This window comes from Triturus cristatus, chromosome 10 (genome assembly GCF_964204655.1).
Source record: "Triturus cristatus chromosome 10, aTriCri1.1, whole genome shotgun sequence".
NCBI lineage: Eukaryota > Metazoa > Chordata > Amphibia > Caudata > Salamandridae > Triturus > Triturus cristatus.
This window is the reverse complement of record NC_140593.1, coordinates 195,376,461-195,664,818: the sequence shown is the minus strand read 5'-3', so window position 1 is coordinate 195,664,818 and position 288,358 is coordinate 195,376,461. Positions and strand designations below refer to the sequence as shown.

The 288,358-nt window shown below is 43.9% G+C and overlaps 1 protein-coding gene and 1 long non-coding RNA gene across 2 annotated transcripts; one reads left to right on the top strand and one right to left on the bottom strand.

The window, feature by feature from the left end:
* Positions 1-141,538: 141,538 nt before the first annotated feature.
* On the bottom strand, positions 141,539-267,138 carry LOC146789198 (anterior gradient protein 3-like). Its single transcript, XM_085630796.1, has 8 exons — positions 266,791-267,138; positions 219,510-219,647; positions 206,688-206,751; positions 182,617-182,669; positions 165,268-165,344; positions 151,827-151,890; positions 144,224-144,307; positions 141,539-142,166 (listed from the first exon to the last, which is right to left on the bottom strand). The coding sequence occupies exons 2-8, from the start codon at positions 219,613-219,615 to the stop codon at positions 142,117-142,119; spliced, it is 498 nt and encodes a 165-aa protein (XP_085486922.1). The 5' UTR covers positions 219,616-219,647; positions 266,791-267,138; the 3' UTR covers positions 141,539-142,116.
* Positions 168,980-175,671, top strand: LOC146789199 (uncharacterized). Its single transcript, XR_014970035.1, has 2 exons — positions 168,980-171,022; positions 171,130-175,671. It is a non-coding gene; the product is annotated as an uncharacterized LOC146789199 (long non-coding RNA).
* Positions 267,139-288,358: the final 21,220 nt, after the last annotated feature.

Here is a 288,358-nt window from a genome sequence, read left to right as displayed (position 1 = left end):
CCCAAGCAGCAGTGCACCAGGATCCGTGTTTGAGAGTGGTGTAAAAAGGTGGCCTGGCCTCGAACCACTCTCAGCAATCCAGGTGTGTGGCGCTTACTGGAGGTACCTGGTGGGCTAGTTGGTCTCCAGGTACCCTCAGGAATGAAAGGGACTTAAGACCCCAAATTAGAACGCGCCAGGAGGTGCGTTTGCAGAGTGGTGGGGAAAGGGGGCGTGGCCTTTGTCTACCTCTCAGCAATCCCACTGTGTGAGGCTTACTGGAGGTAATAGGTAGGCTAGTTGGTCCCTAAAGGACTCCCAGCAGTGAAGGGAACTTCAATCCCCATCCAATAGCACCCCAGGGAGCGTGTTTGCAGAGTGGTGGGCAAAGGGGGCGTGGCCTGCTATGAAAACTTAGCAATCCTGCTGTGTGGAACTTACTGGAGATAATAGGAGTGGTAGTTGGCCCCCATGGATGTCCTTGGGGTATAACTACCCCTCTTGTTACCTCCAGTAAGTCCCACACAGTGGGATTGCTAAGACGTCTTCTGAGGCCGTGCCTCCCTTTCTGAACCACTCTGCAAACGTGCCTCCTGGCAGACTACGGGATGGGGGATGAAGTCCAATTTACTCCTAAGGGACTTTGGGGGCCAAGAAGCCCTCCTGAAACCTCCTGTATGTCCTAAGCATTAGAATTCCTGAGCGCTGGTCGGAGGCCCAGCATCCTTTCTCCACCACACATGCGACTACTAGTTAAAGAAGTGTGTGCAATGTAATAGGTTTCGCACTTGCGAGAATTAGAGCTATTGGCGTTGTAAATGTAAAAGTTTTTTACTAATGTTTTTTGGAGTGGAGTGGATGTACGTTGTGTGTAGTGGAATTATGCGGTATGTTGTGCACTGAAATTATGTGGATAGAAAGTTTGTGGTATTAAGTGTATAGGAATTATGTAGAGTGGGATCTTGTGTTATGGAGAGATGCAAATATCTGCACCCCTCTTGCTTCTTTTTGCACCTCTTTTACCTGTTTCTCGCACCTCTCTTGCCTCTGTCTGCACCTCTGTTCCCTCTTTCTGTACCTCTTTTGCCTGTTTCTGCAACTCTCTTGCCTCTTTCTGCAGTTCTCTTTCCTCCTTCTGCTCCTCTGTTGCTTCTTTCTGCACCTGCCTTATTATGTACTGGGGCCTTACAGGGGAGGTCATGCCGATCACAGGGGTACCCCAACCCATAGTGTACCCTAGTATATGTAGGTGTTTTCACTGTATTCTAAGTGTTTTTCATCATAGCACTGGCTCCGGGCCTTGCTAGTCAGAGTCAGTTACCACCAGTACCAGTCAGCAAAAAGTTGGGGCACAGGATGACTTGGCAACTAGGCCCCTTTCTGCACCTCTGTTGGTTCTTTCTGCATATCTCTTGCTTCTTTCTGCACTTTTCTTCATCTTTCTGCACTTTTCTTCATCTTTCTGGACTTTTGTTGCCTCTTTCTGCATTTTTCTTGCTTCTCTATGCTCCTTTCTTCCTCTTTCTGCACATGTCCTACCTCTGTAGGCATAGTTCGAAATTAGCATTGAAAAAAACCTTAGACATTCACAAAAAAAACCATAGGTTTCAGGGACGTTGAAGTTAGAAATTAGCATTTAAAAAAACCTTTGAAATTCACTGAAAAACCATAGGTTTCAGGGACATTATAGTTAGTTGGACATTTCACTAGTACAAAACCAGAGAAATTCAGCTGTTATAGTTAGTTCAGCTAACTATAACTCGCGCCCCAGCAATGCACTGCTGATGACGGCACATATTACATAATTCATGACATGGTCAGTGACATCACCGATGACATCACTGATGACATCTCAAATGGCATCACTGATGACATCATCCATGTGATAATCAGATGTACCTACTCACAAATACAGACTACCATTTTCGAAACTATACACACACTAATACCAGTTATTTCATACCCACTCACAGATTCCTAGGTCTACACACACATCCACTTATTCACCTATACAGCCACTCATAAATGCAGTCACTCATCACTACAGCGCTATCATATGCACTGATACACCGATCGAGTCACTTACACACTGCCACTCACCCATAGAGTTACTCACACACCTAGTCAGTCATTCAAAGAATCAATCTCACTCCCATTTACTCACCTATACAGTTATACACACACCACCTCACTTATTCATACATATACTAACACATACATACTCTCTTATACTATCACCGATACAAGCACACATTCATCCATACAGCCACTCTCACAATCACTCAATCTCACATATAGTCATTTATATACTCCAGCACTCACATATACTGCCTTTCACATATGTCGCTACTCACACATGTACCACTGAGACATCCATTTACTCACCAACACAGCCATACACATACTCACCCACCCATACAGCCCCTCAAAGATGCACTCTTGAACCCACACATCCAGTGAATCACCCACTCACACATCTATGCAGGGAGTCATGCATCCCCCACACAGACACTCAGGCACCCATACAGATACTCAGACCACCAATCAATAACCCATATAGACACTCATGTAGCTACTCACCAGCCCATAGAGCCACTTACATGCCAACTGACAGACTGATACTGACATTTACACAGTTTAGTCACTAACCCATGCATTCACTAAGACATGTTTAATCACTCAAATCAAATCAAATCAAAAACGAGCTTTATTCGATTTTGGACATTAAAATCATAAAAGCAAACATATTAAAAAATACATCATCATATTTTACATTTATAGTTCATCAGTGCACTACTTTCGTGAATAGATGCCTATAAATTCATAATATGCATGTAAACATTCTGTGATTCCCTGGGCGGTCTAACTCATACTAATTAATTCCAACCCAATTATGTCTCTCGAGATTCAGTTATTGAGACCTTTCCTGGTCCTCAATACACTCTTTAAAAAACCCACCATAGAGTCAGTACAGTAACAATTACCCAACATCTGTAAGTACAGAAAGGCAGGGCGACATTGCCTCCATCCTCCCTGTCTTAAAAGTGGTACTAGCCATGTAAAACTTACAGAATAAAACCACATGCATTGTACTTTGTGACGAGATATTGTCACAGGGACATTGGCAGAGTTCCCTTGACCAGTCCTTGGTGGCTGGGTAAGTATTCATGTGATGAAAGGTCCCAAACCTAAATCTCGTCAGAAGGTATCTATCATATCCTCCTGGGACGTATAGAAAATATGGTTGGATATTGCACGTAGTATTAATTAGTTGGTGTTTAACCACCATAGGTTTGTTCAACTCCAGGGTTAACCTGATTATTTCTAGATGAGTCATGTATGCTTTTTTTAACTCCTTCCGATTAATAAGATTCATACTGCCAGGTGAGATAAAATATTCTGGATGACCAATGTCCTGCATAAAATATTCAACGTATTTCAGCCATAAAATTTTGCAGGCATTGTCTAGTCTCATTGCTTCCCTTATTATTTCCCTATTAAGGCCTGTGCTATCTGTAGTCCAAATTCTATGCCATAGCAGTACCGGCTGGGCCTTAATTAGATCAGAGATGTATGCAACTCCTAGCTCAGAATGACAGTTAAAAACCGGTGCACTATTTGGGACGGCTAAAAGAAACCTTAAAAAAACATTTTCCACTAAATCCTTCATTCAGACACTCATACACCCACTCATTCTTCAATACACCTTGGCATATATCTGTATAAAACATATTTAAACTTTATAGAAACACACAGTCACTGGATGATGTCCTCAGTGATGTCATCATTGATGTAATTTGAGATGTCATCAGTGATGTCACTGACCATGTCATGAATGATGTAATATGTGATGTCATCAGCAGTGCATTGCGGGGGCACGAGTTATAGTTAGCTGAACTAACTATAACGGCTGAATTTCTCTGGTTTTGTACGAGTGAAATGTACCACTAACCATAATGTCCCTGAAACCTATGTTTTTTTCAGTGAATTTCAAAGGTTTTTCTATGCTAATTTCTAACTATAACGTGGCTGAAACCTATGGTTTTTTCAGTGAATATATAGATATTCACATATACATATTTACTGTAAAAACCAAAGGTTACAGGTAAGTTAGGAATAAGCATTTAAAAAATCTTAGAAATTCACTGAAAAACCCAAGGTTACAGGGCTGTTATAGTTAGGAAATATAATTATAAAAACCTTACATATTCACACAAAAAAACTAAGGTGGCAATAACTTCTTCTACATTTCTTGGTACCATTACCTCTTTTGCTGTAGAACTACCATTGTTCATTTCATAACATTGTCCTCTTTCATCAATTGCATGAACTAATCTGTTATCATAGAGATAGCTTTCTCCATTAAAGAAAGACTCTGTACAAGTAGTATGTATCAATTCTGCACTAAAAATTGTACAAAGGTTACTTCTATTCAATACGCTTTTCTTCTGGTTTTGTCTCCTAACACACAACACTATTTTGTCAAGAGTCTTCATTCTATTTAAAATCAAAATGAAAAGCTTCCTCTTCAAAGCAAAGGCCTTATCAACTACTCTCTCAACTCGTTCTTTCGGCTTCACTGCATCTCTCCTTCTTCTATACTTTTAAAATTTATCTCTAAATTTACAACCACTCTACTATGAAACATCCTGGCTCTGATTTCGTTAAACTGCTTCTGTCTGCTGGTTATGTTGTGTCCGTGTTTGTTACAATATTTTCTCTTCTTCCAATGTACACTTTGTCCACTTTTGTTGGTTCTCCTAGTCATAGTTGTATTTTCTTTACTTTGTAATCTTTGCAAATGTCCACATATATTTTTAAAAAATGACTTTGTCCTCTTACCAGTAGCTCTTTTTCTTTCAAAATTCTTTTGCATTTTGCCCCTTTTGTAACTAATTTCTGCACTGATAATGTAGTCGCTACCTTTGCTTTTTCTGTCTGAGCTTTTGCAGGCATTCTAACTGTGTGTACTTATGTATATCTTGTTCTGTTAAAAAAACAAGTGTATTTAAATGTTTACCCTAACCAATGTACAAAATACTTTAGTCCTGACTTACACATAAATCAAAAACTGTTTTTATGTTATGTTGCAGTTTTAAATCTACCGATGAACCTACCTATATTTCTACATTCACTTACTTCAATATTGCAAACCCAAAGCAAAACACAAATCTTTATTTATTAGTTACCTTTTACCATTTTAGTACCCTGTCCTACAAAAGAGCTGTACTATATCTGACTTCTAACTTATACATGGTGAAAGACCAGTTTGTCCCTTCTGTAGTAAATTTGAAAACTAACATTAAGCCAATGGAGCGTATTTACTAACCCCATGCGCCAAAGCGTCACTTTTTTTGACACACCATTGGCATGGTGTGATGCTCCATATTTACAAGGCACATAACACCACTCTGCGTGGCTTTTTGTGGCCTTGTAAATCTGGGCCCTTTTTACCCGGCACTTTGCATGAAAGGAGCATGCCATGGGTGTTGCTATGGGTGGTCACACGTAACACCCATGCATTTTGCCACATTCCCAGATTTACAACAATCCGTACACCTTGGAATATGCCTTCCTGCACAAAAATAATAATCCCCGCAACACAGTCACCCTTGCACCATGCTGCAAGGGTGCTTCCTTGGAGCATGACAGCCAGTTGTGTGCCAGCACAGGGGAGAGCACAGGGATCCATCATATAGTTGTAAATATGACACATCCCTGTGCCTTGAAAGTAATACAGCACAACACAGTCAAATGGCTTGCAGCTCTGCACCCTATTAACCAAGTGCAGAAGTACATAGAGTGTCTCAACAATGTAAATCCAAAAACACACCATAAGAGTATTTGTGTCGCTCTCTACCACTGGGTCACTGGTGTATTTGGTATCTCAGTACTTTTTCACTTAAATGCATCAGATTTCAATTTTGGGAAATGCTACATATAAAAATCTTCACATTAATCTATATCCAACCATAAATCTTACTCTTTTTTCCTAGTACTTGCAAAGAGTGTGTGAGGTTGCATATATAATTCCCCACATGGTTCTAAAAGACTACATAGTCCTCAGTGAAACTTGTAAATACACAGGTTTGAGGTTCAATACATCAATACTCCCTGGATGATAGAATGAGTGCATAGGTAGTGCGTGGATGATTCCCTGACTACATCATAACACCATGGGTCATTCCATATCTGCATACATACTGCCTGCGTGCTTGCATGAGTATACCACTAGTATCTGGGTGGTTGAATGTTATGTTATGTTATGCACTTTTGTATTGCGCACAGCTGCCCCAGCTAAGGGGCGTCCTGGCGCATGGCAGGCAATGTGCAACAGATAGCAGAAACACAACACAGATAAAAGATCTAATTAAAAAAGAAACGTTTTCAGAGCTTTGCGAAAGGCCAAGAGGTCAGTCAGTAGCCGCAAGTCCACTGGGAGGGAATTCCAGAGTTCAGCCGCCCTCACCCGAAAAGAGCGACCACCAGCCCGACACAACCTGTATCGGGGGACCACCGCGAGCGCCTGGCTTCCCGATCTCAAAGCGCGGGAAGGAACATACCACGACAGGAGGTCAGCAAGAATTGGCGGACCTACTCCCCTCAAGATCTTAAACGCCAAGCACAACACCTTGAACTGGATACGTGATTTAATGGGGAGCCAATGCAAGGATCTCGAGACACCTGAGACAGAGCTCCTTCGGGGTAAGCCTACAATGGCTCTAGCCGCGGCATTCTGCACTCGTTGAAGGCGGGTAGTCTCCGCCACGTTGGTCCCTACCAAAAGCGAGCTGGCATAGTCCAGGCGAGATAATACCGTGGCCTGGACTATCAGCTGCCTGGTACCACGGTCAAAGAACTTAAGAATGGGCCTCAGCGACCGCAAGATGCCAAAACAGCCGGCCGCGATTTTCTTCGAGTGGCCCTCGTAACTGAGAGCGGGATCCATCCACACTCCCAGATTCCTAAGTTCAGTGACCGGGAGAGGGACCGGCCCCAGTTCAATGGGCCACCACTTGTCCCCCCACAGTTCCGCCTTCCTGCCAACGATCATGATCTCGGTTTTCTTCGCGTTGAGCTGGAGACAGTTGTTCTTCATCCAGCTTGCCACCGCCCTAAGTCCACTCTGAAACCTGGGGGCATCCCGATCCGCATCCCCGCTGATAGTCACCGCTAGCTGAGTATCGTCAGCATACGAGACCATAGTCATGTCCCATTGCTTGACGATCTCAGCCAGCGGTCTCACATACAGATTGAAAAGCGTGGGACTCAGCGAGGAGCCTTGCGGGACCCCCTGTCTCAGAGGAAGGAATTGGGACTGGTACGGTGGCAGCGCAACGCTAAAGAAACGATCGTTCAGGAAAGAGCGAAACCACTGGAGGGCAGAGCCACCCAGCCCGACCTCCTCCAGGCGATGCAACAGGATAGGATGGGACACGGTGTCGAACGCGGCGCTCAGATCTAATAAAACGAGTGCTTGAGTAGAGCCTGAAAGATTAGACAAGTGCTTTACTAATGCTTCAATATTTCAATAGATGCATAGATACTGGTGGGAAGATTAAATGAGTTCAATTCTGGATTATTGCAAGGGATATAGGAGATTTATAGAGTGCATGGATAGTGCATACATGATTGTTTAAGCCCATGCATAGCACCTAGCCTAATGGATCAGTGGATGAATGGTGTTTCAGTAATTGGATCCTGCCCGTTTTTTGTTGAGTGAACATGTAATACCAGGATGTTAAGATAACTACATGGGTAGTGCCTGGAGAATAGAATAAGTGCATCAGTAGTACATGGCTAATTAGATGAGTGCATGACTAGCGTCTGACTGCATGATTCCATTGTTAAAGCTTGAGAGATTGGATGAAAGTAAGTGTACTGCTGTGGGGATTGTATTAGTGTAAGACTATTGCCTCAGTAATTGAATGACTGCATAGGTACTGGATGAGTGATAGGTTTACTACCTAGTAATGCCTGAGTGTTTCATCAGTGCACGCATGTCCCTCAGCATTTAAATGACTGCATGTGTTGTAAGTGGGTGTTTAGATGGCTGCATAGTCTCTGTGCAAATGTTATAATGATTGCATAGTTACAGCCTTGTTAATTGCATAAGTCACTAGTTAGTACCTAGGTGATTTGATGAATGTATGGGTAGTGCCTGCATAGTTCAATGTCTACATACTTACTGCCTGCCTGATTGCAAGAGTACATGTGCAGTGTCTGGGTAATTGAAGAACTCCATGAATAGTGAATAACTGATTTGATAACTGCCTGAGTAGTGGCTGGGTGATTGCATGAGTGCCTGAATACTGCCTGACTGACTGTGAAAGTACTTTCATTGCTGTCAGATACTTAACAGTTAAAGACACACAATTGATAGACGGAATGCAGAACAAATCAAAAATTCACCCCCAGTCAAGAGATCTGGGTTAAATCCATCATTCTTTTGCTCACTATGCCACCCCAGTTTAGACCTGACCATATGCAAATCAGTCTTGATCCTGTACCTTATGGGAACAGTCCAGCCCAAATTGCCTAGCCCGGTCCTCCCTGGACCGGAAACAAGCATCCTAGGACCGTTTTCGGGGTTTCCCCCCTCTGCAGCCAGGATAGCTTGATTCCAGTGGCACAGTGAGCCCAGGACCCATGTCTGGGTATACCTGGCGCACTTAGGGCGAGAAAGCAAAAGACACAAAATTGATGGACGGAATGCAGAACAAATCAAAACATTCACCCCCAGTCAAGAGATCTGGGTTAAATCCATCATTCTTTTGCTCACTAGGCCACCCCAGTTTAGACCTGGCCATATGCTAATCAGTCTTCACCCTGTGCCTCATGGGAACAGTCCAGCCCGAACTGCCAAGCCAGGTCCTCCCTGGACTGGAAACAAGCATCCTAGGACCAGTTTCGGGGTTTCAGTTCGGGCTGGACTGTTCCCATGAGGCACAGGGTCAGACTGATTTGCATATGGCCATGTCTGAACTGGGGTGACGGAGTGACCTAAAGCATGATGATGGATTAAACCCAGATCAGTTGACTGGGGGTGAGTGCTTGCAATGTTCAACACTCCATCCATCATCCCCTTTGGTTTTGCTTTGTTCACCCTAAGTTGGCAGGGTATGCCCAGACATGGGTTCCTTGCTCACTTTGCCACTGTATTCAAGCTAGCCTGACTGATGACGGCTGTTTAGCCAGAAACCAGTCCCAGGATGCTTGTTTCCGGTCCAGGGAAGACATGGCTTGGCAGTTCGGACTAGACTGTTCCCATGAGGCACAGGGTAAGACTGATTTGCATATGGCCATGTCTGAACTGGGGTGGCAGAGTGAGCTAAAGCTGATGGATTAAACCCAGATCAGTTGACTGGGGGTGAGTGCTTGCAATGTTCAACACTCCGTCCATCATCCCCTTTGGTTTTGCTAGATACTTAACAGTTGTCACTATATCTCTGACTCATTGGTTATCTCCTTCTGTCAGTATCAAACAACATGTTTTACTGGATATATGCTTTTCTTCTGAGCTATATGTGAGTGAAGTCTAGGTATCACCCTTGATATATAATTGTATACATGGCTCTCTAGAAACATACATTGCTTTGTTACTGAGCGTGCACATGTGTGCATCTTTATGTTTCTAAAACTGAAAACAACATTTTGAAATTTTCAAAGCACAAAACCTTTTGCGAATTGCATACCTACATCATTTTCTCAAATACTTCTGCTTCTGAAACATGTATTCTGCATATCTCAAACAAAAGTTACACTCAAAATGAAACTAGCACATGCACTCTCGAGGCATTCTATACTATGAATCCTCCTCAATTTTAAACAAACCATGTTTAAAGAAAAACACTGCCCTCACCACATACATGAAATGTTCATCAGTCTGACTGAGCATAGATCACCATGTAAACATATATGCAATTTCTTAATAGATGTACACCTTCAAGCCATCTTTCTAAAAATATATACCTCACTGCAACTTTAAGAAAACTCAAATGTCCCACTGTATATAAAGCTATGTGCAAGTATGAAAACCAAATCTCACCATCTAAGCATATGTAAAGTGGTCAAATAAGTTAAAAACCACAGTGGCAAACACTTCCCAATACATACCTAACAAGTATTACTTCTTTCTAATTCATATACAGGCGGACAACGTGTTCCCTTCTTTTATTTCTCACTACACTATTCATGTTTAATAATGTTACTTTAAAGTACTATAACTCCCAGGATGCAAATGACAGATGTATCTGTTCTGCACATCATGTTCAGACATTTAAAACATGCTGAGTTCCCCATTGTAACTTTTCACAAGACTACACTCGTATTTTTCAATAAAATACACAATGTAATAAATAGGCACTAATTAATGTTTCTCTTACTTCCCAAAACATTCACCACTAACCTCTTAAACACATACCCTCCAATAGATACTGTTCGTCCCACATATTTCTTCACATTACTGTGATACTCCTTTTAATTAAAATCCTATATACAGATTCATTTTTAATGTACATTTTTAAAATAATTACAAAGTTATATTCATACCAGTGAATTGAGTTTGTAGATTATATTGTTGTATTGAACTCCTTCTGATTAGTTTTGACACTGTTACACCACTCTCATACAAAGCAACTCTAAAATGGCAACCTCTTCAACTTTCCACTCCACCAACAAGAAAATCAGCAAATTAAATTGTCTTTTATTTTAGACTACTGCCTCTCCACTTGTGAATGGTTAGCATCTGTTAACCCTTTCCCTCTCTTTCAAAAGAAGGTTCCTGTCGGTGTGTTTTTGCGATGTTTTCATTGTTGAGAAATCGCAAAAAAAAGGGAGTTCAAGCCTATATCCAGCTTCATTTTTCTTAAATTTAAATACTACACTACAGTTTATTACATAGTCCACAGTTGGAAATTAAAATTACTTACATTGTGTCACCAGTCTTCAAATGATTACCAAATGTTCTGTCTCTATAACACCCTTCCCCCCCATCGAGTCTCAGCTCAGTGTACTTAGCAGCCCAGTGGAACTAGGACGTCACAAGTTTGCAGCGCATTCTAGAAGGAACATGTTGCTTCCAAATAAGATACAGCAGCTATGCTTTACTCCACAGTTTGAAAAGCATGGCCATGTCTGTATTTTATTTCTTTTCTAAAACAGCAGCCAATAATAAGACTTCTTGCTAAGGCCTCCAACACACTACGTAATTTTATTCACTTTCATGCTGACAGCAACCAATGAAATATATGTTTGTATATAATATATATATATATATATATATATATATATATATATATATATATATATATATATATATATATATATATATATATATATAATTTTATTTTTTTCATTCTTTAAACCTCTATTTAAACTGCTTTTTCTATGGAAAACTATCTCATTGAGCTCCATCTTTCTCCTGACTACTATCGCTCCTTCACTTCAAAATGCTTACAGTATGGAGTGTTGACCACAGCTATATCTATTGGGCTAAAGCGGCTGCAAAAAAAGAGGTATTGACAGGGAATTGGGTTTGCCAAATGTGCAGATTACTTGGTTTGGCCTGAGAGGGTTAACGTTTCATCAGTTGCTGGCTTTGGTTAAATCCATGGTGTATTCTCAAGCTTCACACCTCATGATTGTGCACTGTGGTGGCAATTACCTAGGCACATTGACTGGGGTAGGGCTGGAAATCTTAATGAAGCTTTCGTGGATAGCCTGTTGTATTGTACATTAGCGGGCAATACAATGTATACAATATATCTAATTTGTATACCAAATCTCACCATCTAAGCATATGTAAAGTGGTCAAATAAGTTAAAAACCACAGTGACAAACACTTCCCAATACATACCTAACAAGTATTACTTCTTTCTAATTCATATACAGGCGGACAACGTGTTCCCTTCTTTTATTTCTCACTACACTATTCATGTTTAATAATGTTACTTTAAAGTACTATAACTCCCAGAATGCAAATAACAGATGTATCTGTTCTGCACATCATGTTCAGACATTTAAAACATGCTGAGTTCCCCATTGTAACTTTTCACAAGACTACACTCGTATTTTTCAATAAAATACACAATGTAATAAATAGGCACTAATTAATGTTTCTCTTACTTCCCAAAACATTCACCACTAACCTCTTAAACACATACCCTCCAATAGATACTGTTCGTCCCACATATTTCTTCACATTACTGTGATACTCCTTTTAATTAAAATCCTATATACAGATTCATTTTTAATGTACATTTTTAAAATAATTACAAAGTTATATTCATACCAGTGAATTGAGTTTGTAGATTATATTGTTGTATTGAACTCCTTCTGATTAGTTTTGACACTGTTACACCACTCTCATACAAAGCAACTCTAAAATGGCAACCTCTTCAACTTTCCACTCCACCAACAAGAAAATCAGCAAATTAAATTGTCTTTTATTTTAGACTACTGCCTCTCCACTTGTGAATGGTTAGCATCTGTTAACCCTTTCCCTCTCTTTCAAAAGAAGGTTCCTGTCGGTGTGTTTTTGCGATGTTTTCATTGTTGAGAAATCGCAAAAAAAAGGGAGTTCAAGCCTATATCCAGCTTCATTTTTCTTAAATTTAAATACTACACTACAGTTTATTACATAGTCCACAGTTGGAAATTAAAATTACTTACATTGTGTCACCAGTCTTCAAATGATTACCAAATGTTCTGTCTCTATAACACCCTTCCCCCCCATCGAGTCTCAGCTCAGTGTACTTAGCAGCCCAGTGGAACTAGGACGTCACAAGTTTGCAGCACATTCTAGAAGGAACATGTTGCTTCCAAATAAGATACAGCAGCTATGCTTTACTCCACAGTTTGAAAAGCATGGCCATGTCTGTATTTTATTTCTTTTCTAAAACAGCAGCCAATAATAAGACTTCTTGCTAAGGCCTCCAACACACTACGTAATTTTATTCACTTTCATGCTGACAGCAACCAATGAAATATATGTTTGTATATAAATATATATATATTCACAGAAAAAACCATAGGTTTCAGGCACGTTATAGTTAGGAATTAGCATTTTAAAAAACCTCAGAAATTCACTGAAAAAACCATAGGTTTCAGGGGTGTTATAGTTAGCTGGACTTTTCACTTGTACAAAACCATTGAAATTCCCCCGTTATAGTTAGTTCAGCTAACTATAACTCGCGCGCCCGCAATGCACTGCTGATGACGTCACATATTACATCACTCATGACATGGTCAGTGACATCACTCATGACATCACTGATGACATCTCAAATGACATCACTGATGACATCACTGATGACATCATCCAGTGAATGTGTGTTTTTCTGAAAATTAAATATGTTTTATATATGTATATCTCAAGGTCGATGGGAGAATAAATGGGTATATAAGTGTCTAAATGGATGATTTGTTTTTGAAAAATTGATTGTGTAACTGACTGATTAAGTGTATCATAGTGAATACATGGCTTAGTGAGTAATGTTTAAATATGTAAATATCTGTATCAGTCTCTCACTTTGTGTATAAGTGGCTGCATGGGTTGGTGAGTAGCTACACGGGTGTCTATATAGGTTATTAGTTGGTTTTTTGAGTATCAGTCTGAGTGTCTGCATGGTTCGGTGGGGGGTATTACATAGTGCATAGGTGCATGAATGAGTGACTCACTGTTTGTATGGGTTGAACACAGCATGTGTGCAGGACTGTATGGGTGGATGAGTGTGTGTATGGGTGTGTTAGTGAGTGAATGACTGTCTCAATAGTGTCTTTATGAGTAACTACATATGTTTTAAACTAGTATATGTGACTATTGGTGTATATATGTGAGTATATGTGAGAGTGAGAGATTGAAAGAGTTCCTGTATGAATAAGTATGTGTTTCTTTAAGTGATTGTTTAAAAGACTAAGTATGTGTAAGTTTCCGTAGAAGTAAGTATGGTGGTGTGTGTATAACTGTATATGCAAGTAAATGTATGTTTGATTCTTTATTAGCATGAGTGACTATGTGTGTGAGTAACTCTATGGATGAGTGGCATTGTGTAACAGGATGTATAGGTGTATGAGTACATATGATGAGTGAGTACATGTATGAGTGACTGTATAGGACTGTTGGTGAATGAGTGGATGTGTATGTGGATCTTAGAATTACTGAAGAGGTTGTTGTAACTGGTATTGGTATGTCCATTGTTTTGAAAATTGTAGTCTCTATTTTTGAATGTGTGTATCAAAGGTTATATTAGGGTGAGAGGAGGTCTGCCACTCTATCACAAGGATGATGTCATCAGTGATGTCATCAGTGATGTCATTTGAGATGTCATCAGTGATGTCATGAGTGATGTTACTGACCATGTCATGAGTGATGTAATATGTGACGTCATCAGCAGTGCATTGCGGGCGCGCGAGTTATAGTTAGCTGAACTAACTATAACGGGGGAATTTCAATGGTTTTGTACAAGTGAAAAGTCCAGCTAACTATAACACCCCTGAAACCTATGGTTTTTTCAGTGAATTTCTGAGGTTTTTTAAAATGCTAATTCCTAACTATAACGTGCCTGAAACCTATGGTTTTTTCTGTGAATTTCAAAGGTTTTTTAAATGCTAATTTCTAACTATGCCTACAGAGATAGGACATGTGAAGAAAGAAGAAAAAATGCACAGAAAGAAACAAAAGAAGTGCAGAAAGAAGCAACAGAAGTCCTCAAATACGAAGATAAGTGCAGGAAGAAGGATAACGTGCAGAAAGAACCAAAAGAAGAGCAGAAAGAAGCCTTGTTGCAAAATCATCCTGTACCCTCAACTTTTTCAGACGGATACTGGTGGTAACTGAGTCTGACTAACCAGTCCTAGAGCCAGTGCTATGTTAAAAGACACTTAGAATACAGTGAAAACACCTACATACACTAGGGAACATTATGCGTTGGGGTCCCCCTGTGATTAGCATGACCTCCTCTGTAAGCCCCTAGTATATAATAGGGCATGGGGATTAAAACTACCTCTTAAAACAGGCCACAGGGCGTTTTTGCACACGTTAACTCAGGCCCCGTCCCCTCCATTCACCACTGTGTAAACACGCCCTGTGTCGATTTTTAGTTGGGAGATTAAGTTCATTTGAATCCTGAGGGTCCCTAGGGTCCAACTAGCCCACTAGGTACCTCCAGTAAGTGCCACAGAGCTGCGTTGCAGAGAGGTGTAAAAAGTGGCACGGCCTGGACCACCTCTCTGCAATGCAGCTCAGTGGCGCTTACTGGAAGCACTTGGTGGGCTAGTTAGCCCCCAGGGGCCCTCAGTATTGAAGGGAAATTATATCCCCAATTTAAAACGTGCCATAGTGCGTGTTTGCACACGTCACCTCAGGCCCCGTCCCCTCCCTTCACCACTGTGTAAACGCGCCCTGTGGCTGTTCTAAGTTGAGAGATTAAGTCCCCTTGAATCCTAAGGGTCCCTAGGGTCAAACTAGACCACTAGGTACCTCCAGTAAGCGCCACAGAGCTGCGTTGCAGAGAGGTGTAAAAAGGGGCTTGGCCTCAGAACACCTGGCTGCAGCGCAGCTCCCTGGCGCATACTGGAGATGCCTGTTGGGGGCGCGTTTGCAGAGTGCTGCACGGAGGGGGCATGGCCTCCGGCATGATGCCAGTCTTTTATTTATTTTAGTTTTTTAAGAAGGGGGGCTGTTTGGTTCCCCTTCTTATTCTAATTTATTGGCCCTGATGACCCCATCCCCCAGGGCCAGTCTCCTAATTATATTTTTTTGACTCCAATCCCCAGGGCCGGCCACAGTTTTTTATTATTTTAAAAAAATATATATTTATAGACACACCTAGGACATGCTGGACAAACCGTACGTACCTATCACCATGACGATTTGCGTGATATTCATTAAAAGGCGACTATGCATGCAATGAATCCACGTGGAATGTATTTACACCACTAGTGAAGCTCTGACATGTCTGATGCCCTACCGTGCCTAATCCTGGTAGACACCCTTGTCGTTTATTTATACAAACATGGGTAGCTATTGACGGGCACATTTAATACACATGCACACCAAGCCATTCAAAGGGGATTCGACAAAAATTCGACCAAAACTATGCAAGAAACCCCCCTCACGGTTAATAAAACACACATCCACTGCCGGATGTGTAATACTTTTTATTTTACTCTCTGGAAAGGGGACGAACATCACTTGAGAGTCACAGCGTGCTCCTGACAGAGCCCAATGCTGTGTTACACCCACCATTGCCTGCCGAGTGCCACACACCTCTGTGTTGTATTCCACTAGCTAGTGCATATGCTATGACACTCTCTAGCCCATGTGCACTGTAACACCACCCCGTGAATATGTCATGCCACACTTGTCTTTGCACGGGTTATATTGCCCCATCTAACGTGCCTTTCTCGATGCCTATGTTATAACGCACAGTGCTATGCCATACATATTACAATCTGGGATCCATATCTTTGTCACAGTGCATATGCAACGTTACACTCCCCAGCACATATTTTATATTACAACTTTAGAGACTAGTTAGGTTACACAACACTGCCCTGTGCATATTACACTCCAAGGCGCATATCGCATAGCACACGCTAGTGCCTGTGCTATCTCGCGCTCTCCAATGAATCTGTAATTGCGCACAATGTATTGCATATTATATTTCACGCCCGGTTCATCTTATATCACACTTTTTGGTGCATAGTTTATACCATACACTATATCTAGTTTTCATTTTCAATCGTGCTCTCAGGACTATGTTCTATATAACACTGTGTTCACCTACCCTTTTCACGGGCATTACATTTTGCGATAGGGGGTGGAGGGTCAGGGGGTGTTTCTGCCAAGTGAGCCCGGAGTCACAGTCACAAACGTCCTCTTCTTCCTGAATAAAAGTGAGATTATGCTGCATACTTGTTCATATTTTAAGTAGTTCGCACATACACAATGTTTTAAAAACAATAAAGTTCCTAATACCCGCCTTCTCTGAACAGTTAGCTTGCTGCCCCATCCCCTTCCTCCCTATCCTCTGTTGTGTGAATCCATGGACTAGCCTCCTCCCTCCTGCCATGCATGGTCTGATGTGCTGCCACTGCCCTCAATTTAGTATGATGTACCAGTCCACTCCTCCTGCCCTCCATTGCCCAATTCTATGCCCCATCATTGACCTCCTGCTTAAACTCTGTGCTTAGCTTGCTGCCCCTATTCTCCTTCCCCCTGCCCTCCGATGTCTTTGTGCATGCCCCTGCTCCATCCTTTTTGCCCACCATGTCCCATGGACCTGCCACTCCTATCTACTCTGAGTGTTCTGTTGAGCTGCCACTCCCCTCCCACCTGCCTAGCATTGTCAGATGACTGTAACCTGTCCCTGCCACCTCCACCCTGCCTGTCCACATGCCATGCCCCTATCCTCTTCCTTCTGTCCTACATGGTCCATTGTACTGCCACACCCTTCTGCCCTCCCTGGTCTGTTGTGCTGCAACTGCTCCTCCTGCCTGCCCCGTGTGGTCTGTTGTGAGGTCCCTTCCCCTGAACTTTCTTGTCTGTGCACAGGTCCTGACCCTCCCTTCTATCCTCCATCGTCCTTTGTGCATGCCCCTCCACCCTCCTTCTTGCCCATCATAGCCATTGTGCTGCCACTAACCCTCCCACTTGCCATGCATGGTCTTCTGTGCTGCCATGGCCCCTCCCACCTTCCCTGTGTGGTCAGTTAGCTGCCCCTGACCCCCTCCCACCTTCCCTCCATGGTCTGTGTGTATGCCATCACAGTCTCACTGTTGCTCTTCATGGTGTGTCTTGCTTCTAGTGCCCATCCTGCCTGACCTCCATGGCTATCTTGCTGCTCCTGCCCTGCCCCCTTGCCCCCAGCCCTACTCCCTCCCTCCTGGCTTGTCTGTTCCATTGTAATGCCCCTGATCCGTCCCTCCTGCCCTTTATGGTCTGTTATGCTGCAGCTTTCTCTCCTGTCTGTCCATTATGGTCAGCTAGCTACCATTGCCTCTTGCCCCTCTGTTCTCTGTTGTCCATGTGCATGGTCCTGTCCCCTCCCTCTTGCTTTCTATGGATTGTTGTGCTGCACTCCCGTCCTGCATGCCCTGTGTGGTGTATTGTGCTGCTGCAAACCCTGATGCCTGCCCTGCAGGGTCAGTTTGGTGCACCTCTCCATGTCCCTCCTGTCCTCTGTTATCCAAGTCCATGTCCCTATCCCATTTCCTTCCATGATCCAATGTACCATACTTGCGAACATTTTGAACTTGATAAGAGGGAGATTTTGAAAAAAAACTGGGGTATTGATTTTCCCCTTTGAGTTACATTGAAAAAGAGGATATTGTAGACAGGAGACAGATCAAATAAAGCCCATTTGAGCTTAAAAACATTGGACGTTTCCTGGCTGAATCGGGTCTGTTGGCATGTATGGTTGTACTACCATTGCCTCTTCCTTCTGCCCACAATGGTCTATTACATTGCCACAGCCTTGAAGGAGGGTAGATTTTGTATCACAGGGGGCCCCTGGCCCGTTCTGTCCACACCTGAAGTATGAGACCCTTGTCCTTGCCCTGCCAGCTGCATTTGTAGGCCGTATTAAATTGACCAGCGGGTCCTGTGTTGCTATATAATTATCCTGAGACATCCTTACCACTCAGCCAGCATAAAACCCCTGTGTAGGCCCTTCTGTTCAATATGTAGGCCTCTTTGTTAAATTGACCATAGCTCTGCAATTTTAGTGTATAGCAGTCTGAAGGCAGGTCTGCGAGGCCTTCTGATCCAAACTAGTAGCCCCCACCCTACCCGAGTGCTCCGTGCTCGGTATCAAAGTTCAACATCCCCCTGAAGCTGTCGACATACAGTAGGCTGCATCCTGGACTGGTACTTGCTTCCTGGGCAGGTTTCCCGCTTTTAATACATGAATAGGATGTATGACGTTACAACGCACACTTTTACAACGCATGCACTTACAACGCATTTTTTACAACGCATAATCCATTACAACGCATAACATTACAACGCATGACACTACAACGCATTTTTAAAAACTACCTTTACAACGCATTTCCATTACAACGCATACTACCTTTACAACGCATACCATTACAACCCATAATATTAAATTGCATTTAAGGTAAGTATTAGATAGTATAGGGGTAAAAGTTACTTTTCTAACTCCAGGGGGTGCAACAGTAGGGTAAGTGTTGGATAGTATAAGGGTTAAAATTACTATTCTAACTCCAGGGGGTGCAACAGTAGGGTAAGTGTTGGATAGTATAGGGGTAAAAATTACTATTCTAACTCCAGGGGGTGCAACAGTAGGGTAAGTGTTGGATAGTATAGGGGTAAAAATTACTATTCTAACTCCAGGGGGTGCAACAGTAGGGTAAGTGTTGGATAGTATAGGGGTAAAAATTACTATTCTAACTCCAGGGGGTGCAACAGTAGGGTAAGTGTTGGATAGTATAGGGGTAAAAATTACTATTCTAACTCCAGGGGGTGCAACAGTAGGGTAAGTGTTGGATAGTATAGGGGTAAAAATTACTATTCTAACTCCAGGGGGTGCAACAGTAGAGTAAGTGTTGGATAGTATAGGGGTAAAAATTACTATTCTAACTCCAGGGGGTGCAGCAGTAGGGTAAGTGTTGGATAGTATAGGGGTAAAAATTACTATTCTAACTCCAGAGGGTGCAACAGTAGGGTAAGTGTTGGATAGTATAGGGGTAAAAATTACTATTCTAACTCCAGGGGGTGCAACAGTAGGGTAAGTGTTGGATAGTATAGGGGTAAAAATTACTATTCTAACTCCAGGGGGTGCAACAGTAGGGTAAGTGTTGGATAGTATAGGGGTAAAAATTACTATTCTAACTCCAGGGGGTGCAACAGTAGGGTAAGTGTTGGATAGTATAGGGGTAAAAATTACTATTCTAACTCCAGGGGGTGCAACAGTAGGGTAAGTGTTGGATAGTGTAGTGTAATATTATGCGTTGTAATGGTATGCGTTGTAATGGTAGTATGCGTTGTAATGGAATGCGTTGTAAAGGTAGTTTTTAAAAATGCGTTGTAGTGTCATGCGTTGTAATGTCATGCGTTGTAATGGATTATGCGTTGTAAAAAATGGGTTGTAAAGGTAGTGCGTTGTAAAAGTTGCGTTGTAAAGGTTGTTCCCCACATGAATATATTGAATTCCCGTACAATACCCATTATTTTCTGCTTACTCTATGGAACTTACGATAAGCGATTGGCCTGAGAGACTGACCTTTTCACCCAGTCCATTGTCAGCATTAAGTGGGTAAATGACAAAATGTCTGGTAAAATCTGCAGACGAAGCTTTTGGGTAGCATACGTAGGTAGATGTAGCGTGCAAAGGAGCCCACAAAATGATATAAAAAGGGAGCACCCACAGATATCGACGGACTACCTCGCCGTCTGTATGTAGGTTAACAGGCAGTGCAGGTTTTCCCCAAGAGCTGGGAGCTCTTGTCTTCCTTTGCTTAAAATGTCTTGCTCTGCTTTGCTTGAAGTATCTTATTCTATTTTACCTATATGAAATGTCATGTTATGTTTAACCATTGTTCTCTTTACTTTTGCATTTAAAAGATTTTGTATTGTAATTGCAGGAATGCTTGCTCTAAGAGTAAACGTGAGTGTTCCTAGGTAACATTTTCCTTGGTGTAACTTGTTTCTCATGATGCATTTATAGATGTGTTTTCTCTCTCTCTCTGTCAGTACATTAATTGAGATACAGAGAATATTATGACAGCTGTATGATTATCTGGATTCTGTATTTTGTACTTTATGTCTCTATTCTGCGGTTTCTTTGAAGTTGCATCTTCTCATTAAACTGCCATTGTATTCTGCCTCCAATTCCATGTCTCATATGTCTGTTTTCTTCATTTTTGGAGCAAGCGTTCCTAGGCACCCCGGCTCAAATTAAGGTGCCCCTTTTGTCCCTGACTCACTCTCCTGCTCAGTTCTGTGGTGGCTCCCGGGGATCTGGGGACCGCCCCTAGCTTCCTTGACCCGTAATAGATCTTCCCTCCAACAGCCTCTCTTGCAAGTCCTGTATTGTTGGTTTGTTTCCCCTGCCCCCCTTTCCACTGCCCTCCATAGTCTGTTGTGCTTCCACGGCCCTTCCTGCCTGCTCAGTGTGGTTAAATTGTTGCCTTTGCACCCTCCTACCTGCCTTCAATTTTCAGAGTCCGTGCCCCTGGCCTCTGCCTCTCAACAGTATCCTAATGAACAACTAGATTGCTAACATTCTATATTTATTACAAAAGTATGGAACGCCTGACATCATCTTGATGTAATCAAAACTGTAATACCTAGAGCATTTCCTTTAGAAATTACATATATGAGAGGGTCTTATTGGCATCAAAATTATGGTTAGTGCTCTAAAAGACTAAAATAAGGACATATTTTCTGAGTTTTCAAATAGCGACAAAGCACTTTTAAATTATTTGTTATCTTTATGTTTTTTTATCCAGTTGACCACTTGATTAAATGTTGCACTTAGGGGAGAGGATGTGGTGTTACTTCCAGAACTGCAGACTTTGCAACTGGGGAACCAGGTTGAAGTTTCTGCTTCAGCTCGACATTCTGTGATTCTGGTCAAATCACTTAGTCTCCCCATGTCTACAACCAAAATGAATTTGTTCTTGTGTGATGTAACCAATGCTCATGTAAAGCACTCCAATACCTGACAAGTCTGCACTATATAACACTGCAAAAACACAAAATAATAAGTGTTTTGCACACTTCTGTCATTGGGCTATATTTGGGCTACATCTGGGTGATTTTGGGCTACATTTGGGCTCTTTTGTCTCCGGTGGCCATCTTGGGAGATTTATTTGTTATGAAGTTTCCTAATTTCCTCATGTACTGCAGTCTCCTCAGTAGGAAATGCTTTCAGTTTTTTACTTTGATTCCATCATGAAGGTATCCAGATATGTCACACGTTTGCCATAAATTCTGAATGTTAGCACTCTAGTTGCTCATTAGATCACTGTAGTAAAACTACTGCACCATGGAAGTCTGCTCCTGGTATTAAAAGTGCATGTTTCAGTCTGCATGTCAGAATGTTTTAATGAAATAGAAGAGGATTTGAGAAGTCACTCAAAATGTGCCCTCATTTTCTTTCTTCAGCATTAATCATAATTTCTATGGCAAAATGAACCTCCTCATTGTGTTCCTTTTTAAATTAAATGTTTTAAGTGTTACCAGTTTATTCCAATCAAGATGGCTTCAGGTGTGCCATACTTTTGTCATAATGAAGACAGTAAGCGCTCTAGTTGTTTTTAAGAACATTCTGGGACATTCTGTCATTGGGCTATACTTGGGCTACATCTGGGTGATATTTGGGCTACATTTGGGCTCTTTTGTCTCTGGTGGCCATCTTGGGAGACTTATTTGTTATGAAGTTTCCTAATTTCCTTATTTACTGCAGTCTCCTCAGTAGGAAATACTTTCAGTTTTTTACTTTGATTCCATCAAGAAGGCATTCAGATGTGTCACACATTTGCCATAAATTCAGAATGTTAGCACTCTTTTTGCTCATTAGATCACTGTAGTAAAGCTACTGCTCACCAGGGAAAACTGCTGCTGGTATTGAAAGTGCATGTTTCAGTCTGCATGTCAGAATTTTTTAATGAAATAGAAGAGGATTTGAGAAGTCACTCAAAATGTGCCCTAATTTTTCTTTCTGCAGCACTAATCATACTTTTTATGGAAAAATGAACCCCCTCATTTTGTTCCTTTTTAAATTAAATGTTTTAAGAGTTACCACTTTAATCCAAGCAAGATGGCTTCAGGTGTGCCATACGTTTATCATAAGTAGGACTGTTAGCGCTCTAGTAGTTCTTTGGAACACTCTGGGAAGCTGCAGTAGAACACAAAGGAATCAACTGACAGTCTCTGCCCTTGTTGGATGTACATGTTTTACTGAGAATGTCAGACTTCATTCTCACATGACTGAGAAAGATAATGTGAATTTACAGAAAATAAGCTCTCAGTTTAGCCTATAGATCACCTTCCAAACCTCTGTGGTAAAAGCATGAGAAAATATTTTTCTCTCAATCATGATATCCCAGCAGAAGGCTTTTTCACATGGTGAAATCACCTTAGAACATACCACAATTCCTAAAATGAGTATGGTACCATCAACAAATGATTTATAATGTAACTAAAGTCTTAATACCTTCTATTAACTGCAATGCTTTTTAATGAGGTGCTATCATGTATATTGGTCCCAAGATGGCTGCCAACACTTCTTGGATGAAGTGCTGACAGCCAATCAGATCTCAGGATGAGATGTGTGGTTAGGCTCCGCCCACATATATATATCCTTTTAAATGCTATTTTCTCAGGAAATACTGAACAGATTTACACCAGACCTGCAAAAGGCACTTCCTTGACCTTATGGCTACCTTTCAAGTAATTCTGTTCAGCCGTTCGGGCTGTAGCTGTGTCTAAAGGTCCTATGGAAAAATGCATGGGGAAAACGCGTTTTGGGACCCCCCTTTTTTCTCGGCCCCTGCTTGACGAATCCCCCCGAGACTTTCAGGGTAGGAGCGGAGCGTAGCGCCCCACCTATTTTGAAAATTTCGCGAGGATTCGTCGACCGGCGCCAAAGTTATTCCAAATAGAATGTTGCGGATTTCCTATGGAAACAGGGTCCTAACTATAACTACCTACTGGCGACCGCCAGTAGGTAATATATATATATATATATATATATATATATATATATATATATATATATATATATATATATATATATATATATATATATATATATATATATATATATATATAATTTTATTTTTTTCATTCTTTAAACCTCTATTTAAACTGCTTTTTCTATGGAAAACTATCTCATTGAGCTCCATCTTTCTCCTGACTACTATCGCTCCTTCACTTCAAAATGCTTACAGTATGGTGTGTTGACCACAGCTATATCTATTGGGCTAAAGCGGCTGCAAAAAAAGAGGTATTGACAGGGAATTGGGTTTGCCAAATGTGCAGATTACTTGGTTTGGCCTGAGAGGGTTAACGTTTCATCAGTTGCTGGCTTTGGTTAAATCCATGGTGTATTCTCAAGCTTCACACCTCATGATTGTGCACTGTGGTGGCAATTACCTAGGCACATTGACTGGGGTAGGGCTGGAAATCTTAATGAAGCTTTCGTGGATAGCCTGTTGTATTGTACATTAGCGGGCAATACAATGTATACAATATATCTAATTTTTATGTTCTTTTATATATCACACTCTCCAAGAGGGGTGACCAATTGATGTCTACATTGTACTTTCCAATTAAAATTCCATTATGGATTATTGCATTCCAGGTTTCTGGTTTAGTGTCATACTATTTCAGTTTTCAAGACAAACCTTAATAAAAAATGTATGTATAATGATTTAAGATATACAAAAAGCTCTTCGTCATTGTTCAGTCCCAAAGGTATCTTCGTTTTTAGTCTTATGATGTATCAAGACTGTAGTTGTCGTAATTTTTTACATCTATTTCTTTCCCGCTCATTTGGTGGAATCCTATCCAATCCAAAGAATTTCATTGCCTTCCAGTTGGCATTCTGGCACTGTATCACATGTTTGACTGTCGCATAGTTGGTAAACCTTATGTTTCACAGCTCGTATGTGTTCTAAAATTCGCTTTTTCAACATACATGTTGGGCTTCCAATATATTGCAGGCCACAGTAGCATTCAATTACATATACAACATATGTTGTTTTGCAAGTCATGTGATGTCTGATATGGATCATTTTGCTTTCTCTGTCGATTATGTCCAGAAAAACCATTTTAATTATGGTGACATATGTTGAAGCTGCCCCAAGAGACCTGTGTGGATTTTATGGATTTTTTTGCAAGGCACTGGATGGTTGGGTAAAGGGCAGTGAAGTGAAGGGTTACCAAGGGCTGTACAATTTGATGATGAGATAGGACATGCTCAGTCTTTGTTTTACAGAGCTGTGCCAACACCCGGTGGACAGTAAGCTCAGTGACGCCCAGGAGCTTACTAAGGAGGTGGACCTCTGGATCAATAACAGGGTTTCTAAGAAGGTACCTGGGAATGAATCAAAAAAGGGTGGCTCAGGTTTCCCCTAGCAGAGTGAGGGGAGGGTAAAGGAGACCCAGACAAGTTCCAGAGTACGGTGTGGGGAGGGGAGGGAAGGGTGACTAAGCCCCTTATGAGTAACAGAGGGAAGATTAGAACACAAGCAGGGTAAGTCTGTCTGCCCTAAGAACCACCCCAGTGGTGGGAATTCCTTAGGAGTGGCCAATGTGGCCTGTGGTAGAAGTAGCCCCCAGGGACAGATCATAGAATATGCCGTGATCTCCCTTAGCTGGGAAATGGACTCAGAGGGTGAGCTTGTGATCCCTGAGGGGGGAAGTCATCACTTCCATCAGGTGAAGGCGACTGTCACCGCTTTGAGGGACACCAGGACTAGCAAGACCATGGTAATGGAAAGGCTGGTTGCCCCAGAGCAGCACACTGATCAGGTGTGTAGTGTAACTGAGATCCAAGGGCAGGAATTGTTCTGTCCCATGGCCCTGGTATGCCTGGAGTGGAATGGGGAGGTGACTCAGAGGAGGGTAATAGTTAGTCCCCACATGCCCATAGACTGAATTCTGGGAAATGAGTTGCCCCTGGTGTCAGAAGAGCTTGAAGGGGCGGCTGCCCATGGTGCCCTAGCAGTTCAGTTTTCTCAGGATACCACTCCCAAGTGGAAGGTATTGGAACCAAGGTGGAGGGGACAGGGTGATGGAGGATTCACTCCTATCTCCTTTTCAGCCTCAAAGTACAGACCCTAGGCTGACAGGCTTGTCTGTTGATACCGCCCTGGGACTAGCTGGAGGTAAAGTGGAAGTCGGGTGCCTAACCCAGGGGGCTGTTGCCGCTCACTCTGAGAAAACTCAGAGGTCAAAGAACCCTCAGGAGCTATAGGGGACTCCTTGCCAACCGCAATGTGGAAGAGAGACCTACCTAATATCCCTGATTGGAGCTTCCACCTGACTGGATGGCCCAGGGCCTTGCTGCTGACACTGACAGCTGTCAGTGGCCTATGTTGAGTGTTATCCTTATAGGCAGAATTTGTCTTGGGTTGGGGACAGAAGTCTGATCCAAGGGGCCGAATGGCCACATTACTTTGTTGTCCATTGTCATGCCTTCACCCTTCTGGGATGCATCTGTGAGCAAGTTAAGGTTAGGAACTGCACATATTGGGTCCCCAGATGAGGAGAAGAATTCATCATGGGTCAGTCCAGTGGCTCAAGAGAGTGTAGACAGAGGAATTCTAGTGAGTTCAGAGAGGTATGGAACTGGCAAGCACCCCTGCATAACAGGGCCTTTGCTCATGTTCTATCACTTAAGCAGGGAAGTATATCAAGGAATTAATTGGTCTGTCCTGGCCTTTGAGTAGAGAGGGGTTGTGTTGGACTTGGCCCTCTTTGCAGGGCCATCCTCAAACATTTTGCCTGCAATCTCCTGTTTTCTGAACCAATTTTTGTTGGCTTTTAGAACTCTGTGTTTTTTACCACTGCTAACCAGTACTAAAGTACTTGGGCTCTCTCCTTTAGACATTGTGAAATTGGCTTCCACCCAGTTGGCATATCTAATTTACTTGTTCAGTTCCTAATAAAGTGTTACTACCTGTACCTGTAATACAACCTAAATCTAGATATATCACCTTACTTATACATACATGCCTTCCATGTACTTATGTATCTTTATGTTCATTACTTTACTCCTAATTCCGCATTCCCAATGCACTAACATATATCTCACACCGTACCTCTCCCAATATATTCTCTTCATCAACTCTCTGACTCATCCCAAACCTCAATATACTACTCTCTCCAATGCACTACCCTATTTCTCACCATATACCTCTCTCAATATATCCTCTACCTGCACTCTCTGACTACTATGTTCCCCAAAATATCCCTTTCTAGACTCTTCCTTCCTCTACCCCTCCCTTGCATTATCTCACACCTCTTTTACTATTCAGATCTCCCAAACAAGCCTTTCAAAACACTTTTCCCTACCTTTCTACTGTTCCCAAACCTGCTCCTGCTGCAAGGATCTCCAGATAAACTCTTTCTAGACACTTCCCTCTTCTATCCCTCCACTATAATTTTCAATCCAACTAACAGACCGATATGTCCACTGCTCAAATTAATTTCCTATTTCCCTATACTGATTCACTACTAATCCTATTTGGGTTCTGAGGGAGCGTGCTATTCCTTGAATAGCATTTTTGATGCCTCTTCAGGTATACCAAGTACTATATAAATGCAAACTCCTCCCTTCTATCCCTCCACTATCCTTTTCAACCCAAATGACAGACTCATATGTCCACCGCTCAAATTAATTTAATTTTTCCGTATACTAATTCACCACTAATCCTTTTTGGGTACCGGAGTAGCGTGATACTCACCAAAAAGCTCTTCGACGCCTCATCAGGGGTAGTAGGCGCTATATAAATGTAATAAATATTATGCAGGGCCTGTAAATTAAATGCTACTAGTGGGCCTGTATCACTTATTTTGCCACCCATTTAAGCAGCCTTTTAGACATGTCTCAGGCCTGCCATTGCAGCCTGTATGTGTGGTTTAAAACTGCCCTTTTGACCTGGCAAAAGAAACTATTTTATGTCAGGCCTAAACCTTCCTTTTTAAATACATATACATCATCCATAGGGTTGGTCCTAAACAGCCCATAGGGCAGATAGGGCAGGATGCATTGTATTAAAAAGTGAGATATGTACTTTTCATTTTTACATGTCTTGTTAGTGAAAAACTCTTAAACTTGGTAGTTCACCACTGCAAGTTCTTCCTTTCCTTCAGGGCTACAGTATTACATTTAATAAATCAGAAACTTTGTTTGGGAACAGGTATAAATGTTGGTTGTGTAAAGAATTGTAATTTAAAACACTCTCTAATGGTAAAGTCTGATTTTGAGTCACAGTTCTGTAAATGCTACTTTTAGAAATTTAGGGGCTTATTTACAAACCCCTTGCACCACCTCGCCGTCACTTTTTGTGACGCACCGCCGGCGCATTTTGCTGCCCCATATTTACAAGGATAGAAAAGCCACCATGCATGAGTTTTCCTGTCCTTGTAAATACGGCCCCTTTACACGCAGCACTTGCATTGAAAGGGGCATTCCATGGGTGTTCCATGGGTGTTGCTGTGGGTGCTCACACACAACACCCATGGAACCTGACACATTTTTAGATTTACAAGAAATCTTAAACATCAAAATGCGTCTCAATGCTACGCCTCCCCAGGGGAGGAGTAGGGCGGTGCAGTGAGGAGAAATGTATTCATTTCTCCTCCTTTCTATCCTCTTTCAATGTGTGCTGCATTCTGCAGCACACATAGAACGAGGAGATCACCTCTGGTGATTGTTTATGTGCGGGAAGGTGTCCCTTTCTGCACATAAACAATCATTTAAAAAAAATGACGTTTGGCAAGTTCTACATGTGCTAATGCAGCACACATAGAAGTTGAAAACGCCATTTCAGATTCTTTATGTCCAGGGACGGACACCTTCCTGCACATAAACAATCATCCCCGTGACGTAGGCATCCTTGCACCAAGGTGCAAGGGTGCCTGAATCAGAGCATATAAAGAACAACAAATAATCTCAACTGGTATCATTCAAGATCGGCAATTCAAGTGCATGTACAAGACATTACAGTTGAGATAAGGAAGACCCTCAGACAGAAAATTTAGAAAAAAACAACTTGTATTAGATCAAGTTAGTACAAAAGGACAACATTAATAAACAGAATATTGGAACAGTTGTAACAGCACTGTACGCAAAGTCAATGTAGCATAGAGACAACCCGAAATTGTACTTGGTGCTTAAAAGTGTACGTGACACGGAGACGGCGACGCAAGTGACAAAGTGAGATCAGCAGGGGACGGCGCAAAGTGAAGTGAAAGTGATTGGTTGAATAATAATCACAAAGGTTCTGAACTCAATTTTGTACATTAAAATGATTATGTATTTATTCCAAGAACCATAAGGCCATCAGTTGAGCTGAAAGGTCGACGGCGTTTCGATCCGGTTAAATTGGGATCATCATCAGGACTGGGTTGCAGTATTCAAAAGGTGCTGTACAAAGAAGAAGAATATAAAAGGGTATAGGATAGGAAAAGGGGCAAGGGCCAAATGAAAAAAGAAGAAGGAAATGAGGCGAACCAGTCACTATACAAAGGCCATAATCCTATAGTCTGAGAGGATATAAACAAATTGAAGAAACAATCAGGAAGTCAAAGTATACAGTGAATGCTAGTCTATGTAGAAGAGAAGGGCGAAAAAGGAGGAGAAATTAGGGGGGAAAACGAGTTTAAAGAAAAGTAAAGATGACAAGGAAGGGTGGTAAGGAAAGGGGAAGGCAAGAACACAGAGATGTCCCGGGATATAGCAGGAGTTACCTGTAAAGGATAGGTCAACAATTCTGAGTGATGGAAGACCCCACTTAAATTGGATAACTCAGTAAACATCTATGAAAAGAGGGAATAATTGAATTAAAATTGTATGGGGAGCTGAACATAAATTGGACATAAATATCAAAGGAAATTAATCCTATTGGTGTATCTAGAGGTATGGAGGATTGTGGGTAATGGTCCAAAAAACGGACAATGTGTGATGATTCAAAAATACTATAAAAAACAAGGAAGGGTGAAAATTAGAAGATCAGGGGGACATATCAATAGTTAGCAGCATGTTACTGAAAAAGATTACACAGAGAATGACTCTAAACGGGCGAAAAGGGAATGAGTGTATGAATCAGGAAGGGGAAAAAAATAATTATATATCAATGATTAGCAGAATATTACTTGGAATGTTTGTACAGGGAATGAATCTAAACGGGCAATCAGGAACAGATCACATGTATGAGTAAAGAAACTTAAGGGCATATATCTGGAGGCAAAAGAGAGAATTTCTCGAAATCCAAGGGATAGGCGAAGCGCAGTGAATGCGAAGGTCTGGAGAGGGAACAAAAAGGGAGTGAAAAGGACCAAGAAAAAAAATATATAAAAAAAATACAAAGGGGGCATTGGAAAATAAGTAGGGTAAAAAAATACCTTGTGGCAGTAATTTAGAACTCATATAGACCAATGCGGGCAATGCGCAAAGGACCGGGCAATCTGGAAACCAAATTAAACAAGGGGTCAATTACGCAACGTGTAAAGAGGTCAAAGGGAGAAATGGAAAGAACCGAGAGACGGGCTACGGGTGGTATTACCTAATGAATCGAGGGTCCGAAGGAAGGCGTCTCAGTCACCAGGAATCCAAAGTCGGGAATGAACAGGCGGGGGTGAATCAGGAAGTAAATTAGATAAGGGGCGTGGCTACAATGTAAAGTACGTCCATGTGAAAGGTCAGGATAATAGAAATAGAGAAAGAGCTGAGGAAAGGGAAAGTTAGATAGAAAAGGACAGAAAGGTTGTGTGTCGGTCAATGCATAAAGTGAATTACAGTTACAAAGGAAAAGAAAACTTTTATAATTCATGATGTATGTAATTAAAAATTACGGTATACAAAGGACAATGGGCAAATCACATAAACATATAATTATATAGTTACGCGCTAAGAGACTCAATCAGCGATTGTAATCACAATTGTAAAGACACAAAATGATAATAGTAATAATAATGAATAAAGCCCCAACAGGTAGCAGAATAACCGGGCATGGACTAATCATAATAAGCTAAATGGCACACATAGTTATTTATAGAACCAAGGAAGTGAATCAAGTAGGGAAGTAACAGCTTGATGGATAACAACAAATATGACCTGGAAATAAGGCGACAACTTTCCAATAAAAATCATTATTTACAATTGACTAAGGATCCTCTACCTGCTTTCAGAGACAAAATACTAACATTGACTGGGCGAGCAAAAGCTCTTAACATCATATCTTCTAAAGAGTTTAATTTTCTAAATAACAAATTTCCTCGGACACCTGTAATCTATATACTTCCCAAAATCCATAAAGACCCCATCAACCCTCATAGTCGTCCAATCGTGTCAGGGTGTGGTTCTATTTTAGAACCACTAGGAAAGTATGTTGATGCTATTATCAAAGAATTTGTACCCATAACTGATACCTAGATCAAAGACACCATGGATCTTATCTTAACAATTGAGAACAGACCATTTGACAACAATACTGAAATCATGGCGGCTTAGACATCGAATCCCTTTACACAGTGCTGTTACAACTGTTCCAATATTCTGTTTATTTATGTTGTCCTTTTGTACTAACTTGATCTAATACAAGTTGTTTTTTTCTAAATTTTCTGTCTGAGAGTCTTCCTTATCTCAACTGTACTGTCTTGTACATGGACTTGAATTGCCTATCTTGAATGATACCAGTTGAGATTATTTGTTTTTCCTTATATAACTACCCCAGTCTCAACGAGGTTTATGGGTTTATGCTTCTGATGTCTATTATATGAATCAGAGCATGGTAGCCAATTGTGCGCCAGTGCAGAGGAAAGCACAGGGATGCAACATATTATTATAAATATGTCGTATCCCTGTACTTCGAAAGTGCTACTGCGTAGCGCAGCCAAAAGGCTTGCGGTGCCATGCTGCGGCACTTTCTTGTAAATGAAGGGAGCATTTTTTGTGTTCTAACTATTTGGTGCCTGCGGCCTGTATCCTGAGTCACATGACTAGGTGTAGTGGTGGCAGCTGGCCTATGTGTTTACTTCCCAGACACTATCACAAAGGGAGACTGATTGTTGGCAGGATGGGTTAAAATGACCCTACCCTATCACACTTGCACTTCAAATGAGCTGCCTCAGCACACACACAAAGAACTTCATACTAGCATTTTGTGACTTCATATACTCTGGGGTAAGGGCGTGGAGGAACGAAATTCCATAACCCAATGTGGGGGATATCTAGAGGTTTCTCCCACTTCAGAGCTAGGACCAGGTATAAATATTGGAGCCTTATGACCAACTCTTCAGTAAATGCCTGGACCTGTGGATTCTACAGAACAAGGACTACCCTACTGCCAAAGGACTGCCCTACAGCCTGAGGCCTGCCCTGCTGTCTGATAAGGAAGACCGAACCTTCTCCTTTCATACTAGCCTACCTGAAGTGACTTAAAGGGTCAGCTGACTAACCTCCCATTCAGATCCATAGGGACATAGCAAGCTTCACAGGCCTCCCTGAAACTGCTTGGCTGTCTTCCTGTAACTGGATCTGCAGAGTGAGTTCCTGATCTCCAAGAGGCTTCTCCACAGGTCTTGAGGCCTTGGTTGGCATTAGAGTGTATTCCTCTAAAAAAGAAAGAGAAATCCTGAAGTTTTGGGCTCTTCATAACTGTGAAGAGCCTGTTCGTGCTGAGATCTTGCTGCCTGTGACGACCACCAACGTGAAGCTTCGGTAGATCTGAATCTTTGCGCTATAGTGACCACCAGCAATGAACAACAATGCAAGATCTGCACTTCATGCTACAGCATCAACAGCTTGCAGTGATGGGCAATGCAAAGCTCCAATGTGAGAAATTGGGTTGGTGGTTGAGTGGGGTGTTAACCCTGCTCAAGCAACAGCCACAATCCCTGTGAGGTTTAACCACTAGAGTACCTATATTAATCCGTGCTTAACCCTCTGGTAGATTGGCACAAAGCAGTCAGGCTATACTTAGAGGCAATGTGTAAAGTATTTATGTTATATTAATTTGATTTTATTTAGCACACGAATTACCCCCGTAAGTGTATCTCTGCGCTGTCGTATTTATGCAGCACACAAACAGTAATAAAGTGAAATCACAACACAAGAAAAATCCCACACCAGTTTATAAATGTAGAGTAAATAATAAATTATTTGACACCAAAACAACAAAAGTCCAATCTGCGTTATGAATTTTCAAATTTTATGGTAAACACTAGCACCAAAAAGATCAGCAGGGGACATCAAGTCGCACAAGCCTGGGCCAATGTCGAAATATGGGCGATCGCGATGGCGCTCAAAAGTGGATTGGGCCCAGCTGGTACTTACCTAAGTCTTAGTGAAGTTTTGCATGTTTGGGCTTTTATTTTTTTGGGGAAGTCGGCAATCTTCAGCGGAACAAGGTGTGAGGCTATAGCTGACAAGGGCTCCACGAGGCCAGATGCAAAGGACTGCTTAACAGGATTTGCTGCTGTGGAGACAAATGTAGAAGGAGCTGCCAACAAGTCAAGCGAACTGGTGGTGCACCTTGGGTGGATAGATGAGCAAATTCTTCCCAGTCTTCTCTTGGTCCTCAGAGCAGTTTTTAGCCAAAAATCTTCTAAGTCCCAACTTTTGGATTTTGTCTCTTTGTACACCTTTAGCACCACTCACAAGAGTACAAGTCTGGGGATGAACCACTTGGAGGGTTGAGACCCACTCAGGCTGGACCCACGTATGGGTTTGAGATGGTTGGAGCCTTTTCTGCCCCTGAGGCTCTGATCAGGAGGCCAGCCAACTAGCATTTGGAGTGAATTTGGTAGTTGTGGGTTTAAGCAGTCGAGTAGGGCTCAAGGAGCAGGGCTGGCCTTTGAGGGTACAAGGCAGGCTTCAAGCAGCAGAGCAATCCTTTCAGGTACAGCAAAGAAGTCATCTGATCTACACAGCAGGTCACAGCAGCAGGCAGTCCACTGAGAGTCCTTCTGCTGGTCCAAAAAGTGAATTGAAGAGTGGGTCAGAGGATCACATTTTTATACATGGTTTCTTCTTTCAATCAATCAATCAATCAATCAATCAATCAATCAATCAATCAATTAATCAATCAAACAGATTTTGTAGAGCGTGCTAATCATCCTGAGGGGTATCCAGGCACTGCATGGGGTACGGCTACTCATACAGACCAGTCTTGAGGCCCCTCCTGATTTTGGTGAGGGAGGTAGAGGTTTGGAGGTGGATGGGGAGGTCATTCCAGGGCTTGGCAGCAAGGTGGGAGTAGGAGCATCCTCCGGCTCAAGTAAGATGGATGCGGGGGCGGTGGCGAGGGCCAGGGAGGCAGACCACAGGTGTCTAGTGGACTGGTGGAAGGTAAGGTGGTTGTTCAGGTATTCTGTTCTTGTGTTTTGGAGGGCTTTGTATGTGAGCAGCTTGAAGTGGCATCTCTTCTTTATGGTGAGCCAGTGCAGGCTATGGAGGTGGGGGGTTGTGTGGGATAGTTTGGGCAGGTCATGAATGATTCTTGCTGATGCGTTCTGGATTGGTAGAGGCACTGGAGGAGGAGGGTGGTGGTTCCAGTGTAGAGGGCTTTCCTGTGTTCAAGTCGATTGGTGATAAGGGCTTGAGTGACAGTTTTTCTGGTGTCAGTTGGGATCCATCTGAAGACATCTAAGAGTGTTGAAGTAGATGGAGGCAACCAAGTTGATCTTTCGTCACATGGAGAGCTCGCTGTAGAAGATGATACTGAGGTGGCGGGCATGGGTAATGGGGGTGGGTGCTGGTCCTAGGGCGGAGGGCCACCAAGTATTATCCCATGCTGAGGGGGTCTTCCGAAAAGGAGAACTTCTATTTAGTGGGTTTTGAGTTTGAGGCAGTTGGCTCTCATCCAGTCAGCAACGTCGGTCATGGCGTTCTGGAAGTTTGCTCTAGCGGTGACTGTGTTTTCTGTGAGAGGGGTGTCATCGGCATAGAAAATGATGTTGAGACCATGACTGTGAGCAATGGGTGCCAGCGGAGTCATGTAGACATTGAACAGTGTGGGTCTGAGTGAGGAGCCCTGGGGTACACAGCAGATGATGCTCTTGGGGTCAGAGAAGTACAGCGGGAGGCAGATTCTTTGGGTGCATTTGGTGATAAAAGAGGATAGTAGCTTGAGAGTGTTGCCGTAGATGCTGATGTTGTGAAGTCTTTCGATGAGGAGGTGATGGGAGACTGTATGGAAGGCTGCTGACTGGTCGAGGAGGATCAGGGTCGCTGACTCACCACGGTCGAGGGTGGCTCTGACATTCTGACATCGTCCGTGGCAGCTACAAGAACGGTTCATGTACTGTTGTTCGAGCTGAAACTGTATTGTGAGGGTTCGAGCAGGAGTATATAATACTCGCTTAACATAAGTTATAAAGACTGAGGGCCTCATGCATCAACTGAAAAATCGGTCGCAAACGGATAGATTAGCAGAATCTGCCCCCCTGCGACCGGTATTTTTGCATTTGGGATGCATCATCCCAAATGCAAAAATCGCAATTTATGTAATCGCTAAATAGCGATTACTTAAATTGCGATTGCATTTAGGGAATCGCAAATTGCGATTCCCTAAATGCAGTGCATGATGCAATCGCAAATAGCGATTTCGCTATTAGGGGTCGCAAATTACCATCAATTTAAACTTTATGGTAATTTGCAAAAAATGTGAAAAATGCCCTAATATGCATTTTTTAAAGTTCCATGTTACACACACATATGCCCTTTGGGCATGTGAGTGGGCAACATCTGCATATTTCAGGGGTGCAACCGTGTGTTCTTTTGGTACCCTTGCACCCTTGAAATTGCATGCACAATTTGCGAGTACCTATTGGGTACTTGCAAATTGCGCATGCAATTCCAATTCATTCCTATGGGCCTGTAGGCCCAAAGGACTGAATGGGAAGCCATTTCTTAATTTCGACTCGCAATTTGAGAGTCACAATTAAGGAATGTGTGGGAATCGCTATTTTTTTACCGATTCCTTCATGCATAGGCTTTTGAATTTGATTTGGGTATTTATAAAGCGCAACATTCACTCCGGAAGGAGCATCCTGGCACTGCAATTCTATAATTGCATGTCCATAATAATCGCAATTAAGGAATCGTAAAAGCCAACCTTGATGCATGTGCCCCTAAAAGTGTTCTGTCTAACCAGGTTTGTATGGAATCTCTGAGTGAAGGGATACCTGGTGATTTTCCCTCTGTTGCTCCTTATTTTGTTGCTGTTGCTGATACTTTGAAACTAGCCAACGATCGTTTGCTTCCACAGCCACCCTATGGGAGGCCAGTAGTGCGGTGATCTGAGGCATGGCAAAAGGGCTTGTACACCGGGGCAAACAGGAGAATGTAACACTAATCACGGCCATTGAAACCCAGGTTCATAAGCTGAAGCGTCAGGACCCTGTCCATCACACCCCTTAATCATGCACGGTTGCTTTTGGCAGCCAGGGGTCAACTAAAGCACCTTGCCCTTGAGGATGTCTACCGGTGTTGGCAGGTGAGAACGCATAACATTTAGGAGTATGGCGATAAGTCGGGGAAGCTCCTTTTTTTGGCTTCCACCCATGACACCATCTCACGCATCTAACCGCAACTAACAGACGCAGATGGTCGTCCCCTGTTCTGGACTCACGATATTCTACAGAGTTTTGCGACCTTCTATCTGGGCTTTTATGCTCGCAGACCACAACCCCCAGGGAGACCATACAGTCACTGTTGCAAGACATACTGCTACCTACTATCCCCCCCTCGCCAGTGAATTAGATAAGCCCATCACTGAAGAGGAGATTTCCTCTGCCCTATCAGATATGCTGGCTGGCAAGATGCCTGTATCTAACATCTTCCCCGTTAAGTACTACTGGTGGTTCCTCACTGAGTTGACCCGCCGCACTGCTTAAACTCTATGCTGGAGTGGCCAAGCAGGGCGCATTCCCATTGAGTTAGACATTGCCTCAATAGTAGTTCTCCCCAAACCACAATACCCCCCTGAGAAATGTTCCTCATACAGGCCTATCTCCTTTATCAAAACCAAAATTAAATCTATGCTAAAATCCTGACCAAACAGCTACATCCCACTTTACCGTACTTGATCCATTGCGACTAATGCAGCTTTATGCCTAGGTGCAGCACGAGACACTGCATCCGAGGGGTTCAAGTGGCACTCTCCAGATTTAGTGCTTCCTATTTTCCAGCGGTGCTGCTTCTACTGGATTTCAAGAAGGCATTTAATACAATGGATTGGTCCTTTCTTGAGGCTATCCTTGAATGCATTGGTATGGAACAGTACATGAGCCCCACATACAGGTTTGGGTAAGCTGCCAGTGTCGTATCGTGTCCCTAACTGGCGGGGTATGCATCTGGGTTGTTCCCTGTCCCCAATGCTGTTTGCCCTCGTGATTGAGCATGTGGGCCGGCTCATCCTCTGTGGCTGTCTGGGAAGAATAAGCAACATCCGACTGACAAGTACACCCAGTCATGTGACTCAGGAACAGGCTGCAGAACCAAATAGCTAGGGCAGGAAAATGGCTACTTTCTAAAAGTGTCATTTTCAAAATTGTAACTTAAAATCCTACTTTATAATTAAAGAGTGATTTAAATTACAATTTCTCAGACACCAAACATGAAATCTTCACCTGTTCCCAATCAAAATTTAGCACTTATTAAGTGTAATAAGGCAACCTGTTGTTATCCTATGGGAGAGGTAGTGAGTATTCAGCAACCAGGACATGTAAAACTTAAAAATACATGTCCAACCTTTTAATAATAATGCACCCTGCCCTTTGAACTACCAAGAGCCTACCTTAGAGGTAACTTCTATGTAATAAAAGGAGTGATGAGGCTTGGAGTTTATTTTGCCAAATCAAATTGGCATTTTAAAACTATATTCAGGCTGCTATGGCAGAGCTGGGACATGTTTTAATGGGCTACTTAAGAGGGTGACACAATAAATACTGCAGGCACTGTAGCATTTAATTCATAGGCGCTGGGTATATGGTATCACGTGTTACTATGGACTCTTAAATAAATTAAATATACCAATCAGGTGTAAGCCAATTTTATCATATTTTAAGGAGCGACCACAAGCATTTTAGCACTGGATAGCAGTGGAAAGTGCACAGAGCCATAAGGCCATCAAAAAATAAATTCAGAAAAATAGGAGTTTGAAGGTAAAATGTTTAGAAGAAGACCACCCTAAGGCTGAGAGGTCTAAGATCCATCAATGACCATCCACGATGCCTGACAGGATCTTCCTGCTATGGCAATGACTTTCAGCTACGCTCAGCCTGCTCTTTTGCTACAGCAACAGCCATCCTCAATGCCCTCCCTGCTCCTGGCAGCCTTCTCACCTCAAACAGGTCTTTTTATGCAGGATTTTGAGAAGGTGACTCTTTCAGTGGGACTACCTTGGTCCTTGTATCTGACACTTACTCCATTGCAACCAATATTTATTCACTTACTCCATTGCAGTCAGCCTGAACTTGCAACTTTCACCCAGTCTCACACGACCAGATAATTTATAACATTTTTCTCTATATTGCTAAATTAGATTGTAATTTTTCTTTTTTTGGGTTTCTATTTTATTACTGCTTCAGTGTTGCATAAATACTTTATACATTGCCTCTAAGTTAAGCCTGACTGATTGTTGGGGTGTGGCCAAGGCTGCAAAGATGGCATTCACAACTTGAGGGTGCACCCTACCGCTTTATATGATCTGCAGTGATCCTGCTGGAAAAGGCACTCCTGGGCACCCGCTGCCCTCCTCTGCATCACGGCCTACATTGTGACTGAAATCAACATGACTGGAGACTTGGCAGTGCCACGGGCCATGTGTAAAGGCCTTGGGAGTGGCCACAGTAGGTGGAGCCCAGAGTGGAGCCAAGGAGGCAGGGGTGATCCGCCATCCGGATGCAGCGGCTTTACAGAGACACTCTGGCCAGTGTGGACGCGGCTGTACCCTTCCCGATCTTTAGTTATGGCTGCTCTCCAGTGGCCTCTGGAGCATGAGTACGGGGCCCTTTAGTGACTTGGGCTGGCCCTGGGGGAGCATCTTCTGCTGTTGAACCTGAGAGAGGGTGCGAGTCAAACCTCAATTTTTGTCCCGTATCCCGTGAATGTCCTAGAGGGTGATGCAGCGGAGTTTACCAGCTCTACACATTCATACACACAACACTCATTTGGACCCATGTACATTCATACACACAATGAGCTGGCAAATATCCACTGGTCATCAATTTTATTTTACCCTAGGAAACCTTTACACTAGTATTCTTACCATTCCTGTCTCCTGAGTAAATGGATGTTCGATAAGATCTAGTAGTAGAAAAGAATAGGGAGAAAAGACAATAATGCACTTAACTTAATTTTTAAAGAACCACAGACTCAGAAGAAGTTTTAAAAGTTTATCTGAATTAATAATTTTGTGAGTCAAATCAAAATACATAAGAATAAACCAGAAATCTCCATCAGGAAAATAGTACAGTTAGCTTATAATCAGTTTACATTAATAAATTCTTGCGATGACAGCACCTGAGGGGAGAAAGGACAGAGAGCATGTACGGAGCATTAACCCTACAGATATATTTACCTAGAATACTGTGAGGACCCCAACATCAGAGAGTCAAGGATTCAGAACAGGTTTGGGACAAGGAAAGGTGACCTCTTCTAGTGCAGCGCCAGCGTTACATCCCTCTCTGGTGCTACTCTCTCCGGCTCGGGCACGTTCGGATTCCTTACTAGATGTGCCTTCTCGGTTGTTCCGCAAATTTTCCCTAGTGTTAGATTCTTTAGTCAGATTGCAGCAAAATCGGGCCGCATCTCAGCATAGCATCAGCATCTCAGCATCAAGTGTCAAGTGTGTCTAACTATCTATAACTTACCTCTGTTATACCAAATTCAAGTGTATGATCCACCCCCAAATGTTTCAATTTTATGTTCAACCGCAATTTGATTGGGCCAAGCAGTGGGGTGAGGACATCACACCATACCAAGTGCAATGCTTTTCTTTAGTCTATTGTCTAATTCCCCGCCCCTTAATTTTAATACCCACAAGCTTTATTCCCACAGATATTTCATATGTGGATCGGTATGTCTAATTTACAATGTTGCATCTCTTTCCTCTTGTAGGGTCAAAAAGTTGGGTTCCCATGTCCTTGCTGGGCTTGAGTTTGGCAGTCAGTCAATTTCAGTTCACTTGTTCAGAGCAAGTAGATATTCTGCGCATGCATAGAAGTCACATGGAAACAGGGACGCGGTCCCACTCCAAGGCTCAAATGGAAACTTAATAAAGTCAAAGAAGAACACGTTAGAATACAAACTTAAATGAATTCACTGTACTTCTACTCTAACCCCATTTACATGATTAATCTTTTGCATTAATAGCTTAGTAGAACTTGCATGGGTTAGTTTCAGCTCGGCATATGCATTAGTGCATTACTTTAAAGCGGCCATTTTAGAAGCTATTGCACAGTTGCAAAGTTTTTCCCCCAAGCGACAGAAAACGTCATACTACGTAGATGTAGTAGACGCATGCACAGAAGAATTCCCGAGTTTTCGGCGGCTATTTTAGGACACTCAGGTTACTTATTAAGACAGCACATAGAAAAGCTTCCCCTAGATATGACTATGTAAAATGTGGTGCAAAATTAGTATTCCAGGACAGGTTGATTATAGTATTACAGGTTATTCGAGAGGATTGCATATGAGCAAGTTTCATTAATTGTGAAACCTTGCTCCATCAAGGTTGCCCCCTCATTTTGGATTTGTGGCCTACCTGCAAAGGGGCGTGGCTGCCGCCATGGGTGACTCCCGACTTTTCTTCTGTCTTGTGGTGTGTCTGCCTTCTAATGCCTAAGGAACACATTGAAAGAAGCGTTTACCTCGCTGATGCGGCCTCCAATGCCCCCTGTGACACATCCTGTGGGCTTCCAGGAGCCCGTTTGACTCTTTCTTCAGAAATACCCACCCGCAAGGTGGTGGGAGGCCTGGGGGTCTCACCTGGTGTGGGGGCCCTCTCCAAGACTGGTTCTGCAGGGGGCCTTCATGTGGAGACGAATGTGGTCCTGGGACTTCTACATCAACACAGGGCCTATACCCTGACCGTAGGCCTTGATTTAGCTGGATCATTGATTCTGGCGCTTGGCCCATTCTGAAGCCGTCCCACTTCTGGAGGTGACCTGACAGCTCATGCTGCCGTGAGGCAAACAGGCCGGGGGGACATCCCTACCCTTCATCCTTACTTTGCCAGAAATTGTATCCCATGTGTTCTGATGCCCGCGGCACCCTAGCTGCTTGTGCTGCCTACCGGTAAGTGGGCTGGGTGGAGGTTCTTTCTTCTCAATGGCCCTCTGGCATTGACCTCTTCCTGCCTAACATGAGTTAAAACAAAGCCACACTACCTGCCCTGGCATGGACCAAAATAACTATAACACAGACGGGTCCTGGGAGCCCTGTGGGGCTCTCTGGAGTGGCAGATTTTTTGGGAAACAGCCAATCTGATCTGGCCACTATTCATAAGGATAGGCACAACATGAAAATGACCCTGGAGAACAGGATTGGTGAAGTTCAGATGGACATGCTGCTTCTTCGCCAGGGTCTACCCAATGTAGCTACAAGAGTAGGCAAAGCTGAGCACCGGGTGTCCTCAGTGGAAGACTATGTGTCCATCCTGACGTGGCAGGTGGCCATACTACTTCTAACCTCAATTGATGACCAGGAGGAGTGGGCGGAAGACATAGAGAACCACTGTTGCTGCAATAATCTGCAAATAGTAGGTTTTCCGGAAGACTTGGAGGCTCCTGACACTGTAATGTTCCTGGAGGACTGTCTCATGCATCCTGGAGTCAGCCCTCTTGCTTTGCTTTTTGGTAGAACAGGGTCACAGATCCCCGGCCCAGCACTCATCTTGGTTTGTGGTGGTGTGGGCCCACAGATCCTTGGCCCAGCAACCCCCCCATTGGGACCCATCATTGCCCAGGTTCCTTAACTTTCATCACAGATACGCAATCCTTAGAGAGCTCAGCAAGCAGCCTGAGCTCAGTTTCCAGAATGCACATATTATGCTGTTCCCTGACTATACTAGGGCTGTCCAGCTGCGCCACCGCTCCTTCATTGATGTCAAGCAAAAGCTTCAGGCCTTATACCTCCAGTATATTCTCCTCTTCCCGGCAAAGCTTAAATTCTTCTTTAATTCTAAGCCCTTTTTATTCGAGAACCCTGAGCAGGCTTGGGAGTGGGTTGAGGAGAGAAGAGACCTGAGCGCTTCTTCTGACCGACCGGGACCCAGTGGTGGACCACACCTGTGTGCTGCCAGTCACCCCTAGAGGCCTCAGGGGCTTTGAATCGGGTGGTTGCCAGGTGGACTCCTACAGCAACTCACCGGGGGGGCTTAAAACTTGGCCTCCCCTGCAGGGTACAGTGCAGCAAATAATAACGTGCTGCTACAATGGCAGTCTGCGTGCCAATGCTCAATCAGTGAGGTGGAGATGCGTCCCTGTGCCCTGACAAAATGGAACATGTCGGCTGTTCAAGTTAAAATGGTCTAAACATGCCGTTTCTTTTAACTGAGTGTGGACACTATGAAAATAAAGGATGTATGGAATAGTTGTTCACAACTCACTTTTAATTAGGAGATTTATTCACTTTTTTTCCACTCTAGGGGCTTAGATGTTTGATAGATGATATCATCATCTACACGTTATTTCTATTTTTTCACCACTTCACATAAGCCTAAGAGTTAGGTCAAACATTTTTTCTTTCTGTCAAGAAAGTTGCTGATGATGAAAGAATTAGCAAACTGGTGAGTACCAACCAGTAGCTCATGGGTGGTGCTTACATGAGGCACTTTTTTTCTTTGGTGGGATTAGATTAGCTGTGGATGGTTGATCATTTTTAAATGAGGAACACGTAGAGGTGGACCTGACTAGAGAATTTAGCATTGCCATACCTAAGAGTATATAATACCCTATTAACATAAGTTATGAAGACTGTCTAACTAGGTTATTTTTGTATGGAATCTCTGAGTGGAGGGCTACCTGGTAATATTCCCTCTGTTGCTCCTTATTTTGTTGCTGATACTTTGAGACTAACCAAGGATCGATTCCTTCCACAACCACCCTATGGGAGGCCAGTAGAGCAGTGATCTGAGGCATGGCAAAAGGGCTTGTGTGCCAGAGCGAACAGGAGAAAGTGACACAAATCACGGCCCTTGAAACCCAGGTTCATAACCTGGAGCGTCATGACCCCGGCCATCACACCCCTTAATCATGCGCGGTTGCTTTCGGCAGCCAGGGGTCAACTACGACACCTTGCCCTTAAGGATGTCTACCGGTGGTGGCGGGCAAGAACATATAAAATTTAGGAGTATGGCTATAAGTCGGGGAAGCTCCTTTTTTGGATTGCCACCCATGACACCATCTCACACATCTTACCCCAACTAACAGACGCAGATGGTCGCCATCTGCTCTGGACTACCGATATTCTACAGAGTTTTGCGACCTTCTATCAGGACCTTTATGCTCGCAGACCCCGTGCCCCAGGGAGACTGTACAGTCACTGTTGCAAGACATACTGCTACCTACTATCTCCCCCCCTCACCAGTGATAAGATAAGCACATCACTGAAGAGGAGATTTCCTCTGCCCTAGCAGATATGCTGGCTGGCAAGACGCCTGTATCTGACAGCTTCCCCGTCAGGTACTACTGGCGTTCCTCACTGAGTTGACACCCCTTACGGCTTAAACTCTATGCCGGAGTGGCCAAGCAGGGCACATTCCCCCTGAGTTAGACATTGCCTCAATAGTTGTTCTCCCGAAACCACAATACCCCCCTGAGAAATGTAATGTTCCTCATACAGGCCTATCTCCTTGATCAACACTAAAATTAAATCTATGCTAAAATCCTGACTAACCAGCTACATCCCACTTTACCGTACTTGATCCATCGCGACTAATGCAGCTTTATGCCCAGGTGCAGCATGAGACACTGCATCTGAGGGGTTCAAGTGGCACTCTCCAGATTTGTTGCTTCCTATTTTCCAGCGGTGCTGCTTCTTCTGGCTTTTAAGAAGGCTTTTATTACAGTGGATTGGTGCTTACTTGAGGCTATCCTTGAACGCATTGGTCTGAAACAGTACATGAGCCCCACGCACAGGTCTGGGTCAGCAGCTTAATGTCGGATCGTGTCTCTATTTGGAGGGATATGCATCAGGGTTATTCCCTGTCCCCATTGCTATTGGCCTTCACGATTGAGCATGTGGTCCGGCTCATCCTCTGTGAAGCCCAATTTAGCGGGCGGTCGTGAAATGGAGAGCCAGAGGAGAGGATCACTCTATGCTTATGACGTTCTGCTGTTCCCAGCTGACCCCCACACCTCAGACCCGTTGTCTCGAAATCCTTGCCTTTTTTGGAAAAGCCTCCAGGTGAACACCTCCAAGTCTTTATTGGTCCCGATCGGAGGCGACGCTGCACTCATCTTTTGCAATCTGGTATCCCGGTGCGACATCCCTCCTTCAAGTGCCTGGGGTTTTATATATTACTGCTACCTGACCTCACAGGGCACCTCAATTTGACCCCGCTGGCGTCCAAAATTAAATCAATTTCCAGAAAGGGTTGCAGCTTCCCCTGATTGTGATGGGACATATTGCCCTCTTCAAAATGATGATTCTTCCTTGCTTCTATAAATATTTCAGCATTTTCCACTCCCGATCTCACAAGCTCAACTCCAACCTCCGCTCTTTTCTTTGATCAGGTGGTCGCTCTCAAATAGAGTTTTCCAATGATCAACAGTCTCCATTTGATTGTGGGCTGGGGATGGTGGATATCCATTTTTGCTATCGGACCTCCTAATTGATCGTGGTCAATGACTGGCTTAGCGGTGAGTGGGAGAAACCAAAAAACCGAGGTGAACGTTTCTTTCTGATTTTTGACTGCATTCTAGATATGCTTTATGGGGTTCCAATACCCTGCAGCTGGCCTGGCATCACCCAAGTGATTTTCCTATGCTAACGCTCCGCGTTGCGATTTATGGCATTTTTAACTTTTATATTAATGATCTAGATGTTGTTCTACAGGAGGTTCAGGCAGACTGCCCTAGAGTTGGCAGGCGGAGTATTCCAGTTCTCTTATACGCAGACGATGCGGTTTTAATCTCTAGAATGGAGAAGGGGCTCCAGGCTCTCCTAAACGCTTTTAATATTTTTATGTCGGATAGAGACTTAATGGTCAATAGTGCCAAATCATATATTATGCATGTTGGCCGTCAACCAAAAAATAACTTTGTTTTTAAACTAGATGAAGCTTTAATCCCCACTACACAATCATTTTCATATCTCGGTGTCCTATTTGACTCCAAGCTAAGTTGGGGTCCTCATCTGGCTAAAAAAAAGGGGGAAATGTTAAGGGCAAATGCCTCTATTTTTAATTTTGCTACAAAATTGGGGAAGAAGCCAACTAATGCAATGATTAAACTTTATAATGCTAAATCAGTAGCTACCGCTGTATACGGTAGCGAATTATGGGGTTACGTAAATGGAGAACACTTACAGGTCGCAGAAAATAATTTTCTTAAACGTCTACTATGCGTTCCCAGTAGTACACCGAATATAGCAGTGCATGAAGAATTGGGGATAAAGTATTTATGTGATATATTTGCCCTAAGGCCGCTGATCTGTTGGGTAAATCTGTGGTTAAACAAACATATACCGCTTACCCATCTAATTGTGAAAGACCTTGTATCCCAGGATAACTCAATGTGCGTCCCCTGGCTGAAATATTTGAAATCTTGCTTTTTCAGGCTTGGCCGTCTGAATCTGTTTGAAAACCCAGGCGTGTTTGTAAAGGGGGACGTGGTTGCAACTAAGCAAGCTTTTCTTATGGATAGGGTGGCCCAAAGAGAAGGGGTGGAGCTTATGAAACCTAGTATCAGAAAATACGTGATTCTTAAAACCTGTGATACAATGGAACCATATTTAATGGCCAGTTTCACTTCGCATGAAAATTTTTTACTGACAAGGTTCAGGCTCAATATTTTTCACCACCTTTTAATCAGACCAAAACTAGATATTTTTAATAAGACTGCTGCTCCCTGTGGCTGCGACGGATTGTCTCCACAGGATATGCTGCATTTTATATTTTTATGTAAATTTTATGAATACCCGCGTAGACGTTATCTTGTTGCCCTTTTAAAAAAACTTAATTTTAATCAAATTAGACCAGCCCTTGTGTATCTTCAGCTCCTGTATAGTGATAGTGTTTTACATGTAATAGAATTTTTAAAATTAACTGTCAAAATGAGAAATTGTCTGGATCAATGAAGTTTCAATGTTCAGTTTATGATCAGTTTATCCTCTGGAAGATTTCTTTAAAAAACACCTACCAAACCTGACACTATTTGCACTTTACTCTTAATCTGTTATGTGCCTCATGTACTATGAATGTTTTTTAAGTATGATTAATGTTAATATTTAATGTGTTGTATATGTGTACTTTTATGGTGTGAAATAATACCGAAATAAAGTCTCGATTGATTGATTGGCATGGAATGGTAAATTGAGTGGAATGATACCCCTGTGTGGGGGGCGCTGGCTTCAAAACTCTGCTGGTTTAGAGAGCTTTCATGAATGTGACAATATCAGTATCACGGTCCTTGAATATGTTTTAGCAGGGAAACACATTTTGCACTTCCAAGATCGGACACAATTTCATAAATACCTGCAGCTGCACCTAGCACTCTTGACTAACATTCCTTCGGACACTGAGATACCAGAATTTAGTCCCCTGGAGGCTAATTTGCTGATGAGTAGAGTTGGGCGGAATACTCCGCTCCTCCTTCAGAGTTCATGGAGTTTTGCCACTCCAGGCCCTGCTTGGAGCGTGAAGTTCAGTTATATTTCCCAATGGTCTGTTTGTTGCAGTGGCTTGCATTGTTTGAATTGTGCTATAGTCTTTTAGTCTTTTTTTTAGTTTTTTGTATATTTATGGGGATTAAAAGTGCTCTTAACTGTATCGGGGCAACATGGATGCATTTTACACACCAATCAAATAAATGAATACATCACATTGCTTATGTGAACACTGAGATGGAGATGTACGCTCTCTCACATGCACACACTTGTGCACACACACAGCATTTCTCTCATACACACACCCAGCATCACACACATAGATGCCATTTCTCACACAAAAAAACACCTTCTTGCATGATTTGCCAACGTGTACACTCGCTGTTTCACTGAGTGTTTGGCAGCAGCTATGTGCAGCAATGGAAGTCTTTCCCCCCCATCATCTCACCTACCATCGTGAGTATATGGGAGAGGGCCTGTTTCGGCCATTTTATTCAAAGCAAATAGGGCTTTATGCGCTACGAAAATTGCCTCTCTCTTCCTTTGGACCTATCTATCAGCGGCATGAGCGATCATCAATCAACACCAGGAGAGGAGCTCAAATTCCTGCCAGGCCAGCACCAGAACGGGAAATGACAATTCGCTGGATGAATGATCCCACCTGGTGACAGTACCCTGAGCCCGGTTTTATTAGGTCTCGCCTTGGCAGCGCATGCGCTGCATGCGCTGTCTCAGCGAGACATAAAGTAATCTCTATGTGTTGGCAAGCGGCCGATAGTTTTTTCCTGCCGCTTGCCATTTGCTGAATGTTGGTATAGCTTTTGTTAGCTTGGTTTTGACTGGCTGATGATGTCAAACTGACTTCCGTGTAGTCCGGAAGCAGCGGTCACCAACTACAGTTTTCGTCCGCACTTGTTGCACTTTTTCTTTGTCTCGCACATCTCTGCCTGACGTAAACATGGCAGCGGCGCATGCGCAAGTAGCCGGTGTGCGCGAGGGGTGGGCAGTGAATGCTGCTTGTTTATTTTTATTCCCTACCCGCGCCCCCTCCCTCCTGTGAGCATGCCGGCCGCGGCTGTGTGCTTCCTTCATGTGCGCCACCCCACAATGCAGTATCCCGCTATAATGCGTGGCGTATGCTGCATGTTATGCGCGCGCATCCCAGATGCCGAACACAGTCCCGGACTCATCCCTCCCCGCCCCCACTGCTCTCTTGTTTACCAAGCGCCCTGTTTATTTTAAAAATAGTGCGCATTAACATGCACACGCATCCTGGCTGCCGAACGCAGTCCCAAACTCACCCCTCCCAGCCCCACCCCCACTGCTTCCTTGTTTACCTGTTGAACATAGCGAAAGGCGGAACAAGTTTGCACATTTACAGGCAGCATCAAAATTGCTGTTAAAGAGACAGTGCCCCTGTGAAAGAGCCACCCGAGAAAGAGGACAGTGAGAGAGCAGGGGAGGTTGTCACCTGGGATGGGACACGGAAGCCGGAGCCGTCTCTGGAGAGCTCTCGGTACTTACAATGAATTCACACTGGTCATATAGGGAGTTCCTTCACAGGAGCCCGGTCGCACAGCTCCACACAGCCCGGTGGCACAACTCTCTCTGCACAGCTCTGATAGGGTGTCCGTTTACAGGAGCCGGCGGCACAGCTCTCTCTGCACAGCTCTGTACAGCTCTGATGGGGAGTTCCTTCACAGGAGCCTGCAGCACAGCCCGCTACAGCCCGGCAGCACAGCTCTCTCTGCACAGCTCCGCACAGCTCTGCGTGGGTGACAGGCGAGAAGAGGGCTGGCACGGGTGAGGTCAGAGAGCGTTGCTTTACCGGTCAGCGACTGTCTCTGCTCTGCACAGGTGACATCCGTGGAAGGGGTTAAGAGAGAGACGGCTCCATGAATCATTTACCCCGAGGCAACAAGAAGCGGGTCCCAGGCTCAGCTTTCAGCCGGTAGCAGTGCAGGCCGCATAGCTGGGATTACTTTCTTCCCACGTCTGACAAGTATGGTGGGGACGGCAGGGTGCTGTGAGAGAGAGATAGTGTGTGTGTGTGTGTCTGTGTGTGTGGGGGGGCATCGGATGTCTAGAGAAGGTATCAGGCCAGAAGGGCAGTTTGTGCTTCTCTCAAAGTCATGGAGAGTTTATTGCTGACAAGGACACCTGTTTACATTCCATTACCTGTTAGTTATTTCACTGCACCCTAATGGCTATCTTTCACCTTCATTGAGTAGTGGTGTCACGGTAGTGTGACGCTCTACATTGCACTCTCTGACCTGGTTGCATGTGGATTACACTCATCCATTCATCCATGCACAGGTGCCCAGGAACAGAGCTCCTCTGCCTTCTCCGGCCAGGGCAGTGGGAGGATGTGCCCCCCTGCTGCGGGGACTTCACTCCCTCATAATGAGAGATCTGCGCATGCCAGGCAGAGCTCTCTGGGAGACCCCAGCCACAACAGCTCCTCTGAAGGTCCTGAGGCTTTGCTCTGCTGGGACAAGTACAACGCACCCTTACAGCAATAGTTTTTCAAAAACAAACTAAAAAAACAGTAGTTTTCTCCCAAACTGTAAAGTCTTTTATTTGTGCTTCTGCTTGGGACTGCCAGGGTTTCCCTGGTAATCCCAGACAAAAAAAGCATTTGCAATGCAAGAGGTCTTGCATTTGCGAGAGTTTGAGCTATTAGCGTTGCATTATTACTTGCAACACCAATAGCTCAAACCTTCCGTATTGCACCCCAAACAAAACACAGGGGTAAAAGATATTACCATTTACAATGCCAATAGCTCTAACTCTCGCAAATGCGAGACCTATTGCATTGCAAATGCTTGTTATAACTTGAGTGCCAGGTACAGTAATCATAACATAATTGTACATTGTCTACAGACGTATGCAACACGGGCGAATGCAGTGTGTGATATGATATCAGCGCGTTCTGTGCTGGGGCAGAGTTATGGAGAAGGGGTGGGTGTCTGCGTCATCCCAACATGCACTATAAATGCGGTGTGATTACCACTGTCTGCTAGATGGCCCAAGAATGAATAGCATTTTTTAGACTCCATGTTTGTTATTCCTGCCTGCACTTTGATGAAGAATTGTGAGCACACCAAACAGTTGAACTAAAATCCATGACAAATGAATGAATCTTCTAGTGAGTAGCATGTCGGCATGTGATATTTGTACTGTGCCAATCTGGCTGAAACTGAAAGGCAGATTAGGGGTGCGGCTGAATGCTTGTTCACTTTTTGAAGGAAAAAGACCCTTCTCTTTTACGTGCTGCTGCAGCTCTTCATTTATGGTTCTTTCGCCTTCTTAAGCACTTGCTGCACTGGTCTGCATGCTCAACTTTAACCAACCTCACCACTGCCTCGTAGCAAATAGCTTAAGCTTTGCCTTGGTAATGACTCCGCCCACCATCGGAACTCTGCGGAGTATCACAGAATTCTGTGAAGTTTTTCGGAAACTCTACAGAATTCCACAGAGTGAAACTCCGCAAGCTCCACCCAGGCCTAGGGTCGTATTTGTAGAGGCACAATCTCCCAGTTTTATCAGTCACTTATTGCAAACACCCCACATGGTTTTTGCAAGCTCCAACTCCGCATGGAGGGTTGGGTTAGCGAGCTTGATGAGGTGGATTGGAGGGAGGCCAGGTTGGCAGACGCATGTTGGCCATTCCTACACACCTTCAGCTGATTCAATAAACTAGGGCTTTAAGTGGGCCGGGTCTCACCAGGTCTGAGCACTGGGAGTTTTTAAAAAGAGGCCTCAAAACAAGTCTCTATCGGGCTCTGTTTTGTGCCCTAGCACAGTCAGTCTGTTTTTTCCCGGACTACAGTGACTGCAGTCTGCTGTCACTGCAGTCCGGAAAAAAGTTGCAGGGCACAAAACAGAGCCCGATAGAAACCCGTTTCGAGACAGCATGTACATCGATGTGCGCGTGCTCACACTGATCACTTCTCACTAGTGGAGAATTTACGGCATGACGTCATGCCAGGTGAGCATTGAATGGGAAGGGAAATGCTTTAAAGAGAATCATTTTCTCTCTGGATTTCCCTTCTCTTTTTGAATCTCAGGAGAAGCTACATTCAGTCAATTTCAATCTAGTATCATTCTATTGCAATTGCTTTAAAAGTCTTGATGCTTCTTCCAATTAAGTACTCTCTCCCCACTTAATTTATTTTCAATGCATTTGTAACTTGTATGCATACTTTCCCATGGTTAAAAGATTCTTCTCTCAATGGGAAATGCTCGAAATTGCTATATCTATATAGATACAAATAAATACAAGAATATATGATTTAGGTTAATCACTCTGACGTATTCAAAACAAGGTCTATTTATAGCGTATTTACTGTTAACTAATAAAATTACTTTTTACTTGAAAGTTAGCAAAAGAAAATTTGCTATACATAGCATGGGTGTACTTTGTGACTCCAATTTATTATATCAAAAAGATCCTGTACCACAAAGATAACTTCCAAAATGTTCCTGTTAGAAATGGGATTTCTGTGTGGCTGAGGTATGCACTCTGTCCAAGCAGGAACCACAATCCTAGTCAGGGTAAGTCAGGTACACAACATAAATTAACCTGTGCTCACCCTCTGGTAGCTTGGCACAGAGCAATCAGGCTTAACTTAAGAGGCAATGTGTAAAGTATTTGTATAACCCTTCCAACAGTAAAACAGTTAAAACACCACAAAAATACTCCAAACCAATTTAGAATAATAAAGTATTATTTTATAAACAAAACAAGATCAAAACGTCAACATTCCCATAAGTAGAAGTCAAGATATATAATTTTAAAGATTAAATGCAAAAATAGCGCTTAGAAGTGTTAAGCCATAGAAATTATTTCCATTTGTAAACTTTATTTCGATCAAAAGATTATAAAAGTCGCATAAAATACTCTTAAACAGCTGATAAAAGACATTAAAAACAATTAATTTAAAATGGACCAGGTTAAGCGCTTAATGAGCTAATTGGTCACACTGGACTGGGACAAAGTGAAGAGTTAAGGCTGACCGCATTGGAGCATGGGCCGTATACAGGGCCCACGCAGGCCCATCTGAGCAAAAGTGCCTTAATCGTGGTTGCAAACAATGGAGACGCGCTGGTTCCAAATGCAACGCACCAGTTCTGAGATGTGTTGGTTCCAAAGCCGATGCGCAGAGGTTCTCCACGCAGTGGAGGAGATCCGTTTATAATCTCTCGCGGCGACAATGCAGCGGTTTCAAGTGCTATGCGCTGATTCTACTCCGGCAACAGCAGTGATGCGATGAATCTACTCTCGCAGCAGATGATGCATCAGTTCTGCTGGAGCAAGCATCTGGGATTCACTTCCAATGAACCAGGCACAAAGGTAGGGTTAAAGACTTTGAAGTCCCTGAGTCTTTGGAGAACAGGAGACTAGTCAGCTAGCTCTTGGAGTCACTCTGTGTCAAGAGATGTAAATCCAGTCAGAGAGAGCAGCAGGCAGCAGAGAGCACAGCAAGGCAGCATTCTTCCAGAGCAGCAGTCCAGCAATGTGGCAGTCTTTAGTACAGCAGTTCTTCTTGGCAAGTTGGTTTCAGGTCCAAGAAGTGTACTGAGTTGGTAGGGTCAGAGGTCCAGTACTTATACCCAGTTGTGCCTTTGAATGTCTGGTAGACTTCAAGGCAGGGTCTTTAAAGTGCACAGAGGTAATGTCTTCCTGCCCTGGCTCCAGACTCACTATGGGATGGGGGTATAAAGCCTTTTGTGTCAGGACAGGGCCCAGCCTATTCAGGTGTAAGTATGAGGTTGTGCCCAGCTCTTCCCTCCCTTCCTTCCAGGAAGATGCCATTAAGTCACACCCAGACTTCCTTTGTGTGTGGTGGTCTAGAGGGTCAGATCAGAAAAAGCTTTATTCGGTAAGATATTCACAAACCATAAAAGCGTGTACATTTTATGTTGAACATTAATACTATACATTTCAATAGATAAAAGACATCAATTTATACAATTTAAAAAACTTTAAGAAAGAAGAAAAAAGAAAGTTTGTTAGAAATATCCAGTTTTGCCAGCAGTATACAGGTCTATGCAAAATAAAAATCTTGAGTGCATGAATAATCAATTATTTATCGTTTTTTTCTTATGTGATCAAATTTTGTGTAATTGGCGGCTCTTTTATACGGAGAAGAAAAGCCCTCAACAGCAGGTTTAGGATGCCATAGGGGATATTCCCAGTTCGTCGTAGGGTACATTGTTTTTGATGAGGTCCGCCTTAGAGTAGTTCTTTATTGTACGTTAAATTGTTTGTTACTTTTATAAAAATGGTTGAAGTGCTTTCCATGAGACAATTTAAGATCTAAAGATTTGTTCTGTGTCGTACGCTAAATTTTAAAAACTTGGTCATGTTTATCACCAACAATTCTGTGTCTAACATTTGGAGAGCCAAAAGGGCAGGTCGACATTGTTTTAAACCCAGCAGTTTCAGCAGAGGGATCAGGTACAGCTTTCTTGGTTCAACATAAAATTTACAGAACATGATTACATGCAAGGTGGACTGAGCTGAGAAATCGTCGCACGGACAGTGAGCCAGTTGTTTTGACCAATCATTTGTCACTAGAAAGGTGATTAGACGATGAAAAATATTAAGTCTGAATCTTGTCAGTAAAAATTTATCGTAGCTACTCAGGTTCAAGGTCAGGTATGGCTCAATCGTGTCTGTTGTTTGAATTAAAAGAGAGTGCTGTGCGGATGTTTTGTTTACTTCTAGGGCCAGGCATAAGTCAGCCAGATGGTTTAGGCAGTCGTCTCGTAATTTCTTTCTGGGGATCGTATTTAATTCCTGTGGGCTGGAGTAGAAGTGCTTGTATCCCAGATCGAGGATTTTTTTTTTTACATATAGTAGCCAGGTGATTTTGATCCCGTAGTCTAAGTTCATACAATCAGTAATAAGTGCCTGCGTAAATTTTAGTTCAGCTGTGGTCCAGATGCGATGCCATAAAAGAACTGGCTGCATCCGGATCACATCTGTAATATACGAAAGGCCCAATTCAGTGTGAATGGTATACGTGGAAGTAGACGGCGGGACGGCCAATAAGAATTTCAGAAAATTATTCTCTGTTTTTTGCATCGAGTCCACTTGAGCGTTTCCCCAGATCCCTTCCCCATATATAGCCGTACTGAGGCATCTTGAGTGGTAAATATCAAGCAGTTCTTTTGGTGATCTTTTTCCAAGCCTCCGTGCGAAAGCAACCAATGCCATAGTTGTTTTTTGGAATTGGAGCTTTCTCGTCTCTATAGCCCTTTTCCAGGTACCTTTATGATCTATTGTAACTCCCAGGTACTGATAGGTGTTTGTGTTTTCTAATCTTGTTTTATTTAAGTAGATACCGTTTCCCTTACAGATTTTTTTTCCTGATGTCATGGTAAATGTCTTTTTTACGTTGATTTTTAGGCCCATATGTGTCATGAACTTTTTGTATCTGTCTAAGGAGCGTTGTAGTTCAAGAGGGGTACGAGCGATTATAACTGCGTCGTCCGCATAAAGCAGAGCGGGGATTGGGTGTTTTTGAATTTGGGGAAGGTACTGGCATCCCTTCAGCATAGCTGCTTCTAGCCCGTTGGTATATAGGGTAAAAAGGAGGGGGGCGAGGACGCATCCTTGCCTGACTCCCCGCTCTACCTTAAACGATGATGTTAACTGCCCCCCTGAACCGTATCTTACTTTTGCAGTTGCATTTGAATCAATTTCTCTAATGTAGTTGACCAGTTTAATGTCTGCTCCCAAATCAGTCAGTATACTCCACAGTTTGTTATGTGCCACGCAATCAAAGGCTGCGGAGAGGTCTACGTATGCCATGCAAAGTCTGCCACCCTTAGCTTGGACATACTTTCCTCTCAGTAATGTGAGGTTTAGGACCTGTTCGATGGTACCTTGTCCCTCCCTAAAACCGTACTGGAGGTCAGATATTATGTTATTTGTTTCTGCCCAGCCTTGAAGGCGTTCCAGGAGAATTCTTCCTACTATTTTGCCTAGCGAATCCAGTAGGGATATCGGTCGGTAACATGTTGGGCTGTTTCTATTGCCCTTTTTGAAAATTGGAACAAGAATAGAGTCTGACCAAGAGTCAGGTAGTCCCACCTTACCCATTGCTTCTAGAACGTTAAGTAGTAAGGGGGCCCAAAGGTCCGTATTTGATTTGTAGAGGTCCACGGGGACCCAATCAGGGCCCGGGCCTTCCCATGTCTACTTGCGTTCAGTGCTAACTTGACCTCGGGGAGAGTGAGATCTAGTTCTAATGGACTAGTTGAATCGAATAGGTGGGCATGTTTCTGTCCACTCGTCCCTACAGGAACAGAGAATATTTCTGAGAAGTGTATTATCCATTCTGATTCCGTAATGGTTGTTTCAATTAGGCCGCTATCTTTTGGGCCTGAAAGAAAAGAAGAATTAACAACCTCCCAGAAAGCCGCAGAATCCTTGTTTTTGCAGCTATCGTGTAGGGCGGCCCAGTGTACCTCTTTTAGTTCTTTCTTTCGGGAACTTAAAGTGTTGTTATATAGTTTCCTTGCTTGCGAAACCTCTACTCGGTCTCTTGGGGATTTTTTAGAGCTTTTTTAAGAGTTTTATGGGCTGCTGAACATGCTGAATTGAACCATCAGAACTTCGGATTTCTCTTTGAGGTTTTCTCCCCATTAAAATTCACTGTCAGAGCCTTCTTAACTTCGATCTCATAGGGAGATGAGCTCTCTGTCAGACAGACAGAGAAAGCTGAATTTTCCCCTCTAACTATGGTCTCTAAGATGGCATTGGGGTCAATGTGGGACCACTTTAATGCGTAGCCGTTCGGTCTGGTCATCAGTAGGTTGTCGTCATGGTATAAGGTTTGTGTCTTTTTTCGTGGGGCGATGGTTCGAATGGTTATGGATATTGGAAAGTGATCGCTAAAAGCGCAATCGTGGGTTGTGAACATGGTGATCGCTTCTGTGGGACTATTACCCACTAAAATGAAGTCGATACAAGATGACAGACCTCTGCCGTTAAACGTTGGAGAGAAGGCGGCAGCGGGCACAAGCAGTTCATTGGCGAAAACTAGTTGAAGAAGGGTCATAGTCTTGTTCATAAGGGACCCTTTTTGTGAGTGCGGGAAATGTGTGATGTTATTATTTTGATAGTCTACGTAACCGCATTTGTTGTTATGACTATTCTCACATAATGTTAAATTGAAATCGCCTCCCCATACGATTATAGGCTCTTTCCCTGAGTTGGTATTGTTGTGATCTAGTAAAAAGTGACGTATTTCTTTTAAAACTTCCATGAACTTGGTGTCTATAACATTATTGTATATGTTGACTATCAGTATAGGTGGTGATTTTTTGATGGTTATTCTTAAGATCTGATATTTTGTCTCGTTTTTCAGGGCGTGGGCCTCTAAGGTTGGAATTAAGTTTGAGACGTAGACCACTAGACCACCCTTTGCTCTGCCTGATGTTGAGGCCAATGCTGGACAGAAGAATGTTTTAAAGCCGTTTAGGTGAATGGGAGAAATTGCCCATGTCTCCTGCAAACAAACTATATTGTTTCCTCTCATAAATGTCAGCCACCCTTCATTGTTGGCCTTTGTGCGGAGGCCCGAGACGTTCCAGAAGACTATTTTTAAGTTTGAGCCAGTCAAGGAGTTACTTATTGTGCTATTGCAAGCGTTTTGAACAGTTGGTTTAGTGACGGGAAAATCCTTTGAGAGAGGGGTACTGCCGGATTTGTGTTGGGTGTCTGTAATGGGAGATGTGGATTCATGCATACCCTTGGGCTTCGAAGTTGGAATGTCGTGAGGTTGGACTGTGAGCAAGGTGTGATGGGAAATGGAATATACCATACTTTTTCCTCGACTGTGGTTTGAATCGGGCAGATGTTTTACTACACTGTCTGTCCAAGTTGCGTTTTGGGGAGTGGTGTTATCTAACGATGTTGGTTGTCAATCCACCTCCTCTAATGTTGTCAGCTGTTCGTACCTATTCTGTAGTAGGATACAGCCATTCCGTCTATGATCGAGATTAGGTTCTGTGTGGTAGAAAGAACCAAGCGGTACCAGATTAATTGCTGTTTTTAGATTTGTTTTTTCCTCTTTGGCCATAAGTAGGGATCGTACTAGTCTAGGTGATTTAAAATTCACAACTATACAGTCTCCTATTATGTTTTTTTGGGAATGACCGATCCAGCCCACTCTCCTAACCATCAGGATTTGGTTGATATAATTTGGATGGAAATATTTATATTTAATGAGCCAGTCCGTGACCTTGTTTCTGAGTGAGGTCCATGTTTCTGTTGATCCTTTGTTTAACCCCTTGGCAGCGGCGCAAATTCTGCCGCGGCGCTGGGGGGGTGCGGGGTGAGCGCGGCGCCGCCATGCTTGCGAAGGAACCACTCCGTCATGAGTCACGGGCGAGCTGTGCTCATGACGGAGTGGTTCCGTCACGACTCCGCCCACTCGTTAATTCGCCCACACAGGCGGGGAATCAGCGACGCGTGGGCGGAGCGGCCACAGCATGACGGAACCACTCCGTCATGAGCACACGCCGCCCGTGGCTCATGACGGAGTGGTTCCGTCATGGGCATGCAAGGGGTTAAAGGTGGAACACCTGTTAGAACTAGGGCGTAGGGGCAAGCAGCAGGTGGCAGATTTAGGAGGTCTCGATTTGGTTGAGGAAAAGGGTTGGGTGGGCTCGTATTTTCCTTTTGGGGTCCTTCTTGAGCTCTTATTGGTTGTTCCGCTGTTCTAATTGCTCTAGTGTCTCCTTTTGTTCCCTGTGTCTTATCTTGTGTTACTATAGCTGAAATGGCGTGAATATTTATTATTGAGTTATTAGGGGGTTCCTTAACAGATGATAGAGGATTTGACTCTTGGGGGATAGGTTGGTTAATATCAGCTTGGGGTCTATGTAAATTTATTCGTGTTTTGCTGTCAGTTGTCAGTTTTTCTAGTCGGACGAATTTATCTTCAAAGACTGAGGAGAGTATGGAAATCATTTCACCCATTTTTTCTTCCAGTGCTTGGTTCACCAATGTTTGTAATGATTGTTCACAATTTTTGGAAATCATCTCTATTGTTGCAATATGCGTTTCTAAGTGTGTGACAGAGTTAAGCTGGTTCTCCTCTGTCTGCGTTCCTGTATTACATAGAACTGGGCGAGATGAGATCTTCCCCTCTTTTCTTTGAGGGCGCCCTTTTGTGGTTGCCCCCCTCCCACCGTTTGATTTTTGTTTGGTTTTCCCCCGGGTTAAGGGTCCTTTCGTTTGTAAGGGAGTAATATTTGGGTTTACTGCTATGATCTCAAGTGATTTTTGGGGGGAGGGGACCGGAGAATCAGGTGGAAAGATCAAGTTAGGTGTTTTATTTAGTAGGGAGGAACTGATGGTATCTGAATCTCTATTTATTCTGCTAGATGGATCAGACGAGAGCCTCCTCTCGTGGATTGTATTTCCTGGTCTATTATCGATTCGGCTTTCAGTAAATAGGCGTCTAAAGTGCTCACAGCACTTTTACGTTTTTCCATACTTAGCAGTAAGGTTATGATTAAACACTTTATACAATGTCTCACTTGTCCAGTACTCTTCTGTATGTCCTTTACAAAGGCGGGTATAGTTCAATCCGTATGTGTTGTTGTCTACACGCTCATAACATTTTAGTGCATATCGTACGTCTCCTTACCAGGATCTTTTCTGGCAGAGCCACAGACGGCCCGCCCTTTGCCCGGGCTTAGCCCGGCGCAACCCGCGCGCGGTCCCGCGACGCGGGGGCTGGGCTTCACTTAAATGCGCCTCCGGGCCCGGAAACAGCGTTGGCGGTTTTCCTGCCGCAAAGAAGCCTGGGATCAGTAGTCCCCACCTCCACTCCGCTGCCGCGATGGCTGGAACTGCGGCGGAGGGAGGCGGGAACAGGCAAACCAACGAGCAGCAAAGGAGGAGGTCGGTGTCTCCACAGCAGCATGACCCCCTAGAGTGTTCACCAGGCGCCCGCTCTGCCAAGGCTGGGCTTCACTTAAATGCGCCTCCGGGCGCGGAAACAGCGTTGGCGGCTTTCCTGCCACAAAGAAGCCTGGGATCAGTAGTCCCCACCTCCACTCTGCGGCCGCGATGGCTGGAACTGCGGCGGCGGGAACAGGCAAACCAACGAGCAGCAAAGGAGGAGGTCGTTGTCTCCACAGCAGCGTGACCCCCTAGAGTGTTCACCAGGCGCCCGGTCTAGAGGGAATACACAAAGTGAACTGTCACCCAGCCCAGCCAGTGATCAGAGACAGGCAGCAGACACCAAATTGCCTAACTTTCTAAAAGAGACATTTCCAGAATAGTAATGACAAATCCAACTTTACCATTACAGAGGATTCATTATTACCATTCTATAGGTACTAAGCATGGCGACTAAACCTTCTCTCTATTAGGAATTACAGCTTATTAAATGTATTAAGCAATTCTCAATGTTAACATGTGAGAGGGGTAGGCCTCACAGTAGTGAAAAACAAATGTGGGAGTTTTTCACTACCAGGACATATAAAACTTAAAAGCACATGTTCTACCTTTTAATTACACAGAACCCTGCCCCATGGCCTACCTCGGATCTACCTTAGGGGGTGACTTCAATGTAATCAAAGGGAAGTGTAAGGCTTGGCAAGGGTTTTAAATGGCAGGTCAACATGGCACTATAAACTATACACACAGGCTCTGCAAGGGCAGGCCTGAGACATGTTTAAAGAGCTACTTGTGTTGGTTGCACAATTGGTGCTGCAGGCCTACTAGTAGCATTACATTTAGAGCCCCTAGGCACATGTAGTGCACTTTACTAGGGACTTAGAAGTGCATTAAATGTGCCAATAGTGGATAAATAAATCAAATCATGTTTAGGGGACAGAGCACATGCCCTTTTACAATATTTTGCTGGTGTTGGGCCATCAGGATGTAAATGTTACACCCCTTCTTCCTTTGTGTGACTATCTATTGCAGTGCTTTCCAAACTGTGTGTCGCGACACTGTACTGTGTCACCTCCCATGTGTGGGTGTGTCGCGTGACGATGATGTCTGTGGGCAGATTAGGGTGAATGCTCTCTTGGACGTTGCGTTTGCATTCAGTGACTCAGTACGCGGAGGAAGGAGAAGCATTAGGCGAGCGTGATCTGAGCCCGCGGCCTTGCTCCCTTTGTGACTCAGTGACCACGGAGCCGCCTCTGCTCCCCATCACAATTGCTTTGTAAGATTGCTGGCCTGTAACTTGGTTTTCTGTTGGGTGCTCTGTTCTCAAGCCTGCCACACTGGCGATCCACCTCTCTCTCTTTGCATTGTAATTGCCATAAACAGTTTGTTGTTTTCTGCCCTGGGGTTTGAGGAACAAAGCTCTTGTGTTTGCGTTGTGAGAGAAAAGGATGGCAATTCTCGATAGCACTGCGATGATTATTTTCTCGCACTCCTTCATAGCTGCCAAGGTTTTAGATTGCCATGGCATTTTCATAATTTCAGTGTAATTTTGAGTGCCATTTCAATGACTATGAGTGACACTTTCTAGCGATCAAAAATCAAGCAATGACGACGAGGGTAACACAAATATCAGAAATTACACCCCTTTGATCAAGGACAAACTGTATGTTAACTGCTGCTAAGCTTAAGAATAATTGTTAGACGGCTTTCATTTATCAGAATAGCCAAAATTGCAGAAAATAGATAAAGCGGTCTGGAAGACGTGTATAATTACAATCCGCTGAGTACCTCACAGACTCCCTCGAATGCCGCCGGCTACATGAGCAGTAAGCATGGCTGCATTGGAAAGCTGCGAGTGGGAGGCACTCATTTCGGTCACAGCTAGGCAGGCTTAAAGCATATTTTATTTTTTAGACAGATAAGATTACGATTTGAAAGGTCTGTGCCACCGCAAACTGTGAGGTGGGTGTGGCATGTCTGCCCCTGAACAGGCTTTCTTGTGGCTTGACTGGTGTGATCTGATGTCCTGGGTGTGGACTTGTGTGACCTTGTTGCTCACTCCCTCCATTTAATGACAGTTCATGTGTTGTCAAACAGGACTGGTGACATTCTCCGGCTCCCTTCCGATGATGGTGCGCCTCATCAAAGCCTTTTCTCCTCTTGTCTCTTGGGTTGTTTTAAAGAATGCCCTATTCTTCACCTCCACTCTCTTCAGCCTCCTTTCTTTGCCTTTATCCTCCTTTGTATGGTCACATTAGTTACCATTGCAGCTGTGAGCCATGAACCTTACGCAGTGCTTTAAATGGAAAAAGAGACGGGCCACTACTCACCACATTACTTGGGGTGGGTCTTGAAGGGGTGTGTCTTCGAGGCTGGCATGTACAATATCAGCATTTTTGCTACTCTCACTAATGACATGCTTCAGTTCTATTCTTGTCATCATTGGAATGTTCATTCAGATATTGTCATTCTGCTGCCCAGCTGAGCCTGGCAATGGTGAAGTGCGGGGTCTTACTGTTGTACTTGCGTTCAATCTGTTGCCATTCATCATCATTTATTTCCTTTCTCAGGACCCGTCTCTTCTTAGTTATATTGTCATGTTATTAGTAAAAATACTTCCAGCACAGGGGGGTTACGTTGGTCGTATATGTCACACTTTTGAAAAGTTTGTTTACTAACAGTGGTCCCTGCACTCTTCCACTGGGTCTCTGCTGCTCGCCGAACCTTACACCTTTTAAGAAGAGCACGCTTCTTTCCTGTTAAATATACATAAGGTGAGGGAATCGTGACTTCAGCTCTGTTTTCTAGACCATGTGCCTTAAACACACAGCCACCTTTTTTCTTTGGCCAGAGAAGACATGAGAGTAGTTCTAAGTTAAAGGACTGATGGTTGGTTCTTCAGTTCAAGTTGCCTGTGCAGCCAGACAATCTTTGCTATTTGTCATAGATGGAGCTCATTTTTATGGCTAGGCCTATCCATGTTCCTCACATTTCAAGCATGTCCGACCCCCATACGATGTTTTGGAAATGTATGTGTGTTATATTACAAATCATATTTTTTTTGTAAAATCAATTAAAGGTTTTCGCGAGATATGTTGTATCCCCATACATTTTGATATTTACAATTTCTATGACATATATGTATTTGTCCTTATCTCTTTTATGCAGTTAATTTTACCTCAAAGTGCTGAATGGAAAAACATATGACTCGTCTTATTTTCTGTTGCCTTTCGGCACGCTGCGCTGAAGAAAGTGGTCCCACCTGAGTTCAATGCGCAGAGACCGGCTGATAAGTTGCATGATTGTTTTACCACTCACAATTCCCCCTTCCTGAATGGATTTTTGTATAACTCATATTTTGCAAGGCAGCAGGCGGACTTTGTGCACGGTTGAAAGGGTTGGCAGTGCGCGCACCTGCCCTTTTTGTGCCGTAAATCACTGGGGGATGTGTCAATGTGTGCATGATTATATTCTTGTTTCAGGCACAAACCTAACCTTGCTTACACTCAGTTTTGCCAGTCACTGTCTTTGTTAGAATAGATTCACAATTGCTTTCTTAACCTTCCTGCTTTCTCAAATTTGCTTGGAAATGCACCATTTGCCCACTATTTTTTTCAAAATTTTCTCGGGGGTAGAACCCCTCCAAACCTCCCTTAGGTGGTTCGGGCTCGCGAGTTGTGCTCGCTCGCATTACCGTGTCGCAAAATGGAGATTGTCTAAAACATGAAAAGTTTGGAAAGATGTGATCTATAGGGAAAGCAAAAATCTCAGCTGTCACCCAACTCGGATATGTATTCATAGACATGCAGAAGAACAGAATAGAAAGTAAGAAAATTGCAACTTTCTAAAAGTGGCATTTTCAGACTACTAATTTATAATCTGACTTCACCATCAGTTGTGATTTTAAATTGTAAGTCCAGTGATACCAAACTCCAAATTTAAACCTGCTCCTAATTGGAAATTAAACTTGAAAGATGTTTAGGTAATCCCAATGCTAACCTATAGGAGTGATAGGCCTTGCAGTAGCGAAAAACAAAGTTAAGAGAATTTTACTATCAAGACATGTAAAACATTAAAGAATATGTCCTACTTTTTAAATACACTGCACCCTGTACATGGGGCTACATAGGGCCTACCTTAAGGGTGATTTACAGGTAAAAAAATGGAAGGTTTGGGTGTGGCAAGTAGGTTAACTTGCCAGGTTGAAAGTGCAGTTTAAAACTGCACACACAGGCTCTGCAATGGCAGCCCTAAGCCATGTTGAAAGGGCTACTGGGTGGGTGGCAAAATTAGTGCTGCATGCCCACTAGTCGCATTTAATTTACAGGCCCATGGCACATATAGTGCACTTTAAGAGGTTCTTATAAGTAAATTAAATATGCCAATTGTGATTAAGCCAATGTTACCAAGTTTAGATTATAGAACATATGCACTTTAGCACTGGCTAGCAGTGTTAAAGTGCCCAGAATCCTAATGCCAGCAAAAATGCAACGTGGTTGCAGAGTGAGGCGAGTTGGGAGCAGAAGGATGAATGTCCGGATTTGCAGGCTGGGAGTGCTATTGAAAGCAGCGAGTGTAATAAAGAAATTACGAACTGTGCAAGAATGTTACCTTAATTAAATGCGCCATGGGACTATTGATACTCATGAAATGTGTGCGCAATACAGCATTCGGACATTGAAACGCTGGCGTCCTCATTTGGAATTGTTTACTTTTCCCTGCGCGACACTCTGCGGGAGAATGCGGCCCGGACTGATAAGATAAGAAGACATCCCATGGGCTGTTAAAAGTTACAGAGAGTTACCGCCCGTGATCAAGGCTTGAAAGAGGAGAAACGTTGGGCTTAGGTAGCCTCTTGCCATCGTGCTGTTCACCATTAAAGCAGTTTTAATAGCGACCCAGCCAGTGTTGGTGAGCCTTCTTGAAGGAGAAAGGAGGATTTGTTGGGATTATTACTGGAAGCCGTGCACCACATTCACTGGCCGCCCTTCAAGGTTCGGGCTTGGTTTGCTCGGCAACTTTGGTGGTATATATATATATATATTTTTGCATAATTTATTCGTCACTCTATGCCTGAAAGGGTATTTCTTTGACTTATACTGGGTGCTCCCTTGTGTCTGGACAAAGCTATACCTCTCTGAAGAGCTCTAATTAGAGCGAAACACTGTGTCAGGGGTTGCTTTTACTCATTTCAGGTTGGCTTGATTGGTATTTTACCAATTCAAAGCTGTAATACTGTGCCTGGAGTGGTAATTGGCTTTTGTCATTTTACAGCTCTGCAAGGACAGCACTGTGCAAGTTCTAAGCTTAAAGACTTTGCTGTACAAATGGCAAAAGACTTTGTCCTTTTCTATCTCGGCGTGGATGGCACTGTGCTAATCCTATGCTTAAAGATTTTGATAGAAAAACAGACATTTGAGGTGAGCAGATCTAGAGTGTCGCTGGTGTTGAGAGTGCTCCATACAGGAGCTGCTTTCCACCTAAACTTGAGAACTACCCAGAGTTCTCTGCTTCTTTTTTGCATAATTTATTTGTCACTCTATGCCTGAAAGGGTATTTCTTTGACTTATACTGGGTGCTCCCTTGTGTCTGGACAAAGCTATACCTCTCTGAAGAGCTCTAATTAGAGCGAAACACTGTGTCAGGGGTTGCTTTTACTCATTTCAGGTTGGCTTGATTGGTATTTTACCAATTCAAAGCTGTAATACTGTGCCTGGAGTGGTAATTGGCTTTTGTCATTTTACAGCTCTGCAAGGACAGCACTGTGCTAGTTCTAAGCTTAAAGACTTTGCTGTACAAATGGCAAAAGACTTTGTCCTTTTCTATCTCGGCGTGGATGGCACTGTGCTAATCCTATGCTTAAAGATTTTGATAGAAAAACAGACATTTGAGGTGAGCAGATCTAGAGTGTCGCTGGTGTTGAGAGTGCTCCATACAGGAGCTGCTTTCCACCTAAACTTGAGAACTACCCAGAGTTCTCTGCTTCTTTTTTGCATAATTTATTCGTCACTCTATGCCTGAAAGGGTATTTCTTTGACTTATACTGGGTGCTCCCTTGTGTCTGGACAAAGCTATACCTCTCTGAAGAGCTCTAATTAGAGCGAAACACTGTGTCAGGGGTTGCTTTTACTCATTTCAGGTTGGCTTGATTGGTATTTTACCAATTCAAAGCTGTAATACTGTGCCTGGAGTGGTAATTGGCTTTTGTCATTTTACAGCTCTGCAAGGACAGCACTGTGCTAGTTCTAAGCTTAAAGACTTTGCTGTACAAATGGCAAAAGACTTTGTCCTTTTCTATCTCGGCGTGGATGGCACTGTGCTAATCCTATGCTTAAAGATTTTGATAGAAAAACAGACATTTGAGGTGAGCAGATCTAGAGTGTCGCTGGTGTTGAGAGTGCTCCATACAGGAGCTGCTTTCCACCGAAACTTGAGAACTACCCAGAGTTCTCTGCTTCTTTTTTGCATAATTTATTCGTCACTCTATGCCTGAAAGGGTATTTCTTTGACTTATACTGGGTCCTCCCTTGTGTCTGGACAAAGCTATACCTCTCTGAAGAGCTCTAATTAGAGCAAAACACTGTGTCAGGGGTTGCTTTTACTCATTTCAGGTTGGCTTGATTGGTATTTTACCAATTCAAAGCTGTAATACTGTGCCTGGAGTGGTAATTGGCTTTTGTCATTTTACAGCTCTGCAAGGACAGCACTGTGCTAGTTCTAAGCTTAAAGACTTTACTGTACAAATGGCAAAAGTCTTTGTCCTTTTCTATCTCGTCGTGGATGGCACTGTGCTAATCCTATGCTTAAAGATTTTGATAGAAAAACAGACATTTGAGGTGAGCAGATCTAGAGTGTCGCTGGTGTTGAGAGTGCTCCATACAGGAGCTGCTTTCCACCTAAACTTGAGAACTACCCAGAGTTCTCTGCTTCTTTTTTGCATAATTTATTCCTCACTCTATGCCTGAAAGGGTATTTCTTTGACTTATACTGGGTGCTCCCTTGTGTCTGGACAAAGCTATACCTCTCTGAAGAGCTCTAATTAGAGCGAAACACTGTGTCAGGGGTTGCTTTTACTCATTTCAGGTTGGCTTGATTGGTATTTTACCAATTCAAAGCTGTAATACTGTGCCTGGAGTGGTAATTGGCTTTTGTCATTTTACAGCTCTGCAAGGACAGCACTGTGCTAGTTCTAAGCTTAAAGACTTTGCTGTACAAATGGCAAAAGACTTTGTCCTTTTCTATCTCGGCGTGGATGGCACTGTGCTAATCCTATGCTTAAAGATTTTGATAGAAAAACAGACATTTGAGGTGAGCAGATCTAGAGTGTCGCTGGTGTTGAGAGTGCTCCATACAGGAGCTGCTTTCCACCTAAACTTGAGAACTACCCAGAGTTCTCTGCTTCTTTTTTGCATAATTTATTCGTCACTCTATGCCTGAAAGGGTATTTCTTTGACTTATACTGGGTGCTCCCTTGTGTCTGGACAAAGCTATACCTCTCTGAAGAGCTCTAATTAGAGCGAAACACTGTGTCAGGGGTTGCTTTTACTCATGTCAGGTTGGCTTGATTGGTATTTTACCAATTCAAAGCTGTAATACTGTGCCTGGAGTGGTAATTGGCTTTTGTCATTTTACAGCTCTGCAAGGACAGCACTGTGCTAGTTCTAAGCTTAAAGACTTTGCTGTACAAATGGCAAAAGACTTTGTCCTTTTCTATCTCGGCGTGGATGGCACTGTGCTAATCCTATGCTTAAAGATTATGATAGAAAAACAGACATTTGAGGTGAGCAGATCTAGAGTGTCGCTGGTGTTGAGAGTGCTCCATACAGGAGCTGCTTTCCACCTAAACTTGAGAACTACCCAGAGTTCTCGGTTTCTTTTTTGCCTTAATATATATATATATATATATTTATATATATATACAAGGCTTGGATGTCTGCCTCAAAACTGCCGCTGCTCCAAAACAAAGGGCGCGTCTTCCGTGCGGATCAGCCAGGCAAGATCCGTTATGAATCCTCAATACTCCAATCACCAAAGTGAAAAGATGACGACGCCATGTCTTGCGGATACACCAATTATTTAATTGTCAGCTGCTGGACGCGTTTTAAAATTGAAAAACTACTAGTCTGTTGTCTAACACACTACGTTTGTAGTTCTAATCACGTGACTCGGCTCTCTTGAGTTTAAAATGGTGGCAAACTTTATTGTATACTGTTGGTGAACAAGCCTGCAGGACAGGCGAAACGCGTCCAGCAGCTGACAATTAAATAATTGGTGTATCAGCAAGACACGGCATCGTCATCTTTTCACTTTGGTGATTGGGAGTATTGAGGATATATATATATATATAAATTTTTGCAACAAGTCTTTTCGTATTCAAAAAGCAATCTCGAGCCCAGCTCCATAAGCGTGATTTTTTATTTAGAAAATGGCAAACAAAACGCCCGACGCGTTTCGGTGCAGCCGCACCTTGGTCACGGGTAATCGACAGTTTGTAAACAGTGAAAACATATAGTGTTCAAACAGTAACATCAAAGTAGGACTACCTGCCCCAACTCAGTATCAAAGACGTTCAAACATGGCATCCATTTTGAAATAGTCAAATTCCAAATGTTCTTATATGATATATACTATAGCAGTATGTACCTCCAGTATGTGTCAGGGAGTACACCCCCGGGGAAACTTGTAAATGTGGGAGGGGGGCCATGTGGCCCCCCTCCTGGAGCCTTGTATAGGCCCTTGGGACCGCCACCCCCCAGGGCCGGCTCCTGCAGTGTCCCAGGGTGCCCACCCCCAGGACACTGCTGTTTGCAATGGCAGGGAGGGAGCCTTGCGGTTCCCATGCTGCCATTGCAAACTGCTTTGCTTCCTTGAAGCGAGAGCAGGGAAACCTGCTATCGCTTCAATGAAGGTACATGGTGGGCTAGTTGGCCCCCAGGGGACCGCAGGATTGAAGAGGAATTAATTCCCCAACTTAAAACGCGCCACAGGGCGTGTTTGCACACGTCACATCAGTCCCCGCCCCCTTCCTTCACCCTTGTACAAATATTCCTCTAAAATCAGCCGAACTACGAATTCTGATTTACTCACCTGTTATCAGGAGAGAACCCAGGGCTGCATCTTTTAGACCAGCACTGGCCCTGAAAAGTAATTCTAAGCGTACTGTTGTAACCTCTTAAGTTAATACTCTCCTGTGTTGGTACATTCCGTTCCCCCTCCCTGTCTGCCCTGTTGGTACGGCTGCAAAAACAACAATTGATGGACAGAATGCAGAACAATGTCATACATTCACCCCAGTACAGAGATCTGGGCCTAAATCCATCGTTTTTTTGCTCACCATGCCATTCCAGTTTGAACCCAGCCATATGCAAATCAGTCTTGACCCTGTGCCCCATGGGAACAGTCCAGCCCGAACTGCCAAGCCAGGTCCTCCCTGGACTGGAAACAAGCATCCTAGGACCGGTTTCGGGCTTTCAGCCCTCGTCAGCCAGGATAGCTTGATTCCAGTGGCATGGAGAGCACGGGACTCACGTCTGAGCATACCCTTCCCACTCGGGGTGACAAATGCAAAAACAACAATTGATGGACAGAATGCAGAACAATGTCATACATTCACCCCAGTACAGAGATCTGGGCCTAAATCCATCGTTTTTTTGCTCACCATGCCATTCCAGTTTGAACCCAGCCATATGCAAATCAGTCTTGACCCTGTGCCCCATGGGAACAGTCCAGCCCGAACTGCCAAGCCAGGTCCTCCCTGGACTGGAAACAAGCATCCTAGGACCGGTTTCGGGCTTTCAGCCCTCGTCAGCCAGGATAGCTTGATTCCAGTGGCATGGAGAGCACGGGACTCACGTCTGAGCATACCCTTCCCACTCGGGGTGACAAATGCAAAAACAACAATTGATGGACAGAATGCAGAACAATGTCATACATTCACCCCAGTACAGAGATCTGGGCCTAAATCCATCGTTTTTTTGCTCACCATGCCATTCCAGTTTGAACCCAGCCATATGCAAATCAGTCTTGACCCTGTGCCCCATGGGAACAGTCCAGCCCGAACTGCCAAGCCAGGTCCTCCCTGGACTGGAAACAAGCATCCTAGGACCGGTTTCGGGCTTTCAGCCCTCGTCAGCCAGGATAGCTTGATTCCAGTGGCATGGAGAGCACGGGACTCACGTCTGAGCATACCCTTCCCACTCGGGGTGACAAATGCAAAAACAACAATTGATGGACAGAATGCAGAACAATGTCATACATTCACCCCAGTACAGAGATCTGGGCCTAAATCCATCGTTTTTTTGCTCACCATGCCATTCCAGTTTGAACCCAGCCATATGCAAATCAGTCTTGACCCTGTGCCCCATGGGAACAGTCCAGCCCGAACTGCCAAGCCAGGTCCTCCCTGGACTGGAAACAAGCATCCTAGGACCGGTTTCGGGCTTTCAGCCCTCGTCAGCCAGGATAGCTTGATTCCAGTGGCATGGAGAGCACGGGACTCACGTCTGAGCATACCCTTCCCACTCGGGGTGACAAATGCAAAAACAACAATTGATGGACAGAATGCAGAACAATGTCATACATTCACCCCAGTACAGAGATCTGGGCCTAAATCCATCGTTTTTTTGCTCACCATGCCATTCCAGTTTGAACCCAGCCATATGCAAATCAGTCTTGACCCTGTGCCCCATGGGAACAGTCCAGCCCGAACTGCCAAGCCAGGTCCTCCCTGGACTGGAAACAAGCATCCTAGGACCGGTTTCGGGCTTTCAGCCCTCGTCAGCCAGGATGTTGGTACGGCTGGGCAGAGAGCTCACGTTAGAATGTTGGCAGAGAATGTTGTGTGAGGCTTAGGAGAGCGGATGATCGGATTAAACAGGAGTCACCTCTTATCCTCTGTTACGTGTTATCTTCATTAATATAACACTGGCGACGATCTGCGGAGGGGTCAGCTGATCATTTCCCCTTTGATTTATCTCTCCTGAGGCCGGCTTACTGTGGGAGCACTCATCATTGCCCTGGTCTCCTGTCCTGGCTGACCTGTTCATCCTCATCGCCAGTACTGCGGATTTGAACCACGGTGGTGCCTCTTCGCGAATCTATGCATCACGGGGCACCTTGATCTGCACATGTGGAAAGGACCTTGCGGGAAGTGTGTGACACCTGGAACACCCCTGCCAGTCCCTTCAAGGTCTGTTCCTGCGGGGCTTCAAAGACTCCTCAAAGTTGCTCCCACATACGGCGCTGTCTGTAGCCCAGCTGTCACTGTGTGGCCCCTGAGGCGCTAACCTTGCCGTGCGGGTGCCAAGGTGCTGTTGGGGCGTTTCTGTGGACTTACTTCGGATTGCGGGCGCCTGCTCTTAGTCGTCTGTGCCTGCTGCGAAGTGGCGACTTTCCTGTCAGCGGCGATGTTCGTGAGCGGCTGTGTCTTCCTGTGAAGGCTTCCTGCTCCGCCTCTGGTTTTCCGCATTGCCGGCGCACCAGTCTTCTGAGGGCCGGTCCGCTGACATCGAGTTCCTGCATCAACCTACAGCGCTTCAAATCCAGTGAGCCGGTACTCCTGTTCCTCCGGGTTGAGCGCTGCTTTACAGCTTCCTTGCTTCCACAGTGGCGCAGAGGCTTCCCCAAGTAAGATCCACCCTGTGTCCGTGTGTACTGAGTTCCGTGAGCGTGATCATCTACACTGTGACACGCTCACATTGTGCGTGCATTTAATGACAGGTGCCTAGAATTGTTCATCGACACTGTGACACGCTCACATTGTGCGTGCAATTTATGACTCATACACGAGTTTTTGGTTCACCTGGGTTTCCTCTCTGGCGACAGCTCACCTCCAGGCCTGGGCTCGTCACACACTCATCGTCAGTCCCCTATTGGGGTGTGTAAAGGTCTGCACCTTTGTTCTGGGTCTTGGGAGCTGCAGTTTGAGTTGCCCGCTAATCCTCTTTAGTACTTACTTTACACCTCAAGATGGGTACTCCTGGTATGAGTCAACCACCGTCCTTTTTAAATGAATGTGGCGATCCTGAGATCCATTGGAAAGATTGGACAAAACTGTTTGAATCTTACTTAATTGCCATGGGGGGGGGGAGGAATTCTCTCCTTTGCGCAAACAACATATCCTGTTACACAATTTAGGCGTTCATGGACGTAAAGTCTACGAAACTTTACCTGAACCGGAATTGGATGAGGAGGACGATGCCGATGTTTACGATATCACACTGATGAAATTGGAGTTATATTTTGGGGACAAGGTCAATGTCGTGCTTGAACGCCACAAATTCTTTAGCCGAGTGCAAGGGAAGGGTGAATCTATTAATAATTACATAGCTGCCCTAAGAGGTCTCACACAATTGTGTGAATTTGGTGACCTCAACGATTCCCTTATAAGAGATCAACTCGTTAGGTGTACGAACAGTGGGAAAGTTCAGGAAAAGTTGTTGGCAAAAAAACCCTCCTTAAGGGATGCCATTTCTATTGCACAATCCATTGAGCATACCGCTAAATGTGTTAGAGAGATGAAAATTAAAGAGGAGGTAGTGGCGTCGGTTCAGTGTGAAGTGTCCGAAGGTGAGGTATTCAAAGTGACCAACAGAGAGGGCTTTAAAAGTGTACCCACTAATAATCCAAGTAAGGAGGGCCATGGTTTGAAATGCTTTAGGTGTGGCAGCAACAACCACTTGGCCAACAGTCCCTTTTGTTCGGCACGCAGTGTCTTGTGTAAAAAATGCAATAGAAGGGGACATTTAGCCAGAGTATGTAGAGATGGGACAAGTAGCTCTACTAAGGTAATTAATGCGAGTGGGGAACCACAAGCAAGATTCATTTTTCAGTTAAAAGACAGTCAAGAAGCATCCAGGCCCAACTATCCTAAATGCCTTATACTTATTGACAACAAACCCCTTGAGATGTATGCAGACTCATGTTCACCATTTACGTTGATAAACCTTGCAGATTTTGAGAAATTCCTTGGGTGCAACAGAGCTCTGCTGGTCCCTCCTGATATATCGCCTGAAGGGTACCCCATTCCCTTGGTGGTGATGGTGAGTAGTCTCATAGACTTTAAAGGGAGATCCATTGTAGGGAGAGTGTATGTGGTAGAGAAGGGAGCGAACCTTTTGGGATGGCAACACCAGAAGGATCTGGGAATCATCCTAGACCCCAATGACAAAAACCAGGTCATTTTAGTAGACATTCCCACCAGCAACAAACTCTTACAAGATGCCTTTCCTAACCTTTTTACTGAGAGGTTGGGAAAATTAAAAGATTTTCAACACAAAATCAAAGTGAGGAAGGGTGCGAAACCTGTAGTGCACAGAGCACGACCTGTAGCTTTTCGCCTGAGAGAAATCCCCAAAACTGAACTTGACAAATTGTGCGACATGGGCGTCATCCAACCTATAGAAGCATCTGAATGGTTGGCTCTCCTTGTTCTAGCTTCTAAAGCCAATGGTAAAGGTATCCGCATCTGCGTGGACCTGCGCAGTCTCAATGAGAACATCTGGGTGGAGAGGTTTCCCCTGCCTAATATAAACGAGATGCTAAGCACTATGGGCAAAAGGTGTTTTTTCTCGGTCATTGACCTGTCGATGGCCTACCATCAGGTCGAGTTGCACCCAGAATCAAGACCTCTGACGGCATTTTCTTCGTCGTTTGGGGCCTACATGTTTATCAGGATGCCGTTCGGCCTTGCCTCGGCGGCTTCTATTTTTCAAAAAGTAATGCAACAAGTTTTGGAAGGCGTTAGCAATACCCTCTGTTTCCAGGACGATATACTTATGTATGGGTCGACGGAGGATGAACATGATGTCATCCTCAACACAGTGTGCCAAAGGTTGTCTAGAGCAGGGTTAACTGTGAAACTCGACAAATGCAAGATCAAAGTGACCTCGGTTGATTATTTGGGTCACACCATATCAAAAGAAGGTTTCAAGCCGAAGTACAGCCTGATTCAGTCAAGGATGCCCTGTATCCCTCAAACAAAGATGAGCTGAAATCATTTCTAGGACTAGTGGAATACATGTCCAAGTTTGTAAAAAAGTTTGCAGATTTATGTGATGTACTGCGTGAGCTTTTAAAAAAAGACAAAGAATTTGTGTGGGAGGAGAAACACAGCAAGATGGTAGAGACAATTAAGGAGCATATTCTAGAATCACCAGCGTTAGGATCATTTGACCCAAAGAAAAAAAACATCCTTACGACGGATGCGTCCAATAAAGGGTTGGGAGCGATGCTTTGTCAAAAAGGTGATGGTCAAGAAACAGTTATAGCATTTGCTTCACGGTCCCTCAACTCGGCAGAAAGGAACTACTCAGTCGTTGAGAGAGAGGCGTTGGCGTGCTTCTGGGCAGTGAATCATTTTAAATTTTTCTTGTGGGGGATACAATTTGTCATACACACTGACCACAAGCCTTTAACTTTCATGTTCTCATCCAAAAGTGTGCATAACAATTCTCCACGCATAACAAAATGGGTCCTGGGCTTAGAAAACTACTGCTTCAAGGTGGAATACCTCCCAGGTCCTGAGAACGTAATTGCTGATTACCTGTCCAGGTCACCACTCTTGGACTATTCTAGTGAGGACCAGCTAGATGTTCCTATTTTAGCCATGCATCTCCCTTCATTAACCAAGAAAGAGTGGGATGAGAGTGTGAAGAAAGATAAAGACATGGGTATCATCAAACAGTTCATCCTCAATGGGTAGCCTGAGAGTCGTTCGCAAGTTCCAGATTCAGTCAAAGACTTTTGGGAGGTGAGGTACGAACTTTCTTTGCTGTCAGATGTGATACATCGAGGGAGCAGAGCAGTCCCACCTAGGGATCTGAGGAACAAAATAATCAACTTGCCCATGAGGGTCACTTAGGCAGGAGCCTTTACGAAGAACAAGGTCAGGGGCTGTTTTTGGTTCCAGAGAATGGACTCCATGATTGAACTCAAAGTTAAGGAATGCATTAGCTGTGCAAATAGTGACAAAAGTAAAATTACACGCAATGCACTCTTATCCCCTGTGGAAGTACCGGATGTTCCATGGACCAAATTGGCAGTAGACATTATTGGTCCTATGGATGTCTTAGGTCCTCAAAAAAGGTTTATGTTCGTTCTAGTAGATTACACCTCCCACTGGGTTAATTTTAAATTCACTTCATCTACCACAACGAGCAACCTCACCTCATTTTTGAGAAGTGATTTTGTGTATGAGGGTATTCCAGCCAAATTGGTGACAGACAATGGGGTGCAATTTACCTCAGAGACAATGAAATCATTTCTGGAGGATCTTAACATAAGGCATGAGAAGACTGCACTCTATTGCCCAAAAGCCAATGGGTTGGTAGAGAGGGTAAATCGGTTACTGAAAGATCACATCCAATTGGCCATCACCAATGGGTTCAATGTCGAAGATTCCCTAAGAGAGTGCATGTGGGCATACCACACCACTCCCAATCTAATCACAGGAGTGTCACCCTTTGTTTGCTTGAGAGGTAGGGAACCCTGTACCAAAATGAATCCACATTGGTTGGGTGGTGGAAAAAGAGCAGTGCCTGATCTTGAGACGAGTAAAGAGAAGATTTATCAACACCAACGGAAGTACAAAAGTTTGTATGACCAGAGACATGGGGTCAAGGATCAGGAATACAAGGTTGGTACCACAGTGGTAGTCAAGAAACCCACACATGTGCAACCGGGTTTGAGCAAGTACCACGCACCCCAATGTGTGGAAAGATACGGAAGGAATATGGTTCATCTAGGAAATGGACAGACCTGGAGTAAGGACAGACTGGTTGTCTCATCTCAAATGTAACGCACTGTTGTCCTTTTGTTTCCCCTATATAAGGAGATGTGTTGTAACCTCCTGTGTTGGTACATTCCGTTCCCCCTCCCTGCCTGCCCTGTTGGTACGGCTGGGCAGAGAGCTCACGTTAGAATGTTGGCAGAGAATGTTGTGTGAGGCTTAGGAGAGCGGATGATCGGATTAAACATGAGTCACCTCTAATCCTGTGTTACGTGTTTTCTTCATTAATATAACACATATTTACCAGTAACTTGTATTTTAATCCATAGGAATCCATTGTGCGGTTTTCACCAGAAAAGTTTCTAAGTGTCCATTTTTGAAACTTACAAAATATTCCTCTAAAATCAGCCGAACTACGAATTCTGATTTACTCACCTGTTATCAGGGCTGCATCTTTTACCCCAGCACTGACCCTGAAAAGTAATTCTAAGCGTACTTAACAGTAACTTGTATTTCCTTCCATAGGAATCCATTGTGTGCTTTTAAGCAGAAAGGTTTCTAAGTGTCTATTTTCACAAACTAAAAATATTCCTAAAAAATCGTCTGTATGACTTAAACACATTCTTTCAACAGTTTACAGGAGATTCACCTGTGCTGGATCCAGGATCCACCACCGAGTAAGAAAAAGTAACGATAACACTACTTACCTGCTAAGTGAATTTTATGCCATAGGATATGATTGGTGATTCTATGTGAAAATTTTTCCAAGTGTCAACTTTTAAAATACAATAATAATCCTTAAAAATCACTACTGTAACCAAAACGCTTCTACTTAACTGTTTACAGGAGATGTCCAAGGACTGAATCTAGGATCCAGTCCTGTGGTTAGAAAAGTAATCCATAAAGTAACTAATTGCATTTGACTAGAAATTCACATTGGTCAATGTTGCTTTGTGTTTGAAATCGTGTTGCCCATTGCAACAACTGTAACTACTGTACTTAAAAGTCTATTGCCTATTTGCAAAGTATTTAAACTAAAGTAATTCATTCTGAGAAAGTATATTTTGTATTGTAATGTATAATGTAATTAAAAAAATAAAATATCTAAAAATAAACAGTTTAAAAAATGTAGTAAATCAGTATATAAAAAAATCAGTATAACAATTAATACATTAAAAAATGTCATTTACAAAACCTTTGAAATTCACTGAACAAAACATAGGTTTCAGGCCTGATATAGTTAGGAATTAGCATTTAATAAACCTTTGAAATTCACTGAAAAATTCAGGCCTGATATAGTTAGGAATTAGCATTTAAAAAACCTTTGAAATTCACTGAAAAAACCATTACACACACATCCTAATCACTTATGAAGTCATCCTACTCACTTATGCAAACAATGGATCATACTTACTTTTACTTAGCTATACACTTATAAAAACACCACTTCATCTATTCATATAGATAATAGCTCATACTTAGTGTGTTATAAAATCACTATTATAACTATACAGTTATCCATACAGTCACTCATACAATCACTGAGTCTTATGTATACTTATTTATATACAACAACTGACACATACACTGGCTTTTATTTTTCTAGTTTGTTGGACATGTACCATTAAGACATATATTTGCTCATCGCCACACCCATAAAGGTATTCACTCACCCAAACAACTGTTATAACATGTACTTTTAACTTCATATACCTACTGAGTCAACTATTCGCACATCTTTGGGCAGTCACCCCCCCCCCACCGAACCATACACACATTCACTCTCCCATACAACTACTCAGTTAACTAATCAATAAGTAATATAGACTTTCACGTAGCTAGTAACCAACTAGTGCAGCAGTTTACACAACAACTGACAAAGTGATACAGATATTCACACAGTTTAGTCACTATCAAATATATTTAGTGAGACACTATAAATTAGTCAAGTAAACAGTCAATCACACTGCTACTAAATCCTCCATCCAGATATTTATATTTATATATCCACTCATTCTTCAATGCAAATTGCTATCTATATAATACATATTTAAATAACAAACCAAACCACATTCACTGGATGATGTCATCAGTCATGTCATCAGTGATGTCATTTGAGATGTCATGAGTGATGTCACTGACCATGTCATGAATGATGTAATATGTACCATCATCAGCAGTGGCTTGCGGGCGCACGAGATGTAGTTAGTACAACTAACTATATCGGAGGAATTTCAATGGTTTTGTTCGAGTGAAATGTCCAGCTAACTATAACACCCCTAAAACCTATTGTTTTTTCAGTGAATTTCTAAGGTTTTTAAATGCTAATTCCTAAATATATCAGGCCTGAAACCTATGGTTTTTTTAGTGAATATATATATATATACATATATATATATATATTTATATAATATAACATAATAAAAATATTGTTTTGCATTATATACATGTTTGTAATATTTTAAATCATTACTATGAATATAGATATATCTAATGAAATAAAAATGTAGAAAAACGATAGTGTAAAATAAATATGTTTATGAATTATGCACACTATATATATATATTTATATATATATACACACACACATGTATGTATGTATGTATATGAAATACATACACAATAAAACCATACAAAATATAAAAAATTCATTAATTAATGCAGGGAGTTAATAAAATATAAAAATTGTACTCACCCAAAAACACATTTACTAAAAATGCTATAAACATTAAAATAAGTTCAAAAATAAGAACAAATTGGGAGGTCTCCTTGGGCGAGCTGGAAGAAATAGATTGGGAGGTGGAGTTAATGCACCAAAGGGAAGTGGCCATAAAACAACGACTGACGTTGATGCAATTCAAGATTCTACACAGAGCATACTTTGATAGGGCGCGCCTACATAAAATCAGCAAGGCTACAACACCAGAATGTCTCCGCTGTAAGATAGATCAAGGGACATACAAACACACACTATGAGAATGCAGTTGCATAAAACTATACTGGTCACAAATAATAGAAAAACTAGGTAAAATACTGGAGGCACAGATACCCTAAGATCCCAAACACGTTTTTCTAGGCATACCCTCTGAGTTGGATCTCCCCCGATACAAACTCCTGCTATGTAATCTAGGGCTGTTTGTTGCCAAAAGAGACTTTGCTAGCCACTGGGGAGCCCCAGTTCCCCCCACACTGATAGAATGGAGAAAGGGAATGGACCTCTATATCGGAGCAGAAACGATTAAGTACCAGGCAAGAGGCTGCCTGAAGAAATCCACTTGGATCTGGTGCCCATGGCTGCGATACTATGGACTTGAAATAGAGAGGGCGAGGGGGTAGAACCCTGTGCATGACCGAGGGCACCAGAACTAAGATGAAACCGAGTAAGCCATCCTTCTCCCCTAGACTTATACCGTAAGTCAGTGCTACTGGGTAACCAAAGCTTAATGACATTAATGCCGCAAATGTTTATATCTGTATCAATACCGACTGTACTCAAGGAAGTACTTTTTGTCTACTGTTTAAATAAGTTCTCTTATTCTTATTGCTGTAAACACTATTTATCTCTGTAAGATGCAAAATAAAAGTATTTTTAAAAAGCACACAAATATAAAATATAAAACAAAAAGATGTATGCTATCAAATCTATTTAACCAATATTATGAAAACTATTGGAGTCTAGGAATATTAAATATACTATTCCAACTCTAGTTTATTCAACATTAGGGAAAGTGTTGGGCTTTCTAGGGGTTACATGTACTATTCCTACTCAATAACCATAATAGTATTAGTAGTAGGGTTAAATTTACTATGCCCACTTCAGTATAAGCAACAGTAGGGAAAGTGTTGGACTTCGGAGGGCTTAAATTTACTATTCCACTCCAAATAGCATTACAGTATGGAAAACACTGAACTTCGGAGGGGGGGGGGGGGGGGGGGGGGGAGCATTTCGGCCTCTATGGGCCCTGATAGCATTCCGCCAGCTGACGAAACACATCATGTGTTGCTTCAATGAAACACCGTTTATAACATACAGCTAAATCATTAATCAAGTTACATACTTACTAATCAATAAATAATAATTAATACATCATTGTTATTCAATTGAATTGTTAAATAATTAACTTCCCACCCTATGCCCCTAAAATCTCGTGAAAAATCAATTAAATAATTTAGTAACAATTAATTATAAATTGTTAAATATTTATTTCTTAATTAACTTCCCACCATATACTGCAACAAACCTAGCATCCCGCAACTAAAATATAAGTAAAATAAATAAGTATTTGATACTTTACTTAATTCAGAATGAATTTAATATTTAATTACTTATCAATTACTTATCAATTACATTGCCACACTACAACCCTACAAACCTACCATCCCGCAAATAACACACAACAAAACTAAATCAGCATTACATTATTTGCATTGAAAAGATCAATCATATAATTAAATCAGTTATTAAATTATTAATAATTATTAACTAATTCATAAACCAATGTATGCCCCTACAACTCCAACAACTCGCTACAACACTATAAATTACTGTTAAAATTACATGCTATTTTTTAACTAATAACATTTATTGAAACAATAGTAACACTTAAATATCAAATAAAATACATTAAAATAATTAAAACATGATATTTCTAACCACTATATTACTGAAAACGAAAATAAAAGTCATCAAAATTATTTAAAACAATGTTACTTACCTCAAAAGCGATATTTTTGTCAAATATATTCTTGCCTCACAATATTTATGTATCACACTATTTTGTTCTGCATAGTTCTGTCTCCTGATAGTTACAACTCAGTATTTTGTCCAAACATCTTAAGAAGGTGTACAGACAAACAGGTACTCAGGGGATTAGTGAAGCACCACAGTGGCCTTCTGGAGGCGGCATAGAGGATTCCATGCATTCAAAACAATATCCCCGACAAGGGAGTGCAGTTGGAGACTGGGACTGTTGGAACTGGATTGTCCCTTGCTTGGTTTACAGGTCTGTTAAGCTGTCACCTAAATGCCCATCTGCATTTGTATCTTGTTTCCTGTGATGAATGTTTGTCCCTGGCTTCATGCTCATATTGTGTGTGTGCAGAATCCTAGGACTTATCCTGTAGGTGATACAGTATGAAGTCCACGTCATTGCTTCCTACAGGTCGGTTCTGCAGCAGCTGTGACAAGCATCTGAATCAGCTCAGATGCAGGCAGCGACTGACAGGAGCACCTGCACAGTGGTGCTAGGAGCCTCCGAGCAATGCTAGATCATCCAAGGGAGCTGCACTCAGAAAAGGTATGAGCTGTGCCCGACTCCCCTGGCAGCATCCACTGAAGATACATGTGATCATCGCAGGCCGCCACCTGTGGTAGAACTCAGGTGCTAAGCTTGCACTGAAGGAAGCATAAAGGACTAAAGACTAATTTCCTAGCCACTTTGAAACTGTGGTAAGAACATGAGTCAACATTTGAATTGTGGGGAGGCGTGATATGATCTTGAGTTTTATTTGTGTTTTGACCATAGCTTTGCCGAGGGATAGATACAACTAGAGTCTACTGGATGGGAGAGAATTTAACAGGTGCAGGGCCCACAAGACAAGTGGGAACTAGTACAACCCTGTGTGCTGGATAGGCACTGCTGTCTAATTAAAAATATTTTTTTTCCAAAAGACAAGTACTGGGCCGGACATTAAAGTTTTTGTGTCTGCTGGTTGATTGATGAGAGTCACCAGGGCTGGCTTTAGTGCTGAAGGTCGTGTGGTGCCACAATCCTCACGACTTCCCTCAATACCACCCTCCAGCAGTGCACCTAATCTCTCCATAGTCCCTCTCTCATTTGATTTATAGCACTGCTTATCACAATGTAGGGTGTCAGAACACTTTACATCACCTGTAATGCAGCTTTAAAACTTCCATTTCGACCTGGAAAAAATATTCTTTTGCCAGTTCCTTTGCCCATCATAAACCATCTTTTTTAATACTTAAAAGTCAACCCAAAGCTATGTCCTAAGAGGCAGAGTGATCGGTTTTTAGAAATCATGACATGTGTACTTACGTTTCATATGTCCTGACAGCGAACAACTCTCAAAGACATTTTTAACTGTTGCAAGGGTAGCTTTCTCATAGACTAACACCAGATTTCCAGATTACTCCTAATTAGTGATAACTTCAGTTTGGTAGCAGATACAAAAATACTTCCTCAACTTGTTTGAATTTTAATTTACCATCCTCTGAAACTACAATTCTGGAACTGGCACTTTTGGAAAGTTCAAAGAGTTATGGATCTCGCACTCCGTGAGTAATCTGGAATGTGAATCAATGTTGTCCACTTGGTGTTCAATTTGATGGGAGTGGAGTGAGGTATCGTCCTCTGAACCCGGGACGTAAAACTTGAAGAAAAACTGTTGCGCTTCCCCACTGGGAGGCGTCCCTCAAATGCACTGCCTGTTTCCAATCGGATTTCTCTTTAAATTATTGTAATTGAAATTCAACCATAATATTTCAATTGAAATTATTTATTCTGCACAGTTCGATGTGGTTATTTCCTAAATTCATGAATTGTCCACATCATTCATGTAGAAACTTTCAGTTCATTAATGGTGTAGCCTCAAAATGAAGCATAAATCTTCCCCGATGCATTTTGGGCATATTCAATGCCCTCTGTCAGGGGGTTGAGGAAATATGAATTTTTATGGTCAATTGTGTCCCCTATCTAGACCCCAACGGCTCCATGTACATGCTACAAGTACATGTATGTTCCCTCCAGTTCCAGCTATGAAGACGCAAATACATGTGCGTCCAACGTTAACATGTCCTCTTTCAAATCCGCCATGAATGGGTCGGATATTCCATTCCTAAGTATGATTGGCCACCGACTTTATATGGTATACTTTTCACGTTTTCCAGCTCTGGCAAGGTAGGCCCTGAATTCTGCCATCGAGCTTTTTCCTGCTTCTGCCTCTGAAATGCTCCAGCCTGGACCTGCATCTGTATCCATGAACTTTGTCTTACTTCCTGCGCGGCTAACGATGCCTGACGCGGCCTGTTGCCTGCCAAAAACTGTATTTCACCTTCAAGTTATCTGCTCCGCTCCTCATCCAATGCATTCCTGTCTAGTAGTTTAGGTAAACATCCTTCCAGCTACCGAGCAAAGGGCCCGGCCTTACTGTCTCCATGCAAGTAATTCATGACTCTCGTTACCATGGTAGGCCCATGCCCCCTCGCATCCCATGTAGACACTTAGACGCTTGTACACGCACTAACAGTCAGTATAGAATAGGATTTGTCCGCGAATACCTTTCCTTCTAGATAATATAGTTCCTTAAACACAAGATATTAGATATGATTTAGGACTAGGTTGTCCTGACACCCCAGACTTCTGTCTCCTCATGTAGGGCTAAATGTCAAGTTCCCTTCACCCCCTAGTTACACGTCAATCACACGTCATGCGGCTGCGCGCGCATCTCTGCCAAACATTTTTGCTGACACTGCAGGATTCTCTTATGGATCCACCCACCTGTGACATCATTTTAAATGACGTTTCTAGTATACGCCCTCATGCACGCCTATTATTACGCCTTTTTTATTACGTATGTGTATTCTTATCTGTATTATCAGCTGTTACGCCTCCTGCATCTGTCTTAATGTAATGCATTTCTTATATATACTATTACTTGTCAATAATCTATTGCTGATCCCTTCCTGAACCTTCGTGGTGACGGAACTCGATTGCCTGGTTCGAACCATCATTCCTTTGTAAGGAATAAATACCCTATTATACCCTCGAATATCACGGATTCTGCCTCTTATTTTTACTGAGTTATTCGTATTGTATTTTACCGCATAAAAATAGTACAGGTAAATTCAATATTTACCACATAAATTGGCGCCCGAATAGGGACACCTCTCACACCCCACGCGCCGGAGGTGCGTTGCAGACCCGGTCTCCTGCCACAGCCGGACGGACAATTACGCGTACCCGCAGGATTTCCTGTATCTCCCTCAGGCCAACGGGGGCGACTGAGGCTGCGATCAACACCCAGACGAGGCGGTGAGGAGTGCGGAGAATCCCGACCAGAGCCTAGCTGAGAGAGCAAGATCCGAGGTATACAGAGGCCCACCAGATTCCGAAGGTCCGAAGTATCTAAGTCACGAGTCGAGTCCAGTCCAGTTTGGTCTAGTCCAGTCCAAACTTCCGAGGCCTTCCGTTCCGTGCTTCCCGGTGAGTACCGTTGCTGAGGACGCATCTAGACGTGCACATTAGTTTGTGCCGGTCAAGACGGGTCTGGGTACACAGACCTGGTCTGCACTGTTTTAGCAGTGTATCTGTACTGTTTAGCAGTACATACAGTATATTTAGTATTATGCAATTAACTAGTTTTATTCTAATTATTATTGTTCGTTCTAAAATGTTTTGATATGTTTTAAATGTCGTGGTATGAGTGATTGTTCGATCTTCAGTATTGTGTTTATTGTAATTATTGTGTTCAAAATCCGAGTAAGAATTAAGTAGCAAGGTTCAAGATGCCGTTATTTTCAAAATTAAGACAGATAAAAACTAGAAAAGGGATACTCGAGGAAGCTGTTCCTATCCCACCTAGGGACACTCCAGGGTACTTTATGTACCATAAACATGGCCTAGACGCCGTATTATATCTTGATCTATGGGTGGACTACACCAAGGATTTAGCAGAGAGTCAGAGATGGCCCGCTGCCGGAACATGGGATGCAGATTGCATCATGAGAATAGAAGAAGCGTTATGGAAAAAGAAAGCCAGACAGTCACAGAAAGATGCCATTGAACTATGGCGTGAAGAATCGCATAGGCGCACAGAGAAAGCGCTCAGAAAGGAAGAGAAAAGTAGGGAAGATTCAGAAAAGGCCCGAGAAAACATATTAATTGACGAAGGTACCCGAGTAAAATCAGAACAAGTAGACAGACAACGAAACACTCTTATGAATGGTATGTACCCTCTTCTGGCCGAGGGTTTGCCTAAGGCCACTTTGGAGGTACCAAAAGATCTGCCACCTCCGTTACTCCCGATTAAAGTACATCCCAAGACCGCAAAAGACATTTTCCTTTCTTCCTATTTAGACGATGTAGCTCCCGAATATGTTAATGTTCCACCACACACACCACCTGTCGATGGTGCTCAACCCCAAGATCATCCGCCCCCAACTCCGCAACAACAAACTCCTCCTCACATTCCAACAGTTTCATCTGTTTCTACCACTTTTCCTACATCTTCCGTCTCTACCTTACATTCAACGAATCCTTTCGCGCCTAGCACCTCAGAAGGTGCAACAGGAGGTGCGACAGCGATTTTTTCCACGCCACCGCAAGGAAATAAATTGTCCTTTAGAGATTTAGCATATCAACATACACCTCAAACAGTAAGATCCGGTATGTTTAAGGAACATCTTGTGGATTGTAGATATGATCCAGTGCCCGGTAAAAATGACAGAATGCTGCTGTCATCACTACGTATACGACGAGCGTCCACATATTTAATGACACTACCAGGAATGGTTGCTCATCTGGACAATATATATCACTTTGTCCAATCAGGGCAAGGCCCTGAAAGTATTGACAAGGCCATGGAATACCAGAAAGTAGATATACAGAAACTACTGTTAAGCTTCCTCATAAACTGCTTGATCAGAAGCAGAGATAGGCCTGAGGTAGATCAGGATGAAATGCAAGTGCTTACCAGATGGGGTCAGAATATATCGGAAGGGAAACATGATAAACAGAAGTGTATAGTAGCTATGTGCCGAAAGATCAGAAAAGAAATAGAACGAATACATGAAACCAGAGTAGAAGCAGATAAAACTGAATCAGAGGGAGAGGAGGAGGACGAGTCAGAAATGCCCACGGGACAATTAGAAACGATAGCTTATGTAGGTAGGGGAAGATCTTGTAACAATACCAGATACTTTAATGATCCAATACGTCCGATACGTCCAGAGTGTAACAGACATTTTCAAGCCCCTATGTTAAAAACAAGGTCCCCTGAACACCTATTCCAGGCTGCTGATAAATTACTCCGAGACCGAAGGGGGTATCATATGCTCGATTCTATGGATGAACAAGAATTAGCTAGGTCAGCAGTACAATGGGCTGACAGTTCTGAAAAATACAGTGATGATGCGCTAGCACACACGTTTCTGAATCTTACCCCAGACGAACAGCGTTTAGCTGGTATATACATGATACAACACCTCCTTATATTGTATAGAAGCCAACACTCCGATCCTGGTCCCCTATCTGATATACTGATAGAATTACTCACGAATAAATGGAGAGGTTCAGGTACTGATTTAATTAAAGAAATTCTAGAATATCGGCACCAGTACATTGTCTTCGTATGCCCAGAACATGTTTCAGTCCCCACCGTGGAAAGAAAAACGTATCACATAGACAGACAGAACCCATTACGCGAAGTACACCCAGTCAGAAATGATGACAATACGTTTAGACGCGTGTTTGTGTACACGCCCATAACCAAAATAGAACTATTGGAAATGAAAAAATTAGTGCCTAGCCATGACAAAGATCCAGCAGGTTTTCACCGTGAACTAAAGGACATGTTACTCATGGGTGATTATACCTATCCTGACATTATGAAAATATTGAAAGTATTATTGCCTGCCGGTATTTATGAGAAACTCAAGGAAAAAGAATGGGAGGTGGGAGACCAAAAGATTGATTGGACCGCATTGGAAACTGAAGAAAATAGCAGAACTGCAGGCGTAGGGCTTGGGGGCAAAACAAAAGCATTGCCAGGGCTATTGGTACAAGTATTGCCACGTTTATTAACTACGAAAAAGGAAGATTGGGGAGCAATCTCAGCTTGTAAACAGAAACCCGATGAAGACACTAGTGATTTTTATTCCCGATTTGAAAAATGCTTTGGTATTAATAGCGGCCTGAAAGCAAATAGTGAGTCATATCCACATCTTTTTGTAACAAAACTAGTCGAGAATTCCCTGCCGCAGGTTAAAAACAGAGTATTGAAAGTTGAGAGCACTTGGCAAGCTAACACTCCTTCACAAATGTTGCAAATGTTACAGTATCACCAGAATAGAATTAGAGAAGAACAAGAACACGAAACGAGGCGTATGAAAGACACGAAAATGAAAATGCTTGTCGCTCAGTCAGTTCCAGCTGACGGTCATAAAAAGGGTACGGCCAGTAATTCAGCAGTTCCCGTTAAAGGGACATGCAACTATTGTAAACAGCCAGGTCATCATATAAACGATTGTGCAGTTCTAAAACATAATATCTCCACGGGTAGAACCAAGGAGAGACCACGTCCGCCTAGACAGGATCAGATCCAACAACAAGTACCTCAGAATATACAGCCTATGCAAGCTGCACAACAGACCGTACCACAACCACCACAACAGCCACAGCCTATTGCTGCAACACAAAACACGACACAACAGATGTACCAGTATGCACAAAATGACTATCCAGAGTATCAGCGCTACACATGAAATAGCCTAGAGAGGGAAGTTGGCTTACCCCTTATTGAGGTTCCTGTAGACCAAGAGGGTCCCTATGTACAGAGTCAAGTATTAGGGAAAGACAGAAAGTTTCTACTCGATACAGGGGCAAGCAGAACAACTATAAGTCACAACGAAGTACCAGGGGCACCCCTCTCAGGCTCACAAAATATTTCCCTTGGTTTTTCAGGAAAGCCCACTATTAACGAAGTATCGCAACCACTTGCATTCACAGTCGGTCCATTAACACGGACTACAGATCTATTGCTTACGAAATCATGCCCAGAAAACTTGTTAGGTATAAAAACATTGAAAGCTCTAGGAGCTATAATATGTTGTTCTCCGGACGGAGTACGACTATTTTTGCGTGACTTTAAAGGTCACTACGTGTCTAGAGACATGGATCACCGGTTACAGAATCTACCTGCACATTTATGGGCGCAAGGCCCCACTGATGTAGGTTGTATGCACATTACACCATATCGAGTCACACTCAAAACAGGAGTGGTACTACCACGAATGCGACAATACAAGTTACCACCAGATGCTGTAGTGGCTTTACTGCAAATCATTGACGAGCTCATTGCACAAGGAGTGGTTGTAGAAACCGACTCCAATATATGTAATTCTCCGATTATTCCGATTCTTAAACGAACCGATCCAAAAGCACCCCCAGTATATCGATTAGTTATTGATCTGCGCGAATTGAACAAATGCATTGTACCACAATACCCCGTGGTCCCAGATATCTCTTCATTACTGACAGCTATTGATTCAGAGGCAACGTTCTTTACTGTAATTGACCTCAAGAACGCCTTCTTCAGCGTCCCAATAGATCCGGAAAGCCAATATTTGTTCGGATTCAGTTTAAATGGACGAAGTTTTAAATTCGCACGCGCACCTCAAGGATTTACAGAAAGTCCTAGCATCTACAGCCAAGCACTGAAAAGACAACTTGACAGTATCCACATGCCTGCTAACACTGCACTGCTTCAGTATGTCGATGATCTGCTGATCACCGCCCGAAGCGAACTCGAATGTGAAAATGCATCACTGACGGTTTTACATTTCTTAGCCGACAAGGGGCACAAGGTGTCCCCTTCAAAGCTGCAATTTTGTGCCCAGCAAGTTGTGTACCTAGGGCACTTGCTGTCCAAATGGGGGAGACAGCTCACACCTGACCGCATCCAGCTAATTGTAAACATGCCACCACCCAAGACACAAAAGGAGGTACGGGCCTTCATAGGCCTCACTTCGTATTGCAGGCAGTGGATCCCCCAATATGCATTTTTAGCAAAACCACTCATTCAGTTGACAAACCAGGAGGCAGCGACATCGACTGTCCTCCCTTGGACTCCAGAACATACACAAGCTTTTGAAGACTTAAAGAAACCTTTATGCCAAGCACCTGTTTTAGCGACACCATGTTACAGTAAGCCTTTTACACTCTTTGTTACAGAACGTGAAGGTACTGCCTTGTCAGTACTCACGCAGGAACAAGCAGGATCACACAAGCCATGTGCTTACTTTTCTAGCACGTTAGATCCAGTAGCCCAGGCTCTTCCTGCGTGTCTGAAATCAGTTGCAGCGACAGCTCTAGCGATTAGACAAAGCGATTCCATAGTATTAGGACATCAATTGACAGTGCAAGTACCACACGCAGTAGAGGTTCTCTTGAACCGGACACAGACACAACACTTGACTATAGCACGACTGACAGGTTACGAACTCACATTGTTTCAGCCACACATAGAAATCAGACGTTGTAGTACATTAAATCCTGCCACACTTTTGCCATTAAGTGGAATAGACCCACTGGCACATGATTGTATTGAAGTCATTACTATTACGACGAAACCCAGACAAGACTTGACAGATGTCCCATTACCAGATCCAGACCTGACACTTTATGTAGATGGTTCATGTATGAGAACAAGTACAGGAAAGTTAGTGGCCGCTTATGCAGTCACGACAGACACCGAAGTCATTGAAACAAATTGTATCGACACATTATCAGCTCAAGCAGCAGAGCTTATTGCTCTGACACAAGCCTGTATTCAAGCCAAAAATAAGAAAGTCAACATATACACAGATTCACGTTATGCATTCGGAGTCGTCCATGACTTCGGCGTTCTTTGGCGCGAAAGAGGTTATTTAACTTCTCACGGTGCCAACATTCAACACGGTCCCCTCATTCAAGCTCTATTAGATGCAATACATCTACCTACTTCAATATCTATCATGAAGTGCAAAGCCCATACAAAAATCACCGATATTATTTCCCAGGGTAACGACCTAGCAGACCGAACAGCTAAGCAAACAGCACAGAATCAGACTCCTGCAACTGACCTGACAAAGACAATAGTTCCGACGCCGACACACTGCATGACAGTTAAGGATCCCGCCCTTGATGTAATTGACATACAGACACATGCTACACCAGAGGAAATAAAGAAATGGACCGAATTAGGAGGGATCCAGACAGATCAGGGATGGATGACGAAGGGAAAATCCATATGGTTTCTCCCCGACTCAATGGTTCAAGTTATCATTAACACAATACATAGTCCAGCACATCTAGGAGAAAAAGCCATGTTAGACAGTATTCAACACATTTGGTTCAACAAACACTTACGAGCTGCAGCCAAACAGAAAGTCCGAACTTGTATGATTTGTTGTCAGTTCAATCCAGGTAAAGGCGTACCTGTAGAGCAGGGTGGATTTCAACCTCCCGATCACCCTTTTGAAGTCCTCCAGATGGATTATATCCAGATGGAACGATGTCGAGGATTCAAATATGTCCTCGTAGTTGTATGCGCTCTTTCCCGTTGGACAGAGGCGTATCCCGTCTCAGATTACACTGCCCCGACTACTGCCAAACAGTTAGTTCGAGAATTCTTCCCACGGTATGGTTTGCCCCGAGTCGTGTACTCAGATAATGGCCAGCCGTTCTCATCCGAGCTAATGAAACACGTTTCACTTCTGTTAGGCTATCAATGGAAATTCCACTGTGTCCGACATCCCGAGGCAGCAGGTCTCGTGGAACGCCATAATCAAACTCTGAAAATTAGACTGTCCAAAATCTGTAGAGAAAAAGGTGTCGACTGGATAGTAGCCTTACCAGTTGCGCTCTTTTACATGAGAATGGTAGCACATTCTCGAACAGGGCTATCCCCGTATGAGGTGATCTTCGGCAGGCCACCAAATATGTGGGGGACGCCTATACCTCGTAAAATCACTGATGTTGATTGTAATATGCTGACAGATTACCTGGCTTCCTTGATGTCTGCACTACAATCTTGTCGTTCACAGGTAGCTGCAGCTTTTCCCGATAACACTGAGGTGAAGCCTCATGAAGTGGTTCCAGGTGATCTGGTGCTTGTGAGGAACTTCGACAGGAAGAGCCCGTTGGAGCCTCGCTGGCAACAACCGAAACTCGTTTTACTGACCACGAGGACAGCCGTGAAGATTGAGGGTCGTAAAGGGTGGCTGCACTCGAGCCATATCAAGAAATTTCATGGACTACCATCGGATTTAAACGTTCAGCCCTGCATTCCCTCACCGACGGACTCAAAACTCCCCCTGGTTGAAAAGTCAGAAAAAGAGAACTATAAACTGAAACTAAGGTCTAGCAAGTCAGACAATTTGATTGTTTAAGTCCTCTCCAAGGTGAATCGGTTGAATTTGTCTCTGACATGTATCCTCTAGACCGAAATAGAGAGAGAAACAGACAGAAACAGCTCAAGAAACATGCGTACTGTAAATCACTTCGTAGTCACTGTATAGTGACATTATTAATTATGTTTTTTCTAAGTCTTCTGATCATTGTCGCAAGTATACTACTACACATGTATTACCCTATTTCCAAGCGTGCTTACAATGTTACAGTCGAACATTCTTTTAGTGAACTACCTCCACATGAGTTGTCCTATAGATTTGCGCTGCGCAACAACACATTCATTAGTATGTTACATCATTCCCATCAGACCAGCAACGCTACAAATTGTTGGATATGTGGCCGACTCCCTCCCTATCAGAAATACAAAGGAGTTCTGCCTCTCTTTCCATATCCGTTTACACACAATGGTTCCTGTGGAGCATGGTTTAGTTTAATTAATTCTTTAGATTCAAACACTGTAGTTTACCAGAGCAACTGGGTATGGGGAAACCTGAACTTAGTTTTGCTTAAAGCCTGTTATCCTAACAAGGAGGGACTTCCCAAAGGAACAGGAACTGACCTAGAAAATGAAGTATATGGATTAGGTAGTTTTACACTTAACCTCATGATTCTAAATGTTGAATCCGAAGCTACATTAGTCTTGCCTGCTATGTCCGTATTACCAGTCAAAGGTGAATTATGTGTAAGAAAGAATGGTTCAGTACACCTGGGTCATAGTAAATGTACTACTGTGATCGAATTCAGTGATAAGGGCAAGTCTACATTTAGAGCCTCCCGTCACTCCTACTTCATCTGTGGTCACACCGCATATATACGCCTACCCCTAGATTGGGATGGTACATGTTACATTGCATTCCTTCTGCCACCTGTTTTCCTAGCCCCTCCTGATTATCATAGAAATACCAATCTAGTACACCATAGACCCCAGAGAGATACCCCGATTGTTGACTACACCGAAACAGCATGGGAACAATATACAGACTTCAATAAAGGTCTCTTTCCTTACATAGGTGTTGTCTCAAACAGCAAACTGATACGTAGATTAACCAGAACCCTTGAAGCAGTAGTGAATGAAACTACATCTGCCCTAGGCAACTTAACAGAGGAGCAGTCTGCGATGCGGATTGTTGTTCTTCAAAATCGTCTTGTCCTTGACGTCATCCTAGCAGATAGGGGCGGAGCTTGTAGGGTCATCGGATCAAGTTGCTGTGTTTTCATCCCAGAAAACGCGCCATCCGTATATAAAGCCATAACTCGTCTTCACAAGATTGCAAACCAGATACATCAGAATGCAGGCACTTGGACATGGTCCGGTTGGTTCTGGAGCGTGTTGTCAGCCTGGGGATGGAAAGTCCTATCCTTCCTAGCTATTGGCCTTCTCATAGTATTCAGTTGCTGCCTATGTCTACAATGTGGACCAGCGATTTGCGGCCTGTGTGCCACATCGTGTATTCCACGTTCAAGTTTTCATTCAAAATCCCGGAAGAAGAAAGAAGAACAAATGATGTTACATGAACAGATTGATGGATTCCTAAAGATCGATATTTCATGAGGGTCCGTAGGGGACAAGGAGGGAATGAGGAAATATGAATTTTTATGGTCAATTGTGTCCCCTATCTAGACCCCAACGGCTCCATGTACATGCTACAAGTACATGTATGTTCCCTCCAGTTCCAGCTATGAAGACGCAAATACATGTGCGTCCAACGTTAACATGTCCTCTTTCAAATCCGCCATGAATGGGTCGGATATTCCATTCCTAAGTATGATTGGCCACCGACTTTATATGGTATACTTTTCACGTTTTCCAGCTCTGGCAAGGTAGGCCCTGAATTCTGCCATCGAGCTTTTTCCTGCTTCTGCCTCTGAAATGCTCCAGCCTCGACCTGCATCTGTATCCATGAACTTTGTCTTACTTCCTGCGCGGCTAACGATGCCTGACGCGGCCTGTTGCCTGCCAAAAACTGTATTTCACCTTCAAGTTATCTGCTCCGCTCCTCATCCAATGCATTCCTGTCTAGTAGTTTAGGTAAACATCCTTCCAGCTACCGAGCAAAGGGCCCGGCCTTACTGTCTCCATGCAAGTAATTCATGACTCTCGTTACCATGGTAGGCCCATGCCCCCTCGCATCCCATGTAGACACTTAGACGCTTGTACACGCACTAACAGTCAGTATAGAATAGGATTTGTCCGCGAAGACCTTTCCTTCTAGATAATATAGTTCCTTAAACACAAGATATTAGATATGATTTAGGACTAGGTTGTCCTGACACCCCAGACTTCTGTCTCCTCATGTAGGGCTAAATGTCAAGTTCCCTTCACCCCCTAGTTACACGTCAACCACACGTCATGCGGCTGCGCGCGCATCTCTGCCAAACATTTTTGCTGACACTGCAGGATTCTCTTATGGATCTACCCACCTGTGACATCATTTTAAATGACGTTTCTAGTATACGCCCTCATGCACGCCTATTATCACGCCTTTTTTATTACGTATGTGTATTCTTATCTGTATTATCAGCTGTTACGCCTCCTGCATCTGTCTTAATGTAATGCATTTCTTATATATACTATTACTTGTCAATAATCTATTGCTGATCCCTTCCTGAACCTTCGTGGTGACGGAACACGATTGCCTGGTTCGAACCATCATTCCTTTGTAAGGAATAAATACCCTATTATACCCTCGAATATCACGGATTCTGCCTCTTATTTTTACTGAGTTATTCGTATTGTATTTTACCGCATAAAAATAGTACAGGTAAATTAAATATTTACCACAGGGTGTATTCCTAGAAAAAATCAAATGAGGCGAAATGTAGCGACTATACCAGGGTGTGAGCTTGCCACTGTCCCTCGTGTTCAATTGAAGTGATATTTCTGCTTCAAAGTGACTATAGTATTTGGTGCAATACGATATATGTGGGTTAACAAATGATGATCGTCTCACATTGAAAATTAAAACTAAAATGTCAAGCACGTTGTGGGTGAAAAAACGGGTGAAAAAGTGGTTCCGGAGGGGTTCTAACTGGTGACTAAGTGATTGCACCCTGTTATTGACATTATCATCGCCAGTAAGGTTGAACTGTGTGAGTTTAAGCGCATGCAAAACACTTTAAAAATGTATGCAAGCGCGCTGTACTACAGCGAAGTGACTGTGATTCTTTAAGTTCAATGCAGCGTATTACAAAAAGTTAAACGAACATGCAAATTGTACTTAACAGAAAATTTGGGCAGTAACCTCAGTATATGCGTCTGTTGGTTGTGTGAAAGAAACTCGTCACACACAGTAAAACTAAGTATACAAATTGTGCGCCTGGAAAAACGCTACTTTAAAGTGTGAAAAGCAGGGTGCAGGAATTCTGAATATGTGGTGCAAGTAGTTGTTAAAGCGTGATCTAAGAACTGAATCTGCGAAGCTCCTGAATGCGGATCGAATCGTGGGTCTAGCTCCTCCTCGGAAACGCCAACCGAGTGTAACACTGAAGTAGCAGATATAGAAAACTTGCTCCAGCTGCCGTAATGACAGCCATCTTGGAATGATGTTCACGGAGCTTAACATGTAAAAAACTCAGCTAAACAAGATAAACACCATAATCATGTTGGCATAATAAGTTACGCGGAACCACAGGAGTTTAAAATATTGAAAGATTTTCTTTTCAAAAGAAGAAAAAGAATAGGTTGAAAAAAACTAAAGGTTGAAATGAAGGTTGAAAAAGAGTTTAAAGAAATGTGCGAAGTGGAACCAGCAAGGAATGAACAAGACGAAAATTAAGATTTTTAAAAAAGTATGAAATTGAGAAGTGTAAAAACAAATGATAGATGGGTGTTAAATAAAAAGGTGTTTGAGGTGGGTAATTCCACACAGACAAGATGGAATTAGGATAAAGGTACTATAAGACAAGATAGGAGTGTATAAGAAGTGTGATATTGAGGAGTGCGAAATCATAAAACAAAAGGGTGTTGAACAAGGAAGTTTATAAGTGAGTGATGCCATAAAAAGGACGATATTAGGATGAAAGTGCTATGAGACGAGTTTAAAGCAAATGGGGGGTGAATAATAGGGTATGTGATACAGGAAGAAAGATACACGATTTAGATAAAGCAACTATATTTGATACGGTCATCAAGACCATGAGGCATCAAAGTGTTCATCCTCCTGATCCAAGAAGTTTCACGTTGTATGTGGAATTTACCATTGTCCCTTCCTTCCTTATATTCCACCGTCTCCAAAATCAAGAACCGCAATTGACTGCTGTTATGATTGTAGGCCATGAAATGTGCCGCCACGACTGATTTAATGTTTTTGATTCTAATATTACTCTTGTGCTCGTTCATTTTTGTTTTGATTTTCCTTTTGGTCTTGCCTATATAGGCTTGTCTGCATGGGCATTTGAGTAAATGCACTAAGTTCTTTGAGTCGCCTGTCGCTGTGGTGAAAAGTCTGATTTTGTATCTTTTGGTTCTTAGAAGCTCTATGAGGTTCTTTCTTCTTTCATGCGCAAATAATGGTGGATCCACAAATGATTCCTTGAAATCTTGCTACAACTGCAGCATTGGCCAGTACGTAAGCATGATCTTCTTCAATCCAAAGCTTTCTGTGGAAAATTTAGAAACCATAACAATTCTATTTTGTTTTGTTTTCTTGTTTGGGATGGTCAATAGTTGCATCCGGGAGACAGTTAATACACAGTTCGTGGCTGATGCGAGTATATCGGTAGGGTACCCTCTATCACTGAACTGATCCGTCATGTTGGTTATGTTGGGAGAGAGTTGTTCTAGAACTGACATGATTCGTTTAACCCTCAATAATTGAGAGTAGGGTAGATGGACCTTAAGGGCATTCTGGTGGAAACTGCTGAAATGCAACAGGTTGTTGTGGTCTGTCTCCTTCCTATATAGGGTGGTTTCCAATTGTTGGTTGTGAATTTAAATAATTACATCCGGAAAGTTAATCTTGGAATCATTTATGTCAAAGGTAAATTTAATGCGATCATTAACCTGATTAAGGACTTGGATGGCCAACGTTAAGTCTGTCTTAGAACCTTGCCAACCAATGAAAATGTCATCTATGTGCCTTAAAAAGGTAACCAGGTATTCTTTCCAAATTTCTGTGTTCAAAATATTGTCCAATTCAAACCTATGCATGAAGAGCTTTGGGTAGCTGGGAGCTGCGCAATTCCCCATGGTTGTCCCAATGGGTTGTAGGAAAAACTTGTCATTGTGTACAAAATAGCTATGATATAAGGTGAATTGGAGCAGCTCTAAAAGGAAAATCTTCAAATCCTCTTTCATGTCAGATTTCAATAAAAAGAATTGGATTGCTTCGGTACCCAAGTCATGGGGAATGAAAGTGTAAAGGGCTGTTACGTCAATGTTACACAGGAAGATTTCTTTACTCCAATCAATTTTTTTATTTTTTTATTAGGTACAAGACTTGCAGTAGCAACATTTGCAACATGACACATTAACATGACAGTTTGTTCTTCATTATACATAATTTTTAACCACAGGTAAACATTATATTGTATATACATTGCAGGCCTGTTACTGAATGCATAGTATTCCAGTTCATTCATCATCGTCCGAGAATATTTCTATAGTTGGTGCGGTACAGATGCCTCCCCTAAATGTATTCCATTTTTTCCACATCCGCTCCACCTTTTTGGGGCACCCTCTGTGAATATACGTGGCCATGTCTATATCTTTACACCATTCTCCCAGTATTGGCGTAGTACGTGTTCCTCTGAGTCTGACAATGTTTCGCTTTGCTATTACCATACCCAGTGTTGCCCAAGTTTAGGCCGTATGATTCAAGTCTGTTGCTTCCCAGACGTTAAGGAGACATCATTTAGGGTCTGGTGGTACAGAAACCTCACTAACCTGTGTGATTGTGCTCATAATTGTCACCCAGTATGTTTTAATTGCTGGGAATTCCCTTTTTGTGTGATAAAAGGTGCCTATTTCACAACATTGTCTCAAGCAGAGTTGGTCGTTGGCCTTTCCCATCTTGCATAATGTCACACTTGTGAAATAGGCCCTGTGGAGCACTTTAAGGTTTATCATGCGCAGCCTTGAGGATACCGCCACCTCCCTTGGGGACTCTAGCTCTTCCTGCCAGTCAGTGCCATCTAAGTCTCCTACATTGGCCTGCCATTTTCCCGTAGTAATTGTGCAGTGTCTGGCTGATTGTTGACGATTTATCAGTTTGTTAGGGATATGGCTTTCTTATCTATGTGTTCTGTGAGGAGTCTATCGTCCAACGGTGAGGCCTCCGGAAGGACAGTGTCAGGTGGGATGACCGCTTCTAGGGCATGCTTAACCTGCAGGTAACGGAACATATCAGTGGGTGCCATCTCATATTGGTCTAGCAGCTGAGCAAGGGTACTGACTTACCCTGTTTTCAAAAGGTCACCCACCCGTGAAATTCCTATTGAGCCCCATTTTCTGAATTCCTTACTCTTGCCTAGTTTGCCCAGTTTGCCGGTTTCCCACAGTGGGGTTTGTTGTGTTAATTTATCGTTCCAACCCAGGTTTCTCAATACCGCGTACCATAATTGGATGGTATGTGCAGAAGGCCCCAAGAGGTCTGTTTTTCGCTTTTTATTATAAAGAATTCGGTTGAATCCCCCCATTCCCAAGGCATGTCTATCTAGCCGATAAGCAGGGTCGGTTTGGGGCAAATGGAGCCATTTGGTAATGACGGCCAATTGAGAGGCCTAGTAATAAGTCTGGACATTAGGGAGTGCGATGCTGCCGTCGTACCAGCTTTTGACCAGTTTAGCCATGGCTATCCAAGCGGGTTTGCCATCCCAGAGGAGACTATTCACCTCCGAGTTTATTGCTCTAAAATACGAGGCAGGAACCAAGAAGGGGGTGTTATGGACGGCACAGAGAAATCTTGTGAGTGCCATCATTCTGAAGAGCGCTGCTCTTCCCAGCAGGGTGAGGGGAAGTGACTGCCAATGCTTGGCATCTCAGCGCAGTCTTTGTAGAGGTCCCAGAAGATTTCTGGTCATAAAATCATCTGGGTCTGGTGTAACATGAATCCCCAAGTATTTGAAGATGCTTGTTACTATCTTCACCTCACAACCTCTAGGCAGCGCTGGAAGGGGGCATTTAGGATATAAAGTACCGATTTACCCCAATTGATGGTGTAACCAGAACAATTCCCGTATATTTTGCATATGTTTAGAAGTCTGTGCAGTCAGTGTTTTAGGGATGCCATGTATAGCAGAATATCGTCCACATAGAGGGAGAAGCGGGCTTCCCATCTCTCCATCCAGCGAAGCCCTCGGATAATTGGGTCTTTCCTTATGTAGGCTGCCAATGGCTCTAGTATTAAGGCAAAGAGGAGTGGTGATAGGGGGCAATCCTGCCTTGTACTAAGTTCCAGGGGAAATTAATTGGAGGTATGCCCGTTGGCTACTACATGTTGAAGCAGTTTGGTGTATAGATGCCTAACCCAGGAGCAGAATTTTGGCCCGAACCCCAGATATTTTAGGACAGCAAAAAGGAAGGGCCATTTGACCGAGTCGAAGGACATTCGTGCGCCCAGTGACAATATAACAGCCTCTTCTTGAATGGTGTGTTTACGGCTCATGACATTATGCAGGCATCTGAGATTTAGCGCTGTATTTCAACCCGGCATGAATCTGGATTGATCCGGATGCACCAGCTTCAACAGATGTGGTGTTAATCTGTTAGCTAGCATTTTGGCCAGTATCTTGGCCTCTCCATTAATCAAAGAGATGGGACGGTAGGAGGCGCTATCTTGGGGCGGCTTACCAGGTTTGTGTATGGCTACTATAGTCGCTATGCGTTGGTCTTTGGGAAGTTCTCCCTCCTACAGGCTGGCTTCGTACATTTTTAGAAAGTGGGGCAAAAGTTGGTGGCTGCTCGTTTGTAGAGTTCACTGGGTTTGCCATTGGGACCTAAGGCTTTGCCTGACTGTATATTTTTAATGGCTATCATTCATTTGTCTGTTGTTAGGTCTGCTTCTAACAGTTGGCCCTCGTCCTGTGTGAGTGATGGTAGTTGTATGTCTCTAAGGAACACAGTTGCATCCTGCAACTCTATTGTGGTCGTAGGGGCATAAACACGTTCATAGTGAAGCGCCAGTGTGTCCACTATTTCTTGCGGGTCTGTCGTGATTTCCCTTGTGTCTAGTCGGAGTACCGTCTCCCATCTGTCCGCTCGTGTTCGTTTGTCTAGCCAGGCCAGTAACTTACCGCCTTTGTCCCCAGCCTCGTATACTCTGTGTTGGACAGCTGTGAGTCTGGTTCTGGCGTCTTCCCATAAATACTCTTCATATTCTTGTTGCTTTACACGCAGTTGATGCGTGTTTGTGTCTGATGGGTCTTGGGAATGTAGTGCCTCCAGTTGGTTCACTTCTCATTCTAAGGCCGCTAGTAGTTTGCCCTTTTCCTTTTTATGGCCTGAAATCAGGGATATGGCCTGCCCTCAATGAACAGGTTTATATGCTTCCCAGAGGATCAGCGGGGAGGATACAGAGGGTTCATTTTCTGTAAAGTAGTGTTTTGTGGTAGTGAGTAATCCCTTCCAGATTTTGGGGCTCTGTCAATAGCCAGGATGTATTGGGAATATGCGGGGGTGCGTTGGGGCATATAAGGCATAGTGAGCGAAAACAGGGGAGTGGTCTGAGATGCCTCTGGGTAAGTGAGTCACCTCTTGGAATCTTCCCACACTATCTGCTAATGCGAGCATGTAGTCGATTCTAGAGAGACTATTGTGCACGCCAGAGTGATACGTGTATTGGCGCGCCTGTGGGAATTTGAAGCGCCAAGCATCTATCAAGCCTAAGGCTTCCAGAAAATCTGCAAAGTTGGAGTGTGTACGGTGTTGCTGTCTAGGGGGCGTTTGATCCAGAGTGTCATCAAGAGTAGTGTTGAAATCACCTCCTATTAATAGTTCTCCCTCTGGAAGCATGAGTAGGAATGCACCTAATGCTGGGAAGGCCAGTGAGTGGAGTGCGGGGGGAATATACACCGTAACTAGAATAAGTGTGCGCCCCTTCCATTGGCACGAGACGGCTGCAAAGCGAACTTGGTCATCCGTGTAGGTGTGTTTTATGATCAGTGGGAATTGCTTTCTAATTAGAATCCCCACACCTTGGGAACGAGATGTGAACTCAGAGTGGACCGCTAATTTGAAACCCCCCCTGTCTAAGGCCTTGCATGTCGATCCCACAAAGTGGGTTTCTTGTATCATAGCTACTGCTGGTGCCCTTCGCTTAAGATAATGCAGCGCGAGCCCTCTCTTTAACTTGTCCCTAAATCCATTTACATTCCACAAGATGAGTGGCAACTGTGGAGAATGCGTGGGGTGCTTCGAGGGTGCAGGAATACTACGGGTAGCCTGTGTGGGTGTTTGTGTCATGAGAGCGAGTCTTGTGGGATGTCCATATCGGATAGTGAGGTGGAGACATCGCTTGGAAGCTTGCAAGTCACATCATACACCATAATAAACAATACGAAACAAAGTAAATAAGAACTATCAAATCCTATTACTTGTCCCTCTCTCCTCCCTGCCTCCCTGCATGATGGACTTGAAACTACCCACCCCCCAAACAGTGCAGAGTGCCTATTTCCCATTTCCCGTTACCTTTGTAGGGGAGAGCAACTCCAGTATCCTCCCCAGAAAATCCCTGTAACCATAGTATATGACAATAATAGTTTTCTGTACGGTACATACATAAGTGAACATGCGTACAGTGGTCTACTCCAATCAATTTTGATGTCGTTGATTTTCATACAAAATTCTGTGGTGTCTTTGATGTACGTAGACATGCCTAGTACAAATTCCTGTAGGTGTCTATCAAGGTACTTGCCAACTGGTTCATGTATTGAACCCCTAGTGGATACTATGGGTCTCATGGTTGGCTTCCTTAGATCTTTGTGTATCTTGGGAAACATATGTAGTGTAGAACATTTCGGAAAATCCTGTATCAAATACCTCTGATCTATATCTGTAATGGTGCCCAGGGGCCCTACTTTGTCAATTAGCGCTTTAAGCTTGCATCGAAATGTCTGAGTTGGATCATATCCTAAATCCATGTCCATGTATGTTGTCTGATCCTCCACGTGTTCATTAATTCAGTGGTTCTAGTAAAGAGTATCCATTTCAACTAAAGCGCCACCTTTCTCTGCTTTAGCACACTTGATATTGGGATTGTTGGCCAGATGTTGTATGACGCTAATTTCTTTGGTACTCAAATGTGATCATTCGGATCTTTTGGTTTTGAAAATTTCTTGTGTATCATTTTTTTACAAAAGTCTCAAACGCATCCAAGATCTTATGACTGATGGGTGCCATATATGTACTCTTAGGTTTTAGGTCTTCACGGTATCTTCAGAGTTGGGTTGCTGCTCAGTGACGACGGTATCAAAGAAATGCCTTAACCTCAGTGATCGCATGAATCTGAATATGCTTACTTCTGCTTCCAATGCATTAGATTTGTAAGTAGGTACAAATGAAGTCCCTTTTTGTAGAACTTTGGTTTCCAGTGGACTCAGGTTGGTTGAGGAAATGTTAACAACTAAGTTCCCCTGGTTTATGTCTTTTGGCTCCTGGTTACTTGCTTGATTAAAGTCAAGTCAGTGCTTGTCTCTCCCCTTGCCCCTCCTGGTTCGTCGTTGCCTAATGGACCTGATCCTAAAATAGGAATGGCTGTGGTGTTGGATGTCGCTGATGTTGTTGGGGCCACTTGCATATTATCTTGGCTAGAACAATCTTTTAGACCAGTAAACGTGTTGGTTCGCTTGGTAATTTCAGAATCACTACCTGCCAATGAAGTGTCTGTGTCAGATGCTCTGTTGGGGGGCTTGTTTTGTCTCCTCCTTGCGTAAACTTCAGCCCCGGTGTACATCTCCCCAAGCTTAAGATCTATAGTGTCTCTCCGAAATGTTCTCACTTTGCACTTGTTGATCTCTTCCATGTGTCGGTACAACTGATCATTGATGTCCATCAGAACCTTAATCAGGTTAATGATTGCATTAAATTTACCTATGACATCAGTGATTCCAAGATTAACTTTTTGGATGTAATCATTTACATTCACAACCAACATTTGGAAACCACTCTATATAGGAGGGAGACAGACCGCAACAACCTGTTGCATTTCAGCAGTATCCACCAGAATGCCCTTAAGGTCTATCTACCCTACTCTCAGTTATTGAGGGTTAAATGAATCGTGTCAGATCCAGAACAACTCTCCGCCAACATAAACAACATGACGGCTCGGTTCAGTGATGGAGGGTACCCTACCAATATACTCGCCTCAGCCACAAACCGTGCACTAACTGTCTCCCGGATGCAACTACTGACAATCCCAAAAAAGAAAACGAAACAAAATAGAACGGTTATGGTTTCTAAATTTTCCACAAAAAGCTTCGGATTGAAGAAGATCATCCCTAAATCCTGGCCAATGCTGCAATTGGAGCCTGATTTCAAGGAATTATTTGTGGATCCGCCATTATTTGCGTATGAAAAAACAAGAACCTCAACAGGCTTCTAAGAACCAAAAGACCACATACCATTGTGGAAACATACATGGGTACCGTTCCATGCCTCAATTGTAGCAACTGCAACATCATTAAAGGTAACACTGTCAACCACCCAACCAAGGGATACAAAATCAGACTTTTCACCACAGCCACATGCGACTCAAAGAACGTAGTGTATTTGCCCAAATGCCCATGCGGATTAGCCTATATAGGCAAGACAGAAAGGAAAATCAAAACAAGAATGAACGAGCACAAGAAAAATATCAGAAACAAAAACATTAAATCAGTCGTGGCAACACATTTCATGGCCTACAATCATAACATCAGTCAATTGGAGTTCTTGATTTTGGAGACTGTGGAATTGAAGGAAGGAAGGGACAATCGTAAATTCCTCATACAATGTGAATCTTCTTCGATCAGGAGGATGAACACTTTGATGCCTCATGGTGTTAATGACCGTATCGAATACAGTTGCTTTATCTAAATCGTGTATCTTTCTTCCTGTATCACCTACCCTAATATTCACCCCCTTTTGCTTTGAATTCGTCTCATAGCACTTTCACCTTAATATTGTCCTTTTTGTGGGATTACTCACTTATAAACTTCCTTTTGTTTCATGATTTCACACTCCTCAATTTCACACTTCTTATACACTCCTATCTTGTCTCATAGTACTTTTATCCTCATTCCATCTTGTCTGTGTGGAATTATTCACCTCAAACACCTTTTTATTTAACACCCATCTATCATATGTGTTTACACTTCTCAATTTCATACTCTTTTTAAAATCTTAATTTTTGTCTTGCTTATTTCTTCCTGGTTCCACTTTGCAATTTTCTTTAAACTCTTTTTCTACCTTTTCTCAACCTTTTTTTCAACCTTTTCCTTTTTTCGACCTTTTCTTTTTTTCTTCAACCTTTTCTTTTTCTCTCTCTTTGAAGAGAAAATCTTTCACTCATTATGCCAACATGATTATGGTGTTTATCTTGTTTAGCTGAGTTTTTTACACGTTAGGCTCCTTGAACACCATTCCAAGATGGCGGCCATTACGGTGGCCGGAGCACGTTTTCTATATCTACTACTTCACTGTTACACCCGGGAGGCGTTTCCCACAAGGAGATAGACACGCGATTCGATCTGCATCCCGGAGCTGCGCAGATTCAGTTCATCGTGAAAGTAAGCATGCTTAGATCACGCTTTCACAGCTACTTGCACCACGTATTAGGAATTCCTGCACCTCGCTTTTCACACTTTAAAATAGCGTTTTTCAAGGCGCACAATTTGTATACTTACTTTTACTGTGTGTGACTAGTTTTTCTCACACAACCCCCAGACGCATATACAGAGATTACTGCCCGAATTTTCTGTTAAGTACAATTTGCATGTTCGTTTCACTTTTTGTATTACGCTGCTTTGAGCGTAAAGAATCTCGGTCACTTCGACTGTAGAGCAACGCGGCGGCGTACATTTTTAAAGCGTTTTGCATGTGCTTAAACTCACACAGTTCAGCCTTACTGGCTGTGATAATGTCAACAACTGGGTGCAATCACTTAGTCACCAGTTAGAACCCGTCTGGAACCGCTTTTTCACCCGTTTTTTCACCCACATCCTGCTTGACATTTTCATTTTCATTTTCAATGTGAGACGATCATCATTTGTTAACCCAAATGTATTGTATTCCACCAAATACTATAGTCACTTTGAAGCAGAAAGATCACTTTAATTGAGCACAGCGGATAGTGGCAAGCCCACACCCTCGTACAGTCACTTCATTTTCACCTCATTTGATTTTTTCTAGGAATGCACTCCCTGACGAAGGGCACTGAATATGCCTGAAATGCATCAGGGATGATGCATTTCAGGCATTTTGACGCTTCACCATTGATGAACTGAAAGTTTCTACATGAATGATGTGGAAAATTCATGAATTTAAGAAATACCCACATTGAGCTATGCACAATAAATATTTTCAATTGAAATATTATGGTTGAATTTTGATTGCAATAATTTAAAGAGAATCTGATTGGAAACAGGCAGTGCACTTGAGGGAGGCTTACCCATGGGGCAGCGCAACAGTTTTTCCTTTTAGAAAGTTGCCACTTTTCTGTCTAAAACAAAAGTGCCTTTCTGCCAGTGTCTAAGGTCCCATAACTGCGAACGGCTCTCCTGTGGTGTGATGTTTTTTCCTATCAGAAATGGAAAAAAGTGCCTTGGGTGTGGGGAAGGCTGGTCCTCTCCTGGCTTAGATGGTCTGAGGGGGTTGCATCTAACCCTTCCTGAGCTGCTGTGCTGAAAAGAAAAGCCTGAGGGCTGTGCCCAGCTCCTTCCTGACTTCTGAAGATGCCTGCTATGTCATTGGCAAATGCAGCTTACACCTGAGCCTGCCTGCCCTTTTTTCCCCTAGCCAGGCTAGAGAAAGAACCAGGTGAAAGGGGGGGCACTAACCAGAACCAGTTTAGGGGTAGGCAAAGGACTTAGGGGCATATGTATCAAACTCCCCTTTAGCGAATCCTAATTTGCGAGATTTTGTGATTCGCAAATTCAGATTCGCTAAACGGGATGTATAAAATAAATCGCTAATCATTTGCGATTACTTAAAAATCGCAAATAATTCGCAGAATCCCGTATTGCGATTTCTTAATAGCGAAATTCGCTAATTAAGAAATCGCAAAAACGGGAATCTGCAAGCCTGGTGCAGGCTGATGACATCACAAACAGGAAACTCTAGTGATTGCCTGCACCTGCTCACCTGAGCCACACCCAGAGGCTGCTTGTGGAGTGTGAGGAGGCTTTCCTGGAGACAGCAACCAGCAATGGATCCCAAACAAAACCAGCAGGGCAAAGATGCAGAAAAAAGAAAGAGAAAACACAAGTTTTCAGAAAAGGAGCAGGAGGTCCTCATTGAGGAGATGGTCTGCAGCCATGAGCTCCTCTTTGGGAAGAAGGCACTCAAAGTCCCAGAGGCCAGGAAGAGGAAAATCTGGCTGGGAATACAGAGCAAGGTGAATGCTGTTGGAGTCACCACACGCACCATCGAGGAGCTGCGCAAGCGGTGGTATGATATGCGCCAGAGGTCCAAGGAGAGGGTGGCAGCCAGACTCAAGGATGCCAATCAGACTGGAGGAGGACCATCCACTGCAGAGCAGCCAACCCCCCGTGAGGAGCTCGTGGAGTCTACCCTCCTGCCTGAGAGCGTTGGTGATTTGGCGGCAATAGACAGCTCCGACCCCTCATCCAGCAGACAAGGTAAGATGCATGCCAAATCACCCTGCACTCCTCCCCATCCCTTGCACACTCCCCCAAATGCGCATAGTAAACTCCCAACATGCCAATCCAGCCCAGGTCTTACAGCACACCCAGCAATGCATCATGGGACTCGTAGTACTGTGTCTGACTGTGTGTCCATGACACCATCACAATTAAATGCAACATATGTGTTTTGGGGATCATTGAATGGAAATGTGTCAGAGGTTAGCCGTCAAAGAATTGTAACTTTATTGAGTGCCACATGCAGACAGTAACACAAACTCATGTAGTCCCCTTTACATCCACAGCACACGGCATGCCACAAGAAGACAGCGCAGAGGGAGAGGAGCCTGCAGACCCTGCGGACTCCAGCGATGAGACAGAGCAGCAGCCAATTCAGCGCAGGAAGCACGCACATGTGCCCCCACTGCCTCCATTTGAGGACGAAGTCCCAGCAACTGGCGATGACACCGACAGGAGAGAGGGGAGTCAGGGTGTGACAGACATACCCCGTCATGACGCACCAACACCAAGGCAAAGGGAACAAGCCATATCCAGGTCAAGGCCCAGGAGCAGCACTGCAACAGAAGGAGAAGGCACTGTGTTCTCCGGCTTGGAACAGTGCATGCTGCAGGAACAGCACCTGCAAAGCAAGGCAATGCGGTCAATAAATCGCCAGCTAGGCCGCATACATCAGAACAATCGCAACATGGTAGCGGCAATACATGAGCTCTGTGCCACTTTGAGGGACACCCAAGCTGCCAATGACAGGGCTGGACGACGTGCCAATGCACGGCTACACAATTATACAAAGGCCTCTGCACCACCACCAGCGCACTCACACGCAGAAGCGTAACCATGCAGGTGGACATGGCACATTGCTGCCAGGACATTGCACGAGGGCTAGAGCAGGTAACCACTGCTGTGGAACAGCTGCAGACAGCCAATGCTGGTGGCAGCGCACTAATGGCCTCTGCTGAGAGTGAGGACACATCGAGTCGCAGCAGCATCACTCCAACCTTGCCAGGTGAAAGACGCCGCAGTGGCAGACAGGTAGCAGGCCAAGGGCGCACCATGGGGGGCACTCACCCTGGACGTCACCGACGGAGGTGATCATCTGCGGGGACACTGACTGCAACACGGGTGCATTTACCCGAAAAGGCTGTTTGCCCTATTACTTGTGCCTTCTCTGCACTGTGTGTACAACATGTGCTGGGGACAATTACAATTTCTTTCATGTGAAGTGTGATTAAACACTTGACACATCATCAGGCTTTGTAGTCTCATTTCCTCAATACTCACCTAAAAGTAGTTTCGTGTGATCTCAGTCCGTCTCTGGCGTCCAGCAGCTGCCCCAACTCCTGGTGCTGGTCTGGCAGGGGGAGCAGGGCGCTCGTCATCCGATGTGTCTGTATCGGTCACATCAATTGTGGTGCCTTTCCTCATTGCCATGTTATGTAGCATTGCACAGCTTGCCACGATTTTACAGCAGGTCTCAGGGCTGTATTGCAGTGCGCCTCCACTTTTATGCAGGCACCTGAAGCGGCTCTTCAGGATTCCGAAGGTTCGCTCAATGACACAGCGTGTAGATCTGTGTGCCCTGTTGTAGCTCCTCTCACTTGCATTTGCAGGATCCAGGTATGGGGTCAGGATGAAGTCGCGCACTGCATAGGCACTGTCACCTGCATGGAAAAAAACACAATAGGTGAGTCAATGTCCCCCCCCCTCAAGTGATGTAGTGGATGTATTGATGTGTGCAATGTATTTACCGAGCAGGTACCCCTCCCCAAACTCTCCAGCACTCAGACGTCTGTGTATTCCACTGTGTCGGAAGATGAAGGAGTCATGTGTACTGCCAGGGTATTTGGCTACGATGTCTGTGATGTGATACTTAGCGTTGCACACAATCTGTATGTTGAGGGAATGGTAGCATTTCCGATTCCTGTAGACATATTCAGTTTCTGCTGGGGGTGTGATGGCCACATGGGTCCCGTCAATGCAGCCTATGACGTGGGGGAAACGTGCAATCTGGTAGAAGTCCAGTATCGTTTGCTGTAATGCCTGTTGGGTGGTGGGGAAGTAAATGTGATGTGAGAGCCTCAGTAGCATTGCATCTAGGAAGGCATGGAAGAAGCGCGAAAGTGCACTCTGTGACACCCCACCAACCTCCGCTATGACCCGTTGAAAACTCCCTGACGCCAGGAGGTGCAGGGAGCACAGGACCTGCACATGTGTGGGAATTGTTTGTGTCCTGCGAGTAGGGTGCTCCAAGCGGGGTTTCAGCTCCTCAATCAGGCCCATTATGGTCTGTGGGTGCAGTCTGTACTTGTCATAGATCTCCTCTTCAGTGTTCTGGAACAGGGTGATGCGCAGCCTGAAGATACGTTCCTGTCTCATTCTCCTGTGAGCAAGGGCCCGAATACGCAGCCTCCTGGCTATCACGTACATTGCAGCCATTGTGGGTGTGTTTGTTGCATTGTGGGCTGGTTTTTGTACCTTGCACCAGTTTACCACCTGCAAGCAATTGGTGTTAATAGCGATTTCTTAAATTGCGAATTTTGTAAAATCGCAATTTGCGACAATTTCATACATGTGTTTGCGATTTCTTAGCTAGCGATTTCTTGTTAGCGATATTCGCAACGCTAAGGAATCGCAAATTAAGTATTCGCTAGGAAATTCGCTGTTTTCGTGTTTCGCAGCCTAAGAAATCGCTAATTTAGCGATTTCTTATTTTTCAATTTGGAAGTGTGTCATACATATGAAATAGCGATAAATCAGTCGCAAACGCTGTTTTTTGCGATTCGCAGCGTTTGCGACTAATTTTTCCTTTCATACATATGCCCCCTGGTTCCCACACACAGGCTGACACTACATATACAAGTGGTACCCTAAGAGCTTCTCATCGGAACACTCCTGGACCTGTGGAGAAGGAGTGCCCTGCTGTCTGAAGCCTGAAGGAAGACTGGGGCTGCTTACTGTGAACCTAGGACCCCAGAAGTGACTCCATTGATCAGTTGGCTGACCTGCTTGAGCTACAGGGACACAACAAGCTTCTAGATTCCTTCACTTTAACTGCCCAGCTAACCAATACCAACAGGACCTTCCTGCTACTGCCCTCTGCTGGAGTGAGTCCTATCCCCCAAAAGGTGACACCCCAGGTCCTGGACCCTTGGCTGGTGTTCAAGTGTACTTCTTCAACCCACAACTGCAAACAACTAGACTTCAGGTGAACCACAAGAGGTTCTGGGCTCTTCATGTTCAAAAGTACCATCCCTGGTCTCCTTACGAATGCAAGAGAGCAAACTTCACTGAGGTCAACGTAGACTTGCATTCAACTGCTGTTGCGACCTCCCCGGATAAATACCTCAGACTTCACCACCCAGAGTTCTTTGAATTGACTAAAATCGCCCTGCATTCCCCACCAACCCGGAATTCCAATCGTTGACCAGCATTTCCTGCCAGCGATGACTGCAATGCCAACCTAAAGTTGAAAACTCGAATAACATGCCTCGACAAGCCCCTCTCTGGATCCAGACTGCAGCCCAACCACTGACATGTCCTCATTGACAAATGTTTGTCATGTGAAAATTGACTAAATAAGAAAGTAAACCTTTTTATCCTTCATTATTGCAAATCCCATGCACAACCTCAATATGTTCTAGTCATACCAAATAGGTGTGTTAAATGGTAATTACTGGGGATCTCGCCTCTTGTATTCAAATATTTTAGCCAATTTGTTGTACCTAGATGAATAGAATTGAAACAGGGTTTGGTATTACTTTTTCATTCAATTGTCATAGTTGCCAGGTGCTGGAATCAATGACTAGAGCTTCCTTATGCTGGACCAACATTTGAGGCTATCACAGACTGTGAAATGCAAAGCTGCTGTATGGTACAAAGCATGACCATATGCTGTGAGACACATACATTGAATTCCACGGTACAAAATAATGTGTTGGGTCATGTGATTTGGTGTAAGAACATAGATATTGTACATAGTAGGACTGGATGAATTAGATTGTACCATTTCACCGAAAGAGGTTTGGGTGAACACCTAGATCCCAGGGGAATTCTAAATGGTGATTTCAATAATACTCTTAGCTGGACATATGCTATTGGGATGATAAAGGCATGTACTTCAAGGCTGCTTTTTAAGTTAAGCCATCATATTCTTCCATATTTCATGAACAGTTTTATTTGTGACACAGAGCAGTAATGGTACATCCAAGAATGAAAATGGCATGGTGAGTATTGGCATATGGTCCAGAAGACAAGCTAGCAAGAGGTATTTTAAAATGGAGATTTGGTAGTATCATTCTCTGTAAACGAGGAATTTAGTTTGCTTTCTAAAAGTTATAATTTTCCCTTAAGAAAAAGGCAGCTTAACGGTATGTTACACATTTTATATGTATAGTATATTTGCAGGGGACCAGAGCTAATATACTATTTATTACCATTGTTTAGTATGGAGAGGGACCATGACCGATGAGAGGTGAATGTTTGAGTGAATCACACTGTCCCTCCATTCTTCAACCCTAGTAATGAATAGATTACTACTCTGCGCCTCTGGATGAATGGTGTAAGCTATGCTGTTACTTCATGTGCATTAGTTAGCAAAGCATAATTAGGGATAGAGCCCAATTGCTTTGCATATGCCCACATAGTGGGCAGTGAAAATATAGCGGATGAAAATCCAGACAAATGTCAGTAGAATCTCCAATATACTGTGAAAAAACATGGAATTTTACATTTGTGCTGTAGTAACAATGGCCTTTTTATTTCTTCTCTTGCTCCAAATGACATGTTCTATTGGGACACCCTTATTGTCACTGTCATGGTGTGAATATATATAGGCAGATGGACATAATATAATATGTCATGTGCTACCATTGCTGACTGTATAGATGGGTGCATTTTTGAGGCAAAGCCTCAAATGGGGCATGATGCCCCTCCCTCCATCACCAATTGTAATTAATAGCATTATAGAAACTATTACTCTGTATATATGGTTTATGCTATGTTCTTCTATCATGTGCTGTAGTCATAAACAAAGATTTTCAACTAGATCCAGAACACAAGAGGTCAAATATGTGCATTGACACAGAATCACACAGAATAAACCTGATGATCATTAGTATAGTTCATATTACTGTATCATGCTTTCTGTGAGAAAGTGAGAAGTAATTTCTCAATTTGATTGTGCTGTACCGTCAATGTAAATATGCAAATGTGCATGTATTAGTACACATGCTCTAACACACATAAGGCCTAATTTTTTTAAAACATGCAAAATTCTGGTTGCAATTTGCAACCAGTATTTTCTGCAAACAGTACAGAATTTTATGTAGCTATGTACTTAAAGGTATTTTCATAAAATTATGATTTGGAGTGGATCTCACTTTGACCTGCATCATAAATAATAATGAAAGTACGTCCCAAATTACGACTCACTCATTGATGGCCATCACAGGGATGGTGGCCTGCTACGGTCAGCAGATCTGTGATTGCCTTTAAATGTAGTAAACGTTTTTAAATATAGCCATTTTCCTTAAAGAAAACAGTGAACAGTGCTATGTTTAAGAAATATATATATATATATACAGATATATATATTATATATATATATATATATAAATTACGTAAGGAAATGACAACAAGGCTCATCAAAGAGGAGGAGCTGATAAAGGAACGTAAAAAATACAAATTCAACCGTGACAAAAATGACTATGAGCGAGGTCAAATTTTTACGTTCGCCAAAAGATATGAGGCACTGCGCACATCAAAAGACAAAACCATAATACCACCTAAAATTGGAATAACTGCAAGTGGCACTACAGGCTCCAACTCTACAATCTCAGACCTTAGTTCCCCGGCTGAAAGTGGCTCAGATAATGAAATTTCAGGTATCACAGGAAGCAATTCTACCAAACCCAATACCCTTGTACAAGAGCTGTCTTTTTTATACCAAGATCGGAGACAAACCCTACGCCCCAGGAAACAGCGGAGCAACGAAGAAGAATCAAGAACTACAGGAGGAGACAAAGAAGACAAGCGAGCAGGCAAAGGGCCAAGAACCAGGCAACAAAGAGGACGCCGCTGGTAAACAATGTCACTGACACTGTTGACAAGACCATCATTAATCTGTCTAACATTAAACTTAATGAAGAAGAAAAAAAGATCTTGGGTTTGGGCTTATCATATTGCCCTAATAACAACTTTAATTATGCAAGAACTCGCACAGACATCTACAAAACAGTAAGGAAGCTGAAATTAAGAAAATTTCACAAGACAGCTACTAAAACCAAAATACCACCCCTTGGAGAAACGCTGAAGGAGATAACACAGAGTGACGGTCCCCTAGAGGAGATTCTGGAGGAACTTTGGATTCAACCACAGCACATGTCTGAAACAGTGGCAACACCAATATCCACTTTAAGTCAAGAGACAGCTATGCCTTCCAATAGACCAACTAAACACAGAACGAATTTCAGACCGAAATCGACTTTTAATCCTATTATGCTTAGAGATTCCATCGATGTCTTCCATGAACTAGTAACTGAACAAATTAAAAAACTTAACTACAGAACTCAAGGTCAACAAAGGAAATATCTGTGGCAAGATCAAAAATACAATGAGCTCATGATTAAACTAAAAGAGAACAAAACCATAATCATACGCTATTCTGACAAAGGAGGCAACATCGTGATTTGGAGCAAAACTGAATACAACAAAGAGGCATACTCCCAATTGAATGATAGGGAATGCTATACAAGAATCAGCAGCACCAACTTAAAAATGATTTATGAACAATATCATCAGATGCTACGTTCATGGCACAAACAGGACCTTATAACAACTCAGGAATATACATTTCTAAGGAATGAACATCCTGTGACACCAACGATCTACTTCATTTACTTAATTTACAAAGTCAGCCTAAATCAGTATTGTTAGAACAAATGCTCAATCCCTAGATACGAGTATAGACAACATAAGCATTAGCAAGGATACATGACCAAATATAATACTGATACATGTGGAAGCCAATTGCAGAGGAGGAATATAGCATTACATACAAAGCATACATTGATTATCCATTATGATAGCTAATTTTTAACATTGGGATTTTAGGATTATTTATTATTAATAACTGTTTAGGTTTTAATATTTTCCTGTATACCATGTTATTTAATAATTTAATAACTTATAATTTTTATTGCTATTTATTGTCAATGTACAAATATTGCACTGTAGGTAGGGCTACTTTCCTCTACACACAACGAACATTGTGCATTTCCATGACAAACAGGGCTAACATTGCATCTTAACATCGCCCTTGTTCAGTACTTGCAAATATCTTTTTACCTATGTATTTTACACATACATATCAATGATTTGACCAATTATGAATTTAGTCATATATCCTTTTGGGGTGTATCGTTGGTTTTTCACATCTGACCTTGAATTATCACATATATTTTTGCTATCACTAACGCATAATGCTTCTGCACATTCCTTTACATTTGTTATTTTTCACATTTAGCACTACAGTGAGGCAGCATACCACTAAGGTCCAAATCTCGTCATAGAGTCGCACTATGGTGACTCAGGACACGAATTTATTGCTAAACTGATTATTGACTTAATAATCTTATGTTTTGATATACTGTTGTATTTTTAAGATTTTAGCATTTTAACGTGTGTCTTTTATAGCTACATATGTCGTTTATTAGCCGCAAGGCACACACAAGTCTTTTTACCTTGTCTATGCTGACCTCATTGCACTGTCACTTTAAATATTGTAAGGTTACGCTGTACCCCTGTCATGTGATCAAGGTTCATTTTTCGAACCGAAACGCGTCAGACCGAACAAGCTAAATAAATCACGCTATCTGGCACTTAACTGTGGTCCGTCTCCGTCTTTGGCGCGAAGCTGCAGAGGGACGGAGTATTTTGATATATATATATATATTCACAGAAAAAAACATAGGTTTCAGGCACGTTATAGTTAGGAATTAGCATTTAAAAAACCTCAGAAATTCACTGAAAAAACTATAGGTTTCAGGGGTGTTATAGTTAGCTGGACTTTTCACTTGTACAAAACCATTGAAATTCCCCCGTTATAGTTAGTTCAGCTAACTATAACTCGCGCGCCCACAATGCACTGCTGATGACGTCACATATTACATCACTCATGACATGGTCAGTGACATCACTCATGACATCACTGGTTTTTTCAGTGAATTTCTGAGGTTTTTTAAATGCTAATTCCTAACTATAACGTGCCTGAAACATATGGTTCTTTCTGTGAATTTCAAAGGTTTTTTAAATGCTAATTTCAAACTATGCCTACAGAGATAGGACATGTGAAGAAAGAAGAAAAAATGCACAGAAAGAAAAAAAAGAAGTGCAGAAAGAAGCAACAGAAGTCCTCAAAGACGAAGAAAAGTGCAGGAAGAAGGATAACGTGCAGAAAGAACAAAAAGAAGAGCAGAAAGAAGCCTTGTTGCAAAATCATCCTGTACCCTCAACTTTTTCAGACGGATACTGGTGGTAACTGAGTCTGACTAACCAGTCCTAGAGCCAGTGCTATGTTAAAAGACACTTAGAATACAGTGAAAACACCTACATACACTAGTGAACATTATGCGTTGAGGTCCCCCTGTGATTAGCATGACCTCCTCTGTAAGCCCCTAGTATATATTAGGGCAGGGGGATTAAAACTACCTCTTAAAACACGCCACAGGGCGTTTTTGCACACGTTAACTCAGGCCACGTCCCCTCCCTTCACCACTGTGTAAACACGCCCTGTGTCCGTTTTTAGTTGGGAGATTAAGTTCATTTGAATCCTGAGGGTCCCTAGGGTCCAACTAGCCCACTAGGTACCTCCAGTAAGTGCCACAGAGCTGCGTTGCAGAGAGGTGTAAAAAGTGGCACGGCCTAGACCACCTCTCTGCAATGCAGCTCAGTGGCGCTTACTGGAAGCACTTGGTGGGCTAGTTAGCCCCCAGGGGCCCTCAGTATTGAAGGGAAAGTATATCCCCAATTTAAAACGTGCCATAGTGCGTGTTTGCACACGTCACCTCAGGCCCAGTCCCCTCCCTTCACACTGTGTAAACGCGCCCTGTGGCTGTTCTAAGTTGAGAGATTAAGTCCCCTTGAATCCTAAGGGTCCCTAGGGTCAAACTAGACCACTAGGTACCTCCAGTAAGCGCCACAGAGCTGCGTTGCAGAGAGGTGTAAAAAGGGGCTTGGCCTCAGAACACCTGTCTGCAGCGCAGCTCCCTGGCGCATACTGGAGATGCCTGTTGGGCTAGTTGGCCCTCAGGGACCCTCAGTATTGAAGAGGAATTAATTCCCCAACTTACAACTCGCCAGGGGGCGCGTTTGCAGAGTGCTGCAAGGAGGGGGCGTGGCCTCCGGCACGATGCCAGTCTTTTATTTATTTGAATTTTTTAAGAAGGGGGGCTGTGTGGTTCCCCTTCTTATTCTAATTTATTGGCCCTGATGACCCCATCCCCCAGGGCCTGTCTCCTAATTATATTTTTTTGACCCCAATCCCCAGGGCCGGCCACTGTTTTTTATTATTTTAAAAAAAAATATATTTATAGACACACCTAGGACATGCTGGACAAACCGTACGTACCTATCACCATGACGATTTGCGTGATATTCATTAAAAGGCGACTATGCATACAATGAATCCACGTGGAATGTATTTACACCACTAGTGAAGCTCTGACATGTCTGATGCCCTACCGTGCCTAATCCCAGTAGACACCCTTGTCATTTATCTATACAAACATGGGTAGCTATTGACGGGCACATTTAATACACATGCACACCAAGCCATTCAAAGGGGATTCGACAAAAATCCGACCAAAACTATGCAAGAAACCCCCCTCACGTTTAATAAAACACACATCCACTGCCAGATGTGTAATACTTTTATTTTACTCTCTGGAAAGGGGACGAACATCACTTGAGAGTCACAGCGCGCTCCTTGCAGAGCCCAATGCTGTGTTACACCCACCATTGCCTGCTGAGTGCCACACACCTCTGTGTTGTATTCCACTAGCTAGTGCATATGCTATGACACTCTCTAGCCCATGTGCACTGTAACACCACCCCGTGAATATGTCATGCCACACTTGTCTTCGCACGGGTTATATTGCCCCATCTAACGTGCCTTCATCGATGCCTATGTTATAACGCACAGTGCTATGCCATACATATTACAATCTGGCATCCATATCTTTGTCACAGTGCATATACAACGTTACACTCCCCAGCACATATTTTATATTACAACTTTAGAGACTAGTTAGGTTACACAACACTGCCCTGTGCATATTACACTCCAAGGTGCATATCGCATAGCAAGCGCTAGTGCCTGTGCTATCTCGCGCTCTCCAATGAATCTGTCATTGCGCACAATGTATTGCATATTATATTTCACGCCCGGTTCATCTTGTATCACACTTTTTGGTGCATAGTTTATACCATACACTATATCTAGTTTTCATTTTCAATCGTGCTCTCAGGACTATGTTCTATATAACACTGTGTTCACCTACCCTTTTCGCGGGCATTACATTTTGCGATAGGGAGTGGAGGGTCAGGGGGTGTTTCTGCCAAGTGAGCCTGGAGTCACAGTCACAAACGTCCTCTTCTTCCTGAATAAAAGTGAGATTATGCTGCATACTTGTTCATATTTTAAGTAGTTCGCACAGACAAACGTTTTAAAAACAATAAAGTTCCTAATACCCGCCTTCTCTGAACAGTTAGCTTGCTGCCCCATCCCCCTCCTCCCTATCCTCTGTTGTGTGAATCCATGGACTAGCCTCCTCCCTCCTGCCATGCATGGTCTGATGTGCTGCCACTGCCCTCAATTTAGTATGATGTACCAGTCCACTCCTCCTGCCCTCCATTTCCCAATTCTATGCCCCATCATTGACCTCCTGCTTAAACTCTGTGCTTAGCTTGCTGCCCCTATTCTCCTTCCCCCTGCCCTCCGATGTCTTTGTGCATGCCCCTGCTCCATCCTTTTTGCCCACCATGTTCCATGGACCTGCCACTCCTATCTACTCTGAGTGTTCTGTTGAGCTGCCACTCCCCTCCCACCTGCCTAGCATTGTCAGATGACTGTAACCTGTCCCTGCCACCTCCACCCTGCCTGTCCACATGCCATGCCCCTATCCTCTTCCTCCTGTCCTACATGGTCCATTGTACTGCCACACCCTTCTGCCCTCCCTGGTCTGTTGTGCTGCAACTGCTCCTCCTGCCTGCCCCGTGCGGTCTGTTGTGAGGCCCCTTCCCCTGAACTTTCTTGTCTGTGCACAGGTCCTGACCCTCCCTTCTATCCTCCATCGTCCTTTGTGCATGCCCCTGCACTCTCCTTCTTGCCCATCATAGCCATTGTGCTGCCACTAACCCTCCCACTTGCCATGCATGGTCTTCTGTGCTGCCATGGCCCCTCCCACCTTCCCTGTGTGGTCAGTTAGCTGCCCCTGAACCCCTCCCACCTTCCCTCCATGGTCTGTGTGTATGCCATCACAGTCTCACTGTTGCTCTTCATGGTGTGTCTTGCTTCTAGTGCCCATCCTGCCTGACCTCCATGGCTGTCTTGCTGCTCCTGCCCTGCCCCCTTGCCCCCAGCCCTCTGTTTACATGTGCAGACCCCTACTCCCTCCCTCCTGGCTTGTCTGTTCCATTGTAATGCCCCTGATCCGTCCCTCCTGCCCTTTATGGTCTGTTATGCTGCAGCTTTCTCTCCTGTCTGTCCATTATGGTCAGCTAGCTACCATTGCCTCTTGCCCCTCTGTTCATGTGCATGATCCTGTCCCCTCCCTCTTGCTTTCTATGGATTGTTGTGCTGCACTCCCGTCCCGCATGCCCTGTGTGGTGTATTGTGCTGCTGCAAACTCTGATGCCTGCCCTGCAGGGTCAGTTTGGTGCACCTCTCCATGTCCCTCCGGTCCTCTGTTATCCAAGTCCATGTCCCTACCCCATTTCCTTCCATGATCCAATGTACCATACTTGCGAACATTTTGAACTTGGTAAGAGGGAGATTTTGAAAAAAAACTGGGGTATTGATTTTCCCCTTTGAGTTACATTGAAAAAGAGGAGATTGTAGACAGGAGACAGATCAAATAAAGCCCATTTGAGCTTAAAAACATTGGACGTTTCCTGGCTGAATCCGGTCTGTTGGCATGTATGGTTGTACTACCATTGCCTCTTCCTTCTGCCCACAATGGTCTATTATATTGCCACAGCCTCTCTTGCAAGTCCTGTATTGTTGGTTTGTTGCCCCTGCCCCCCTTTCCACTGCCCTCCATAGTCTGTTGTGCTGCCACGGCCCTTCCTGCCTGCTCAGTGTGGTTAAATTGTTGCCTTTGCACCCTCCTACCTGCCTTCAATTTTCAGAGTCCGTGCCCCTGGCCTTTGCCTCTCAACAGTATCCTAATGAACAACTAGATTGCTAACATTCTATATTTATTACAAAAGTGTGGAACGCCTGACGTCATCTTGATGTAATCAAAACTGTAATACCTAGAGCATTTCCTTTAGAAATTACATATATGAGAGGGTCTTATTGGCATCAAAATTATGGTTAGTGCTCTAAAAGACTAAAATAAGGACATATTTTCTGAGTTTTCAAATAGCGACAAAGCACTTTTAAATTATTTGTTACCTTTATGTTTTTTTATCCAGTTGACCACTTGATTAAATGTTGCACTTAGGGGAGAGGATGTGGTGTTACTTCCAGAACTGCAGACTTTGCAACTGGGGAACCAGGTTGGAGTTTCTGCTTCAGCTCGACATTCTGTGATTCTGGTCAAATCACTTAGTCTCCCCATGTCTACAACCAAAATAAATTTGTTCTTGTGTGATGTAACCAATGCTCATGTAAAGCACTCCAATACCTGACAAGTCTGCACTATATAACACTGCAAAAACACAAAATAATAAGTGTTTTGCACATTTCTGTCATTGGGCTATATTTGGGCTACATCTGGGTGATTTTGGGCTACATTTGGGCTTTTTTGTCTCCGGTGGCTATCTTGGGAGATTTATTTGTTATGAAGTGTCCTAATTTCCTCATGTACTGCAGTCTCCTCAGTAGGAAATGCTTTCAGTTTTTTACTTTGATTCCATCATGAAGGTATTCAGATATGTCACACATTTGCCATAAATTCTGAATGTTAGCACTCTAGTTGCTCATTAGATCACTGTAGTAAAACTACTGTTCACCATGGAAGTTTGCTCCTGGTATTAAAAAGTGCATGTTTCAGTCTGCATGTCAGAATTTTTTAATGAAATAGAAGAGGATTTGAGAAGTCACTCAAAATGTGCCCTAATTTTTCTTTCTGCAGCACTAATCATACTTTTTATGGAAAAATGAACCCCCTCATTTTGTTCCTTTTTAAATTAAATGTTTTAAGAGTTACCACTTTAATCCAAGCAAGATGGCTTCAGGTGTGCCATACGTTTATCATAAGTAGGACTGTTAGCGCTCTAGTTGTTCTTTGGAACACTCTGGGAAGCTGCAGTAGAACACAAAGGAATCAACTGACAGTCTCTGCCCTTGTTGGATGTACATGTTTTACTGAGAATGTCAGACTTCATTCTCACATGACTGAGAAAGATAATGTGAATTTACAGAAAATAAGCTCTCAATTTAGCTTATAGATCACCTTCCTCTGTGGGAAAAGCATGAGAAAATATTTTTCTCTCAATCATGATATCCCAGCAGAAGGCTTTTTCACATGGAGAAATCACCTTAGAACATACCACAATTCCTAAAATGAGTATAGTACCATCAACAAATGATTTATAATGTAACTAAAGTCTTAAAACCTTCCATTAACTGCAATGCTTTTTAATGAGGTGCTATCATGTATATTGGTCCCAAGATGGCTGCCAACACTTCTTGGATGAAGTGCTGACAGCCAATCAGATCTCAGGATGAGATGTGTGGTTAGGCTCCGCCCACATATATATATGATTTTACTTTTGATTTTCTCAGGAACTACTGAACAGATTGACACCAGACCTGCAAAAGGCACATCCCTGACCTGAGGACTACCTCTCTGCCAAATTTCAAGTAATTCTGTTCAGCCGTTCGGGCTATACCTTGGACTAAAGGTCCCTATGGAAAATTTCATGGGGAAAACGCGTTTTGGGACCCCCCTTTTTTCTCAGCCCCCGCTTGACGAATACCCCCGAGACTTTCAGGGTAAGAGCGGAGCAGAGCGCCCCACCTATTTTGAAAATTTCGCGAGGATTCGTCAACCGGCGCCAAAGTTATTCCAAATAGAATGTTGCGGATTTCCTATGGAAACACGGTCCTAACTATAACTATCTACTGGCGACCGCCAGTAGATAATATATATATATATATATATATATATATATATATATATATATATATATATATATATATATATATATATATATATATCCGCCAGTAGATAATATATATATATCCGCCAGTAGATAATATATATATATATATATATATATATATATATATATACATATATATATAATCTACTGGCGGTCGCCAGTAGATAGTTATAGTTAGGACCGAGTTTCAATAGGAAATCTCAAAATTCTATTTTGAATAACTTTGGCGCTGGTTGACGAATCCTCGCGAAATTTTCAAAACAAATGGGGCGCTCCATTCAGCTCCTACCCTGAAAGTCTCGGGGTGATTCGTCAAGCGGGGGCCGAGAAAAAGGGGGGGGTCCCAAAACACGTTTTCCCCATGTATTTTTCCATAGGACCTTTAGTCGCAGCTACAGCCCGAACGGCTGAACAGAATTACTTGAAATTTGGCAGAGAGGTAGCCATAAGGTCTGGTGTCAATCTGTTAAGTATTTCCTGAGAAAATAGCATTTAAAACCATATCAATATCTATACGCGTGCAGCGTGCTTGCACTGTGCAAGCCCTGTGCGTGCACCCTGCCGTGCACGAGCGTAATTCTGATTGGTTGTTAGATGTCAGTAAACATTCGAATCGGTCGAAATCAGGGAGTGTCGGCCGCCATTTTGTCCGTCGCACTGAAAAGGAAAGGTGGAGAACGTGAATAGGGGGCAGAGTAGGGAGTTCTTGACCCCCTAGCCATTGTCAGGGGGTCACAGTAGGACCACGAAGGGCCAAAAAAAAAGATTTTAATTTTTTTTAAAACATCGCGGGGTGCGCGCACTCTGCGCAAACCCGAAACAAAACCTTAAAAAAAATAGAAATAAAAATCAAGTTTAAGTGTTTAGATATTAGGTGGCTCTAAAAAGAGCCCTTGTGTTTATTGAGTGTTTTTCGGTACCTACAAGTAAGTACCGATGCAGAGTCTAAAGTTCAAGAGGAAGACTCTGTTCCCTTCATCATTGAAATGTACACTGTCTCCTCTATAAATGTCTTGCATGTTGTAACGCAAGTTGTTGTGGTATATAGAACCCATACCATAGTCTCTAAGGAAAGCAGAAACAGACTTATTGACGTGCTTTCTTGCTTTGTCAATCTGTGGACAATGTTGGTTGGACCAGTTCCACTTTTGCCTTTGGCATATATTAGAAAATACAAAGGCAGTTTGTGGAAAAAGTGACATCAATTGCAAAAAGGTGTGCTTTACAAGCATTTCCAGACCTACCCCAGTTAAAGTGCCTAGGTCATTTCCACCACAGTGCACAATAATAAGGTTAGGCTGTGGGAGATGTAGAAAGGATTTCACCAAAGGCATTAATTGATGCCACTTTAACCCTCTCTGACCAATCCATTTAATGTCTACATTTGGCAAAGCAAGGTCTTTCACAATACCTCTTTTTTCTGCAAATTTTTCGCTCCAGAAGACATAGCTATGACCTACAATCCACACTGTGAACATCTTCCAAGGAGATCTGGATGCACTCAGGAGGTGTCTTTCAGTAGAATGGCAATATGAAAAGAAAGACAGTTGAAAAATGGAGGCATACATACTTTTTTTTAATAAAAAGAACTCATTGGCTGATTCAAACCAGTTTACAGTTAAAACTAGGCTGTATGTTTACATTTTTAAATCATGTTTTGGATTGGTTCAGAAACATGTGTTCCCACTGAACATTACTTTGGATTTGCTGTTAGGTTTGAAAAGTCAAGCACTCTTGCTCTTTGGATTAGAAACATTGTGTGCTGAACTTATGACCTCTCTTCTCACACCAGTGTTCCATGATCTGTTGCTATGGTAGCAGGCAGAAGTCATGTTGGGGGAAGGGATCATTTGGAAAAGGGTTGAAAGTTGCAACCAATAGAAATGTGTGATTCCATTTGAAAAAATGTGGGAAGGACTGTGATTTTACATTAACATGTATATGTGTGAAAAAAGTGAGGGAAACATTGCTATTTACTGGTTGTGGTGAGAGGAGAGAGGTGTACAGCTCTGAGATTCTGGCTCTGATAATCTGCTGTTTGAGTGCCAGATTTCTTTCTCAACTAACTAATTTTAAAGGTGAGTTATGAGTTTGAGAGGGGATGTATGTGGTGAGTTTTGATATAAATATTAGAATTGTCATTCTTCTTTTAAAGTTGTGTTTTACATTTTGTGTTTTAGGAGATATTTAACTGTCTTAAACTTGTAAGATATTATGGAGTATGTCTTCACTATAAGTTAAGGTGTACTGGTATCACTGAGGAATACTGTTTTGTGCCTAGAATCACATCATGAGTCTGTCTGCACACAGGATTTGTTGTCAGAGATTTAAGTTGTGTTGCTCTTGTTCTGTTAGCCTTGCACTCGCAGGAAAGGGGCAGTTTGTTTTCTTAAAGTGTGATGGTTAGCATTCAGCAGAAATCAGTTACTCACAAATGAGAGGCAAATGCAAACACATTTGAAAATAGCACGGTACATTTTCCTACCACTTTAAAAGTTGTGTTTTACATTTTATGTTAAGGAAGATATTTAAGTGCCTTGAACATGTTAGATATTATGGAGTATGTCTTCACCATAAGTTAAGGTGTACTGGTATCACCCAGGAATACTGTTTTCTGCCTAGAATCACACCATGAGACAGTGTGCACACAGGAATTGTTATCAGAGATTTAATTTGTGTTGCTCTTGCTCTGTTAGCCTTGCACTGGCAGGAAAGGGGCAGCTTGTTTTTTGTAACACATGGTCATGGTATCAAGGAGCTGTTAGGACATGTGGTCTTTTCTGCTTGTCTAAAATATAAGGAAAATGTGTCAGGCTGTCACAGTAATTATCACTTGCTCCACCACAGTAATAAATGTGCTTTCAAATTGCCAAAAAAAATATCGCTTTCTGCCTAGAATCTCACCATGAGTCTGTGTGCACACAGGAATTGTTGTCAGAGATTTAATTTGTGTTGCTGTTGTTCTGTAAAACTTGCACTTTCAAGAAAGGGCCAGCTTTTTTTCTTCAACTGTGATGGTTAGCACTCAGCAGAAATCACGATCTCACAAATGAGAGGCAAATGCTAACACATTTGAAATCAACAGGGTAGATTTTCCTTCCAATCTTGTAATGGGTGAGGTTGTTCCTACATGTTCAAAAATACAATTAACCCTTACCACACATGTAGTCTTACACACATCTCCGCAGTCTTCATGCAGTTGTGGAAGTCTCCATGCAGATCTCTCTTGCACCTGACAATACACAGTGTCCAGAAACACACTCTTTGCACACATGCAGCAGCTTCACCTACACTCCCATGCGTAATACTCAGCTCTGTGTTGTGTTTCAGATAGCAGTGTGTAACACAAACACATTCAACGTCACCAAGGCTCATTTCCTTTGCTGTAGTTTAATCACTCACCCTGTAACACATGGTCATGGTCTCAAGGAGCTGTTAGGACATGTGCTCTTTTCTGCTTGTCTAAAATATAAGGAAAATGTGTCAGGCTGTCACAGTAATTATCACTTGCTCCACCACAGTACTAAATGTGCTTTCAAATTGCCAAAGAAAATATCGCTTTCTGCCTAGAATCACAGCATGAGTCTGTGTGCACACAGGAATTGTTGTCAGAGATTTAATTTGTGTTGCTGTTGTTCTGTAAAACTTGCACTTTCAGGAAAGGGCCAGCTTGTTTTCTTCAACTGTGATGGTTAGCACTCAGCAGAAATCACTATCTCACAAATGAGAGGCAAATGCTAACACATTTCAAATCAACAGGGTAGATTTTCCATCAAATCTTGCAATGGGTGAGGTAGTTCCTACATGTTCAAAACTCCAATTAACCCTTACCACACATGTACTCTTACACACATCTCTGCACTCTTCATGCAGTTGTGGAAGTCTCCATGCAGATCTCTCTTGCACCTGAGAATACACAGTCTGCAGAAACACACTCTTTGCACACATGCAGCAGCTTCTCCTACACTCCCATGCGTAATACTCAGCTCTGTGTTGTGTTTCAGATAGCAGTGTGTAACGCAAACACATTCAACGTCACCAAGGCTCATTTCCTTTGCTGTAGTCTAATCACTCACCCTGTAACACATGGTCATGGTCTCAAGGAGCTGTTAGGACATGTGCTCTTTTCTGCTTGTCTAAAATATAAGGAAAATGTGTCAGGCTGTCACAGTAATTATCACTTGCTCCACCACAGTACTAAATGTGCTTTCAAATTGCCAAAGAAAATATCGCTTTCTGCCTAGAATCACACCATGAGTCTGTGTGCACACAGGAATTGTTGTCAGAGATTTAATTTGTGTTGCTGTTGTTCTGTAAAACTTGCACTCGCAGGAAAGGGGCAGCTTGTTTACTTCAACTGTGATGGTTAGCACTCAGCAGAAACCACGATCTCACAAATGACAGGCAAATGCTAACACATTTGAAATCAACAGGGTAGATTTTGCTTCCAATCTTGTAATGGGTGAGGTTGTTCCTTTATGTTCAAAACTCCAATTAACCCTTACAACACATGTACTCTTACACACATCTCTGCAGTCTTCATGCAGTTGTGCAAGTCTCCATGCAGATCTCTCTTGCACCTGACAATACACAGTCTCCAGACACACACTCTTTGCGCACATGCAGCAGCTTCACCTACACTCCCATGCGTACTACTCAGCTCTGTATGGTGTTTCAGAAATCAGTGTGTAACGCAAACACATTCAACGTCACCAAGGCTCATTTCCTTGGCTCTAGTCTAATCACTCACCCTGTAACACATGGTCATGGTCTCAAGGAGCTGTTAGGACATGTGCTCTTTTCTGCTTGTCTAAAATAAAAGGAAAATGTGTCAGGCTGTCACAGTAATTATCACTTGCTCCACCACAGTACCAAATGTGCTTTCAAATTGCCAAAGAAAATATCGCTTTCTGCCTAGAATCACACCATGAGTCTGTGTGCACACAGCAATTGTTGTCAGAGATTTAATTCATGTTTCTCTTGTTTTGTAAGACTTGCACTCGTAGGAAAGGGTCAGCTCATATGATAGGATTTGAAAAGCTCCAAAAAAAATTGTAATGAATTAAAATTACATAAAGGTATTTTTTTTTAGTTTCTTGCAGGTATTGCTGAGCAACAGTGAAAAAATTTAAAGATGCCTATAAAGTCAAGAAAGAGAAAAGAAAAGCAACCACAACTATATTTGAAGACAACTGGTAAAAAAAAATAGGAGGAGAAGCTCGTGTTGGAAAAAAGAAAAAGTCTTCTGGTAAGCAGACTAAAGAATTTTTAAAAAATATCTTCAAAAAAAAAAACATGTTAAAAAGATTTCTTCAAACAGTGTTTCAAGTACAAAACAACAACAGAGTCGACAGCAAAAACAAAATGCTAATGTACAATCAGAAGTAAGAAAGAGTGACTTAACACGAAAAATAGATTTTAAAAACATTCGTCGAAAAATGTTTCAGAGAAGAGTGATGTTGAATTTGCTAAAGGATGTGAAAAAATATAAGAAGAAAAACAAATTTTATAAGAAAAAGAAATTTATTGAAACTATTGTTACGAAGGCTTTGGAAATAAAAAAAAAACATTCATTTTAATTTTGAACAGGATGCGTAGATTACATAAATTAGTCAATGCAATGAAGTCACAAAGCAAAAGGAAAAGAGTAGTGAAAAAAATAAATTTTGTAAAGTGTTCTTAGGAGAATGGAAGCATAGTTCAAGTACTGAACCATTTTTTAATGAAGAGAGTTATCTTCAAAGTAATAGTTTGTTGCATGCAGTTGACACCAATGGTAGAGCATATGAAGTTAAAGATGGTTGTGTAATGGAAAAGGAGAAAATGGTTCCAAGAAATGAGGAAGAAGTGATGGCTGCTGAGTTATGGGGAGACGTCCTAAAGCCCCAGTGTACACTTGGAATTGTAGTAGTATTTGTACTGTGCGTCAGGAATCTATTGATAAATTACGTGACTTTCTAAGAGAATATAGTAAAAAGAGTGTTAAACAGAAGATTAAGGTGCTTCAAAGACTAGATCCATGCAGAGTGAGAGAGAATACTGGTTTGCAAGGACATTCTCTGGCTTGTCTATCTAGGAAAGTGTGTCAAAGTGTTTTTCACCATTTTAGGATGCTGGCAGCACATCATACTGAAATGAGAAAGTTTGTGAGAACACTGTATTTTGCTAAAAGTCCAGCACTAAAGTTAAATGAGTTGAATAATGCTCTGTTCCGTGGATCTGTATCAGATGTAGTGAAGGTTACTGATGAGATTCAGTTTTGTTACTTTGGTCCAGAACAAGAAAGTGCAGAAAATGACACAGGTATTGATGAAAATGTGGAAGAGAATGTAGAACTTACTGTTAGTAAAAATTTTGAAGATGAAATGACAAAATGTACTATCATCTCTAATGAAAGACTAAATATTACTTGTATTTGTTGCCGGAGAAGCCATTATAAAATTCAAAAAAGGAATGTTGATCTGTATAAAAAAAGTGAAAATGAAGATGATTATAAGTGGAAAGATTTTGCAACATATATATTTCTGGAAAATTGTTTTGAATTGGGTGAAGATCAGCGTATTTGTAAATACTGTTATAACAAGTTAGAAGAAAATAGAATGCCAGCTAGAGCTGTACATAATAAATTAGAATTGGTTGATATTCCTCCAGAACTTTCTGATTTAAATACGTATGAGTCTATACTCATTCAATGTGTCCATCCGTTTCAGACCATAGTGCGTATGGAGCCAAAAACAGGTAAATTACCTCCTTCGGATTTACAAAGAGGTTTAAAAGTAAGAGTTGTCTATTTGCCATTGGATTTGAAAAAAAATATGGAAACAATTGATGCAGATACTTTGGAAACTGAACCATTAGTTATTCTGGTTAATGGTGTACCGACAAAGAATAAGAAAATTTGGCAGGAGCTGGTGGATGTACGAAAAGTACAAAGAGCAAATTTGTATTTGAAAAAAAATAATAAATGGTATGAAGCAATTTATATGGATGAAGATGAAGAAGTTTTACTAGACGACACAGGAATACCAACTGGGCAAATGGAAAAAGTGGATAAGTCAAAAGAAGAAGAAATTTATGAACATTTCAGCATACATCCTCTTCATTCTAAAGAAGTTATGGGAAACACTATTGATCTGTTTCAGATGAAGAAAGCAAAAGGAACTCCTGTGAATGTATGGGAGGAGAGCTTGGAAGCTCGTTGTTTTCCCCAACTGTTTCCTACAGGAGAAGGTGGACGATATGATGAACGTCCAGTACAGATTCCTGCTTCGGAGCATCGGACTACAAGATTATATGCAGAAGATCCAAGATTTCGTCAAAGTATTCCTTATTTGTTCCATCTTTTATTTGAAAGTGACTTGTCAGCACTATCTTATGCAGTAAATCACATTTAAAAACTGGAGTACATCTACATAATGTGTCAGCAAAGGACTTTATCAACAAAGTGCAACAGCGAGATGATCATTTGGAATTTCAATTGATCAACTTGATGGCTTGTCAGCGTGGGACTAATGAATATTGGTACCGACGCCATGGAAAATTGAAGTGTATGTTACGGAATTTAGGAACTCCTACATGGTTGCTTACCCTAAGCTGTGCTGAGTACGCTTGGGATGATTTACTGGATTTTCTGCGAGAGGCAAATTCAAACATTAAAAACATACAATACAAGACAGCAGGAGAATTGTGCTCATTGGATCCGGTTAATGTTTGCAGATATTTTAATCATAGATTTGAGGCTATGATGTCCTTCATCTGCAATAAAAAAAATCCACCTCTTGGAGAAGTTGTGGATTTCTTTTGGAGAAAAGAGTACCAAGCAAGAGGTGCTCCTCATATTCATATGCTGTTGTGGATCAAGGATGCCCCAAAATTTGGAACAGATGCTGATGAAGCAGTTTTATCTTTCATTGAAGAATATGCAACATGTGCTATACCTAAAAGCACAGAAGAGAAAAACTTAAAAGAGCAAGTTTTACGTTTCCAAAATCATCGTTGTGGAAAATACTGTCGGCGAAAGTACAAGAGTAAAGATAAATTCTACACAAAATGTCGATTTGGATTTCCACGACCTGTTCCTTCATAAGGAAGAGTAAACAGTTTTATGTCAGCTGTGCGACATACTATTACAAGAAAATCGCCTAAGAATACCTACAACCTAAGAAGAAAAGAAGAGTCAAAATATATAAATTACTACAACCCAGTCATTTTATCCATGTGGAATGCTAACATGGATATACAGTATGTGGCTGACAATTCTATTGCTGTTGCTCGGTATGTCACATCTTACATCACTAAATCTGAGAAAACGGAATTGAAGGAAATGTGGGACGAGATTTCTCACGAGAAGACTGTCAGTAAGAAGCTATACAGTTTCAGTTTAAAGATGTTATCGCATCGAGAAATTGGATCCTACGAATGCTCAGATAGGTTATCATCTGCAAGTCTGTACTCGAAATCCAGAAGAATAATTTGGGTAAGCTTAGGCCTTGCAGGAATGCGAAATCGGGTACTGAAATCTATTCGAGAAATTGAATATTTAGCAGGGTTCGAACCAGAAAGTACAGACATTTTAAGAACAAACATGTTGGACACATATTACCCACAAAGAAGTCATCACCTTGAGAACATGTGTCTCTATGAAGTGCTGCAGAACTTCATTTTTAAACGGAATGCCACAGAAGACATCAACAATGGAAAATATAAAGTCAGTGGTGAGGAAGGATGTTTGGTGAAGCAAACAAAAGGAAGTTTGATAAATCACCGGAAGCTGAGTTGCGACACTCCTGACAAAAATGAATTTTACTACTTGGCACTTTTGCAGCTGTTTAAACCATGGCGTTCAGAGGACGAACTACTTGGAGAATTCCAGAGTTATGAAGATTCCTTCAATGCTAGCAAAGACAGCATAGAATGCAGTACTTTCACAACTTATGTTCAAATGTTAAATGAAGAAATTGAACAAGAAGCAACAATTGCAGCTGAAATAGCTAGAGACAGTTCTCAAGACAGTCAAAGTTCTGGGACGTTCAGTCAAGATCCTCTAGGACAACCAATCGTAGAAAATGAAGCAGCAATAGCCATGACTGAAGTCGAAACAGCTATGAATCAAGCTCAGGATGATTTCATAAACTTACCGAATTTGGAAGAACAACTGAATGATGAACAACAACAAGTTTATGAAGAAGTCAGGAAAAAAATTGATCACGGATTACTACATGAAAATAAAGAGTGCTCATGCACATCTTTTGAACCAATGAGAATGTATGTAAGTGGACAAGCAGGAACTGGAAAAAGTTTCTTAATTAATGTAATTAGAAGCTACCTACAGAACAAAACGGATTCAACTTTGTCTTGTGTTGTTACTGCTCCAACTGGGTTAGCAGCGTATAACATAAAAGGAGTTACCTTACATAGTTTGCTAATGTTACCAGTAGAGCATGAGAACAAAATACAATACCACAAACTAGTAGGAGAAGCATGCTTGGAAGTTTCAAGAGTATTGAAGAAAATGAAAGTACTCATTATTGATGAGGTAAGCATGGTATCAAACTTAATGCTTGCTTTTGTGCATTTAAGAATGCAGCAAATACTAAAGACAGACTATGACGTGTTATTTGGAGGAAAACACGTCATAGTTTTTGGGGATCTTTTGCAACTTACTCCAGTTAAAGGACAACCGGTATTCCATACACTTACACATGAAGACACGAAAAAGTCGTTAGGAAGTATAGGCAATGTAAATATTTGGACATATTTTGAGTATAAGGAACTCATTACCAATATGAGGCAAGCCAATGATGAGGATTATGCAAGTATTCTGAAAGATATAAGAATTGGACTACTCACAGAACATGGCAGAAAAGCATTACAGAGTCGATTGCTGAGTAATTTGTTTACAACAGAACAAATAGTTCCAGAGAAAATATACAAGGAAATTGCAGAAAAAAATACTGTAATCTGCTTAATGCCAACACTACATGAATGCTCTGTATTCAATCAAGAACTTTTGAAATTGGAAAATAAAGAGATCATAAAACTGGAAGCTGTGGAAAAAAATTCAACATGAACGAATAACTATTATATTGACAGGCAAATTGGCTACTAAATTGGATTCTCTGGAGAAAAACATTTCAAAAACAGCTGGTTTGGAAAATAATCTTTATGTATGTATGAACTGTAGAGTAATTTTAAGACGTAATTTGGATGTAGAAAAAGGTTTAGTGAATGGAGCTATGGGTAAAGTTGTGGGTTTTGTAAAGTACCAGAAAAAAGATGGAATTGGATTCTTAAAAATAAAATTTGATCAGATTGAAGAGGTTAAAGTCATTAGTCGTTGTTCAGTTCGTTTTTTGCTAGTGATAGACTTATATGTACGTAGGAAGCAGTTTCCGTTTTCTCTAGCATATGCTGTAACTATTCACAAGTCTCAAGGATTAACTGTAGATAGTGCTTTTGTAAACATTGGATCTAGTGTGTTTAAAGAAGGTATGGCATATGTTGCTTTGTCACGCGTGAAAAAATTATCTGGTCTATTCATGATAGACTTTGATGACTCAAAAGTAAGTGCTGATGCAAACTGTGTAAAGGAGTATAATAGATTAAGAAGAAGCTATGCTCCTCATTTAGGTCAGTATCCTGTGTTTGAAAAACGTGTTGTTTGTCGGAAAAGGAGATTTGAGAATATCTGTAATGAGGATGTACAGAAGAGAAAACAAAAAGACAGTGATGTGACTGCAAGCAAAAAGAAAAAGGACAGTGTGGAAGAGGTTGTTGGTTGTCATTTTGAAAATAGCTCTGGTGTCAACTGCTACGCAAATGTAGTGCTGAATGTTGTATTTTATCTTGAATTTTTGCAAGAGCAGATAATAGTAAATCAGGGAAAAAGATTCTGTTATTTGCTGAGTCTCCTTTATGAGAAGCTGAGTAATGATAAAACTAAAATAGAAAGTGCTTCTGATGTTAGAAATCTTTTAGATGTATGTTCTGGATGTACACAGTTTACACAAAATGTCCAGCAAGATGCGCAGGAATTCTTAATGTATATGCTGATGGTACTGGAAGATGAAGGGGTAGAAGTAGAACATTTATTTGGTGTCTCTTATAAATGGGAACATTGTTGTGAAAACTGTATGAACACATGCAGTAGTAATGTTGATTCTGAAAGGTTCATATATTTACCATTACCAGAAAGTAAATCAGTGACTTTTAGTAAATTAGTTAAAGATGCTAATCACAACATGGAATGTTCTGAATGTAAATCTGAAATGTTGTCAACGTTATTTTTAAAGAAATATGGACAGTATGTAATTTTAACGGTACAACGTTGTAGAGCTGATGGAACAAAATTGGAAACTTTACTAAAGAAGTTTGTTGGTAATCAATTATCTATATCTGGAAAAACTTTTGTAGCAGTTGCAATAATTTTTCATGACGGTCCTTCTATAACTTCTGGTCATTACACAGTTTATCTTAAATGTGAAAAAGGATAGACACTGTGTAATGATTCTCAATTGATTTTCAAGCAACGTTTGCCTTATGATTTACCCAATTGTTACTTAATTTTTCTGAAACCCAAATTTTAAATACTAAATTCAGCATCTGAAGAAAGCATTATTTAAATTTTAACCCCTTGTGTGCCCATGACGAGCTGGACTCGTCATGGGCCGCGGTTGCGCTGTGCCCATGACGAGTCCAGCTCGTCATGAACCCCGCCCGCTAATGCAACGTCCGGCACAGGGCGGGGAAAGGGCGTGGCACACAAGGGGTTAAAGGATTAAAATTGAATATTTCACTCAAAAAGGATTTTAAACTTACCATTTGGCCTCAAGGAAAGGTAAAACAAACAATTGTGGACTTCTTTGACAGATATTATTTTGGCATATGTTCTTTTGCAACAAGGTTTACAGACGTTATTTCTTGAAAATTATTATTGTACTTAAAAGGTATTTTTAATATATATGTGACATTTCTATCAAGGTATGTTTTAGTGAGGATACATTTTGGGCTTTTTTAAACAATCTTTCAGATTGTTTTTTTTTTTGCCCGCTGTTAAATGATGAATACAATTGATTTCACTATTTTCGGTGAAAATCAAAACATTCTGAAAACAGCAATAAAAGGGCAAAAAATTGCTTTGCTAAATATGATAAAACATGTACTGTTTAATAAAATGTTTTGTTGAATATTAATACTTTTTTTCTTTTTTTCAGAACTAGAAAGAAAATTTAGAAAATGTAATTCAGTTTCCTTGCAATTAAATAAAAACATTTATTTCTAAATAAGTTACTTTGATGGTCAGGTAAGTTTCAAATATCTGTATTTCTCACTCCTTTCGTTTCATGCTTCCTTTTCTTCACCTCTCCTCACTCTGCTTTTCTCATTTCTCTTCTCTCTCTCTCTTCCTGCTTTACTACTCTTTCGTAACTCCCTCACTCCTTCTCTACTACTCCCCTACCTTTACTACCTCCATCACTAATTTTTCATCCATGTTTCTTTCTCTGTATCCATATGTCTTAGTCTTTTTAACTGCCTTACTCCTTCTCAGTTGTTTGCTCTCTGTCTCTGTATCTGTCACTCTCTGTTTGTCTGTTTTACCCTTAATTTCCTTAACATCTCTGGGGCAGATTTACAAGCCACCTGCGCCACCACTATGTCACTTTTCTTGATGTACTAGTGGCGCAGGGTGCTCCTCCATATTTACAAGGAGAGGATAAGCCACTCTGTGTGTCTTTTCCTCTCCTTGTAAATACAGCCAATTCAAACGCAGCACTGTGTGTTGAAGGGGTATTCTATGGGAGTTGTTGTTTGTGTTCCCACACAACATTTATAGAACTGCACCAATCTCCTGATTTACGAGAAATCATAAGTCTGAACTTGTGTGTGAATACTACGCCACCCTAGAGGTGGCATAGCGAAGCACAACAAGGAGAAATGTTTTCATTTCTCTTCATTTTTTCCTCTTTCAGTGCGTGCTGCTTGCTACAGCATGTATTGAAAGAGGAAAAAGCCTCTTGTGATTGTTTTTTTGGGAGGAAGGTGTCTCACCATGCACAAGAACAGTTTCCCCACCACACAGGCATCCTTGCACCATGGTGCAAGGGAGCCTGCGTCGGCGTATGGCTGCAGTTTAGGCGCCAGTGCAAGGGAAGCATAGAGATGCGACATTTTCTTGTAAATATATCGCATCTCTGTGCTTAGAAAGTAACGCAGCATGGCGCAGCATTATGACTTCCTGCACAATGTTGCGTATATTTGTAAAAAATCTGCCCCTTTGTTTCTACCACTCCTCCTCTCTGCATCACTCATTTTCAATCTATGTTAATTTTTTTACCTTGTCCGTCATTCTCTTTCCCTCACCTTGCGTAACTGTTACTATCCTTTCCACATAGTCACTCCTATTCTCCTACTTCTCTTCCTTCTGTATGTATCTCACACTCCTTCTCCTTTTTGCAATCTTTCCTTCAATCTCCTTCACTCTGTTTTGCTCATTGACATCCTGACTCCCTTTCTCTCAGTGCAGTTTCCTAAATCCCTCCATCTCCTCACTCTCCATTTATCATTTTCCCTTATCCCCAATTTCTAATCCTCATGCCCTTTAAAAAAAAAAAAAAAAAAATTTAAATGTTTTGATGGTGGTTGGCTCTAAAATGAGCTATTATCTTTTTTGATAGGTTTAGGGTACCTATACGTAAGTACCGATGCAGAGTTTAAAGTTTAATAGGAAGACTCTCTTCCCTTCATCTGTGAAATGTACACCATCTCTTTTTTAATTACTCCCCTCTCTTTGTCAGGGAGTCCCTGAAGGTTTACTAAATTTGAACAAAATGATTATTTTTTTTAAAAAACATCATTGTGTGCACACAGAGTGCGAGCACCCTAAAAAAAAAATTGACGAATAGATTCAAAAAACAAGTTTTTGTGTTTAGATTTTAGGTGGCTCTAAAAAGAGCCCTTGAGTTAATGTAGGGACAGAGGAAGAGAAAAACGAAAAAAAAATAACAAAACTATGGCCTAGTGCAAGAGTGCTGCTCAAATCTTCTCTGAATGAGATCAACACTGCTCTCACCCATAGAAATAAGAGTACCACAATCCATGCACCGTGTAGACATCCTTGCAAAACAAGGACGTATATCCAGAGGTGTGGAAGAAGGTGAAGGCACCACCGCAGGAGAAGTGCTCGGCTGAGCTGCCGAAGATGTGCTCGGCTGAGCTGCTGCGGATGTCGTCGGCTGAGCAGGTGGAGGGTTTGCCCCAGAAGCTTGACGAAAAGTCTCAGGATGCATTTTTTTCAACGTGCCTCAACATTGTGCGAATACTAAAAGAGTACTTTTTATTAGCATTCCCACGTGATAAGGTCCGCTGACAAAGTATGCAGGTGACTTTTGGTGCATTCACCTTCTTTTGTCCCTCAGGAAAAGTGAAAAACTGCCATATAAAGGAGTCTTTCTGCTTCCTCTGCCTCTGTCTCTAAAGAGAGTCCTGTTCACTCTCAGAAGATGGCTGGTGCTCTGCCATTGTCTCACAAAAACAGAGTAGCTCCTTCTCCAAGGGAATCAGAACTAATAATGAGGGGAGTGGGTGTGGTTTTGGGAGAATCTGGAACTGAAAGTACTTTGAACCAATGAAAAGTGATCTTTCTTGATCACATGACTTGCCATGAGGGGATTGGGTGTGGTGTTGAAACAATCTGAAACTGAAAGTAATGAAAACCAATTAAAAGTGTTGTTTTATTAATCACATAACTCGAGGTGCGCGCACGGAGCAAGCTCAGAGCGCGCACGGTGCAATTACGCATGCGCGAACGTGTACGCGCGCATGCGCATAAGTATTATGCGCGTACGTAGCGCGCAAACGCAGCACGAGCGCATGTGCGAACGTCAGCGGGTGTACTCCGCGCGTATGCGCGAGTGTAGCGCGCGGAGCACGTACAAGGCACGCAAGGGTACGTGGAGAACGTACGCATGCACACACCACGTACGTACGCATGCGTACTGGGTGCATGCTGCGAGCACGAACTAAAACGTACGTATGCGTACGTAGATAACGTACGCATGCGTACATGAAAAACGTACGCATGCGTACTAGGTGCGCGCTCTGTGCGCGCATCCTAAACATTTATAGAAAAAAAAATGAATTAAAGTGTACATAAGTTAATAGAAGATATTAACTATGCTGTTCAACTTTATCCAAATTCAAAGTAAAAAAAAAATGAGCCACACCAAATTAAAGGATACAGATAATCTATAAATGTATACATAGGTAAATTTTTGTAAAAGAAATATATAAAAAATATATTACAAAATTCTAAAATTAGCATTTAAAAAACCTTTGAAATTCACTGAAAAAAACATAGGTTTCACACATGTTATAGTTAGGAATTAGCATTTAAAAAACCTTGCAAATTCACTGAAAAAAACATAGGTTTCATCAGTGATGTCACTGACCATGTCATGAGTGATGTAATATGTGACGTCATCAGCAGTGGATTTCGGGCGCGCGAGTTATAGTTAGGTGAACTAACTATAACGGTGGAATTTCATTGGTTTTTTACGAGTGAAATGGCCAGCTGACTATAACATATTTGAAACCTATGGTTTTTTCAGTAAATTTGCAAGGTTTTTTAAATGCTAATTCCTAACTATAACATGTGTGAATGTGCGGTAATATTGCACTTAACTGACTGTTTGAAACGAAATTCTATTGACATCGTGCTTATGCAAAAGATGGAACTATTGCCAGTATTGAAATATGCACAATGCACCTTGGGAGAAGTAGTTCATGACTTCAGTCACGTGGTGCACCGAATTAAATAACGCTCGAGCGCACCTGGGCGCTTGTGTTCCAGTTTGTGAGCAAGGCAGGAGCCGAAACGTTAAACGCATGGAACAGGCGCTTTTGAGACTCTGGAAATAAAGCCATTGCAACCGTATTGGGCCTCACCTTGTTTGTTTTTGCCAGGAAGGTGTTGATGGGTTCCCTGTACCCATTTCTGTGGGGCCACCCTGAAGGGCCAGAAGCTCACGTAACAGGGGAACGATTGTCGCTTCTTTTGGTATATATATATATATATATATATATATATATATATATATATATATATATATATATATATATATATATATATGTATTTACAGTATTTACAGTCTGCTTGAAAGTTCGACAGTCAACAACTGCCTACTCCCCAACAAACATTTTTGTACAATTCAGAAAGAGGAAGGAGTCACAAGGGGACCGCTTTTCTTTTGCAAATGTATTACCATCCCAACTCAGGAGTCAGTAATTTAAAAAAGAAATTGCAATTTTTTCATTCACAAAATATTGATACATTGATATATCTCATACCGAAATGCTATTTGGAAAGTACACCTACAACACAGTCACACCACTTCAAAAAACAGATTTGATATGGAGTCACAAAGCCAATTTAAGAGCTGGGAAAAATTAACTGAATCCTAAAATAGGCTCAGTACATTCTATAAAAACTGTTGTTTCTGATTGTCTGCACTCATAAAAACTACAATTGATCCACAGTCCACATTATCTTGACAGAGTAACAATGTACTAAACACACGGAAAATAAGGAATCTTTTTAACACTTTGTTGAGATGTGCTGTAAAGTGGAATGGTATTAGGGCATTGATGATGTATTTGGAATGGAGGGTTCGTCAATGTTCCAGGTAAAGCTGTTCATGATTCATTAGGCTTGAGGTAACAGTCACTCAAAGAAGGCCATCCAATAAAGGAAACTTCGGAAGGGAATTTCTTTAGTGTCTTTGATTAGTACAGATTTTGGCGATGAGTGACCAACAACTCTGCGCAGGGGGCTGAGACTAATGTGGTAACCTTCACCGCTGAAAAAGAGCTGTTACACGGAGCCGGACAGTGCTATGAAATATTGTCTTGCCTGCTTGTGCAACTGTGAGTTACATTATCCTACTTTATTTCTCTGGGAGTCTTCCTGTTAGTTTATCAGACAAGTTGTGTGGCATTCGTCATTGAGACGAAACATGAATTTAATTTTCTACTGGATTTTGCAAAGGTTTTATTTTGTGTTGTTCTACTCAATCCAAGCCTCCAAGGGTATATTGGGTCCCCCACGTCTTCGTACTGTTCTAGTCAATCAACATTTATAGTTCAGTGAATTAGTGGAAGTGCTGTGAAGAGCTGTACCAGCATTCCCTCTTGCAATGCATTCAGGAGGCTTTGCTTAGAACACCTTGAGCGCATCTTCATTACACATGAGCCGGCTCTCGGAATGTGACATTTGTAGCCTGGCAACCCGTAATCTGCCCGGATTGGTGTACTCAGAACCATGTTATACATGCGCGTGTCAGCAGGAATGTTGATGCATTGCTGACACACAAGTGGCTGTACTGCAAGGAAGGGAAATAGATAAAACTGTCATTTTGAATTGTGTTGTAAGCCCGCACTTTCACAGTTTACCTTAAATTGCTACAAAATTAAAGAGAGAAGAGGAAACTCACCATACAGGCCATCTTGAAGCTGCACAACGTGTTGTGCCCTAGAAGAATCTGAAGTCATCTGCATAGAAATAGGACTTCTATACTTATCTAGAATAAAGACTATTGTTATTTAAACATATTTGGAAGAAAGATTTTAACAAACTTGTTTTAAATAATTCTTTTAGATAATTATTTTAATTTCTTATTTCACCTTATTAAGTTTATTTTTTTTTTTAGTATATTGTGGTAGTTTGTTGTTTTTAATTTCTTACAGCTATGGCGGAACAAGGTATGGCTGCTCCACCCAGTTTTTTGACAATACCTTGTAAGCCCCTTATTCTGTGGAAAACATGGAAAAATATATTCTTCACAGATATGTTAGCCATTGGAGGTGATAAATATGGTCCATTGAGGAGACAAGCAATATTACTGCATCATTTAGGAACTGAAGGAAGGAGGATTTATGATGATCTTCCATACGTTTCTTCAAAGCATGGGAAATGGCCAATCTATGAATGTTTATGAAATGTCACTGCAAATGTTAGAAAAACATTTTTCACCTAAAGTAAGTGTGGTTTTTGAGTGACATAAGTTATTTTGTTGCGTGCAGGATCACAATGAAGAGTTTATGAGTTATGTAGCTGCATTAGGAGGTTTAGCAGTAACTTGTGAGTTTCAAAATTTGTAGGAATCTCTAATTTGTGATCAAATTGTGAAGTGTACAAATGACAGGAAGGTCAAAGAAAAACTCTCATCTATTGATCCCACACTGGAGGAATCCTTACAGATAGCAAGAAGTATAGACCATGACTAATCAAGTCGCTACTGTGGTCAGCACCTGTCTGGGTTTAATGAGACAGTTGCGGAAACTTGCCACCTTCTCTCACCCACCACTCTACAGATGATCGTGTCGGCCACAATCGTGTCCAGGCTGGACTATGGAAATGCCTTATATATTGGTCTCCCTGAGAAACTAATCCGAAAGCTGCAGGTGACCATGAATGATGCAGCCAGGCTGATTTTTAGGCTCCCTAGAAGTGCTCGTACTACCCCTCTGCTGCACAAGTTGCACTGGCTTTCGGTCAAACAGAGAGCAAAGTTCAAGGGCCTCTGCATTGCCCATTAAGCGATTTACGGCCAGGCCCCAGCTTACATCAAGGAGCGCATGCTGAACTATGTGCCAGGACGCACACTTCAATCGTCAGAGACAAACCTCCTGGCCTACTCACGGGTCAAAACTGCATCTAAAGGTGGCAGAGCTTTCTCTGTTTTAATTCCCCAATTGCCTGAGAACCTCGGCAAGGAACCCGCCCTGCTTCCTTTTAGGAAACGCCTCAAGACTCATCTGTTTAGGGAGGCACTGGACACAGTCTTACTCCTCTGCTTAGGTGCCATCGGGGATAGCAGATGGACTTTGGGTTTTCTCAACAAGCGTTGAGAACTGCAGGTGATTATGCGCTATATAAATTGTAGTTAACATAACATAGAGTACACTGCCGTGTGGATGAAAGAAATAGACGAGCAAATTTAATGTCAAGATTGTGTCAAAAGAAATGTCTACTATAGAAGTGAAGGAAGTCAAGTTCAAACAACCCACCAGATTATGGAATCTGGAAATAGTAGAGTGGAAGAAACAAGGAGAATAGCATGCTATCGGTGTGGTTGTCCTGAACATATTGCTACCAGTCTTGCGTGCAGAGCAAGGACTACCACATGCAGGGCTTGTGGAAGGAAGGGACAATTAGCCAATGTTTGTATGTCAAAAGGGAGGGTGCAAGACACTACTGTGAAAGTGGTGGAAAGTTCAGATGAAATTTAGGATGAATGTATATTGACAGTAAATGAAATTGAGGATTCTATTGTACTGGAGAGTAACAGTATGTTAGTTGTGAAGAGGGAAAGTTCAGGGGTTGCAACATTATCTTAGGTATCGTACAAGTTAAAGTGTTGGCAGATTTAGGGAGTCTGTTTACTTTAATTTCCGAAGAGACCTATGTGAATGATCTTAAAGGACAGGTTAGTTATTCATTGCAAGCATATGTGAAAGCAGAGGGATATGGTGGAAAGAGAATAAATATTACAGGATAGAAATGGATAGACTTTTTTTTAACAAAACAGTATACATGGGAGAATATATATAACAGATAAGGGATCAAATCTCTTGGGGTGGCACCACCAGAGGGATTTGAGCACTATACTTGATCCTAATGCTGTGGAACCAGTGATAAGTATTGAACCGATAAGTGAGAATGGTTTGCCAAAACATGATGTTGAGACAGACTGGGGTAAGGAGTTGGTAAAGGCATTTCCACATTTGTTTACAGACAAGTTGGGTGTGCTGAAAACATTTACCCATTGGATAATCTTAAAGAAAAATGCCATTCAAACTGTACAGAGTGGGACCCATACATTTTCTCATGAGGGAACAACTTTCTGCAAGAATTAGATAAACTATTGAAGGAAAAGATCATTGAACCAATAGAGTCCTCTGAGTAGCTTGCTCCTATTGTAGTTGCTCCTAAGGATAGCAATAAAATGTGCCTCAGAATTGACGTGCATGACCGTAACAAAAATATTTGGGTTGATCGTCAACCATTGCCCAAGACTGCAGATAAGTTGAATGTAATGGGAAGGGGGAAGGTATTCAGTGTGTTATATGTGTCGGCAGCCTATCACCAAATAAATTTGTATCCAGAGTCTAGATCACTTACATAATTTGTGACTCCACTGGGGGCGTATAGGTATTGCCAGATGCCATTTGGTTCGGCATCAGCTTCTGCAGTTTTTCAGAGGATTATGCACAATATCTTCCAAGGAATGCAAAACATATTGGGTTTCCAGGATGACATTATGGTGGTGGGAAAGTCATGGGAAAAACACTATCAGTTGTTGAATGAGGTGTTGAGGAGAATTGCTAACCATGGTTTAACTGTAAATAAGGAAAAATGTCAATTAAGGAGGAAGCAGGTGAGCTATTTGGGGCATGAGATATCTGAAAGAGGTATAAGACTGAATAAAAGTATCATGAAGGTAATTGAAGATGCACAGCAACCTGGTGACAATGAACAATTGATGTCTTTTCTGGGACTTGCAGAATATTGTTCCAAATTTATCTCCAGTTTTACCGATGTTGTAGAACCAATGAGAGCTCTGTTAAAGAAAAGTGTGGTGTTTGAGTGGGGAATAGCATGCAAAACTGCATTTGACTGTATCAAATGGTCACTTGCTAATGCACCCACATTGGGGGATTTTGATGTCAATAGAAAAACCTTTGTGACAACCTATGACAGGAATGTAGGCCTTGGAGGAGTTTTGATTCAAAAAGTGGACGACGAAGAGAGGATCATTGGATTTGCATCATGGCGTTTGCAAGAGGCAGAACAGTTGTACTCTGCTACTGAAAATGAGGTGTTGGCTTGTTGCTGGGGAATGAACTTTTTCAGATACTATTTGTGGGGTTTACCTTTTTTGCTTAAGACTGATCATAAGCCTTTGTTGCATTGTTTTGAAGTATGGCAGGGGTCTTGAGGGCAGTGTAAGACCTCAAATTTCTAGATGGGTAATGACTGTGATAGATTTTAATTTTACTGTAACATTCGTCGGGGGAAGAGAAATGTGATTGCTGATTGCCTGTCATGCATGCCTGCAATAGAGGGAGAGGAAGTTTCCTTTACGCATAGGGCTTGAGCCAGTATATGCTTCAATTGATGGAGAGCTTGCTTTGAGTCAAGAAGAGTAGAAGAGGTCAATACTTGGTGATGAAGAATACAAGGAATTGAAGGACTTGATAAGCAATGGGTAGCAGCAAAGTGTTGCTTTAAGTGAAGATTTGAAACAGTAATTGGTGGTGAAGGCCGAATTAAGTATTCAGGTGGAAAAGATTATGAGATGCAGTTGAATTGTTCCCCTAGGGTGTTGAGAAGTAGGTTGGTGAAGATTGTACATGAGGGAGATTTGGGGAGGAATCTGATGAAGAGTAGGGTTAAGACAATCCTTTTGGTAGCCGGGTATGGACAAGGAGGTGGAAGTAGCAGTGAGTGATTGCTATGCTTGTAGCACCAGGGACAAAATTAGGGTGGTCAGACAACCATACTTGGAGTGTGTAAAACTTCCTACTAGACCATGGGAGAAATAAGCAGTGGATTTTTTGGGCCCTGTGGGATAATTGGGGTTAAGAGAAAACTTCCTAATGGTTCGTGTGGATTACCATAGCAAATGATTTGTTGTCAAGTCCATAGAGCAAATCACAAATAAGAATGTGATAGAATTCTTAATAAAAAATGTTTTGGAGGAGGGGATAACCAAGGTTTTAGTTACCAATAATGGTGTGCAGCTAGTGTCCACAGCTATGACTGAGATTCTTGCAGGTTTGGGTATCAGACATGATAGAGTGGCATTGTTCCGACCGCAGGCCAATGGGCTGGTGGAGAGGGTCAATCGTATTATCATGGATAAAATTCAGTTGTCCTTTGCTAATGGCCTAGTATGGAAAGAGGAATTGAATTAAATGATGTGGGCGGATAGAGTAACACCACATTCTGTGACAGGAGTTTCCCTTTTTGTGGCTCTTAAAAGTAGAGAACTCGCGACAAAGGAATCCCCCATGTGGTTGCATAAGAAGGACCAGGTATGGGTGGATTGTGAGTGTGTGTCAGAGAGGGCGACAGATTTTCAAAGACGCAATAAAATTAAATACGATAACATGAAATGAGTGAAGGTTGTGGATTTAAAGTCTGGAGATTGGGTGGTAGTAAGGAAGACAGGGCATGTAAAGAAAGGAGAAAGCAAATTTTCCCAGCCACGAAAAGTGATTAAGGTAATGAATTCTGGGGTTAGGTTGGATGACGGAAGGGAATGGAGGATGGGAAATTTGTGTAAGGTTAAAACCTCAATTTGAAATTTGTTTAGTTCCTGTATTGATGATCATGCTCTTGCAGTCTGTATTTTTTGTGTTTTGTTGTTGTTAATTGTATCGTATTGCTAGTTTACTATTTTTCTTGCTGGCATATAACTTACATTGTTTTTTTCCACTGTATTTTCTTTTATTGCTTCTTGAAAGGGGGGAGATATGTGGATATGTACTGCAAAGTGGAATGGTACTAGGGCATTGATGATGTAATTAGAACGGAGAGTTCAGCAATGTTGCAGGAAAAGCTGTTCATGATTCATTAGGCTGGAGGTTACTGTCACGCAAAGAAGTGCATCCAATAAAGGAAACTTGTGAAGAGAACTCTTGTTGTGTATCTGATCACTACATACTTTGATATGAATTTGAAATAAACATGAATTAATGACGTATTTGTAAGCAGAGAATTATGTTGCTTGATGGTGTTGTGGATGAGTAGTAGCCCAAATAAATCCTTGGTGCAAAAGATCCTAGTTGATAAGTTAAACTGTAATGTGCATTTTAGTGCACTCAATTGTGCAATTCAAAAAAGGCTTATCTTCATTGTTACAGTGTTGAGTGACTCATTTTCAGTGTTTAACATATTAGTTATGAGTTGTATTTAATAATTTCTTGCATAAGAAATAATTTCAAAACAAATTGCTTTTATTAGACTTTGTTCAAACCACAAGGATGAAATAAGACACAGTTTTGAATGTCGAATGGTCATTCTGTTGTACATGACAGAACGCAGAGGAAGGTAGGGTGCAGCTGGGTTCCTATGTAATCTCATGTAGCTGTGACATCATAAGCATTAAGAATGACATTCTACATGTGAAGAATCCATTTGATCAGATTGGTTCATTTTTTTCAGTGATGTTGGTCTTCTGTTCAGCTGTGCAATATTCATTTGTTTTCCGCTGTACATTCATGCCAGATTTATTTCCTTGTCCTGCTACGAGAGGGAAATTAGAAGCATAACTTTCTGTATAATCACTACCTTTAGTAGTTTAATATTCATATTTTTGATTAAGTGCAAATATGATCTATTCTAATAAAGTGGTATAGAGTCTTTCTGTGGTGAAAAATAGAGACCTATTCCTCCTCTTTATAAATCAGGTCATGAAAACCAATGCTCAGTATTTATCTGTTCCCTATTCGGCAACATTTCTTCTTTGTCCTTCTGAACCTCTTAGAGGTTAGGTAGATCTGCCATGGTGTATCTAAAGCTCAGTCTGAACAAGTCTGACAGCTTTGTGCATGTTCTCCACCACTGTAAGAAAAGAGACAGAAAATAACATATGTTTAATATGAAAGTTAGTGCTAGGGTTGGGAAAAAATAACCATGGGTTATGAATATCTTCAGTTATTCACACCTGTGTATTCTGAGAACCATATTATTCTTGCTGGCACATACATCAAAGCTTTTTGCAATCGCAAACGGTGCGATTCGCAAAAAAACGGCCGTTTGCGATCGCAAAATTAGCTTTTGCAATGCATCAAGGGTCAAGGCCCTTGCAATTTGAGAATTCGCAATTAATTGCGAGTTCTCAAATTGCGATTGCATTTAAGGAATCGCATTTTGCGATTCCTTAAATGCAATGCAAGAACCACTTTGAAGTAGCGATTTCGCTACTAGGGTGCGCAAATTACCATGAAGTTGAACTTCATGGTAATTTGCAAAAACTTTGAAAAATGCGCTAAAGTACATTTTTCAGAGTTGTAGGTTACACACACACACACACACACACATGCCCTTGGGACATGTATGTCCGCAACATTTGTGCACAGATCAATTTCAGGGGTGCAACAGGGTGTCCTTTTGACACCCTTGTACCCTTGAAATTGCATAAGCAATTTGCGAGTACCAATTGGTACTCGCAAATTGTGCTTGCAATTTCCCATTCATTCCTATGGGCCTGTTGGCCCATAGGAATGAATGGGAAGCTATTCCTTATTTGCGACTCACTATTTGCAAGTCGCAAATAAGGAATGTGTAGGAATCGCTATTATTATAGCGATTCCTACATGCATAGGATTTTGCGAGTCCTTAATTGCGAATCCTTAATATTCGCAATTAAGGACTCGCTAAAGCCTAGCTTGATGCATGTGCCTGTTGTAGTACAGATATTTACATTGGAGTTTGAATGTTTCATAGTTGAATGCTTTGTAAATATCCACATTGAGGACTAATGAGTAAAAGTAAATTATGCTTTTATTTCGTAGCAGTTTGAACTATCTTGTGTTTTTTTTCCCCAAGGATATCTTCTAGCTAGCATTTATGTACAATCTATTCAAGGGTTGCCAATGCTAAAATCACAACTTTCTCTTTTTATGTTGTTCAACATGGACTGATTGTGGTTTTTTGTCAATATATCACGTGCTTAGCTAAAATTCCAGGACAAGATATGAAATATTGTATTCTTTTTAATTAATTGGCACCGATTTTGAGTGATAAGGCTGGCATAATATTACGTTTTTTGGGGGGGATATGGTGATTTTTTAAGTTGTTTTTTTTTTACTAGGGGTTTCCATTATTACTCAAGTTTCGCACCCTACCTCCTCCCCCTTTTTCTCTGCCCTTTTTCCTGCTGTTTTTCCTGTCCCTTTTCCTGTTCTTTTTGGTCTCCGTACCTTCTCTCTTATTGCTTTTCAAATCTCTTTTCAGTTCCTAGTCCCTTTTCTATGTCCACATGTTTTTGTTGCTTACTGACATACAAAATCAAAACCAATATGAGCCCTAGTATCCTCTGACATTTCGGAATTTCGTAGGGCTGCTTTGGTCTTCATTTTATGTCATAGTTTTTCAGCAATATGATTGACATTCCACTATGGAAGTACTACGACTCTCATATTGCTTTGTAACAGTGAATGGACATTGAGAGGACTTAGATATGGTAACTCCCTTTCTTGTTCTTTCAAACACTGCTCAGCTGCTGCAGAACAAAACAAAAGTGTGCCCATTAATAGCACTATATAATGTCTGCTCAGCAGCAGAAATAACAATAAACATTTCACTTTTCTAATTGCATTTTTTTTACTAAAGTTATGTTTTTATCTAGAACAGTATTTGACAACTTTGATATTTGTTTATGCGGTTGCTAATAGATTCCTGTCAAGTCTTATACCCAGAATATACGAATATGATTATTTATCACTGAAAAAGATAAAAACCAAAGACACAAGATGAAATCTAAAAGTATCAGTCACATCTTTACAAAGTTAGCATGTGAATGTAATCTGTACAAAAGGGCAAGAGGAAGTATGAAATTAACTACAGAGAAGAGCCCAGTGAAAAATAAACATAAGAACCAATGTGTCAACTCTTACGTAATGGCATGTCTTGCGGCTCATAAGTATACAGTCGATTTGAGTATCTTCCACCGATGTCAGCTCTAACAGTTAATGTGGGGTCTGTGAAAGAAAAACAGGATAATAAAATGAAGAAAACCCTGCTGAGGCAATCACCATGATCATAAGCTCATTTAATATTATTTCTTACATTAAACACTCACACTAAGGGTCTGTGCAATTTAAAATTGACTCACAATTTTTCCAACTAAAATATATTTTGCTACATAAACCTATAGGTAAGAGTAGCCCAGTAAAAATATTTTTTGCTAAATAAACCTCTAATTTTTCTAACGTTTTCTTGAACTGCGTTGTTTCACGGAAAACCTATTGTAGCTGCTTTTTCCAGCAATTTAAAATACTTGGTTGAGAGCGTGGAGAGAGTAGGATGGCTAGAGTTTACAGCTTTTAATTTGTTGACAATAAAGGGTCAGAAGTACTAACACACTGGTCACAGAAAGTGGCTGAAATTGCCCACCACCTTTTTATAACCATACTTCAATTTTGCGATGCAACCTATTTACTAAGATGTCACACCACACCATCTCTAGCAACAGGGGATTGCAGACCAATCTTTGTAATGAATATTAATAAGACAGGCCATGATTTATGACCTCCTCTGACTAACTTCATACACAGGGATGGTGGCCTGAAAGGTATTGTATTAGGGAGAGCACAGTGTGCTTCCCGGGACTGAGGTTGCCAGCAGTGATTCAAGAAGCAAAGCAAAGGTCTCACCTTTAGGACCTATTTGCTTTGTCAATACCTTTGTGAGAAGCTGTACACCATCAGCATTTTTGGTGATGCTTTGCAGCATCAATTAAATGAAAAAAAGAGTTACGATGATGCAGCTGTGTCATCTTTTAGGCATGCCCATATGTTATGATGTATGCACCATTTTTTATTTTCTAATCAAAGATGGATTGTGTTAGAAATGGGGGTCTCTAGTTGGCAGAGGTAGGCACCTTTGTCCAAATAGGGACCTTTGCTTCTAGTCAGGGTACGGGGATACACACTTTAGGTAACCTATGCTCACCCCCTGGGTAACATGGCACAAGCAGAAAAACTTACCCTAAAGGCAATGTGTAAAGTATTTGTATTCAAAACACACTTTATATAGTGATTACACCACAAATGGACACCACACCAGTTTGGAAAAACAAAGAATCTTTATCTAAACTCAAAGATAAAAATCCAACATACATGTAATAAGACTATGACTTTAGAAATGTTTCAAACAACTTATTCTATAGAAAACTATGGATGTGTGATTTCTCACAAAGTACCTGGAGATGCGTCAAAATTCACAAGGCCAAACAGCCGCAGAGATGGGAAGTATTGAGAAACAAAGACGCATCAGTTCCTGAGGTCATTGGGAGGTGATACAACAGTTCTGCTGCACGTAGGAAAAGTGGGGCGTCGAATCCGGTCTGTAGGTTGAAGTGATGTATCTACTTTAAGACGCTTCTGGTCCATGGGCGATGCATCGGCACAGGTACGATACATGGAAATCCGGGATGCGGCGGCGGTGAGTGGTGCTGTGTTGGTTTCTTCAGCTTCGATCCCTTGATGCAACAGTTTTTGCAGCGGCGCCAGGTGCTGCGTCAGTTTCGGCTGTGGCGTGACGATGCTTGGAGATTCTTCTTGCACAACTGTGCTGCATCAAAACAACAGACGCAAGAAGAGCGATGAGTCGATTCTCTTAGTTCTTCAGGTTTCTTCCAGCTCCGAGCAGCAAGCATAACCTTTAGAGGTCCGGAACAGGCACCTCCTGGCAAGTCAGAACTCTCAGCAACAGAGTTCAGGGGAGCTAGGGGTGAAGTCTTTGTGTCCATGAGACTTCAGAACAGGAGGCCAGCACTCACAGGCCCTTGGAGATCTTCTTCAAGCAGGTTCAAACCAAAGTTCCAGACTTTGGCCTTTCCTTGGCAAAAAATAGCAACTGCAGGCCAACCCTACACAGCACACAGCAAAGGGGCAGTACTACTCCTCACAGCTCTTCAGCTCTTCTCGTTGGCAAAGGTTCCTCTTGAGTCCAGAAGTGATCTAAATTTCTGGGGTTGTAGCTGTAACACATATACCCCAAAGTGTCTTTGTTCTCTTTGTGCAAGAGTCTCTGAGCCCAGTCCAAACCATTTCTGTCCTCAGTGGTGCCGTATGACCACAGGTGGTGGAGACAGCATTGTGAAAGAGAGACAGTACTTATTCAGGTGCAAGGAAACCTCCTCCCACTACTCTAATTGCAGCCAAGCCCCATTCAGCTCAGCTCTGAGTCATGTAGGGAGGGCAAGACACACATCAACTCCCCCGTGGCTGTCTACAGTAAATGCACATCCCCAGCCCCTGTCACTCCCAAACCAGACAGTCAATACACAAACAGGCAGAGGCACACATAATGGCTAAACAAGAAAATGCCTACTTTCTAAAAGTACTAACACAAAAAGGAACCTAACCCCGTTGTGCTTTAGACTCTTCACTTTGACGAGCTACAAACAGACAACCACTTTATCTATGTGAATGGACTATTTATTTATGCACTTCTATTTGATTGCTTTTTAAGAAAATTATTAATCCAAAATTGAATGTACCATATAAGAAAATACTTCAATTTCAAATGACAAACATCAAAACTTAACTCATTAGACTTCAAACAAATTCTTGTCAACACAAATTACATTAATACAAACATTAATTTACAAACCACATTCACTCATTCACATCATCCACCCAACAACTGAAACTAATCTGTCAAACGTGAACCACTCTCTATATCACACACGGGGAAATATTCTTCAGTACAGTTGTGTTAGTAGTTTAAAAACGGCCCTACCTGACCCCAGTCCAATTTGGGCCTATCCCCTTTTGTTATTACTTTCTAAAAGTGGCATTTTCAAACACACAATTTAAAAACCATCTTTACTAAAAGATGTTTTATTAAATTGTGAGTTCAGAGAGCCTAAACTTGATTTGTCCCAATGGGAAGTTATACTTGCAAGATGTTACAGAGTATTTCCCATTCTATCCTACGGGACAGATAGCCTTTCAACAGTGAAAAACGAAATTGGCAGTAATGCACGATCAGGACATGTCAGACACACCAGTACATGTTCTACCTTTCATAATCATTGCACACTGCCCATGGGGATATCTTGAGCCTACCATTAAGGTGTCCTACATGTAAGAAAAGGGAAGGTTAGGGCCTTGCAAGTGGGTACACTTGCCAGGTTGACAGGGCAGTTCAAAACTGTGCACAAACACTGCAGTGGCAGGTCGGTGATACCTTTTCAGGCTATTCATGTGGTGGCACAATCATGCTGCAGACCCTATAGTAGCATTTGATTTAAATGCCCTGGGCACACACAGTGCACTGTAGCAGGGACTTATCAGTAAATCAAATAGCCAATCATGGAAACACCAATCCATAAACACAATTTACACATAGAGCATATGCACCTTAGCACTGATCAGCAGTGGTAAAGTGCCTAGAGTCCTATAGCCAACAACAACAGGTCAGAAAAAAATAGGAGGAAGAAGCAAAACGTTTGGGGATAACCCTTCAAAAAAAAGTCCTACAGATTTATAAATAAATAAATGAAATTGGAGTAGTGTGAAAGCATTTTTTATAGGATATAAAAAAAGGACTACTGTTGTGGTGGGACTACAGAGGAGATGGTAGGGGGAGCAATAAAATAATAATAAAGCTGGATAGGGGAAGAAGGTGAAAGCAGTACAAAAGGGAGAGAGCAATACAGGGCAGGGAGAGAAGCACTTGTAAGAGAAAGCACGAGAGATCGCAGGCGAGTTTGGCTGAGGTGAAGATTTTTAAGGGAGAAATCTAGCAGCACACAAGGGAAAAACACAGAAGGCTGGGGAGACTCATGCATTCTCAATTAAGTGCTTAACAGAAAAAGAAAATCCCATACAAGTGAGCACTCAAAAGGATGGCAAAGAAGCCATGCTCAAGGTGAAGGACAAACACAAGAGGAGGAAGTCAAGCTAATGCAAACTAAAAACTAAGCAGCAATTAAACAAAAGTGACAATAAAGCTTATTAATTGAAAGCAAATAAAGGATGTAAACCCTCTGCAATTGTTTGGTAAGTCAGAAGAGGTCTTTTGCATACAACTCCACTGACTGATAGGTAAAACTTACAAAGGTAAAGGTGCCCCAAGGGTACATCTTCCTCTTTGTGAATACGTTACCACCTCCTTTGAGGTGTTGATAACTGATCAATGATGTGCAACTGCAGTTGTGGGTGCAAATCATAGATACATACCGTTGTGAATTGCAGGTAGGAGGGCAGGAGCGGCCCGTGCAGGTAAGAGCGGTGAGGCAGGGTGCGGGTTACTCGACCTACTGATCTTACCTGCACCGACCTCTCCTGTAGGAGAGCATCTCCCTTTCATGCCTCCTACTAATTGTATTTCAGAATTCATTGCATTGCCCATTTTGCGAGTCAGGAAGGTGTTTCTGAGTCACAAAATTGGTTTAGTACATTACATATACAATTCTGACTTCACAAACACTGATTTTGTGTATTGCAGGGATTAAATATACATGAAGGTTCAGTATATCAAGTCCAAAGTGTTTATCATGAATTAAAATAGAATAGACGTGCAAATAGTGTGACTATTCACAAGTAGCACCCACCATCTTTGTCAGCAAAAATGATGTGCCCCTATATGACTTTTGAAAACACCAAAATAAAAAATATTTTCATCACACTTGCAGACACTTATCTTCAACACTAGTAAAATGATCCTGCCACAACGGACTACAAGCAAAATCAGTTCCATCCACTGCATACCACAATAAAATCATAGTTTTGGAATCTGTTTTTATGTAAACACTCGTAACAGGCATTGTTTCCTTAGCTGTGCACGTCAGCTGCATTTAGTCAAACTACCTTGTAGAGTTATTATGAATCAGGAATGAAATGTACATTTCGTCTTACATGGCAACCCTTCCCGGGCTCCTGTCCAGGTGCAAACAGCAATCAAACACAATAATCTGTATTTATTAGATATTTCTTTGGCTTCGTTCAAATACTCATGAAATCCCTCAGACTTAAAAAAACTTGAATTGTGTTATGATGTTGGTGCTGGATGTCCTCCGTCTGGAATTTGTTTAGGGTCAGCTTCTATATTTCTTAGGTTTGGTCACTAATTAGGTAAAGGGCTTCCCTGCATAGTAATCCAGCCTGCTAGCATTATTACACCAAAGCTGTGCCAACGTAACATGAATCAGAATCCCTTTTGAACGTAGTACTTCGTTTTTCGGCATGCTATTCCCTATTCCATATATGTCTGAGTAATGTGTGTTTAACAATATTATTAGACTTAGCTGAGTTATGCACAATGTGGTTAGGAAGAAACATAAAGTGGTTGGCGAATGCCTTGTCTATGGAGAGAGTGAGAGTGTATGGGATGTTGACAGCAGTGATGAGAACATACTTCTTTAGTGATTTAGATAATTCCCTTTTTCCAATACTCATTCTTGTTTATGGTTGACAATACCACCTTCACAGCTGCCAGGAATGTACATTCCTGACAGGTGTAAATGCGTTTTTTGCAATGATGGTGGAAACATCTGCAGTTGGTAAATCTGATTTAAGGGGTGTGAAGTTCTTAAGCACCGTGTGCTTTGGAAGATTGGAAATGCAAACACATTCACATTTCTGGGCACTCCCAAACTTCAATCTGACCTATTCCCAGCCAAGGAATTAAGTTATTCCCCTCCACGATGGATGGATGGATGGATGGATGGGAAGGGTCATGGAATGGAAATGGATCACCCCAGGTTTTAGTAGGGGTGAGGAAAAATGTTTATCCTCATGATAAAAAAATATGCATTTTCAGAGGAGGCTCAAATCCTCCCTGTGCGGAGGTCTCTGTTATTTACAACTCCACACAGGGGCAATAATAGCCCTTGAGAACATTTCACGTGACATTTCCAATAGAACGCATGAACATCTGTGCCCACTACTGGGAATGTTTGTAAAAATATTCCCTTAATTTTATGGTGTTCTTCCTGAAAAGGCCACATTATGTTTTACAAGTATGAAAGATTAATTAGAAAACAGATTGCTACAAGTGCAGATTGGCATCCATCAAAACGTTATCGATTCACAGTGGGGCCCGTTTATGCACCCTTTGAAAGGTTTCAATTGGAGATGTTAACTAATGTTATTGAGGGCCACATTTAACCCCGTCCCCCACCACCAGACACATTGTGACACAATTTACTGACCTTTTAGGCATGGGAGTCATTCCATTACCTCAAACTATAACACATGCTTCCACACCAATTGGTCAACCAGAAATCAAGACTGACCAACATTTGTTGGATACATTTCATTGGATGCCAGAAAAAACTTTGTTTTAACTTCAAACTTTATTGCCAGTCCAAATTGGCCAAGGGAAATAATATACATTTCTCCCTGACGTTCTGTTTAACTGTATTGTGCCTATAAACACTGCTTCAGAAAGGACTCAATTGAGTTTAGTTGCATTTACAACAAGTAAAGCTAATTGAGTTGTCCCAAGCAGTTATAAATTTCACTCCTTTGAATAACTACCTCTTCAATTGCATTAACACAATTTGTATGTGAACCCTTTGGTTGAATTTTGTAAAAATTAGTTTGCTTCAGATTGAAGATTGAAGATCCTTAATGCAGAATATACAGCATTCTAGGTGGTCATAGTTCTTACCCAAGAGCAACTGCCATTGCTGAAAAGGATCTAGCTAGAACAAGGACTACTGCATTCTACCATGCCACAGTACTATAAACTGTGATGCTGCAATTAAATAATGCAAATTATCCTCCAACAGTCTCAGGCCGGTATTGATAACTTTCTAAACGTTACACAGGTCCCACTCTCAAATAATATGCAACTTACCTTTTGGTCAACAGGATGTGCCTCAGCGGAACATCATTGATTATAATCCGGTTTTCCTATGGGTCATTGGGAGATTTGGATGGTCTGAGTAGCAGGGTTTAAATGAAGTTGCAACATTCAGGCTACATCAAAAAAGCCTGAAGCCATGTTATCACTGTCACTGTAGTAGATTGGGCAGTAGGTGCTGCAGTCTCCAGGTGACATTTAATATTCCATGCTAGGGGTACATTTCTGCACCATACACTGTGACATTACAGTAACGTTAATTGAGCCAATCAGGTGTAAGCCAGTATTGACACATTTAAAGAGGGACTACAGGCACTGTACTCCTATTTAATAGGGGTAGCAGTGCACATAGCTCCAAGTACAGTAAAAATAGGGTTCAGCAGAAGGCACAAAATATTGGCTGACCAGGCAGAAAAGGCTGATTTACTAGGGATGGGTGTTGTGGGATTCATATATGGAGAGGTCAGTCCTCAGCTTGATGTGTCAAGGGGCTCAAACTAAACCTTGCTCGAAGGGCTCAGCAAAGCAGACTTGTATACGTTTAAGTTGCTCATGAGCATTGTACTGTGACTGTAAATCTGTTTGAATATGCTTCTCATACACTTTTATCATTCATCACTGTAGTTTTATGTTTGTTATTTGAGACAAAGGAAACTAAAATCTTCAATTTCTTCTTACCTACAAACATTATTCGGGGAACATACTGCCCATCAGGTGACAAATTTTTGTCTGTTGTTTCATGCTGACGGAAAATGAAAAAAAAAATTGTAAACATTATTGAAATTTGATATGTTAATTACAAAAATATAAAATAAATTGTTCCATATAACATTTGTCGAAGATTTATTATCGATAACATACGCAGTTATGGTATGCTGTGAATGTGTCCCATTTGACATCCTCCAGTTGAAAACATTGGTTTACCTTGTTTTATAATAAATACATTTTTTGAAACCACAGTGGGGCACTTTCACTCTGGTGTTTGATGTATTTATATCTCAGTTCTTATAACTGTTTTATATTCACGCTCATCAAAAGTAACAATATATTTGAAAAACTATGCACCCGATTCACAATCTTTTTATGTGTACAAGTAAAATTTACATGGTCACAAAATGAATCTGCTGGTGGAACTTACACATCCTGATTTGTAAAATGTCAACTTGCAGTTCAGACAATCTGCCAGCATGATGGATTTTTTGCTGTTGCAATTATAGGGCAGGCTTTTCTGAGGATGACTATGAACACTGTGACAAACATCCACAAACCCAGGAATCAGAAGGCATTTGCAACATTTTGCAGCTGCTTTCCCACCCTGAGAACATGGAAACCAAAGGGCACACTCCTATGTCTCTTGGGAATGTGGCTTGTCTAAGTGTGGACTAGTGGGCTATCTTGTGCCTCAAAATTCCTCGATTGTAAAAGATTATTTTTTTTTAATCAGAAAGAATGGACCTACAATTTGCTTAGGTGTTAGCATAATTTTGTGAACCTTTTGCTTTGTATGGCTGGAGTCTGAGAATGCTTTCTTGAAACCTTAAAATCTGCCCCTCATCATCAATGAGGGATACTTATTTTTTTGTCTAGCAAAATAAAAAAAACTGTAGATTCATATGCACTTTATGCTAGTTGTAGCCGTCTGCATGTCCTTGTAGTGACTAGTGGCAAATGCAACATAGCTAACGGCTTCATGGCCTTCACTTTTACTAATGGCTTTCTCAGTTTTTGTTAAATTTTGTGGGTCTAGATGTTCTGCCATATTCTTAGCTGGAGCATTGGGAGACAGCTATCCAGCTATAAATGCATATGTTTTGTCCCCTAATGATAGTGGGATGTTGTTTAGCCCTACTTGGCAAATGTACCTTCATGTAAAGCCCCAGTAGTTTGTAGCATACAATCTAAATGTCCTACCTAGGCTGTGGTGTAGCTTTAGTCCACCCTCATGAGAAGCATGCAGGCATGCCTTTAGGCTTGCCAATGCAGCACACAATTGGTTTAGCATAAGAAGAACAACAGCTTGTGTCAAAGTAGAAAACTTAATTTAGCCTTAGCTAAGTGACTACTAGGTGTGCCTTGAAAAAGCAGGCACCCATGACCAAATGCTCTTGGATCCCGGAGGCCTCTAGGAACAAATACCATTTTGCCACAGGTTCCCGCATTTTTGATTTTCTCAATTGTGCCACCACAGTCCTGGACCCTTGGAAGGGAGCTTGAAGGTACCATGTCAGTCCATCTTTGGACCCAGCAGAACCAAAATATCTCTTCTGCTGAGCGGTACAACCCCGAGCAGAACCAAAATATCGCCTCTGCTGCGTGTAATTTCCAGGAACAATGACTTTGCATCGCCCTCGGAGCCTACAGCCTCAGCAGAACGGCAATGCTTCATGAGAAATATTAATTTAGTTAAAAAATATATTTGTGATGTTATATGTACAAGCTTATACTGGTTGAATTTGATGTAGTTTTTCTCTCTACTATCTTTATCCATTTATGTATATTTGGGCTCCATGATGACTTTGTAGTAAGCTTCAGGTATGGTCAGATATTCCGTCCTGAAAAATATATGTGGGAGGATTACTGTTTTGTTGTTACTTTGCATTCCCCTGTGTTCCCATCTCTTCATTTATTTCTACAGGGGCCATCTCTGTGTGTTTTGAGTTCCTTAACGATAATATCTGACCTCACAATGCAGCCTTGCAGCTCCCAGGAACCGATGCTGTGCAAGGCATCTCTGAATCGACCTTGCATCGCCTTGGCTCAGCGACACATCCTTGGTGAGGAACCTTACAATGCCCTGCAACCAGGATTTAAGGTACTATTGTTAAGTGGGCCTTAAAGGTCCCTCTAGCTGACCCGCTCTCCATTGCGGTCGGCCTGAACTTATGACTTTGTCCCAGTCCAGTGTGACCAGATAACCCGAGTTGGCACAGAAATCTTTGACCTTGCATATCTCTGGTTCTAATGACTGGAGTTTTATTGCTTTAGTCATTTGATTTATTAAAACTTACTGTGTTTTCACTTTGTTACTGTTTGAAGTGCTGTGTAAATACTTTACACATTGCCTCTAAGTTAAGCCTCTGTTCTGCTCTGTGCCAAGCTACCAGAGGGTTGAGTCGGGGGTTTGCTTGTGATTTCACCTTGACAAGGATTGTGGCTGCTGCTTGAGTAGGGATTCACCCCCTCAACCAGTAACCCAATTTCTTACACATGGGCTCTCTATTTGCCTCAGGGCACCTGACAGCAGAGATTGCACTAGTTGTAACCAGCTGTACTGACTTGCCTAGTATCTTGATCAGTGAATTCTTAAGCAGGGTGTACCTAGGAATGTGTGACATTACATTTCAGTGAGATGGTGCAGGACAAGCACTAAAAGATTTGACTAACTAGTGATGTGTGCCACATATCAGGGTTGAATGCCTAAGGGTAGTATCAACTTAAGATTACATATATCTAGAACGACGTAAGGGGAGGAAAAGCAGATGTGGGTGGTATGCTACAGTCAGATGTCTTTAAACAATGTCATAAAGTAAAGAATAAAACAGGCAATGGATACTCTTTCTAAGTACTAGTAAGTGCTATCAGGTTAGAAAGAAAAAATGTTGATTCATTGAGAAATGACCAATCCAACTCAAAACAGAAGTGTTGTTCTCTTCCTGGGAACAGACTTTGACAAATAGTGAACCTGCATACATCATTTTTTGAGGGTCTGTCACAACTTGGTATAATTTGAAGTCTGTGGGGCCTAGTCACAAAGGTAAATTTACACAAGTGAAACTATATGTGCAAATTTACTTTTACTCTTTGCAGTAACACTACTACTTTTGGCTATTCACCATTTCAGAGTGTAGATTACTTCAAAGTGTAGACTTACATTTCTCCAATGCCTGACTTCAGGGGGAAGAGCCTCATTTATGAATTGCAAAGTTAATGCTAGTAGCTTTTCACAAGTAGGGTAGGGATCTGCCTATAGCAAAGTATAGACAAAAGTAAACATTTTAAACTTAAAAAAGTAGCACTTCAATTTTGTATAACATATTTGTAATGAATTTAAATATATTTAATTACATTAAAATTATTTTATAAATATATACTTTTTCCGCCTAAAGTAAAATGTTTATAGTTATTTATAATGTGCCACATAGTACTAGTTATGTATAGAATTATTTTAAATTCATTTAAATATTAAGTACTTAAAATTACATGTATGTTTATATGAAAAAGCTAATTGTATATAATAAATTAATATTCATTGTGTTAATATATACATATATTAACATTAAATTAAATGTACATATACCTTCAAAATTACAAAACCAATCAATCTATTTTGATATTATTTCCTATTGGGTTAAATATTAAGTCCCTGTCTCCATTATTTTCTATGGGAGAGTGATGCTGTACCTGTGGTTGGCCATGGGTTGTGTTGGATATACTCCAAGTCTGATCTGGAGTGCATTTACGACTTTTGTGTCCTTTTTGGCAATAGTAACTATAGAAGAACAGTTAGTGATTAGCAGCAGGCTTACTCTTTTAGGGCTGGGTTTATGTACATCCCTAAACCCCTTGTTAAACCCTCCTTAATTCCTCATCGGCACTCCCAAGCTCCTTCCATTTAGTAGTACTTCTCTTTTATATAGCCAGTTGCCAGTCCCTCCCACATTCGGTGTCTGGGTGAAGATCTTAGCACAGAAAAGACAGAATAGTTGGAGACAGAGACCTCAGCATGCAGGCTTGTGTGGAGCATTTTTGAGTATGTGATTACTACTATTGTAAGATACCTAAACCTACTAAAAGTACTATCAAATGCAGTTTGTGAATAGGCCTGCAAGTATCCTTAATTGTCTGGGTATTGTACCTCTGAAACCATAGACATCAGTTTCAGTCATGCAGTATATCAGAATGAAGTGTTACTTGAAGAAAACTACAATGGATTGGTACCTTTGTGTTCTAAATTAGAACTCTTACTTCTCTTCTCATGAGGCAGAGTAAAAAATGAATATGCTCTCCCTTGAAGGCCTCGGACATAACACCTGGAGTGTGCATACATGCCTTCATCACGGGTGAGTCAAAATTAGGCCCTATCGCTGCAATACATTTCTGCTGCTAGTAACAGTGCCAAGAGTCCCACAGTACATTTAAGAGGAGGTATGAGCTTAGGTTAAAGAATATGGTGCGTCTTATGATCAAAGTTTAATCGTTGCTTGCTTTATAGTAATGGAAGCTGCAAAGACTTGGACTCAAAAGTTTGCTCTTCAGTGTCCCAGCCACAGAGATAAGAGTGTAGTCCTTTTATTTCCTACAATGTGATAAATATGTGCAATCTCTAGCAAGCAAAACAACTTCTCATTTATTGCATACGTTTTATTAACCATTTATCCGTGCTATGTAGAGTGTGTGGTGCATTCTGAACTAGTCTGTTTCAATATTCAAATCTTTACAAAATCCACACAAAAGTGTGAATATTCCTTACAAAGTTAAGTTCAGAGAATAATTTCAGTTCAAATAATGTGTGCTGTGGCTTTCCCAGAGTATTGGTGGGGGCGAAGCAGCTGCATCAGTGTACTGTTAGACCTGCCAGCCTTAAGGGGTCCTCACCCCTACCTTATGCCTACCTCCTCTACTTTTCGGACCTATTTTTTGCTGGATTTAGGACTCAGTGCACTTTAACACTGCTAACCAGTGCTAAAGTGTTTGTAGTTTCTCCCCTAAAAATGGTAATGGTGGCTCATTCCCAATAGGCATATTTAATTTACTTTTAAGTCCATACTAAAGTGCACTGCATGTGCCCAGGGCCTGTAAATAATATGCTACTAGTGGGCCTGAAGCATGTATTGTGCCACCCACTTCAGTAGCTCTCAAACCGTGACTCAGGTCTGAACTTGCAGGCCTGTGTATGCAATTTACACTGCCATTTCCACCTGGCAAGCTATACCTTTTGCCAGGCCCAAAACTTCCCTTTTTGTACATATAAGTCACCCGTAAAGTTGTCCCAGGACAACCCACAGGGCAGGATGCAATGTATTTATAAGGCAGGAAGTGTTCTTTTATGTTTTATATATTCTGGGAGTGAAAAACTAACAAATGTGTTTTCACTACTGCAAGACATATCTCTCCCATAGGCTAACATTGGGATTACCTTATTACATGTTATATGTGTAATTCCCAATAGTGAAGAGATAGACTTTCAAGATTGGTGTCTCTGGAATCACAATTTAAAATCACAACCTATGGTGAAGTCGGATCTTAATTTGCAGATCTGAAAATGCCTCTTTTAGAAAGTTGCCATATTCTTACTTCAGCCATTTGGTGCCTCCTGTCTGTCTCTGATACACACCTGGGAAGGGTGAAAGGTGGGCTTTGTGTATCCCCCTAGGCAGCCACACACAATGGGGGCTTAGATGTGCATTGATGGGCCAACCTGGCAGAATGGGAGATAGGAGCTGGACTCAGCCTCACTTTCACCTGCAAAGGCTGTGTCCTGTCCCCACACAAAGGTCAGCATACCACCCTGTATTGAGTCCGGAGTCAGGGCAGGAAGGGAGGACCTCTGTGCACTTCAAAGACCTGTCTTTGACGTCTCCCCCACTTCAAAGAAAATAAGTACTGAACCTATGAAACCACCACTTCAGTACACTTCTGGATCTGTGAGAACTTAGCCAGGAAGAAATACTACTGTGCTGCTGAAGGACTGCCACTCTGCTGGACTGCTGCTTTACTGGACTCCTGCCTTGCTGTACTGCCTTGCTGCCTGCTGTTCCGCTGCCTGGGTGGGAAGGTCTGAATCTGCATCACTTTAAGCCAGAGTGACTCCAAAGGCTAGCTGGCTGGCCTCCTGATCTGAAGTCTCAGGGACATAATAAACTTCTATCGTACCTGCTTCTTCACCTGGACATCTGTGAGTCTGCCTTGCCACGTGGTGCAACTCCAGTTCTGGAACCTTGGAAGCGAGGTCTAAGGTGCTTGCTTCAGCAAAACCCACGCATCATCTGTCGAACCGGTGAATCATCCCTGTTGTGTGGATCAAAACCAGCGCATGGCCACTGTTGCATGACCAGAACCAGTGCATCACATCTGTTGAATGAATCTGCCTGATGCATCGGCATGGGAACAACCACTGCACCAGGTCACCACAGCTCCATTGACTGAATCCAAGATGATGATGCAGAATTTTGGCATCTCAGCTCTTCACTCATTGAAGCTGACGCTTCGTCGCTGCTGCGCTTGTCAGGACCGGCGCATTACCCCCCCTGCATGGATGGACACCGACGCATCGCTTCAGCTGTAGCCCTCATCTTCGACATCGACGCAGCCAGGATCAAGGTACTTTTGTTCAATGGGCCTCACTGGGTCCCTGCATCTGGCTGGCGCTCCATTGTGGTCGGCCTGAACTTGTCCCGGTCCATCACGGCCAGATATCCCAAGTAAGGCTTATTGCTTTTAAGCGCTATTTTATAGATTATTCTTTCACAATTCATATTCAAGTTCTACGTATTGGATTTTTGACATTTTGTTCTTGTTCTGTTAATTAAATTAAGTTCTATTTTTCTAAGCTGGTGTGGAATCATGTTGTGTTTTCATTGTTTTACTATTTGATGTGTTGCACAAATACTTTCCACATTGCCTCTAAGTTAAGCCTGACTGCTCTGTGCTAAGCTACTGCAGGGTGAACACAGGCTAATTTAAGGTTTGCCTGCTTCTTACCCTGAATAGGATTGTGGTTGAGGCTTGTGAGGGCTCATACCCCAGTCAACCTACAATCCAATTTCCACATGTACAAATATATGTCCAGTTTAAGTTATCTCATGTATCGGAGAGTGCATTTATCTTGGCTATTAAATTTCTGATTACTGAGAGCACATTTATTTTACAATTTAAGAAATCTTAGAATCTTAAATGTTTTAAAATTGCAATCAATACTAATTATTTCAGTCGATTTGCTTTGATTTTTATTTTGTAAAGCGCAGTGTATGCCTTGGGGTTAATAGTCTACTGTCAGGTCATCTACAACAACAGTGATAAACTAAAGTGGAAGAGCAAAAAGCAAAGTTTTCAGCAGCTTTCTAAAAATGTTCAGGTTAGATTGGCCACGCAAGTGATCTGGAACATGATCCCAGAGCTTGGAAGTGAGATAAACAAAACCTCTACCGTCCCAAGAGGCTCAATCAATTCTAGGCAGCAACACTTTTTTTCAGCAGCTGCAGATCATAAATGCCTATTTGGTACACACCACAAATATCTTCTTTTGAGGAGTTCAGGGCCAGACAGGTTAAGAGCTTTATGAGCAGTACAAAGCACTTTAAAAGCTACCCTCTTCTTTACCGGGATCCAGTGCAACGCCTCCAAGACTTTCGAGATGGAGTCGAACTTCCTGATATTTTTAAGCAGACAAACTGCTGCATTCTGTAATCTCTGCAATTTTAATATCTTTAATATCCCTTGCTGTAAACCCAGTTAAGGGGCATTGCAATATTCAAGACTTTTCCATCGATCATAAGGTATGAAGGGCAGAATCTTCTTTAATGTTTTTAGCAGGAAATAACAAGTTACACAAGCGGGTTAATAAAGACGAGTTTGGAATCAAACAAGATTCCTAAATTTCTCATCTTTGATACCAGAGGATTCAGAGGGTCCAAAGACAGTGGCCACCAAGCGTTATGCTAAAAAGAGTTAACATTTCCAAAGATGATCACCTCTGTCTTCCCAGGATTTAGCTTAAGGCAATTCATTATGACTCTCATACAATTCTTAAATTGATTAGACACCTCCTCTATGTTTTTGGCCCCTGAAGGAAGCCACACGGCAGAGAGAATGGTTTTGAGGTAAAATCTTCTAGGGCCACTGATTGTTCCCAGTCATCCTGAAAAGAGCAATGGAGATTAAAAGCGCCACCACCAATGCCTATTTCTGCCATTAGATGTTTCAGGACTGGGTGGCTGCCAGTGTCAAAGTCCATAAGGACCACTGCAGCCTTCCCAAATGTATCCATCATATCCGGAATCTCCTTGGTGGCTACTATCAAAGTTGATTTGGTGCTGTGAGCTTTCCTGAACCCAAACTGAGCTTCATCTAGGGTCTTATTTAGAATTCCGAGATTGAAATGTTTAAGTATCTCTCCATGATTTCTACTGGAATAGGAAGCATAGAAATCAGTCGATAGTTCTTCTCTTCATTTGGATTTAGAGACTATTTATTAATAGTGGGAGAATAGATGCCTCTTTCCACTTTTTAGGAAAACTTCCTGCCATAATGATGTTCTTCAATAACGTGGTAAACAATTTAACAATACATCCCGCAATATCATGCAGCACTTTAGGAGGACACGGATTGCTGGAGCATCTGATTTAATGATAGTCAAGAGTAGAAACTATGGAAGCCAAGACTGTTTGTAGGTAGAGGAACATCCTCTACCAGCTGATAGTAAGCCATCTGACTGACATTGAGCTCCTAGTAACTGGCCTCTACCTTTTTGCAAAAGTAATCAGCTAAACCATTGCATAGCTGTTAAGTAGGTGCTATTAAGCGACTGGCGGAGAACAGTGACAGCCACTGCACTGTTTGAAATAACTCCCTAGGGGAACTGCCAGCTAATTTGATTTCTTTCAGTAAAATAATTAATTTCCACCCTAATCATTGCTTCACACTACTGAGTGATCTGTTTATATTTCTTTCTCTCTTCTACGCAATACTGCTTCTCCAGACCTTTTCTTGTCACCGACAAGTCTATTTCAGCTCCTTTTGCGAAGCTGAATACCAGGAAGCTGTTGGACAAGATCTATGGTTTTTGACCATTTTGATGAAGGCCAGCTGGTATACCGCCCTGTTAATCCAATTAAAATAACTATCTACAGCTTCATTGGGATCTCCCCATAATGATGGTGTTGAGCCCTCCAAGATTTCACATAATTCTGTCTTGTTCATTTTACTACAGGCCCTGATAGCTTTTATCTGTCTAGCATTTTTATTCATCACCACCATAGGGTTAACATTAATACCAATATGCACCATCAAGTAATCCGACCAGGTAACGTGAAGAGTGTCCTCCAATTGTAGGCCCGGATGATTTGAAAAAACTCCGTCAAGAGTGTGACCTACAACATTTGTGGGAGCATTAGTCAACAGTTCCAAATTGAATCCATTCAGATTATCAATAAGCATTTTAGAGTCCTCAATTACTGTAAAATTTAGGTAAAGTATGCTTACATCAAGGAAGTCACTAAGGGCTTCCAGGAATTTCATTTTAGTGCCATGGTGTTATTTGACCAATAGACCATAAAACCCTTAAATTAGGATCCAATTTACAATTAAAGAAAAGAGCTTCACAGTCCATTAGTTTAACATTTTAGCACACCGAGTCAAAAGTAACCTCAAAATCACTTGTATACATTATTGTAGATCTCATCCCCGTTTTCCCTCTTAGTCTAGCCCACAGGTACTCATAGTACAGCCCGCAGGCCTCCAGCGGCCCGGGAAGCCTTCCCTGGCGGCCTGCGGACCTTGCAGACATTGTACCTGTGTTTTTTTTTTTAAATGTAAAGAGTGTCAGCAAACACTGCTGCAGCAGCGCGGACTCCGAGACACTCTGCTCTATAGGGGCTGGGCAATTCACGCAGAGTGGAGATGCAGGGGCGCTAAGAGGTGAAATACAACAAAGCCTCATTAACTACTTGTTAATGAGGCTTTGTTGTATTTCACCTCTTAGCGCCTTTGCATCTCCACTCTGCGTGAATTTTAAAGACCTGTGAAGTCCTCGGGTGTGGCTGTGTGTGTGCCCAGGAAGCTTTCTCAGCCCGGGCTGCCACACATGCAGGGTGAGGTGACAGACAGATGGACACAGAGGGAGGGAGACAGAGGCAGAGAGAGAAGGAGGGGGACAGAGGGACAGAGGCAGAGGGAGACAGAAAGAGAGGGAGGGAGGAAGAGAGAGGGAGGGAGTGAGACAGAAAGAGGGAGACAGAGGGAGGGGGAGACAGAGGGAGGGAGACAGAGGGACAGAGGGAGGGAGACAGAGGGAGGGAGACAGAGGGAGAGAGAGGGAGGAAGGGAGACAGAAAGAGGGAGACGAGGGAGGGAGACAGAGGGAGGGAGACAGAGGCAGAGAGAGAAGGAGGGGGACAGAGGCAGAGGGAGACAGAGAGAGAGGGAGGGAGGAAGAGAGAGGGAGGGAGTGAGACAGAAAGAGGGAGACAGAGGGAGGGGGGACAGAGGGAGGGAGACAGAGGGAGGGAGACAGAGGGAGGGAGACAGAGGGAGCGAGAGGGAGGAAGGGAGACAGAAAGAGGGAGACAGAGGGAGGGAGACAGAGGGAGGGAGACAGAGGGAGGGAGACAGAGGGAGGGAGAGGGAGAGAGAGGGAGAGGGAGAGGCAGGGAGAGGGAGGGAGAGGGAGGGAGGGAGGGAGACAGTAAGAGGGAGACAGAGGGACAGAGGAGGGAGAGAGAGGGAGGGAGACAGAGGGACAGAGAGAGAGGGAGAGAGAGGGAGGGAGGGAGAGGGAGGGAAGGAGAAAGAAAGAGGGAGACAGAGGGACGGAAGACAGAGGGAGGGAGACAGAGGGAGGCAGAAAGAGTGAGAACGAGGGAGACAGAGAGAGGGAGGGAGGGAGGGAGGGAGACAGAAAGAGGGCGACAGAGGGAGAGAGAGGGAGGGAGACAGAAAGAGGGAGACAGAGGGACGGAGACAGAGGGGGACATAGGGTGGGAGACAGAGGGAGGGAGAGAGAGGGAGAGGGAGGGAGGGTGACAGAGGGAGAGAGAGGGAGGGAGGGAGACAGAGGGAGAGAGACAGAGGAAGGGAGACAGAGGGAGGGAGACAGAGGGAGGGATATAGAGGGAGGGATACAGAGGGAGGGAGACAGGGAGGGAGGGAGACAGAGGGAGGGAGACAGAGGGAGGGAGACAGAGGGAGGGAGAGAGAGGGAGGGAGAGAGACAGAAAAAGGGAGACAGAGGGAGAGAGAGGGAGACAGAGGGACGGAGACAGAGGGACGGAGACAGAGAGAGGGAGACAGAGAGAGGGAGATAGAGAGAGGGAGACAGAGAGAGGGAGACAGAGAGAGGGAGACAGAGAGAGGGAGACAGAGAGAGGGAGACAGAGGGAGAAAGAGGGAGGGAGGGAGACAGAAAGAGGGAGACAGAGGGTGAGAGAGGGAGGAAGGGAGACAGAGGGACGGAGACAGAGGGACAGAGACAGAGGGAGAGAGGGAGGGAGACGGAAAGAGGGAGACAGAGAGGGAGACAGAGGGAGGGAGACAGAGGGAGGGAGAAAGAGGGAGGGAGACAGAAAGAGGGAGAGAGGGAGGGAGACAGAAAGAGGGAGACAGAGGGAGGGAGACAGAAAGAGGGAGACAGAGGGAGGGAGACAGAGGGAGGGAGACAGAGGGAGGGAGACAGAGGGTGAGAGAGGGAGGAAGGGAGACAGAGGGACGGAGACAGAGGGACAGAGACAGAGGGAGAGAGGGAGGGAGACGGAAAGAGGGAGACAGAGAGGGAGACAGAGGGAGGGAGACAGAGGGAGGGAGAAAGAGGGAGGGAGACAGAAAGAGGGAGAGAGGGAGGGAGACAGAAAGAGGGAGACAGAGGGAGGGAGACAGAAAGAGGGAGACAGAGGGAGGGAGACAGAGGGAGGGAGACAGAGGGAGGGAGACAGAGGGAGACAGAAAGAGAGAGAGAGGGAGGGAGACAGACAGAGGGAGACAGAGGGACGAAGACAGAGGGACAGAGAGAGGGACGGAGACAGAGATGGAGACAGAGAGAGGGAGACAGAGAGAGGGAGGGAGGGAGGGAGGGAGGGAGAGCGAGAGAGAGAGAGAGAGAGAGAGATAAAAAGAGAGTGAGATAGAAAGACGTGTGTATGCCGGGTCTGGTGGCTCAGGCCTGTGTTCAACCTCATGGTCACAGGTTTTTTTTTTTTGCTCTAGCCCCGCCCCCTCCTCCACTGACCCCGCCCCCACCGGTGCGGTCCTCGGCCACAAACCACACTGTAAATTTGGCCCCTGAGAGAAAGTTTGTGAGTACCCATGGTCTAGCCTATTGATAACACAGACTGACAGAAGTGCAGCAGCTATGTTAAGGTCAGAATACTTATCCGCCCAGGTTTTAGTGTGAAAGGAGATAGCAGAGGCAGGTGCATCCAGATACTCAGAAAGATCATGTCTATGCTTGATTGCCAAGTGGGTGTTCAGTAATATACAATTCAACTTACAAATCGAAGAAGGCCCAATGGTATGTCTGAACGACTAGGAACTGCTCATGCTGGTTCTAACTGGCACGCATAATGACAGACATCACAAACATAAGTGTGCTGCATTAAATCCAGTTTACAATTTTTGCATCTTACATACTTACCTACATATTTTAATTGTAGGAGAGAGTCTCTAGTATTTGAAAAAAATGTGTTCTGGTCCTGGCTCCTGGCAATCATAGGCATGGACAAGCACAGACTGGCTTGCCTTTGGTGGTCCTTTAGTGAGCCAGCGGTGCGCAACAGCGTTGGCTTTGGAATTTATAGCCAACTGTTGTTAAGCAGCTAGACTGGCAACTACCAAATTGGCATAAGCCCGGAAGTGTAAAAGAAAGACTTTGGCTTTCTCCTCTCAAACGCGAGAGCCGCGGCAGACTAGAAAGCAAAAGAACCTGTGCAATTAAAAGTAATGCCCATCAGAGAGACTCCTTCAAATGAGATGTCTCTTCCTTAGTAAGCAATTTAAAACCTTCTTAAAATGTGTGCTCTGATATGTAACTTGTCTGCAGTATCTGGCCGTACATCCATGCCGGCATCGGCATTCATAGCCGATTGGTGTTAAGCAGCTAGACTGCCAGCTACCAAGTCGGCATCAGCCCGGAAGTGTAAAAAAAAACAGACTTTGACTTTCTCCACTCAAACGAGAGACCCTTGGTGGACCAGAAAGCAAAAGAAGTGGAGTAATTAAAAGTAATGCCCCCGAAAAGAAACTCCTTCAAATGAGAGATCTCTCCCCAAGTAAGTAATTTGAAACTTTTTAAAAATTGCGTGCTCTGAAATGTAACTTGCCTGCAATATCCAACCTAATTGTGCATCAAGGATTCATCAAAACATGAAAAAAAAGTTCCAAATGGTTGTAGTACGCCTCACTGGAAACTTACCATGAGATTTAGCATGATAAAGTTATTTTGAGCCAATTCTTGTGCCTCTTCGCTTTCTGCAAAAGCCTTTTTCAGTGCTGGAAAATAGTGTAATTACTATTAAAAAGAACATTCATCTTGATTCTGGCATAGACATTTTTCAATAGTTACAATCAACTTGAAAATAATTTCAACTGAATTATCTCTGAATTCTTAAGACACTAATGCTACTGGTGCTTCCAAGCATTCTGTAGTTTTAGACAGAACTTGCTCAGTTTTACGGAATTCCACGGAGTTAAATAAAAACTCTGCGAGATTCAGCAGAGTTCCTCCCTCCCCTATGTAGTGCGGAATTCCTACTGCTGCCCACATACCCATGAAAAGGGGTGAGAAAAAGCGCACTTTAATTACTTGGTAAATAGAACACTATATACCGCTGCTCGGAGGCACCATTCGTGGCTCGCTGCTTCTGTCTCTGCTTGGTGCATTTTTATTTTTTGTATCTTGAGCTACATTTACATCCAAAACCATAATATGCTACTTTTGTAGAAGGAGCAAACAGTGAATAGGGTCGCTCGTGCACTCAAGGTGGGGAGTAGGTCCAATTCTAAATGGATGACTGGGATTAAGGCAGGGTGGAGACATGCCCCGGAACCATTTAATTGTACAATGCCAATTTGTAGCACAGCTGGTTAAAGAGGGTGGGGGAGCTGCTGCTATGTTTGTTAATGCGGATCCAGGGTTTTGTCACTCACTTCGAATATGCTACTTACCAGTATGCATCTGTTCTTGGCATGTAGGGCTGCTGACATTCATATCTGTGCATAGATCGCCGCCTAATGTTGGGTCCGGATGATTGCACATTGTTGTCCTGGAAGAGTCTTCGAAGTATCACGAGATAGGTGGCTCCTCCCCTGGACTACAGTGCGCATGGGCATCCCCTCCATCCTTAGATTGTTTTTCGCCATTGTGGCATAGATGGAGTGTAATACAGTGAATGATGACCATGGTAATTAGTAATTACTGAATGCTACAGCTGCTACAGGCGCCGGGGAGGAGGGTGGGCGATATGAATGTCAGCAGCCCTACATGCCAAGAACAGATGCATACTTGTAAGTAGCATATTCGGTTCGAGGCATGTGGGCTGCTGAATTAATATCTGTGCATAGATGATATAGCAGTCCCTCCATTTAGCGGCGGCTTCCCGTGCCAGCTGCAATAGTCTGAAAAAGAGTTTTGAGAACAGCCTGTCCTACAGCTGCCTGCTGTCTTGAGTGTACATTAACACAGTAGTGCTTGGTAAATGTATGTATAGTGGACCATGTGGCTGCTCTACATATCTCCTCTAAAGGAATATTTCCCAGGAAAGCCATGGAGGCCCCTAACCTCCGTGTGGAGTGGGCTCTTGGAGGAATTGTTAGTGTGCGCTTAGCTTTTTCATAGCAAATCTGTATACACTTAAGGATCCACCTAGCTATTCCTGCTTTGGAAATGGGGTTGCCTTTGTACTGTGGAGAAAAGGCAACAAACAGTTGTTTTGTTTTCCTGAAATTTTGTGTTCTGTCAATATAGTACAGGAGAGCTCTTTTGATATCAAGTGTGTGGAGCATTCTCTCTGCTACATTCTCAGGATTAGGATAAAACACTGGTAGTTCTATGGATTGGTTCATATGGAACTGCGAAATTACCTTGGGCATGAAAGTAGGGTTGGTGCGTAGTACGACCCTGTTAGCATGAACCTGTATAAATGGCTCTTGAATGGTTAGTGCCTGAAGTTACCTAACTCTTCTTAGGGAAGTAATGGCAACTAGGAAAGCTACTTTCCATGTTAGAAATTGAATCTCACAAGAGTGTAGAGGTTCAAAATGTGGTCCCATCAGTCTGGTGAGGACCACATTTAGGTTCCAGACTGGTGAAGGAGGGTGTCTTGGAGGAATCACACGTTTGAGTCCCTCCAAGAAAGCTCTGATGGCAAGCACTTTGAACAGTGAGAGGTGCTGCCTGTTCTGAAGGTAAGCTGCCAGTGCGGTTAAATGTATACGGATGGAATTGTATGCTAGATTGCATCGGTATAAGTGTAATAGATAACAGATAATGTTTTGCGTTGATGCATCCAGTGGATTGATGTCATTACTTTTACAATAAATGACAAATCTTTTCCACTTAGCCGCGTAGCAGGCTCTGGTAGTGGGTCTCCGTGCCTCCTTGATGATATTCATACATTCTGGAGGCAAGTTTAGGTAGCCAAATTCTAAGATCTCAGGAGCCAGATCGCCAGGTTCAGCTGTTGCGGATCTGGGTGCTGAATCTCGCCATGGCTCTGCGTTAAAAGCATGGGTGTTAGCCGTAGTCGTTGATGCGGTACCACGGAGAGTTCCAGAAACGTGGTGTACCATGGTTGGCGTGCCCACGTTGGAGCAACCAGGATGAGCGTCAGTGAGTGTTGCCTCAGTTTGCGTGCCACCAGCGGTATTAATGGTGCTGGGGAAAAAGCGTACGCAAATCTGCCTGACCAGTTCATCCATATTGCATTGCCCAGCGACTGTGGATGTGGGAACCTGGCGGCAAAGTTTTGGCATTTTGCGTTTTCCCTTGTGGCGAATAGGTCTATCTCTGGATGACCCCACCGTTGGAAGTACGGTTGGAGTACTGATGGATGTAACTCCCACTCGTGTATTTGGTGGCTGTGTCTGCTGAGTAGATCCGCCATCTGGTTGTCCTTGCCCGGGAGGTGTTCCGCCATGAGGAAGATGTTCCTCTGAATGGCCCACTTCCACATGCTCTGAGCCAGATGAGACAACTGTGGGGAGTGTGTCCCTCCCTGCTTTTGTATGTAGTACATGGCGGTCATGTTGTCCGTCCGGATCAACACGACTTTGTTGCACAAGTGTACTTTGAATGCCTTCATTGCAAGGAAGATTGCCATGAGTTCCAGAAGGTTGATGTGCATCCTCCTTTGCTGTGTCGTCCATAGTCCCTGCACTGTGTAATTGAGTACATGAGCTCCCCATCCCTGGAGAGACGCGTCCGCCGTCAGTATGATTTGTGGGACAGGCTCTCGGAACGGTCGGCCCTTGCAAAGGTTTTGTGGATTCCACCAATGCAGAGAGTTGTATGCCCGACCGCTCACCAACACTAGGTCCTTCAATTGTCCGTGAGCCTGATTCCACTGACGTGCCAGGCACTCCTGAAGCGGGCGCATATGTAACCTCGCGTGCGGGACTATGAAGATGCAGGAGGCCTTCATGCCTATCAACTGCATAAACACTTGTGCCGGTAGTGAGTGTTGAGGTTTGAACTTTGTTATGAGCAACTGCATGCTGTTGATCCTTACTGAATTGGGCTGTGCCTTGGCTGCCAGAGTGTCTATGGTCGCGCCTAGGTACTGCTGTACGTGGGTGGGTTGAAGGTGGGACTTTGGATAATTCAGGGAGAAGCCAAGGCTGTGAAGAAGGCGAATGGTGTGGGTTACGTGGTTGGCACACTGCTGGGCCGACCTTCCCTGGATAAGCCAGTCGTCCAGATAAGGATAGACATGTATGTGCTGTCTCCTTAAGTGTGCCGCCACTGTTGCCAGGCACTTGGTGAACACTCTGGGTGCCGTTGTTACTCCGAAAGGGAGGACTTTGAACTGGTAATGTTGGTTGAGAACAGTGAACCTGAGATATTTTCTGTGTGATGGGTGTATGGGTATATGGAAATACGCATCTTTGAGATCTAGTGTTGTCGTAAATTGGCTGCGATTAAATTAGCGTTAGCAGAATCCATCTGGTATTTACAGGCTATCCTGTACATTTTGTGGAATCCATTTTGTATTTCTGGCAGCCATTTTGTCTTCCCTTGTGCTCTGTTTAAAGGACTGGCTATACTTAGACTCTGCTACCCTGCACATGCGCAGGAATATCTAACTGTCCATGCATCTGTTTTTAGTCTGTAACTATCAGGTTGTTTCTACCAGAGTCAGCAACTGCTAGCTCCTCCTATACTATTTACGGTGCATTTCTGTATGACCATCTATGTATGTAACTCTTCTCATGTATGCTTGCATCGTCCTTTTCCTGAGCCCCTGTGTGGGTATAAAAGACCCATGGTTCTTCTACTCTGGGTGCTACCTTCATTCAGCACCACAGGGTGCTGGGTGAATGTGGTTCCACCTCCTGAGGTTTAATAAACTATGTATTTTCTATTTCAGATTCTGTGCCAACTTCTTTCTAATAGTCTGAGGACTCTGTGCAGAGAAGGGCGAACCCCTTGCACTGGTAGGCCTAGCTGAGGCCTATTTTCTACAATTGGCGCCTCAACTTGGGGCTCATCGGTGACTCGGATGCCCAAAGGATTGGTCGCGACGAAGGATTGGAATCTCGCTCTGGACGTGATCACTGCCCGATAAGACCAGAGTCTTGGCATCCACGGCGACTTTTCCTTTCTTTCTGATCTGACCATCCAGGTGGCACCGGTCCTCGACTGAGATCTCTTCTGTTGATTCACCGTGCAGTGACCATTTGGTCGATTTTAGAACTTGGCAGGATGAATCTGAACACCAAGTGATTGGTAAGTGTCTGCGGCGCTTGCTGTTGGTTTTGATGCCTGTGATTGGTAAGGTAGTTTAGTAACGCTTACTGTGGCTTTGAGTATGGTATATTTTGTGTTGGCCAACTTGGTTTGTTTTGACATATGTGACTTGCAATTCACATAGGCAGGTAATGAGGAGAATTTTCTCTAACTGAATTGATTTGAACGGCACATCGTACTAAAGGTACCTTAAGTGCTACTTTGATTATAATATTGCATATTCTGCACTATTTTTTGGCATATCTGTCTTTAGCACACTTCAAAAGATGTGTTGCCTTTGGAATGGTACCAAAATGAAACTTGATGAAGCACAACTGGCGCCCCCTCGGAGGGGACGCCTAATAGGGATATGTATATTAAGTATGGTCTTTCTTCTATAATGTACAGCGCATTATGGAATAAAAATACTTGTAAGTGGTGACTAGTACCCCGAGGAACTAAATATGTACATAAAAGGATCCTGGTCTGTGCACTTAGTAACATTCATAAGTGATGAGATGCAGAGCGTTTTTTTTTTGGTGTTCTGCCAGCCAAATCTGGTGAATATGACTTGCAACTAGTATTTACAAATGGTTTGGTTTAAGTACAGTCTGTGGGCTGTCTTTTGTTTCTGTCTTAAGTGTTGATCTGTGGGTTAAATGTGTGTTTACATGTTATGGTGTGGTAAATTGTGTTTTGGATGTTGCTAGCACTGGAAAAAGCGTGTGATTGAATGACTGTGAATATGTGAAAGAATTCTGAGAAGTGAAATTGTTAAGGAGTAAATTTAATTTGGTCTCATCACCATCAATAAGTCGCAAAAGGAAATTGAGAGGGGTGTAGCAAGAGAAAGAGCAACCCCTGTGATTTGATGACACCCTTAATGTACAAAAGTATTAATGAAGAGTAATTAGGGACCCGTTAAAAGTTTAGCTTGGAAAAATTGTGGGTATTTCGAATTTGCAAATTGTTCCTATGCAGCTTTGTGTTCTTGGTGGTTCAGTGAGCCAATGTGCTGGGTCCACAGGGTTGTAGGTTCTAATTTAAGCTGAACCTGCTAATCTGAGAATTGAACCTAAATTTATGACCCTTGAAAAGAAATTGTATATTAAAATAAATGTTTCCATAGGGCAAATTATTGCAGTTTAGATAACATTAGGAAGGCTTTTTGTCTTTGACAGCTTCAGGGCTGTGCAAGGCAGATTTTGACCTTGCAGCTTGTAAGGTGGGGGCTAAAAATAGAGGAGTGAACCAGGAGGTGAAATCACTGCTTAGAAAGCTTCACTGACATGAAAATGTGTAATGCTTGCAGCAGGACAGCCTTGGAGAAAGGTGGGGGCTAGGAGCACTCGCTGTGGCCCGGTTCTGCGCTGAGGTTTAGCTTCTCTGATGAGACAGGGCAGCTGAGGAACGAAACCCAAGGAGCCTTCCTCTGCCCTATTTTGTGCAAAGACCAGTTAGACTTTCCATAGAAAACTGTTTTTATTTTTTTTTTAAACTGTTGCATTAATCCTACACAAAAAGTAAAATGATGCTCTTGCTTGAAATTTTAAGGGCTATATGCCTATATAAAAACGATTTTCCAATTGAGAATTAATTTTCTCAGTGGAAATTGTGGCGCAAAATTAACATGGATTATCGGATAAGAGTTTTACCTTTAGAAAGTTAAAATTAAGATGACCTGTGTAAAGAGAAAAACGAAATTGTGTGTTTTACAATAGACTAAATTCAGATACAAAATGTCACAGCATTTATCTTTTGTATAGGGTATTCAAAGGCATTCACATTATACAGCACGACAGATTTGTGTTGGCTTGAAGGGTTGACTTGCAAGGCGTGTGAATTTCGACACCTTTACGTGTTAAACAGCTGTGTCAACAAGACCATTTCTATTTCGGACTCCGGCTACAGAGAATAGTTGAAGTCAAAAACACGGAGTAAAATTCTGCATTTCAGACTGCTGTTTCCAAAGTTAGAAATGTAGTTTCATTATTTTTGCAGATTGACAGTAGGGATTTCTTTTCTTAATGCCTTTTTTTTAAAATAAGGATAAGAGTGGTTTTTGATGTTCAATAATAATGGCTGTCCTTCATTTAAAAGTGGCGCAGACTCAAGATGTTTCAAGATAAGCTTCTGTGCTTAGGGCTAAGAATTAATGTGTTTCAATATAATAGGCAAGGGATGCAGCTCGCTTTTCATATGTAGACTCATCAAAATGATTAGATTTATTAACAAAAAATATATTTTGATTATATAAAAAAAAAAATGTTATTTCAAATAGGTGCAAAAACAAATTCGTTTTTTACTATTTATAATGCCTAATAATGATACTGTGACCTCCTAGCATCCAAATTGCATTTAAGCCGTGCTATACAGCAATAGGGGGTCAATTACATGTGAAAATGTCACTTTACCCAGGCGTACAAAACTCATTTTTATAAGGGTATACATTATACATTTTTGATGCCACATCTCTGGGATATGTAGAGGACATTCTGGGGATGACTATTATGCAAAAACATTGTAGGATGTTAATTTTTAAGTGCCCTGAAAATCAAAGTCGAAATTGGGTAAAAATTCACTATTTAAATGAGTTTTCTCCAGTCAGATCAGTTTTTAAACTGCCTTACGCCCCAGTAAATGCACATATGTAAGCATAGACCATCTATACTGCTAGACAAACGCTTGGCACACTGCTTATACATATCAATGTACAAAAATTGGCAGAAGTTATTAAGCTTACCTCTGAAATTGCTGGTAGACACACAGAGTGGGTTTTGCTGCTCTGTCTTCGGTCTTTAGGGTCACTTTGACTTGGAAGCACCACATGAAAACCTTGCATGCATGCTGGGGAACAGCTGCATAGGTTATAGGTCAAAGTCCTACATTTAGAAGCCTGTAGGGCTCAGCACAACGTTGCTTTGACATTTCGACATTTGAAAGACGAAATGGCAGGGGAAGAAAGAGGTTTTTGCTTACCCTTTTTTTTTTTGGTAAAAGCAAGTTTTTGTGTGCACTCAATGCACATAGTATATGTGACCTCTCTTTAAAGGACAATGGCTCTGCCATATATATATAGTATAAATGTTTTTAGGGTTGAATTCAGGAAGCAATGGGATTCAGTTTGACTTCATGCGGTCTCATGTTGCACTAGTACATTTGCTAAAGGAATATGTTCTTTGGCTAGCTGAAATGTGCTCTTTCGCTCCTCAGAGTTTGTTTATGCCCAGTTGCTACAAATTGGGGTTGATAGTGTTGACAGAATGAAACCTGGTACAGGTTTCTTACCGTCAAAACTGGGGAGTGGAGGCTAGCTCCTCTACAAATTAAGGGTAGGCAAATTTATGTGTTCTCTCTCTTTTTCTTACTTTTTTTTGAGCCTGTCTAAACTGTCTGTGAAATAACCATGAGACATTAAATTGGCTATTCAGTAATACTGTTTTAAACATTATTAGCATTAATAAAACGAATAAATATATTTTGCTATGTTACTACCCATCCTCTCTGATGGAATTATGAGAGGATGAGTAGTCTAGGTTGCTGTTTCCTTATTTGATCTTTAAGGGGAACTAGCTGTGGGTAGTTTTTGTTTGAAAATTCTTAGTTCTGTATGTAATAGGAATCCCTGTTAAATTAGCAGTGTTAGATTTTCCTGTTGCTCCTATAACATGAGAGCATGGTCCTGAGTATACAATATAGGTGCTTTAATTAAGAAAAATCATTTTAGAAGTGTCTGCAGTCCTGTACAAATAATGCAATGTTTAGGAGTAAAACGTGTATAACATTTCCTTTTTCTTGAGGGTCTTTAGAAATGAACACAGACTTCCTTGACTGCTTGGCATTGGGTGACGTATTACTCTTGTTAGTTCACTAAAGAGTTTTTATACTTGCTAATAGGTCCAGACTGTTGTTTTATTTACTCTCACATATATGAAAGTGGTTCCAGGGTGCCTTGTTAATATATGGGGCGTCCCTGGACTAGGAAGTATTCTGAGACTATCCTCTCTGTTGATAGATTATTTTTGTGCCTTGTCTAAAGACCTTTTGTTCTGTCCACCAATAGATATTTGCTGCTTTACAACCATTGCCAGAGGGGCGCGTACATCAGATCCAGCTTGAGGAGTCAGCACCAGTCCAGCTTGAAGTCAAAGTGAAGGTAACCTGCACAGGCACTGCTGGCAACCAGGACCTCAGTGAAGGTAGAAGGCCGGAAGCATTGTGATGAGCGTACCCCTGCTACTATCTTGGGCGAAAGACGGGGTCACAAATCAGAAAGGAGAAATCGTGGATCAAGCTTTTGATGCCCAGCCGAGAGTCACAGACCGACCAGGAAGGGAAGAAGGTTTTTGCTTGAGGTAACCCCCTTTGAAACAAGGGTTGCTTCAGAGATCCTAGCATCAGGCCTCTGAATCCTGGTCCCAAAGTGGCTGTAAAGGAGATACCTGGGCACACTGAATGCAATCCATGGCCCCAACGAAAGAGCAGTGTGCCAGCAGAGCAATACAGGAGTTAGGGAAGGACTTGAGTTCAGGGTACAGGTGCTGTGTCTCTGGTGCCTGTTAGATTGAAATGAAGAAAACTGGTGCACTGCCTGAGACACTGGACAGGATCGCTGAGCGCATTTGCCCTGGTGGGTGATTGCCCTATCCTGAAAGAAGAAACTTTTCCCTTGAAACTAGGCCATGATTCCTGAGTTGCGAGTTGTGCAGCTCCACCGTGGGAACAACAAGAGCCTGCCTGTGAGGCTCAAACGGACACAGGGAGAAGACTCCCCTCTGGTTGGTTGTACAGCGGCTTTAATTTCCCAAGGACTTCTTTTTCTTTTTGTTGAAAATGTACCCCATTGATCGTCCCATTTTTGAGGAGGAGCAACCCTTTGCAGCTCTTCGTCCTAATTCTCATGGTCCTCCTGGTCCCCTGGATCCAGGATCATTTTTGTAAATAATATGTCTGACTGCTTTAATGTTTGTATTGGGTATAATGATAGATACTCTAGCCCTCATAAAGGAAACACTGGAAAAGTCTAGCGAAAATGTTTTTATTAGATATGTACTGTTGGATACTTTGATATTGAAATTGATGGTAACTGAAATGCATGGGAACCTTGAAAATGTTTTTACTGGATGGTTCTAGGATTTGCTAAGGACTAGAAAGCTAATAATTCTGTTTCTGATAATAGTAATTACTCTCTCCTGCTATCTGTATGACCCAATTCTCTGTTCCCTTTGTACTTCTGTTTATACCTCATACATACCCGCTTAACAATATTTAGAATGAGAAATGCCCACCTAGCAATGAATTAGGAAATTTATGAAAAGAAAAAAAAAATGTTATTAAAAATTAATATGCATATTTTTCATTTTTCCTACTGGATTATGGGAGATGTCTTCAGCTAACGCTAAAAGGGTCGTCTGTCGTAAATTGGCTGCGATTAAATTAGCGTTAGCAGAATCCATCTGGTATTTACAGGCTATCCTGTACATTTTGTGGAATCCATTTTGTATTTCTGGCAGCCATTTTGTCTTCCCTTGTGCTCTGTTTAAAGGACTGGCTATACTTAGACTCTGCTACCCTGCACATGCGCAGGAATATCTAACTGTCCATGCATCTGTTTTTAGTCTGTAACTATCAGGTTGTTTCTACCAGAGTCAGCAACTGCTAGCTCCTCCTATACTATTTACGGTGCATTTCTGTATGACCATCTATGTATGTAACTCTTCTCATGTATGCTTGCATCGTCCTTTTCCTGAGCCCCTGTGTGGGTATAAAAGACCCATGGTTCTTCTACTCTGGGTGCTACCTTCATTCAGCACCACAGGGTGCTGGGTGAATGTGGTTCCACCTCCTGAGGTTTAATAAACTATGTATTTTCTATTTCAGATTCTGTGCCAACTTCTTTCTAATAGTCTGAGGACTCTGTGCAGAGAAGGGCGAACCCCTTGCACTGGTAGGCCTAGCTGAGGCCTATTTTCTACAGTGTCGCAAGAAAGTCTCCCTGTTTGAACAACGGCAGCACCTGTTGCAAGGTGAGCATGTGAAAATGCTCTGATAGAATGTAACGGTTTAGAGGTCTTAAATCCAGTATGGGTCTGAGAGACCCGTCCTTTTTGGGGATCAGAAAATACAGTGAGTACACTCCTGATCCCTGTTCTTCTGCTGGCACGAGTTCTATGGCTCCATTTTGGAGCATACTGAGAACTTCCTAGTGGAATAAGTGCAAGTGCTCTGCGGACATAGGACGGTGTCTTGGTGGTATGTTTGGTGGAGTGGATGTGAGCTCCAGACAATAACGTACTGGACAATGTCTCTCACCCACCTGTCTGTAGTTATGGACTTCCAGACCGGCAGGAACTCCTGGAGTCTCCCCCCGACAGGTGTTACGTGGTCGGGGGGCAGTGACAAGGCGTCACTGTTTGTTGGTGGCGGAGGACCTGGAGCTGTTGTTTCCTCGGCCTCTGCCTTTGACGTTGTTTTCACGGTATCCACCTCTGTTATTCTTATTATAGGTGGTCTGTGTACCTTGTTTAGTGTAATGCGACTGTTGGGAGTTCTGGCCTCTAGATGGTCCTCTGTTGGTAGAGCGACGAAAGGACCCACTCCTAAACTGCTGTGATTGCAGAGCCCCCATAGACTTTGCAGTCTCTGTATCTTTTTTGATCTTTTCTAGGGTGGTGTCAACTTCGGGGCCAAAAAGAGAGTCAGGGTTGACAGGTTGATTGAGTATCGTTGTCTGTATCTCTGGTTTGAATCCTGAGATTCTCAACCAAGCATGCCTTCTTAACATGACGCTGGTGTTAATAGCCCTAGCTGCAGTGTCCGCTACGTCAAGAGCGCACTTAATGGAAGCGTTGCTTATGAGCTTCCCTTCTGTAATAAGCGACTCTGCTCCTTCCTTAAACTGATTTGGGAGGTGCTGTAGCAGTGTCTCTAGGGTATCATAATGCGCCCTGTCGTATCGAGCCAGAAGTGCCTGAGTGTTGGCAATTCTCCAGATGTTAGCTGCCTGTGCAGCAACTCTTTTTCCTGAAGTTTCCAAGACCTTAGACTCCTTGTCAGGGGGAGGAGCATCACCCGTTGTCTGTGAATTGGCTCTCTTCCGAGCATTGGACACGACCAACTAGTCCAAAGGCAACTGGCCTCTTATGTAGGTAGGGTCCACAGGAGCTGGCCTATATTTTTTGTCAATCCTAGGGTTTAGTACTCTCGCCCTTGTGGTTTCCTTAAAAATGTCAGTTGCCGGTTTTAGGACCCCCTTCAGCATGGGCAGAGTCTTAACAGATCTTTCTGAGGTAGAGAAGGTATCCATCAGAAAATCATCCTCAATAGGATCAGTGTGGAGCTGTACATCATGATTTTTAGCTGCTCTCTCAATCAAGGCATTGAAAGCAGCAGTATCCTCAGTAGGAGATGATTTTACCACATATGCCTGTGTGTCTGGAGCAGTATGTGGGTCCCCTGTACCAATATCGTCCACCCAAGGTTGGTTCTGATCTTCAGGGTCAGTGTCCACAGGATAAGTGTCCTCAACATCACCAGCATCCCCTGCATCCACATCAAATTGTGTGGGTGAGAATGACTGAGGCTCCTGGTCATAATATGGAACATGTTCTACTAGAACTGGTGACGTGGTCCTCTTCTTCTTCAATGGAATTTTGTATGGCTCCATTGATTTCTCTGGCAGTATCTTTCTTTTATATATTGACAGTCTAACAGTCTCCGCATCGATAAACTGCCTTGGCTCCTCATCTTCCTGAGGTACTTCGACAGCTCTCTGTCCCATTGGCATTCCTGTTGGTGCTTCGACAGGTTTCTTCGGGTCGACCCCTTTTTGCGGCTCGAGACCCTTCTTGGCGTCGAACATCTTCGGTCGTACCGCCGGTGGTAGACCGAATTTTATGTGCGTCGACGCGATGTGAACTGTGCTGACCGTCTTCGGCTGCGGGGGTGCTTTTGCGCCGAGCATGGAAGCCGTGTCGTGGATGCGGAATAACGACTCCGACACCTTCTTCTTTAGGAAGGGAGACGGTGTTGTCGAGTCGACACGTTCCGTTGATACCCTTTTGGACGTGGCATCTAACCCCGAACTAGACGCCGTGTTCTCGACACGAGGACCGGGATGGGTCGGCCGTCGCGAGGCGCTCTGTAGTTTTGTGTCAACGATCCTCGGCGCCGATTTTTTCGGGTCGGCAACCTTGACCTTGGTTGTCGGCGCCGTCTTCAGCTCGACGTCCCCATGAAGTCTCTGTGCGTCGACGGCCTTCTTGTATTTGTTCGGCTCCGAGGGCTTCACGGCCTTGTTGCCGATGAGAGACTCTTTCACTTTCGGTTTCGAGGTAGGTGCCTGTGCCTTCAGTTTCGATTTCGTTTGATCGAATGATGGCGCTTTCGATACCGATGGCTCTTTAGGGTAGTTCGTAGCCGGGCCTTTATGCGGGGCTGTAGAACGAGAGGAATGATCTTGGGTAAGGCCTTGTGGCGATCCCTCGACCTGAGCCTTATCGAGTGCCTCTCCAGGCCCTGTACCGACATGTGGGCCTAGCTCATCTTCTTAGCCATCTTCCTCGGCCCCAAGGGCCTCCTCGTCGTCTTCTACCTCTTCGACGACACCATCTTCCTGTTCGTCTACTATACACTCGTCTTCAGCATCATAGTCCGATTCTCGCTCCGAAGCCGGATCCGAGAGCTCCCCCCGATCTTCAAGGTCCACGACCTCCTCATCTTCTGTCCCGAAGATGTTGTCCGGGTTCGGCGTCGCTTTCTGCGCCTCGAGCCGAGCTGCTCGACGAATGCGAAGGGTCTTCTTCGATCGAAACCTGGAACACGCCATACAGGTGGCTTCGTCGTTGTTTAGAGAGAGGCACTTGTTGCACACCGGGTGCACGTCGAAGCGAGCATACTTAGCGTTGCAAAGAGGGCAACGCTTAAAGGGGCTATTCGATGTCTTTGGTTCCATCGTTGATGATCTACTCGAGAACGCCCTCGACAAATATACTTGGCGCCGAACGAAAACAATACCGACGAAAGTAAAGGCCTAAATACTCAAAGAGCTAAGATTAGGACATCCAAACCCAATGGCGGAAAAAAACAATCTAAGGATGGAGGGGATGCCCATGCGCAATGTAGTCCAGGGGAGGACCCACCTATCTCGTGATACTTCGAAGACTCTTCCAGGACAACAATGTGCAATCATCCGGACCCAACACTAGGCGGCGATCTATGCACAGATATGAATTCAGCAGCCCACATGCCTCGAACACTGAGCTCGGTGAAGGGGGCGGGTACGCGTGCAAGAATAATCTTAGCAGGAGATGAGAAAGATTCACCCCTATGAGGTTGCCCACAGAGGCCCAATATTCCATCAGTGACAAGATTCTCATTCTGCACACATAAGGCACTGTGAATGATGCGCATGCACGCCTAAGTCATGTGTACATAATGTGCACACTGCAGCTATCAAGGCGCTGTCCAGTGTATAAGTCCATATGCACCCCGAAGATGTTTGTAAGTTGGCATCAATGCATAGCCAGCTGTAGATATGAACTTACATTCCTAGAATGTGTGTATTGTGCAGAGAATGTAAACAGAAGACATCAATATATGCCCCCATTATGAGTGCATCAGCCCTTTAAAAGTATGTCCGAGCATGACACTAAATTGGGTAGACTATCCATAAGTATAGAGAGACACTCTGCTGACAGGTAGTGGTGACTCTGTGGTGTTGGCTCCCTGTGCCGCAGACCTCGGGTCAGACGCTCCCCTACAACCTAGCTCACACACACTGTGGTGGCAGCAACAGCACGGGCAGGAAAAGGGTGGAGCTGCTGCCATAGCCCTTGCTGAAAGTGCCAGATGTGGCTCATAGGGTGGAGGCAAGGAATAGAATGCAGAAGTATGAACAGCACCGGCCGCAGTAGTGGTCTGTTTGTACTGTGAGTTGGGCCTGCCCTGAGCACAGCTCCCTGGGTCTCAGTGATCGGCCACTGACCATAACATCTACCCTCCATCTGCCAAATCCTTGCCAACCCTGTGCCATTGGGCTACTCTCCAGTTGCAGCCCCTCCCTACCGTACCTTAGCAGCCAAGCATATGCATTTTAAAAGTTTTAGAATGGTGGTCTGAGAGCGGAAACTGAGGTAGCAAATAGCGAGCCAGGAAGAGGAGCCACAGACCTAATTGCGTCTGGGCTATAAATTTTGGCTGAGAGTGCTACTCAGGTGGGTGGTAAACTCCACCACGTGATGGGTGGCAGAGCTTTTGCCGAACTCCATGGTCCAAGCGGAGCGCAGAGTGGCAAAACTCTGCAAACTTCGTCATCAGAGAGGAGCCACCCGTAATTGTTTGTAGTTTCATTTATATAGTATTTCCTACCTCAGACAAATCGCGCACTGCAAGTCCTTAACGCAAACGTCAGTAGATTTTCTACATAGTATCTAGTACGAACAAGTATGCATTATGGGTAATTATAAAAAAAGAAATGTTTTATTTTTCACCAGAAAAGAATACTTTTGCCAAGATTAACCCCCTCCACCACGCCCCCATAAAATATGGGTGGTTAACCTTTCTTTTACACTTAATCTTTTACAAAAAAAGTTTATATTAATTATTCACATGATGTGCATACAGTTTATGGGTTAGAATTATAAACATGTGTCTGTCCCATCACAAGTCATAAAATAACCCCAACATAGTATCCACAAAACCAGTAGATTTTTTACAGTAGTAAATCCAATCTGCAGGTGAAATGACTGCTGGCATTCATTTTCTCAACAAAGCTAATGCCTGTAGATCTGCTTTCACCTTTTACCTCCTGTGGTTTTCTCTAGTGTGGTATTTTCAATGTGCTTTGTTCATAATTTTCCATAATTTTCTCCAGTAATATTTCAGGTATAAGCCTCTTCTTTCATGTTAGCTCAGCATATCATGAATTCGCCTGATTGCTACCTTATTGATTGGCTTTAGTTTGTTTAAGGCTGTAGTTAAGGCTGACAGGCACTAGTTTTTCTAGGGCTCAGAAAAGAAATAATTTAATTCTAAGCACTAATACAAGTTAAAGCCAGCCTCTCATGTCCCTATCTCCTCGTCTCATTGGCTGATTTTCCAGATGGTCAGTCAGTAAGATGAGGAGGTAAGATCATGGAGTGTGAAGCATTCATTGCTGCCTGCATATGTCTACTTCACCATTCCAATACTTCTCTAGCTGCCACACTTGTATCCAGCCTTTTAACCTCTTGAACTCACCTCTACAGTTTAGCTGTCTGTGCTCATCTTCCTAAGGTCTCAGGAATTGAGAAGATGGAGTGGGAACGGGAAGGCATAGCACTACTATCGTAGCCTCTCACTTGATAAGTACTGGGTCACATAGCTTTTTCTACTCACCACAAGCTGCTTGGAGGACAACACCAGTAGAAACAACACCATTTTCACCTGGTGGTATATAGTGTAAGTGGATTGTAGAGAGAAGCCAAGTGTTCTGAATGTTTGTGAATGGATGTGAGCGAGTGTTGCAGAGACGTTTTAAGGCATGGATAACTTCCAAGGGGGAGCCCAGGGAAAGTGAGCTCTAGTTCTAGCTCACATGTGTACTTTTGAATCTTAACAGTATATACATATAATTCAGTATTGTTACTCAGCATATTGCTTGAATTTACAAAAGATGGGTAATAAAATTAAAAACTGATCCAAAGAGAGGCCCCCAAAATATTTCTCATCCAGCACTTGTGTGATTGTGGAGGCCAGCTTTAGAGAAGTTGAAGGGGACCAGAGGGATTCATCTTTGATTAATGGGGCACATATACAGTTTAGTGTGGGTATTCTTAGTGTTATACTGGCAATTACTACATTATAGTGCCCATCCATCTGTAAAATAACCTTGTTGGCCCTGGTGAAACACCCAAAATATGGCATATTTTCCTGGACTACCCTGACCTGCGTAAAGATCCTGTCACATGCATATAACCAGCCAAACTCTAAATCAAGCCTTAGGGCTTTTCAACTATGGCTGGGAAAATATTTGCCAGTTTCACATATGGCTTCGACTGTGGTTGGATAATCCTTGGAGGTCTTGCTTAAAAAATAAAGTTACCTTAGAATATATTAATGTTTATCTACAGCGGGTACGCTGAGGTGGCTCACGGAACAACGCTGGACGATCCGACACTCTGAGACGTGCCGCGTGCGTAGGACACACGGAGGATAGTTTGTATTTCTTACAGCGGGTACACTGTAATATCAAACGGCAGCAGTTCTCGAGGTGCCCAGGTATGATCTGTGCCTTGTGTAGACTGTTGTAGACTGCTTTGCCAAAGCCTTTACCTAGAAATATGACCTCTCTGACTCCACCCTACCAAGGGAGTCTTGGTTGAAGTGGGCTCTAAAGTCATCATTGGAAAGCTCCGGGCCCCTGCTGAAGCCCATCCATCATAAAGGACCACTGGTTATTCCTAAGTTTGTACTTTGGGTACGTGCTAAAAATACTGAAAACAGAGCTCAATGTATTTAGCCAACTTTCCATAGCTATACAGTATTTTATAATTAAGTGTACAACATATTTAGCAATGTTTTCTAATTAAAGAACCCCCTCTTTTTTCTAGTGTGCAAATTATATCATTCTGGTTTCCGTACACCAGATCAAGTTATAAAAATGAAAGCACTCCTTTTAGAGAACACTACTGAGCACCGTTCTAGGTTTCGATGCCCAGATGTGCCCTTTGCTGGTTAGTAATACACTATTGAAGAAAAATAGCAGCCTGTTAATACAAGTGTACTTTAAAACATAATATTTGACTTATGTAGCACAGAATAATAAATAGCTGAAAATACCTTGGCAGTACTGACAATCTTCCAAGTGATGGATTACCATCAATGGCTTGTTGCTGGAAAGAAAATGATTTGTTTATATATTAATGATACTAATACTAATAATAATAATAATAATAATAATAATAATAATAATAATAATACTGTGTGTTACAATAAAGCAAACATCTGTAGTTACCTAGTGATAAACAGGACCTGAGTAGGATCATAAAGTAACAAAAGAACCATGGTTCCCTTTACAAAGTTCTGCACTTTAGCATTTCAAAAGACCACATTTTGGTAAATTACAGTTAATATGACCCACTACCAACAGTGCACAGGGCAGCAAACAAGTTGAAAATAATTTAAAGGAAAGGAGTCTGGATGGACAGAAGGCTCATGAGTGGGAGTTGGAAAGAAGCAAAGAGACGGATATAGTACAGGAGTAGAGGAGCATGGAGAGAAAATAGTTACTCTTCTGCACTTCAAGCAAGGTCTGACATCAGCACTGAAAGGCTATTTCACCCATTTAAATCTTTGTGAGACCTCAATGCTCCTGGGTGGAACAGAGACAGGAATAGGGATTAAAACCTTTAAATTAGGAGCAGGAAAGGGAGATAGAGAGCAAACATCATGTGAAAGGTACTGATCGAAAAGCCACACTTATTATATGCTATGTATTGGAAATAATAGGTCTGCCTCCAAAGCTGTCTGTAGCCAAGACCTAAAAAGCAGCTGGGGGACAAGTGTCAGACTGCCTTAAAGGGCAATCAGGCATTGCCCAAAGGACTGGTCAGACATGTCAGCATATGGGCTGGATTTTACACTGTTTGAGACCTTTTTTGTGGTCTGCTGGGTTGGTTTTTACTGTTGATTTCCCTGCTATTAAAACAAACATTGTCTGCATCAAGCTGAAATCGATGCACATCTTCCATACCCTACAAACCACTTATACAGCATGTCTTTACAAGTTAAAAATTACCCCAATTTCCATACATGGGTCCCTTTTTAGCAATCTAATTTTTTTTTTAAACAAACTTTATTAGGTCACAGAACACAATGCAGTCAATCCCCGTCCCCCATAGTCCTCCCCCCAGCCAAATCAGGACATCTTGCAATAATCACCCCGGCACATAAGCTACCTCTGTACAGCATTCACCCCAATAATGTCCGTGCTACTAGGTAGTGCATCCACAGGAGTAATCCACCATGAGTGTGCGAGACAGCTAAAACACCCCCACCCCATCTCCCAACATCCCCCCCAACGAGCCCCTCCTCCCTACCCACCCACCCAAGCCTGTCGCCCGTACCTATCAGAAGTACATGTACATCAAAACCTCAGCCACCACCCGTCGAGTCCGCCTCCCAGCAATCCCAACAGACAGTACCGCAAGAGCAGAGGGGGGAAGCCCTGTATAGTGCACTCAAGGAACCGGGGTCCCGTCATCCCCCACCGGATCACCCCCATCCCCCATAACCGAACCTTTGAACAAGTCCAGGAGAGCCATCCATGCCCGGGCCCCTTCGTGCGATCTTTCATTGTCACTGCGTCGAGCCAAGCACAATCTATAAGTCCCCTCACTTCCCGCCCATTTCTCCATTTCCCTAGCCCACCGTAAGAAATTAGGGCCCTGCCGCGCCTTCCAATGAGAAGTAATCTCCCGCTTGGCCAGGACCAGCCCTAGATCAATAAACCTACTGGTGATCTTAGTCTTTGCTGTGTGCGAAAAGCCATGTAGCAAGCAGACCCCCGGGCCTACCTCCAAGTCCCTCTCTGTCACCGTCAGGAGTAGCGTCGCCACTTCCTCCCAAAACCCTGTCACCTGCGGACAGTCCCAGAGCATGTGTAGAAAAGTCGCTCCACTATAACCACATCGGGGGCAAGCATCTGGCCCACCAAAGTACTCAGCTATCTTGTGAGGGGTAAGGTATGCCCTATGAAAGATATAAAACTGTATAAGCTGGAAGCGTGCATTTCGTGTACACTTCCAAGGACGCTCCATGATTTCCTCCCAGTTTTTGTCCGTAAGAGGCGCTCCCAGAGCCGCCTCCCACTTGACGCGCAGGGCAGCCAGGGGTCGCCGCATATCACCAGTAATCCGCCTATAAAGGCAAGTCACCGCCTTATAGACACCCGCTCCCATCACTACATACTGACAGGCAAGAGATGTGTCCGGCTCCATCATCCCCTTCCGCCAGTGCTTTCTGACGGCCGCAGTCAAGGCTGCATGGAATAGGAAGTCCCCCCGCGGGAGATCATGCCGCTCCCTAAGGTCGTCAAAAGGTAGCAGGTTACCATCCTCATACAAGTCTCCCAATGTCATAACTCCCGCCTCCTCCCAGGCCAATAACCGGTTCCAGTCTCCCCCGTGGGGTAGCGCCTCACACATTCGCAACGGGATCTCGGGTGCATAGGGAATAATCACACGCGCCCTCCTAGCCAACCGCGCCCAGCATTGTCGAACCACCCTCAAGTCCGGAGGAAGTGAGGCATTCCTCATCGGCACCCGGAGCAGCACGCACGATAATTGGGACCAGCTCGGATCCGCCCCTCCCTGTTCTTCCGGACGCCTGATGTGCCCCGCCACCCACTTCATGAACCACTGGAGCTGCGCAGCATGGTAATAGGACTCCAGGTCCGGCAACGCAAGGCCTCCCTCACTCCTAGGACGCTGTAGAGTAAGCAGCGCTACCCTCCGTCTCCCCGCACCCCAGATGAACCCCGTAATCAACGAGGTCAGCTGAGCAAATAGCTTTCCCGGAATCCAGATTGGAAGAGTCCCAAAGTAATAAAGAAATCTGGGCAAAATCACCATTTTCACTAAGGCGACCCTGCCGGCCACCGACAATGGGAGAGTGCCCCAAAACTCAAAGCAGGTTTTCGCCCCTCTTATCGCTCGCCCCACGTTACCCTCTAACAAATCAGCGGGATCATGATAGATCCTGGTTCCCAAGTAAGGCAAACACCGGGATTCCCATGGGACATCCCCCTGGCGTAGCAACCCCTCTGGGCCCGTGGGAAATAGGCAAGACTTGGTCCAATTCACCCGGAGTCCCGCCACCCTCCCCAGCGTCTCCAGCAAACCCCGCGCCCCTTGTAAGGCCTCCCCAGCATTCGGCAAGAAGAGCAGTAGGTCATCCGCATATAATGCTATGTGCTGCTCTCGTCCCTCGACCAGTAGCCCTGGAAAATACCGCCCCAGCCTAGCATGAGCGGCCATGGGCTCCATTGCCAGTGCAAATAATAAGGGGGACAGCGGGCACCCCTGTCTCGTTCCCCGACCGACCGCGCATGCACCAGATATCAAGCCCCCCGTCCGCACCCTAGCAGTGGAAGCACTATAAAGAAGCGCCGTCCATTGAACAAAACGTTCCCCCATCCCAAAAGCCCTCAAGACATCAAAGAGGTAAGGCCACTCCAGGCTATCGAAAGCTTTTTCAATGTCGACCGCAAATATGCAGGCCTCCTCCTTGTCATAGGAGTCAGAACCCAAGATGCGCATCAGTCTGCGTACATTCATTGCAGTATTGCGGGTGGGAATGTCCCTTTTTAGCAATCTAATCTACTAACTTGTGCCATTTTTATTTTGGTGCCATGTGCTTTTTTCTGTTCCATGTCTGACCCTTCAAGGGACGATTTCCTGTCCAAGGTACATTATTGTAGACTTAAAATGCACTTTCTTCTCAAGGTCTTTCCTGTTAAGGGTTCATCTTTTAAAAAAAAAAAAAAAAAAAAAAAAAAAAAAAAAAATGATTATCAGCATTCTTTATTGCATCCTGTCTAAGCTAGCCCTTGTATTTAAAACTTTCTTTCAACCTAGACGTTTTGTTCCTCATTTCTCAATTGAGCCACAGCTTCTCTTCCCTTATCATGGATAAGAGCATTTCTGTAAACTTCTGCCAGGGCAATGAAAAAGAACTCTGACAATACAAAAAAATCATCTGCCAGTGGAAAGCAATATGGAGAAGATACTTTTGGAATAAAATTCTGGCACAGTGTAAGGGTGAGCACACTGACTGTAGACACCACAATATTGATGGCACACAATATTGCAGTAAAGAATATCAAACATTTTAAAAATTGACAGATAAATTACTCTAGATTTCTGAGATGTCATCAAAGATGTCACTGACCATGTCATGAGGTCATAAGCAGTGCATTGTGGGGACTAAGTTATAGATAGCTCAGGTCACTATAACTGCTGAATTTCAATGGTTTCATACGAATGAAGTCTGAGCCTTACTATAACGTCTCTTTTTCAGTGAATTACTAATATTATTAAATATTTTTAATGTGCATTTCTATGTTTTTTTAACTACTAAGTGCATTTGCACAGTGCTGGAGAAAGGGGACATGCCTCCGAGGAGCTCTCAGCAATCCTGCTGTAAGGGACTTGCTGTTGGTAACAGGAGGGCTTCTTGGCCCCCATCAACTCTCAGCAGCCATAGGGACTTCATTCCCCAACAAGTAGTCCGCCAAGAAACGCATTTGCAGAGGGGTGGACAAAGGGGGCGTGCCCTCCGACAATCTCTCAGCAATCCTGCTGTGTGGGACTCCCAAAGACTCTCAGCATTCAAGGCGACTTCATCCCCCAACAAGTATTCCACCAGGAGGCGCATTTGCAGAGTGGCGGAGGAAGGGGGCGGGCCTCGGATGAGCTCTCACCAATCCTGCTGTGTGGGACTTACTGGAGGTAACAGGAGTGGTTCTTGGCCCCCAAGGGCCCTCAACATACAAGTGGACTTCATCCCCCAACCAGTAGTGCACCAGGAGACGTGTTTGCAGAGTGGTGGAGAAAGGAGGTGGGATCTCCGATCACCTCACAGCAATCCCACTGTGTGGGACTTACTGGAGGTAACAGGAGGGGTTGTTGACCCCCAAGGACCCGCACCAGCCAAGAGGACTTTACCCCCCAACAAGTTATGCTCCAGAAGTCCCATTTGCAACGTGACTGAGAAAGGGAGCGGGGCCTCCATCAACTTCCCCCAGGTTGTTTAAAAAAATAAAACAATAATTAGGGTTGGGCCCATTTTGGCTCCAGGGACCCCATTCCAGGGGCCCAGCCTTTTTGTAATGGAGGAGGGAGCCATGCAGCCTCCCACCCTGGGCAGATTTCAGCCCAGAGGACCCCATCCCCTGGGGCTGTGCCTTTAAAAAAAAAAAAAACTAATAGGGGAGGGGTGCCATGTGAGCTTCCATCCCTAGGCTAAAATCGTCCCTGGATACCCCATCCCCTGGGGCCCAACCTTTAAAAAAACTTATATGTCAAGTAGGTGAGAGGTGCGCGCCTCCCTCCTCCCTGGACTGATTTAAATACCGGGACATGACATTGCTTTCAGACACAGTGAGCTGCTAAAGATGCAGCTCAGTGTGTCTGAAAGCTATTTGTCTGTGTCCCTGCTCCCTCGACATTGAGCAGAGAAATAGACGAATGTTCCGCTTCCACCATTTGCTGTGGCGTGGCGGGAGGGATTAAAGCTCTCAAAAAGCAGGCAACTACATAGAACAAACTGCTGCAGATTATTTTAACATTAATATGTATGTTTTATTTGCCTTTCCCTGAATAGAAAGTGAGTGCATTTTATAACTTCAACCTAATGACAATATACAGGATTCTGTGAAGGCAAAAGCTGCAGCACATCTGCAATTTTGTAACACAGATGCAATAGAATTTTGTTTTCGCTTTAAATTCCGAACATTTGTAGTTCTTTCTATTATTCCCAAAACATGTAAAGTAAACATGAGGCAATATTGATTCTTTGGGCAAGATTGAGAAAGGTCATTTGCACTCCTAAACTGAACTTGAGTGGAGAAACTGTTTCACATTTAATGGACATTCACAAATGTGAACGTGCAGGGGCGTAACAAACACCCCCGCAGCCCCCGCGGTGCGGGGGGGCCCCCAGTCTTCAGAAAGTGAAGGGGGCCCCCTCAGCTCTTCGGTGAGAGCTGTGAGAGAGAGGCTTGCTTTAGACTTGCTTTGCTCTAAAGCAAGCCTCTCTCTCTCTGAAGCAGCCTGCCCTGAGCTCCCGGGCTGACCGAGAACTGAAGACAAACAAAGTAGCAAGTTACATTGTTTCTCTTCAGTCAGAGCCGGCCAGAAAAGGGATGGAGGTGGGAGTGGGGGCCCTCAGGCCTGGGTCTATTTGTACCTTATATGACCAGGCACACAAATGCATCTACAAACACACACACTCTCAATATTAACTTGTTTTTTATACTGCACTTATGCCGCTTCTAAGCGCTGTAAATAAGAGATGTGATTGTTAACCTGAACTCTGTTTTCCCATTTCAGAAAAATGGAAGGCCGAGTCTACTTGTTGACACTTGAACTCTTTAACCCAGAACTGTTCATTTGTTGGCAGTGAGACTTCAGCTCACTGAGCCATCGTCCCTGTAATAAAACCTGTTAGAAAAAACACAAGTATGTGTTGTCGCAAACATCAGTACATCAGCATCTGATCATCAAAGAGTCCGATTTACATTAATTCGCTAGAAATTGCTGCACGAGTTCTGATACGTGCAGACAGAATGTGTGTATGTATGTGCCTGTGCGATGTATTTCTATAGGATAAACCTAGCCAAAGGCAGCAGATCGCTGTACAGGGACAAAGGCAATGGTCGACCAGTTAATCTGGGTGGTGTTGGGTGTGCCCACACGGAACCCAACTGTGCTTAAAATCTGACATTTAAACGGCCCCTATCGAGCCCTTTGTTTATGTCATTAACTTTACAGACAATTCTGGTAGAAACAGCTTGTGAATTCAGTTACTATAATTCGCCAGCAAACAAGCACTGCCTGTGCCAACACATAGTAAACAATCTACCTGTGAGTAAGCTAAAGTGAATGCACTCATGTACTGCATCTTGACGAACTAGTGCTGCCATGCAAAACAGTGAGCTTCCCTGACCTTTTGTCTGTGAACCCTTCCTTGGAGTTAGTAGCCAATACCGTCCACAGGCATTTACAAAGTGGCCTCCGCTGGTGCCGTGCGCAATGACGTCACCTTCGGTGTCTGCCTCTCAGTCTCGTACATTCCTGTGCTCTCTTTCTCGAGCCTTCAAGTCACAGAATCTTTAATATCGTCCTAGCAGTAGGAGCTAGAGATGGCAGGGTGCTAAAAGTAGATGAAAGGGGAAAAGGAAATGTGAGAAGTAAAGATTCATGCCAACCTTAGACTGCCAGCGATATCACCCTTGGCATGTTTCCCCATTGTCATCAATGGGCCATAGGGAGTGCATATGGATGAATGATGATACATAGAAGTCCTTGGACTGCCCCTTCGTCACTTCTAGGTGTATCCTTGGAGCAACCATCCTGGTGACGGTGAGCAGCACATGTCCTGTGGTGTGTCACTCCTCACTCCAGCCAGACCTCGTGTATGGGCTACCGATCCAAACCAGTAACCGCGGCCCTCATCCTCCTGGACCTGTCAGCCGCCTTCAACACGGTCTGCCACCGCACACTATGAACACACCTCTACGAAGCCGGAATCCAAGAGAAGGCCCTGGACTGGAATTCCTCCTTCCTCTCTGCCAAAACAGCGCGTCCACCTCTCCCCCTTCCGCTCAGAAGCCACCGAGATCATCTGCGGCGTACCCCAAGCCTCATTGCTCAGCCCAACGTTGTTCAATGTCTACATGGCACCGCTCGCACGTCAGCACGACCTCAACATCATCTCTTACGCCGACGACACCGAACTGATCTCCCTCACTAAGGACCCCCACACCGCCAAAACCAACCTCCATGAAGGAATGAAGGCCGTCGCCGTCTGGATGAGGAACAGCCGACTGAAGCTGAACTCGGACAAGACGGAGGTCCTCATCCTCGGATCCACCCCCTCGGCCTGGGACGACTCCTGGTGGCCGACTGCACTAGGAAGACCCCCAACACCCACCGACCACGCACGCAACCTAGGGGTCATCCTCGACTCCACCCTCTCCATGACAATGCAGGTCAATGCCGTCTCCTCCTCCTGCTTCAACACCCTCTGCATGCTTCTCAGGATCTTCAAGTGGATCCCCACCGAAACGAGAAGGACGGTCACCCAGGTCCTCGTCAGCAGTAGACTGGACTACGGAAACACCCTCTACGCAGGAGCCTCGACCAAACTCCTGAAACGGCTCCAACGCATCCAGAACGCATACGCACACCTGATCCTCGACATCCCTTGCCGCAGCCACATCACACCCCACCTGAGTGACCTACACTGGCTCTCTGTCAACAAGAGGATAACCTTCAAACTCCTCACCCACGCACACATGGCACTCCACAACACAGGGCCAGCGTACCTCAACAGCCGACTCAGCTTCTACACCCCGACCTGCCAACTCCGCTCCGCAGACCGCGCCCTCGCCACCGTCCCCCGCATCCGAAGCGTGACCGCCAGCGGCAGATCATTCTCCCACCTCGCCGCCAACACATGGAACACCCTCCCCATCCGCCTACGGCAGACCGAAGACCTTCTGACTTTCAGAAGACTTCTCATGACCTGGCTCTTCGAACAGTAGCAGCTTTGCCCCCCCTAGCGCCTTGAGACCCTCATGGGTATGTAGTGCGCTTTACAAATGCTATGATTGATTGATTGATTGATTGATTAACCACTAGACACAGTGGTGCTCCTCTGTTGCGCACGAGTATACGCTATAGTTAACCAACCTCCATATAACCATTGTATGCCAAAGGATGTTCTTCAGTATATTCTAATGGCCTTTACCAGGCAAAGTAAGTTGGGGTCAGATATACTATTTACAGGTTGCAAAATACTATTTTTGCAACTGGTAAAGAATTTTAAGAACTGACCTTTGTACTAATCGTCCGGTTCTTTAAATTTCGTTCACAGTCGGTTGGAATTTGATCAACCTTATAAATATCAAAGCAGCATCAGAAAGGGGTCTTCAAGGGCCAGGCCCGCTCGAAGAACTAGGCACAAGTAAATGTCTTGGACAAGGCCAGGGGAAGGGTGACGTTTCCATCTTTCTTATCTGAAGAGATGCATTGTATGTTGCAGCATACATCTTCTATCTGGCTGTCTAGAACCCACCTCTCTAGTGCCTAGGAGCTTTCCAAGAAGTTACCCAGCAGATCACACTAACTATGCAAATCTATAAAGGGAAATGGATGCGTTCTCCCACATCAGCGTTATATACTTGCACTCCCCGTGCAGACGCGTAGCTGAGATGTTAATGTATGATACATTTGTTTTTGAGTTTCCTTTAGCTACTATTTTCTTGGGGCTAGGTTTGTTAAGGAAGGATGTTGTAATGGTTTGATAACTTAGATACGATATGGGTAGGGGCTTACAGACTTCAAGCACCCACATCTCTTGTTTTGGAAAGGAGCGCGCCTGAATTTTCAGGAGAGCTGATCTATTCCATAGACAGAGTACCATGCATGCAATCACTGTCACTGTCTTTGTGACCTTTGACACAAGGGCCTTGCATGGTCTCCAGCTATGTTCATACAGCTCAGTGGCAATCAAGAAGCCCAGGTTCACACCAGAAGATACATGGGCTTCAATTGGAAATCTCTGCGGCATATTATCAAGCCCATTATCGCCGCTTTAGCGGCAGTTTGCTGCCACTAAAGCGGCGATAATTTTAACGCCGTTCTTGATAATATGCCCCTTAGTCATTTTTTGGTAAAACGCAAGCACACAGCCAGTCTGCTTTTAGTTATTTAGGCTCTCCCATTACAAAGAAGGGTGTTTGATGTATTTCTTCACTAGCTCTGATATATTGTGCCATTTTGATTATATTCCTAATTAATTTTGTAACTGCACTAGATTGTACCGACTCTGTTTAGGGAAATGAATAACATCTCCAAAAATGCAACATGCTATTGGCTCGAAGGTCAGGACTTCTGGAGTTTGTCAAACCTGGCATAGCTGACTTGGTGGGGTGTCACATAATTTATTTATTTTAAGTTTTTATAATTGCAAAGGTTGGCTCTGTTCTCAATATCTATCAGATATACAATCTCCTCTTCATCAGGCCCTCAGGCTGGTATTAATGTATAGTAAGTTTACCAGATAGGCCATGTCACCAGGGGCACCCTATTCAGGGCCATCTATTCTAGCATTGTAATTTGGAATCTATCTATCTGGCCAGAATAGAGAAATATGGCTTTACATTTTAAGGATCGTATATAATATTAATCTTTGCAATCAAGACAACCAAGGAAAGTTTTTCAGAGTGAGGAAATATGAATTTTATGATCAGTTATGTCCCCTATCGTAGACCCCAACGGTTCCATGTACATGCTATACGTTCCCTCCTGCTCCAGTTTTGAAGACGCAAATATATGTGCGTCCACCGTCAACATGTCCTCTTTCAGATCCACTATGAATGGGTCAGATATTCCTTTCCTAAGTATGAAAGGCCACCGACTTTATGTGGTTCACTTTCCACATTTTACAGATTCAGGCGAGTAGGCCCGAATTCTGTCATCAAGCCTTTTCCTGCCTTCTGCCTCTGAAAGCTCCAGTCTGAGCCTGCATCTGTGACCATGAACTTTGTCTCACTCCCTGCGCGGCTAACGGTGCCTGATCCAGCCCGTCGCCTGCCAAAAAACTGTATTTCACCTTCAAGATTATCTCCTCCGCCCCTCATCCGATGCATTCCTGTCTAGTAGTTTAGGTAAACATTCCTCCAGCTACCGTGCAAAGGGCCAGGCCTCGCTGTCCTCATGCAAGTAATTCATAGCCCTGTTACCATGGAATATTCCTACCCCCTCGCATCTAGTGTAGACACTTAGACCCTTGTACACGCACTAACAGTCAGTATAGTCAGTATAGAATAAGATTCTATCCTAAGAGACCTCTCTTTTTGGATAACACAGTTCTTTAAACATAGGATATTAGATATGATTTGGGATTAGGTTGACATAACCCCAGACTTCTGTCTCCACATGTAGAGCTAAATGTCAAGTCCCTTTCTCCCTCTAGTTGCACGTCAATCACACGTCATGCGGCTGCGCACGCATCTCTGCCAAATATTTCTGCTGACATTGCAGGATTCTCTTATGGATCCACCCACTTGTGACATCATGTATAATGACGTTTTCTAGTTATGCCTATTCTAGTTACGCATGCATATTCTATTTTGTCTTATCAGTTGATACGCCTACTGCATCTGTTTCACTGTAATGCCTTTTCTATAAAAATGATTACCTGTCAATAATATATGCCCTTCCTTCCTGAACTTTCGTGGTGATGGAATAGAACGCCTACAATTCGAATTGTATTCCTTTGTATAGGAATAAAGCCTTTTTAAAACCTCTAATACCACGGATTCTGCCTCTCATTTTACTGAGTTATTCTTAATAGACTTTACCGCATAAAAAATAGTACCGGTAACGAAATATTTACCACATAAATTGGCGCCCGAATAGGGACACTTTCTCATCTCACGCGCCGGCGGTGCGTTGCAGGCCCGGTCTCCTGCCACAGCTGAACGGACAAAAACGCATATCTGCAGGATTTCCTGTATCTCCCTCCGGCCAAGCGGGGACGACTGAGGCTGCGATCAACACCCAGACGAGGCGGTGAGAAGTGCGAAGTATCCCGACCAGAGCCTAGCTGAGAGAGCAAGATCCGAGGTATACAGAGACCCGCCAGGTTCCGAAGTTCCGAGTCCAGTCGAGTCGAGTCCAGTCCGGTCCAGTTTCAGTTCCGTTCCGAGGCCTTCCATTCCGAGCTACCCGGTGAGTACCATTACCGGGGAGGCATTTAACGTGCACATAGTCTGTGCCGGTCAAGACGGGTTTGGGTACACAAATCCGGTCTGCACTGTTTTAGCAGTGTATCTGTACTGTTTAGCAGTATATATAGTATGTTTTGCATATAAATGAATATAAATAAGTATTATCTAGTGTCAGTATAATGTCAGTAACTAGTTTTCTATTAGTTATCATTATTCGTAAAACTGTTAAGTGTTAAATGTTTTAAATACGTTCTATATACTGTGGTGTGAATGACTGTTCATTATTGTGTTTTCTTGTATAAAGTGTGTTCTAGTAATAAGGTTTAAAAATGCCGCTCTTCTCGAAACTAAGACAGATCAAAACTAGAAAAGGTGTACTCGAAGAAGCTGTTCCCATCCCACCTAGGGACACTCCAGGGTACTTTATGTATCATAAGCATGGCCTAGATGCCGTATTATTTCTTGATTTATGGGTAGACTACACCAAAGAATTACCAGAGAGTCAGAGATGGCCCGCAGCGGGGACCTGGGATGCAGATTGCATCATGAGAGTAGAAGAAGAATTATGGAAAAAGAAAGCCAGACAGTCACAGAAAGATGCCATTGAATTATGGCGTAAAGAATCGTATAGACGTACAGAAAAAGCACTCAGACAGGAAGAGAAAGGTAGAGAGAATTCAAATAAAGTCCGAGAAAATCTATTACTTGAGGAAGGTACCCGAGTAAAATCAGAACAAATAGACAGACAAAGAAACGCCCTTATGAATGGTATGTATCCACTTCTGGCCGAAGGGTTACCTAAGGCTACTCCGGAAATACCAAAAGACTTGCCACCTCCATTGTTTCCGATAAAAGCACATCCCAAGGGGCATCCTAGAACCGCAGAAGATGTTTTCCTTTCCTCTTATTTAGATGACGCAGCTCCCGAGTATGCTAATACCGCACCACATAGACCGCCTACCGATGATGCGCATCGCCAAGATTCTCCGTCTGTACCTCCACAACAACCAGCTCTGACACACATTCCGACAAACACATCTGTTTCTACCGCTTTTCCCGCAACGACGGTTGCTGTCTCACCTTCAACAAATCCTTTCACGTCCAGCACCCCAGATGGTGCTACAGGAGGTACAACAGACATTTTTTCTACGCCACCCAGAGGAAATAAATTTTCCCTTAGAGAATTAGCACACCAACGTACGCCCAAACTAGCAACTCCCGACATGCTCAAGGAACTTCTAGTAGATTGTAGATATGATCCTGTACCCGGTAAACGGGACGAAATGCTGCTGTCATCATTACGTATTCGACGAGCTGCAATATATTTAACGAAGCTACCAGGAATGGCTACACATTTAGAAAATATATATCACTTTGTCCAGTCAGGACGAGGTCCTGAAAGTATTAGTAGAGCTATGGAGTACCAGAAAGCGGAGGTACAGGGACAACTGTTACGTTTCCTCATAAACTGTGTGATCAGAAATCAAGACCGGCCTGGGGTAAATCCGGAAGAAATGCAAAAACTTGTCACTTGGGGCCAGAATATATCAGAAGGGAGACATGATAAACAGTTATGTATAGTAGCTATGTACCGAAAGATCCGCAAAGAAATAGAAAGAATACACGAAGAAAGATTAGAGATAGACGCCGCTGACCTAAACAGAGAGGAGGGGGAGCAAGAATCAGACCAATTAGATACAATAGCTTATGTAGGAAAAGGAAGATCCCATAATAATACCAGAGGTTTTAACGACCCAATACGTCCAATACGTCCAGAATGTAATAGACATCTTCCAAACCCTATGCTAAATACAAAATCCCCTGAACACTTATTCCAAGCCGCTGATAAATTACTCCGAGATTGAAGGGGATACCACGTGCTTGATTCCATGGACGAACAAGAATTAGCCAGGTCAGCAGTACTATGGGCTGACAGTCCCGGCGAATACAATGACGATGTACTTGCACACACGTTTCTGAATCTAGACCCATATGAACAGCGTTTAGCTAGTATATACATGATTCAACACCTCCTTATATTATATAAAAACCAACACTCCGATCCAGGACCCTTACCTGACATTTTGACAGAACTGCTCACGAATATATGGAGAGGGTCAGGTACTGATTTGATTAAGGAAATTCTAGAATCCCGAAATCAATATTTAAATTTCGTATGCCCAGAACACGTTCCAGTTCCCATCATGGGAAGAAAAATGTATCACATAGATAGACAGAATCCGTTACGCGAAGTACACCCAATTAGAGGTGCCGGTGATAATTTTACACGCGTGTTTGTGTACACGCCTATAACTAAACTGGAATTATTAGAAATGAAGAAAGTAGTACCCAGCCATGACAAGGACCCAGCAGGTTTCCACCGTGAGATAAAAGACATGTTACTCATGGGAGAGTATACCTACCCCGACATTATGAAAATATTAAAGGTCCTATTACCTGCCGGTGTTTATGAGAAACTCAAAGAAAAGGAATGGGAGGTGGGAGACCAAAAGATAGATTGGACAGCATTAGAAAACGAAGAAAAGGCCCGAGCTGCAGGAGCAGGGCTTGGGGAAAAGACTACAGCACTAGCAGGATTACTAATACAGGTACTGCCACGTTTATTAACTACGAAAAAGGAAGACTGGGGTGCAATCTCAGCCTGTAAACAAAAGCCAGATGAAGACACTAGTGATTTCTATTCCCGATTTGAAAAATGTTTTAGTATAAATAGTGGCATAAAAGCCAGTAGTGAGTCATATCCACATCTGTTTGTGACAAAATTAGTTGAAAATTCTCTGCTACAAGTCAAGAATAGAGTATTGAAATTCGAAAGTACCTGGCAAGGTAATACCCCATCACAGATGCTACAGATGTTACAATATCACCACAATAGAATTAGAGAAGAACAAGAACACGAACAAAGACGTATGAAAGATACAAAAATGAAAATGCTTGTTGCACAGTCAGTTCCAGCCGATAGTCATCAAAAGGGTGATTCCGCAAGTCCTGCGAAAGGGACATGCAACTATTGTAAACAACCAGGTCATTATATACACGATTGTCCAGTCCTGAAACATAATATTGCCACAGGTAGAACACATGAGAGACCACGTCCACCTAGACAGGATCAGAATCAACCACAAATCCCTCAGAATGCACAACCTAGGTTAGCTCCGCAACAATTAGCTCCGCAACAGGCAGCTCCACAACAGATCGTAGCACCACCACAAGCGCAGCCTGTCGCTGCAACTCAAGCAACAACACAACAAATGTATCAGTATGCACAAACAGATTATCCCGATTATCAACGATACTCATGAGATAGCCTAGAGAGGGAAGTTGGCTTACCCCTTATAGAGGTTCCTGTAGACCAAGAGGGACCTTATGTACATAGTGAACTATTAGGGGAAGACAGAAAGTTTTTACTTGATACAGGGGCAAGCAGAACAACTATAAGACGCAGTGAAGTTCCAGGGGCACCCCTCTCAGGCTCACAAAATATTTCCCTTGGATTCTCAGGAAAACCGATAATAAATGACGTAACACAACCTCTTCCACTTACAGTCGGCCCATTAACACGTACTACAGATTTATTGCTTACTAAATCATGTCCAGAAAACTTGTTAGGTATAAAAACATTGAAAGCTCTAGGAGCCATAATATGTTGTTCTCCGGAAGGAGTACGACTATTTTTACGTGACTTTAAAGGTCACTACGTATCCAGAGACATGGATCACCGACTGCAGAATTTACCTACACATTTATGGGCACAAGGCCCCACTGATGTTGGTTGCATGAACATTACACCATATCGAGTCACACTAAAGACAGGAGTGGTACTACCACGAATGCGACAATACAAGTTACCTCCAGATGCTGTAGTGGCTTTACTGCAAATCATTGACGAGCTCATTGCACAAGGAGTGGTTGTCGAAACTGACTCCAATGTATGTAATTCCCCGATAATTCCGATTCTTAAAAGAACGGATCCAAAAGCTCCGCCAGTATACCGATTAGTTATTGATCTGCGCGAATTAAATAAATGCATTGTACCACAATACCCCGTGGTCCCAGACATCTCTTCATTATTGACAGCCATTGACTCAGAAGCAACATTTTTCACTGTAATTGATCTCAAGAATGCTTTCTTTAGTGTCCCAATTGATCCAGAAAGTCAATATTTATTCGGTTTTAGTTTAAATGGACGAAGTTTTAAATTCACACGCGCACCTCAAGGATTTACAGAAAGCCCCAGCATCTATAGCCAAGCATTAAAACGAGAACTTGACAGTATCCACATGCCAGTTAACACTGCCTTGCTTCAATATGTCGATGATCTGCTGATCACCGCCCGAAGCGAACTTGAATGTGAAATAGCGTCACTGACGGTTTTGAAATTTCTGGCTGACAAGGGGCACAAGGTGTCCCCTTCTAAGCTGCAATTTTGTGTCCCGCGAGTTGTTTATCTTGGGCACTCGCTGTCCAAGGAGGGAAGGCAGCTTACACCCGATCGCATCCAGTTAATTGCTAACATGCCACCACCCAAGACACAAAAGGAGGTGCGGGCTTTTATAGGCCTCACTTCATACTGTAGGCAGTGGATCCCTCAATATGCATTTCTAGCAAAACCACTCATCCAGTTGACAACACAGGAGGCAGCCACATCGACTGTCCTCCCTTGGACTCCAGAACATACACATGCCTTTGAAAGCTTAAAGAAAGCTTTATGTCAAGCACCTGTCCTAGCAACACCATGTTACAATAAACAGTTTACACTCTTTGTTACAGAACGCGAAGGTACTGCTTTGTCAGTACTCACTCAGGAACAAGCAGGATCACACAAATCATGTGCTTATTTCTCTAGTACATTAGATCCAGTAGCTCAGGCACTTCCAGCGTGCCTGAAATCAGTGGCAGCAACAGCTTTAGCAATCAGACAAATCGATGCCATAGTGTTAGGACATCAATTGACAGTACAAGTACCACACGCAGTAGAGGTTCTCTTGAACCGCACACAAACACAACACTTGACTATAGCGAGACTCACCGGTTATGAATTCACATTGTTTCAGCCACACATAGAAATCAGACGTTGTAATACGTTAAATCCTGCCACACTGTTACCAGTAGGCGGAACAGATCCATTGGCACATGATTGTGTCGAAGTCATTACTATCACGACGAAACCCAGACAAGACTTGACAGACATCCCTTTGTCAGATCCAGACTTGACATTATATGTAGATGGGTCATGTATGAGAACAAGTACAGGAGAGTTAGTGGCCGCTTACGCAGTCACAACAGACACTGAAGTCATTGAAACAAATTGTATTAACACTTTGTCAGCTCAAGCAGCAGAGCTCATCGCTCTGACACAAGCCTGTATTCAAGCCACAAATAAAAAAGTCAACATATACACAGATTCACGTTATGCATTCGGAGTCGTCCATGACTTCGGCGTACTGTGGCGAGAGAGAGGTTATTTAACTTCTCACGGTGCCCACATCCAACACGGACCCCTCATTCAAGCCCTATTAGACGCGATTCATCTACCTACTGCAATATCGATTATGAAATGCAAAGCCCACACAAAAGTTACCGATATCATTTCTCAGGGTAATGACCTAGCTGACAGAACAGCTAAACAGACTGCTCAGAATCAGACTCACACAACTGACATGACAAAGACAATAGTCCTGACACCAACACATTGCATGACAGTTAAGGATCCCGCCCTTGATGTAATTGACATACAGACACATGCTACACCAGAAGAAATAAAGAAATGGACTGAATTAGGAGGGATCCAAACAGATCAAGGATGGATGAAGAAGGAAAAATCCATATGGTTCCTTCCCGACTCAATGGTCCAAGTCATCATTAACACTATACATAGTCCAGCGCACCTAGGAGAAAAAGCTATGCTAGACAGCATTCAACACATTTGGTTCAACAAACACTTGCGAGCCGCAGCGAAACAAAAAGTTCGTACCTGTATGATATGTTGTCAGTTTAATCCAGGTAAAAGCATCCCCGTAGAACAGGGTGGATTTCAAACTCCCGATCATGCTTTTGAAGTCCTCCAGATGGATTATATCCAGATGGAACGATGTCGAGGATTCAAATATGTTCTCGTAGTTGTTTGTGCTCTTTCCCGTTGGACAGAAGCATACCCGGTTTCAGATTACACTGCCCCGACTACTGCCAAACAGTTAGTTCGAGAATTCTTCCCACGGTACGGTTTACCACGTGTTGTCTACTCAGATAACGGCCAGCCGTTCTCATCCGAACTAATGAAACACGTTTCCCTTCTATTAGGATACCAATGGAAATTCCACTGTGTCCGACATCCCGAGGCGGCAGGTCTCGTGGAACGCCATAATCAAACTCTGAAAATTAGATTGTCCAAAATATGTAGAGAGAAAGGAGTCGATTGGATAGTAGCCTTACCAGTTGCGCTCTTTTACATGAGAATGGTAGCACATTCTCGAACAGGGCTATCCCCGTATGAGGTGATCTTCGGTAGACCACCAAATATGTGGGGGACGCCTATACCTCGTAAAATCACTGATGTTGACTGTAATATGCTGACAGATTACCTGGCTTCCTTGATGTCTGCACTACAATCTTGTCGTTCACAGGTATCCGCAGCTTTTCCCGACAATACTGAGGTGAAGCCCCATGACGTGGTTCCTGGTGACCTGGTTTTGGTCAGGAATTTCGACCGGAAGACCCAACTGGATCCTAGGTGGAAGTCACCGAAGTTGGTTCTACTTACCACAAGGACAGCTGTGAAAATCGAGGGAAGGAAAGGGTGGTTGCACTCGAGTCATATCAAGAAATTTTATGGACTACCATCCAGCGTAGAGACTCAACCCTGTATTCCCTCACAAACAGACTCAAAGCTCCCTTTGGCTGAATTAACGAAACCAGAACTGTATAAACTAAAATTGAGGTCCAGTAAGTCAGACAATTTGATTGTTTAAGTCCTCTCCAAGGTGAATCGGTTGAATTTGTCTCTGACATGTATCCTCTGGACCGGAATAGAGAAAGAAATAATCAAATGCTGCTCAAGAAGCATGCGTATTGTAAATCATTTCGTAGTCATTGTACAGTAACATTATTAATTTTGTTTTTTCTAAGTCTTCTGATCATCATTGTCAGCATCCTATTGCACATGTATTATCCTATTCCTAAGCGTGCTTATAATATAACTGCAGAACATTCTTTTAGTGAATTACCTCCACATGAATTGTCTTATTGATTTGCGCTGCGCAATAACACTTTCATTAGTATGCTACATCATTCCCATCAAACCAGCAATGCCACAAATTGTTGGATATGTGGCCGACTCCCTCCCTATCAGAACTATAAGGGAGTTTTGCCCCTCTTTCCTTATCCGTTCACACACAATGGCTCCTGTGGAGCATGGTTTAGTTTGATTAATTCCCTAGATTCAAATTCCGCAGTTTATCAAGACAACTGGGTATGGGGAAACCTGAACTTAGTTTTGCTTAAAGTCTGCTACCCTAACAAGGAGGGACTTCCCAAAAGAACAGGAACTGATCTAGAAAATGAAGTATATGGATTAGGTAATTTTACGCTTAACCTCATGATCCTGAACGTTGAATCTGAAGCTACACCAATCTTGCCCGCCATGTCCGTATTCCCAGTAAAAGGGGAACTATGTATAAGAAAGAATGGCTCCATACACATGGGCCATAGTAAATGCACCACTGTAATAAAATTCAGTGATCAAGGCAAGTCTACATTTAGAGCTTCTCGTCATTCCTACTTTATATGTGGCCAGACCGCATATATACGCCTACCTTTAGATTGGGATGGTACCTGTTACATAGCATTCCTCCTACCACCTGTTTTCCTAGCTCCTCCTGATTATTATAGAAATACCCATTTAGTACACAATAGACAGCAGAGAGATCTCCCAATTGTTGATTACACTGAAACAGCATGGGAAAAATACACGGATTTCAATAAAGGTTTCTTTCCCTATATAGGTACAGTCACTAATAGTAAGCTGATACGTAGATTAACCAGAACCCTTGAAGCAGTAGTGAACAAAACTATTTCCGCCTTAGGCAATTTAACAGAAGAGCAGTCTGCTATGCGGATTGTTGTGCTTCAAAATCGTCTTGTCCTTGACGTCATCCTGGCCGATAGGGGCGGAGCTTGTAGGGTCATCGGATCAAGTTGTTGCATTTTCATACCAGAAAATTCGCCGTCAGTATATAAAGCCATAACCCGCCTTCATAAGATTGTAAGCCAGATACACCAGAGTCCAGGCACCTGGACTTGGTCCGGTTGGTTCTGGGGCGTGTTGTCAGCCTGGGGATGGAGAATGCTCTCCTTCCTAGGTATTGGCTTTCTCATACTATTCAGTTGCTGCTTATGTCTACAATGTGGGCCAGCGATTTGTGGTCTGTGTGCCACCTCGTGTATCCCACATCCAAGTTTTCGTTCGAGATCCCGGAAGAAGAAAGAAGAGCAAATGATGCTATATGAACAGATCGATGGATTGATGAAGATTGATATCTCCTAAGGGTCCGAAGGGGACAAGGAGGGAATGAGGAAATATGAATTTTATGATCAGTTATGTCCCCTATCGTAGACCCCAACGGTTCCATGTACATGCTATACGTTCCCTCCTGCTCCAGTTTTGAAGACGCAAATATATGTGCGTCCACCGTCAACATGTCCTCTTTCAGATCCACTATGAATGGGTCAGATATTCCTTTCCTAAGTATGAAAGGCCACCGACTTTATGTGGTTCACTTTCCACATTTTACAGATTCAGGCGAGTAGGCCCGAATTCTGTCATCAAGCCTTTTCCTGCCTTCTGCCTCTGAAAGCTCCAGTCTGAGCCTGCATCTGTGACCATGAACTTTGTCTCACTCCCTGCGCGGCTAACGGTGCCTGATCCAGCCCGTCGCCTGCCAAAAAACTGTATTTCACCTTCAAGATTATCTCCTCCGCCCCTCATCCGATGCATTCCTGTCTAGTAGTTTAGGTAAACATTCCTCCAGCTACCGTGCAAAGGGCCAGGCCTCGCTGTCCTCATGCAAGTAATTCATAGCCCTGTTACCATGGAATATTCCTACCCCCTCGCATCTAGTGTAGACACTTAGACGCTTGTACACGCACTAACAGTCAGTATAGTCAGTATAGAATAAGATTCTATCCTAAGAGACCTCTCTTTTTGGATAACACAGTTCTTTAAACATAGGATATTAGATATGATTTGGGATTAGGTTGACATAACCCCAGACTTCTGTCTCCAAATGTAGAGCTAAATGTCAAGTCCCTTTCTCCCTCTAGTTGCACGTCAATCACACGTCATGCGGCTGCGCACGCATCTCTGCCAAATATTTCTGCTGACATTGCAGGATTCTCTTATGGATCCACCCACTTGTGACATCATGTATAATGACATTTTCTAGTTACGCCTATTCTAGTTACGCATGCATATTCTATTTTGTCTTATCAGTTGATACGCCTACTGCATCTGTTTCACTGTAATGCCTTTTCTATAAAAATGATTACCTGTCAATAATATATGCCCTTCCTTCCTGAACTTTCGTGGTGATGGAATAGAACGCCTACAATTCGAATTGTATTCCTTTGTATAGGAATAAAGCCTTTTTAAAACCTCTAATACCACGGATTCTGCCTCTCATTTTACTGAGTTATTCTTAATAGACTTTACCGCATAAAAAATAGTACCGGTAACGAAATATTTACCACAAGAGCGTACATTGCCAGGATGAATATATTTATTGCACAAAACAGAAAGCGGCTGACACAAGAAGTTTCTGAAAGTAAACAGTTCTTATCGGCATCCTGTTTGTCTTTTGCTCTTTATTTTGATCTACCTGCCATAGGTCGCAAGGGGAGTGCCATCGGTCGCAAGGGGTGAGCCATTGGCAGAAAGGTGTCGCAGGTGCGATCCCTGGCGACTTCTAAATGCTAGTCCATGGCTGCATCCTTCCTCTTGGTACTTTTCATTGTCTCCTGCCTCTGCTGCAGTGCCTCATTAGAGCCGCTGCCTCGCAGCTAGCACTGACTACTAGAGAAGAGCACAAGCTACCAACCTCTCGAGGGCCTAGGATGACTAGGTGTCTTGGATTTGCCAAGACAGTCCAGGTTTTTCACCAGCTGTCCCATTAGATTTCGACAAATTTAGCACATGTCCTAGTTTTCAGAGAGGGTCGACTAAAGACATGGGGAGGCACCTTTTTATGTGTTTCATGGGCCGTATGGCGGGTCGCTGGCTTGAAAGCTCTTGACAGGCACGAAGAATGGGGGCCCCCTCAATGTAGTTTGCAGGGGGGCCCCCACAAGTTTTGTTACGCCACTGTGAACATGCACTTACAAACGGATTTACTCATACATAATGGCATCCCAGTATGGAGTAATATTTTGCATGATTAAATCTTCTCTCAGGTTTGGGGAGCAGAAATTGCAGGGCGGTTATTAGCCAGTAGTTTAGGGACACACACACACTTAGATGTGTGGGTAGTTGGAAACATCTCCATGACCCATTAATTTCCAGCAAATAGAAATGCAATACTGTCGATCGCAGGTTTAAATCCAGTCGGAGGGTGAAATGGCTCGGAAAACACTTCCAATTTGGTAAGGGGTGTAGAAGAAGAGTTGTACCCACTTTACAAATGGCAACACATTGGATTTTTTTGTTGTTGCAAGAATCCAAAAGTAAAATTGCCAAAGCAGATCTGCACGTGCAGATGCACACTGTGCACAATAAGTAATGTGGAGGGGATTTTGCATGTAGGTAATGAGGATTACACAATATAAATCTTGTGAACCTGGAACGTATATAAATGTTCAGAAGAACTCTTGATATGTATATCAGCACCCATTTTAGAGAGAAATCCTACAGCTGAGGATGCACAGATGTTTAAAGAATCGGTTCCTCTATAATAAAGTTTAAGGAGAACAAAGGTTTTCGTGAGGTCCTAATCAACCATGGCACAATATGTTGACTTCATGAGATTCATAAATGTTTAAACGAGTTCTGATTTATCATTTCACAGTTTTCATTTAAAAATCCTACAATAACAAACCCACAATTCACTACATTCATTGTTTGATGCAACAAACAAGTTCAATGCATTATTGGTATACATTCTATTGCCACCTCCAAATGCTGCTGCCTAAGGCAGAGGTACAAATGTGTAAAAGAATACAATGCTGTTCTCTGCTGTGCATTGTTTTTACCCAGTAAAACTAAGGGGCATATCAGCAACAGCCGGCGATAATTATCGCTAAGTGCGCTTAGCACGAGGATAATTATCGCCGGCAATCGCTGGATTTTATCGCTGATCTCCAAAGTGATAAAAATCCAAGCGATAGCTGATAAATGTGCGATTATCGCTGGAAATCCAGCGATAATCGCACAGCCATAGGCGATAGCTTGTTGATAGGGCAGGGCAGACTTAGCCATAATATTCACCTTCCATTGGATATAATGGCTAAATCAGATTAAAAGCAGGCATAAGAAAAGTAGCAATAAGCGCGGTTAGTGCTACTTTTCTTATCGCTCTGCAGGTTAGCGTTCAGATTGATGATAGGACAAATGTCGGTTAGCGACATTTCCAACGTTATTTTGGCGTGGAACGCCTACTTTGCATCTCATTAGAGATGCAAGGCTGGGCGTTAAGGAAACAGGCGCTAAGGCATGGATTCACGTGATAGCGTGACCTTGCGATAAAATTATCGCCGCTTTTCGCCCAAAAACGGACGCTAAAGCACCAATAATTTTATCGCAGCGCCTTGATGATATGCCCTTAAATTGGAAGTTAAAGAGCAGCAAAGCTGTTATTTCTGCTATTATGGTACACACCTCCTAGTTTAGCTCTGTAGTTTAAATGAGCAACATTGTGTTTCTTGTTATCCTGGAGCTTTCATATTTTTTAGTGCATCACAGGTTATGTTATCTTTGACCTATTTCTTTTCTTTGTTTTGAGATATTGCACGTTTTGCACAAGCGTTAGCTTGATCCCACTAAACGTCTCTCCAATCAAAGTGTTGATAATAACAACAGTCCACACATGAAATAGTGTCTAAAGTTGTCAACTTTTCGAATTTACCTTAACTTCATTTGACTTCCCGGCAGCTGGTCAATGACTCACAAGCAAATATATGGTTGCAATCTGCAATCTGCAACAGTTAGACCTTTTGTAGAACACAAGGTGACGTGCAGTCCTGAACATTTTCTTTTGTATTACATGGATCTGAACTTACATTTCCAAACATTCTTTCCACAGCTCTCTGTTCTCAATCAAAATGGAAATGGCCCTGCTGCTCTTGTTCTATCAAAGTAACAATTTTAAGTCATTAAATGATTTACCTCTGTTTTGCTTGATAGAGGCCTTCTTCATATGTCTGCACCCACGTAATGTCGTCACCCCAGCCTGAAATAAAAACAGTTACATGAGTAATACACAATTTACGCACTGCTGTTGGTTCTGAATGACATAACTACTCAATTTTCATCCCGAATATCTTGGTTTTAATATTGACAAAAATAAATGTACGTTGTCTTTTAACAAACTATTTATTCATGCATGTTCATTTTGATCTTATTTTGGGACTTCTCACAAATAAATCGTTTTCTTACAGTCTTATACAATATATTTTAGTCTCACCAGCCTCAATATAAATATTACATACTCATATTTACGTACATACAAAGAGAGGGGCCGGTCATCACCGTCATCAACCATGGGTTGCTTGACTTGTCATCCAGATTTTGAAACAGTCCACAGGGCATCATTTATAGAGTGGGCAATTCGTTTGAACCCTCCAGTCATTGGCCTTGCCCCCAATGACATTCAAACCACAGTACAACCATTTAGTGGCTGGGTGTCACACAGTGTGATAAAAGCATTTTGCCCCATTAGTGTCAGTATCTACAACAAGAAGTGTCAAATATCAAGAGACAACATTACAGCCCCACACATATGGTGGAGGGCTGCACAGTTACACCTATTTATAGCAAAAACAGTAACACAATTCCTATATCAATCAATTGTGTTAAGCCCAAGGTAGGACGGTGGCCCACAACTCAGCATTTCAGCATTCCATAAAATAACTAGGGTCAGACGTAAGTGTAATATCAACAAGATAGCATATTATCTTTCACTGTCTCAGAAGGGATCTGCTCTTACTTCTAGCCTATATGTTTGTTTATTTTGAGTTGTATATAGTGCAAACACACAGCGCTTTACAGAATATGCACAGCAACATTTACAGACAATAAGCAAGGCAAACAATAAAAACAATGGGCATGCGTTTCAATAATATATAAACGATGGTGGAGTAGATAGGTGATATAGTTCAGAGGTAGCGATGGTAGGTTATTTTAAAAGTTGGGGGAATGCATAGTTATATTCTATTCAGAGGTAGATTTGTTCAGACTCTTTGAAGGTTGATGGGGGAAGTTCATTGGGGAAGTCAGGTATTTTAGGAGGGTGGGTTCAGGTATTTGGAGAGAAGAAGTAATTTAAGTTTTTTTCTGATTTGTAGAAATGATTGATTGTCACGTAGATCCTGTGGCAGAGCATTCCAAATTCTGGGCCCCCTCCATCAGTCCCATTGGGTCAGAATACCTCTACCCTGACCACTTATCCCTAATATCCTACTTACATAATATTGACCCCCCTTGAAAACCGTCTCTTGATTCACAAAATGGGGGCCCAGCTTTTCTCTCAAGTTGCAGCCAGACAAACACAGCATTGCTATGGGTGCGTGGATCTCTTGATATACCTAAATCTTTTTTTAATACCTCCAAAACTACTGAACAGATTACACCAAATTTCTGGACCAAGACCTAGCTTTCTGCCAAATGTGGTGTAATTCGTTCAGCTGTTCAGGCTTTAGTCATGTCTAAAATTCCAATGGGAAATTGCATAGGGGAAACTAGTTTTCAGACACGTGTTTTTCTGGGCGTCCGCTTGACAAATCACCCTGAAACATTCCAGACAACAGCTGAAGTAAGTGTCAAAAGAGTTTTAAATATTTCACAATGATTCGTCAAACTGCACCAAAGTTATTAGCAATATAAAAAAGGCTCCATCTATGGAAACTAGGTCCTCAAAATAACCATATATATATATATATATATATATATATATATATATATATATATATATATATATATATATAATATACATATTATCATTTTTGTTTCACTGAAAAAAACAAAGGTAACAGGGATGTTCTGGTTAGGCCCAGATTTCACTTGTAAAAAACCCAGTCAAATTCAGCAGTTATGATTACCTGAGCTAACTATAATCACGCCCCTGCAATGCACTGCTTTTGACCTCACATATTACATCACTCATGACATGGTCAGTGACATCACTGATGACATCTCAAATGATATTCAGAAAAAACAAAAGGTAACCCTCTACAATTGTACTTTTATGTTTTGGATGTGTGGGAGTAAAGACCACTATTAAAGTAAGTATATCCAATTGATCTGTATTTGTTCTTGTGCACCTAACACATGCTATTGGTTCTGACCCCCAAATGGAATTATGCTACATGTTAAACTTGGCATTTTTGGTGTGGTCTCGCCTGACTTTTTGACTCAACCTCCTGTATTTTTTATTCTGTGCTGGATTTCGGTTTTGCTGGCTTAGATGCTTTGGTCACTTTGCCACTGCTGATCAGTGTCAAAGTCAAAGTCCTCCCTGAGTAAATTGCTATTACAATTGGGTCTTCCTGATTGGCATATTTGATTTACTAGTAAGCCCTGAGTAAAGTGCACTGAGTGTGCCAGCGCCTTTAAATCAAATCTTGCTATAGGTCCTAGAGCACTGATTGTGCCACCCACATGGGTAGCCCTGAAAAGGTATCTCAGACCTGCCACTGCAGTGTTTGTGCACAGTTTGTAAACTGCCATGTCAACCTGGCAAGTGCACATACTTGCCAGGCCCTAACCTTCCATTTTCTTACATGTTAGGCACCCCTATGATGAGCCCAAGCTACACTCCTGGGCAGGGTGCAGTGTATGTGAAAGGTTGGACATTTACTGGTGTGTGTGTTGCCTGTCCTGATAGTGAAAGACTGCCAATTTAGTTTTTCACTATTGAAAGGCTATCTGTCCCATAAGATAGAATGGGAAATACTTTGTAACATCTTACAAGTATAACTTCTAATTGGGGCAAGATAGAGAGGTACAGTTTAGGCTCTCTGAACTCAGAATTTAATAAAATAACATATTTTACTGAAGATGGTTTTTAAATTGTGTGTTTGAAAATGTCACTTTTAGAAAGTAGGCATTTTCTTGTTTAACCATTCTGTGTGCCTCTGCTTGTTTGTGGATTGACTGTCTGGTTTTGGAGTGACAGGGGAAGGGGATGTGCATTCACTGTAGACAGCCACTGGGGGGAGGAGGTGTGCCTGGCCCTTCCTGGATGACTCAGAGCTGAGCTGAATAGACCTTGGCTGAATTTAGAGTAGTGGGAGGAGATTTCCTTGCACCTGAATAGGGCCTGTCTCCTTTGCACCTCCTGTGGTCATACTGCACCAGTGAGGACAGAACTGGTTTGAACTGGGCTCAGAGACCCTTGCACAAAGAGAACAGAATGATGTATAAGTAGGGATGTTAGGAGGGGGGCGCTAGGTGGCGCTAGAGCGCAATGGCCGCCTCTGGGTGAAGCTCCCGCAGCCCGGAAAACTTATCTGCTTATCTATCCTCGCCATATGCCGCTACGACAATTGGAAGACAGGGTACTGAAGTCCCGTGAGCCGCTGCACTAACGGTGCAAGTTGTGGCGAGAGCAGGACCGCGGGCGGACAGCGACCGCCGATAGAGCGTGGAGCAGGCTGGAACTGTGCCTCGCTGAAAGTCGCGGCCGAGCGGGGCGCGCCTACGAGAGGACGCGGCACCCGCGAGGTGAGGAGGCCCCGCGGGACCTAAAGTAGTGCTGGAAGGGGGAGTCGCGGCGCCGTGCTGCCCGCCGCACCACTGTTGGCGAGTGGGCTCAAACAGGAGCGGAGAGGCGCGCTACGGCCGGGTGCGGAGCTGAAGACATAGCTAACAGCTGAGGCCTGGTGATATCGGAAGTGCGGTGGCGGGACGGCCGCGAGTCCCGGAAGGTGGGATGCGCCGCAAGTATACTGCCTGGAGACGCGATGCTATGGAGGAGGCGGCGGGCAACGTAGGCGCTTAATCACCCGTAACAGCGTGACAAGCCATAGCTGACACCCCTGCTGCTGGTGGACGTGCTGGGTGAGAGGTGAATGACTGGAATCGAGGAGGCGCGGTGCCTGGGAGATGCGATCGTCGCGGTGAGGCAGCTCCGCTGAGAGATGAGCTTTGTGGAAGCCTGTGCTCGCCTGGACCCTCGGACGAGCTCGGGTGCCACGGGTGCGCTGTGGCCCAAGTCTGATGAAGTGTCCCCACAACTGAATCAGTGAGAACCTGGCTGCAGGGCTGAGAACTGACTGGCCGTCACGGGGTCCGCCCCTGGTAGATATCCACGCTCCGGCCACCAGACCCACAGGGCGTTACTAGATAAGAGGGAGTGCGGACCGGCGGGCTGGACTGTGCCGGTGGTGAGAGCCGATGGATGGGGTGATGCCACGTGTGACCGGGAGAGAGGATAACAAAGAGAGTCGCCCAGAGGTAGCCTGAAGCGGCACACTACTCCAGAAGGGAGCCATAGGTGGGAGAGAGGAGGACGAGTGTCTCCCGCCTGGACTGCGGAGAATAGACTGCTGGTGGTGGAGCGGTGTGAACTGGGGGCAGCTGGCCGGCCTCAACCGCCGCGAGATGGGGAAGACAGACACGCGGCAGTCGCGACTCCCTTTCGAGTCCAAAAAGAGCTCCAAGGCGGTCCCGGAGGGCACAGGGGCTGACGCGCCAGGCACTCGCGAACAGCCCCCAGAAGCTGAGACGGACATGAAGGCCATCCTTCTCGAAGTGCGACAGGGCATAGAGACAATTGCGTCCAAGATAGACTACATGAACACGAGGATGGACACCATAGTCCGCAAACTAGACGGGCACGAAGATAGACTTAAAGAAGCCGAAAAAAGAATCTCGGACTCGGAAGACGCCGCCACGCACATGCAGCAAACCGTGACCCAGATGGAGAAACTGCTGAAGGTGATCGCTGCCAGGAGCGAGGACATGGAGGCGCGCAGTCGACGCAACAACCTCCGCCTCCTAGGCATACCAGAGAGTACCAGCATGGGCAAGATGGAGCTGTACATAGAGAAGCTGCTGTTGGCGGTGGTAGGTGCGGAGGCCCTATCTCCCCAGTTTGTAGTTGAGAGGGCGCACCGCTCGCTGGGACCAAAGCCGCCAGTGGGTGGCCCGCCCCCGCCCATAGAAGCTCGCCTCCTAAACTACCGGGATCGAGATGTGGCACTCAGGGTGGTGAGGGAGAAGAAGCAACTCAACTATGACGGCATAACCTTCACGATCTACCCGGACTTTACCGCAGCCGTACAGGAAGACAGGCGGCGCTTCCTCCCAGTAAAACAAAAACTGCGTCAGACACAGATCGACTACGCCCTGCTCTACCCGGCGCGCTTGAGGATTACCCATCAGGGGCGACAGATGTCCTTCACCAGGCCGCAACAGGCGGAGGAATTCCTGAACCAAGTGAAACGGCGTAATAAAACATCCAGTTCAGCAGAGGGCTCGGGGACACCCACCACATCGACTAATGGAAGACAGGTGACAGGGTGCTTTTGGAACTGGCTAGGTGGGCTTGGTGAGGCCCCTGCACCCTTGGTCGCTGTGCTGTCCGCATACCTGGAATAGTAAGCACTTGGCATGCTGGAACTCACACGATCCACACCGGGCACCCTAGCTGCCTCTGGAGGAAGCGGGGTACTACTCTGCGCCTCTGGGGGGAGCAGGAGAAGCTGGCTGCCGCCTGGTGTAAAGCCCCCACTTGGGAGAACCCCTGACTACAACTGTGAGTGGTTTCCGCCTTCAAATGGCAGGCTTACTGGCCAAGTTGCGGAACTGTTTAATGGGTAGGGAGGGGGGAGGGAGACACAGTACTGGCATAATTGGGATGTTTCAGTGGGAGGAGGGAAGGGGGGTAGATGGGGAAACTGAGCTTCACAACTTTGAACTGATAGAGAGAACATGGTCGGGATGCTTGGGTACGGACACTGATGACACCTCACTAGAGTTACGGTCCGCCCTCCGCATAGCGGATTTCTTAGCAGGGATGCATGCCGCAGATAGGTGATATAGGAGTGATGACCTGGAATGTGAGAGGGCTGGGGGATCCCAGAAAGCGAAGGCAGGTGCTGTCCTATCTGGACCGTCATCACATCGGAGTGGCCTTTCTGCAGGAAACCCACCTTACCCCCCAGCGCTCTACCTTATGTGCTAGTTGGTGGGCTGGGTACCGCCTGTTTGCCTCTTACTCCTCATACGCCCGGGGGGTGGCAATTCTTATTAAACGGCAGGTGCCCTTTCAGCCTCTGGGAGGGATACAAGACCCACAGGGACGGTATGCCATAGTATGGGGAAGACTGGGACATGACACAATCACTTTGGTCAGCTGCTATGGTCCGAACGTGGACGCCCCTGAATTTTTCTCATTACTCTGGGGTAAGGTGATAGCACTAGACACCACACACATACTATGGGTTGGGGACTTTAATGGGACGCTGGATCCCCGGTTGGACAGGTCCGTCGCGCAGCCGCGACACTACACTAGATCGCAGGCCGTGCTGCTGGGCATCTTGGAGGAGGGAGGACTTGTAGATGAATGGCGACACAGACACCCACATCGAATATAAAAGGGGTCAGCCACTTAGCACGCACTTACTCCGATCACGCTCCGGTTCATTTAACGATTGACGTATTAGGGGGGGGGGGAACTCGCCCTCTCTAGCGCCTTCAGCCCGCGGCCTTGCTGGACGAGGTGTTCCGCACGGAATTGGAGGAAGAGATTCAAGACTTCTTTCAGCGGAACAGGGGGTCGGTGCAATCGATAGCCACGATATGGGAGGCCTTTAAGGTCACAATTAGAGGGGTGTGCATAGCCAAAAGTTTCGGAGTGTTGCGGGACATCAGGAGGCGGCTCCAGAGACTGGAGGAGACGCTGAGGGCATTAGAGGTGCGCATGGTGGAGGGAGATGGCAGACAAGCATCGACCGAATTTAGAGAACACTTGACGGAATATGTTGACGAGGCGACCCGGGAGGCCCGGTTTATGGGGAAATATTGGCAGGCCCGGAGATATGGCGAAGGGGAGCGACCGGGGAGAATGCTAGCGGATGCAATTAGAAAACCCAAAGGCTCCTCCTCTATTCTTGAGATACAGAATGAGGGGGGTGGCGTATGTAGAAACACGGTGGACATACAGGCAGCTTTCATGGATCACTATGCAACACTGTACGCTACGCAACGCGGGGATGATCTGGAGCTAGACTCCTTCCTCGGAGATGTGGCACTGGGGTGGCTGGAGGATCACCACCATGAATTTTTGTGTGCACCGTTCGAACTCGATGAAATACGGGAGGCCATTATGCAGCAGAAGTCCGGCAGGGCGCCGGACCTCGACGGCCTGCCACCTGAGTTCTATAAGGAATATATCGATATTATGGCCCCGGCCCTGCGGGAGGTGTACGGGGAATCCTTGGAGGCTGGACTACTCCCCCCCTCGATGAGGGAGGCGATGATCGTGTCCCTCCTGAAGCCTGGTAAGGAGCCCACGCTCTGTTGCTCCTATCGACCCCTGTCGCTCCTGAACTGTGACACAAAAATTCTGGCGAAGATTATTGCAAACCGGGTACTCCTCCTAATCGACAAACTGGTGCTGCCAGACCAGGCCGGCTTTATTCCTGGGAGGGCGACCTCCTACAATCTCCACACACTGTTCTCTGTCATGCAGAATTTAGCGCCTGAGCTGCCTCTGGCCGCAATTTTTCTCGACGCCACAAAAGCGTTCGACTCTGTGGAATGGGACTACCTGTTTGGAGTCCTGGGCAGAATGGGATTTCCCGCGGGGTTTTTATCCTGGGTAGGGCTCCTCTATCGGCAGCCATCAGCTAGAGTGTCCATTAATGGACGGGTGTCGGACGCGATCCCCATTACTAGAGGGACTAGACAGGGCTGCCCCCTATCCCCCCTGCTCTTTGCGCTGGCGGTTGAGCCCCTGGCATGCAGACTGCGGAAGCACCACAATGACCGTGCACTCCGTTGCCCTCTGAGACAAATACTGATCTCGTTATATGCCGATGACCTGACGCTGTATGTCAGAGACCCCCAAAGCAATCTGAATCCGCTACTGCGTGAATTTATAATATTCGGGAAACTCTCTGGCATTACTATAAATTGGGGAAAGTCGCAGCTATGGCCTCTGACTCCGGCAGTGCACAGATTTCCCCTTGATTACCCGTTAACCTGGTGTGATACGGATCTGAGATACCTTGGTATCCAGATATCGGGGGACAGGGACAAAATGATCCGACTAAACTACGGAATGGCTATGGGCCGGCTTGCCTCCAGTGTTACGCGATGGGTCTCCCTGCCGTTGACGATGGCGGGGAGGGCCTCGCTGATCAAGACGGTGGTGCTGCCACAATTCCTATATTTATTTTTAAACCTCCCCTATTACCCGGGACGAGAATTCTTCAGAACACTGCGGTCCAAATTACTGCGCCTCTTCTGGGGGGGTAAGCAGCCGAGAGTCCAGTGGGCGTCACTTACGAGACCAGTGGCGCAGGGGGGCCTTGATGTCCCGGACTTCGAATTATACCACGCTTGTGCTCAGGCACACTACCTGTACTACTGGGTCCACCCTCCGGATTGTATGCCGCAGGTGGCGGCGGAGCACTGGCTAGCGGACCCGATACCCCTGGATGGGGTGATTCACGAACCGCCCCGTACACGGGGGAGAGACATGTCGACAAGTACGAGCACGGTCGGAGCGTGGCACTACATTAGAAAGGTCATGGGAGCGCCGTATATCTACTCGGCAGCCTTGCCCTTGACATACCACCCTGGTCTATCACTGCTGCAAGAGACGGGTTTTCGGCAGTTGTGTGCTCGTGTGCGCAAGCAGACTTGGGGGGATCTATTCTGTAACGGGACCTTTTGTAGCTCCGCACAATTTTTCGGCGACCTGCGACCGACACCGTTGGAGATGTTTCTTTATGTGCGACTGCGACAGGGAATACGGACCCTGTTTCCGGATTTCCCATGGGAACCGGAATCTCTCAAGCCCATGCAGCAACTGTTGCTATGTAGGTCCCCTGGACACGCGGTGTCTAACCTATATCGACTGATACGAGCGGAAGGAGACTACCTCAGTGGGGACGCCCGAAAACAGTGGGAACATGACATGGGCAGATCGCTTACGGATGACCAGTGCCTTTATTGCTGCTTGCAGACAGCAGAGATCTCGGGCAGCGCTCGGCTTCGAATTATCCATTACAAGTACTTGCAGCGCATGTACTACACGCCGGCTAGATTGTGTCGATTCGGGCTGAGAGACTCAGATTGTTGCGATAGGTGCGGCAGAGAGGGGGCCGGGTTTATGCATCTGGCCTAGGAATGCCCGGCGGTGATGGAGTATTGGAACTGTGTTTTTGGGGCGCTCGCGGAGATGATAGAACAGCCAGTGGCGGTAGACCCGTTGATTGCTCTTTTAGGCTACACGAAGCACATCCCCAGGGCGTGCCGCAAATATGCTACGTTGGCCTTGCTGCTCGCCAAGCACAGGGTGGCGTGTCGCTGGGGGAGAGGGCGGGCCCCCAAGTTTAAGGACTGGTTGCATGACCTGACGTATAGCCAGGACCAACTGACACGGTATGCGGAGACGCTGCCCAGAGCCTCGTGACCCTCAGACATATGGGCCCCTCTCCAGAGATACATGCTAGCTCATACAGAGGATTCCTAGGTGGGGATGGGGGGCTGCCGCACACACTGGTCGGCCCGCGCACATAATGTTCGCTGCCATGTACGCTTGTCTGGATCCTGTGCACTTCACTAGCCTGGTGGGGCCTAGGATGCGGAGGGGTAGGCCTTGAGAGAGCTTGGGCAGAGTGGTTTGAGGTTGGAGTGTCTTGTTTCTTGATGTCTGTAACTACCTTGGATGTATGGATCGACGGAGAGGTACATGGGTCCCATGGATCTTGGACTGTATTGAGCTGTGTAATCCCTGACTGGCAAGTGATATCGCTCTATTTGTTCTCTTGTGATAAATTTATAAATAAAGTTTCACAAAAAAAAAAAAAGTAGGGATGTTAGGAGTCTCCAATCTTCATATCCCAAAAATGTGCATGTCTGAAAAAGGAGTCATGCTATGACAGTGGTTTACCCCTCTGGATTCATTTGAGACAAATTTTAAAATCAGAAATGAAAATAGTGTAACATCACGTTTTTGTTTATTAAAATGTACAGCAACTGAAGTATTGTTATATTGTGTATATTGTGAGGCGTATTTCCCATTTCTCAAAACACTTAAAGGTTGTTTTCTTGCAGTTCACCTGTTCCATGCCCTATTATAAATTGACCCGGTAATCCTTTCTAGTTTGTCTTTAAACTGGCATATGTCATGTGTCAGATCATGTTGAATTTTACTCTGTTTACCATGAATAAGCAAGGCAGCGCACAATACCTTGCAGAGTAGGATTTTTCAGAGTTGGTTCATTGTTTTGTATCAGCATGTCTCAGTTCATGCAGGTTGAATCTTGCAAATGTTCACAATCAAGGCCCCACATCTGCTACTGATGAGGCCAGTTTCCCAAGGCTCGACCCCTTACCAATTTTTAAATATCGAATAATGATTATCCACCCACAGGAAAAAGTTGGTGGTGGGCTCATCCTTTAAAACATTGTAGCTACTTATAAAAAACTGTTCTTGAAATGTCTTAAATGTACCTTTTTTAACTTTGCAAGGGAGAGAGAGCAGATATATGGTTAATTTATCTATTTTTTTATCAATTTATTTGTCAGTGTCGGTGTTTGACGAATGCTAATTGCTAATAATTTATTGACCGTACATGTGTACTAAACCATGTCACGATTTCTTTGTTTTATTTAACACTGATTATGCTGTTCGCCCATACAACTACGGTATATTAAGAGCCAGTGATTTCCTTTAATACAGGATTTTAAAGATGCTTCTAAACTAGTTTGCCCGGATCCATGCACCTGTATTATGAAATGAATGAGTGGACAATGGGCCTGGGATCATGACTCAGCTTGCACAGGCCAAACAGCACATTCTTTTAGCCCACCAGACCTTGTAAGAATATCCTTGGAGGTCGCTTCGCTCCATTGTTTACAATGACTGGCTCTTCAATATGTTGTTCCAGTTGACAGGCTAATGAGCACAGAAAGGGTTTTCAGGTTGGCAATTCTTTGTGACACTGCCCATTCGTCCACATGTCGGTATTTCTGGTAAACTGTTTGTCCGCCTATTTATTTAAAGCCCTAGCTATGATAATATGAAACCAAGACACACAGATCAATGGAGAAGACCATTGTTTATGTCTGACAATATGAATATAATTCTCTGCATAATAACAGAACTAAGGCACAGAGCAGCCTGGAGAGCATATTACTCATTGATTCATATCTGTAAATGTCAAGATCATTCTCAAACATATTCTACTTTCACATTTATTGGTGTTTATAACAATATAACGTCACATACTGACGTTACAACGCATGCCATTACAATGCATGCCGTTACAACGCATACTTTGCCCCGACTTGCTGTTGAGGGTGCGCTGGAAGTTGGAATAGTATAATTTACTATTCCAACTCCAGTGTGTGCAACAGTAGGGAAGGTGTTGGAGCAAAATCCAACACCTTCCCACCCTTGCAACAAGCCTTTCACGTTGCAACGACATGCGTTGTAATGGCATGCGACGTAACACTTCGATGTAAAGACAGTTTCCCATCTAGACAGACCCTAGATCTTGACCAAAAGGGTAGGTCTTGAATATCAACATTAGTACCAAATAAAGTTTAATATTCATTCACGGACCATAATCAAATTTCATGGCACCAATAACTTACCTCTACATACCATTCACACCATTGTATATTACATCACCAGTCTAAAATGTTGCCAAGCTGAAGAGGGAACCCAAAGGCTTTTGGAATGTCTGACAATCAAGCCATGTCTTCTAATTCGTGAATGACTGTTTGCACAATGAGAAAATATGAGTCCGCGCAGGCACTAGTGCACCTGAAGGGCACAAAAGGATTAGAGCACCGACAGTGATTACAATAAAGCACTGTTTGTTTCTCTACTAGTGTGGATAAAGCACCCAGTTTGGTGTGTGATGAGCTCTCACTTTAAGGTCTCTGTTTCATACCCTCATGTAACAAAGAGCCATAGCTTCACAAAGGGTTGGTGAGCTGATTCAACAACTGCTACACCACACCACAGGAACATCATAAGTCATTTTGGGGCGCCAGGCAAGACACATTTTGGCTCACCCTGCCATGAACAAGATTACATTTTTTACTCATTTTTTGCTAATTCAAGCCCATATGAGTGGTGCATTTGAAAAAATTATTTTTCGAGAGACGAATTCACGAGTGTTGGGTTGTGTGAATGAATGGAGTTATTGTCAGATGTACGGAAGGATGAATGGATCAATGGACCGCTATGAAAATATTGAAAACATGCTTACAGAGTGGTCTATTCATTGGTATGATAGACACGGGCAAGTGTTCTGTGATATACTCATTAACATATACTATGGTCATTTAAGATCATTGTTTGATTATTTAAAATCATACAATATATACTTATTTAAAAAAAATCTCCATATAATGAAATATATATCTATTAAAAATAGTACATTTGAGCACAAAAACGTATTATTCATTTTACAAATCTAGGGTTCATATTACATACTAAGACAGTTGTCTTGGACTCAATCAATACAGAGAAAAACCGTGCTTGGTTATTTATCGTGAGCACAATAGTTTGTATCTATTGAAAATATAATAGCAAACATGGGAGGGATACTTACGCGATATTATAATATTTGCTTAAATATACCATAACATTTGTTTAACATGGTGCTAAAAAAACAAAAAACATTAAAATGACGAATTGAGTAAACTGTAACTGTAATTATTGAATGAAGAACTGTATTTTGTAGTATAAAATCGATAGTTTTCAAATAATATATCATTGACACAAAATATAAAACTGACCTCTTGATAATGTTTGTGGGGCTCTTTTCTCTTTATTTATTGCCATGGCTAGGTTGTATGTTACAGCAATCAGCAGGAGGGACAAGGCCAACGTTGAACGCACCATTTTGAGTCTAATCTGCTTCTCAAACAGCAGCTCTAGTGAAAAAACAGAAAGCAATATCCACTCTGTTAGTAGGACAACATTTCCCCAAAATGTTCTGAATCAACATTGTTTTTCTTTTTTTTTAAAAAAAGCATCTTATTCTGCAAATCAATCTTTTGTTCTTTCCACAAGAAGCTCTGCTTGTTAACATTTTGCTAGGATACGTAGAGCCGAATGCCCCTCACAAAGATTACGCTTATGGTCAGTGTAAAATGGCAGAATGCATATGCCCTACAGAAGACAGCCAACAAGAATACGAACAAGATGGAACATGGCTCGAACAGCGGCGACAGAAATAAACAACAGACTTTATTTTAAAGAGTGAAGTAGAACATTCTTGTAGTTGAACATCTGGTAAATAAAGTTAGATTGGGGACTCTTCTCGCGCGAGTTTTCTTCTTCTAAGGGCATGCTTTAGAGTTTGGCTGATGGAGGTTTAAGAATTAGTATGGCGGAGAACTTTGCTCCCACCATACCAAGGGTCATCTCTGAACATTGGCAATCTCAATCAATTAAGGGCCATATTTATGAAAATGTATCACAACGCAGCAAGTCACCTTGATGCGCTGCATTACAGGGAAAGGCAGGAATGTTCTGTATGTATTAATTCCTGCCTTTTTCCAGTGCTGGCACACAATGTGCTGCCTAGCGCCAACACAAGCACCTCCTGCACAAAATAAATCTCTGAGGCAGTTTCCTTTTTCTATACATAGAAAGAGGACAAAGCGAGGAGAAATAAAAATATTTCACATAGGTTCACTTACTCTGGGAAGGCATTGCAATTTGGTGTATTCCCAGATCTACCATAAATGGTAAATCTGGAATGCATCAAATTCAATGGGTTTTGTGTGGGAAAAACCATGCACAGCCTTCTGGGGCAGAGTAACGCAAAGCAGTGATTTCCTCTGCGTTATGTTACTCTTGATTTACCAAGACTGTCAGGGCCACGCAAGAGGGCCGTGCGTGGCTTGATATATCGCATTTTAGGGTTGAGTTGTACATGCGCCCTGTTGCATGCTGCAAAAGTGAGGCAATGCATACATAATTATGGCCCTAAAAGTTTGACGGGCGGTACAGGTCAATATGTTCGTACCATCCGTCAAAACTTTAAAATGTGTTTGAATTTTCAAAAATAAAATCCCAAAGGGGGATTTTGTTTTTGAAAATACGAAAACTAATGGCCATTTAACAAGGGAGTTGTCTCTCTTGGTTGTGGAGGCAATTTAGCAGTTTTCACTGCCCTTAATGCCAGGTTTTACACAGAGGTGACGGATAGTAAAAACTGGCCTTTTGACCACCCAAATCTAGTGGGCAGTTGAGTCTCCAAACTTCTAAAGGCCCTTCCTCCACCATGGCGTCAGAGGAGAATGTCAGCGGAGTAGTCTCCAACACTGACATACTAAAGGTCTGCCCGTCTGGAAATCAGGAGGTTGGACCTTCAGTTTGGGGGTACTTCATCACAGCGGCGATGGAATACCCTCTCCACCAATCTCTGAATCAGCCCCTGAGTTAAGTCTTGTATTTTCGAAATAGTTTAGAGTAAACATGAAGGATTATTAAACCATTCATCTAAATTGAAAGTGACAACACATGCCTTTTAATAAATGCACCAGAAACTCAATGTAATTTGGGATTAGGATACAAATACAACATTTCACTATTGTAATTTGGTTTTAGAATTATGCTGAGGCGTTTAGAAGCTATTCGGCAAACTCCACATACATATCAAATATAATGTAATATAACATAATAAACATACCATAACATACAACAGCAAACAAATTAAAAAGAAATAAAGATGGTCAAACATTTCTAAAAGCAAACCAATCAGCCTACTCCTCACCCATAAATATAGGTAGCTTGTAAAGATCCAAATAAGCAAATGAAGGAAAGGGAAATAAAGAAGGTGGCTGAGCATGGTTGATCGGTGATCTCTCTTATTAAGTGAATGTCAATATTTCCCTTTGGAAAATACCTGATGTAGGTGGCTGGAAAACAAACAAATGAGAAGATAATCTGTGTTAAGATTTCCTTGGATTTAAAAAAAAAAGGATTATCTCAGGAAGCCTCAAATGCACTTAAAATATTTTGGATCACATGTATCAACCAATTTTGTCTTCACAAATGGGCCGATTCGCAGAATTGGCCCATTTGCGAATGCAAAAAAGGCTATTTACATGTATCAAACCCTATTTTCCATGAATCGCAAAATGGGTTAGCTATTCATTATTTGGAAGTGGCTTGTTTAGGGCGTCCCTTCCAAATAGCGAATCGCAGCGGTATGTATGAATGTTTTGTGACCATCAAAGCGGTTGCAAAACATTTGCAATTTACCAATAACCTCAAATTGGTCGTAACCCATTCACAAATAGGAAGGGGTCCCCAAGGGAATGGTGACAATGCCTGACCATAAAAAATTTGAAGAAAAATTTTCATTTTAGTTTTTTAAACGCAAACCCATTTTGGTTTAAGAAAAAAGGACTGGAGAAAAAAAATGCTTGTTTTATTTACAAGCAATCACAGACATGGTGGTCCTCTGACAGCAGGCAACTACCTCATTATTATTAATCAGGTAGGTTGATTTGTCAGCCCCTACGAATCGCTAATTGAAACTCTTGGAAATTCACACATTTGGAATAGTGATTACCTAACTGCAGTACACTGAAAATCGCAATTAGGTAATTGTTATTCCAAATCTTGATACATGTGGCCCCAAATCTTTAATCATAATTTTAATTGAAGTAGGTGGTGTTAGCAATACAGCAGTACCATAGTAAGATGGCGATATGTTGAAATTATAATGTGCAGACACATTGTGGTATTCGTATGGACAGTATACATGAAAAAAGACTACAAAGAATTTTCTGTTATGGAAAAAGACAGGAGCAAATCAAGAGAAGCATAGCATCCAACTACAACCCACCCTCCTCACCCCGCCGCTGTTACCCCTCAATGTCCAAGGTTTCATCAAAGGAGTCTGGACCCACAGTAACAAAACATGTCAGAGGGTAGGAGAACGCCTCTCCCCTAGGACTAGGTTGGGTAACCACTTACTAATGTGATAAACAAAGTGCATTAACATTGGTGTAGATAAAAAAAAGAAGGTAGAAAAAAAGAAATGTGTCAGCATCATCTTACAGTTGGCGTGTATCATATTTGGTACATTCAATGAAGCTTTCAACTAGGGAATCCCCATGAATAGGCTAGGAAATGTTTGCTTAGCCCAGTCCGCTGCTCTCAGAGCATTAATGTGCTCTCTGAACAAAAGCAAGAAATAGTAATTATTGCCCAAATTTCAATAGCTGGGGGTGTTGGATTTTTCCAACAAATCATATTATCATGCTTTACCAGCAAAAGAGCCAAGTCCAGGAGACTAGTGAGGCTTTGTCGAGTTTAGGGCAGGGGTATCAACCCAACAACATCACGTATGGGCAGTTCAGGAGAATGTAGCCCGTCATGTTTGACAGTGATTCAAGCATATTCGCCACTATGCAGAAAGTGATGGACATGACCAGAGCATATGCAATAAGTCAGCGTTAAATGGTGGACAGCGAAAACACTGAGCAGATGCTCCTGGAACTATAGTATACGTGGAGTGAGGTAGGCCCAATTCAAGATATTGAACTGTATATATTTAAATTGTGAAATATACAATGTTTTATGAGGGTATTCCAGCCTTTAAAATATTTTATACTAAAATGTCTGATACATGCTGTGAGAAATCAGAACATGTTAGCGGTGTCCCCACAGTTTTTTATGTCCCATTTTGACTACTATGTGCTGGTTTTGTGACTCTGCTTGTGCCCTGGGCTCTGCAAACCAGAACCAAAACCAGAGCCTATGGTAATTAGGTATAATTACAATTGCCACTGACAACCTACCTTTAAGCTCCTACTATATTGTAGGAAATGTACATTTAGAGGTCCAGTAGAATTAATACACTTAAATGTGCATTTCTGTGGTGCCTGCAGTCGTTTTAAAAATCAGCCCCATCTTGCAGACTGTTTTTAACATTAACTTATATGGAAATCTAACTTTAGAATTAAAGGAACTTTCAAAACCTCAAACTACCACATTTCTACATATATATTACCCCTAAGGTCTCTCCTAGCTGTCCCATGGGTATGGTGCTTTGTAACTATAAGCAGAACATTATAAAATATGTGTTATATGGTGAGATGAAAACTTCCCCCCAAAAATGCTAGCTTTATTTATTTGCATTTAAAGTCATAGACAAACAAAGAGCCAAGTGTAAGCAATTGACAATATGAGCAACGTTTGGTTAGATCTTCAGACATGGCCTCGAAGCAACATAGCAAACAATAGCAAAAAAAGGAGAGACTATAGAGACCAATGAAAACACAAGTAGCATCAAACAATGGCAATTAGTCCATGGAAGGAATCCATAAGGTGATCATATTCTACTTCCCCCAGGGGGACACAGTGAGATGAGACCAGTCCAAACCTGGTGATGGTTCCCTATATGGACATATGAGTGGTGATGGCATCCACACTGCTCTGCGCTGATAATTTGTCCTTGTTTACAATCCCTGAACAGGCCAGGCTGGGCACACACCGAGTAATTGACAGGCGAGAGGGGCTTAATCGGGGAACAACCTTTACAACGCAACTTTTACAACGCACTACCATTACAACGAAACTGTTACAACGCGAGTGCATTGACAACGCAGGATATTACAACGCAAGTCTTTACATCGACTTGCACTAGATGGCGTGCTAACATTAAAAATAGTGTAGTTTACTATCCCAAAACCTTCCCTACTGTTACGTGGACTGGAGTTGGATTAGTAAATTACACTTTTTTAATGTTAGCACGCCATCTAGTACAAGTCGATGTAAAGACTTGCGTTGTAATGTCCTGCGTTGTCAATGCACTCGTGTTGTAAAACTTTCGTTGTAACAGCATGCGTTGTAACAGCATGCGTTGTAACGTCATACATCCGGCTTAATCTAGAATATTTTGGCTGTCCTGACTGGAAGGGTTGGCATATGGGGGCGAATCAATGGAGCCCATCTTAGACTTTAAGTAATCACGTAAGGGTTCTTAGATATCTATAGGGTGAGATTTGGGAGGCATCACGTCCCAGTAGTGAGATAATTTGTCGCTTCAGGACGCGACATCCCAAAGCCAATCCTGCTCCCTAGGGGCATGGCGACTACCCCATACCATAGCCACCCTGCATTTTGCTAAGATCAAGAGGTAGCGCTTTTTGGGACTTTGTTGTTTGAAACCCTGCTGCTGTCTCCCCCTAGAAGGACCACAAATTCCAGGATTATTAGCGCACGGTCGCGCTATTTAACTGCACGCCGGACCGCAGCGCTTTGTAGCGCTTTTCGGGACTTTGTTGTTTGGAACCCTGCTGCTGTCTCCCCCTAGAAGGACCACAAGTTCCAGGATTATTAGCACGTGGTCACGCTATTTAACCTGCACGCCGGACAGCGGTGCTTTGTAGCGCTTTTCGGGACTTTGTTGTTTGGAACCCTGCTGCTCTCTCCCCCTAGAAGGACCACAAGTTCCAGGATTATTAGCGCGCGGTCACGCTATATAACCTGCACCCGGGACCGCGGTGCTTTGTAGCGCTTTTCGGGACTTTGTTGTTTGGAACCCTGCTGCTGTCTCCCCCTAGAAGGACCACAAGTTCCAGGATTATTAGCACGCGGTCGCGCTATTTAACCTGTATGCCTGACCGCGACGCTTTGTAGCGCTTTTCGGGACTTTGTTGTTTGGAACCCTGCTGCTGTCTCCCCCTAGAAGGACCACAAGTTCCAGGATTATTAACGCGCGGTCGCGCTATTTAACCTGCACGCCGGACCGTGGCGCTTTGTAGCGCTTTTCGGGACTTTGTTGTTTGGCACCCTGCTGCTGTCTCCCACTAGAAGGACCACAAGTTCCAGGATTATTAGTTCGCGGTCGTGCTATTTAACTTGCACGCCGGACCGCGGGATGTGTGCGGGGACGCGACCAGGCCACGCCAGGCGAAGCCCAGGCCAAGGGCGGGCCCGTCCAAGCCCGGAGGAGACTGGGCTGGGCCCCCCAAAGATCTGCGTTTTCAAAAGGTACCATTTCATTGACTTTATTAATACAGGGGGCATCGGCACTCGCATTGTTATTGTCCGCTCTCACTCCTGCTACGACGATAGGCAGCAGCGAGTAAACTGGGCAAGATGAGTAAGCGAGATGGAAAGGGAAAGGGTGCGCAAATAGGAGGAAGCATCGTGGGGACACTTGATCATTTTTTAACTAGGGCGAACTCTGCACTCGCACATGATTGAGATAACGGAGCGACGCCTATCTTTGGAGCCTTTCGCTTATAAAAGATCATCTCTGGGTGGCTTGGCATCCGGTATTACTCCCAGAAAATCTCTGAGCCCAAACAGAGTTACTGAATTAGAATCAAATCCAGACCTAGAGATATCCATGGGCCCGATATCTACTGTTCCTCCTGTTCCTGCCCCTGAACCAACCCAGAAAACCCAAAGGGCCACGAGGGCAGCAGTCCTGTCAAAACCTACGGGATCCACACCCGACCCTACAGTAAAGAGAAAGAGGGGGGGGGGGGTTCCGCAGAAACCGAAACCAGCTAAGACTTCAAGCCTAAACAAAAAAGGCGGGGGTGGTACATTAGACATAGACCCCGGAGATCTAAGCAAACTGGAAACAACAACATCCCCCGCCTCGTGCCTGGCATCTAAGGAGGCAATTTGGCAGAGATTGGAAACTTTAGTCTCCACCATGCTAAATCCAATACCACTGAGATTGAGCAGGATTGAAGGGAAAATAAGTGGCCTGGAAACTCAAGCCAAAAATAAATTCCGTGCTTTGGAGGCATTACTAGTAAGGATAAGGCCAACTTCAGATGGAGATTCCCAAACTACCCAACTCACCCAAGCTACCCAAGAAGCAAGAAAAACAGCTCCAACTGTAAAATCCTCAAAACCCACACCGATGTTGACTGCACCCCAAAATCCAGCACCCCTTATAGATAATAACCTTCCTACTAGCACCAATAGAACTAATACCCTCACAGCCAATACATCCAGTGAATTTGCCCAAAGTCATCCAAGTTCACCCTGCGCCAATGAACTGGACAAAGTGGCTGACAAAATTAACTTGCCACCGAACAATTTGAATGGTGCAACAATTGGGCAAAGAAGAACATCTCCATGGAAGGGCAGTCCGGGAGCCAACAAGAAGAATGTAAGATCGGCCCATGGATTATTGACACCCGGAACCCAGTCTTTACATTTGCCCCCAGCGGCTGCTCCACTGGTGGTAGTCTTGGGGAACGTGTCACCTTTGCGGGAGGGCCAGGCAGAATCAACATCTCAACTAATGACTAAAGCCATGCACTGGGTGGCCCAAAATTTGGAGGGGGAGGAGGGTTGGGGTCGGGGTAGGAACTTACAAAGCCAATTGATTATGGCTAGAAGAGTTACCTGGCTAGGGCCCACTAGGAAAGAAATGTGGGGAGACTGTGTAGTTTTACATTTTAATAACGGTTTTATTGTTAGATTTCTTTTGGACAGCTTTGGTAGAAATTCCAATATTATCGCACCACCACTGGGTTATTTTTACAGACCACAACCCCGACTAATAACAGGGAGTCGCCCCCAACGGATGGAGATGCAGATGGATAGACAGACACAGGGGGCCTTGTGGGTGACCCCCTGGCTGACTGATCTGACATCTGGAAATAGATTTGCACCCCTCTCCGACCTAGAAACCTGTGACTGACTACAGCCAGTGGAATTGAGATCTCTAGAGAGCATTGAGAGTAATGAAAGCCACCCCATGCAGGCCCCAGCTAATGGCGATACACAACATACACAATCACAGATTACAATAAGATTACAGGGGAAATATAAAGTGGTTTTAAAACTAGCCACCTGTAATGTAGCCGGTATTGCTTCCAAATTGAACGATAATAATTGGCTAAATCTATGGCAAGAGTATGATATAATATGTTTTCAAGAAACCTGGGCTGTGGGGCCAGTGTACATCAATGGCTATCGCTCCTTCCAGGCTAAAGCCATACCATCAATTTCCGGGAGGGCAAAGGGAGGCATCTTGACATTCATTAAAAATGATCTAAGTATCAAGGTGATAATGTGTGATTCCACAAACCCAAATTTCCACATCGTGATGATAGAGACACAACAGGAGGGGATATGGATATTAGTTAATTTTTATAACAATAGATTTGGCCCAAACATGCACTTAATTGTGGGCGAGCTGACTAGAGCAATAGAAAACATTACCCATAACCTTAAGGATGTGAACACAAATATTATTTGGATGGGTGATTTTAACATTCACCCATGTGGTTACAATGCACTCCCGGTTTGCGGATTAGAGGACATGGGGGGTAACACCATATATCACTTTACACATAATGAGTATGGTAATTCCCTAAATAGATTATTAACCTCTCTGAATATGGAAATAATCTGTGATATTGATCCTGACAAAGAAAATCTAGGGGGAACCTTCCACCAAAACTAGCAGGAGTCAACGATTGACTGCATACTCTTAACATCCCCACTCAGACTTAGGGTGTCCAGGGTAGGAAACCAATTTGCAACCTATAGTGACCATACTATTCTATCCATAGAGATGAAAATATCTATATGGGACTCACACAATCATCAGCAAGCCGGAACCCCATTAGTGGCAAGAAAAAATGGATTCCAACTGAAATGGGCACATATCGACAGACTAAAGTTATCCTCAGAGGTTATAACAAAAACCCATGATAATATATCAATATGCTTAGACCTAGAGGCTGATGCCGAGGGAGTGGTACGGGCTTTATTTTAGTGAAGGTAAAAGCGGCCCGTACACGAAAAAGAAAGATAATTAAAGCAAAGGAGAAGGGTTGGTTCGACTCACCATGCTCTAAAGCAAGAAAGGCATTAACACTAGCTCTAAAAACAAGGCCCAGAGTTCTGGAAGAGTTAAAAACATTACGCGCGTCATACAAACTGGCACGGAAAAACCGAGAAAGGGCCATTAAGGAAGAATTATGGGCAAATCTGGACAAAGCGGCCAGTACAGGTAATAGCCAAGAATTCTGGAAACTGGTAAATGCACCATATTTTAAAAACTACAGTGACCCATCAATAGACACAAACGTGGACGAGGAAACATGGGTCTCACATTTCGAAAACATATTTGCTTTAAAATTAGATTCTCCAACACGTCTCAGGACTGTAGAGCAAAGGCCCCGTGCCCCCCTTGCATTCTCACTTAATGAAGTCAAAGTTAGATTAGAATACTGTAGTAAGGGAAAGGCCCCAGGCCCAGACAGTGTCCCAATTGATTTTTTCCTAGAAAATCTGGATTTATGGGCACCCCTCCTGACAAATGTAATGAACAGCCAGCATAGTCTTGGTAGGCCCCCCACCATCATGGTCAACAGGCGTGATTGTACCAATTCATAAAAAAGGAAACAGGGACAATCAAAAAGAACTATAGACCCATTTCTTTATTGGATTCAACATCTAAATTGATGGGACGCCTCATCCTCTCTAGGTTAGAGGGGTGGGCAAAGGAGAATGACATCTTGATTCAGGCCCAGTATGGATTCCGCCAGGAAAGGGGCACGGTGGATCAGTGCTTAATTTTAGCACTGACCATCGAAAAATACACCAGAATGAAGGGTGAAAAAATCTATATGGCCTTCATGGACCTGACGGCCGCATTTGACTGTGTGGTCCATGCTAAACTCTGGAATACAATGGAGATGATGGGGGTCGATCCAGCAATTTTAACCTTTATTAGACAATTGTATATAAATGTTGAAGCGACAGTCTGCTATAATAAGGACTGAGATTGTACACGCCCCTTTAAAATTGCTAGAGGAGTGAGGCAGGGCAATGTCCTTGCCCCATTCCTCTTCTCTTTATATACTAACGGAGTTGAGAAAGCACTGATTATGGCCTCCCAAGATGTCCCTCTTTTTGAATCCAAAAGCTTACCTATATTGGCCTACGCGGATGACGCGGTGCTAATTGCACGAGCAGGTCTTGGTCTACAAAGTTTGATAAGTGCATATGTAACCTTTATGGATTCACTTAAGTTGAAGGTAAACCAAACCAAGTCCTGTGTAATAATAGTGGGGCAAAAGCAAGAGACAAAACACCGTATCTCCATGCGGATGCCAAGAGAATAGAGGTGGTGGATTCCTTCCCCTACCTTGGGGTCCTCTTTGACAAAGACCTCTTATGGTCCAAACTGATAGAAGGTAGGAAGTTGGTAATGGACAGAGGCATTGCTGCTGTTAAATCCTTCACTCGGAAATTGGGTGCTAAACCTATCCTACCCATGATAAACATGTATAAGGCTAGGGTTAAGGCAGCAGCTACTTATGGGGTGGGACTTCCCCATTCGACTTCTAACTACATCCTCCATACAGAATTGGCCACTCCTTATATCTCAGACTCTATACAGCTAGCCCCGATCCTCCTTTGGCACTCAATCTGGCAGAGAGATACAGTGACACTCACCCATACAATAATAAAGAGCTGTCTAAATATGGCTAAGTGGAAAACCTCGAGATGGCTAAGATACGTGGAATCTGTCTTAAAAGAGATTGGTCTACCTGACTTGTTTTATAATCCACTGACCTGGCAAAAGGTCTCCAAACAAAAGGTCACAAACATGTTTTTTTTAAGGTCGGAGCATAAACGAAAGGAGTACCATAAAGAGTATTATATTTCCAAAATCCCCCATTATTAGAAGAAGGGTTTATATATTTAACAAATGTAACTTGGCCACAACATAGATTTATTTTCCTGAGATTCTGCTTGAACATGATTCCTTTGATGTTAGGGTATCCAGAAAAACCATACAACCATCTAGATTTAAATGTATGCCCATGTGACAATCTTTCATCACCGACAGAGCTGCACTTAGTTCTTTTCTGCAGGCTCTACAAGAAAGAAAGGAATCAATACCTTATTCCAATTCTAAAACAAAGACATTCTAAACAGTGCTGAGTGGCATTACATTTCTTAAAATCATTATCCGACCCGCTGACCTGTTACTCGGTAGCGACATTCTTATGGGCCTGCAAAAGAAAGAGGAAGGGTGGTTTCTCAAGTCAAGTTCTGTGAACCTACCTTGTGATCAACATAGCTGTATAGTATTCTTTTTAAACACATGAAATAATTGTATGGATTTAAGTGTTTTATCCCATTTGAGAACTTATGGGGAATTAGAGGGGGGGATTTCTTCCTTTTCTTTTTTTCTTTTAAAGAAACTATGTGTTTTGTCATTTTTTGCTTTTATCTATCTGTGCTTTTATGATCATTTAAATTTGATCGAATAAAGATTGAAACTGAAACTGAAGAGTAAGGCCACCAGTTTACGTCTTGTGGCATGCACCTCCTTGACATAACCAAGGAGGCCAAGCAGCAGCGTGTCCGCAGTGTGGAATTCCGTTATGGCCTGGATGGCCCGGAACACTGCAGACCAGAATCTCGATACTCCCGGGCACGCCCATGCCAAGTGAAGGAAATCTGCTCCCAGGGCTCCGCATCCGGGGCAACTCACTGTGTCAGACAACCCGATTCTGTAAAGTTGCCTGGGGATACGATAGAGGTGGTGCAAAAAATGTAAGTGTATTTACCTATGTCTGTAGTTGGGAGACAGGCCATCCATTTGGCTGCAGCAATATTCCCAGTGTGAATCTGTAAATTCCGGGCCTTGGTCTATCTCCCGGGGAAAACTGCCAATGCAGTTTTTTCCCATTGTAGCGCATTGGCTCCATAGGCTAACATGGGAATACTTTGTCAAAGTATAACCTTTGATAGGAGTGTGCTAAAAAACATCATTCACGGACTTAAAAGACTAGTTATGATAAATTCAACAACTTGCCACTGTTAGATTTGTTATTACTATTACAGAAATACGTTATAGAACTTTCTTTTCTGTAAGCCAAAATCCGGCCTTCCAGATGCCCTCTGCTGATTTGAAAACTTCTGCCAGGCTCAGCCAAGCTGTCTTAATAAGGTGTGAAGTGGACTACTAGAAAGACAAAGGATTTCCTGTGGGTGGAGAACTACAGCTGCAAAAGGCAGGATGGGGTTGGAGTAGCCGACTAGTCTTCAAAGAGAGAATGACACTTTAGGACAGCACAGGCTCACCCCTACAACCTGCAGCCCCAGCCTCACAGGAACCTTTGTAATTAGATCAGTGAAGGGGCTGGAGGGGAGTGTTAGTGAATTTTAAGCACATCAGTGGGTCGGATTAGCCAAATCTAACTTTCTATGAGAGTGTTTCTCTAGTTTGGATTTTGGAAGAATAGTGCTTTCTGGGACAAGAATATGCCACACTTTGGAAGAAGTGTTCATAACTGAGGGTGGCTCCCTGCATTCCATTGGTCAGGGTGCCCCTTTGCTTGCCTCCCAGGAACACTGAATGAATTAGGCCTGGGCAGTGAACTTTGCGCCGTTCTCTGAGTTTTCTACAATCCGCACTCCGCGGAGCTCGCGGAGTGTAGAAAACTCTGCTTCGCGATGTGCAGCGGAGTTTTTTCGCCACTCGCAATGGGGAACGGTAGGTTTGCGGTTGCGAACGGTAAGTTTGCGAGTGCGAGCCGCAGCTCGGGTAGAATTTCTACACAAGCTCCCATAATACCAGCACAAACTGCAGTGTGCACTGCACTCTGCCACTCGCAGAACTTTGCAGAGTTTTTTTGTAACTTCGCGGAATTCCACATAGCAAATCTCCGCGAACTACACCCAGGCCTGGAATGAATATGGGAATGTTGCCAAGCAACTCAGATCCCTGCCTGGAGAAATCAAGAGAAGAAGGACTGCCATGCTGGAACCTCTCATCTGCACCCAGTACTCTACTGCACTCATAAGGACTGAAACTTGCTGAACACTTTGGAACTACAGCCCTTAGGACTTTGGTTTGCTTTTAAAAGATTAAGGAGAGCCTTCCTTAAAACAACAGGTGCAAAAGAGCTACAAGAGATCTACTGCCTGAAACAACAAGGAGAAGAAGGACTGCCCTGCTGAAACTCAGATCTGCACCCAAAGGACTACACTCTGAAGGACTGCACATGCTGCACAGTCTGGTACTACAGCCCTACGGACTTTGCCTGGCTTCACAATGATTAAGAAGTGGACTCCCTGAAAGCTACAGGTTAACAGAGCCCATTTGCATCATCTCCACCAGGAGGTCCCCATCCTGTGGTGCGTCCAGTGGACTTTTAAAGGATTTATCAAGGTGTATTGTGTGAAATGTGGTCCTACATCCCAAGGACCATCTCAGAGCTTCTAGACCCTTGGATTGGTGTTTTGGACCCTTTGAACCGACAAGAGGAACTTCAAGAAGAGGTTCCAAAAGTTTGGACTTGTTTGGAGCAACTTTTGCAAACAGCTCCATAGTTTTACCAGGTGCATTGTGGGAGTTGTACTCCCAGGCCCCAAGAAACAAACCAGAGCATCTGAACCTTTTGCTTGTGCTGTGGACCACTTTCCTGCATCAAGAACCACGTCTGGAAGTAAGTGTTACATTGTGGGTGGCCTGATCTCTGGACTTTGTACCGGTCCAATGCGTCCTTTTTTAACCCTGTGAGCGCTATTTGTTTCTAAGCGCTAGTTTTACTTTTAATCTTTAAAAAATCATATCTCAGAGGAGCCTAGCGCGCAACCAAGATGGCCGCGTAGGTGCGAGGCTCCCGAGGACCTCCGCGACCTCCTGAATTAATCCTGGCGATATCCTGTCCTTGTTGAGGGGACTGTGTCGGGGAACCCGAGCTGAGGCGCCACCCGTTTTTTGGGCTCGAATCGGACCCCGAACACCGGTGGGAGCATCGATCGAAGGTTGCGGCCTTCTCCTCGCCGGCCCCCCGGATTGGAGTAGTGGGGCGATCCGGGGACAAAGTGAATAACAGCGGCGAGCGGGGCTGGGCGACTCGCGTGCCCCGCACTTTCGCTTTCGCTTTTGCGCCCTCCTTGCTCTCAAGCGGGGTTGGGCTGCGGAGCGGGGTGCGGTGGTGCGGCCTTGTCCAGGTGCCCGGCTGACCCGCCGGCGGTGGGTTGACCCGCGGCTCGGTGGTCGCCCCCGCCCCCCCCCCTGACACCCGTGATTTGGTGTAGCGGCCCGTTTGGAGATCTTGGCACGACGGTGGAAGGGCCAGCATGGCCACCAAGCAAGATGGCGACCGGGCGAAGGTGAAGACAACCCGCCGTGGCACGGCGCACCAGGCCAACAGTATGGACCGCTACACGCTCCAGAAGGGTTCTCCGGAGACATCGCGGTCCTCCCCGGTGGGCCCGACGGAGGCATCTGCCCATCCGGTGGATCTGACCCTCCGGGACGTCATGGGCGCCATCGCAGAGATGAAGGCCTCAGTGGACCAGCGTTTCGACACCTTGGCGCAAAAAATTGACTCGGTCCTGGTGGATGTGAGCTTGGTGAGGGCAGACTTGTCCAAAACAAACGACCGAGTCGACTCCCTGGCCCACACCGCAACGAGCCTCACTACGGACGTGGTGGCCCTCCAGAAGGAGGTGCGCCGGCTTGGCCAGGCGAGCGCCCTGATGGACCGGCGACTGGAGGATTCCGAGGGTCGGGCCCGGAGGAATAATGTTCGTATTATTGGTGTGCCGGAGGGACGAGAGGCGGAGGCGGCGGATCTCTTCGTGGAAGAATTGATCCTGACCCATCTCCAGCCCCGGGGGCTGAGTAAGCTTTTTGCGGTGGAGCGTGCCCACCGGGTCCCCGGGGGCCGCCCTAAGACCGGTGCCCCGCCGCGGCCTCTTATTGCCCGGATTTTTAATTTTCGGGACAGAGATGCCATCCTCCAGACCTCCAGGCAACAGGGACCGGTCAAGCTGGAAAACATGGAAGTACACTTCTACCCAGACTTTACTCCGGCGGTCCAGAAGCAGCGACAGAGCTTTCTTGGTGTTAAACGTCGCCTAAGGGACCTAAACCTCAAGTACTCAATGCTCTTTCCGGCTAAGCTGAGGGTGGAGGTGGATGGTCGTACGCACTTCTTCGACCGGCCCGAGGCGGCTGGGGACTGGTTGGACACTTTGCCTGGAGGTCGGGGCCGGGGGGGCGGGGGGGGCGCGGCTGGCGAGGAGAGCCCGCCGGATCAGAATTGAGGGGTGACTGTATAGGCCTTGCTCTGGCTGTTGTTCCTTCACCATATATTGATTGCGTATGTTCCCCTCCCGTGGAGGTCGTGCGGGGTCTGCTGGGGGCTTCCCTCCTCCTCTGGGGGACTAGTTAGTATTTAGCTATGGGGCGACAGGCACACTGCACTTTGGGGGGGCTGTCTGGGCTCATGCAGGGGTGCAGGGAGGGGGGAGTTTTGTTGGGACCGGGGGGTGGGGGGGGTGTGTTGTTTGTTAGCACCGCAAGGCAAACCCGCTACTGTGTTGTTGTTTTTAAGATGCTCGGTGGGGGACGACCGATTGTTTCGACGTATGATGGGGGGTAGGGATTTGACTGTGTTGTCATGGAATGTTAACGGCCTGGGGGATAGGATTAAGCGTGGTGTGGTCCTGCAGTACCTAAAACGTATTTCACCAGATGTTGTCTTTCTGCAGGAGACGCACCTTATAGGTAACACCTTTCACGCAATGAATCGGCGGGGATATCGTTTGGCGGCCCATTCCGGCTTCACCTCGGGCTCGCGGGGGGTGGGTATTATGATCAAGAACTCGCTCCCGTTGGAGATTGACGAGGTGCGCCATGATGAGAGGGGACGCTACACTGTCCTGGTGGGACGAATGGAGGGTAGAGTGTTTATCTTTATATCAGTGTACGTCCCGCCTGGGTTACAAGCCACCACATTTGCGGACCTGGGGCGCCTCCTTCTGGACCTTCCGAGTGGCCTGCTGGTGGTTGGAGGGGACTTTAATGCGGTGGCCTCTGGGTCTATTGATCGCCATCCCCCTAGGGACCTCCCCCGGGCACAGGCGTGGCTGCCCGGCTTTTTGGACACGCTGGGCCTGGTGGATTGCTGGCGATTAAAGCACCCCGTATTGCAACAGTACACCTTCCACTCGGGTGCCCATGGTAGCCTCTCGCGGCTTGATTATATCCTTGTCCCGGCGGCCCATGCAGAGAGGGTGGGGGAGGTGCGCCATCTGGCGCGGGGTATCTCAGACCACTCCCCATTGTTGTTGCATTTTGATGTCTTCCCGAGGGGGGATGGTGGGGTGGCCCCGATCAATGCATGGTATTTGCGCGACCCCACCATTCGTGCCGATTTGATCAAATCCTTACAGCGATATTTCGATGAGAATGTGGGGTCGGTCCCGTCGGCCATCTCCCTGTGGGAGGCTTTCAAGGTAGTTCTTAGAGGGGAGGCCCTCTCCTTTATTTCCCATGCCCGGCGGCGCGAGCGGGAGGAGGTGACCCGGGTTGAGGCCGAGATTGCAGAACTGGAGGGTGACCTGGGGAGCGGGGTAACAGACGCCAAGTTGCATGTTCTACACCTAAAGCAGGCGGCCTATCGGGCCCTCGTCACGGAGGCGGCCAGGGGCCTCAGTAGAGAGCAACAGGGGCGATTGTATGATGTGGGTGACAAGGCTGGCAAATTGATTGCGTGGTTGGATAAGAGGGAGAGAGCGAGCCGCGTGGTGCCTTTGATTGAGAGTGTGGATGGTGTGTGTGTCACTGAGCCGGAAGCCATTGTCTCCTGCTTCGCGGATTATTTCCGCGAAGTCTACTCCCCGGTTTCTCCCTGCTTGGAGGAAGATTCCCATGCCTTGCTTCGGGACATCGCACTGCCCTCCCTTACGGTGGAGGACAGGGACTCGCTGGACGCCCCTCCCACCTCGGACGAAATTGCCTTGGCTATTCGCTCGGTTGCATCCGGCAAGGCCATGGGCCCCAATGGTATTCCCATTGAGCTATACAAGCTACGCCCGGATGTGTTGGCGCCCCACCTGCGCGCGATGTTCCTGGCGGCCCACTCGCAGGGTTCCCTCCCGCCGGACCAGCGTCTGGCCACAATTGTGGTGATCCACAAGGAGGGGAAGCCCCGTGAACGGGTCACATCCTATAGGCCGATTTCGCTTTTGAACGCGGAGCCCAAAATCCTCGCCAAGGTGTTGGCCAACCGGTTGGTTGGCGTGGTGGGCGATTTGGCCCACCAAGACCAATCGGGCTTTATACCTCACCGCAACACGGCGCTCAATTTGCGGCGCTTACACGGGGTGCTCGCGCGTGTCCCATTTGTGCGGGAGCCGGCCATCTTGGCGTCCTTGGACGCCACCATGGCGTTTGATACGCTTGAATGGCCATACATCTGGGCGATGCTGGCGAAGTTTGGGTTTGGCCCGGGTTTCATTAGCTGGGTCAAATTGCTATATTCGGGCCCGTTGGCGCAGGTGGTGGTGAATGGGCGAGTCTCGGCCCCATTCGCGCTGGGGCGGGGCACGCGACAGGGTTGCCCCCTGTCGCCTCTTCTGTTTGCCCTGGCCCTGGAGCCCCTGGCGGAGTGGCTGCGGTGGCACCCTTCTATCCGTGGTCTCCGCTGGACCCCCGAGCATGAGGACCGTGTGTCCCTCTATGCTGACGATATCCTTCTGTATCTCGCCTCCCCGCGTGAATCACTGATCGTCCTGGTTGATGTTTTGCGCTCATTCGGTCGCAACTCAGGCCTCGTCATCAACTGGGCGAAATCTTGTGTCTATGTGCTCTCCGGGGGGGCTCCGGTCCTACCACGGGACTGTCCGATCCAGATTGCCTCCCAAGGTTTTCGGTACCTGGGTATATATATCACTCTTGACCCGGAGGCCCGCTATGAGCGGAATTTGCTGCCCCCCCTCCAGCGTTTGAAGGAGGACGTGGTTCGCTGGCGGCGTCTGCCGCTTTCGCCGCTCGGTCGAGCGGCCTTGTTTAAAATGATGGCCCTGCCGCGCTTCCTCTACGCCCTCCAGAATACTATGGACTTGGTTCCGGCACGCTACTTCCGTGAGGTGGAGGGCCTCCAGCGGCGCCTGTTCTGGGACGGGAGGCCGCGTATTGCTCTGGCTAAATTGACGCTCCCGTGGTACGATGGAGGGGTCGCCCTCCCGGACATTAAACGGTATTACTGGGCCTCCCAACTAGCTGCAATTAATCATGGCCTTTACGGGCCCGCCTTGAACCCGGCATTTGAGATGGACAAGATGCTCCTGCCCGGTGGCGATTATAATCGAGCGCTCTACTCTGGCGCGCCCGACTCCCGTTTGACGGGACCGACGCGTGTCATGGTGCGTGTCTGGCACGCGGCTAATGCAGCTATGGGGTGGAAGGACCGTTTGACCCGGGCGTCACCGCTGTATGCGTCTGAGAGGTTGGGCTCCCTGTGGACGTCGAAGGGCTTCGAGAAGTGGGACACGATCGGAATCAGCACGGTGGGAGATCTCTGGACGAGGGGGGGATTTAAAACTTTTGAGACGCTGCAGGCGGAGTTTCAGCTGCAGGGCAGTGAGTACTTTCGGTACCTACAAGTCCGCCATGCGCTGGACTCCGTCTTCCCGGATGTCGCATCCATTCCGGAGTCTTCCCCCCTGGAGGACAGAGTGCTAGATGGCCATGTCCCGGACAGCACGATCTCCCTCATATACAAAAAACTGATCAACGATAGATCGTGCCTGCTGACTAGTCTCCGCGAGGCTTGGGTTGCCGACGGGCTGGAGCTGGACGACGAGGATTGGATTTCTGCGGTGGCCTCTCCGAAAGAGGTGGCCATCCCGGCTCGCCTTCGTTTCGTCCAGCTCAAGATCCTTCACCGGGTTTACGTGACGGGGCCAAGGCTTTTGCGTATGGGTTTTGCTGGTGACGGAATGTGTAAGCGTGGCTGTGGTGCATTGGCGACTTTCATGCATATACTGTGGGAGTGCCCGAAGGTGGAGCGATTCTGGCGTGGTGTGCATGAGGTCCTGCGAGTGGTGACGCGTGTCGCGCTGCTGCCTGAAGCGAGGAGATGCTTGCTGAATGTCTGGGAACCAAATGACTATTCGGTCCCGCAGACGCGGTGGGTGACTCTGGGATACATGATAGCTAAGCGTGATATTGCTCAATTGTGGGGATCCCAGAGGCCCCCTGCGGTGTCGGCCTGGAAAGAGCATATGGATTGGTGTATGTTTCGTGAAAAGGTGGTGTATGTGGCGAGGGGTAAGCCTGGGGCGTGGGTGAAACTCTGGGGCCCCTGGAACGCCTACCGCGGGGGTATTTGTGAACCGCCACTCCTACCGGCTGCCTCGCCTGCTCCGTCTCCCTAGACGGCCCCCCTCCCTCGGCCGCGGGCGCGCGGTCCCCCAGTCCCTGATCTACTCCCATTCCCCTCTTCAGAGTTTTGCTGCTGGTTTTGATCCCCCACTTATGGAGCACGTGTTGTCATTTTGGATTGCGGGTTGCCTTGCGGGTGTGGTTTTTTGGTGTTGTTTTGCTTTAAGAAAATGGAACCGTACTGTGGGCATGGAGCCGTGTGGCCTGCACCATCGATTACTCCTGTTTTCCTACTCTGCACTGCTGAGAGACTTTTACTGTATGTACGCAATATGCTTTTGATACTCTAGCGGCCGGCCGGGTGGTTGTAGGCCCATACCTGTAACTTTTGCAAACTGCAATAAACGGTTTCAAAAAAAAAAAAAAAAAAAAAAAAAAAAAAATCATATCTCTGGTTTCCTACATTGGAACTTTGCCATTTCAGTGTCATTTTAATCATATAAATATTTCCTATTTTTATAAGTTGGTGTTGTGTTTTTGTGGTTATTAAAAGCTTTGCACATCTGTCTCCTAAGTTAAGCCTGCTTGCTTGTTGCCAGCTACCAAGGGTTGAGCAAGGGAATAATTTATTGAGATCCTGACTAGACCTTTTATTGAGATTGTGGCATTATTGCCAGTGGTAGATACCAATAAACCATCTTCCAACACATGGTATTGTGTGGGTCAGAGGATTGTGAGTTAAACGTCCCTTGGTAATTTAGACAGTATGAGGGTCATTAGGAAGGCAGGCGGACTTTGTCCGCCCGCCATCCTCTCGGAGAATGGGACTGCCCGCCATCAGTGTGGGTGTCCTGTTGCAGACATTAGGATGTGCCCGTCACACTGGCGGGCGCATCCTGCATACTTGACATTGCGGTGGGCGGTGCTCTCAGCATTGCCCGCCACAATGCCAAGAAGGCATGTCGTGCACTTCCATGCACAACATGGCAGGCACCGCGCAGTGCCTCCCATGTTGTGCATGGAACTGCAGGGGGGTATCATAGGTACCCCCATGTGCACCCCACACCCCCAGGATCCCTGGGGGCCCGCTATGGGCCCCCAATGGCAAAAAACGCCTGCCTTTCCATGGCGGCGTTGCCGCCACGGAAAGGCAGGTCCCCGTCTGCATAATAATATGGATGGTGCTGTCTACCAGACACCCCCATCATATAAAATGCTTTTCCGCCCGGTAGGCAATCGGGCGGATTGCCTACCTGCGGAAAACCGGCAGACGGTCTTCCCGTCTGCCGGGGTCCCCCCCCCCGCCGGCGGGGGGAAATTTGTAGCGGGCGGAGGTTTTTGGCTGGCGGATCGCCATCGCCATACGGGCGGTGGCAATCCGCCCGTTATCATAATGGACCCCGTAGTCTCACAAATGGATTTTGATCTATATTCTTTGAAAACCTATTCTCAATGCTTAAACACATAAACAAGTAAGCAAAGGTTAGATTTAAACAAATATGGGTGACTCATTTACCTTGATGGATAATTGGTTTTGTAAAATGTCATCTTCTCTACAGTAACAGCTTTTTATATAAACTTCAGGAGTTAGAAGAAAACCATTTTAATTTAGATTGCCACACAGGGCAGCAACAACAACAGTACTATGAAGATACTTAAGTGTTTCCCTGTTTATCATGTCAAGGTAAATAAAAAACATTGAGAACAGTTTTGCTATTCAATGGATCTTCTCCAGGTCATGTCAATAATAATTGCTATATCTCTTGAACAGGCCAATAGTTTCTTAGTTTTCGTGAGCTACATGTGTTGTACAACTAATCTAAAATTAGGCTTTCTAGTCTCCTTTTCTCTTCACTTTGCATGTGGGAGCATCCTTCAATGTCAGCTGACACAAGTTTTATTGATAACTTTGTCAACATTGTCTGAGTTATGTAAATTTGTCTTAGCCCTGATGGTGGCACATCATTGCAGACTTTACAAAGTCCAAAACAGAAACCATTGTACAGGGTATGCTAGGGAAAGTTCCCAGAACACTATACTGCCACTGTATATTTTTCACTATCCATTCTTACTCCAAATTCGCTTAGCACTAGCTATCCACACTGAGGGGGGTAGCTTGGTAAGATTTTCCAACAATCAGGCTAGCATATAATGTTAAAACGCATTATACGACAAGCAGGTTGCATGAGAGGGGTCTAAGAGGAAGTAGAAAGGGAGGGGAATATGAATTGGTAGGAGTAATAAAAGAGAAACACAATATTTTGAACAATAACCAACACTTTTGAGGACTTTCAAAATGAAGAGGGATACAGTGTGTGTGCGTTTTTGTGTATGTGAAAATCCTAGTGAAATCTGACAGATGTCTCACCATAACCGACTGAAAGCACGTGTCCCCAACCATTTATCAGAAAATATATTTATTGGTGGGGTGCAAATCCCCTCACATCCCTTCTGAACATACGCCCCCGTCCACACAGCCTTGAACCTTTGCCTTCTTTTCTATCACATTATCATGTCTAAACATGTGACAGCAATAACCTGTGTCAGTATTTAGATCATGGCCTAATCTTCAATACATTTTTCCTGAAAACTTTCAGGCTAGACAAATTGTTGGTGTCAGAAAATGCACCATATTTGATTAAAAGACTTTAGGGTGCACACTTGTCAGACCTGGCATCCTTGGCATAACTTTTTGCGTTCAGACCTTCTGGTTTGCTTACCTTTTTGCTGGCCTTAGGACTCTGCACACTGCTAACCAGTTCTAAAGTGCTTGTTCTCTCTCCTAAAGCATGGTAGAATTATCTTATAACCAATTAGCATATCGAATTTACTTGTAAGTCCCTAGCTTAGTGGCACAACCTGCGCTCAAGGCCTGTAAATTAAATGCTACTTGTGGGCCTGCAGCACTGATTGTGCCGCCCACTTAGGTAGCACATTAAGCATGTCTCAGGACATTGCAGCCCATGTGTGCAGTTTTAAACTGCCATTTCAACCTGGCAAAATAAACCTTCAGCCAGGCCCATGTCTTTCTTTTTAATAAATATAAGTCACCACTAGTGTAGGCCCTGGGCAGCCCAGAGGGCAAAGTGCAGTGTATTTAAAAGGTTGGACATGTATGTTTACGTTTTACATGTCCTGGCAGACAGGATAACATTAGAGTTACCACAGTATATTCAATAAGCTGTTATTTCCAAATGGTATCAAGTAAGCAGTTCATGTTTGGTGTTTTACAATTATGAAAATGCCACTTTTAGAAAGTTGAAATGTTCCTGCCTTAGCCATTTGGTTCCTGCAGCCTGTCTTAGGGTCACATGACTGGGAGTAGTTGACAGATGGGCTTTGTGCATTCCTACTAGACAACCACACACTTTAGGGAGCTTAGATGTTCCTGGATGGGCAATCACTGGCAGGATGGGAGGGAGATGTTCGGCACAGCCTCACTTACACTTGAACAGGCTGTGTCCTTCTTCCACACAAAGGGATGTATACTCCCTGTCGTTAGTCTGGAATCAGGGCAGAGAAGGCGGGGCACCTCTGCACTTCAAAGCCTGCTTCTAGAAGTTCCAGCCTACTTCAAAGGCATAAATGGGTATAAATACTGGACCTCAGACACCAATACTTCAGTACACTTCTGGACCTTTGCATACTCTACCAGGAAGAAGGACTGCCGTGCTGCTGAAAGGACTGCCACTGTGCTGGGCGGCTGCTCTGAAGGACTGCTGCCCAGCTGTGCTGACCTGCTGCCTGCTACCCTCCTGCCTTGGTGAGAAGGACCTGCATCTGTTGACCCCAGAACCCAAAGTGACTCCAAGGGCTAGTTGACTTGCTTCCTAACTGGAGCCTCAGGGGCAGATGGCTCCAAAAACCTTGAATTCAGCACCTGGACTCTGCCATCTGTGAGTCTACATTGCCAACTGGTGCCATCCCATTCTTGGGATCCTTGGAAGTTGGCCTAAGGTGCTCAGACAGAGTCTGTGGTTCCAGCGGGACCAACACAACTCCTTTGCTGTGCGGCATGATCCCAGGTAGATTTGATGCATCACCTGGAAGTGTGGATTGGACCCGCATTGCCTCTGCAGCCTCTTCACAAGCGCCGCTGGGTGATGCATCTTGCATCCCTCATCGACGGCAACCTTGACTACGGACTCCGCATTGCAGCCTTGCAGCTCATCTGAACTGACGCATCATCCCAACTGTAAGACACATCCTCGACACTGGACTTCGCATCGAAAGCCCTTATCAACGGGATCTTGGATAATGATACAGGACCTCGCATCGAAGCCTTGCCTTGCTTTGTGACCAACGCATTACATCAGGTGCATGAAACATCTTCAAAATGGATCCTCGCAATGCTCCACAATCCAGGATTTAAGGTAGTTTGTTCAGAGGGCCTAACTGGGTCCCTGTAGCTGGCCCACACTTTATCGTGGTTGGCCTGAAGTAGTGACTTTTGTCCTAGTCCAATGTGACCAGATACCCACAGTTGGCGCTTTGTGATTTTTGGAGCTATTTTCACTTGGTTTGGGATTCCTTTTATGTGGTGTTTTTCACTTTATTACTGTTTGAAGTGTTGCATGAATGATTTACACATTGCCTCTAAGTTAAGCCTGACTGCTCTGTGCCAAGCTTCCAGAGGGTTGAGCACATTTTAATTTAGGTTTGGCTTGTGGCTCACCCTGACAAGGATTGTGGTTGCTGTTTGACCAGGGCTCACACCCCAACCAACCAACAACCCACATTTCTTACAACACTTAGATTAGGTGATGTCCTGATGTAGTATAGATTTACTATAGGAGGGTGAATTTTAAAAGCACCACCTCTTAATTGAATTAGCAGTCCTATACAGTGCTTATTTTGTTAACGAATTAGTGGCAGTTCCCAAAGCTCTGCTCAGAAGCCTACCACTGGTTCCATTAAATGTTGGCGCACCACATGCATAGTCTTGAATCCACTTCACGCCCCTTTAATCCATTGTTAGATACACCCTACCCTTTTACCATTCTCATGAGGGTTACTGCTTTCTCCCTTTGTGCTGGCTTTTCTGTGTTTCTCTTCCTCCTTTCCCTTTTGTTTGTTTTTCCCTCATTTGTGCTTGCTAAAAGTCTGATGAGGAACAATAAGAGCCACTCTCCAAAAATTAGAGCTTGTTGGCCCCCACTGACAACAACTGTCTCAAATCAAGCACTGGTTTCAATATGTTTTGTTACTGAGCTAGATTTTCCAACGGGATTTTCCAGGCAATACTTTTATATCGGTTAACTCTCTCCTGGGTGTGCTAGCTCTTGGTAGTGAAGGTGCTAGCTAGTGCAGATAATACACCTCAATACCCTAACCGCTGTGACATATCTGCTGCTTTGATTAGACAAAGGAACATTTTTGTTGCACTAGCAGAGGCTGTAGTTGTTTGTGTATATTTACCTACAAATGCCCAGGCAACAAACCTCAGAAAATAAATGAGTTGTGGCTTTACATGGTGAGTAGGCTATTCTGGTGCCTTTGAAATTTCTATGACAATGATCTAAGATCGTATAGCATCACTTGTGGTGTTATGGTGGTTACCGAGGTTAAAAGGATGTCATTCAACATATATAAAGAACTGTTTTGACTCCATTATTTGAAGGAGGTAAACCAGTACTTTGTGTGTCAAATAGTGGCATCCTTCATGGAACTTTAAATAGCGCTGCTGGCAAAAGTGAAGATCCTTTACCTGAAGATTTTGGATTGTACATGTGTCCCTGGAGCCCTTGTTTCCAGCGGGGAGTGGCATGTAGGGAGAGAAGAAGGTGCGTTTGGCCCTCTGCCTAATAGCCACCCCGTTCTCTTCACCATAGCTTGGAGAGTGTTGTGGCAGTACCCTAAGTAACTATCATGGGTGATACCCTTATATAGGATTGCTAATTACAGACCACTTTCAGATTACAATACAAAACACCCTATGTTAGGTGGCTGAGGAGTAACAATAGGTTTTAGGCTAGAGCTAAGATTCATTTTATGGCATGGGTACTACACTGCCTGCCATCCCTTATACAGCTCACACACTAATTATAATCTTCATAGCTGAATGACAAAAATGAAATAATATGCACTGTCAAGCATGCAATCTTGCCACTCTTCTTCTATCTGACCTAATGAGATTATCCTCCTGCTATCAATGTTAGAGTCATCTGTATATCCCACGTACTTTAGGGTGCTACCATAGTGTGAAGCCTAATTGATAAAATGCCTTGGTATCCTGTAGAGGGTCTTGAAATCATTGTATAAACTCTTTGCAACTTATAGTTTACTTCTCATTAAAACCAAAAACATGTGTTAAAAAACAAATCTATGTTATGTTAATTAGCTCATGAAGTGCACACACACCACTAGAGTGGCCACTCAGCATGATATAGAATCATTCTAATAGTTGTTTGGGGCACAGTCAAATAAATACCATCCATGTGATCGATGTACAGTTGATTTTCATTTAGTTGGTCTGGTGGAAAAGTTCCAAAGGCAATGAACTTGGGTGTGAATATTCTGACTGTGTGAGGTCTGCTGGACTTCAGGAAGATGAACTTATGTACATCTTAGAAACCTAGCTCACAGGATGCTAGTTGAAACTTGGCATCAAGGATAGTACCACAAAATGGACACCATCATGCACTGCTTAAAATGAACTGTGTGCTAGATGACCATGATAGGAGTTAAATGTGGAATTTCAAGAGGGGGAAATGTGGTCACTTTTTGAAGCCAGCAACAGACAGTTAATATTCCTTCTCTCCTTCACCAAGAGTACCACCCCCTTCCCTGCCATTGTCTATGTAGAAGAGTCCTGCACCTATTCTGGGATATTAGTTTAAAGAAAAGCAAGGGTGCAACTTTAATGTGCCAGCAGGTGTCAGGTCAATGCCGTCCAAGTGGACCGAAATGGGAAACTGTGACACATGGCTATGATCAAAAGAGTTGAGCAGGTCTTAACCTCTGGGAAGTACAAATTGGAGTCCACTCAGTACCCTAACCTCACTCTTCTTGCCGAGTAGGCCTTAGTGGAGAATTGTGCTTGATCCACTACTGTCTACACAGGGATGTGATGTGTTCAGCAACTTCTCCATATCTTCTGGGACTGCCTGCGTATTTTCTAAATAGACTGCTGTTAAGGAGGGCACCTAGGAATATACTAGCCAGTACCTTGACCTGACCTAGTACCGAGTACCTCTAGCCACTGGATCCCAGAAGTCGAAGGCCTTGGCTCAACTAACCCTTGGGCCCTCACAAAAGAGCAATGACTGGTCCATACTACTGAGACAAAATTGCTACGGGAAAGACACTAAAAGGGGCCAGAAGCATGGCACCCATCTCCTCTGAGACTGGTTCACAACTAGTCCCTTATGTAAAGTTTCAGTGTAAGCAAACACAAAAAACTACTGGAGAGTAATCAATCAGAATGCAGCAGTCACCATTAAAAAAAATCTGGAATATTCATCTCTTACATATTTCTTCCTTTCTGAAAGAGATACTGTTACACCTGTCAGCCTTAGTGTGTTCTTCCCCTAAATTCTTTGCCTTTACCCTCCAGTTTCTGACCCGGTTTCTGTTGGCTTTTTGAACTCTGTGCACCTTTCCGCTTGTAACCAGTGCTAAAGTGCTTGTGCTCTCTCACTTAAGCATGGTGAATTTAGCTTGCACCCAATTGGCACATTTAAGTTACTTCTGAGCCCCTAGTAAAGTGATACTACATGTACCCAAGGCCTGTAAATGACATGCTACTAGTGACCCTGCAGCACTAATTGTGCAACCCAATTAAGTATCCTTTGAAACATGTTTGAGGCCTGCCTTTGAAGCTTGCGTGTTTTTAAACTGCCAGTTTGATCTGTCAAAATAAACCTGTTGGCTGCCCTAGTCCTTCCTTTTTAATACATACTAGCCACCTCTAGGGGTAGGCCCTAAATAGCCTAGAAGTAGGGTGTGTTACATTTAAAAAGTTGGACGTGTACTTTTAATTTTTAAATGTCATAGTAGTGAAAAAGTCTCAAATAGTTTTTTACTATTGCAAGGCCTACCTCTCCTATATGATAACATTGATTTACCTTATTACATTTAGTATGAAATAATGTTTCATTGGGAGCAGGTAGGAAAGTCATGTTCGGTATCTGAGGAATTATAATTTAACCCCTTCAGTGCCCGCCCCTTTCCCCGCCCAGTGCCGGCCGTTGCATTAGCGGGCGGGGTCTATGACGAGCTGGACTCGTCATGGGCACAGCGCCACCGCGGCCCATGACGAGTCCAGCTCGTCATGGGCACTGAAGGGGTTAAGACCCTCTTTAATGGTAACGTCAGCTTTTACATAACAATATTGAAGTGGCATTTTTATGTCCTTATCATTTGGTGCCTGCAGCCTGTTCCCAGGTCACATGACTACATGCAGTTGGCACTGGAGCTTTGTGTATTCCTTCCAGAGAGCATAAAAATAGAGGGTCTGGGTGTTGGCAGAACAGGCCAGCTGTTACTTGAAAGGGGGATAGACCTGTCACCTACCACGCTTGTAGTTGGACTGCACCTTGAAACCAGGACGACGAGAGTGGCTCCAAGGGCTTCAACTCCCTTGAAACCTGCATCTGAACTCTGCCTATCGCAAGTCCTAACCCCAAGTGGTGCCACCTCAGTCCTGGAGCCTTGCAATCAGGTATATAGGTGGTCTGCCAGCCCAGCTGCAGTCCCTATCAGAACAGATGTAGACCAGAGCAACTCAATGCAGGATCTCACTTTGCAGCCCATCGAAACCGATAAAATGCATCACAGGACCCAGCATTGCTCTTTGGCATCACGCGGTGCAATATTCCACATCGAGGACAAAAGGTGCAATTCTCAACTGGCCTAAACTGGGCTCCATCGCAGTCTGTCTGAACTTGTGACTTTGTGCTGGTCTGGTGCAGCCAGGTAACAACAGTTGGTGCTTTGCAATTGTAGGCACTATTTTCCCTACATCATTAGCAGAGGTTTCTCCGGTTCTACTGATTGGATTTTTGTCATTTTGGTGTCAAATATTTTATTACATCTTTGATAGAAAGGAGGGTCTCTAGTTGGCAATGGTGTACACTCTGTCCAAGTAGGGACCCTTACTTCTAGTAGGGATGAGTAAAGTACACACCTAAGTTTGCCTGTGCTCTCCCTCCGGTAGCTTGGCACAGAACAGTCAGGGGGCAATGTGTAAAACAAGAACAAAAATGACATAATTCCAACATACAGAACTCAAAATATCCCTTGTAAAAGGTTTTTCTCAATTATATAGCTCTTAAAAGACGATACCTCCAACTGGGGCTATCTCAATGTTGTGACAGGTACAGAGCCAAAGTATGGCACTGACTGCAAGGTGCGGGGGCCAGCCATGGAGCAACACGGACTCCCAGAGATAAGTACCTTTTTGTGATGATCCAAACAATGGCGTTGAGTTGAGTTGATGCTGTGCCTGTGCCGGACGGCGTCGGCTCCTTACTGCCACAGGTGAGGTGAGGCGTTGGTTCCTTAATGCCACAGTGGAGGTGAAGCATTGGTTCCTTGAGGCTATGCAAGGGAGGTGAGGTGTCAGTTCCTTACTGTTGCAGGGGACGTGAGGCACCAGTTACTTTCTGTGCAGAGGATGTGAAGTGGTGTTGGCAGCAGCGCGCCAGTTCCTTATGACGGTGTGGTGTCGGGCAGTCACCCACGTTGGTTATTGACTCCATAATGATGTGTGGGAGGCGCTGGCGACATTCGACGTCTGGCGGTGCTTTGTGCACTCTATGAGCAGTGCCCTTGGCCCAGGTGCAGGCAGCGGCCTCAATGACGGTGTTAGAGTTGACGCAGGGAAAGCGTAACAGGCTAATCTAAAGTTCGGAGTTTTAAGGTCTACTACTTATATACCCCATTTTCCCTTTGTAGTCTTTGTTTCAATAGTCTCTAAGCTCAGTAAAAAACAGTTCTGTCCTCCCTGGTCCAGCTTCACTACAGGACGTGGAGACCTCATTCTGCAGAGCAGACACAGTCTATTCTGGTGCTAGTGAAAACTCCTCCCACCCCTCTAATTGCAGAAAGGTCAATTCAGCCTGTATACGAGTCACCCAGGAAAGGCAGGACACACCTCAATCCCCCTTGTGACTATCTAGAGTGAATGCACATCCCCAGCTCCTGTCACTCCAAAACCAGACAGTGAATACACAAACAGGCAGAGGCACACAGAATGGTTAAACAAGATAATGTCCACTTTCTAAAAGTGGCATTTACAAACACACAAATTAAAAACCACCTTCGCTAACAGGTGTGGTATTAAATGCTGAGTTCAGAGAGCCTAAACTCAATTTTTCCATCTTGCCCCAATGGAAAGTTACACTTGTAATATGTTACAAGGTAGCTCCCATGTTAACCTATGGGACAGCCAGCCTTTTAATAGTAAAAAATGACATACACAGTATTTTAATATCAGGCCATTTAACACACACCAGTACCTGTTAAATCTTTCACATGCGCTGCACCCTACCACACAAGGCTACCTTGAGCCTACCTGAGAGGTGCCTTACATGTAAGAGAAGGGAAGGTAGGGCCTGGCAAGTGGGTGCACTTGCCAGGACAACATGGCAGGTAAAACCTGTGAGCGCAGAAACTACAGTGGCAGGTCTGAGACACATTTACAGGGCTACTCATGTGGGTGGCACAACCAGTGCTGCAAGCCTAACAGTAGCATTTGATTTACAGGCCCTGGCACACTCAGTGCACTTTACTAGGGACTTACCAGTAAAAGGTATTTGCAAATCATGGATAACCGCTCATAATCACAATTTAAACAGGGAGCACTTGCACTTTGGCACTGATGAGTGGTGGCAAAATGCCCAGAGTACTTAAACCAGCAAAAACGAAGTCCAGTATACAGTCAAAAATACAGAAGGTAGAGGTAAAAAAAAGTCAGGGGAAACCACGCCAAGGATTCCAAGACTAGCAATCTTACCTTATTGCTCTAAATTGGAGTGGAATTTTTCTTGTGTTGTACTTTCACTTTAGTATTGTTTGTGTGCTGCATAAATACTTTACACATTTCCTTATCAGTTAAGCCTGACTGCTTTTGTTCCAAGTTATCAGAGGGCTAAGCACAGGTTGATTTGGGGTTAGCTTGTGTTACACTCTGACAATAATTGTGCCTAGCGCTTGAGTAGGGTTTTACCACCCTCAACTAGTAACCCAATTTCCTACAAGGAGCAAGCATCCCCTGTCCCCTTTGTTCCAGGTAGGTCAGTTAGGGCCAGTCAAGGGTAGCTGCTGCCCCCTCTCATTTGCCATTCGATGCACCTGTCATTGCATCTGTTACTCCTGGTTGTAGATGGCAGGAATCCACCTGCAAGAAAGTAAAGAAAACATAGCTCTAAAAACCCAGGGGACTTTCTGTAGCCCCCACTTCTTCCTCTTCCTCTAGGAAACAGGAGACTGCTGAGGATCAAAGGGTAGCAAACCTCTCAAAGTTCTGACGTCTTTAGGTTTCAAAGTGTGTGTGATATTACTTTAGCTACCCCTGGCAGTTTGATTAATCAATATCCATGACTCCTTTTTTCTTTTAAGCAAAGGTTGTTAAATTCATGTTAGTGGAACTTTAGTGCTGTGAATTTTTTTTGAGCTATTAAAACATGGTTGCTCCCCGATTTTCAGAAAGTTCAGGTACATGCCTGGCAGTATGTTGAAGACACCAATTAATTTGTGAGACATGGTGGCTCTTACATTACCGGTCCTAGTGAGTTACTGAAAACACAACCATAAAAATAATATTAGCCTAGAGGAATATTTAAACTGTCTTCAACTTTCTGCATGACTTTAACTGCGGTGGCGCATGAACTTCGGTGCTTCTGCCTTCATGGAGAGAAATGCGACACCTGTGCGGGAGTGTGAACTTATGCCTGACAGCCACTCCCAAAGTAAGTATGTGTTTGCCGTTTACTTATCCTATTTGACGGAGGCGGTAGTGGTTGCCATGGCAGCAACACTGTTGATGGATTAGTGCAGAAGCTTCTGCAGCTGAGCGAGGGAGGGAATTTACCACAATTTGAAGTTGCTCCTCCTAAAATAGGGCCAGCAACAACTACACCTGCAGAGATGTTCCAATTAACTGTAATGTCAAAGATACTAAATCTTTGATTGCAAGCTGTATTTATATTTTAGAAAGATGAAATAACTGGTCAATGACCATCTTCATACCTGGTAAAGCCTACCTCTTTTGTTTGTACTATGTGGGTTTTGTGTCTGCCCCTTCAAATCATTGGCTTGTTTGGCTGAACTCCCTTAAGTCATTGGCTTGAGAGATAGGCAGTCACGTCTTGAATACACCCAGAAAAGTATTTTAGTCACATCATCTTGTTATTATCTGTTCAGGTGTCTTACTCTGCCTCCAATGAAGTGCTTCCGTTGGAATGCATGAAGGACTGTTATACATCTGAAAAGTACATTCATTCATAAATCATTTGGTCACACTCATGTCTGCATCTCATTTATGAGCTATAAAAAAAGCAATCCATTTTCTATTTTTTTCTCTGCAAAGGTATCTGGCTTATTATTTCAGGAAAATGAAGGAATTGCCAGGAAAGCCAAAATGTTGCTTAAACTAAAAGAATGATTATTTGGAACCCTTAGCTACCACATTCAGTCACTTGGCTGCTATTAAGATTCAGAGGTCCAGGCTGCCTGCGACTGTGATATTCTTCACAAGTCAGGACGCTCTGCAGCTTCAGTAAAGAAAAATGCTTGGCTCATAAATGAAAATGCGTGCCAGAACGTTTGGTTTTGTCAGTGTTTGTTGTACGATGCATTTTGTTTTACTTTTATGTTTTCAAAATAAAAATGTATCTTCCATTTCCGTCGATTTTCAGGGACCTGTCACCTTATGTTTACTCTAATCATGTTTGCTCTCCTTTATTCATGCTTCCATGCCTGTTCCTATCAGCTAAAGGAATTAGGCTTACATTAGGTATGAGCCCTCATTCATCCTTATTCATAACAACATCTTCTACTCTTTTCAGCTGGGTGAGCTGTCCTGGAGCTTGCCATGTCTTTAAATGCTATGGGAAATGCATGTTGTTGCTATCTGCATCGATTTTTGCCATCCTGTGCAGCTCAGTAACCATCTCCAACCAAACGGTAAGCCAGGTGTTATCTCTTCAGCTGATGATCTGTTTTTAGTTATTGAACTCTTTTATTCCTCTTAACATCAGGACTCTGAAAATGTTATCCAAAGGCCTGCAAGAAGAGACATTGAGTAATCCAGCTGGCAATCCAGACTCAATGTTAGGCTATGTACAGCTAGAGCTGCTACAACCTATAGACTAGAGGCCCATAACTTACTTGAAGTAACACCAACTTGATCTATTATTTATAGTACGCGCACAACGTAACACTCCCTCCTCCCCCACTTCTGATTCCTTTCCTGCCCCCACCAGGCCCAATAACTTAGGAATCAGGTTATATTGTCCAAGGCGTGGACTTTTATTCATATCAAATCAGGTGACTTACCACAAACCATTGCAAGAGTAAAGTATTCAATTTAGACAAATATCATTAATTCACATCAAAACTCTAGCGACATTAACATGTCAAAGGCAGCAAGTCAATTAGGCATGACATTACATTTGAACTTCCGCTTGGCCTTACACTAGCCTTAAAACTTGGCCAACTCGGCCAACCCACTCAGCTGCGCACATTGTGCCGGCAGGCCCCAGCGTGCTACGGCAAACAGTTGTATATTACGAGCGGAAAGCATTGTACTTGGATATATCATTATTCACAGCTTCAGATTTTTGCGACATCCACATATCAAATTTGGCCGACTCGGCCGACCCACTCAGCTGCGCACATTGTGCCGGGAGGCTCCAACGTGCTACAGCCACCAGTTCATTACTTGAAATCCAGGGCACCGCAAAGCTTGAATTTGCCCAACTCAGTCCGCTGTGCACATTGCGCCGGCAGGCCCCAACGTGCTACAGCCAACAGTTCATTACTTGAAATCCAGGGCACCGCAAAGCTTGAATTTGCCCAACTCAGTCCACTGTGCACATTGCGCCGGCAGGCCCCAACGCGCTGCAAACAGTTCATTACTTGAAATCCAGGGCACCGCATATCGCACCGGCCCTCCGGGGTACCTGAACACAGGCAGCCTCCCCAAACTATCACTCCGTCCATAAGTTGCGGGTTAGGGCAGTAGAGTCCAGGACCACCGGCAGGTCTGTCCCCTCCCTGCCTACCCTTTGCACACTTCCATCCTACCCCCTCCTGGGGTCCATCCAGTCGCTGATCCTCTATCGCCGTGCATGCCCCTTTGATGTTATCTGTCAGCGCTCCGCCTTGCTCTTCTGCCGGGTGGGTGGGTGGTTTCAGATGCTCCAGCGGCTTCCCAGGGATCCAAGGAGACAAAGAGGACGAGATCCCTGGGACAACGCCTTAAATAACTTCGTGCTTAGTTTCAGTTTCCTTTACGTGTAGGAGACGCCCCCTCCATGATTTCATTTCTTCTACCAGCCCCCCGGAAGAGGAGGCTTGGCTCCGTGGCGCGACTAAGGGCGCCCCTCCCCTAGGCGTGGGGGGCGCCTACTCATAGTACGCGCACAACGTAACACTCCCTCCTCCCCCACTTCTGATTCCTTTCCTGCCCCCACCAGGCCCAATAACTTAGGAATCAGGTTATATTGTCCAAGGCGTAGACTTTTATTTATATCAAATCAGGTGACTTACCACAAACCATTGCAAGAGTAAAGTATTCAATTTAGACAAATATCATTAATTCACAACATCAAAACTCTAGCGACATTAACATGTCAAAGGCAGCAAGTCAATTAGGCATGACATTACATTTGAACTTCCGCTTGGCCTTACACTAGCCTTAAAACTTGGCCAACTCGGCCAACCCACTCAGCTGCGCACATTGTGCCGGCAGGCCCCAGCGTGCTACGGCAAACAGTTGTATATTACGAGCGGAAAGCATTGTACTTGGATATATCATTATTCACAGCTTCAGATTTTTGCGACATCCACATATCAAATTTGGCCGACTCGGCCAACCCACTCAGCTGCGCACATTGTGCCGGGAGGCTCCAACGCGCTACAGCCAACAGTTCATTACTTGAAATCCAGGGCACCGCAAAGCTTGAATTTGCCCAACTCAGTCCGCTGTGCACATTGCCCCGGTAGGCCCCAACGCGCTACAGCCAACAGTTCATTACTTGAAATCCAGGGCACCGCAAAGCTTGAATTTGCCCAACTCAGTCCGCTGTGCACATTGCGCCGGCAGGCCCCAACGCGCTGCAAACAGTTCATTACTTGAAATCCAGGGCACCGCATATCGCACCGGCCCTCCGGGGTACCTGAACACAGGCAGCCTCCCCAAACTATCACTCCGTCCTTAAGTTGCGGGTTAGGGCAGTAGAGTCCAGGACCACCGGCAGGTCAGTCCCCTCCCTGCCTACCCTTTGCACACTTCCATCCTACCCCCTCCTGGGGTCCATCCAGTCGCTGATCCTCTATCGCCGTGCATGCCCCTTTGCTGTTATCTGTCAGCGCTCTGCCACAGGGCGAGAAGGTCCCTGGCGCACTCGCCCTCCCCCCCCCCCCGGCGCTGACTGTGCTACCTAATAGCTCAGTATATTTTGGATAAGATTTCCCCACCCTTTCAGGTGACTCGCTGCAGCAGAACCCGACGGAACAAACCCTCTTCTTATCTGCAGGTAGTTGTGCTGATTTGTGGCCAGCGAGCGCCGTTCATGAAAACCCCCAACGACCTGCGGTATTAATTGCGACCACTATATTAACGGTGCCGGCAAGTATTGTGTAAACTTGAACATGACTGCAAAACTCAGGAAATGGAATGTCGTCCGGGAGCCGAACTCTAATGCTCTCTACCCCATAGGAAACCATTATGAGAAAAGCCATGCGTTGAAGATATTCCTGTTGATTCACAGCTTCCCCCTGCCTTCTGAGGTTGCTCCCCATGTTTTCGATATTGTAAATATACGGATAAAACCCGGGACAAAACGGCCACCCAAGGGTGTTACTCCTGGTGTACTTATGCTATTGTACCGCGTAAGGTGTAGTTCTATTGCACCGGAGATGAAAACTATGAAGACGTTGCCTTATCACCACCCATACAAAGGGGTCCAAGGTGTCAGGCCTTTTACCAGACTAAAATATTTAACTTGGATATATATAACACTATGCCTAGTAACCACTGCATTGACGTCCACCTCTGAACGGCAGTCAGGAAATTAGGCACGATATTGCATTTGTACTTCCGCTTGGCCTTGTATTCGTGAGCTGTGCCCATTATGTCAGCAGGCCCCAATGCGCTACCTTGTAATTTGGGCGCTTGACCATACCTTGAATTCGTATTTGGCCGACTCGACCATTGTACCAACAGGATTTAACGCTCCAAAGTCAACAGTTCCTTTACTAGCTGTTGGACAGGCCACACGAAGGGCTTGCTCCCTCCCCGCATGACAAGGCCCAAGCCCCGGCCCGCCAGGCGTGACCCACGAGAATCACCCGCACCCCGTCTCCCGACGGAACTCCTGCCCTCGGACCTCCATGTATCACGGGCCCAAGCCACCACCGGCCCCCTCGGCCGGGTCAAGCCGCCATCTTGGGCCCTGCGCCACGAGGCCGCGTGGCCTCCACCCGACCCTAACCCTGGGCCTGGCCGGCCTCGACATCCCGGCACCACCATCCACCCAGGAGGTGAGCGGACCACTTGGCAGGTCAATGGGAGAACGAAGCGCCAAGGACTCTCCCCCGCCAGGTGCCGATCGCCTCCAGTTCCCCCAGGCACCGGCTCCACCCCCCGCTGGGTGTCTGGACACCTTCATCCCGGACCCTCCGACCTCCAAGTGCGAGGGTCCGGACATCAAAGGGCGCCTGCCCTATAACTGGAGCAGCTCCGGAGCAGGAAGGCAGTTGTATCCTGGAGTCGAGAGACACCGAGAGAACTCAGCCTTGACGGACTACTGGCGCTGCCGTAGCCCTATCTTGTGAACTATCGTCCTGCCTGCTGGTGCTGCCGCGGCCTTCTGCAACATCCATCCTCGTCGGGACCTGCTGGCGCTGCCGCGGCCCGTTGTAACGACCATCTTCACCGGGACCTGCTGGCGCTGCCGCGGACCGTACCTCGACCATCTTCACTGGGACCTGCTGGCGCTGCCGCGGACCGTGTATCGACCATCTTCACCGGGACCTGCTGGCGCTGCCGCAGCCCGTACCAACTAGACCACCAAGCTCGAGGATTGTGAGCTACCCACCATACCATCTCAACTACCAGACTGGTAACCAGACTGTCCCGCTACCCCCTTTTCCCATCTTGAGAGACTTGAATCGAGGGGACCCCTGAGTCCAGACCTCCTTGTACCTTTTCATCGTACCTTAAGAAGTGCTTATAAAGAACGCTAACTCATCTCCTTGTGTGGTATCTGTCTGTGGGGGGGAAGTTATTTGTCTGTACGATCGCTGGAGACGGCTCTCCCCGGAGACCTCTCCCCTTGTCCTCGGCCGACCCTCCCGGTCCGTCTAACATTGGTGGCCAGCGGCGCGATCCGAATCAACGCGTAATCGTACAGAGAGTAGCTCACCCCACGACAAAACCACGATGTCAGCCAAAGATAGCGGTTCCACTGAAAAGTTCCAAATGGATAAGTTAGAAGAATATAGCCACCGCAAACTTAAACAATTCTGCATGGAACTAGGCATTGCTACCACCGGCCTGAGTACCAAAGATGATTTGAAGCGCGCCCTTGAGTCGTGGGCAGAAACTGGGATCACCGGATCCTCCGACCAAAACAGTGTCGCACCAGAGGGGTACGCCACGACTCCCGAGGAGCGGGGAACGGGCCTCTCGCAGGAGGAAATCCAGGAAAGAGAAAGGACAAGATTACACGAGTTGGAAATGGCACGACTCAAGATGGACGGTGAACTAAAGTTAGCCGAGCAGAAACTAAATCTAGAGCATCTGCGGCTCCGAGAGGAACGAGAAGAAAAACAGAGACAGAGAGAGCTTGAGGAAAAAAGAATAACACTCGAACACGAGCGCAAACTGGCGGAAATAGAACTTCGGAAACAGAATAAAGAACCGGGGGTGCCTGAGCGACCGCACACCCCAGGGGCAACCGAGAAAAAAGTCCACATCCCCAAGGATGTTGTCCGAGAGTATGTCCGAGAAGACGACATACAGCAGTGGTTCAAAGCCTACGAGATCGCCATGACCTCCCACCGGATCGACCGGAGTGATTGGGGAGCCGGACTATGGGGGAGGTTCGTCAACGAAGGTCGCGATGCCCTGTTGCAGCTCCCAGATCACCAAATGTCGTCCTACGACCACATGAAGGCTGCCCTCCTCACCCGCTACGGCCTCACACCCGAGATGTACCGCCAGAGGTTCAGAGATTGCACCCGGATCCCGGGTACAACTTGGGTGGAGTACGTAAACTATTTCAGCCGAGCCTTCGAGGGTTGGATCAAGGGGAGCCATGTAACGACCTACGAACAACTCTTTAACCTTATGGTATGGGAACACCTGTCGAACAACTGTTTCGTCGAGCTCAGGCAGCACCTCCTCGACAGTAAATTGACTGACCCCCGGCAGCTCGCCGCTGAAGCTGACCGATGGGAAAGCACCCGAGTGGGCCGGAGAGGACCACACGAGCAGAACCGAAGCAACCAAGGCCAGCACCGTCCTCGGGGAGGAGGAGGAGGCCAGGGGCGAGGGAGAGACACCCTCCCGGCAACACCCGTGGCCAGCACCCCGCCCCCGGCCGGCCAGGGAAACCCCCCGATGCGTCCAGGGTTCCGAGCCAATGTCACGTGCCACCGATGCCAGCGAGTCGGCCATTACGCCAATGACCCGAGCTGCCCGCAGAACCAAACGCCCAAGCCCCGCCAGGTAGCTGCCACCGCCCTGGGGGAAGAACGACTATCAGAGGAACAAGAAGAGTATGAGCCGGCCCAGCAAGAGTGGGAACCGGCCGCCATGGTTCTAGCGTGCCTAGGGGGAAAAGACATAGTCCCGCGGGCTCCCCTACCCGCCAACACCAGGAAATACGGTCAGTGGGTGACCATTAATGGGCATCGGGCCGAGGCCTTACGTGACACAGGCGCCAGTGTGACGGCCGTCCGCTGTCACCTGGTGAAACCCGAGCAGATCCTGCCGAACATTCTCTGCCCCGTCCGCTCAGCCGACAATTCCGAAAGTCTGTGTCAAATGGCCTGCGTCCCCTTCGAATGGGGAGGGGTCTCCGGCCTGTTGAAAGTGACGGTCCGGGATGATGCCCCCGTGGACTGCCTCCTGGGGAATGACCTTGAGAGTTCCCCGTGGGCCACCGTTGAGAGAAGAGAGCACCTGGGGATGCTGGGCCTCCCGGACTGGGCCTGCGTAACCACCCGGTCCATGGCCGCCCGTGCCGTCCCCCGACCAGAAGAACCGGAATGGCCAGCACCTCCGCCCCCGGTCGCCCCAGTAGAAGACAACGACGAGGCCAACCCCCCGGAACCAACGACCGAAAGGGACGCGCAACCCCAGGACCTCCCCGGCCTGGCTCAGTGGCGTCAAGAAGGGGGGCCCACCCAAGAACAGTTCCGCCAGGAGCAAAAGACCTGCCCCTCCCTCGAGGGACTCCGCCAACAAGCCAGCGCCCAGAGCGCAGGGGACTCCACCGGAACTCACTGGGTCTACTGGGAGAACGACCTGCTATACAGCGAACAGAGAATCGCAGAGCTAGGGGCCGGTCGAGTACTGGTGGTACCTCTCCGCTTCAGAGACTTCCTGCTCAACCTGGCCCACGATGTCCCCCTGGCTGGACACCTGGGCCAAGACAAAACTTACAGTCGCCTAGTGACCCACTTTTTCTGGCCGAAGATGCGGAACGACGTCCTGAACCACTGCCGGTCCTGCCCCACGTGCCAGGCCAGCGGGAAGAGTGGCCGTAAGCTGAAAGCCCCTCTACAACCCTTCCCAGTGGTCACCACCCCGTTCGAGAGGGTAGGAATAGACATTGTGGGGCCCCTGGACCCCCGCACGGCACAAGGACATAGGTTCATCCTGGTACTGGTGGATCACGCCACCCGCTACCCCGAGGCGGTGCCTCTACGAACTGTAACAGCTCCGGTGGTTGGCCGGGCCCTAATGGGGATCTTCTCCCGGGTGGGCTTCCCCCGAGAAGTCGTCAGCGACCGAGGCACGAACTTCATCTCCAAATACATGAAGTCCCTCTGGCAACAGTGCGGGGTCACCTACCGATTCACGACCCCCTATCACCCCCAAGGGAACGGACTAGTGGAGCGATTCAACCGCACTCTCAAGGGGATGATTGGGGGATTGGAAGAGCCCCTCCGTCGCCAGTGGGATGTACTACTCCCGTGCCTCCTCTTCGCCTACCGAGAAGTTCCCCAGAAGTCCCTCGGTTTTAGCCCTTTCGAACTCCTGTACGGGCACCCTGTGCGAGGGCCCCTCAGCCTAGTCAAAGAAGGTTGGGAGATGGCCCCCCTAAAGACCCCTCCAGACGTCTTCAAGTACCTCCTGGCCCTACGCAATCAGACCCGGCGCTTCAGGGAGATGGCCAAGGCGAACCTCGAGGCCAGCCAGGAAGACATGAAGAGATGGTATGATCACAATGCCTCCTCCGTCGAGTTCGAACCTGGTCAACGAGTGTGGGTGATGTCCCCCACCGAACCATGTGCCTTGCAAGATAAGTGGACGGGGCCCTTCAAGGTGGTCGAGCGCAAAAGCCCCGTCACTTACCTCATCGACATGGGGACCCCCCGGAACCCCCTTCGGGTCCTCCACACCAACAGACTCAAACCACACTTTGTGCGCTCAGAACTCAGCCTCCTGATGGCTACGGACAGGGGGGCAGAGGAGGACTCCGAACCCCTCCCGGATCTCCTGAAGACTCAGGAGAACGACGGTTCCGTGGACGGGGTCCGGCTCTCCGATGCCCTCACCCCAGAGCAACGCCAGGGCTGCCGGGACCTCCTGCTGCGGTTCGCTTCACTGTTCTCCCTCACTCCCGGGGTCACCCCTTGGTGCCTGCACGACGTGGACACCGGGGACAGTCCCCCTATCCGACACCGGGCCTACCGCGTACCAGATCGGGTACGGGCCTGCATACAAGAGGAAGTGGCCAAAATGCTCACGATCGGGGTCATCGAGCCCTCGGACAGTCCCTGGGCCAGCCCGGTTGTATTGGTCCCCAAAGCCGCTGCCCCCGGCACCACACCTGAACTGAGATTCTGCGTCGACTACCGGGGCTTGAACGCTGTCACCCGAACCGACGCTCATCCTATCCCCCGAGCGGATGAATTGATCGACCGGCTGGGGGCCGCCCGCTACCTCAGTATCTTCGACCTAACAGCGGGCTACTGGCAGATCGGTCTCACACCCCGGGCTCAAGAACGGTCCGCCTTCTCTACCCCCGATGGCCACTACCACTTCAAGGTCATGCCCTTCGGCATGAAGAACGCCCCCGCTACATTTCAACGTCTTGTGAACCAGGTCTTGGCGGGGCTCGAAGAGTTCAGCGCTGCCTACCTGGACGATATCGCTGTATACAGCCGCCACTGGTCCGACCACCTCCTCCACCTCCAGGAGGTCCTACAGGCCCTCCAGCGGGCCGGCCTCACGATTAAGGCCGGCAAATGCCAAATTGGTCAAGGGTCCGTGACCTACCTGGGGCACCAGGTGGGAAGCGGGCTGGTGGCCCCACTGCAACTTAAAATTGCTGCCATCCAGTCCTGGCAGCCCCCCGTCACCCAGACCGAAGTCCGAGCCTTCTTGGGGCTCACCGGCTACTACCGGCGGTTCGTGAGGGACTACGGCAGCATTGTGGGGCCCCTCACTGGTCTCACGTCCAAGAACCAACCGAAGCGGATTAACTGGACCCCCGATTGTCAAGCGGCCTTCGAAAAGCTGAAGGCCGCCCTGTGCACCGCCCCTGTGCTCCAGGCCCCCGATTACAGTCGGGAATTCGTGGTACAGACAGACGCCTCCGACCACGGCATCGGAGCGGTTCTTTCCCAAGTGAACCCCGAGGGTCATGACCAGCCGGTGGCCTTCATCAGCCGACGTCTCCTGGCCCGAGAACAGCGCTGGAGCACAATCGAGAGGGAGGCCTTCGCAGTGGTGTGGGCCCTCAAAAAGCTCCGGCCCTATCTCTTCGGTACCCACTTCCGGGTACAAACCGACCATAGACCCCTGCAGTGGCTGATGCAGATGCGGGGGGAGAACCCAAAACTATTGCGCTGGTCCATCTCCCTGCAGGGAATGGACTTCACCGTGGAGCACCGACCGGGCCAAGACCACGCCAACGCAGATGGCCTGTCACGCTTCTTCCGCCTCGACGAGGAGAGTCCCCAAGAAGATGGGTGACTCTCCCCGCCTTCAGCTGGGGGGGACGCATGTTGGACAGGCCACACGAAGGGCTTGCTCCCTCCCCGCATGACAGGGCCCAAGCCCCGGCCCGCCAGGCGTGACCCACGAGAATCACCCGCACCCCGTCTCCCGACGGAACTCCTGCCCTCGGACCTCCATGTATCACGGGCCCAAGCCACCACCGGCCCCCTCGGCCGGGTCAAGCCGCCATCTTGGGCCCTGCGCCACGAGGCCGCGTGGCCTCCACCCGACCCTAACCGTGGGCCTGGCCGGCCCCGACATCCCGGCACCACCATCCACCCAGGAGGTGAGCGGACCACTTGGCAGGTCAATGGGAGAACGAAGCGCCAAGGACTCTCCCCCGCCAGGTGCCGATCACCTCCAGTTCCCCCAGGCACCGGCTCCACCCCCCGCTGGGTGTCTGGACACCTTCATCCCGGACCCTCCGACCTCCAAGTGCGAGGGTCCGGACATCAAAGGGCGCCTGCCCTATAACTGGAGCAGCTCCGGAGCAGGAAGGCAGTTGTATCCTGGAGTCGAGAGACACCGAGAGAACTCAGCCTTGACGGACTACTGGCGCTGCCGTAGCCCTATCTTGTGAACTATCGTCCTGCCTGCTGGCGCTGCCGCGGCCTTCTGCAACATCCATCCTCGTCGGGACCTGCTGGCGCTGCCGCGGCCCGTTGTAACGACCATCTTCACCGGGACCTGCTGGCGCTGCCGCGGGCCGTACCTCGACCATCTTCACTGGGACCTGCTGGCGCTGCCGCGGACCGTGTATCGACCATCTTCACCGGGACCTGCTGGCGCTGCCGCGGCCCGTACCAACTAGACCACCAAGCTCGAGGATTGTGAGCTACCCACCATACCATCTCAACTACCAGACTGGTAACCAGACTGTCCCGCTACCCCCTTTTCCCATCTTGAGAGACTTGAATCGAGGGGACCCCTGAGTCCAGACCTCCTTGTACCTTTTCATCGTACCTTAAGAAGTGCTTATAAAGAACGCTAACTCATCTCCTTGTGTGGTATCTGTCTGTGGGGGGGAAGTTATTTGTCTGTACGATCGCTGGAGACGGCTCTCCCCGGAGACCTCTCCCCTTGTCCTCGGCCGACCCTCCCGGTCCGTCTAACACTAGCCATCTAGGGCGCGCGGCCTTACATTTGAACTTGGGCGACTTAACCGACTCACTCCGCTGCGCCCACTGTGCCAGCCGGTACCAACGGCCTCCAGTGAACAGTTTACCTCTAGCAATTCAGGGCATGTGGCCTATGACAACCTAAACCAAGCGGCCTCCAGAGAGGCTGGACCTGCTGAGTACTCCAACTGAAACACGACCTCCTGTAAATGACTCCGCTTACGTAGTGCTGCATTATTTTTGAGCCTGGCACGACTAGTGTGTTTCATTGAACTGGTGACGCGTATTCAGTCCCTTCCACTTATTGCTTCTATTTAACCCAAGTGCTTATCAATTGTTATGCAAAATGAGTGCCAAACAATACAAAAATTGTGTTGCCCTCGTTGAAGGCAATCAGTGGAGGTTGTCTCTATGATTAACTATTCCGACCCTCTCAACTGCATTCATTGTGCCAGCCGGCCCCACTACGCTGTGCTTACTGCATCTATTTAACCCAAGCACTTATCAATTGTTATTGAAAGGAAGTACCGACCAATAAGCACCAAATGAAGTTGCCCTTGTTGGAGGTAAGCGGTAATTGACGGATTCATTATTCGTTTACCGCGGCCCACTCAGCTGTGGACATTGTGTCAGCATGCCCGACGCGCTGCAGCAACCCATTCGGTACAGCAACCATTTCTTATGCACTCGTCTTAGGTTGTTCCTGCTACTGCGCTACGTGCCGCCACCATGGCTAGTAAGGTGGCACAGAAAGTTGTCTCAACCTCCCTTGACGTAAGGAATATAGCCCATTCAACATGGACAGGGGCCGATTGTGCCAACTTTGGGAGCAAGGTGTTCATCAAAAGACCATTGCCTCGAGAAAGATTGCGCCCTGGCTCTGTATCTCTATAGACTCATGAGAAGGATCATGTGTTTAGCTGCACGCATGGGTATGGAGGCTGGTACCCAAGTGACCCAGGCGAGTTAAGCCGGACCTACTCACTCTGGAGAAAAATTAACCCTTATTGGCACTGGTAGGAGTAATGTGACCGAACACGCTGCCAGGGCGCTCATCCCTGCGAGTTGTATCAACTCTGCAAGCAAAACTTTGCTGGATCTACCTTCAAAGTACTGTCTTATCCCTGGTTACTTAAAGGGGGCAGCTCCAAACCTTTTTTAATGAAACTTTTCTAGACAGTTTGAGGATCGTTCACATATGATTTGTGAATAAAAACAGGGTGTGGGGTTGCAACCAGTGCCAGAAACTCGCCGCGTTTGTAAAATTGAACATTTTGAGTCCAAACATTTACTTGTTAGCCGTGGCATTTCTTTTATATTTGAAAAAGTTGAATATCATTTTCTCCTGATGTATTACCTGCCCTGAGTTAGTCAATTTAGCTGAAGAACTTCTTAAATAAGCATAATATGCCCTTTTTAGGTAAATCCAATATATGAGTATACGATCCTCTGGCTTGAAGAGGCTCTGGAAGTACTTCATTTGACCTTTAAATCAAATATGCCAACAAACATGAAAGGCCATTTTTTGATCATTTCTTCTCAAATTGTTGCAGGTTAGTAGTAGGGGACCGGATTCCTTTAGTATGGTTTGACCATTTAGCAATCCCATTCCACTTTGTTTCCTCAGCTGCTCACTAACCCTGGGCCTAGGACTACACTACTCTTGCGTAGTTTGCGCAACTACACGCTACGCGAATTGCACGTAGCACAGTGCAAAAACCCATAGTGGAGCGGGCATTTTTTGCTTGCTCGCAGTCCTCAACGTCAAGTTGGCAACCGCGAGCGAGCAAAATAACATCCCGGCAAGACTTTTTCCTCGTTCGCAATCAGCAACATCAAGTTGCCGATAGCGAGCGTGGAAAATAAACCCCTCAGCGAGATTCTCAACACGGGGAGGTCAGGTTTCTCATTGCGAGTGGTCGTGTATGCTCGCGACCGCTCGCGATGAGAAATTACCAGTCCGCGTTGAGAAAGCTGCCGCTCGAGTACAAATCTACTTGAGCGGCAGAAAACGACCGCTTGCACTGTGCAAGATGCGTTTTGCAATGATTGCACAGTGCGGACATGCATCTGGCACTATGCAATCAGTGAGAACAGCATTTTGCACAGTGCACTACGCACTTCGCGTAGCGCTACTACGCAGACTACGCCCAGGGTTAGTGCTCACACAGGCCCTGCAATTCAGACATTAAGATGCTGGGAAAGGAGCTCTCTTAGGTCATAACCTCTTATTTCATTGATCATTTTAAAGCTCAACTTCATGCCAAGCCATATCATAGGAGCCTAATAGACATATACAAAGACGAGTCCTGAAAAAGCTACTGTTTACTTTATATGAAGGCACACAAATAGAACGTGAAGGACACGTTTTTAAAAAAAAGTCTGTGTACGAGCGTTAGTAGAAATAATACCAGGACAATACCATATTCACACTTGCGCTCTCCGCATTGTGAGAAGCGTATAAAAGGTTTATGTAATTCCACTGTGCTTGTATGCTTGTCTTGCATCTTCATGACAAATACATAGACAGCAACACAAGTTACTCCCAGAACAAAATGAAAAGCAAAGATCTGATCCTCAAAGAATACGTAGCAGGAGGCACAATCACTCAATAGAATAAGTTCACAATTAAACTCAGGAATACATTGGACACAATTCAAGTGATGGTCATGGGGTCAGAAACAATGTAAACAAAAAACTAACTTTAAACAGTTATACAGTTAGAAAGCACTGTCTATATTAAAACCCTTTGCAGACCATGATGATGAGAACGGTGAGCTTAAAGGTATCCAGGGCCTGGGCTTGGTATTAAACCTCCTATGCCCTCATTATGGGCGCCCCAGGAGAGTGTGGTATAGGTTCTGCATCCACAGAGTTAACAATACCGTGGTCGCATTCACTCTAGGGGTTTCATAAAGAGGAGAGATTCCGAGTTGCACCCTGAGAATCCCATGAGAAATGAGGAATTACCAGGGGAACCAGTAATTCCACGTTTGCGTCCACCAAAAATTCCTCATTTTCCACTGGACTTTCTCCAGCAACTAACATCTCTAAGTGAATCTTACAGATCTGGGACATTACCAAAGAGCTCTTTATACTAGTAGACACGGTAACTGCTGCCAGGAGTTAAAGGCAGCTCGTGGTGATGCCTCCAGGGCTAACAGTGAGATTTAAAGACTCTGTAGAAACACTCATTAAGGTACAAATAATAGGCGTCCATGCGTCTGCCCCTGCATTTATCCATATAAGTCACAAAACCAGAAATAGGAGTGTCATCCAAAACCGGGAAAATAGTGGATAACTTATTCAAGAGAAGTTAAGAGCATTCGGAGCAGCCTGCATGCTGTACGTATATTAAATGTTTAATTCTTATATTTTAAGAAGGTATTATGCTGCTGTATTTGGCATCAGCACGATGATTCAGTTGCAGACCAGGACAGTGTGTGATTTGGAGGCCCGTGTATTGAATCTCAGCATGGCCAACTCAGCAATTAATGCTTCTGCGGTCGATACATGCAGAACATTACACTGGGTAATGGTAACGCCTATTTTAAAGCAATTGACCTGGATAAAAGCAGTTACACATAGAACAGTCTTTGCATCCACTCATTTCAGTATAAAATGAATGAGTTTTTGTGATGCTTCCGGGGTTAATGAAAACCGATTACTTTTGAACCAATCAAGTGAAGTGATTTACATATTGGCAAACATACATCCTTTTAACTTGTCTCTCCAAATGAATTTGTAAATCTGTCTAAGATGGTGTCACGCTTGGCCTCGTTTACACGAATTATCGTGCACAGAAATAAAGCATGCCCGTTTAAGCAGCGCATATCATTTGCTTCTAAGTATTTGCCTAATATCCAAAAAATATTCAAAAGCCTGATTTGTGCACCTGCGGGCACTGCAAACAGTACCCAGGTGTGCAGAAAGATTAGCCCTTGCCAGGCGCGGTGACTCACCAAGACCTGCCCCTATGTACTGCTATTTCCGGCACTTGGGACAAAAGACATTACATTGTTTCAGGCAAAAGATAAGGTAAGTCACTTCTTGAATATCCGACAAGTTTTTGCCCTTCACAAGAAAAGAACATGGCCCAGACGTGTTTGTGGGTTACAGAAAATCCTACAATGATTTACTGTGCTCATTCTGCTAGTCAACAGGCAAACACCCACAGAGAAAACCACCTACCAACTAACCGTATATGTCACTTAATACCAGGAACTGATAGAAATTATTCATAAAACACGCACATTTACCAACAAACTCACCATACGAAAACAGTTTGTTGTATAATATGCAAAAAACTAACTTGAGATGAACAGAATACTTTGACAAATCATTAAGCTTTTTTCTTTTTTTAACGAATACATCTGAAAAAGTTGAAGACGTGTACTTACTGCAGGTGAGCTCCGGCACGAAAGTCCTTCCTGCTCTGAAGGCTTCTAGTCGAACTCCAGTAGGCGTGATTTACAGAGATAAGTAGGACACCTGACCTGAACAATTCGGGCTCCATGGCAACCAGGATATGGTTACCTGTGGAGCGCGCAGGCAGGGGAGGGGCAAGGTGGGGCAGTGCTGGTCACTTCTTGTCTGACGTTGGTACCTTCCCATGCCCACGCTGAACACTGGGCTCTCTTTCTGCCTCCATCTGGATCAGATTTCATCAAATTAGGAAAAATAAATGGGCGCCTGTGTGTGTCTCTCTCTACTCCGGGGGCTGGCGAGGGGGATCACTGAAAGAAGAACTGCACAGAAAGTTAGAACTGTGTGTGCCTTTTGTTCCACGTGAAAAGCTGGGTTCAGTGGAGCTTTGAGGTACTAGTAGCGGAGTGCAGTTACTACACGCATGTTAGTTTCACTTAAAAAAAAGTTGCAATTTCTTAACTGTGTCTTGATCAAAAAATAGATTTGGAGAACATTAAAAGGACCACTTTGAGTTTTAGAAAAACAACTTTAGTACTGCAAGTGTCGGGTGCACCTGTGCCTGCTTGGTACCTTCGCTGAAACCCTGCGTTAAACAATGCTGCTAATCCCTACATTGAATGAAAAAAATATCAAGGGCTGTAGCCAGAAACTTTGCACAGGTGCAAAAAAACACACACAAAAGAACCCAAACCAAATACATCTGCACATTTTCCTGCTTGCATAATGAGCAGAAATTGCTTCAAATCAAACATGTTAGATGTGTTTACAGAGTAGGACATTATACAATTTGAATGTTCTCACTTTCAGAATGGGGAAGAGTGGAATATGCTTCAGGTAAAATAAGTATTCTATTTCTAATTATAATTATGCAAAACCAGTATCTTTTAATTTTTTAGACCTTTAAGGATGGCATTTCAACTTAAAATCTGTATCATGCATTGGAAATGCTGTACAAGCAATACATATCATTAACAAGGATTTCAAAATAAATATCCCTTTTCATTAATTTTGTGATATGAACAGGAGTAAATTCGCTTGCCCGCCTCCTTATTACAGAAGCAGCAGATTAAGTGCAAAGAGTTTTGTTGTTTGTTTCCAGCATTGCAGATTCTATGAACAGGTTCAAAGTATATATCCACTAAAGGTAATGGGCCAGATGTATCAAAGGCCTTTACTCATTCTGCGTCTATAGGAGAATGCGTTCATACATAGGGCCCTATGGGCCGTATTTAGAGATTGGCAGACAGGGTTCTCTGTCAAAAGCGAACCAGATGTAGTGTCTGCCATATTAAGAGTGCATGCAGTAAAAGGCACTCGGAATAGTGTGTGTGGGACAGCTAGCATGTTTTGACGAAGTTCTCATCTGCTCAATTAAACAACATGGCATGCAGTGTGAATTATTTTTTTCAATTCAATTCAATTTATTGCATAATTAATAAAAATTATTACAATCCACATTTAATAAAAACAATTGTAAAACTTGCGATCATAAATTACTTGTTTCGTCTTGTCTTTTTTTTTTTTTTTTTTAAACCAGGTCACAAGTCCCCGGAAGAATAAACTTATAGTTTTTGAATTCTTAGTCTAACACGTTTTAAGATGTAATCACGTGGTAGAGCGTCCGGCCTTAATCACTGTGTTCCACTTTAGTTAAAGTGTAGGGCTGCTCATTTGCCCGGGAGTAGTTTTTTAGCTTCTGTCATGAATTTGAGTCCCCGGCAAGCAAAAGTGGGAGAGGAGCCACTCAACCAAGTTATTATCGCTTGCCGGCATGTTTTTATGTTCAAATTGAGACAAATAGCACTTAGGTATTTCCTTCTCAGTGTCATTAGCGCTGGGCACACGCAAAACAGATGTGTTAGGGTTTCATTATGGTATCCACATAGTCTACATTGGAGACTTTCATTCTGATATTTCCACGACGGTCTTAGATCTTTAGAATAATGCAGACCCAGTCTGTAGTCTATGAAGATTTTTTTTAAGTGTTGACTAAAGTGAGTTGCTAAATAGGTCTGCTGTTTCTGATAAGAGTAGGAAGAGATTACGGTCCAAGCGTGGCGTCGAGAAGCCAGTATAGTTTTGTCCTCTAATGAAGATTTCCTTTTTGCCACTCTGTTGGCTATTTTACAGAAAGTAGTATGTTCGATTTCTTTGTTCCAAGTTTCTAGGAGATTCGTGCAAACAGGAGTTCAGGTAAATTGCCCAAGAATTTCCGGTAGACTCTCTGTCTTGGGAGCTTATTTCTTGCCAACAAACGTGGTCCATGGACTTGGGTTGGGCTAGCCGAAGTTTATGACACCATTTTGCAAACCTTGACATTGAGCGAAAGTGTTGATTTTGTAATCCAAATTCAAGGCGGACTTGAGCCGCAGATGCTGATTTAGGCAGATTGAACACAGATTTGTAGATTTTATTCTGTAGTTCGTTTAAAATTTTGGCCTCACCTCCGAGCCAAGTGACTAGTCCGTATGATAGTGTAGGTTGAATTTGGGCAGACATTACCCTCAGGAGGTGCGTATAATTGGGACCCCCCATTTTTTGTTGAAGCTGTCTATATGCGTAAATCAGTGTTTGGGACTTTGCTTTTATAGTCAGAGTATGTTCTTTTTTTGAGTTGCCTTTCCCAATTGTCACGCCTAGGTACCGGTAGTAATTCTCTTCTTCCAGTACTGACTTATCAATCGACCATGTAAATTTAATCTTCTTATGTTCAACTAGTCGAAGAATTTTTGTCTTTTCCCTATTTAGTTCCAGTTTTTCTTGTACTAAATAGGAATGAAGGTTGGTTATCAGACGTTGTAAGCCTATTGGGGTTTTGCTTAGTAGAACAATGTCGTCCGCAAACTGCAGGATTGGAATGTAGTCATTCCCTAGTTTGGGTGCGTGGTTGTTTATTTGTCCTAGGTTACTACCTAAGTCTGCCAAAAACAGGTTGAATAGGCACGGGGCCAGGACACAGCCTTGTTTTAAGCCGTCCTGAGTTTTGATTTTTGATGTTAAGCTCGATCCCTGGCTTAATTTAACCCTTGCCCATGTGTCGGTGTATAGGCAGATTATAGCGTTTAGCAGCATCCTAGGCATCCCCCAGTCTTTGAGCTTTTCCCATAGTCTTAACCGGCTCACTCGATCGAAGGCTGCTCTTATGTCTATAAAACACCCGTACAATTGTTGGTTCTTTTTCTCAGCTCTCTCCATCAGCAGTGCCAGTGTCGTCAGGTTTGTTGTTGTCCCCATCCCCTGTCTAAAGCCGATTTGGAAAATGGGAAGTAAGTTGTTATTTTCTACCCATACTTGAACCTGCTCTAAAAGACATGAAGCATACAGTTTTCCTTCTACATCTATGAGAGAGATCAGCCTATAGTTAGCTGGGGTTCTTCTATTCCCCTTTTTGTAGATGGGGTGGATGATGTTTCCTTTCCACGATGTAGGCATACGACGAGTGATAAAGATTTGGTTGAACAAAGCTGTTAAGTGGTTGGACCAGAAGTCCTTATTCAATTTAAATATGGCTGTCGGTAGTCCGTTTGGGCCAGGAGCACCCTCGGGTTTTAGTTTCTGTAAAAGTTTTATTACACTTTTGCAGGATGTCAGTACTGGCTGGTCGTAATCCCGTTTTTCCTTGTCCAGGTCGATTAGCTTATTTAAACTTTCCTGGGGGCCCACTTGGTTACCTGAGTCCGTTGCGTTGGTTGCCCGTAGCATTTTGTTAGATGGGGCAGTGTCCTTTATTGCATAGAGGTTCCTTACGTGGGCTTCCCAGACATCGGCATTAATGCCAGGATCGTGAGACATCACTTCGCCTTTGTTCAAGTTGTTAATAATCCCCCAGAAATCCCGAGAGTTTTGCTGTTTACTGGCTGATAGAAGTTTTAGCCAGATTGATTCTTTGTATTTGGCCTTTGCCACCCACAGCATTTTACGGTAATTCTTCCTCAGGCTCCTTAACAGAGTGTAGTTCGAATTGTTTCCTTGATTTTTGGACGTGTGAACGTTCCGTTGCTCCCTAGATTTTTTTTTTTTTCCAGTCTTAGTTCATCAGTGAACCAGGGTTCTTTTAAGGTTTTTAAGTTGTTTGGAGTGGCTGGGGGGGCAGAATGTTTTTGAATTAAGGTGTCAACCAGGTTTTCCCAGTGTTTTACAAGCTCTCCATCCTCTGGTTGTTCATGTTCTAACATAAATTTGTTTGCTGTTGCCTGGATTTCTTCGATTTTTCCCCCTCTCCATCTGATTTTTCTCAAATTAAATTTCTCCGGCAAGTGAGTCAGTGAGATTATCTTGTTAAGCCTGGTGACTGCTGATTTCAACCTGATGATTTGGGGAAAGTGATCACTTTCTGTACGCTGGACTATGTCATAGTCTACAATACTATCTGTTATGCTCTTACTTATTATTGTAAAGTCTATGGTGGACTTGACTTTCCCACTCATATAAGTTGGTCCTGTTGTTGAGTTTCCCCTTTTTTCACTTCTGAGGATTGTCAGGCCCTGTGTTTCTAGTGTATTCAAGAACGTTGCTATATAACCTGATCCGAGTTTTGTGGTCTGGTTACGACTAGATGTTCCGTCTCTCATTAGGTTAGAATTAAAGTCCCCTGAAATTATCAGTGGACATTGCTCGTTTGATTTCTGTAGGACTTTAATGAGTTTGGCTAGTGTCTCCATTTTTTCTTCCTTGCTTGACCGTTCGGGGTGAATGTAGATGTTTACTAATAAAAATTGTTGTAGCAACTTTCTGGTTATTTTTACTACTTGAACCCAGCTTAACCCCACATCCAACATCTCGGTCTCCCAGTTAAAATTCTGAGATACGTATATCGATAGCCCTCCGCATGGATGTCCAAATTTGGACAGCTTCTTCGCCAAGATGTGGTGTTCTGCGAAGCCTGGAATTGCGGGATGTGTCAGGTTCCAGGTCTCTTGGAGGAGGAGTATGTCGTGTTTTTGAAAAAAGTGTTGAGTCTCGTGATCCTGATCCATGCTACTAAAGCCATGTGTGTTCCATGAACACAAGTTAATTGTTTACGGATAAGCTTTGTCAGTATGTTGGTTTAGTGTGTGTTTGTTAGAAAATCGAGTTGTGTCATTTTTAGGAACTCTGTTGATTTAGAGTCGAAGGAATCCATGACCAATCCTGGACTGGACTAAAGGGTCCTTTGTTGCAAGGCTGGATTGGATAAGTATGCGTTGTTCCAGGGGTTTTTTCCTGAGTAATAGAGCGGACACCACGGAGACATGATTTATGCTTGTGACCAATTGGTTCATTCCCTTTTGGTGAGGAAGTGCCTCCGGTTAGGGGATATGGGTATCTGGGGCGTTTATGTTGGATCAGGGTTATACCCCAGCTCTCGAATGATTCTTTGTTGGCAAGGATTTTAGCAGCTATGTCCTTTGAGGCCCAGGTGGTAACTGAGTCTTCAGTGTCTGGAAAGTGTTTGTTTTGCCGAAATTCCACTGCCAGCAAGTCTTGGGAAACTATTCCCCTTAGGTCTGGAATAGTATTGATTAATTTTATTATGTTCCCTCTGTTGAGTGTGTCGTGCCTGCCTCTTGTTACATATTCTGGTATAAATGATAAAATTGGTTCGATGTCTTCCTTGCAGATTGTTTGGCTTTCTCGGGAGTCCGGCTTGAGAGATTCAGCATTGCTTGTAGGCCTGAATTGAGCCTGACTTGAGCTTTTCTCCTTGTTCTTATCCCTGGGGGACGCCTGTTCTCCATTTGTGCTTTGGATAATTTTTACTTGATCATGATTTTTGCTGTGAATTGAACATTGACGTTCGTGTTCAATTTTTGTGATCTTAATTGGGGTCATGTCCCTAATGAGTCCCATCGCTCTTGTTTGGTGTATTTTGGATTCAATTTGTGCTCGGGTAGAACTATAAACCGCACAGTGCCTAGAGGAGCCCTTCGTCGTGATCTTCAATGGGGTCCGGTCAAACTCTTGGTTAACAAGCCTAGTTTTGTGTCGTGAGTGCTTAGAATTTTTATCATGTTCTCCGCCACCCCTTTTTTCTGTTATCTCTGTGCTCCGAGACTTTGGAGGGGGACTGGCCTCGGTGGAAGTAATTGAGTGAATTGAGAGTGATTGGTGGTTTGCTAAGTGCTTATTTCGAACGTCCTCTACTAATGTGGCCTTTGTCAATCCTTGTTTACTAGAACTTTCTGTAATAATTCTGGATGTTAGTAGTGACAAACGCTGGTTCGAACTCCCAGTTGGTGTTGAGCCTGGTTCGTAAGGTGACTCAAGTGTTGTAGATTTCTTGTTCGGAAGGCTTGACCGTTCTTGCTTTGAATCCTCCGTTCTACTAATCAAAGTGTTCGGGGGATTATGTAGCTTTACTGGTTCTCCTCTTGAGTTGTTTCTGAATATCGTAAAGAGGGAGTCTAGGGCAGTTGGTTGAATGCTTTTTGCCTTTGATCTTCCCTTCCTGACTCGTTTCCTTTGCCTTTTTGTCAGATTGGCTTGGGGTTGAGGGTGGAGAGTGACCGGGGGCATAGTTTGGTGAAGGTCAAGAATGGCGGGTTCCTTTGGCTGATGCTCTGTACGAACTGTTTGATTGTGTGACCTGTCCTCCCCTTTACTAGACTTTGTGCTTTGAGAACTTGAAACACTACTTTTTTCTTTTCTAGGCTTGTTTTTTTGTTAACTGATAGGTCTTGGTTGGTTTTGCGATTGTTTGATAATTTTACAACTCCCAGTATATCTTTTAGGATTTCAGGAAGAGACGCTAGTTTCTCAATGATACTCCCACAATCACAAATGGTTGGTGAAGGGTCAATGTGTCCTTTGTTGGATAAAAATTTGTTTGAAGTGTTGTTTAGGGAGCCCTCCACCCTTGGTCTGTTTACCAGTGTAGATATTATTGTGTCAATCTTGGAGCTAATGAGTGCGATGTGCTCTGCAATTACATTTATGAGGTCAATTTGCACATCCATTTTATCAGACTGGTAGTTGAGTGCATTTATAGCCTTGTCAAGTGTACTTATTAGTGCGTTCCCCTAGTGAACGTTGGGCTCTTTAAATTAGTATTTTTCAGTAATTCATGGACTTAAATGTAAAGAAATGTAATGCCGGGTCTGAAACTTTTGCGAAGCTTTGTTTGTTAGCACTTGTATATTTGATGATTCCTTTTACTGAATCAACAGAAATAATATATCAATGCTCTAGAAAAGTTTATAAACTTTTGCTCCTTCATACAACCCTGCTGCAGATAGAAAATGGCTGAATCATCAAAAATGTGCAGCTTATCTCAGCAAATACCAGAAGGGGAGGATTTGGACGATGGGTGATCTGCTTCAATTTGTGAGTCTAACAACAGGAAATGTATAGTGCTCCTGAGAGTAATAACATGTTGCTATTCTGATCCATGGTGAAGACAAATAACTGTGTAAAATAGCTTTATCAAGGATTCCTTTGATTGTGGTTGAATTCGGAGGCTGGGCTGTCCCTTTTCAAACTCGATTGAAAGCTTAAATTAAGAAGAATGAAAAAAGCACTTACTGGATGGTAAATTTGAGTGAGTTCTAACTTGACCTGTGATATAATGCATTGTACAGATGTGTAATAAGATGGACTTCTGTTCTCATGAAGCTTGCTACCCGCATTAAAGATTTCTTTTTTACCTTCCATATAGGTGAGCAGGCTGATATCAACACTTATCAATCTTGCTGCGATCGATGGCACTGTGGACCTTGATGTTCTACCAAATGAATCCACAATTAGCCTGTCAGGTACAGCAGAAAGGTCTCATCTTTTCTGTTCAATTGAATGCTACTACAGGTATGAATGAGGTATGAAGGACCATCGACTCAAAGGTTCCAAAGACGTGAACTCTGTCACCAGCAGTTAACTTGTAAAAGAATGAGTACCTGTGGCCAGGGCTCTGCTCAAATGCCCACGGCCCGTGTGATTGAATGCTGGCACACCGAACGCCAAGGCTGTGTGGTCCTAAATGCACCACAGCCCCCTTTGATCCACTTCTATACACTCCAAGCCAATTTATCCCAGTCTTTCAGGTTCCTGCTTTCTCTTTTTGTGATGCTTTTTACGTCTTTCTCTTCCCCCATCTTTGCTTTTTATTAGTTTTTTCCCTCTGTTGCTCTCTTAAATGTTTTGAAGCTGACAAATAAGTGCAGCTGTCCAAATTTAAGTGTTGGTGGCCCCCACCGGCAACCACTGGCTCAAATTAAGCAGTGCCTCTCACCCTGCTGTTCAAATTGTATGTGCTTATGTTGATATATGAACTTGAACCTTATCAAATGAGAACCACTTCAAAATGTACACTGAAGACATAGAAATGTATATGTGACTCAACAGCAATTGATGGACCTACATCAACATTTGGGAAGGATGCTTTACAACTAAAAACATTACCTTCTTGAATGGATTTAAAAGAGAAATCATGATGTTTGGAGAGTCAGACCACAACCACCCGGTCCCTAACAACCACATCACAACATTTTAGAAAGATGGGAGTTGTGTTTCTGTACTGAACTTTTATTTGCTACCAACGTGCTCCAGTTTTTAAAGCAGGCAACCTCAAATTGTTCTTACTTAGGAAGATTCTTCCTCTCCAGCAAACCAGACACCAGGTCATCGTGACACAGGCCCTCCCATCTACGCAAAACCATCTAATGTCCTAAACCAGCTTCTGAGCTCCAGTGAGCTGGGTCTATCTGTGTCTCCTGTGACATCATCGGAATGCCATCCTTGTTCTTTAGATGTTGTATTTTTTGGTAAACTTTATTTTTGGGAGTAGAAACTCAGATGCTGAGGCATTAATTCATTAACATATCCAGCCTGGTGCCCAGTGTTTGCACAGTACGGGAATTGACCCAAAGCAATGTATCTACATATCCCATAAAGAAAGCAGTTGAAACAATGAATTGGAAACATCGCCCATGTTGACTCTAGCATAAACTCGTAGGACACTACTGGATATAGGAATATTGTTTTTGAAAATCTACTGCTTAGTGTGCAGCAGTATTCAGAATCTGTAGTGATATATCATCCCTTCGACTGTGTGACTTTCATTATAGGTACTATCTGTAAATGCAAGTTTTATCATTGAGTAAGTAGAAGCCCTGTTCTTCTTTGAACTTATGTCATAGACTTAATATTGATTTTATTGAGCATTATTTAATATTTCCTACTTTAAAGAGGAAGCCTTGAATACTTGCCCTCAATACTTAGGGATAGATTCACGAGTCTAAAGGAAGTAACTATCAAGTCAATGTAGTGCAACAATGTTGTGACCGTAGATTACCAGATTAACCACTGCACTCACACAGGAGACTGCTCTGTAACCACGAAGGTCCCACTACCAAACGAAAGGTCCTCATTACAAGGCTCCATGTATACCACAAACAGGCGCATATGTAAACACAAAGGAAAATACACATGAATGCAGTCATACAGCAAACTCATACGGAAACACAAATTCAAAGGTGGACAGACAACCAGACACAAGAAGATGTAAAACTAAGAAATCTGATTGAGATCGGTGAGATGAGCAGGTAAACTCATGAAGTGTGATCAAGCTAGCCCTTGAAAAGAGCCATGGAGGCAGGAGAAACGTTACTCTGTGTTTACTTTTAACCAAACCTTTTAATGGAATGCTGTGACATGCAGATTAAGTGAACCCATCTCTTGTACTCACCTGCCTGGAATGAATTCCTCTGCTCCTTTTGTGAGGTAGCTTAATGACTTGGGTGGCACAAAAGAATGACGATTAGATGCCTCAGCGCCAAGCCATAGACAGCAGCAATGCAAGCTTCTCTAACAAAAGGTGTTGGTCTCCATAACGCAAAACACAAATATAGTATGAGAAACATCACTACAGTATTTCTTATTACTCCGTCACAACTTAAACTCACTCTTTCTCTCATCTTTTGTACTGAAGGGGTTTTGTTGACTGATTCTGCTGGAATCACTTGTACCAGCAGGTCCAGAAAATGGCATTGTGCAAAGGTTCTCTCTAACACACACACACACACACACACAAACAAACATTTGCACAGCCACACGCACACACGCTCTTTCCGGAAACACACACTCTTCCTGCAACAGGTCTTTTTCTCTCACACACTCTTAATCTTTGTCAAATGCACACACACACTCTGTCTCTCTCTCTCTACACACACACAAACTTTCACCAGACATGCACTCTTCTGAAGCGGGTCTTTTCTCTCACACATACACTCTCTCTTCAGACCGCACACACCCACACAAACACATACAAACACAAACAAACCCTGCACATGTGCACACACACACATGCTCTTCTCAGACACACACTTCTGCCACATATCTTTTTTCCATTACTCACTATTACACTTTTCCATAGATATAAACACTTTCTTTTGCCATACACACACACAAACATGTGCACGCTCACAAACACACGTTGGCGTTTGCTGCTTTGACTCTTAGACAGTATCAGACCACAGGAGGTAGCCCATAAACCACAGTGAGACTGGGGCAGTACATTATATCACGCCGGCCTCGGATACGCCATGGATTCCCTTTGGTTGATTAATTCACCTGGCATACAGTTCCAATTGACTGGGTTCCCCGCCCCTTACCAATTCAATCTTTCACGGACCTCCCTCACTTCCGCGAGGCCGTATTCAACTGGTTGAGTCTGTCCTCCGGTTACCCGCAACACTGCCCCAAGTATGTGTAACCAGTCCTGATGATGGCCTAAATTGTTACAGGCCGAAACGCCGTCGACTTCAACAGCGTTACTTTTGGCGCCCTTTTGGTCATGGGCATTTGCTCTACTGTTCTTTGAAAATTCCAACATTAATTGTGTTAATGCCCTAATCCGCCAGATTTAATGTACCATTGTTCTTTCTGTTGCGTCTTTTTCACCGCTGTACATACCACTTCATGTGTCACTTGCGCCGTCACAATTTTCACGAGCACTTGTGCACAGTATTTTGTTGGTTACATTGCCAGTAATTGTCACGCAGTGCTTCCTGTCCATATGATATATACATATGACGTAATATGTCCATCATGTGTTGAGCATTCTTAAATATATATATATCTCTACACCTTCCGTCTCCCTGTGTTTTCCCTAATTGGATTTATTCCTCTAATAAATTCTCTATTCCACGGTTTGCTTTGGCATAATTTGTCCTCCCAATGAATCCCACATTGAGACATTGTTGTTTGACTCTTAGACAGGTAGGCTCAGTGGTGTATGTATCTGCATTAGTGTCTACTAAACTAGGACCGCAACAATAATGTATGTACAATGTTTCTCTCTACTGGATAACAGTATCACTGTAGATGGTCACATACATCAGAGGCCCCTATACCGAAAGGAAAATGGATGCTTCATTGTCCTTTCAACAAATTCCTGTCCCTTATGAACATTAAAACATTTTCTTCTGTACTTCTCTTCAGGTGTAGAGATTGCAAACAGATTGTTTTCAGCAGCCATTGATGAGCTACCTCACATATTATATAAGTAAAAAGTAATGAAGATTGGATTGACTATTACCCATATAGTTATAGGCCATATGTTAGAAGGTAATGGTATATAGCTTCAAAATATTGACCAGAGTGAATGGGATCTGTTAATTTGATCTCTGTAAATAAATTAATTTCTCACATTTATATTGTAGGTTCCTATTTCTATGTGTTATTACTTAAAAAATGTTTTGAGCAAACTTGCAAATAGAAGATTGTAATCATATAGACTGCTATCACATTTTAGCCCTGGTGAAACTGCACAATCTACTCACAGCTGTGAAACCTGTCGACACATTTCTCCCTCCTCTGTCTTTACTAGATATGATTAAAGTGGTGGTAGTGAGCAACACTGCACACACATTAACAGTGTGGAGGTAGGCTAGCAGTTACTCTTCACATACGTACAAGTTTAGTTTTTGATTGTATGTTGTACAGATGAGGGTAAATGTTATGTTTTTCCTGCAGACCTCTTCTTTGATGGCGGCTCAGTGGTGCATGGGCACATTCTGACCAGAATTGAGATGGCGAGGTAGCTTACACCAATTGAAGTTTAGTATTAAAAAAAGTTTGTGATCATATTTGCACATATTGGTTTCAGGTTATACTTTTTTTTCTCTCTCCCTCGCTTCAGTAATTTTCCATTACCATATTCCCACATCACTTATCAATCTTCCTTTCCTTTTTTACCCTCTTTGATACATTCTCACATAATACAAACATACTCTAACATTTCCAGTCTTCATCATGACAACTAGCCTTATGCACCTTGTGTCTATCAATGTAAATGGCTTTACAAATTACATTAAAAGGAAGAACATTATTTCCTATTTCACCTCCAAACATACAGATATTGCTCTCATTCAAGAGACACATCTATCTGGTATAGAATCAGAAAAATTAAAACAAGATTGGGTAGGCCAGATTTTTTACAGCTGCAAACCTCCTTCTCACACATCAAGAAATCCTATGTCCCATACTATTACTAGAAAATGTGGTGTAGCCATTCTGATACGGAAAACACTGTAATTTCAAATACTACAGTCCTGGTCAGATGAAGATGGTCAGTTTGTTTTAGCCAAGCTTAAAATTGGTAATAACATATTAGGAGTGGGGTCTATTTATGGCCGTTGGAAACCAAGCTCCTTTTTTTCTTCATCTAAACAGAATTCTAACAGAGATGGGAATTTCCAAAATAGCTCTGGGGGGTGACTGGAATCTTGCCGCAGATGTGTTCTTAGACAGAACAGGCCCCCTAGACACGACACATGGCAGAGATAGAGCGATACTGGGAGATATCCGTGAAGATCATGGGTTGACTGACATTTGGCGTTTACTACATCCTTCAGATAAGTGGTTTACATATCACTCTGCAGTACATGATTCCTATTCTAGAATAGACTATTTCCTTATTTCACATTTTATCATACCACATGTACTTGATTGTGATATTTTAGAAATTGCACTTTCAGACCATGCTCCTATCAGTCTACAGCTTGATTTAGGTCTGAAACATCCTTGTAGGAAACCATGGCGTTTAAACATATCCCAATACAAACTACCGACAGAAAAATCACAATTACAATCACATTTGACTACTTATATGAAAGACAACAAAGGTTCAGTTTTTTCTCCACAAATTATATGGGCAAATGCAAAAGCCACCATTAGGAGGAAAATTATGAGAGATTCTGCCATAGCCAATAAATGTAGAACAGAACAACAGACTATTTTATAAAATGATATCAAAACCCTGACACATGCTCATTTTACCAATCCAACCAAAGCTTCCAGATGTAGATTGGAAAAGGCTAAAATGGAGCTTAATACACTATCAGGCACATGCATCAAGAAAAGCTTTTGCGAGTCCTTAATTGCGAATATTAAGGACTCGCAATTAGGACTCGCAAAAGCCTATGCATATAGGAATCGCTATTAAAATAGCGATTCCTTAACATTCATTAATTGCGACTCACAAATTGCGAGTCGCAATTAATGAATGGCTTCCCATTCATTCCTATGGGCCTCCAGGCCCATAGGAATGCATTGGAGATTGCGGGAGCAATTTGCGAGTACCAGTAGGTACTCGCAAATTGCTCCCGCAATTTCTCGGGTGCAAGGGTGTCAAAATGACACCCTATTGCACCCATGTATTTGTACTCTGCACACATGTTGCATACACACATGCACTAAGGGCATGTGTGTGCACAACGTGAAACTTAGAAAAATGCAAATAAGTGCATTTTTCTAAGTTTTAGCAAATTACCATGAAGTCCAGCTTCATGGTAATTTACTCCCGCTAGTAGCGAAATCGCTATTTTTAAAACTTTCATGCATTGCATTTAAGAAATCTCAATTAGGGATTCCTTAAATGCAATCGCGATTTAAGGAATCGCTATTTTGAGATTCCTTTAATAGCGATTTTTGCATTTGGGATGATGCATCCCAAATGCAAAAATACCGGTCGCAAAGGGGCAGATTCTGAGAATCTGCCCGTTTGCGACCGGTTTTGTGGTTGATGCATGTGCCTGTATATACATCGAAAGCAGAATATATGTTATATAGACTTAAGGCTCGAAATTACAAACAAGGAGAAAAAGCCGGTTGTTTAGTAGCGGCACAATTAAAACAGAGAGAAGCTATGACAGCTATTCCAGCTATTTATAATTCTGAAGGTAAGCTAATAACTGAGACTCAGGAAATAACTAATACATTTGCAGATTATTATGAGACGTTATATAGCTCAGAGGTTGATGAAGATCAACACAAAGATCAGGAATTTTATGATAAAATAACACTCCCTCACCTCAATTAACAGGATCGGCTCATACTGGCAGGCGAAATAACAAAAGATAAAATTGCCCAAGCAATCTCTAATCTTCCATACAATAAAGCTCCGGGAGAAGATGGTTTTCCTGGGGAATTTTACCGTTGGGTAAAACCAGAAGCAATAGACGCCCTTTATGAGGCCTATGAAGAAGCAGAGGAAACTAGTAGCCTCTCCTCTCTCACAAATAAAGCTATCATAACGGTCCTTCTCAAACCTGAGAAAGATCCATTATGCTGCAATAACTATCGTTGAATTTCCCTTCTGAATACAGATTCAAAGATATTAGCCAAACGACTCAAACAAGTTATCGCTAAACTCATACATAATTCTCAAGTGGGATTCATGCCAGGCAGAAATTCTCGTAAACATCTGTGCACTTTGGCACACATACTCTGGCTTTCCAAGGATGCTGGAAAACACAGAGTAGCCTTATCCTTAGATGCCGAGAAGGCCTTTGACCGTATTGAATGGAGCTATATGTTCCGTACACTACATAGGCTCAGGTTAGACAATGAATATATCTCTACGGTCAAATGGTTATATGAGACACCATCCGCACAAGTGAATTGTGGGGGTTTCCTTTCAAAATCTTTTTTAGTGCAAAGAGGAACCCGACAGGGTCGCCCTTTATCACCCTTTTTGTTCCTTCTTGCACTTGAACTGCTGCCTGCGGCAATAAGACAGTGTTCACAAATAGCAGGCATTCCTACACCAGCAGGGATCTCAAAAATACTTCTTTAAGCAGATGACATATTGCTCACACTTACCGATCTGCCTACTTCACTCCCTAGACTCATGTCTACCATTTCTCGCTTCTCAATCATTTCTGGCTACAAAGTCAATTGGAATTTAGAGTGAAGCTCTACTATTGTCCAGGGGTACAAATAAATCAGCTATTCTGGGCTATAATTTTCAATGGAAAGTGGACTGCCTGAAGTATTTAGGTATTTACATCAACACAGGTTTAGAACATATGATTCAAGATAACTTAGATTCAGAGTATGAAAAATGGTCCCATCTTAACTTGTCTTTTTGGGGTAGAGTACAGGCAGTGGAAATGATTATACTGCCCCGTTTCACTTATGTTTTAGGTATGTTGCCTTTGACAGTTAAAATATCAATATTGCGAGATATTGACAAAGGTATTAAAACCTTTATTTGGGGATCCCTGAGACCTAGACTTGAAATCTCAAAATTGATTGCTCACAGGCGATATGGAGGTCTTAGTTTACCGTGTATTGTATTACTATACAGCCCTCCATTTATCGCAATTGGTTTATCTTTGGCCCAGACAGGATGATCGCTCACTATGGGTTCTCATTGAAAGATAAACTGTACAGGCAACTTCAGGTTTGCACATGTTTTACACTCATAAATCACCTGCTTTACAAACTTCCAACTCTATTATTCAATCTATGCTTAAGATTTGGATACATGCCCACAAACTCCTTAAGAATGACCCAAGACTGCATGGAAAGGCCCCCATTTGGCATTACACGGATATTAGAATAGGTAAACAGACTATATCCTGGGATATATGGGAGAGAGCAGGTATTCTAATGTTGGATCACTTACTCAGTTTAGAAGGTGAGCTTAAAACCTTTGAAATGCTTCAGATAAAATTTCAACTCCCTGCCTCCCAAGAGGGGAAATACTTACAACTAAAACAAGCCATATTTCGTAGCCTAGGACCATTTCCTTGGATAGTTGAGGATTCCCCAGTGTTACAATAATTAAAAATTTGGGGGAAAGTCAAAGGCGCAGTATCTGGATTTTATAATCTCATAGTGCATAAATTACACTCATACCCATTACTAGCACAACTTCATGTCAAATGGCAAAGGTTACTTACTGCAGCTTATTCCGACGAGGAATGGGAGGATGTTATTTTTGAACATGGATGAGGGAATCAGAAAGGCCAGAATGAAATGTACTCTTTTAAAAATTCTTCATAACTGGTACTGGTCACCACAAAAACTCAAGTCAGCAGGTTTACTATACCAATCTACCTGTTGGAGGTGCCCACAGGAGGACTGCAATATACTACACATTTTATTCCGATGCCCAACTTTGAAGGAATATTGGTCTTCCATAACTGCCTCTCTACACAGAGCTATTCAAGTATCCATTCCTTTAACGGAAAAATGTGTTCTATTACATGATGTTACTGATCTCCCAAATCTCCCAAACCATACAAGACGATTGATAGCTATTGCACTCACTGAAGGAAAACTTTGTATATTAAGACATTGGAGAACACCACAATGCCCTACACATGATGAATGGCTTATTGAAATGTATAAAATAGCATCATATGAAAAACTCATTTATAAAATTGCAGGACAATGTTGTAACTTTCATCCAAATTTGGAACCCTTTTCTAGCTAATACATATTCTATTTCTGGTAATATTTCAGATTGAACTACAATAAGGTAATCACTTCTTTTTTCATGTCCTTATTAATTCATTACCATCATTATTTCTATTCATGCTGTTGATGTTATCATTAGGACTGTTGATTCTTTAGCCAGTAACACTGTTATTTGAATTAGGACTTAATGTTCACCTATTGGAAATTGTTGAGTTAGTTGTGATATCTTCACTTGAAATATTATATTTGTATGATATTATCGCTACTATCTTCCAACTATCTATAATACATGGTTTACTACATATTGTATACTATCTTTATGATCTCCTCCCTAGTCCACCTTTCCTATTTCTTCCTTTCCAGGTTTTATGAGTACCTCAACTATTGTATCTTTTGATATCTGTATTATCTTTTTTATATTTAGAAATCTGAGAAGTTAACATTTCATAGTAATTTACTGTGTGGCCATAATTTGATTTGTTTATACTCCTTTTTTTAATGTATTGTTTATAAACTGACGTGTACTTCTGAATAAAAATAAACCAAAAAAAAAAGAGAGATGGCCAGGTAGTCAGAAGCCTCGGCCAAGGCTGATTGGAGGTAATGCCCATGTACATCAAGTATTCAGAGTTCCAGCCCAAATGCCACACAACGAGTAAAACTGTTTGGTCCTAAAGAATCTACCTGACAGGAGCAGTGCTTATTTGATTCCTCGCTGGATTTTCCCCTTCACTTTGTTCTCTCCATATTTGATGTGTGCTGCTTCCTTCAAGCTGTTTAACACCAGGAAGTTGAAGCAAGCGAGGGAAGATCTCTCACCCCCACTCACAGATTAGGTCATTGGTGCTCCCTATCGGTGGGCTTTCCTTAGGACCTCATCCTGAATAAAGTTTGTAAGCTTGATAAGGGCCCTCTGTCTGCTCTTTAAAGCCCTGTAGGTACATAAAGCCTGGGTCAAAAAACCTTGGTCAAAATGCTCCAAATGGCCAGCATCCTCCCTCCCCCACGGCGATGGCCCTGCCTCTTAGACATCTGCAGTTTTTATATATGGTGGTTTCTAAAAATTCTAATTATCTGTTAAATATGTAAATACATTATTTGAGCATTTCATTCCATTTGGGATACAAAGCAGGTCCTCAAGTTGTAGTATATTTGTTTATTTAATGCGACTTTATATAGCGCAAGCTTTACCCAAAGGTGTCAGAGCGCTTTACAAAAGAACCAGTTACATTACATAAGGACTTTGGAGTACATGAGTTACATAAAAGTTACAAACAAAAAAACTCTAAATTTACATAAGAATGGTAGTAAGTACATACGCCTACTACAGATACTAGTGGGTAGAGTTACATATATACAAGTTGCAAATTCACTCAAGATTACGAAATAAAAAGGGATATTGCTAGTTCATAGGTGTGCTTGGATGCAACAATGTGAATTTTTGATGAGGCCTATGTGGAAAATACACTAGCAGCACAAGTGAAGCAAAAGGAGTGTGAGATATGAGGACACAAAAGACCTTTTTGAAGAGATGGAGAGGTGTGCGACTGCAGTGTGGCCTATGCCGGAAGTGTTTTAATGTCGTGTGTGCATGGTGCGGCTTCCCATGTAATGTCACTGTGAACATGTATCTGTTTCTGTGCATAGAGTGAAATGAAGGAGAGTGAGCTGTCCACCTGGTTGTGCCTACCATCCTTGTGGGTGATGTGTATCCGTTTCGAGTGGGTGTGAATCGTGATCTGAGTTCTGTGTCATCCATGCTCTCTTATTTCTCAAAGTCTTTCTGTCTAAAAATAGCTGGTGGGTTTGAGTGTTACTTAGTGGTGGTGTTGGGACTGGTCAGTGAACTTCAAGTTCAAACAATCAGTAAAACTAAAATCCATTTTAAGTATGCACAGTTTAATCTTGCTCAACAAATGCATAGCTGCCTGGAATTCATAAATCATATTTTTCACAGTGGTGACATAACAGCCAGAGGCACAACAGACACATATTTTAAGATTAGCGCCACATGCCAGTAGAGGGACACTCCCTAGGAAGAAGATCAACTGCTCAGCACTCCATAAATGAGACACCAGAATGGCTGGTGAAGAGGGGAAGCTGGTGGTAGAGGAGAGGCTACACTGTGACCCTAAAATAGTCAGATCTCCCCACATGTGTGTATGTACAATATGAAGTAAAATAAAAAAAAGCTGCCTGTTCCAACCATCCTAAAAAGACCCTAGCAAGCAGCATATTAAATATTGTGAAATACCGCAGAAGGTCATGAAAAGAATTTTAAAATCTGGACATTGCCTATAGCCTTAAGATTTGTGATCCACCACGTATTGTTTGTCCCAGCTATCTAGAGTTCTTGTCTGTGAGTAAAGGACACTGGCTACCAGTAATCAGTACTAGGGGTAAGCTCAACTCACAGAGTTTCACTCCACAGATTTCTGTGGAGTTACATAAAAACTCAGTGAGATTCTGCGGAGTTCCGTGAACAAGCGGAATTAGGTACTTTGTGCTAATTTTTTGAGCCACAAGCTCATTCTGCTCTTCAAAATCAGCACCAACGGCACCACATGGTATGCAAGAGGGCACTCAAGCAGCAGCTTTCTGACTTGTTGGGGAAATCTCGTCTGTGCCATCTTAGCAAACAAAAATCAAGCTAGGGTACACCAAGTCTTACTTGGCAACTTACCGCTGGTGATCTGCGTGCGAAAAAAAACTCCACCATGCAGTGCTTGGCGGAAGTTGACCAGAACTCCATGTTAAGTATACAATGCAGAGTGGCTAAAACTCCGCCAACTCCACCAGCAAAGAAAAATGTATCTCCCACCACTAATCAGTACATTCCTACATACTGCACTCCGGAGTAGCCCTGTAGGTGATAAAACTGACCCACTCTGGCTGAACCTCTCCTTCCTGGGTGTACCTCATGTATCTCGATTGGCGGTATACTTCCCATGCAAGTGAGTTGACCTCCACACCCAATGGGATACTAAATAGACCTTTCATTTTACTATCTGTGTGCCATGCATATTCCTAACTACTCCTGTCTCAAACAGCGTTGGATCAACATAAACCCAGGCTATCAGATATAATGAGGGAAGAATCAACAAAATAATAATGTGTAATGTATAAGCTCATTCCAAGCCACTTCTGACAATTACAGGCCTGGGCACAATGACCTAAGAGAATGTAAAAGCAACACTTTGGTCACTCACTCTTAACACTAAAACATAACCCATTTGGGCCAGTCTGCAATATAACACACATACAACCAAGCATTCCCTTAAGTATAGAGGGCTCCCCATCTGCCAACGACCTACGACACCGGTTCAGTAGTAGCCAGAGTGTAATTTTGCTGTACAATGAGTGATGTAGGAGTATCAGAAGTTTGAACATTTCTGTTTTTTTTAAAAATGCACTGCTGTTTTTTTTCCACAAAACATTATGCTACATTCCTCCTTCAAACTGTGCATAGCGTATCTGACTTGCTATGCTACTAGTTCATTTGTTCTGACACGGTGTGACACATTTGGAAAAGTCCATTACCCACTGACAACTAACAATGCTGTACTAACAATTGTTCTTTCACTGTGATGTCATTTCTGAAAGCGGGTGCTTTCCCAATTCCCAGGCTACTTTCTCCATGCCTTGACAGACATGCAATGACTCCCAATCACATTCCTTGCAGTCCTGCAAATGCGACATACACCGCAGTGTAGCATTTACCTGATCACACTGTCATTGACAGAAACACAGGCCGCCAGACTGTTTGGCAGACGATTTAGACCATCACAAATGTGAGTGACATCCCGTCTGCCTTATTACAAGTGCTATCGGATAAAATGCATGTAGGAAAGTACTGCTTTCTGACATGGTCACCCCCATTTTCTGCCTAGTACATGAAGTGATTTTGACTGGAAGTGCAATGGGTTCCTGATAACCAGGTCCTCAGTGCTAGATCTCTTTGCCAAAACTGAACAATAATTTTCCCCAATTGGCAATAACTGTAGCACCCTCTGTAAGTCACTAATTAATAAGTGCTACTTCTGTTACAGAGGGCCTGGGGTACTAAAGAGGGCCCCACCCACGGGCTTTAGCATGAATTGTGCTACCCTAAGGGGCCCCTCACCAAAAACATGCAACACTGCCACTGCAGGCTGTGTGTTTTGGTGCAGACAAAATTGAAAACACAACATGTCACACATCCCTGTGTGCCATGTCCCCTAAAACTGTATAGTATTTGTAAGTCGCACTCACAGCAGGCCTTACAGCCCTTAAGCAGGGTGCTTAATACTACATGTGAGGGCATAACTGCATGAGCAGATATGCTCTTGTGCTGCTCAGTTTCATTGCTGCCAGTATAAGTGAACAGGGAAGCCATTTTAGACCATGTGCTGGGCACTGGTAAAAACAAATTCCCCATCTACATGATAGATTTACTGAAGATAGGAATGTTTGATCTCAAGCATCTCAAATTAATAAACCCATACTGATTCCAGTGTTGGATTTATTAATACATGCGCCCAGCGGGTGACTTAAAGGTGCCCCCGAAAACCTACCAGTCTTTGGTATGTTGAGACAGATTTCTGACCTCTCAGGGTGAGGGACTTTGCTCTTAGGAGGTCAAAAACAAAGCCTGCATGGGAAGAAGGATTTCACACCCTCTTCCCCAGGATGACCAACTTATTAGTACTCCCAGGCCGGCGAGCTTCGAAGAAGCTCCTGCTTTTGCAATGTGAATCTGGCTCCCCTCTCAGGAGAGGAGGCCAATCCCCTTTTGTCTAGAGGCCTTTGGCACCTAAACAGGTGGGCAATTATCTTGTCACATAGGTATGGCCATTCCCCAGGCAAGTATCACCTCTAAGG

Excerpts from the sequence above, each read along its gene's own strand:
- LOC146789198 (XM_085630796.1), bottom strand. The coding sequence starts at position 219,615 with ATGGTGCGTTCAACGTTGGCCTTGTCCCTCCTGCTGATTGCTGTAACA. Across the intron at positions 182,670-206,687 it reads CTCTATCAAGCAAAACAGAG|CAACAAGCCATTGATGGTAA; the intron begins GTAAATCATTTA and ends TTTTCTTTCCAG. Across the intron at positions 165,345-182,616 it reads AGATTGTCAGTACTGCCAAG|CACTGAAAAAGGCTTTTGCA; the intron begins GTATTTTCAGCT and ends ACTATTTTCCAG.